Here is a 264,135-nt window from a genome sequence, read left to right on the forward strand (position 1 = left end):
AACTTGGAACGTATTGTTTTAATGACATTTGCATTGTTAACATCCCTATTATGTATTAATCAAGAGACCTGTCGGTAAACAAATTATAACTTTAATATAGCGTATTTTCATTCTTACAGCTTGCTCAGAGTGCTATGGTCCAATCTCATTTGTGGACAGGTGGGGGGGGGGCAGGGAGTATCTGGGAGAAGGTTTTTCAGTGCTACCTTTAGGTGCTCAGTAAAGACAACTTGGGTGTCGAACCTCGAAACCCCTTCATAGATAGCCAAGCCAAGCCAAGTTCAAGCGCACTTAGCCTTTCGACCACGCTAATGGATGATCCGATATATTACTAGCAAGAAAAGTTGTATTTGTTAATACAAAACAATGACAGGGGCGTGGTAGCTAAGTGTAAAGACTGGGATTTTAAATTCCTGCATTTTAGCGCCCCACCTCCCCGCCCTGAGTCCGCTCATTTCTTAATTTGACATTAGTTAAAGGGGAAAAAAGGTGGTGGTGGTAGTTGTACTGGCCCCATGACACGCTCGTTAACCTTGGGGCACAGAAACTGAGAAACAGATGACCTTAACATCATCTGCCCCCCCCCCCCCAATAGATGGCAAAGTCTGAAAGGGAAAAACATACAGACCAATGACGTCACAAGTACGTTACCTGGGCACGTGCCGTTCACGCTCTCAGCGCACGCCCCGCCACACTTCTCTGTACAGTTGCCCCAGCAACCCGGGCCGAACTCTAAAGGTCCGCAAGCTAGTCAAAGAACAACCGTAATGGATAGATTAGAAAGTTTTTACAAAGCTTATCTCTGTCTGCCTGGTAAAAAGTGTGCACACGATAGTTCTCCCTCACCCATTCTCGGATCAAGTTGAAACTTCACACACCAATTCATCGACATAGACAAGACATAAATCAATAAATAAAAAATAACCAATTACACAATTAATTACTGGTAATTCAATTATTTTGTTTAATAGCAACAAGGGAAACTAATAATTCAGTATTTACTGATATGGCTAAATTTGTTGGGTTTAGTCCCCTTAAATAAGTGTTAACGTTATTTCTCCCTCACGCATTCTTCGACCAAGTTGAAACTTCAAACAATTATATATTGCTAAAAAACATTATTCTATTATTATTTAGGTATTCCTTTATCCAGTTGTACATTCTGTGGGATATGGAAAAGCCTTAGTTTGCATGCAAGGACAAAGAAGCCACACAGTGGGTATAAAAAATGGTGTCCCCCAAGGAGGAGTCCTATCCCCAACACTTTTCCTAATATTCATAAACGATCTAAATCAAAACCTACCCAAAAAAGTTAAGAGCAGCATGTATGCAGATGACCTTGCCTTAATTAGCACAGAAGAATATGTAGGAACATCGAAATTTCGATTACAAGATGCTCTTGATAAACTCAATAATTGGTCCAAAGACTGGGGCATGTCCATTAACACAAAAAAGACAACATATACCATATTCTCACTGTCAACAAAACAACAAACAATAAAATTAACATTAGATAAGGAAGCTTTAGAAAAAAATGACAGCCCTACTTATCTTGGAGTCACCTATGACCCGAGACTAACCTGGAAAAACCAAATAGATAAAACACAGAGTAAAGGCATCCAGAGACTATCCCTCTTGAAAAAATTAGCTGGCACAGATTGGGGAGCAAATCACAACATCCTGAAAAAGACCTATACCAGTTATGTAAGACCTGTACTAGAATATGGTGCCACAGCATGGGGCTCAGCAGCCCAAACCAACCTTAGAAAAATAGACAAGGTTCAAAATATTGGTCTAAGGATAATGACAGGAGCAATCAAAACAACACCCATAAGAGCTATGGAGGAAACCACTGCCCTGATCTCTCTGGATGAAAGAAGAGAAATAAAAATCCTTTCCCAATTCACAAAATTGGAAACCTTGGAGAGGCACCCACTCAGAACAAAAATCCACAAAACTGGCACAAAAAACCGTCTCAAAAGGACCAATTTCATACAGGAATCTCTAAACCTAAAAAAGAAACACCAACTTGAAAAAATTACTCTGGAATCCTCGATACACTATAATGAATCTCCACCCTGGGACGAAAGCCCTCTTCCTACTATAAGGGACCATATTGAAAACATAAAAAGAAAATCTGATTACAGACCAACAGAGCTCAAGGAAATAGTGAACTGTTTTCTACATACCAATTACCCTAGCAATCAGTGGATCAGAGTTTACACGGATGGCTCATCCCATAAAGCCACCACAAATGGAGGAGCTGGAATACTTATCGAATGGCCAGATGGAGGAAAACTAGAAAAATCCTTTGCAACTGGAGAGCTCTCTGACAGTCACAGAGCAGAAAGGGAAGCACTAGCACTAGCTGCTACCATGCTAGCAAATCATCCAAGTTCCCCTCACAGTCAGATTGTCTTTCTAACAGACGCAAAAACAACCCTCCAAAGCCTGCAAAACTCTGATTCCCCTTATATTAAAAACCTCAGAACAGCACTCACAAAGCTCAACCACAACAGCAAAAAAACTGTCATTCAATGGATACCAGCTCACATACAACTAGCAGGAAATGAGAAGGCTGACACACTCGCCAAGAGTGGGAGAACAAACTCACAAGTAAACTCTGCTCTCTATCCAGAAGAAATGAAGAAATTAATTGTAGATAAAATAAATGAGAAATGGACGAGCTCCCATCCAAATCACAAGAAAGATGATGCTTACTATAAGCTATCCCGACAAGACCAGCGTCTAATCTTTCGACTCAGGACCGGACACAACAGAATGCGACAACACATGTTCCGGAAGCTCAAAATTGGAACCAGTGAAATCTGCCCATGTGGAGTATCACCAGAAAATGCCGACCACGTCCTCCAAAACTGCTCTCTCTACCAAGAGGCCCGTATAAGACATTGGCCCCAAATCACCCCAATAGAAAGAAAACTATATGGAGAGCTCCCTGATTTGGAAACCACTGCGCAGTTCATCTCATGTATTGGTCTAGTCATATGAACACTCCAACATAACAATGAGAACGATGAAGAAGAAGAAGAAGAAGAAGCTAAAAAACATGAATCAATAAACAAATATACTCAATTAGTCAATTAATTATTGGTAATTCCTTATTTTGTTTTGATATTGCATAAGGGAAATAGCTTGTAAATTATTGATAGATTTAGTTTTATTGACGACGTTCTTCCCCTTTAGATAAGATTTTTTAATTTAAAAAAAAAAGGGTTTCTTGTTTATTTTGCCTGTTGTTTTTTTAAATCGATAGAGCGTTTGGTAAATTATCGGATTTGAATCCCAGTCAAGCTATTGTGGAATTCATTAAGTTTTTTTTTGCAAGATTGAATTAAAACTGTATTAACCATTAATTAATAGGTTTCTTAAGCTGAAAAAAAAAAAAAAAGAAAAGTTTAAACAATAAAAATAAGCCCTTGGGTCAAGGTAGACCTAATTGATTTATGTTTTCGTTGGCAGTTTAAGATCACGTGTTAAGGGGCTGGTGTCAAGTGGTAAAGAACTTGACCCCCGAACCATAGAATTTCGGGTTTGAATCCAGGCGAGGACTGGGATGTTGAACTTTTAGATTTTTAGGACCCTCAAGTCCAACGAGATCCATGAGTAACTGACATTTGTAGGTGAAGTAAACGCTTTTTGTTGTTGTGCTGGTCACACGACACCCTCAATATTCGTTGGTCACCGAAACAGATGACCCTTACATGCCCACCCCCTTTTTTTTTATAGATCGCAAGGGATATCTTTACTTCAGTTGAGAACATTGTCCATTGACTTTCACTTTTATGACCTTTTGTTAGCTGTGATGTCTAAGCATGAACTTCTCGTATTGTTTTTGTCCTGTTCTAAAGTATAATAACAGAACAGAAGAATGCAAGCCTTTGAGAGTAAATGCTACAGAAATATGCAGGGTATCAGATACCGGAATTAGAAGACAAATGAGTTTATACTTTTACAAATTAACAGACAAATGGCTGGCGCTGAGCATCTAAACAGAGAAACAAAGGCTTGAGTTGGCTTGGTTATATTTTAAGCCATGGCTCACAGAGAAAATTCATCCTTTAATGGACAGTGGATGGAGAACGAAGTAAGGGTCGCCCAAAGAAAGGTTGACTGAAAGAATGGACCTGCTCTGATTTTTCACTGCACTCCTACGAAGAAAGCCAAGGGACGAATGATGATGATAAAGGTAATACTTTTAGCAATGCTTATATGGAGTGCGCGTGTGTTTCCAAGGTAGATATGATGAAAGGGAGTATTTATTGTTAGTTGGAGAGAGGGAGAGAGATAGAGAAAGAGAGAGAGAAAGAGAGAGAGAGAGCACTAATTTAATGCTAGTCTTGATGATGACGCAAGATAAGCGGCGCTGTCGTAAGCTGTATTAAGTACGAGAGACGACTCCAGGATGCCAGAATGTAAAGACGTGTTTGTTTATTTTTTGAGAGTTTTGATTTGTTTAAATATCAGTTTATTTCATTTCATCGTAAGTTGTATTCGTCCATATTGTAATAAAAGTTATATTTAGTTTTGTTCACAAAGAAGTTATTCAAAGTTTTATAAGTTAAAATATAACACATTTTAGTTGTTAACCAGCAGTTTGGTGCTATAGGTCAATGACTGTCCACAAGACATACATATTACATATTACATAATAACATTATGCTGGCTACATTTCATCATCGTAAAACATTAGCTTAAAGGACGTTATATCATCATCAGCATCAGCATCATTACCATCATCATTATCACCAAAGTCATCATCTTTATCATAACCATTATCATCATCATCGTCAGACATTATGTGAGTGAGGACTTGAAGTACTCTCTGTTAAAACGTGGGGGACTTACGTATTGTGCACGCGACATTCTTTCCTCGGAATCCGCTTTTGCAGCCTCGGCAGGCGCCATTGAATTTACTGCACGGATCTTTACAGTTGTCACAAGTGCTCGAGCAGTCGGGACCCCATTTGTAGTCCTCACATTCTAAGCGAGTCAGGGAACAAAAACATGGCAACTTCTAGCATGAGAGTGTTTTGAGTAGTCTTATTCAAGAAATGTAATGACTGTGAATAATAAATGGGATTGTGTCACAGTCTCAGTCGACATTGCCTGTTATAATGTTCACGTCATGTTAAGAGTTTAAAAGACACGTGCAAGTAGAATGAATAAAGTTGACTTTGAGTTCAGTCAAGTCAGTCAGTCAAGCAAGTCAAGTGTTACCCTCTGTACGAGGCAGTCTAGTATATTTTTGGCCCGGGACGGACAGTAGCGACTTAGAAAAGTCGAGTAGTAATTTCAGTTAGATAGTAACTTGTGGGCAGTTGTTGCCAGTGGTCTTTTGAGACATGTAATTTTATTAGTTATTCTGCATTATTCTGTACAATGTTACCCGCTGAGATGCGGACGTGATTTGTAATATACTCTGGAGAGTTTAACGTATTGGATATATTTGATACCACTGTTATGCGGATAGGATTGTTTATTATTTCTTGACTTGTATCACTAACAAGGAGTGCAGTATTATTATTATTGTAGTAAAATAAACTTTATATTTGTCTGCTGAAACGGACTTAGGTCAGTTTATAGTATTTGTCTTGTCACGTGTCAAGAGTACTTCAGGAGACAAGAACCCAGCATTCCACGACATTCGCATTCTCCAACATTACACCATTCATCGTCATTTACAGATTGGAATGAAAGTAATTGATTAATTAATACGATAGAGATGAATGTGAGTGATTAATATGATTGGGATAAACGTGATTGATTAATATGGTAGGGATAAATGCGATTGATTAATGTGGTAGGGATGTCTGTGATTGGTTAATATGGTATGGATAAATGTGATTGATTAATACAGTAGGAATGACTGTGATTGACTAATACGATAGAAATGAATGTAATTGATATATTTGGTAGGGATGCTTGCGATTGATTAATATGATTGAGATAACTGTGATTGATTAATACAGTAGGGATAAATGTAATTGATTAATACAGTAGGGATAAATGTGATTGATTAATATGGTAGGGCTAAATGTGATTGATAAGATGGTAGGGATAAATGTGATTGATTGATAAGGTAGTGATGACTGTGATTGATTAATACGATTGGGATGAATGTGATTGATATATTTGGTAGGGATGCTTGTGACTGATTAATATGATTGAGATAACTGTGATTGATTTACGATTGTGGTGATTGTCATTGATTAAATATAATTGTGGTGAACGTCATTGAATAATATGAATGAGTCGAATGTGATTGACAGACATGACTCTGGTAAATATAATTGATTGACATGTTGGTGATTTATGTGATCAGTCTCGTCACACTTTCCGTGTAGATGTGTTTGTAATGATGATATGAGTGTGAATGTATATTTAAATATGTCAGTCTTTACCGTGTAGATTCTTTTAGTGCATCTAGAGAACGATCAGTGCTATTTACAATGGTATTATCGGTACGAGTGCTCGAAACATCTTAGGACAGGGCCGGTCTTAGGCCACTGCAAAATATGCGGCCGCAGTAGGCCCCCGCGCTTTCATAGGCCCCGCGCGAATTCTAGGTGTAAATTATGAAATTAAACCATTTTAACTTATTATTAAAGGGTTTCTGGAATTCTGAAATTGTAAAATATACGAAAAAGTCATGAAAATCTCGTGAAATTAGTAAAATCTTCTGAAAACTGATGCAAACAGACACAATTGTCATTACGGGGTGTCATTCACTATGCACAACGCCAATCCTATTCGCGATTTAAAAATAAAACGTCATTGTCAGCGTTCGTTTAATAAAAATGTAATAATATGGAGAATTTTAACCAAAACAGGAAGTTCAAATTCTTAATTTGCTTTAACAGTCACTGGCATATAAATAAAATCCAAATCTATCTCTACCTCTTAGTCGACAGTAAATTTGAAAGGCAGATCTGAATGTTTATCGGCTTTTTTGTTGTAAAACTACTATCTACTGTAGATGGCTCGTAAAGTTAATTTGACAGTGATTGTGTACTTAGTAAAGTAGGAATAAAATGAAAAGACGAATTTATTTTCTAATACAAAATATTAATTTTCGCATTATCCTTATCACAATCCAGAATGGGCCCCGCGCAATCCGTTTCGCATAGGGCCCCGTAATTGGTAGGACTGGCCCTGTCTTAGAACCTTTTTTTACAACATTAAGACTAGATTGGAAAACGCTATTAGCATTACGTTTTTCACTTCAGATAGAGGTAGATAAAAAAAAAAGAGAAATGTGTTAAGCGTTAAGGACAGCAGTGATTGAAAGCCGCCGTGGTCATCTTTTCATTTTGTTTGTATGTAAATCTTTTCAACTAAGAAAAGAAATAAGTTCATAGACAAGAATCATTGTTTTAAGGATGGTAGTCTAGGCGAAGGCTACCTGTGATGGATTATGAACTATTAAAAGTGGCAAGATAATAGATGGTGGTGTGTAAACGTGGAGGTAGAACTAAAAGGAATATACTTACTTGAGCAGGCTCCGTCTGTTCTGTCACCACAATCCTCTCCGCACTTTTTGATACAGTCACCGGTGCAATCAGGACCGTACTCAAACATGCCGCATGCTAAAATGGAGTAAGGTCTGCCACACTTAGGCGGAAGTTACTTTCTATTGGTAATTCTCACAAGTTAACTCTTTCTCTCCATAATTATTTTTGCACGTTTCGAAGGAATTCTTCATTTTGCTCATTACTATTTCACTACCCTGTTATGATTTGGCGTCAATAGCTTTGTTTTTTGTGATCAGAAAATGTTGTATTTGGTATAGAATTATAGGGAAGTGCATGCTCATTTTATATAATTCAAAGTCAAGTAAAAAAAAAATAAAAATTAAATTTAATTAAATGAGGTAAAAATCAACGATGGTATCGTCGATTAGGAGAGAAAGAGTTAATCAACTTGCCACCCCCCTAAGGCCGCTACTGCTCGGAATATCACCTTTTCAGCGGTAGACATATCGTTGACCCTGTTGGCTTTATGCCACGCTCTTTTCACGTGCACCAACATGTTTCACTATACAAGTGAATGAACGTCGAGTAAAGAAGATACATGGCGTGACATGAGGAAATCAATTATGAAAAAAAAAATCTTGAACCTAAGCCGCGGAAACGTAACTTACGTTCTTTGCACGTGACATTGGGGAACTTGAATCCTTCCTTGCAGCTGTCACACACCCCCGTTATTTTGTTGCAAGGTTCTAAGCAGTTGTCACAGGTGAACTCACACTCTTTACCGTAGGTGTAGTTCTTACACTCTGAAAATATGGTCATGAGATAGAGCTCGCGTTTTTCTTTCTTTCGGGGCAGTGCTTCTCAAACATTTACGAAAGTGTCTACCATAAGGACACACACACACACACACACAAAATCAGGGCTATAGAAGCAATATAAGCAATGGCGTCACTAGGAAGTGCGTGTTGTACGATCGTACGACTGCATCTTGTGGCACATACCCTAGTGACGACGAAACTGGATATAAGCTTAGAAAGCTGCCCACTTGAGGTTTGAAAGGGTTTTAAGAATGTATTGAAAAGGCCGGAAACAGGGAGTGAGAGAAAGAATGAAAAGTTGACAGAGAGAGAGAGAGAGAGAGAGACAGACAGACAGAAAAAAAAGGAACATTTGAACAGCGAGATAGAGAAAGAATGAACAAATGAACAGAGAGACAGAAAGAAGGAACATGTGGAGAGAGAGAGAGAGACAGAGAGAGAGAGAGAGTGAACATTTGGACAGAGAGACAAAACAATGAAAATGTTGAAGGAGAGAGAAGAAGATAGAAATAATGAATATGTGGATAGAGACAGAGAGACATAACAATTTAACATGTGTGTGGAGAGAGAGAGACACACACACATAGAAAAATAAAGAGAAAAGAAAGACCAAGGGCCTGACCTACTGTGACACAGACAGAAACAGATACAAAGAGAAAGTAAGAGAATGTGAGGAATACGGAGAGAAAGGTAGATGGACACAGAGACTGAAAGACAAAAGGTGTGTGGGGGGGGGGTAGAGAGAGACGGACAAACGGAAAGTGTAAGGGAATAGAGAGAGAGAGAGAGAGAGAGAGACAGAGATACAAGAGGCAAAGCAAAGAATACATAAAGAGAAAGAGACAGTAATAAAAAGAGAATCGGAGAGATAGCGAGAGAGGGAGAAGTAGATAGACAAGACAAAGAGCACAATGATAAAAAAAAAGGAAACAGACTAAGATTCTGATTCACCGAGAGACAGAGAGAGAAAGAGAGAGGGGACAGAGAGAGAGAGAGAGAAAGATAGAGCGAGACAGAGAGAGAAAAAGATAGAGGGAGAGACAGGTAGAGAAAGAGAGAGGGGGACAGAGAGAGAGAGAAAGATAGAGAGAGAAAGAGAGAGGGGGGACAGAGAGAGAGAAAGAGAGAGAGACAGAGAGAGAGAAAGAGAGACAGAGAGAGAAAGAGACAGAGAGAGAAAGAAAGAGAGAGAGAGAGACAAGGAGAGATACAGAGACTTACACATAGAGAGAGAGACATAGAGAGAGAGATACAGAGATTTACACAGAGAAAGAAAGAGACAGAGAGATACAGACTTACAGAGTGAGAGAGAGAGAGAGAGAGAGAGAGCAAAATTTGAGATGTGAAGGGAATGATCAAACAGGACTACGATATACAGGATGGTAGCTATTGGGAAGCAGCTAGACTTCCTTCCATTAAGGGACACTTCATTGTTCTACCTACTGGAACAGGTTCCTTCTACTCTGTCAACGCAGTCCTCACCAGGGCACTTCAGAGTGCAGTCCCCCTGACACATAGCCCCGTACTTGTAGGGTCCACAAGCTGAAAACAAAGTGTAGATCTAATAGTTTCTAATGTTCACATTTGCAAATACAATCTAAGCAATGTGAAGATTTCTCAGAAGCAATTTATTAAAGTTTTAACATTACTGCCATAATATCTACTATTATTATTATTATTTTATATAGCGCGTTTTTCAGGCTTCTTTAGTAAAAGGTTTGTAAAACGGATTACTTGTTTCGAATGTTCCTTCAACTTCCCAGTCCAAACCTCCCACAGGACGACGGAAAGGGGGGGGGGATGGCGGCGGGCAGGGTTTGAACCCAGGACCATCGAGACGACTGGACGACAGTCCAGCGCGCATACCGCACGACCGGTAAGCCACATTACGCTCGTTGAGCTATGGTCAATTATTTTTTTTTTGTGGAAGTGGAGGGGGGGGAGGTAGAATCCTCGCTTCCGATAGGCGCTCAGCAAACACAGATCTGCTCTAGTTAAAATCTCGAATCAATAATTCATTGTCTATATCAGGATTGGATATTGAGCCCATCTTATCTTATAAAATACAGACGTTCCTCAAAAAAAAAAAAAAAGATTTCGTCCCACGCGTGTCCCTAGGTCAATCTAGTCATGCATGTTAAATGTTAAATAGTCAAACGGTTAGGGCCCAATCAGTTACTTAGTTGAAGAACACACGATCTAGGATAGAGCACATTGATTCTCTTAAAGTTTTTGCTTACATATTGTGTAACGTTAAGTTCTGTCTTGTTGAGTTCGACAGTAAGGTAAATTAAACTAAATAAAGTTCCCTTTTCAGACCTTGTGGTCTACAGGGCAGATGACGTAAAGGCCATCTGTTTCTGTGGCCTACGGTTAACGACGCTATCATGTGACCAGCACAACGACCAACAGCCTTTACTTTCCCTAATATATGTCAGATACCCATTAGAGCTGGGTGGACTCGGAGGCGCCCTAAGATCCAGAAATAAAAAATCCCAGCCGTCACCAGGATTCAAAACCGGGATTCATGGTTCGGAAGCCAAACGCTTTACCGCTCATCCACCAAGCGTCCTCGACAGTAAGGGTGACCTAGATATTGGCGACTCTTGTCTGCATGCCTACGTCAGGACTATTTGAAACTATCAACATTACTAACTTTGACTATGCACAACAAGCAAACACAAAACAAGAACAAAGAAAAAAACAAACAAACAAACAGAAACACACATAACATTTAATGACATTTTGAGACTACATCATGTCAGACTAAAGCAGTGATGTGATGAAATCCTTTCTAGAAACCAGAATCACATCTAAGACCTTTCCGAAGTAACGTATATACTATTGGTGTACCAAGCTAGAACCCCAAAAGAGATACCTATCACTGACTTTTACTATCAAGGCGTATAAAGGAATCCAAAAGTCTCATGTATCAGAGACTAAAGGTCTTCCAAGTCTAAATACGGCTCTGGGTTTCACTATTATAATATACAAATATATCTTCCTTGATTATTGACATAAGCTACTAATTCGCCTATCTGCTACAGGGTACTAAACTGTTTGATAACAGTTACTACCTAGCTCTGTCTTGACCTTTCACATAGTTCAATCAACTTCCACCCACAATCCTTAAGTGAATCACCATTCCACCAATCCTAACCGTAATTCTCAAGATTCTATTTTATATCTATCTTCACCTTTATATCTATCTTCACCTTTATATCTATCTTCACCTTTATATCTATCTTCACCTTTATATCTATCTTCACCTTTATATCTATCTTCACCTTTATATCTATCTTCACCTTTATATCTATCTTCACCTTTATATCTATCTTCACCTTTATATCTATCTTCACCTTTATATCTATCTTCACCTTTATATCTATCTTCACCTTTATATCTATCTTCACCTTTATATCTATCTTCACCTTTATATCTATCTTCACCTTTATATCTATCTTCACCTTTATATCTATCTTCACCTTTATATCTATCTTCACCTTTATATCTATCTTCACGACCTGTAACCCTAAATGCCACAAATGTTAGGTGACTTATTTTTACAAAGGTTATATTAACTCTGTCTGTCTGTCTCGTAAAAAGTGTGTACACGTTATTTCTCCCACAGCCATTCTCGGATCAAGTTGAAACTTCGCACAATTATTCATTGGCATAGACATGACATGAATCAATAAAATAAAAAGCAACTTATTAGTCAATTAATTACTGATAATTATTTTTGTTGTTGATACCAGTAAGGAAAACTAATTATTCAGTAAGGGAAACTAATTATTCAGTATTCACAGATAAGGCTAAATTTGTTGGGTTTAGTCCCATTAAATGATTGTTAAAACTATTTCTCCCTCACGCATTCTCCGATCAAGTTGATACTTTAAACAATTATTTATTGTATCTAACAAAACACGAAACAATTAAAAAAAAAACTACAACACCCTTCTCAGTTAATTAATTATCGGTAACTAATTATTTTGTGTACTTGTAAATTATATATAGATAGTTTTAATGGCGGAGCTCTTCCCCTTTAAATAAGCTTTTATTTCAAAGGGGATTTTTATATTTGTCTTAATTTAAAATGTTTAAATCTCAAACATGTTTAGAATACTCTTACGCTCCAGACATCCTCCTTTTGGGTTCATGAAACCCGGGACGCATAAATTACACGCCCCTGTAAACTTGTCACAGGAATCCTGGCAGTTGTCACATCTCTTTTCACAGCCCTCGCCGTATTCGAAGTCTTGGCATTCTGTCAACAGAGGGGGGAAAAAAAACTAGGGCCTAGTGTTTCCCAAACTTTTGACCAATGTGTACCCCTTTTATAATTTTTGTAATGCTGAGTACACCTCGCCTCCCCCCAACCACACTGTAATTTAGTAACAGAACTTATTAAATGGGTATTAAAAAAAATCAGCATATTTAATGAGGTTCAATGTGTATTCCCTCCAAAGTCTTCCTGTACCCCTTGTGGTACGCGTACCCCAATTTGGGAAACATTGGCCTAGGAGTTAGTTATTAATTTTAATCTAAGAATAAAGACTTAGTGGAACACGGCGTGCATTAATATAGTTGTAGTTTCATACACGTTTCCATTAGCAGTATGAATCAGACAGACTTAAGTTCACTTAAGATATTGACAAATGTAAACTCTCAAGTTTAATTTGACCATTGCTTGTATACTAGAGACAAGACAAATGGTTGAAATCCTGGGATGACTCCGAAACTGCCAGGGGAGTCTGGCAGCACATGCGCCGCCCAAATCGAGAGGACCCGTGGTGGAGGCTAAAAAGGTCGAAACAATCGATAATAGCGCAGTGGCGTACGGAACACTGCCCCATTGGTGCGTACTTCGCCCGGTTTCGGCCAAACTTTGATGCCCGTTGCCAACACTGCGGGGAATCAGAAGAGACGGTGCTGCATGTCTTGCAAGAGTGTCCGCAGCTCCGCGAGCTGTGGGGAGACGTATCCTGTGGTACACTACTACGCCACACAGCATGTCTCCCTGCCTTGTCACCAATTGGAGTTCATCTCAGTATAGTAGAGATGTTGACAAAAACAAAAACAAAACAAAAAAACAACAACTCATAAACAAATACTTAAAAAACAAAACAAAGTTATTTTCCGACACCCAATCTTTTTTTGAACAGGGGAAAGAAATTGTACTTGACTGAAATGATGTATAAGCTGAATTAGTCCCCTTTATATGTCTCCGCTTTAAAGTAAGTTTGTAACAAACAGTAGATAGCTATTCAATTTTCTATTTTCATAAGCACTTAACAAGCAGAATGGTCAGTATGTCGGCTTGAGCCATGAGTTCAAATTCTTTCAAAAAGCGAATATGGTAAAAAATTCTATTCTTTCTTCCCCCCCCCATCCATCTCCTTATCTTATCTTACAGATAAGTGATAGGATCTCATCGCACTGAGAACGTTAGAATCTTGAAATAGCACTAAAAAAAATTGGTAGAGATTTTTCTAATTTCTAATGGCACAGATTTATTTTTGTTAGTCTAGAACTTCTAAAGATGTAATTACATGACCGATATTGACACAACTACACTTCGTATAAACTTTAATTTAAAAATTAAAAAAAAAGTTTTTCTTATTGAAAATGAGGATAATCTTTGACGATGAAGCCGCCTCGAATGTCTGACACTACTATATCGCCCCCCTCCCTCGTTCTCTACTTACTAAAAACAACACTATGTTGTGTAGACAAGGAGAATGCATTTCTGAAGCCCACAATGCACTCAAACTCTGAGGTTGTGCTAAACAATGTCCGACCTATCCATAAAGCAGACGATGTCAAGGTCTTCTGGTTAACGATCAGGGTGTCATGTGGCCAGCACAACGATCAAAAGTCTTCCCCCCACCCCCCAACTAAAGTCAGGTACCCTTAAGAGTTGGGTGGACTCAGGGGCCCCCTAACAACCCCGAAATTCAAAATTCCAGTCTTCACCGAGATTCGAGCCCAGGACTCCAAGCGCTTTGCCACTCAACCTCCGCGCCCCCGGCCTGTCTAAAGAGCTATAGAAATTTTTCCGCAAAGCCGACGAAAAAAAAAGTCTACCAGAAGCGATCGCACGCACTATGGACAGATGTTTCGACGGGCCGAATAGCATCTCCAATCTCCACACCAAACTGGCAGAGATTTACACTTGATAAAATAATTATGTTATACGTTTGATCTCAAACTGACCGGAAGCACATTTCTTAAAGACGTAGCAGTCCCCAGGTTTCTTTTCTACGATAGTCTCCGTACAGCTTGACTCGTCAGGATTACAATACCTGTGGAGATGATTTTTGAAAGCTGATAATAGCTCATTTACCGTAAATTGGTTTTCATTATATCGACTGATAGACCTAAATAAAGTCGAATGACAATCAAAATAGGGAAATGCTTAAAAAAAACATAGCTTCTCTAAGGGAACGCACAGCACAATAACCTCCATTTTTCAATACTGCAAGGTTTATCTCCTCCTTTTTATATAAATAGAAATGTTCATATTACCACTAATTGCTTAGATAAAATCGTATTTTTTTTATTGATTCATGCATTGTCTTCGAGTATGAATTATTGTACAAAGTTTCAATTTGATCTCAGAATAGAAAAGGAAAGAAAAAACGTGTATAAGAATCCTCCCGGACAGACAGACAGACGCAGCAAGTTAATATAAGCTTCGTAAAATTTAAGTGAAACTATCCACATTTATACAAGTTAAAAAGGCGTCCCAGTATCTTAACCTTCTAACTGCCTTTAGATTCAGTATTTCTATCTTAAAGACCCACAAGTAAGGGTAGTAGGATTTTCATTTTTGGCGGAAATACTTTAAATAGTTCTTTTTGTTTCCCCAATGTATAGAATAAAGAAAGTTTTGAGCAGAAAAGGAAGCACTAGAACAAGCACGCTAGTAAATCTCCCAAGCTTGGCAAACTCGTATTCCTAGTTTATATGACACGACACAGGACAGCACTTAAACAGCTCAACAACAACAGCACAAAAAAAAAAGAAACCAACTTTTATTCAATGGATAATAGCACATATAAAACTATAAGGAAATGAGAAGTCTGACACGCCAAGTGTGGGAGAACAAATAGACAGTGAAAAATTGCACTCTATGCATAAGAATTGAAGAAACTAATAGTGAACAGAAAGAAAAAAGAGAGTTTGAGTTTGAGTTTTGAGTTTAGGCAGATCGGCACCATTTAGGCCATGTCGTGGCCGTAATCCTTTAAGGATCACTCTCTCTTTATATAACAAGGGCTAAACCCTATACAGTTAAATCATTAAAAACAAGGTCTATAATAACAATAGTTACAATAGTAAAGCTCTCATTAGAGTTATTGGATAATTAGTGTGCAGTTTTGTAGCACAATAAATTAAATATCTAAGCTCTTTGAGACTTGTATTTAAAAAAAAATAGTCATCTTTTAGTTGGCAACAGGGGCTCTTTTAAAAAGCGGCCCTTTATGTTGAGAGTGGAAAGTTTATCGTTAAAATGTCCCAAATGTCGTGCATTTTTAAGAAGTTACTACATCAACATGTGAATACTGACCAACCTCTCTCTAGTAAAGTAAGGGACAGCGCAATCACTGGTACAGTGCCATGGTGTCCAATCAAGATACATCCTGCGATCTGAAACATTGGATGAAATCTCAATAACAGAATTTTTAATTATTATTATTAATATAGCTTTTATATAGCGCTACTTTCATGCTTATAGCATGCTCAGAACGCTTTGGGTATCTTGGAGTTTGTTAGGCGCTCAGTAAACACTTCTCTGCCCGAGTCGGGGGTCGAACCTCGATACCCCTTCTAGGTAGCCAAGCCATGCCAAGTTCTAGCGCACTTAGCCTCTCGACCACGCTTCCCACTAAAAATTCAAGATCATTAGCAATGCTAATACATTTCTCGGAGACCTACTGTATGTTATGTAAGGGGACACAATTAGGATTTAATTATTTGCTTCGGAAAAAGGGGAAGTTTGGTTTTTGAGACAATGACGTGAGTAGTAACAACAAGACTAGGTTTTAGGCAGAGCGAAACATCAGCCGATGTAAACAGACTACTTCCAGGACGTCTCAGAGATAGGAAAACTTTTATGAACGTAGAGAGTTAGCTGACATTCGATGGTTCCCTTCCTTACTATGAAACGTTATGTTCGACATTCGGTATCAGAGTCGACTAGATTGTATTGATTGTTCGGCCTTTCGCCGGTGTTAATGGATTTCGTTGAGTGTTAGTTGTTTTAGACACCGCGGAAGCGCCTAACAAAGCAAGTATTTCTGTGAGTGTCATTTTGGGAAGGAGTTCACTCAGAAGCCTGAAATAAGAGATTGGCTTTTCACAGATGTCTCTGTCGGACGTCTCTCATCAACTAGATGATCATTTTAGCACGTCTCACTTAACCCCGCCTGGGTTTATGCATCCCGGCGAGAGATTCCTCCTAATTCCTATGCTGTACTGCCACTAACCATGAAACAAGTCACCACAGGTTGTGACGTCCGTCCTCTGTGCAAAAAAAAATGTAAAATGTTTTACATGTTTCGGATGTTCCTTCAGAGTTGAAGATAATTACTTCCTAGTCCAAACCTCCCGCAGGACGACGGGGGATGGGAGCGGGCAGGGTTTGAACCCTCGACCATCGATAAATGTGAACGACAGTCCAGCGCGCAAACCGCACGACCAGGCAGCCATCCATCCATCCAAAAAACACAATCAACCTCAATAAATTACGCAGAAATTAATTGTTTTATTTTTGACAAAGTAAGACACGCAAAAAGGTGCGCCCCTAAACTATTTTACCCCAGATCTACCCCTCCTTTTATCACATTGACTTTCCTAAGCTTCGACACAGTTGCCAACTTGACAATCTGGGCAATGTCTCTGTTGTTCTATTCAAGTGTCATGTCTATCAAGCTCGTTGATCTGAGCTCCTTTCATCTTGCGAGGCGGCCAGACTATCCCTTCCTCAATCTCTAGACCAGCGGTTCTCAACCTTTTATGTTCGGCGACCCCTTTTCACAATCCCCCACTCTGCCTCGACCCCCCCCCCTCCCCGCACACACACATACAGCAATAGAAGAGTAGACAATAACAATCCATATTTTGGATCGTCTTAGGCGACCCCTGGCAAATCGTCAATCGACCCCCAAGGGGGTGGCGACCCACAGGTTGAGAACCCCTGCACTAGACCTTGAGAGCACGTCGATAAAAGCTTTCCATTTAGTCGTAGAAGGCAAGTGATGTCAAGCTGGTCAGTTTCTATACCAACGGTTCACTAGGGTGTCATGTAGCCAACACACATCTTTTACTTATCCCCCCCCCTAACGAATGTACCAGAAATATGGGGACGTTCTAAACCAGGGGTTCTCAACCTATGGCTCGCGACCCCCTTGGAGGTCGATTGACGATTTGCGAAGGGTCGCCTAAGATCATTGAAAATATGGACTGCTATTGTCTATTCTTCTATTGCTGTGTGTGTGTGTGTGAGGGGTTGTGGCAGAGTGGGGGATTGTAAAAAGGGGTCGCCAAGCATAAAAGGTTGAGAACCGCTGTTCTAAACCATGCGAAGTTGAAAACCCCAGTCTTTGGGATTCACTCATGACCCTGTAAGTTTAAAGTTAAAGCGCTTTGATCGGCCCCTAAGATCGATAGTAATATAAACCTAAAAGAAATTAAAAAAAAAAAAAGATGTATAAGTATAGTATAAGCTATCCAGACAAGACCAACGTCTAATCTTTCGCCTCAGGACCGGACACAACAGAATGAGACAAAATATGTACCGGAAGCTCAAAATTTGGAACCAGTGAAATCTGCCCATGTGCAGTGTCACCAGAGAATGCTGACTAAGTCATTCAAACCTGCTCTCTTTACCAAGAGGCGCAAACAAGACACTGGCCCCCCCCCCCAACACACCCCAATAGAAAGAAAAACTATATGGAGAGCTTCCTGATTTGGAAACCCCTGCGCAGTTCATCTCATGTATTGGTCTACTCACCTGAACGCTCCAACACTATAATGAGAACGAGGAAGAAGAAGAATTCGGAGTTCTTAGGTTATAACTTACCCAGAATGCAGCCTGATTCTGGGTGATCGTATCCCATGACGCACTCCCGGCACGCTCCTGAAAATTTGTCGCAGTCTCTATCTTTGCATTTGGAACACATGTGCTGGCAATGGTCACCAAAAGTCTTGAGTGGACAATCCATGGAACAATACTTGGTGTAGCAAGTACCGTTTTTCACTTCATAGGACGGCCCTTCGCAATTACGGGCATTTGTTATTCGCAAACAGGTCCTAATTAGAAGTAAAATAAGATTTAAGGGTTTCATTCATGCCTATTACAGACACAATTTATGTAACGTAAAGACTTTCCTTTAACTCTTTCCCTCCTAATCGACGATACCATCGTTGATTTGACCTCATTAAATTAAATTAACGTTTAATCTCAAAAAACTTTATGTTATATAGAAGGATCATGCATTCCCCTTTAATTATAAACCAAATAAAACATTTTTGTTATCACAAAGAAGAAAGCTATTGAAGCGTAATCATAATAAGGTAGTGAAATGAGCGAAATGAAGAATTCCGTGTGAATGTGCACAAATAATTACGGAGGGAAAGAGCTAATATACCTTTCCATTTATACCCGAATATCGTAGTGATTTCATATACACTTGGCCATACTAGAAAAAAAAAAGGCTGTCAAAATAAACACCAGAAACTAGTTAGTTTTTTTTTTTAAATAGGGCATTGTACAGTTTGACCCCCCCCCCCCCCCTTTTCTATATGTTCTCCATCAAGAGCAGGGTATTGGATGTGCCCTGAACTCAAGACTATTCATGCTAAAATTTTCGCACACTTATTTCTTTTCTCTGACAACATAAGAATCAATAAAAAAAAAGAATTATTTAATTAACTATTGGTAATTAATTATTTTGTTTGGTATCGAACAAGGGAATGAAATGGTACTTGACTGATGTACTGGTATAAGTTGAATTATTCCACTTTATACTTTGCAGAGAAAAAAAGTCGCTTTAAAGTTTAAAACTAGCAATAGCTAACTATAAACCTTCTATTTTCGCTGGCACAGTGGTTAGTGTGTAGGCTTGAGTAGACATGAGACCTCGAGTTCGAATTCAGATCGTTTAACTCTGGTTTATAAATTCACTAAAAAAGCGATCACGGTTACATTTACACAGATACACCTTCGTTCTGCCCCTTCCCTATCCCTTTCCCAACAGATCCAGACAAGTGATAGGATCATAGCGTATTGTGAAAATCTAAAAGCATGAAATAGCGCCAAACAAAAACAATTGGTAAAATATTTCTAATCACACAGATTTATTATTGTTAGTCTACATCTATTACAAGCTTAAATGCATGACTGATTTAAATTAATTGATAAACCTAAGCTTAAAATAAGCTTTTTATTTTAAATAGATATTTTCTTGTTTTTTTTTCTGTCTGTATTTATTGTGTTATTGTATGAGTATCACGATCGGTAATAGGAATGGACGCCTATGGTTATCAAGTATAAGTACACATTTATGCATGCCCGATATCCTTATGGAATGTTTAGTACAATAGTTCTAGACTGGCCGTTATGTCAAGGTGAAGACATGAATTCGACATAGCTGGGTTATTTATAATTACCTATTTCTGTAGAGATCACGGAGCGAGCAGTTATACACACAATGCCACTCGGACCACTCCATATACTCGTAGTCACCTGAACGCAGACACACACAGTAGAGAGAAAACAATGTTCAATATATAAATAGAGTTCGAATGTTCTCTTACAATGGAAGATGATTACATCTGAGCAGGATGGTGTGTGTGTGTGTGTGTGTGGGGGTGACATGAAGGCAGTGGCGTAGCTAGGAATTTTTTATCACTGAGGGGCCAGGGAGTTTGACCTCTTTAAGTAATATTTAATATTTAATGTAAACAAAAACACTCCTTTGGAGTCCCCATCAAATGGGGGCCCGGGGGGATTTTCGCATTATTTCCCTCCTTCCCCCCACCCAAGCTACGCCACTTCATGCATGTTTCAACCCCTGGATAGCTGAGACCATATTCTAGAGCGCAAACTTCCATTAATTTTCATTGTGCACTTTAAAAACAATGAAGAAAGAGGGGGTGGGGGCGTGTGATAAATGTCAAACAGATTGGAGGGAAAAAATATAGTCGGTGGATCGGGTCTTGAAACAAATGTTGGCAAAAGGAAGGCTGCATACACAATTATGAGTAGGCCACTTGAGGTGTGTGGTTAGTATATTTAATGTTGCAAAATGAATTATATCAACTTCCAATCGTCTGCTAACTAATGTTAGAAAATGAATTATACCAATTTCCAATCGTCTGCTAACTATTGTTAGAAAATGAATTATATTAACTTCCAATCGTCTGCTAACTAATGTTACAAAAGGAATTATATCAACTTCCAATCGTCTGCTACGCATTTTAAACACGTGATTTCTCCAACTTCTCATTCTTGGGCAACTTGACACTTGACACTATTACTCATTGATCCTTACAAAATATGAATCGATCAAAATATTTACCAGTTAGGTGATGAAATAATTAATTTTGCTTGCTATCTTAGTATGAAATTTAACCTTACAATTGAGAGACATGGCGGTAGACTGATATATACTAAATCTAGACTGGACATGGAGACTTTTTAACACAACAAAAAATGTCGTGAAAATTTTTTAGAAAGTTGGATCAAGGCGTTGTTTTGTATAGTAGTTAAAAGAAGTAAATGCTATTTTTTTCAACCCTAACCTATGTAACATATAATTTAATTTTTAGATCTAGATCTAGTAATTGAACATCAAAAATAAGAGTACTCTCGTCTCGTAATTATTATTTTACAATTTTTAGATACATAATCTTCTTTATCAAAAGACTGAATGCAACACTAAATTGTGATTTTTTGTGTATTTTTGATAATGAAAGCTGAAAATGCCTTTTTTTTAACACTCGTAGATTTAGCGTTTTCCTTATTGAATGACACCCCCAAAAATAACAATAACAGGAGATTTTTTTATGTGTTTTCTAGAGCTGTTTAATAATTTCAAAAGATTTCCAGGACTTTTCCGATTTGCAATTTCAGGAGATTTCCAGGAGCTACTGGAAAAGCATGAGGCCGTGGGAACCCTGTTAATAATAAGCTATAATGGTTGAATTTAATAATTTACACCTAGCATTAGTGCTTGGCCTTGAAAGTGTGGTGCCCACCTCGGCCGCATAGGTTGCAATGGCCTAAAGCCTGCCCTGATTAAGACATATTTATGAAAAAAAGTTGATTGTGGGATGAAAAGGAGGTGGGGAGATGGTGACGCACTGAGCTAACCGCACCAGGTGACACCGACCCTAGTGACGCCATGGCGTTTTAGAGGTAATGAAGATTAATATGACTTATCTCAAACTAGGTGTATTAAAGTGTATATCTTTAAAAAAAAGTACTTTATTACATGGAGGGTAAGCAAAATAATACCTCTAGGGATCTTAGATGTGGACAGCTCAGAAGGAGTCGTCCAGGTTCGATCCTCAACTCTATCTTTCGTTGTATATTCTGCTGGCAGCAGATGGAAGTCATATTTGATCAAGTGTTCAAAGCCTGTTAGAGAAACATATAGCGAACATAGATATTAATATGCATTTAAAAAGCGATCAGGGTTACTTTCACCCAGATACGGTTTTATTCTCCCCCCCCCCCTCCTTTCCCAACTGGTCCAGACAAGTGATAGGATCATAACGCACTGTGAAAGCTAAAAGCATGAAATTGCGCTAAACTAAAACAATTGGTAAAATTATTTCTACTAGCACAGATTTATTAGTTCAACACTTCAAACATTCTGAGTATTAAGTGGAACATTTTGCTTATTTCCTTAAGAGAGATTAATTCACGTGGTGGCTTACTAATTAATTCTTCCAGTAGTTCATTAAACACCTACTCAGCCCTTGTGTTCCGCAGAACACAGTTTGGGAAACACTATTTTAGATCTATGACAGATTTAATGATATGACTGATTCAAACTATTACATTTAATATAAGCTTTTCTAACAAAGTCTTTGTCTATTTTGCTTGTTTAAAAATAAAACACTTACCCTGAAATCTATTTTCAAGTGTTTTATATTCAGCCCCTGTAGATAGAAATGTGTACGTAGATCCATTTAGAAAACATCTATTGTTTAGTGGAAGTTGTTTTTTTTTTTAACTCTTTCTCTCCGTAATTATTTCCCACATTCTGGAGGAATCAACGTTGGTATCGTCAGTTAGGAGAGAAAGAGTTAAGGCAAATAAATGATTGGTAGTAATAAGCGTGATTTATTAAAACCCAAACTTGAAACGAAATCGATAAAAAAAACTTCTGTCGTGAACATGTTGTATGTAATGGACAGAAAGATGCGTAAAAACTGATGCATTCAGTCAGGGCCGGTCCTACAGGTTGCGGGGCCCTATGCGAAACGGATTGTGCGGGGCCTAATTTGGATTGTGATAAGGATAATAAGTGAAAATTCAGATTTTGTATTAGAAAATAAATTCGTGTTTGCATTTTATTCATACTTTACTAAGTACAAAATCACTGTTAAATTAAGTTTACGAGCCATCTACAATAGATGGTAGTTTTGCAACAAAAAGCCGATAAACATTCAGATCTGCCTTTTAGATTTACTATCGACTCGCAAAATATCGCTTTTGTTTTGTTTTTTAAGAGGTCAAGATAGATTTAGATCTATATTTGTATGCCAGTGACTTGACTATTGAAGTAAATTAAGCATGTGAACTTCTTGTTTTGGTTGAAATTCGCCTTATTGTTACATTTTTACTAAATGAAAGCTGACAATGCCTTTTTTTTTTATCGCGAGTAGGATTGGCGTTTTCCGTATTGAATGACACATCGAAGTGACAATTTTGTCTGTTTTAATGTTTTAAGATTTGCATCAGTTTTCAGAAGATTTTAATAATCTCAACACATTTTCATGACTTTTTCTTATATTTTATAATTTCAGGACAATTCCAGGAACCCTTTAATAATAAGTTAAAATGGTTTAATTTAATAATTTACACCTAGAATTCGCATCGCGCGGGGCCTATGAAAGTGCGGGGCCCACTGCGACCGCATAGGTTGCAGTGGCCTAAGACCGGCCCTGCATTCAGTCATGCATATTAACCAATGACTTAAATTCTGCCAAGTCACTGGTTTTCCTGGCTAGCTCAGGCAACCCATTCCATGCTCTAATAGCACTAGAAAAGAAGGAGCATTTGTACAAATTTGTCCTAGCATATGTAGCGAGGAATGTGCCTCTGATGTATATGTAAAAAGTCGGAATGTGAGTGTGTTTTTATTATAGTATAAATAATCATACTGGTTCATGGTTAAGCATGAGTTACAGGGAGCGAGGAAATAAATATGATCATAAATCAGGAGTCAGGGGTTCTTTTATGTTTTGAGAGCCAACAGTCATTCATCATGTAATTCTTGATTTTGAAATATCTTGTAACTCTCAAGAGTCCGTTGGTCTTCGTTGAGCGACTATGGGTCATTTTACAGAAATGAGACGAAAGCCTGGGTATAAGGTATGGTCGGAGCGATGTCGCCCACACATCGGTTACTTCCTCTTCACACAGCTGAGGGGGTGAATATAGAATGGAAGCTCCCCGTGCTTAGTGGAGACCGCATAAGGGCCACTGGTTGTATTTTTATCTTTATACTGAAGTTCTGAATGATATTACAAGTGTAATACATTGAGAATAAAACATGACTGTATTCGGCTTAGAGGTAAAGTGCCTGGATTCCGAACTGAAGGGTAAAGACTGCGATTTTTATCTTCGTGGTCTCTAGGGCGCCTCTGATTCCACCCATCTCTAATGGGTGCCTAACATTAGTTGGCAAAAATAAAGGTGGCTGGTCCTTGTGCTGGCCACACGACACCCTCGTTAACCGTGGCCCCAGAGTCAGATAACCTTAACACCATTTGCCCTATAGGTCTGAAAGTAGGAACATTACTTTACTCTATTCGACTATTGATATCTAGTATAATGGATTTTTGTAATGATTGGTTTCATAGCTAGAGTTTTTATTTTAGTCTCTGAACCTAATTATCATCATTATCCATTCATGAAAATAAACCTAAAACTCTCGAGTTTATTAAGTGTAATATATTGAAAAAGCTTTACTAATAATACACTTTCCAATATTGTGTGTCGCTTGGAAAATCTCTATACCAGCTACGCAGACAATTTTAAATCTCACTCTCGTTCTCTTATTTATTTATATTTTTATCAATTATGCAAGCAGTTTTTTCATAACAATACATCATTTTTACAACTATTCACTATTAATAGTAACAAACACTGGAGGCTTTTGAGTAAGGGAGACGAATGTTTACCATTTTTCTAACACATTTATGCAAATGGTTTTAAATTTTTTGGTAAAATTTTTTTTTTTTTTACAATTGTATAGCTAAGTTATGTAAGTTCTGTCATACTTAAAAAATGTTCAATTTTTTTTAAAGAGAAAAAAATCTATTTACTATGCAAATAAGTAGGACATAATTTAAAACAACAATTAATAAGTAGATTTTCATATTATTCCGGGACATTCATGGGGTGAGCATGGGATGCAAAACTAAAGGATTCTTTTTTATACAGAAATGATGTATTTTGAGGATTTGAATAAGAGATTGACCCTTAAAACAATTACATTAATTAAGATACTCATTATAAGACATCAGTTAGGTTCACATCTAACTTCACATTCACCTTCACCTATCCATTGGTCTGCTGGACCTTTGGGGCACCACACAGGCTCTGTCCACCTTCTTTCTCCATTCTTCTCTGTCATTTGCCTTTGATAGAATTTCATTATGATATTCTTTCTGAAAATATTGAGACGTGCTTTTTACCTGCCTGGGTGGACCACTTCTGATAGAATTTAATACCGATATTCTTTCTGAAAATATTGAAACCTGCCTGGGTGGACCACTTCTGATAGAATTTAATACCGATATTCTTTCTGAAAATATTGAAACCTGCCTGGGTGGACCACTTCTGATAGAATTTAATACCGATATTCTTTCTGAAAAGATTGAAACCTGCCTTTTTCCTGCCTGGGTGGACAACTTCGGGGGCCGATTTTGAGTTTGTATTTCCATAAAGGATGAAGCATTTTTTAAAATCTTTCTATTTTAGTCCTAAATGAAAGGAGTCGACCACTTCCTTCAGATCTGTTCAGAAACAGTGGTTTCATCGGTGCAGGTTGTCTTTAAGAATCGTGAGTGTTTTGGAAAAGCTTCTTTCATGAAAATGTACTTTAAGAGATGGTAGCTGTGAGTGATATACGATGCTTCTTGAATTAGTCTATTTTGTCTATGTTTTGTGCCAGTGAAGTATTACCATACCAGCAGGAGATGACAAAGTTAATTAGACTGCTGACGGTTACTGTATAGAAAGGTTTAATTATTATTTTGTCGATTCTAAGTTTACTTAGCTTTCTAATGTACAAGATTCGTTGATGATTTTTTTGTGTATATATTTCAAAGCACATAATAAAAATTCCCCTTTCAGACATTGTGGTCTATAGGGCAGATAATGTAAAGGTCACCTGATTATGTGGCTTATGGTTAACGAGGGTGTCATGAGGCCAGCACAACGAACAACCGCCTTTAGAGCTGGGTGCACTCAAAGACGCCCAAAGATCCCGAAATTAAAAATCTGAGTCTTCACCAACATTTGAACCCGGAAACCCCGTTTCAGAAGCCAAGTGCTTTACCACTCAGCCACCGCGACTCCAAAGCATATAATACTTAAACGAAATGAGACGACATATATTTTGAATAAATGAAAATAGACAAAACTTAGATACTCACAAAAGAAAGTCCCTAAATCTTCGTCAACTGCAGTGTCATCTTTAACCAAGCTTCCGTCATCATCTATAAATAAAACATACATTGAAGTTATATATATATATATATATATATATATATATATATATACATCATTGGCGTAGCCGGGGGGGGGATCTGGGGTTAAACCCCCCCCCACCCCCGAAATGAAATCCCTCCCAGGGGAGGTCGGAATTTAGTGACTGACATTTTGCTTTGGTTTTGTTTATTTTAGGTGAGATTTTAATACTAAACCATCACTTGCCCCAGTGCAGCCAAGGAGGTTTTAAGTTCAAAACCCCCAACCAAGGGTTTTGCAGTTAAACCCCCTCTTCTATAAAACAAAAATAAAAAAATAATGCAAACGACAATCCCCAATTTCCAAGAGCAAAGCTAAGGAAGATTAAGATTTTAAAACCCCATACGAAATTTACGATACCCCCCCCCCCTCTTCAATATAAAAAAGCAAAGTACACAAAGTTCTACGAGAGTAGCCAATGAGGTTTTGAGTTTAACGCCCCCTTCAGCGGGGTTTGATGCTAAAAAATACCTCTTCAATATAAAACAAACGTAAACTACACACTAAAATTCTTTGAGCGTAGATAAGCCAATGGGGTTTTTGAGTTTAAACCACCCTCCGCAAGATGGCTTTTTTAAAGTTTAAAACCCCGCCAGATGGCTTTGAGTTTAAAATCCCCCTAATGAGAGTTTTGAGGTTGAAAACCCCTCTCTTCAATATTATTCTTACGCAAACTACTCTCACCAAATTCTATGAGCGTAGCTAAATGGGGTTTTGAATTTGTAAAAAAAAAAAAATAATCCAGAGATTTTTTAGTTTAAAACCCCTCAGCAGATGATTTTGACGTGAAAACTATCGTTTTCGATATAAAATCTAAAGCAAACTACAGTCACCTAATTCCAAGAGCGTAGCCAAGAGAGGTTAAAAATTTCTACCAGTGGCTGGGCTACACTAATAAAGTACATGAATTGTCTGCCAAAATTGAAAAAGCACTATATGTGCCTCAACAAAGATAGCTAAGAGGAATTGTAGCAGTCAGTTATAGAGATCGGGTCTCATTCAAGGGAATCCTATGCCGAACTGGGAGTCGACTCCTTAGTAAGGTTGTGACAAAGCGTAGAAATGAGGTTTGCGGGACATGTTCCTCGACAAAAATGAAATACGCATTCAAAGAGTTGCGATGACATAGAGGCCATTACGAGGATAGCGCAGACAGGGACATCCTAGTACAACTTCACGCCACACTTTAATGAATGTCCTCAGAGCAGGTGGGAAGAGACTTCAGACATTGCCAATGACAGATTTTTGTGAAATCCGATTTCCGCCCAATGAGCCGTATTAGTAGGAATAGCACATTAAGTTTTTTAATAGCAGGATAATGCATGTAGTACCTCAGAATATGTATTTTTTTTTGGCTTTCAATACCGGAAATAGTGCTGGCGGCGGAGCTTCGCCCCGCGCTAGGGAGCTCACAGCGCTCCCCCAGACCCCCTTGCTGGCAAGGGGAAGGCTACAATTTTTCCAATAACTCCGGGAAGAACCCATTCTCAGGTACAATAAGCATCTTCCGAAAGAATGAAGAGTCAGAATGTAATAAAGATTAATTGTATATAGACACACACACACACACACACACACACAAATATATATATATATGTGTGTGTGTGTGTGTGTGTGTGTATAATTTATAAAAAATACTGGCTACGCCCATGATATACACACACACACATATATTACTATTGTTGTAACTCTGCTCCCGCGCCACACTGATGGTTCGCATCAGAGCACCAGGGGAGTAGGTAGGAATTTTCCATCATTAAGGGGTTCGGGGGGCTTGACCTCTTTGGGGGCCCTGCATTTTGCATAATAATACATTCTTTATGTAAAAAAACACTCATTTGGGCCACCCCCCTCAAGTGGAGGCCGGGGGGATTTTTAATTTCCCTCTTCCTCCCCCCACCCTAGCTACGCCACTGCAGAGCACCATTTAACACAAGCAAGAGAAGACATGTTGATTCGACAGGAAGTGGGAGGACTGTTGTAGAAATGGTGAAGTGAAGGGAGACAAGCTAGAGTAGTGAATTAAAGTTGTATTTTGTTTAAACTGTTGAAGATAATATTTCACTTTGCTATCTTCATACATCTACAGTCAGTCCGAGATATATTTTCCCAATAAAAATTACGTTTATTTTTGTTTTAAAAAATAATTGCACAAAATTTATTAAAGTTTGGAATTTAGAAATAAAATTTAAATTCGTTTAAAAAGAAGTTCGACAAAGTTTCACACAATTGCATATATAAATAGATTACATGTCGGTAATAAAAGTTGAAACTCCGAAGGAAACTTAGGCTAGAGTCGGCTCGCCGAACAGTCGGCACACAAAGTGTAGAAAATCCCATCAAAAAAAAAAAAAAAAAGGGATTAAAAGATGTATCTCTACCTGCGCTAGACCCACCCTTTTTTCTCTGATGGATCGGTACCATGACTTTTAACTGGTACGCTTATGAAATGGGAGAGCGGAAGAAACAGGAAAAGTGAATGTTTCTTTCCTTTTTTTTTATGGAACATAATAATAATCCAAAAAATCTGATTCGTTTAAAAAAAAATTAAACGTAAGCGGCATTATAAAACAAATAGGACGCCATTCTTGCTTTGAGCCGCGAATAAAAGGTTGTTAAACTACGCATAGAAATTGGAGGATCTATTGGAATGTATACCGAAATGAGACAAGAAAATGAGTCGGTGGTTAAATAGCTACAATGATAATTGATGTTCACATTTTAAGTAGAGACGTGAAGCCATTCTTTCGACGCGCAAAAACAAAGTCCAACTTCATATATCTCATTAAGAGATACATAGGTTTCGAATAAAATTGTTTCATGTCAATTTTATTTCGTATTTATTTTGTACCCTTTCGGCCTTGTGGCCCGCGACACGAGTGTCGGAATAAAAAAATGGCCCGCCGGTCGAATTAGGTTGGGTATCACCGATCTAAGTGGATTAGCAGTATGGAGCACCAACCTAAAGTCTGTATATAAACTGATTAGCATGTGCTAAAAGCTTGAAAATACTTACTCAAATCATTCTGATACTCCTCGTCGAACCACCCATCACAGTCGTTGTCTAGTAAATCATCTTTGGTCATTACGTTCTCAGTTTTGTTGCAGTACTTTAGTTGGGCCAAGAAAACAATTGAACGTTCAATGTTTATTTTAAATAAGGCAAGAAATGTATTGATAGAATCTATAATTTCATGAATGTAAAAAAAACAACAACAAGGTTACAAAGACAGTTAGTGTAGAAACAAAAACTCATCCAGGCAGGTGAAAAGGCAGGTTTCAATATTTTCTGATAGAACGTCAGAATGAAATTCTATCAAAGACAAATGACACAGAAGTATGGATAAAGAAGTTTTTTTTTTTTTTCTAAAGCATTTTAGGTGGAATTAGGTCAATTAGCTATTTTTTTAGCTCCATTCATAATATTTTTTTATTCATGAATTCATACATTCGCTTTACTTATAACATTATTATTTTCTTTAATTGTCTCTAATGCACTATATCAGTGACTATATCAACAGTATGGAAGTTAAGAACCGCGGGCAGCGGGTAATATCTGTCTAGTATATATATATATATATATATATATATATATATATATATATATATATATATATATATATATATATAATAGCTTTTATATAGCGCTACTTTCATGCTTATAGCATGCTCAGAGCGATATGGTCCAATCTCATTTACGGACCTGTTGAAAGGGGTATCTGGGAGAAGTTTTTTTAGGCGCTCAGTAAACACAACTCTGCTCGAATCAGGTGTCGAACTTCGAGCCCTATTCAAGCCGAGCCATGTACGCAAGCGTACTTTGCCTCTTGACCACGCTTCCCACAAAAAACATGTGCTCAAAGTTTCAACCTGATCATAGAATGGGTGTGGGAGAAAAAACGTGACAGACAAGACTGAGTTAATGTAAGCTTTGTGAATATGGGCTTCAGTCTTAACAGGAGGGTGTACTCCTTGCTAAGGGATAGCCATACAAATACTGTCCCTCACGGAGCCCAGCGGCGTGGTTCTGGTAATACGCTTGGTTTCTGTACAGCGAGATATCTAGTGCAATTCCCGACATACGCTAAGGAAGTAAATGTAGATTGTCGTTGTACTAGTCACGTGACACCCTCATTAACCGTAGGCCATAGAAATGGATCCGCGCGGTCTAAAAGAGGTACCATAACATCTTAAGGTAGGTCAACAAATGAAATCAACGATTCTACTGAAGCGTGGCTAAACGTAGGTCAACCATTGAAATCAAAGATTCTACTGAAGCGTGGCTTAACGTAGGTCAACAAATGAAATCAAAGATTCTACTGAAGCGTGGCTAAACGTCGGTCAACAAATGAAATCAAAGATTCTACTGAAGAGTGGCTTAACGTAGGTCAACAAATGAAATCAAAGATTCTACTGAAGCGTGGCTTAACGTAGGTCAACAAATGAAATCAAAGATTCTACTGAAGCGTGGCTTAACGTAGGTCAACAAATGAAATCAAAGATTCTACTGAAGCGTGGCTAAACGTCGGTCAACAAATGAAATCAAAGATTCTACTGAAGCGTGGCTAAACGTCGGTCAACAAATGAAATCAAAGATTCTACTGAAGCGTGGCTTAACGTAGGTCAACCATTGAAATCAAAGATTCTACTGAAGCGTGGCTTAACGTAGGTCAACCATTGAAATCAAAGATTCTACTGAAGCGTGGCTTAACGTAGGTCAACCATTGAAATCAAAGATTCTACTGAAGCGTGGCTTAACGTAGGTCAACAAATGAAATCAAAGATTTTACTGAAGCGTGGCTAAACGTCGGTCAACAAATGAAATCAAAGATTCTACTGAAGAGTGGCTTAACGTAGGTCAACAAATGAAATCAAAGATTCTACTGAAGCGTGGCTTAACGTAGGTCAACAAATGAAATCAAAGATTCTACTGAAGCGTGGCTTAACGTAGGTCAACCATTGAAATCAAAGATTCTACTGAAGCGTGGCTTAACGTAGGTCAACAAATGAAATCAAAGATTCTACTGAAGCGTGGCTTAACGTAGGTCAACCATTGAAATCAAAGATTCTACTGAAGCGTGGCTTAACGTAGGTCAACAAATGAAATCAAAGATTCTACTGAAGCGTGGCTTAACGTAGGTCAACAAATGAAATCAAAGATTCTACTGAAGCGTGGCTTAACGTAGGTCAACCAATGAAATCAAAGATTCTACTGAAGCGTGGCTTAACGTAGTTCAACAAATGAAATCAAAGATTCTACTGAAGCGTGGCTTAACGTAGGTCAACCAATGAAATCAAAGATTCTACTGAAGCGTGGCTTAACGTAGGTCAACCAATGAAATCAAAGATTCTACTGAAGCGTGGCTTAACGTAGGTCAACAAATGAAATCAAAGATTCTACTGAAGCGTGGCTTACCATCTTGTTAATATTGGAAGAGACGAAACCAGCTGCATGCATGTATGTGCCGTCCACACTGACTCCGTGCATGTAACATCCGAATTTTGTTTTGAGCGAGTACACAGTGAAACCATAAGTTGCGTCTACTTTGTATTCAAAGACATGCCATCTCCCCAAATCGCTGAACATAAGTATCTCTGGGTTGATACCTTCAACATTTCTGGGTTTAAGAAGAAGAAACAAGAACACTAAAATAATCATAAAACAAAGCTTATAAAAAGTGTAATTGTATTACTTTGGAAAAGAGTAGGGAAGAAAAGGGAGAGAGAGAGGGGGGGTGTTCATCATTGCACATGTTACCTTGATGGCTTTTTAAATGTTGTGAGTCAAGGATTGGCCTCTTTAGTCACACAAGAAGTTGCAAAGGGAAAAGAACATCTCTCAAGACGTACAATTGCCACAGAATATAAGATTTAAGACTTGAATTCAAAACTCGAGTGTTCAAGCTTCTCGAGCCAATTACACTAACCAATATGCCAGCGAAGTGCTTATGAAAAAGAAGGGTTCATACTGTGAATTTCAAACTATTGAGCGGCGACCTAATACACCACAGTGTCTACACAAAGTATTAGGGGAAATTAATTCAACATATACCACCACATCTGTCAAGTACAATTTCTTTCCTTTGCTCGATACAAAGCAAAATAATTAATTGCCAATAGTTAATTATCTATTTGGTGTATTATTTTAAAATTGATTTTTGTGATGTCAGATTCAAGACAAAGTTATATTCTATCCGAGATTGGGTGTGCGAGAAATAATGTGTACACACTTTTTACCAGACAGACAGACCGAGTGAGTTGATATAAGCTCTATCAAAAAAAAAGAATTATACCAACTATGTCGGAAAAAGGAGCCGTGGTGGCTGAGTAATAAAGCATTTGGCTTTTGAACCAAGGAGCCATGGTTTCGATTCTCGCCGAAGAATAAAATTTTGAACTTTGGGATTTCAAGGTGCCTTTGACTCTACCCAACTCTAATGGGTACTTTTATAGGCGGTTGGTCGTTGCGCTGGCAATATGATACCCTCGTTAATCGTTGGCCATGGGGAGTTAACTAGGTGTACGCATTTACCCTAGAATCGGATTAGCCTCCGATTGGTTGGTGTAGACTGCCTTGATGCTGGAACTGTAAATGGTTTTCACAACCAAAATGAGGTAATGGTGCATTTCTACGTCTGGCACTCTGTCAACAACATAACATTGAATTTATATTTTATCAATTTTGCAAGCTTTGGGGGACAGTTGTAATCTTTAAATAGCAAGAATTTTGTTTGTGTATAAGGTGTACAGAATATGAAAGTATTGATAAAGCTAGCTGTTTTAATAAAACCATATAATAACTCGTGTGTACTGATCAGCATTGCAGAATCAATTTGCAAGCTCTTGTAGCACAGAGTACTTTTATTTGGTATTCTTGTTGGCAACTTTGATATATCAACATGGAGTTATTAAAATAGTCTTAGAATTTGTCATGGCCAGATGGTGTCTATGGGGATACGCTCCCGTTGTCTATAAAAATACTTTAATAGATACATGCGTCTCATATACTAATAGCCTCTGACAACCAAGTCCAGCATCTGGCCTTCTCGTGTGGCTTTAGATAGATACTAATCCCGGCGAAACTGCTCTTACTAACAGGTGAAGGGGTGAAGGCGTATACCTGGCGCCACAAACCAGGGAACTTCTGTCAGATGGAGCTCGTAATTCTAGTTATAAATTATTAAATTAAAACATTATAACTTATATATAATAACAGGGTTTCCGCGCCTCCCGATACAAAAAAAGTCTTGGAAATCTCCAAAAATTAAAAATCACATGATAAATAAACAAATTAGTCATTTTGGGGTGCCAATCCTACTCGAGTAAAACAAAAAATGGCATTTTCAGCTTTCATTTAATAAAATTATATTGCAAAGACGAAATTAAAATCTTAATTTTGACATTATGCTTATCCCTTACCCAGACTGTGCCCGTTTCTGTTTCGCATAAGGGCCCGCAATTATTAGGGCCGACCCTGTCTCCAATACATACGTGATTGTAGATACTCACATACAGTCATACATATAAGTGAAGAGCTCTATCGGTACCATCATCAGCAAGCTGGGACCGCCATTGCCTTTGCCGCCGATACAGCTTGAATTTTGAGCATAGCCGACTTGGACAGGGTGAGACGCTATCAACCATCGAAACTCAGCGTCAAACTGGATAGTTGACAGAATGTGCAAATATTCCTTGAAAATTGTGTTAGTTTTTGTTCTACAATGAGGTGTTATTTTTTTTTAAAATAACAAAGCTTATATCAACTTACTTTATTAGTCTGTCTGTCAATAAGTCTGTCTGTCTGGAAAAAAAGTTTGTACTTGTTATATCTCCCACACCCATTCTCGGATCAAGTTGAAAGTTTCCAAAATTATACAATGGCATAGACGAGACATGAATCTAATTAAAAAATTAATCAATTTATTACTGACAATTACTTATTTTATAATAATTTATTTATTAGTAATAACTTGATTCGAGAATGTTAAATGGAAGAAATAACGTGTACAAGATTTGTGCCAGACAGACAGACAGACAGACAAACAGAGTGAATTGATAAAATTATTTGTAAAAACAACTTGATACCTGTGTCTCAACCTCAAACTTGAGATGTTCGAATGAACAAATGAGATAATTTTTTTTAAATTAGATTTTGGAGACTAAGAAGTTAGATGCTAATAAGCGAAATGCCTCTTAACTGGATATGCAACTATTTTGATGATTGTTGCATATTTTAGGAGTGCCCCACCATTTTGAGACGGGGGCCATATATAAATAGGCGACTTGCGTGTTCCGTGGATTAAGAAATGTTGCATATCTTTGTATCTTTCTGAGTATTTCCTTAGATTGTTACAAAGCTTATTTCAAATAAGATCGTCTGACTGTCTTTCTGTCTGTCTATCTGTCTGTCTCATAAAAAGTTTGAACAGGTTTTTTTTCCTCCTATTTCCCACTCTCTTATCAAGTCTAAACAATTATTCATTAGACCTGACAAGACATGCATCAATAATAAAAAAATTCTCCAATTAGTTAATTAATTGTTGTGGAATAATTGGTTTGTTTCATATCGAAATAAGGGAAATTAATGCTACTTAATGAGAGATGTGGATGTATTTATCCCCTTATTACGTTTTGACACGTTTTTTCTCCCACTTCCCAGTGCCAAATCAAGTTGAAATTATGAATAATTATTCATAGTCGATAACAATATACGAATCAATCCGAAAATTAACCAATCATTTAGTACTAATTAATTAATATTGTTTTATATAACAGAAAGGGAGCTAAACCCTGTAATCGCCAGATAAATGGCAGTAACTAAAGGTTATTTTAACTTAGATAAGCTTTGGTTTTAAAAAAGTTTAATTTTTTCTTTAACTTTGTATTTTTCTGTAGTCAGTGATTGTCAGAGTGCTACTACTCACAGAAATCGACGAACCCAATCCTTCGAGTTGATACTTTTGATAGGTCGAGTCTGTTTGGTCAACTGATATACCGACATGAATGGTTGTCATGGCGCCTGTGCTGGACGTAATGATGTAGAAACCTTTCGAGTCTCTTCCGGCCGCTTTGAACAAAATAAAATGTCTGCCGAAAGTCTCTGCTGGCAGCAGCATTTCTGAAAAAAAAATTAACAGAAATAACTAAAGACTAATAACAAAACAAGTAAAAGCAAGTAAAACCAAGTAAAGCAACTACGAACAAATCTGTTTGTCACGTAGCATGAAGCAGCTATTGCAATAAATTTATTTTTAGTTTTCAGCAACCATCTACAAAGCATGGTCAAAGTTAAGTGTCGACGGGTTCTTGGAACAAGCTTGCTTTCTTAGAACAGAAGCGGGCTAATTAATTCCATAATAAGGAGCAAGGTTGGTTAATACAAAGTGTTTCAAAGGACGGGGAAAGTCAGTTGTAGTTGAGAGCTTGAACGAAGAGAGTTAACTTGATTAATTTGTATTGTACAGTGTGTGTATTTTATTAAAGTAATTCCTAGTTCCAGAACTAAATCTTTGTATTAATAATAATAATAATAATAATCTTTATTATCCGTAAGGAAATTTGTCTTACAATTTGTGCATTACACCAAACAAAAAACATTATAACTATAAGAAACCAAAGTGTACATTCACACCAGACTCACTCATAATTTACATGTGACAAAGTTTATACCAGATTGTTCTTATTTAATGATTTGATTGCCAGGGGAACAAAAGAGTGTTTGTGTCTGTTTGTCTTTGCTATCGGTGTCTTCGTTGTTTGAATTAATAGTTTTACATTTGAATCTCCCGTATAAAGATATTACTTGAGCGTTCAGTAATAGTTTAAAATAGAAATCTACACTCAATTATAACATAAGAAACGCATTGTCTGATCAACACAATCTTATCGTAACATCCAAACATCTTCACATCTATCGCTCAAATAGAAATGATCGTTACACGTTTTTTTTTTCCTCAAAGGCTTTCTTGATTACTTACAAGATCAATTTATCATTTAGATATCAATTACGACGATACATTTTTACATTTAAAATTGATGCTTTGGATGCATAACTCCAAGCATTATCGTTGACACCTGAACTTTGACTCAAACCATCCGAATACATTTCTCATGGTTACGTGACTAAAAGAGGCTTGCCACGGCTACAAGTATTCATTTGGCATATTTGAAAAATTGTGTTCCTATTATTAAAATTTTCATGCAATAAACAAACATTTGTTCGTATAAAAAGTTTATATCAGCTCATTCTGTCCGTCGGTCTGGAGCTTATATCAGCTCATTCTGTCCGTCGGTCTGGAGCTTATATCAGCTCATTCTGTCCGTCGGTCTGGAGCTTATATCAGCTCATTCTGTCCGTCGGTCTGGAGCTTATATCAGCTCATTCTGTCCGTCGGTCTGGAGTTTATATCAGCTCATTCTGTCCGTCTGTCTGGAGTTTATATCAGCTCATTCTGTCCGTCGGTCTGGAGCTTATATCAGCTCATTCTGTCCGTCGGTCTGGAGCTTATATCAGCTCATTTTGTCCGTCGGTCTGGAGCTTATATCAGCTGATTCTGTCCGTCGGTCTGGTAAATTATTCATCGACAGACAATTCATAAATCAATGGTTACTAATTAGATCATTAATTACTGGTAAGTGGTAATTCATTATCTAGTTTAATAGCAACAAGGGAAACTAATGCTTCAATATTCACAGATATGACTAAAATTGTTGGGTCTAATCCCCTTAAATAACTGTTAACGCTATTTCTCTCCCACGCATTCTCCGATCAAATTGATACTATAAACAATTATTTACTGTACCTAACAAAACACGAATCAATAAACAAAATACTGAATTAGCCAATTAATTTTTGGTAATTAAATATTTTGTTTGATATCGAAAAAGGCAAATAACTTCTATATTATTATATTCTGTTCTATTTTATACTATTATATATTCCATATTAGTCTATATTATTATTAAGCAAGGAGTGCTTCCCCTCTAAAATATTTTGCTTGTTATGTTGTTTAATTGAGTTGTCTCATCAAAATTGAAGATGATTACATCCTAAGCCTATAATCCCCGAGGACGGTTGGGGATGCCGGAGGGCGGGGTTCGAATCTGGAACCAACGAGACGATAGTCCAGAGCGCATACCACACTACAACTTTACTTATAACTGTGTAATTCGAAACTAACCTCTGTTTTGACTTTGAAAAATTTGGTATGATTCGTTTTATTCAAGTTTAACCCAAATGTTTCACAACTATGCTAATGAGGTGCTTAGGTCTATAAAAGATTGTATAGTTAGGTATTGGTTCTTTCAAACTTACTTTCAAGAGGAAAAAGACAAAAAATAAGAAAAAGTAAAAAAAAAAAAAAAAAAAAGGGGGACTAATTCAACTTATTCCATCACTTCAGTAAAGAACAATTTCTTTCCCTTGTTCTAGATACCCATCAAAATAATTAAATTATCGATTTTTGTGTTGTCAGGTAAAAGAAACAATGGCGCAAAATTTCAGCTTGATCTGAGAAATAACGGATACAAGCTTTTAGCCAGACAGACACGCACACATAGACAGACAGACAAAAAAAGGGTTTAACTTTACCTGCAACGGTACTGCCCCTTTCACTACTGGCTAGCTTTGAATTGTCCACCTCCTCACACTCACGAGCTTTTGTTACGCCAATACAGTTTCCTACCACGACTCCGAACGGAGCCCCCGCCTTCAAGCTTGAGCCTCAAAAAATAGAATTGTACATTTCAGAAAACAAAAAAAAAACGAAAACTAGTTTCATTTGGTACATAGTCACACAAGGCCACTCGCAACACATCAGTTTCATTTAGTACATAGTCACACAAGGCCACTCGCAACACATCAGTTTCATTTAGTACATAGTCACACAAGGCCACTCGCAACACATCAGTTTCATTTGGTACATAGTCACACAAGGCCACTCGCAACACATCAGTTTCATTTAGTACATAGTCACACAAGGCCACTTGCAACACGTCAGTTTCAGTTAGTACATAGTCACACAAGGCCACTCGCAACACATCAGTTTCATTTGGTACATAGTCACACAAGGCCACTCGCAACACATCAGTTTCATTTAGTACATAGTCACACAAGGCCACTCGCAACACATCAGTTTCATTTAGTACATAGTCACACAAGGCCACTCGCAACACATCAGTTTCATTTGGTACATAGTCACACAAGGCCACTCGCAACACATCAGTTTCATTTAGTACATAGTCACACAAGGCCACTTGCAACACGTCAGTTTCAGTTAGTACATAGTCACACAAGGCCACTTGCAACACATCAGTTTCATTTAGTACATAGTCACACAAGGCCACTCGCAACACATCAGTTTCATTTGGTACATAGTCACACAAGGCCACTCGCAACACATCAGTTTCATTTAGTACATAGTCACACAAGGCCACTCGCAACACATCAGTTTTATTTGGTACATAGTCACACAAGGCCACTCGCAACACATCAGTTTCATTTAGTACATAGTCACACAAGGCCACTCGCAACACATCAGTTTCATTTAGTACATAGTCACACAAGGCCACTCGCAACACATCAGTTTCATTTAGTACATAGTCACACAAGGCCACTCGCAACACATCAGTTTCATTTGGTACATAGTCACACAAGGCCACTCGCAACACATCAGTTTCATTTAGTACATAGTCACACAAGGCCACTCGCAACACATCAGTTTCATTTAGTACATAGTCACACAAGGCCACTCGCAACTCATCAGTTTCATTTAGTACATAGTCCCACAAGGCCACTCGCAACACATCAGTTTCATTTAGTACATAGTCACACAAGGCCACTCGCAACACATCAGTTTCATTTAGTACATAGTCACACAAGGCCACTCGCAACACATCAGTTTCATTTGTTACATAGCCACACAAGGTCACTCATAACACATCAGTTTCATTTAGTAGATAGTCACACAAGGCCACTCGCAACACATCAGTTTTATTTAGTACATAGTCACACAAGGCCACTCGCAACACATCAGTTTCATTTAGTACATAGTCACACAAGGCCACTCGCAACACATCAGTTTCATTTAGTACATAGTCACACAAGGCCACTCGCAACACATCAGTTTCATTTGGTACATAGTCACACAAGGCCACTCGCAACACATCAGTTTCATTTAGTACATAGTCACACAAGGCCACTCGCAACACATCAGTTTCATTTAGTACATAGTCACACAAGGCCACTCGCAACACATCAGTTTCATTTGGTACATAGCCACACAAGGTCACTCATAACACATGCGGTACATGAGAGTTCATGAGACATTCTGCTCGGGGTTGATCTTTCTTGCACAAAACGAAACGCGTTTTTTTTAGCAGCTCCCACTGTCTTCACCCTTATATTACCCCCTCCTCCCGGGGGTTGGCCCTAATCTTTTTTTTTTTTTTAAAGAAAAATCTTTACTATTTCTGTTTAAATAGATATAGCTTATTCTATATAGATCATTCAGTCGTAGAGCGACTGTGGCTCATCTCATGTGCCTGCGGATCCTATTTTGGAGAGACACTCCCTTCACCAATCATCGCAGGTTATGGCGACTTTCGATTGGTGGTAGAGGAGCCGGCCATTTTTTTCGTTTGGCACGCTTTTCTTCCAGAGCTGAGGCCCATTTTTTTTTTCACTGTCCATAGTTTTCTTGGCCACTGTCTCTCTCCATCTAGTGCAGTCTAGGGCTATGTCTTACCGTTGGTTAGTATCAATGTTCACTGTTTTGAGGTCCCGTTTGATTACATCCATTACAACTAGAGACTCGTGCTACAGGTATCAGACGATGGAAGCTAAGTTTGAAATAACAATGAAGTTTATAACAAAAAAAACGGACCTATACCTGTAATATCATTGCGAACAGCTGATAGGCCACAACTGCTAAAGGCAAATGCCTGGAAACTAAAATACAAAACAAAATAATACTTGTGTTATTATTGTAAATAATATATTCAATACAAGTAATACACTCCTATTACAATCTACAATTTTCAAATGAATGGAAATACGATATCAACTTTCAATACAAGCCAAGTATAGAATAATTTTTAAACAAAAACAAAGCTTATCTAAGGGAGAGAACCGCAAAAAAATCTCTACCATATCTCTACCAAATATCTCAACACTAAAGGAAAAAGTTGTCCTTTTTTAAAAAAATTAAACAAAATTGATAAACTACCACTAGTAGATTGACTAAAAGATTAATTTTGTTTTTATTCATTCGTGTATTGTCATCTACTATAAATAATTATGCAAAAATTTCAACTTGATCCGAGAATGGGAAATGTACAGCGTGTACAAGGCTTACTAAGGAAAAAAAAAGGGAGAGTATATAGACAGCCACATCTCTCAATACGTTTTATTTATTTCTCTTGTTTGATACCAACTTTGTACCAACTAAAATATCTTTTTATCAGATAATTACGTCTCTCATATTAGCTCCAGTCGTGAGAGCAAACAGAGTTTGTAAACAGGCGTAGGCATTAATCTACACATATTGGCTGGCACTCTGCCGCACAAATATACGATCGAAGCACAACGCTTGGGAAGCGTGGTCGAGAGGCCAAGTGCGCTTGAACTTGGCTCTGCTTGGCTACCGAAAGGGGGCTCGAGGTTCGACTCCCGACTCGAGCAGAGGTGTGTTTACTGAGCGCCTAAAGGCCCCTCCCCCCCACTGGTCCACAAATGAGATTGGACCCAAAGCGCTCTGAGCATGCTATAAGCATGAAAGTAGCGCTTTATAAAAGCTATAATACAAATAATTAAAAAAAAAACGCTTGAAAGGGAAATTTAATTGAAGATGAAACGTTCTTAAAAGTAGTATATACATTAATCTCATGCACATTTCGTATCCAATTCAAGTAACAAGAAAAATCAATCACCATTCACAAAAGTTTCACGATCTTATAGTTAGTTATTGGGCCCAAATCCATTTCTTGTCATTGGCAAAAAACAAACCCCATTCTGTTTGAGACAAACATCCATATAAAAGCTAAAAAGATTCTAGAAATAAATAATCACCCTTTGGGTCAGGATTTTGTGATTTGACCATCACAAAAGAAATAGAAGACACCGAACAGACTCGAACACTCTGGCGATCAAATCATTAAATAGAAACAATATGATATAAATTTTTCACATGTAAATTATGAGTAAGTCTTGTGTATGTACATTTTGTTTTTATAGTTATAATGTTTGTTAGGTGTAATGCACAAATTGTAAGACCAATTTTCTTACGGACAATAAAGATTATTATTATATTATTAAAAGAAGATTTTTATTGACAGGAAATTCGAACATTTGAAGATGCTGTACACATGATGCGTACACTTTATAAATACCAACGTCCAGAAATCTTCTTTCACAAGCTGTTTGTGTACATGACAACGTAGTCACAAACCTATAAGCTGACCATCCTGTGTGACGATCGGACTAAGTGCCAGAATACAAGATACTTAGAGGCTAATGGTCACGATGTGTTACTTGATGTTACGACGAGATTATGTTGATCAGACAATGCACGTATGATGTTGATATTTTATATGTAATCCCCTTTATACAATATCTGAATTGTCTTAGCCTTGATGCCGGAGATCCAACTTTAAAGTATAAACCCCCAAACAGCAATCTTCTTTAAATAAACACAAAACTTTTATTCTGGAACTTTGGAATAATAGACATATTACATAAATGTACAATACAATTCAATTTAAATGTATTTACTCTAGTCGCAGTTCTCTCTCGAAACTAAATACGCAAGTCCAGTGGCGTAGCTAGGGTATTTGATGTCCCCCTCCACTTGATGCCCCGCGCGGCCCGCACCACCCGCACATTGCTAGCTACGCCACTGTACATTTCTACTACCTCTTGCCTCCTTCTAGTAACCTCCAAACTATTTATAAAGCTTACGGGAAAAAAAAAAGTCATCTTCTTAAATAGATATAATACTGCTTGTCAACAAAATACAACAATGACCTTGCGCTGCAAACATTCAATCTAAAAATAAACTTAGTGCACTATCTGCTTTATGCTGCGTGACACTCTGTGTGCGTTACGTCATGGGTATATGATTATGACCACTTTTTTTTTGGTCATCCAGAGGGAATGGGCTTTGCATTGCGCTTTTTGCTTTGCCTTCTGGTGTGGCTGGTGAGGATTATATGAGTCTGGAATGCTGAACATCACAGTGTGCTGGTTATTTCATTCACCTTGATTTTTTTTTCTCTGGCGTGTTTCCTCTGTTGGCGCTGTTTTCTTATCTTCGGTATTTTTCTTTTTGCGACGATTTTAAAGGGCGGCGCCACAATAGTCTTTCAAGTGCTTCAATCTGCCAGGTGGAAGGGTTCATGTAGAAGGCTTTCAAGTACGCTTTGAGAGTGTCCATCTACTATTTTCTTTGTCCACCTCGAGCTCGGTTTCCTTCCATTAGTTGGCCGTACAGAAGGACTTTGGAGTTTTCCGTTCTCCAAACGTGGCCTGACAATCATCTTGGAGACTGCATCAGGATTGTGTGAATACTTTAGAGGACTGCTGTGTCAGGTAACTTGCACTGTTTCTTATTGTTCGACATTTTTATAGGGCGTAAGCCTTGTCCTTGTCTATACACTGTAGCTCTTCAAAAGATCTGCAAGACGGATACTCGTCGATGACCATGTTAGACATATGTGACATCCTTATAGTTTAAACTATTTTTAGTCTAGATCTAGTCTAGATCTCAAGAAAACGAAGGTAAATTTACAAAAGTATATTTTTTTTTGTTTTTACAAAGCTTATGTCAACTCAATCTGTCTTTCTATCTTGAATAAATCATAAACACGTTATGAGTTATTTCCCATTCTCGGATCAAGTTCGAACTTACTACCGATGTGTATTGTCCTTAAGAACATAGGCGTCAATAAAAAAAAACAAACAAATAAGCTAATTGAGTAGTGGTAATTGATAAATTTAGTTTGCTATTGAAAAAAAAAAAGAAAAACATTTTACAAAATTGATATATATTGTTGTCAATGTGGAGTTCTTTTTTTTAAATATTTGCCTTGTTTCATGGCGTGAACAACTCCGATTGACGGACTTGGACTTTGCTGATGATGTTGCACTACTCGGGCCTACAAATAAATGCATTCAAGAAATGACGGAGAGCCTAGACAGAGAGGCACACAAAATTGGCCTCCGTACAAAACTTGGATAAGACTAAAATTATGCGAGTAGGATACAAGGCAAAGGGTGCCCCGTCAGACTTAGCGAGTCAAAACTTGAAGAGCTGGACAAGTTCACGTACCTTGGCAGCATCATAACAAATGATGGAGATGCTTACCATGATGTAGCGTGCCGAATAGGAAAGGCAGGGAGCATTTTCCAAAGGCTGCAGCCTATTTGGACTAGCCAAGCCATTGGACTCGAGACAAAAATACACCTTCTCAACACAATCGTCATTCCAACTGCTACATACGCATGTGAAACATGGAAGTCATCTGTCAAAATTGAGAAAAGACTAAATGTGGCTCAACAAAAATGGCTGAGACAGATTTTGGGAGTCAGTTACACAGATCGGGTCTCAAACAAGGAAATCCTATGCCGAACTGGGAGTCAAACACTTAGTGAGGTTGTGACAGAGCGTCGCATGAGGTTTGCGGGACATGTTCTACGTCAAAATGAATTACGCACACCAAGAGTTGCAATAACATGGAAGCCAATACGAGGAAAGCGCAAAAAGGGACGTCCTCGTATTACTTGGCGACACACCTCCATGGAGGACCTCAGAACAGTGGACACCAGGTAGGAGGAGGCTTCAGACATTGCCAAGACAGGTCTTTGTGGAGACAAACGGCGCGGGAGGACCTAAGTCTAAGTAAGTAAGCCTTGTTTCAAACAACGCTACTCAAGGGAAACAACCGACCTTTCTAAGTTGAAGATCATACTCTCCCCTTTCTTGTACTCGTGTTCTCCGACTTGAAACTTTAAGTCATTGTCGGGCGAGCTTAATGTCAGGATGATCATTTGAGGCTTTTGGCTGTTAATAAGTATAATTGCGAAGTGGGTTCTGGAAATGGAGATATAAAACTGTTAAGAAATAGAACAAAATATGCTTTACATATTTTCACAATACCTCTATTCAAGTTAAAACTTTATGGGGCCCGAAACCAGGAACCTGCATGGACGCTGATCAGATAACGGCTCTAACGATTTTGATTTACATTTAATAGTTGATATATAGCGCTGAAAAAAGAATTACTAGCTCGTTGGCCATACGGGGAAAACTTTTGTTTGACCGTTGTAATTTGTTCAAAGTTAAAGAAAAAAGAAATTTACAATTGGACATAGAAATAGACTTAGACCTAGATCCAACATCATTTTTGAAAGCACTACCATGTTCTTGAAAGGACTATCGCTTTTTGGAAATTTTTAAATACACGGATTTCTTGATTCAAAATGTTTATAAAATTCAGAAAGAAATGGCGCTACGTGTAAATCTAAAGGCAATACTATAAAGTGTAGTAGCATGGATTCTTTCTCGGGGGGGGGGGGGGGAATGGAACCCTCCCATTGTGGTCTGGTCAGTTATCAGAGGGCTGACTTTTTTGCAAAGTCCGCGGCAGCAGCAAGCACCATAGATGATGAACCGTGCACTCTTGCGAGTGTACGCTCCCTAGTACATTGGTATTGTCAGTTAATTCAATGGCAACTGTTTCAGCTTCATTCTGTATGGTCTGGATATTTGCATTTGCTATGGATTCATTTCGGCTTCATTGTTCAGTTTCTCAATGTTCTTGTGTTTTCGTCATGGACCTGGTGACGACAGCATAGCATTCTTGGCCTATTTCAATTGTGCTAGCCCAATCAATGAGATCTTGCTTATATTTTTGCATAAATCGTATATAGATCACAGATAAATTCTCTAGATCTATAGGTAGATCTAGATCTATACTAGATCTTAAAGAGTTCTAAGTCAGAAGTTTAGATATAGTTCTAGATCTAGATTTCCATATAATGAAACTGTCAATAAATAATTGCACAATTACGCATAGCCCGCTGGCTCAATGTGGTAGCATCATTCGTTTGAGCAGCTGACGGAGTCGAATTCCCTGGTTCGATAGCAAAACATTTTTTTTAATTATTCTTTTTTAAAGATTTCATTTTATTGTAATTTTTATAATGGGAGGGAATAGTCTTTTTTTTTCTAAATATATTTTGAAATGTTGTTCTTGTTATATAGGCATGTATATATATTTTTTTTCAAGACAGAAGACGTTACTATAATGTTACGATGAAACATCACATATTCTACCACTTACTCTAGAGTGAAGATGACATAATGTTGACCCCAGCCTTGAACTGGGACTGCAGTAAATGTCTCAGCCTCACCTAGTCCTCGCTGCAGGACCACCATAACAGTAAAAGGTAAGGCCGCTGTCAAGCGGAACAGCCACCTGTATCCGTAACTTTCCGACGGACTTAAAAAAAACAACCAAATAGGATGGAGTTCAAACAAAAATAGTTAACAAGCAAAGTATACAAATCTGTTAAAAAAACAAAACAAAAAAACCTTATCTAAAGGGGAATAACTCAGCCTTTAAAACTATATATATCAATAATGTACAAGCTATTTCCTTTATTCGATATCAAACAAAATAATAAATTACCAATAATTAATTGATTAATTGCGTATTTCTTTTATTGATTCATGTTTAATTGATACAATGAATAACTGTTTAAAGTATCAACTTGATCAGAGAATGCGTGAGGGAGAAATAGCGTTAACAATGTGTGGCTGAGAGGCCATAACCACTTGTCTACGGCTTGGTTACCCAACAAAGGGGCTCGAGTTCGAATCCCGACTTGAGAACAGTTGTGTTTACTGAGCGCCTAAAGCTAGCCCGGAAACCTTCTCCCAAATACCCCTACCCTAAAGGTCCACCAAAGAGATTGGATCATACTGCACTGACAAGGCTGGTAACATAAAAGGCCTGCTATAGAAAAGCAATTTAATAAAAATAAAGTAAAAGTTCCCCTTTCAGACCTTATGGTTTATAGTGATGTAAAGGCCACCTATTTCTGTGGCCTACGGTTAACGAGGGTGTTATGTGGCCAGCACAACGACCGACCGCCTTGACGTTTCCCCAACTAATGTCAGGTACCCATTAGAGCTCGGTGGACTCAGAGGCGTCTGAAGATCTCGAACTTAAAAATCCCAGTCTTCACCAGGATTCGAACCCCGGACCCCGGTTCGGAACCCAAGCTCTTTACCGCCCTACTAATAGGAAAATATGGTAGAGTTGAGGATACGTCTTAAGACTCATGGTCCATGGGAGCTCTCCAACAGACCGATTGAACATTTGTTCTGTCTGGGTAGGATCCAAGCAGACATCGTTACATCCCTTTTTCCGAAGACTTGCAAATTTATCTCCCTTTACTCTCTTTACTCTGTCAACCTCCCTACATTGCTCTATACTCTATACCAGTGGCTCCCAAACATTTTGGTCTCGTAGGCCCCTTGTCATGTTTTCTGGTTTTCGGTAGACCCCCCTGCTTAACTTATATTGCGTTTTTTTGCAAACTCCTCAACTAATAACTAACTCGAGTCGAAGAGTGAAAAAGTAATTTTAAAGCTACATTTTAAGTTATAGAGATCTATCTTTTGTTATTGATACAATTCAAATGAAAACCAATTGAAATAACAGATAATATGTATTACTGGAATCACCTAACACACTAGAAATGTTTTTTTGTTTTTGTTTTTGCAGTTTCATGATTATATAGGAATTAGTTTTTCTATGAAGTAGTTCTTAAAACATTAAATATAAATTAGGCCTAATTAATTTGTCTTAAGTGGCATTTTAACAGTTCTCTCAAAGAGCAGGCTTCTCGTGTATTTCTTGATCTTTCACGACTGGTTTTAATATTGGATCCGCGGAACTCTTTTCATTAGCAGAAGGGGCGAGTTATTGGTGCCTAAACCAGTAAGTTTCGGCCAGGAGAGATTCATTAGCCTTGTCTTGCAACCCACCAAGCAGAAGGAAAACTGAATTCAAACCTCTGCAGCCTTACATCCATACCCAAACATGGGGAAGGTTTCATGGGTCAACCCGGAGGGCAAATATGGAGCGGCGATCCTGGGCAGTTTGCATCACACAGCGATACACCCTATCAGAGCAGAGCCTGTGACGCTGCTGATCCTAAACTATATAAGAGTTTGCTAAAAATGACATAAGAAGCTTTTAATGTTATAATTCATACTACCAATGAGCATTTGAACTGTATGGTTGATTAAAGAAATTTGTTTCATTATATCAGATGTAGGTTTCGGTAAAACAGTTTTTAAAACTACTTCTACGGCTGGTAAAATCAATGTTACTATAGTGATTTCCTTGTTTGGCTATAAGTAAAGAGATCTTGTAAGACGCTAACAAACCACAATCTTCTCTACATGATTTTGAAGAGAGATTTTGTGAGTTTATTCTGAGCTTTATCTTTTGAGTGTTCGAAATTTTTTATCATCTTGATCTATTTTATTAGAGTGGCATCGTCTCAAATGATTCTCCAGCATAATTAATTTCATATCGTCATAAAAAGGGAATTAGCAACCACTTGCTGTGTGAAAAGGAAGGAAGGAATCTCAATTTTAAATAATCAACACTGTAAAATCTACATTTCTTTTTGTTTAACATTAGTTACATTTAGACAAAGTTAAGCTATTTAAATAAGTGTTGAAATATAATGCAACAATATTTCATTTGAATAGCAGGATAAATATTGAAAGGATTAACAAAGGTATTAATCATATTAGTGTAGGATATAATTACAATAATAATAATAATAATAATAATCTTTATTATCCGTGCATTACACCAAACAAAAAACATTATAACTATAAGAAACCAAAGTGTACATTCACACCAGACTCACTCATAATTTACATGTGACAAAGTTTATACCAGATTGTTCTTATTTAATGATTTGATTGCCAGGGGAACAAAAGAGTGTTTGTGTCTGTTTGTCTTTGCTATCGGTGTCTTGTATCTCTTTTGTGATGGTAAAATCACGAAATCCTGACACAAAGGGTGATTCTTTATTTCGAGGATCTTGTTAGCTTTTTTTTTTATAGATGTTTGTCTCAAACAACTGCCCAAATGGGGTTTGTTTTTTGCCAATGATTTTGCCAGCAGCATTGAGGATTCTATTAAGTTTATTCCTATTTTTAATGCTCAGATTGCCATACCAGGCAGTGATATTGAAACTGAAAATATTGGTCTGTGAAAATTAAAGTCACGACCTTCTTAAATGAAATCCATTATCTAGACTCCCGTGGACATCTTATAGGCCCTCAAATAATTTTTTCCCTTTGGAAGTCTTCATAGACCCCTGGGGGTCTATATATACCACTTTGGGAATCACTGCTCTATACCCCAGAAATGTGTACAGTGTACAGAAAACAAACCAAGAACTGAACCACTTCCATATGACATGTCTAAGAAAAATACTGAATGTCAAATGGCAAGAAAAAAATACCAGATACTGAAGTCCTTCAAAGAGCGGGTCTGCAAAGCATCCACACAATCCTGATGCAGTCTCAGCTGCGATGGTTAGGACACGTCTGCAGAATGGAAGACCGCCGCATCCCTAAACGACTCTTATATGGCCAAAATTAAGGGAAGGAAAGCGCTCGCAAGGCTATCAAAAAAGCGCTTCAGGGATACCCTCAAAGCTTCTCTGAAGGCGTTCAGCATAGACCCAGCCACCTGTGAGACAGAGGTACATGACAGAGCATCATGGTGATGCGCTGTGAAAACTGGCGCACAGGTTGATGAGGAAAAGAGAACAACGCTGGCAGAAGAAAAGCGCCAGAGAAGGAAAGCAAGGCCAATGACACTAGGTCTCACCAGCCACATGAAGAGGCACAAAACCCCAGTGCAAAGCCCTCAGCCCCCTGGATGACAAAGGTGGTCATCATCGAACCAAGATGGACGAACTATATACTCTCTACGTCGTGTGGGGTGGATGGTGACAGGATTATAGGGGCCCACCTCTATCACCGCCAATGCAATGGCACCGAATCTTGGTTCTTTATTCACTTTCCTGTTCGCCTATTCGTCTCTGTTAAGGCACGATTACTTACTTAGTACTTAGGTCCTCCCGCGCCGTTCGGCGCATTGGGCGGCAAGCTGTCTCCATAATGATCTGTCACTGGCAATGTCTGAAGCCTCTTCCCATCTGGTGTCCACTGTTCTGAGGTCCTCCATGAAGGTGTGTCGCCAGGTAATACGAGGACGTCCCTGTTTGCGCTTTCCTCGTTTTGGCTTCCATGTTATCGCAACTCTTGGTGTGCGTAATTCATTTTGACGTAGAACATGTCCCGCAAACCTCATGCGACGCTCAGTCACAACCTCACTAAGTGTTCGACTCCCAGTTCGGCAAAGGATTTCCTTGTTTGAGATCCGGTCTGTGTAACTGACTCCCAAAATCCGTCTCAGCCATCTCTGTTGAGCCACATTTAGTCTTTTCTCAATTTTGACAGATGACTTCCATGTCTCACATGCATATGTAGCAGTTGGAATGACGATTGTGTTGAGAAGGTGTATTTTTGTCTCGAGTCCAATGGCTTGGCTAGTCCAAAAAGGCTGCAGCCTTTGGAAAATGCTCCCTGCCTTTCCTATTCGGCACGCTACATCATGGTAAGCATCTCCATCATTTGTTATGATGCTGCCAAGGTACGTGAACTTGTCCAGCTCTTCAAGCTTTGACTCGCCAAGTCTGACGATTAGGAATTAGTTATTTGTTTCGAAAATAGGGCAAGTTTTGACTTAGTGACAATGACGTGACTAGTAAAAACAAGGATAGGTCTTAGACACAACGAAATATCAGCCAACGTAAACAGACTACTTCCAGAACACCGTAGAGATGGGTAGCGTAATGGGAAATAATAAACGTAGAGAGGTAGTAATAAAATTAAGTCCCTTTCAGAACCCGCGATCTACGGGCCAGATGATGTTACGGTCATATGTTTCTATGATCGAAGGTTAACGAACAGGGTGTTATGTGGCCTGCACAACGACCAACCGCCTTGACTTTTCCCCGCATTAAGTCAGGTACCCATTTGAGTTGGGTGGACTCAGGGGCTCCTCTAAAAACCCCGCAATGTGAAATCCCAGTCTTCACCGTGATTCGAACCCAGGACCTCAGGTTCGGAAGCCAGGCGCTTAACTCAGCCACCGTGTCCCCTAGAAAATTTTGGTAGTAAAATATGTACTCACGTGTAGTAAAGAGATTTTTTGGTTATATTGGTGGCTATCAAGGTGGGGAGCTCGTAACATACGTCTTGCATGGGGTTGAAGTACTCCATTCGGCCTTCTGATGTCACTTCCACCTCAGAAATAAACAAAAGGGGATCTAAAAGCGGTGGGCATATATGCTTTGGAAGAAATAGGTCTAGACCGCACAATAAAGATCAGAGCCGGCCTCAATAATTGCGGGACTCAATTTAATGGATGCTAGCGAGACCCCTATTCTATTTTTTTTTATACAACAACTATCACCATTAATTAGTTCAGCGGTTCTCAACCTTTTAAGCATGGCGACCCCTTTTTACAATCTCCAACTCTGCCGCGACCCCACCTCACACACACACACACACACATATACAGCAAAAGAAGAATAAAAAATAACAATCCATATTTTTGATGGTCTTAGGCGACCCCTGGCAAATCGTCAATCGACCCCCAAGGGGGTCGTGTCCACAGGTTGAGAACCCCTGAATTAGATCATTATATCTGCATTTATTACACAACATGAATAGGAAGAAGCAATCAAATGCAATATGCGCCATTGGGAGAAGTTAAGCTGCGCCAATCGTACGATACACTAACAAATGGTAACCATTGAAGTCCTACATCTGCGCAGTGGTTTCCAAATAAAGGAGCTCTCCGTATAGTATTTTTTAAATAGGGGTGTTTTGAGGCCAGTGTCTTGTATGGGCTTCATGATAAAGAGAACAGCTTTATAAGACATGGTCAGCTTTCTCCACATGGGCAGATTTCGCTGGTTCCAATTTTGAGCTTCCCGTACATGTTTTCTCATTCTGTTGTGTGCGGTCCTGAGTCGAATGATTATACGTTGATCTTCTCGGGATAGCCTACATTTGGTATCATCTCTCTTGTGCTTTGGATGGGAGCGTGTCCATTTCTCATTTATTTTATTTACTATTAGTTTCTTCATTTCTTCTGGATAATGTGCATTGGTCATCAAGGTAGCTATAATGCAACTAACACACACACGCATTGTGCATTAAGGTAGCTATAATGCAACTAACACACACACGCATTGTGCATCAAGGTAGCTATAATGCAACTAACACACACACGCATTGTGCATCAAGGTAGCTATAATGCAACTAACACACACACGCATTGTGCATCAAGGTAGCTATAATGCAACTAACACACACACGCATTGTGCATCAAGGTAGCTATAATGCAACTAACACACACACGCATTGGTCATCAAGGTAGCTATAATGCAACTAACACACACACGCATTGGGCATCAAGGTAGCTATAATGCAACTAATACACACACGCATTGGGCATCAAGGTAGCTATAATGCAACTAACACACACATGCATTGGGCATCAAGGTAGCTATAATGCAACTAACACACACGCGCTTTGGGCAGCAAGGTAGCTATAATGCAACTAACACACACATGCATTGGGCAGCAAGGTAGCTATAATGCAACTAACACACACACGCATTGGGCATCAAGGTAGCTATAATGCAACTAACACACACGCGCTTTGGGCAGCAAGGTAGCTATAATGCAACTAACACACACATGCATTGGGCAGCAAGGTAGCTATAATGCAACTAACACACACACGCATTGGGCATCAAGGTAGCTATAATGCAACTAACACACACGCGCTTTGGGCAGCAAGGTAGCTATAATGCAACTAACACACACATGCATTGGGCAGCAAGGTAGCTATAATGCAACTAACACACACACGCATTGGGCAGCAAGGTAGCTATAATGCAACTAACACACACACGCATTGGGCATCAAGGTAGCTATAATGCAACTAACACACACACGCATTGGGCAGCAAGGTAGCTATAATACACTAACACACACACATACAAAACAACTATGATCATTTAATAACACATTTAACAAGAAATCGTAGTTATAAACATACAATGCAATGTTCATCTCTTTTCGCTTTGGCACTTACTTCATCTTTTAAAATATTAATCAATATCGTCTCTGATCTTCGAGTATAAATGTTAACCGTGTCATTTTTTGAGCTCACAGAGACACTTCTATGACATGTTGAGGCGCTAGGCCTCATTTAGTATTTTCAAAATTTAAATGGAAACTAAGTTGCAAAACACCATAATAGAAAGTAAAGGCCTGTCTTTTTTTTTTTAAAGAGCTTCTATCCAATGCAGAAGACAGAAAGGAATGGATAAAGACGGACAACTGATCATCTGTGGTGCCCCCATGGTTTAACGGACAAAAAAAATGTCACTAAAGGATAAGTGAACGGAAATATAATGCGTACTTTCATTATAGATATAAATACGTGTTAGACTATGAACCAAGCAAATCTGACAGCATCATTGTTTTAATAATACAATTAATTTAAGTAAGAGACGTCGTCCACTCTTGTAAGTAAAGCTCTTGTGTGTATGCCTGTACCACTTTCTCTAAAAGGCGACTGCAACAAGAGCTACATAATAGTTTTAAAAAGAAGTAGAGTTAGTAGACTATGCACTTGCTAAACTCAAAAAAAAAGAAGTAGAGTTAGTAGACTATGCACTTGCTAAACTCAAAAAAAAAGAAGTAGAGTTAGTAGACTATGCACTTGCTAAACTCAAAAAAAAAGAAGTAGAGTTAGTAGACTATGCACTTGCTAAACTCAAAAAAAGAAGTAGAGTTAGTAGACTATGCACTTGCTAAACTCAAAAAAAAAAGAAGTAGAGTTAGTAGACTATGCACTTGCTAAACTCAAAAAAAAAGAAGTAGAGTTAGTAGACTATGCACTTGCTAAACTCAAAAAAAAAGAAGTAGAGTTAGTAGACTATGCACTTGCTAAACTCAAAAAAAGAAGTAGAGTTAGTAGACTATGCACTTGCTAAACTCAAAAAAAGAAGTAGAGTTAGTAGACTATGCACTTGCTAAACTCAAAAAAAGAAGTAGAGTTAGTAGACTATGCACTTGCTAAACTCAAAAAAAAGAAGTAGAGTTAGTAGACTATGCACTTGCTAAACTCAAAAAAAAAAGAAGTAGAGTTAGTAGACTATGCACTTGCTAAACTCAAAAAAAAGAAGTAGAGTTAGTAGACTATGCACTTGCTAAACTCAAAAAAAAAGAAGTAGAGTTAGTAGACTATGCACTTGCTAAACTCAAAACATTCTGGACAGACAAAGGCATTGCCCTCGACACTAAAATCAGACTATTGAGCTATTTATATGCTTGCAAATCTTGGACGCTGACTGCAAAAGCTTGAGAAGAGGACCCTAGCGATAGAACTAAGATAGTACAGAAAGATCCAAAGTGTCACAAAACCCTAACCCGCGTCACGAATGAACAGATTAGAAACAGCATTTATACCGCTATTTTACCACACGATGACCTGCTAACCACTGTAAAACAACAACAACAGCAACGTAAACTCAAACTCTATGGCCACATCACAAGCTCCACAAGTCTCACAAAGACCTTCCTTCAGGGAACAGTACCAGGAACAAGAAAAACATTTTTAAAATATATTTTGTTTAAAAGACAATATCTCCAATATTAAACTTTTTTTTATTATATTTGAATTTTAAAAAAATAATTTAAAATATGTACTGTTCAATTCGGGTATCGAGCCAATGACACTGTCATCTTCTAGAATTACGCATTTTCTTATTCGGCCGCCGAGGAAGGTATATTTATGTGATAATTTTTTGATAACTTCCATAATCACTTAATCTCTACGCTTAGGTTCTCTCTTTTTTTTTTTAATTTTAATTTCAGTCTTTGTTATATTATGAGTTAGTGGTACGCGATGTCATAATGGTTGGATGCTAATTTTTCTTTGTCATTCAAACGTAAATTAAGATGATTTTTACGTATGCGATTTTCCCACAGAACCATTAACTAATATCATAAGCTTGACTCTTTTAGAATGACTTGGAAATATGTTTTTGAATTGCAAACAAGAAGTCATAGACCCTTACTGTTATTGTCACAGGTTTTTCTATTGAGATTGTTGAGGTGTTACAAGATGTTACTGTGACATGCCGAGGATTCCGTAAATATATCTCTAGATCTAAAATATGTCTTAGAGATTCAATAAATGAAGATCCTTTTTAATTCAAATACAGAACTTTTAATTCAATAACTAGGAATCACTGTATGTACAGAATATACAAAATAGAATGTATCAAATAAATATCTTCTTTCAAAGTTCAATAATAAAATATATTCAGAATCATACTAGATCTAATAAAATACAAGACTTGTCACTTCAAGTTACAACTCAAAACTAAAATACGTCTAATCTCTATGAAATTTTCTCCACAACTAAATCTAAATCCCGCTTTCTTCTAAATCAACTTCTTAACTCCACCCCTAATGCTTGCTTTAGCCAATCCAAATACTCTGCGCCAGATGTCAAGATGTTACCAGATGTGATGATGTCATGGGTAATTATTGGCACTTGCGCGTGTGGTATTTCCGTACTGGACATACTTATGTTAAACTATAATTTGCTTTATTTAAATTTACACGTGACAGTTATATTTCCCCAACTTGGAGTAGCTCTAAAGGTCTCCAACCAAGAATAGAGAAACTAAGTTACATTGCTTACCGTGGTTGGGATCCTGGCCTGCAGCTTGAGAACCAGTCTAATGAACTCTAATGCTGGATCATACTCGCTGTAATACTTCGGCATGGAAGGCGCCGAGATCAAGAAAAATGTGCCTTCTGTTCTGCTCACGGCTAAAACGATGAAAAAATTTGCCGGATGTCAAAATCATACAACTTCCAATGATAATGTCACGTGAAACAAGAAAAATATTTTAAAATACTTTGAAACAAGAAAAACATTAAAAATACGTATTTTAAAAGACAATACCCTCCTTTATACAACTTATGGAGTGATTGTTCCCCCACCCCCGAGAAAAAATATGATTAAGCACATTTTTAGCTTTACCATATTATATAATATTCCAATGTTGTATATATATGCCTTTAAATCTAGACTTAAAACCCGACGCGCTTAATTTTACTGTACATTAATTTAATTTTTTAAACTATTGAATCAATAATGCCCTACATTCGGATATTCCCGAACGCGATAGATCTTTCAAAACCGAAGCTGGATCTAGACCTAGCCTGGATCTAGCCAAATTTAATTTCTTGTTTACTTTAAGAAATTATAACAGTCAAACTAGAGTTCTCCCCGTGTGGCCAAGAAGCTAGCAATTCTTATCCAATTAACTGTTAAATCTCTAGGAAAATTGTTAGAGCCGTTTTTGAGATCCGCGTCCAGGTTTCACCTTCCAGCCTCAAGGTTCCACGAAGTTCTGACTTGAATAGATTCATTGTAAAGAATAAACCAACAACGCCTCATTATGCATCTTATAGAGCGATAATTATAATATATATATATGTAATGGATTTAATTTTTTAAAAGCATACAAAGTAGATTGTACATATACTGCTACGTCATTTCACGTGTCTTTCATAGCCCAATTTGTAAAACAATGGTAAAGGTTTAAAGGTTATCTACCAAAACAAACGTGGTTTAGAGGTTATCTACCAAAACAAACGTGGTTTAGAGGTTATCTACCAAAACAAACGTGGTTTAGAGGTTATCTACCAAAACAAACGTGGTTTAGAGGTTATTTACCAAAACAAACGTGGTTTAGAGGTTATCTACCAAAACAAACGTGGTTTAGAGGTTATCTACCAAAACAAACGTGGTTTAGAGGTTATCTACCAAAACAAACGTGGTTTAGAGGTTATCTACCAAAACAAACGTGATTTAGAGGTTATTTACCAAAACAAACGTGATTTAGAGGTTATCTTTCGCATAAACAAATATAGATATGAGACAACAGTTAGTAAACTATGCGTAAAATATTGCGAAAACAACTACCTAGCCTTTGTTGAGACACTATTTAGCTTAGATCATAATAGGATACGATCATACGATTTACAAGTTGACGACAAAAGTCAGTCAATAACATCAAGTGTGTATCTGAAACAGAGTGAAACTCACCGGAGGTCCAGCTAGCAAGACATCCCAGACAAGACAGCACTATGCATAGGAAATTCATCTGAAAACAAGTAAATTACTCAAAAATACATTTTTTAAACAACAAAGCTTATTTTCATTGAAATTACATCGATTACTTTGAGTCAATCATGTAAAATTGTTTTTAGATAGATCTAGACCTAATAATAATACATTTTGTTAAGCGTAACTTTTATGATTATAGCATGTTTAGAACGCTATTGTGCAATCATTGTTGTGGACCAGTTAGTGTTGGGGGAAGTAGGCCTACTATGTGAGAAAAGGTTTCCGCGCTGCCTTTTCGATTTTTTTTTCTTTTCAAAAGTTGCTCGATTCTAAAGTTAAACTTCATGTTTAGGACCTCCCTGATGGAAGGCCGACGCGTTAGCCACCAAGCTGTACAAGTATGTATGAAATTAGGCTTTATACTATAAATATGTCTTTATAAAAATATTTTTGCAAACGATCTAATTTTCTACACATTGCTTATCTCCCCTAAGCTTAGTACATTTTGTTTATAAAACAATATTTATTAATGCTACCCCCCCTCCTCTTTAGCTTAGTACATTTTGTTTATAGAATAACAATTATTGATGCTTATCTCCCCTTAGCTTAGTTTATAAAATAATATTTATTAATTACGACTAATTGATTAACTAATTAATACGTTTTTTGATTGATTTGTATGTTGTCATACACATATAAGAAATGTTTACAAATCAAACAAAAAAACATCAAATTAACAGGCTCTTTAGCTTTAGTTAGACCAATAGAAATATGCGTCCTCTGTTTGGGAGCCCTCAACTCAAGGAAACATAAAAAACTAGAATAAATACAAAATAGAGCAATGAGATTAATAATAAAAGAATATTCCAATTTGATTAGAGTAACAGCAATAGTAAAATAAATAAACTAATAGACGCTTCAGGACAGAAGATTTAAAAGTCATTTAGCTATGATACCTAAGACACTAAACCATAACTTACAAATAGAAAAACAAAACCTAATGAAATACGCAGAAAGACAAAAAGATAGGGGGCAAATTTCGTATTCCGTACGCTATAACAAATGCGTACAAATGTCATTAGAGAATTGAATGGGTTGCCTGAATCAGACAGAAAAAAAAAACAACGAATTATCAGATATTAAGTCATTGATTAACATGCATGTCTAGATTGACGTAATTATTGATACGAGAACGGGAAGTGGGAGAAATAACGTGTACAAGATTCTACCCAGACAGACAGACAGACGAAATTAATATAACCTTTTTTTTAAAAAGATTATAATCTTCATTGCTGAAGGAACATCCGAAATATGTTCAACCTTAAATCTATTATAAATCTTTTTAAACAATGAACTGCTTTTTCCGTCGCGCAGGAGAGGCTCGTAAGCCTTGGTTGGCAACCCATCTAAGTAAGGAAAACCTTGAATTCAAACCTTCGCTGCCTTGCACTATACCCAAACATGGGAAAGACTTCATGGGACCATACTAAGAAAAAAAATCAGGAGCTGGTGACCCCTAGGCTACAGCCGGGTAGAACAAGAGGCGCCACTGATCCCAAACTGTATCGGATATTTCTGTTCCTTTGGCCACATCAGCGGTGTGGAGAGGGGGGGGGGGGAACTGCAGCGAGGGGGGAACTACTTTGTGGGGGACATCGTTCGGACCATAAGCATTGCACAGGCTTTCTCAACTCGCTCTACGAGAGGTGAACCATTGTCGTTACGATTGAAGGAGGCCAACGAATTAATTGTAGTCGTTGTATGAGATAAAAAGTAAACAATAATTAAAAAGATCTAGATCTCTATCCCTACCTAGGTAAATCTAAATCTAGGTATATTTAATTGACAAAGATTATTAGATATAATCTAGATCTAGATGTAGAGAGTAATCCTAAATCAAAACATCTGGTGTTTTGCAAATCTAGATTCGGTCTAGCTTCTATGCCTACCTGCCCTATCTGTCCTTATGTTGAAACCGTGAAAACATGATTTGTAGTTATACAAACTAATGTATAATTAGAAGCTCTTGTATTAAAGAAAGTCTCCTGAAGTAAGGGTGGTCTAGACTATGTACTAGCATTGTGAAATACGAAGCAAAGCAATATCCTAATTATCGATTTCATTCTCAAAAGTTGCCATGACGAAAGTTCTTTTAATTTAATTACACGAAACAATGTTTGAATATGTAACAAAAAAAAAAAAAGCTTATATTAAGCGTAGTTATATCCATAGTTTGGATCAGTCATTTAATTAGATTTGTAATAAATCTAGACTAACAATAAAAAAAAATATTTATAAAATAAAGTGGGGGGTGTGTGGAAAGCCCGGATTTGAACTCATGGCTTAAGCCTCCTCATGTATGTGAAGCCAACACTGTAGCCACTACGCTAGCGGATTGCATAATTCTATATTGTTTCTATAGTCTCGACCTTTTTTTTTTTCAGGCATGTGTTCACTGAGTCTCAGACGACGACCTATAAAAGTGACAAATCCAGTTTATAAAATCATTCCAGTCAATTACAACTTCTTTCCTTGTCCGAGATACCAAACACAATAATTAATTACCAATAGCTAATGTAAGCTTTGTTTATAAGCTTTGATATAGCGTAGTGAGAACTCTAAAAACATGAAATGGCGCTAAACAAAAGCAAATGGTTAAATTCTAATCGCACTGATTTATTATTGTTAGTCTAGAACTCTAGATCAGTGTTTCCCAAAGGGGAGTACGCGTCCTCAGGGGGGTACGGAAAGAGTTTAAAGTGGGTACGAGCTGCACATAGTTAAATGTGCTGATCTTTTAAAAATACCCAATACATTAGAACAGGGGTGGGCAACCTTTTTGTATCGAGGGCCGCATTAAAAAAGTTTGGGAATGGCGGGCCGCATATATGTATATTATCTTAGAAAGATACGCTAGCTAAGTGTGTAGAATGTCTTTTAATTCATATTTACACTGTATTATAGTCACGTTTCTTTCTTTTTTGTTCACACTCCGCGTTGAAAAATTATAAGAGTTAGCAGTTTTTGAAACCAATTTTACGATTTTTTAAAAAAATTGCTGTTGTCTTTTTATACTACAATATCCCCACAAATATACATTTGTACTTAATGTGCAGTATTTTACTTTTTACACTCGTGCATAATGTTCCGGAACAGTGAAACTCTTACTAGTTGTTACCCCTGTGACTGCTGTCAAATTACAGTCAGTCAACATTGACCAGTGATTATACTTGTTAAGTTTCCACACAAAAAAATTTGCTCTCTGAATGAAACAATAATATATGTTCCGGAAGTTGAATGTCGGGGCGAGCGAAACCTGCCCTTGTGGAGCATCACCAGAGAATGCTGACCATGTCCTTCAATGGTGCATACTAAATCAAGAGACCCGAAAAAGACTCTCCAAAGACTATTCGGAGAACTGCCTGATCCGGAAACCACTGTGCGGTTCATCTCAGATATAGGATTACTGATCTGAACCCTCCAACATGTAAAATGAGAACGAAGAAGAAGAAGAACTGATGTATGTGTACCCAAATACTGTGAACAGCAGCAAAGTTTTTTCAAGTGTGGAAATACCGCTTCTGGCACCCATAAGACTCCCGTGGTAATACTGACTGGAACTTCTCTTTGCTTGGAGTTATGTCCTCTGTAGCTGAATCAGCTTCTGCGATAAATAGTCAGCTGATGGGATTGAAGACTGGTTCTTGACGTCTTAAAAATTGCTTTTATAATTAAGGAATCTTAATAAGTGTTGTACTTTTAATTATTTCACTAAAAATAGTTTCACCTTTCAGCAAAGAAAAATGACAAAAACTATTTTCTTTTGCTTGCCTGTGTAAATGGGGAGGCCTTGTTTGAAAAGATTTAACATGTATTTATATTTCATGTGTAAACAACCAATTGCAATAGTATTTATAAAAAACATTAAATATGTCTCCCACTCTTCATTAGAAATATTGGTAACAAAGTCACAGTCAATGTCCTTCAAGTAACAACAAAATTTCTTCCTTGAGATTTTATAACTCATTTGTTTTGCCTGTGCTAAGCTCGCGGATACATTGAATTATTTTGTTCATAACTCGGAACTACCTGTGGTTAACACCCCTAGCTTTACAAAGTTTGATTATTACGAAATTATGGCCATTATAATCTTGATATTGTATGCAGCTTTGTGCAAACTTTCCTGTTTAGAGTTTAGAGTTGAGATGTTTTTATTTTTTAAAAATATTTTTCTAAGTCAAAGATCGAGCTCCATCAGTAGTTACCCTTGCCATCTTGTTCCAACACTCAGAGATTGTGTCTTGAATCGGGTGTATTAATGTATAGCCAATAAGCATAATCTTCGATTACTTAAAACTTTTATAATGTTTCAATAATTTATATAGATATTATTTTTAATATTTGCATTTTTGTATGTATATACTATGGGCACACCTGATTTCTATAGGTGTCGGCGGGCCGCATAAAGCACTTAGGCGGGACGCATGTGGCCCGCGGGCCGTAATTTGCCCACCCCTGCATTAGAATAAAATATCATAAGTAAGTTTGAAATTCTTTTTATTATTTATTTTAATTTTTTTACAAACTCAGATACGGTGCCATTTTTGATTTCAGGACGAATGTCTACAAAGATCAGGAAATGGATGTAACAACTGTCTGTCGACACGCCCACATTTTCAATGTAAAAACTATTTTTCTAGAATGTATGTGTCTCTGAAGCATGCAAAAAACAAAAACTCAATAATTCTATTCTTAATTGTAATAAAATTATTATTAAAAATTATCAGCATGTAGGGCTACAAAAAAAAAGTTTTTTTTTTAAATTAAATGAAATCCTTTTTAGTGGCTGTGTGGGGGGGGAGGGTGCTCAGTACCACGAAAATTCTGGAAAGGGTACGCATAGATCAAAAGTTTGGGAAACACTGGTCTAGATCTATTACAAATTTAATGACATTACTGATCCAAACTAATTGATACAGTTAATATAAGCTTTTTTTTAAAAACATTTTTGCTTGTTTTCCCTGTTAGTGTTTTTAAATTCCCAAATTGCTTTGTCGTCTTTCCAGAATAAATAAGTTACATATATCTACAAAACAACAAAAATGTAAAAAAATAAAAAGAAAACAAAAAAAAAAAAAAAAAACAACAACAACAAATGGTGCAGATAACAAACACATATACTTGTACGTGACCTGTATTTTATTGTTTATTTATTAAAACCACAAACTAAAATAAGAAATTCGAGCAATTATTTCTTTCAATAAGCGCAATGTAAAATTCAACCAATTACATCCACCTTTTATTTCAACAAAGACATCAATTAGAATTAGGTAACAGAACATTGAACTTAATTGCCACTTCATAAGACACATCCGTCAGTTTTTTTTTTGTTTTTTTTTTTCAATTGAAATGTACTGGCTGCAAAGAAAAAATATTGTGTCTTTAACTGACCTGCATAACGCAGCTCAAGAAGATTCTAAATTTCTGGTGTACACGTAGATTGTTCGAGCAAAATATTAGTTATGCAGAATACAGCTACCAAATGTAAGTTTCAGATTAATAGTGCACGTACAAATCTTGATGGGAAAATAACGGGTAGCATTGACATCATTCGAATTTAATCTATAGATTGAACTTTTGCTATATCGAAAATTAAAGCCAGCTCTGCTTACATTGACGTTATTTACAACTCGCTACAAGCTTTCCAAGACTCTATTTACATTTCATGACGTAGTGTTCCTCTGGATTATACATTCCAATGAAAGCCTCTTTTTAAATTATCTTAGAAAGGTGCAAATAAATGCCCAGCTATCTTCTTCATTAGATCGTTCTTCTAGTGTCAGATGGTTTGGTTCATTGATTATTTTCTTTGTTTAAATGAAATTACATCTATCTATCTATCTCTATCTATCTATCTATCTATCTATCTATCTATCTATCTATCTCTATCTATCTATCTATCTATCTATCTATCTATCTATCTATCTATCTATCTATCTATCTCTATCTATCTATCTATCTATCTATCTATCTATCTATCTATCTATCTATCTATCTATCTCTATCTATCTATCTATCTATCTATCTATCTATCTATCTATCTATCTTAATGTTCATAGTTCTAATTCCATTCTCTATACATGTATTTAGTCAATTCTTTTCTTTTACTCTATATGTTACCAACCACTGCTGACTCATATTGCGTCGATTTTCATTCTACCTGCGAAATAACCTTCCTTCAGGCAGTGTACTATCCTCTGTCCAAGTTCTACCTAATCATCGTCGTCGTCTTCGTCATCGTCATCATCGTCGTAGGAGCTCCACGATCTGACGTCTTTCATGGTTCTCCTGCTTCGCTTCTTCATCACAGATCTCGTTGGTGCTTTGCTCGCGCGCTCTGGGGTGTGAGACACTCTCCTGGACATCAATCCGATTTTCCCCATGTATGACGACCTGCGTGCCTTCGTGACGTTGTGGTCCCGTTTCCTAATGACCGATGCAATGAGAAGTTTAAAAAGTTAACATTTTGAATTCGATATACAGAAATAGGTGGTTAGGTGAACAGAACTCAAGTCTGCAAGTTGGATTTGTGGAGTTTAATATTGAAACGTTTTTTTTTTTGTTTGGGGATTTAAAAATGGAGACATGTTTTGTTTGGGGATTTAAAAATGGAGACATGTTTTGTTTGGGGATTTAAAAATGGAGACATGTTTTGTTAGGGGACTAAAAATAGAGACATGTTTTGTTTGGAGATTTAAAAATGGAGACATGTTTTGTTTGGGGACTAAAAATGGAGACATGTTTTGTTTGGGGATTTAAAAATGGAGACATGTTTTGTTTGGGGATTTAAAAATGGAGACATGTTTTGTTTGGGGATTTAAAAATGGAGACATGTTTTGTTTGGGGACTAAAAATGGAGACATGTTTTGTTTGGGGATTTAAAGATGGAGACATGTTTTGTTTGGGGATTTAAAAATGGAGACATGTATTGTTTAGTGATTTAAAAATGGAGACATGTTTTGTTTGAAAATTTAAAAATTGGAATGTGTTTTAATTAGGGGGATTTCAAAATTGACAGATCTATGGAAGCAGTTCTAGTCTGACTTCACTTTTTCATTAAATATCTCATGACTTATAGCTTCTTTTAAAGGGAGAGTCCAAGCCAAACCATTTGAAAGACGTTTAGATTAATATTTTAATTAGATATATTTGTTCCGTAACCTTCTTCAGAAATTAAGATCATCAAGTCCTATCCCTAACGATCTAAAGGTCGGCATGGAAAGGCAGCCCTATGGGTTTAAACACAGGACAATAGAAATAGTAATTGGAGCGCATACCTACAACCATGGGAACAATCATTCTTTTTTAGATCCAAAGATGAAGTTTGAGTTTCTCTAAGCCTCCTGCTCACCATTTAGCACTGATCTGCTACATTAGACTTACTAACTTTTGTTCTTAGTCACTATTGTTCTAATAAGAACAAGAACAATTTAATAACATAACAGTTTTTATTAAATACCATTTTTAGTCAAAACCAACACAAAATGATAAATTATGGAAAAGTAACTTTGAGAGACAGAGTAAGTAGCATCTAGAGAGAAAGTTATATCTAGAGACAGAGTAGGTGATAACTAGAAACAGAGTAGGTGATATCTAGAAACAGAGTAAGTGATATCTAGAAACACAGTAGGTGATATCTAGAAACAGATTAAGTGATATCTAGAAACAGAGTAGATGATATCTAGAGACAGAGTAAGTGATATCTAGAGAGAGAGAGAGTAAGTGATATCTAGAAACAGAGTAAATGATATCTAGAAACTGAGTAAGTGATATATAGAGACTGAGTAAATGATATCTAGAAACAGAGTAGGTTATATTTAGAAACAGAGTAGGTGATATCTAGAAACATTGTAAGTGATATCTAGAAACAGGGTAAGGGATATCTAGAAACAGAGTAAATGATATCTAGAAACTGAGTAAGTGATATATAGAGACTGAGTAAATGTTATCTAGAAACAGAGTAGGTTATATTTAGAAACAGAGTAGGTGATATCTAGAAACAGAGTAAGTGATATCTAGAAACATAGTAAGTGATATCTAGAAACAGGGTAAAGGATATCTAGAAACAGAATAGGTGATATCTAGAAACAGAGTAGGTGATATCTAGAAACAGAGTAGGTGATATCTAGAAACAGAGTAGGTGATACCTACAAACAGAGTAGGTGATATCTAGAAACAGAATAGGTGATACCTACAAACAGAGTAGGTGATATCTAGAAAAAGAGTAGGTGATATCTAGAAACAGAATAGGTGATATTTAGAAACAGAGAAGGTGATATTTAGAAACAGAGTAGGTGATATCTAGAAACAGAGTAGGTGATACCTACAAACAGAGTAGGTGATATCTAGAAACAGAGTAGGTGATATCTAGAAACAGAGTAGGTGATATCTAGAAACAGAATAGGTGATACCTACAAACAGAGTAGGTGATATCTAGAAAAAGAGTAGGTGATATCTAGAAACAGAATAGGTGATATTTAGAAACAGAGTAGGTGATATCTAGAAACAGAATAGGTGATACCTACAAACAGAGTAGGTGATATCTAGAAAAAGAGTAGGTGATATCTAGAAACAGAATAGGTGATATTTAGAAACAGAGTAGGTGATATCTAGAAACAGAGTAGGTGATATCTAGAAACAGAGTAAGTGATACTTACTTTCTAAACAATATACATATGACTTTGATACTTACTTTCTAAACAATATAAATATGACTTTGATACTTACTTTCTAAACAATATACAGATGACTTTGATACTTGCTTTCTAAACAATATACATATGACTTTGATACTTACTTTCTAAACAATATACATATGACTTTGATACTTACTTTCTAAACAATATACAGATGACTTTGATACTTACTTTCTAAACAATATACATATGACTTTGATGCTTACTTTCTAAACAATATACATATGACTTTGATACTTACTTTCTAAACAATATACAGATGACTTTGATACTTACTTTCTAAACAATATAAATATGACTTTGATACTTACTTTCTAAACAATATACAGATGACTTTGATACTTGCTTTCTAAACAATATACATATGACTTTGATACTTACTTTCTAAACAATATAAATATGACTTTGATACTTACTTTCTAAACAATATACATATGACTTTGATACTTACTTTCTAAACAATATACAGATGACTTTGATACTTACTTTTTAAACAATATACATATGACTTTGATACTTACTTTCTCAACAATATACATATGACTTTGATACTTACTTTCTAAACAATATACAGATGACTTTGATACTTACTTTCTAAACAATATACATATGACTTTGATACTTACTTTCTAAACAATATACATATGACTTTGATACTTACTTTCTAAACAATATACAGATGACTTTGATACTTACTTTCTAAACAATATACAGATGACTTTGATACTTACTTTCTAAACAATATAAATAAACAGGGCACAAAGAGCAACAGCAAGACTAACAAGAGGGCGTACTGCTCATAGCCATCTGGGAAAGAAAGTCAGACAGCACATTACTTCTGAAAACGTTACAGCAGTAACAATATTTCTATATTAGGAGTCAGTTTGTGGATCGCATACTGCGTCTACGTATAAGAAGGTATATAGTTCTTAACTTGGTAATAAAATGACCCAATGACTATAAGTAAACAACACAGAGTTAAATGTAGTCTAAATGGGCATTTATCTGCTCTTGATTTTAATGCTTTAATCTTTTGCCTCTCACTCAAGCATCACTATGGCAACTTTCCACCCTTTGTGAATCACAAAAGCCGATTTTAAATAAATTAACTTACAGTTTTATGTAGTGTCCCAGTATATTGTTCTCTACTTAACCCTAGCCTCAGTTAAGTAAAATTGTTATTGCTAGGAGTGGTAATGGATATAAGGAGTCCGCTACCTATTAAATGTTTACAATGGCATGCGTCTCAAATAGCCTAAAACAACTAATACAGCTACAACAATACAAAATGCTCTGAAATATTGGGCCAGACGTAACTGTTAACAATAACAGCATAAAAGGGGAAAATGCGAGTCACTATTGACTAAACCAGTAAGCCTCGGACATGAGGGGCTCGTTAGCCATGACTGGCTACCCACCTAGGAGAAGGAAAACTCTAAATTTTAACTTTCGCTACCTTGCATCTACACACAAACATTTTTGTATGGGCATATTTGTTGGGGGTGGTATCTGGGGAAATCTTTCTGTGCTGCCTATATGGGCCCACACACAATTCAGCTCTAGCCCACTTAGGTAGCCAAGTAGCTTGTAGCCACACATGAAATGCGCGTATCCCAGAATACATATAAGCAGTTCTACTGTGTCAAATAAATCAGAGAAAAGAAAGACTTACTTGAGCAGCGACCGTAAACTTTTTCTGCACAGTCGGCACCACATTTCAGAGTACAGTCCCCTTCGCAGTTGTAGCCATAAAAGAAACGACCGCACTCTGCAACCACATAAATCAACACAATGCTCACACCTATCTACCAAAACAAAATCCTAAACACGTTATATAATAGTTTGCTATTTAACAATATTATTTATATAGAGCACAATATACTACATTCTAGTGTTGCATAGCGATTATAGATCATCTTATTATGTAGACTACCTAAGGGTATTTGGTTCTCTCAGGGTATAGCAATACGCGCTACTAAAAAAAAAGTGTCACCGGCTCTGCCAGGGTGTAGCAATGTGTGCTACTACCTACCAATGGGTAACCAGCTCCTGATATTTTCTTCTAGCGGGTACCCACCAAGGGCTAACAAGCTCCTCCTACCCGAACCTTACTGGCTTGGGCGCCAGTTGTTAGCCTTTGCAACTTTTTCCGTCAATCATAACAGCTTCGCCAGACCAATATCTGAACTACACGTAAGGGTCATTGGATGAATGTTATTAGTAATGGAGATGAGGGATAGTATACTGCTTATATCCCTTGGCACTTGCAGTATTAACATCACTAGGTACCTCGATAAACTGACCTAGATCCATTTTTTTTTCTCCCCAAAAAATGGCTGAAAAGTGTGTCAGCACATTTTACCCATTTTTTGGTCATTTCCATCAAAGTTTTAGCATCAAAGTTTTAGCATATTGTATTTGATTTGAGGACTAATTATGATTACTTTTTGTAAACATAAAATATCAGAGATCATTTTTATTTGCATTTTGAAGCCAATCTGTTAAATTTTTCTTAACAAAAGTTTATGTGAAAGTTGACATTTTTACAACTTTTTTCCTATAAAAGTTACAACAATGCTGTTTGCTACAATAATTTATCATATTATGAAATGTGTATATTTCAAATTTCATTAAATTCTCTTGGCGTACTTCGATAAAAATTTCAAAATGATCACAATGCAATGGAACCTATTTAGTTAGATAGAGCTTGGGAAATGCTTTCCAATGATACCAATTTTATATTGCTGAGTTAATTGTGAGGGAAGTTATTACATTTTTTAGTGGGCAAAAATTAGCCTTCTTTAGCCTTTGTAAATAAAAAAAAAACTGTGACCGAAACAACTGACAGTTGAACTTAAATTAACTGTATTATAAAAAGTCTTAAAGATATGGGGTTCTGTTCACCTAACCACCTATTTCTGTATATCTAATTCAAAATGTTAACTTTTTAAACTTCTCATTGTATCGGTCATTAGGAAACGGGACCACAACGTCACGAAGGCACGCAGGGCGTCATACATGGGGAAAATCGGATTGATGTCCAGGAAGGTGTCTCACACCCCAGAGCGCGCGAGCAAAGCACCAACGAGATCTGTGAAGAAGAAGCGAAGCAGGAGAACCATGAAAGACGTCAGATCGTGGAGCTCCTACGACGATGATGACGATGACGAAGACGACGACGATGATTAGGTAGAACTTGGACACAGGATAGTACACTGCCTGAAGGAAGGTTATTTCGCAGGTAGAATGAAAATCGACACAATATGAGTCAGCAGTGGTTGGCAACATATAGAATAAAAGAAAAGAATTGACTAAATACATGTATAGAGAATGGAATTTGAACTATGAACATTAAGATAGATAGATAGATAGATAGATGTCATCACGCAAATAATACCTAAATCAATGTACGGCAATTATACTGCTAACAGACTTGTGGTATATTTGACAACAAGTAAACTGCGAATCTTGGACTTTTAACTGCACCATCAGACAGGAAGATCTTAGCCATGAAATCGATATGCTATGGAAGGGCAAAGAAGGATCTTAGGTATCACCTACATAGACCGCACCACAAATAAGAAAATCTTAAACAGGATAACAATAGCAATAGGCACGATGACCACTGTCGAAAAACGTAAGGCCATATCCCGAGGTCCACAGGTCAGGGGTCAAAATAATATTTCTGAAGGGAACACCACCAGGGAAAAGGAAGAATAGGCAGACAGAGAAACCGATGGGAAGTTAACTTCAAAGAATGGTCGGGCCCTCTCATTGAAAGAGATTGCAGTCAGGGTAAAAAAAAAGAGAGGAATGGAAAGAAACGGTCAACAGATCATGTGTGGTGTCCCAGTGGTGAAGCCGACTAAAGGGTAAACTGCAGTTTAAAAGGAGACATGGAGTCTTCAAGTCTCAATTGGATAATGGAGAGACCTGTTACTGATTAGTCACTATTACGTACAAACGGAGGCTAGACTGTACAATTTCAATTATTAAAATTACTTTTAAAATTAGTTCATAAAATTTCCATATCACAATATAAAGCAGTCATCAGTAAATATATTAAAAAAATACTTTAAAAAAAGACAATATCTATGTACCTTCTTTCTACAACTTAAAGAGCTATTGTTTTTCTCTTTATAACCAATGAGTGTTAGATTAAAAAAAAAAACAACTATGGAAAATTTTTTACGCATTCCCCCCCCCCCTTCCCATTACCCCGAAGAATTAATTAATTTGTTTCTATGCAGTAAATAAAAAAAGAATACTTATCACAAGCATTCCGTTCTTTTTTTACAGAAATCTGTTGTAACCTTGGGATTCGATGGCTTTGATACTGCTTTAATTTGTCTGATTGAACGGGGGATTTCAACCTTAACCCCCCCCCCCCCCCCCACATGACATTTGGTGACTGTAGTTTTGCTATATTATGGTTTTTTCTTTTTGTAGGTGGAGTTTCAACAGTATAACCCACTTTGACTACGCTCACGAAATTCGGAGACTAAAGCTTCTATAGTTTTTAATGCCTTATGGTTTTAACTTTAAAACCCCCTTTCTATGCGCTCATGGAATGTATGCTGACTGTAGTAGTGGTTTACTTTCTTATTGAAAGGGGGGGGGGGGTTAACCCTAAAACCACTATTGACTACGCTCATGAAGCTTGGTGACTAGTAGTGGTTTAGTTTTTTATTGAAATGGGTTTGAATCTGAAACCCACCATTGGCTGCGCTGACGGAATAAGGTGACAAAAGTTTGGCTATAGCTTTTTTTTATTTTGAGGAGAATATGACCTCAAAACATCCCTTGGCTTAGAGCAAGAAATTAGTTGAATGTAAATTTCTTTTTAAAAAAATATACATGAAATAACGCAGCCCCGGACCACCCACACCCGGCTACGCCCATACGTTTTACTTTGTATAGTAAGTGAATCGTAACGTCTTCACGTAAACACTTTTTAAGAACGAACATGGAGACTTCACCTTCTAAACATCCCTTTTTGGGGTTCTTGTACCCGGGCTTACATTGCTGGCAGACTCCGGTGAACTTCTCACAGTCGTGTTCGCAGTGCTCACAGCTGTAGACGCAGTCGTCTCCCCATTTAAACGGATCACAATCTAAAAATAGAATATTTACTATTGTAGCCCTAGGTGTAAAACCTCCAGTATTTTAATGTATTTGATGTATTTGATGTTTGCTCGACCCCTCGATTTGTCTCAAGACCGATCGTTATAGAAGTTCTCAGTGCTGACCTGCAACGTCACAACCTGTGGGCAGTTTAGACCAATTGCTCGTTACCACGTCACAGGTCTGTACGACGTTCTGGTCTTCTATAACGACTGGTCTCAATTGTCTAGAGCAAAATGAATTGTAGAGGCTCGGATACGTTGGACCTTACTTATTTTTTTTTTTTTTGGGGGGGGGGGGGATCTTGCGACACTTTTTAAGACATCCCTTCCATCTAACAGGCTGAAAAAAAATTGAATACACGTGACTTGCGACATTTAGTACAAGACTAAAGTTCAAAGGTTACTTATAGAAGAAGGTGAAAAAAAAAAGGCAAAATATGGAAATGGAACCACGGTCCTTCTGGAACCAGCCTAGCGGTGACCAGGACCAGGTACCAGATTAATATCTGACTTAACCACCCATGTCCCCAATAAATGAACGTTTGAAGTCAGAAGTGTTATATTGACACGCATCGTTACCCAGGGTCACGTGATTAAAAACTTCTCTAAAGCCCAATTTCCTTCCACAATCGTTCTCACAAACAATTCTCTAGTTAAAGCCAACACATTCTGCGGCTTGAGACTTCTTCCAAAGACAAAAAAAAAAACAAAAAAAAAACATCCTTTATGGCATTGTTCTCTCGACACTAGAACACGATGAGGCCTGGTTCGGAGCTTGTATTCTTCCACTTCTCTCAATAACGTCGGTACCTTTAGTGCTGCTATTATTATACGTAACATGCAATCAGTTGTGTCAGTACTAAAAACTTTATACTTTATGTTTCAATGGTACACAGAAGCACACTCAAGTACTTTATATTTGTGACAAAGATCTCTAGGACAGATGATGTAAAGGTAATCTGTTTATGTGGCCCACGGTTAACGAGGGTGTCATGAAGCCAGTAGGCTACAACGACCAACCACCTTTACTTTTCCCCAACTAATGTCAGGTACCCATTAGAACTGGGTGGACTCGAAGGCGCCCAAAGATCCCGAAATTAAAAATGTAAAAAAAAAATTTAAATGCCAGGATTCGAACCCAGGACCCCCTGTTCGGATCCCAAGCACTTTACCGCTCAGCCACCGCGAGATCTTATCAAGTACACTATTCTTAAATTAATATAAGCCAACATAGACATTCAAATGGCACAATACCAAACAGAAATCAAACATTACAGACTGTTTGGGCACGTTATCTCCACATAGCAGTTGCTTTCCTTGGCCTCTGACTTGTTTCCTTTACACACACTGCCAGGCTTGGATCTATCACACACTCTGTAGACAGACAAAAAAAGTATTTTATGTGTGTGGGGGCTGAGTTGTTAAGCAGTTGGCTTCTGAACCTAAAGGCCTAAATGCAGCACGGAAAACCTTCTCCCAGATACCCCCTCTCCCCCCTCTCCACAACTGAGATTGGACCAAAGCGCTCTGAGTATGAAAGTAGCGCTATATAAAAGCCATATTTTTTTTTTTTACTTGATTCAATTCTCGGTGAAGACTGTGATTTTGAATTTCGGGATTTTTAAGGCGCTCCCCCCCCCCCTGAATCCACCCAACTCTAATGGGTCAGTGACTGTAGTTAGGAAAGAATAGGAGGTTGGTCGTTGTGCTGGCCACATGACACCATGCTCTATCCGTTGAACAAAGAAATATATGACGTTATAGATCGAAAGGTCTGAAAGGGGAACATTTTTTTTTAGACAAAGGAGACGATGGAAATAAAACACAAAGGAATTGAAGCACACCTATGAAAGAAACTCTTTTATTTCCGATAAAGTAAGAGACGGATTAAGAGACGTAGTTAACAGATCTAATCTTATAAAATACAGAAGTTACTTCAAAAAAAGAAGATGATGACGTCCTATAAGTGTTTCTAAGCCAATCTAGTCATGCATGTTAATCGATGACTTGAACTCTGTCGTTAGTTTTCCTGGCTGGCTCATTAATGATTAAAATCACAAATAAAGGAGTATCAAGTATGAATCCATTTTATGTTATTAGAAGATTGTCATCAACATGTATGGTGACACATCAATACAACAGGACTTGTTTTTTTGTATGGCGATCTAATAGAAGGCAGGAGAGCCGCTGGTCTCCCACTTTTAGGGTTATATAGATGTATGCAAACACGACACGAAGCTCTTCAAAATTGACACTAGCAGCTGGAAAGAGGTGGCACTGGATAGACCCATATGGAGAGCATAAAGGAAGGGTCACGGATTGCAGAAGTCATACACAACAAAAGCAGAAAGAAGGGTGAAAATGCAACGGCGCCTGGTGATTATATATGCCCAACCTGCGATCGCAGCTGTGTATCAAGGATTGGCCTCTTTAGTCACACAAAAGTTGCAAATGGAAAAGATCATCTCCCCAGACGTAAAAACAATACAACAGGTTCAAAGACTGACAAAAGGTGAGAACGGATAACTCACCGCTCTCTGTAAGCCTTAGTGTCAAGACAACTCCTGGAGCAGTGCCACTCGTGCCATGGTTCAAACACATCTGACAACATGACACACAAAGTAAGTTACCGAGACGAAAGTGAATCCAAAAACTCATCTAGGAAAAGGCTCAGAATGAATAGTTCTTACAAACAAAAAGAAAGTTTTTTTGGTTTTCTTTACCGTAACATTGTCCTGTTACTCTGCTCAAGCAGTCATCACTACAAACGTCAATACAGCTTAGTTTGCAGTCTATCCCATAGGTGTAATCAGGGCAACCTGGATATATGAAGTTACGAAGTGTATTTTTTTTACAAAGCTTATATCAACTCACTGTCTGTCTGGTAAAAAAGTTGTACATGTTATTTCTCCAACCCCAATCTCGGATCAAGCTGAAATTTTAAACAATTTTTTCTTTTACCTGACAGCACAAGCGTCAATAAAAAAATATTTACTAATTAATTATTGGTAATTAATTATTTCGTTTGATATCTTGAACAAGGGAAAGAAATAGTACTTGGCCGAAGTGGTTGGATAAGCTGAATTAGTCCCCTTTATAGGTCACCGCTATAAATTGAAACAAACAATATAGAACTATACAATCTTCCCAAGGCATAAGTACCTCACTAGCATAGTGATTAGCACGTCGGCCTGACCAAAAGTTCGAATTCGGGTCGTTCCACTCTCCTTTTTTTTTTTTTGTAAATTCTTCTAAAAACCAATTAAAATCCACCCAGATATCCCTTTCTACCCCCCACCCCCATTTTTCCAACTGGTCCAGGTAAGTGATAGGATCATAGCGTACTGAGAAGGCTAAAAGCATGACATAGCGCGAAACAAAAAAAAAAAGGTAAAAAATGGTATTAATCGCACATATTTTTGTTGCAGGTCTAGATCTATTTCAAATTTAATTACACGACTGATCCAAACTAATTGAACCAACAAAAAAAATGTTAAAATACTTTTTCGGCACCCGGTTGCGGGGTCTGTAAAGCCGGCCTTGCACGTTTCACACAGACCACTGAACTTGTCGCAGTCGTTGACGCAATTCTCACAAGACATTATGCAGTTCGTCCCCCATCGAAAAGACGGACAATCTGTGGAGAGTCAGCAGTCTATTGCTGTCTGTACACAATAATAAAACACACAGAAGTCTCTAAGTTTAAATATGTTACTAATGATGTTACTCTAATTAAATGTAAATATTCATATGTTATAAATCTCATGGAAGTGAAAGATTCAACGGTTCTGGGGAAAAAATTACAGCTTTCAAAAGAACATAAACATATGAGACTCTGAAGATACGAGGTTGTATATAGAAGGGGAATGACAAATACATTAGCATATTATAACTGGCCCTAGTATACCTATAGTACCTCTGGTGGGTGCAGAATTCAAGCAGTCTTTGTGATGCTCACCGAAAACAAAAGAAGCCTTAGCCAAGAGAAATACACAGAAAGCTGCCCTATCAGCTAGCCCTAAAACAGGTGCATACAGATGCACGGCCAGTGGCGAAATCTGCCGCTCCCTAATTGGCTTGATTAGCCACACCAGATTCCTGGGCATTCCTAGTGTACCTATGGTATAAGCAGAATTCAAGCAGTCTTTGTCCGTTCTTTGTTTAATACGATCCTCGCTGAGAGCAAAATAAACGAAGCTACATCAGCCAAGAGAAAGAAAAAGAAAGCTGCCCTGTCAGCTAGCCGCTAGCCCAAGGACAGATGCATACACATGCACGAACTATGGCGAAATCTGCCGCTCCAGAATTGGCTTGAGTCTGCCCCGTCTCATGATGAAACCAAAACTAGTGACTCATTTGGGAGCATCCATTGTCTTCCGTGACAGGAGGAGCCATATATTGCAAGTAGCAGGAGGTAAGGATTTTAATATTTTATGCAATAGAGGTATTCTTTGTGAGATGTGCACACTGCATGAAAGGTGAACTGTGTATGATGTATGAAGGTTAGAGTGAGAGAGAGAGAGAGAGAGAGAGAGAGAGAGAGAGAGAGAGAGGGGGGGGAGGCGAGAGAGTCTAATTGGAAGAAAAGTAGAATGGGGTTGATCCGAATCTCTTCCAAGTCACGTGATAGTGTTGTTTACATTAGTGGCCTTATTGATTTCATTGTAATTTGAATATGAAAATAGTCTAGACAGAGTTGGGTGGACTCATAGGCGCCCTAAGGATCCCGAAATTAAAAAAATCCCCAGTCTTTGAAAGGATCCGAACCCGGGATCCTCTATTCGGAAGCCAAGCCCTTTATTACTCGGCCACTATTAAATATATAGGCCTAATTACCGTTAGGACATTTCGTATTAAAGTAACAGGTCCCTGGTCTTGTTTCGGATAACGGTCCATCGCAAAGCTTGTTATGTTGACACTGTCTGGAAAGAGCAAAAGATTTGTTTGTTCTAAACACAATTTTACAAAGAAGTTGAACTAAAAACTGCACTGATTAGGAAAAACATTAGGAGCAGCTAACTCTCTAGAATCCTGTCGTAAGGGATAGTCGAAATGAAGATTATTCCCCTTAGCAAAGTTTAATTGAGAAATGTTTTCGTATTAGCTGAAGTATTAGTCCGATCAAATTGAGATTCAGTTTGACTGCAATTGTCCACCACTGCAGCTTCACCTATCCCTTAGTTTGTAGGACCGTTGAGGCACCACACAAGATCTGTTTACCGTCTTCCTCCCTTCCTCTCTTTCTTTCGCATTTGATCGAACTTTCTTCTTCCCATTCTTGTATGCTGACTTCTCATCGCTACAACGGTCACATGTTCAAAAGCAAGGCGAGCCACCTAATTGGAGGTACTCGGCTGTGGTCAGGGATGGACGCCGCCATGCAAATATCTAGCCCCTCGTTACACCACATTATGACCATAACAAGCAAGAGAAAAAAAGATCACATTTTTAAAAACAAAGCTTCTCTAAGGAAAAGAACCACTAATTACTGCCATTTATCTGAAATGGCAGGGTTTAGTTCCCTTTGTTTTATATAAAACGAAATTAATTATATAGTTTTCATAGATTAGATAATTAATTTTTGGATTAATTATTGTATTGTCATCAACTATAAATAATTATGCAAAATTTCAGCTTCCGATAATGTGAAAGGGGAGAAAAAACGTGTCAAAAAGGGAATTAAATCCATATACTTCCACATCTCTCATTAAGTAGCAATTATTCTCCTTATTTCATTATCAAAGTAAATGATTAATACCAAATAATCAATTAACTAATTGTTTTATTTTTTTAAAACTATTGATTCGTGTCTTGTCAGGTACAAAGAAATAATTGTGCAAAGTTTCAACTTTTATCCTAGAATAGGAAATGGGAGAAAACACGTTTTCTAAACTTATACCAGAAAGACAGAAAGATAGCAAGAAATAGTTGATACAAGCTTTGTAAAAAGAAAAAAGTTCAAAGTTTCAAAACCTTGCCAAATATAGGGCAGAGGATGAAAAGGTCATCTGTTTATCTGGCCCACGGTTAACGAGGGTGTCATGTCGCCAGCACAACCACCAACCGCATTTACTTTGCCTCCTACAAATTTTGGGTAGCTACTGAAATAGGGTGGATTAAGGGGGGCCCTTCCGAAATTCCCGAAATTATAAATTTCAAGTTTTACTGGGATTCGAACTAGAAACCTCTTGGTCTGGAAGCCAAGCGCTTTGCCATTTAGCCACCACAGCTTTTTTAATGAGATGATACAATTTACAATTTGTGAAGTCCAATTCTACATTCTTACTGTTGAGTTTCAGTTACCTTATTCGTATCATGTTAGTCTTGGAGCAGTCTCTGGTACAGACCCAATCAGACCACGGTTCAAAGCCTGTTAACGCTAACAACAAAATGTCAACAATGGAGAATAACGTTACATTAAAAGTAAGCGCGATCTCGCGGTTTATATCATAAAAGTTCTTTCTTATACGTACTCGAAATGTTTTGTTTTTTTCTACGCTTACCTAAAATAGGTCAAGTACCCCCCCCCCCCCCGACTGAAATTCGTATTAGTCTGCTTATGAAATTTTATTCATAGACTCATGTAGCTGAAAAAAATCTTTAATCTTTACTTTGATAGGGACTTTATCCTAGTTCTTAGGCTAAACACCATCCGACGGACAACAAATACACCACCGTCATATTATGATTCATTACAAAGCTTATATCAACTCAATTTGGCTGTCTGTTTGGTAGGAATCTTGTACACGTTATTTCTCCCACTTCCCAGTTTAAAGTTAATGTTGAAACTTTGCAAAACTATTAATTGTCGATGACAAAACATGAATCAATCAAAAAATTAACCACTTAATTATTTAGTCGTGATTATACATACACACAATAAAAGCAAATTTTCTTTTCAACGGAAAGCAGCATATCAATAACGAATTATTTTTAATCTATCAGGAAAACGAAAATTTGAAGTTTTAAGAAATAATATTTATGGTATATTATATAAGTTACAAATATACAATATACATTTATCGACTAATTAAAGCTTCTCTGTACTCACCCTCGCTAGTAAGTGATACATCCAGGGCTTTTCTAGGTGCCAAGGCTTCGTTCCATGTGAAATCAAAATTATTATTATGTAAACAGTAGTAAGTTTATTTATGCACAATTTTAAAAGCTTTACTTGGAAAGCGATATTTTAAATAATACATACCGAGGAGGACAACAGTAGTCTACTCACAACACGAAATAGTGCTACCCTATAAGGTGCTATTTTACATTGTTACCCAATAGTTAGTTCTTCTAAGGTTGTTCTACTTAAGAGTGTGCAAATTTATATGTGATTTAAGGAGCCGTCCCCCTGATATGCGATTAAATGATAACTAGTTGATAGACAGCTTCCGGTCGGAAGGCTTCGTTCCATGTGAAATCAATTGCCAGAAATGTAAAACAAAAGCATTATTATGTAAGCAGTAGTAAGTAAATTTATGCACGTTTTTTTAAAAGCTATACTTGGAGAGTGATATTATATATACATAATGCTCAAAGCTACTTTAGTTTGGGTTGCGGGCGTAATAGTGCTACCCTATGTGGTACTACTTTACATAGTTCTGCTACAGTATATGTTTCCTAAGGTTGTTCTACTTAAGTGTGTGCTAATGTATATGTGGTTTAAGGAGCCGTGTCCTGTGATGCGATTTAATGATCACCTAGTTGATGGACAGCTAATAAAGTAACGCAACTACATTAAACGCCCACCCCCCCAAAAAAAAATATTTTTTTTTTACAATTTATTTTTTACTTCTTCAATCATTTGCTATTTTAGATTGGTCCCCAAATGGCCGCTTACGGACAACCACAGGACAACCACAGGGCTGATGTGATACAAAATGAATATGGGGATTTTCCCCGGTGCGCTCGTTCTTCAGCCTCACCTCTAGCCCGAGTTTTTTTAGAAACAATTCTTGGTTAAAATGGATGCAACAAATGGACTGAGCAGTTGTTGGGCCGATGAAGGGGATATTCCATTGGCTTGGAGCTCCAAGAGTCTTGGACTCTACTCTTCAGACCATTAGAAAGAAGAAGAAGAAGATATCGTTTACCTAATAAAATAGCATAAATCACTTTAAACCGTAAAATAACCTCAATAAATATAGTGTAGACAAGATACTTTATTTTTCTGGTAGATGAAACTCACCTTCCCTTAAGTCTCTTTATACAAATTGTATACAACTTGTCAACAATACAAATTGTAATAAAATTTGTTACATTTAAAACAATTGTTGAGACCAAATATAAAAAATGGGGTTCTTTGGAATATTATTATTTTTTAAAGATCGATTGTAGGACCACAATAATACCTCGGTGCGAGCATAGGTAAAAGACATACCTGGTACTATTACCTCTGGGTTGATCGGGTTGTCCTCAAGGTTGTCCAGGTCATAGATAGGATTTCGGAACTCGGTGTAAACTCCAGACCCTCTTTCAGTGACAGCTGTTACTGGAAAGATCAAACGAAAACACGTCTGGTAGTTGAACTAAAATATTAATTACACTCAAAGTGGTATAGGTTAGAGTTAAACCGCTAAACCCTTGGAATGTTTTATACAAAATATTGAGTGGAACTTTCACTTGTGTTGAATACATTCTTTTAACCATTTTTGTAACGCTTTAATATTCCTTATCCAGGAGTCCTGGATTCGAATCGCGGTGAAGACTGGGATTTTGAATTTCGGGATTTTTGGGGTGCCCCATATCTAATGGGTACCTGACTTTAATTAGGGAAATCGCTGGCTACATGACACCCTGCTCTTTATCCGTTGGCCATAGAAACAGATGATCTTAACATCATCTTCCCTATCGTAAGGTCTGAAAGGGGAACTTTACTAATTCTCATGTTAGCAACAATCTTTCAATTCTTTTTCACTTCTTTCTTTCAATCTTCCTTCTTCCTTTCAGTTTTCTTCAATCGTTCATTTCTCTTCAAGCTTACATATTTTACTTTTCTCTCTATCTCTTAGCTGTCAATGACAAAACTGTTACCTGAAGTAATATTGGAGAATTTCGTTGACTCACTGTCTGTGGAGATAAATTAAAGAACTTTAATCCAAGACAAAACAAATTATAAATAATTAATAAACTTCATCTCGTTAATTAGACAATGAATATCTACTCTAATCGGTACAAATTAAAAAAAAAGTAAAGTTCCCCTTTCGATCTATGGTCAGATGATATAAAGGTCATCTGTTTCTGTGGCCCAAGGTTAATGAGGGTGTCAAGTGGCCAGCACAACGACCAACCGCCTAAATAATGTCAGGTGCCTATTAGAGCTGGGTGAACTCAGAGGCGCCCTAAAGATCCCGTAAGTAAAATGCCCAGTCTTGAACAGGATTCGAATCCGGGACCCCAGGTTCAGATGCCAAGCGCTTTTTTTTTACTCAACTACCGCCCCTTAGTTATGACAATTAAAAGCAAAAAAAAAAAAAGGAAATTCGTTAAAAGTATCACAGTTTTAAATAGCTATGACATTCGAGTTGGGAGACCAATTTCATCCTCTGATACGGAACTAGATCCAATCCCGTTTTGTGTTTTGCTCTAAAGCCAAGAATAAGTTTTGGTAATATTTCTCCGACCCACCCTTCGACCCACCAGCCTCCTCAGCTGCACTGCAAACCACCAATTGATACCAGCTACTGTTTTACTTACAAATTATATTGCCGAAATCAGACATTACAACTTATGATTTATACCAGTGTTTCTCAAACTTTTTTTCTTCACGGAACATTTCTCGCATTATGAGTATTAAATGGAACATTTTGCTTATTTGTTAAGTGAGATTCATTCTCCTGGGGGCCTAGTTCATTATTCCTGTAGTTCGAGGAACACCTAGTGAAGCCTCGCAGAACACTAGGATTCCACGGAACACAGTCCCGGAAACACTGATTTTAGACCACTCATTACTCAAATGTATATTTGGCAGTGTCCGGATATGGGTACTTATCGAATTACTACAAACTAGGAAACTGACCTAAAAATGTGTTAAGGTCCTCGTCTATTAACCTATCGCCATCATCATCTGTAACATGTAATATAATAGATAGAATGAGAACTTCAATTAAAATGTCAAACATGTTAATACGAATGGCTAGATTTAAAGACTGCGACACAGTGTTGATATCGCGGTTATCTACAGTGAAGTTTTTGTACAGGCTGGATGATTAATTGGAAATTGAAGTGGTAAATTAATTTGGAGCCCTGAGTTGTCAAGTTCTTTGAGCTAATTGTATCGTGTGGTGCAGGTTGCACAGAGCCTGGATGAGAATCGTTACAATAAAATTGATTTAAATAATAGTGACAATTAATGAAAGTGATGTTAGGTAATGATTTCCGGAATATGTTTTTTTTTTTTTTTGTTGTTTTTTTTACCTTTTTCATTCAAATACTCTTCATCAATAGCACCGTCACAATCATTATCAACAAGGTCGCCCTCCTTCATTCTATCCAGATCTTTGAAACATTTCTAATTCATATGAGAAACAAGGTAAATGTACAAATAATAATAAAAAAAAAACAAAAAACTAGCGTCTATTATGAGAAATGTTTGTGATTATTAAAATGGATCGCCGGCTGTATTTGTTTGGGTAGATATGCGTTGTTGTTGTTTTTTGGTGGGGGATGAGCATATTTCAATTGCTTCTATATCTCTCAATACTTCAAGGCTTATATGCCCTTATATTATTACATTTTCTATATGAAACAATATTAATTAAACACAACTTATTGATTAACTAATTGGCTTTCGATTGATTCATGTCTTGTCATTGACAGTGAATAATTGTGCAAAGTTTCAACTTGATCACAGAATGGGAAGAGGGAGAAAGAACGTCTACACGATTTTGACCAGACAGACAGAGTAAACTGATATATTTCTCTGGCCTCCTTCAGATGCAAAGCGACTATGAAAATGAGATGAATGCCTGGGCATTAGCTGTGATCAGCACGATGTCGTCCACCTATCAATGCCTCCTCCCTCTCAACGCCGCCGATGCATCCAAATGAACGGCAAGTGCCAATAGAGTTTGTAGTCAGCGGCAAAATCTTTAGACAATCTTTTCATTACACATCCCACAGTGTCTGTGTATCAAATGTAATGTCCATGACAAAGAGTTTGCGAATAATGTGGATACTGCCAGATATTAGTGACTAACTGTCAAGTACAATTTCTTCCCTGTTTAAGACCAAAGATAATAATTAATTACCTATAGTCAATGATTATTGATGATATTAATAATTGTTTTTGTTCTTATATTGATTCTTCTTTTGTCAGGTAAAAGAAGTAATTGTGTACAATTTCGACTACAACCGATATTGGGCCTAGTGGAGTGAGTTTATAAAACCTTTGTAGAAATTGAGTGAACTTGTTCATATTTCCTTTCCTTAATTTCATTTACATATTTTGCTAAATGGCTGCACGGTATTGCACACTCGTAAATCCGGCCATGGTTATGGATATTGTATTTTTGTAAACTATATTATCTCCCTTTTTTTCCTACATAATCGATAATATACACATTCAACTTTTTTTTTGTGTGTAATATAAATGATCTCCCCTTCTTATACCAATTTTACCTGTACTTACAGTGTTGATCTGACTGGTTATGTATCCTGCGGGGTACATGTAGGCGTAGTACTGACCATGGCCATACACGTAGCATCCTATAAATGACCGTTCAGAGGTCAGTGTGTAGTCTATGTTCGGTTTGACCTCGACCTGACCAAACATCCAGGACTGACCCTCAGGGAAATGTGTCCACCTTTTGTAAAACCAAAAAAGCTAAAATAAAGTGTTTAAGTCACATAAGACATAAGGATGCACACACTACACGAAACAATGACACTTTGATACTCCACACATCTATTTACTTATTCAATTTATTTTCCGGTTTCCAGTGTCGTAGCTAGGAATTTACCATTATTTGGGGGCCCCTGCATTTTGCGTAATATTTAATGGTAAAAAAAACAAACACTCATTGGCCCCTCTCCTCAAGTGGGGGGCCCGGTGGATTTTTCAATTGCCCCTCCTTCCCCCACCTTAGCTACGCCTTTGCCAGTTTCAAATGTGTGGGGAAAAAAGCAAAATAAAAAAATAGGCCTACGATTTTTTAAATCATATCTCATACTAAAGAGAGACCACCATCCAATAGCAGCCCTATATATATATATATCACTATTGCAAGTTGTGTCTGCCTTATGTAATTAAAAAAAATAAAAGAATTACCACTAATTGATTAGCTAAATAATACATGTGTAAGCTTTCAACTTGATCTGTGAACAAGAAGTAGAAATTAAAAAAAAAGGGTAAAAGAATCTTCTCAGTCATGTAGTCGCAGTGAGTTAATATAAGCTTTGCAATCATTATTTGAAATGTATATCATTTACTGTCTTTATTGTATACTGTATATTCAGATGGATGTCTATGATTCTAAATCAATAGGGTTTTTTTCCCTCACTAACCTGCTTATTTTCAGTGGATCTCCTTTCAGAGTTAAATAATTGGCGAAGTGTTTCTTTACAATCACAATGATGTAGTAGAAATTGGAAAAGAATCTCGGCATTCTGAAAAAGATTTTTTTTTGCCAATATTATATACATTCCCAGTGTTATTTGTTCGGCTATGAGCAAAGTACGTGTAGCAGTGGTGGTATGTGTAGCAGTGGTGGTACGCGTAGCAGTGGTGATACGTGTAGCAGTGGTGGTACGTGTAGCAGTGGTGATACGTGTTGCAGTGGTGGTAGGTGTTGCAGTGGTGATACGCGTAGCAGTGGTGGTACGTGTAGCAGTGGTGGTACGTGTTGCAGTGGTGGTACGTGTAGCAGTGGTGATACGTGTAGCAGTGGTGGTACGTGTAGCAGTGGTGGTACGTGTAGCAGTGGTGGTACGTGTAGCAGTGGTGGTACGTGTTGCAGTGGTGGTACGTGTAGCAGTGGTGATACGTGTAGCAGTGGTGGTACGTGTAGCAGTGGTGGTACGTGTAGCAGTGGTGGTACGTGTAGCAGTGGTGGTTCGTGTAGCAGTGGTGGTACGTGTAGCAGTGGTGGTACGTGTAGCAGTGGTGGTACGTGTAGCAGTGGTGGTACGTGTAGCAGTGGTGATACGTGTAGCAGTGGTGGTACGTGTTGCAGTGGTGGTACGTGTAGCAGTGCTGATACATGTGACAGTGGTAATACGTGTGGCAGTGGTAATACGTGTAGCAGTGATGATACGTGTAGCAGTGATGATACGTGTAGACGTGGTGATACATGTAGCAGTGGTAATATGTGTAGCAGTGGTAATACATGTAGCAGTGGTGATACGTGTAGCAGTGGTGAAAGGTGTGTGATAGATGCTGAATATGAACACTGCGACAGATTTGGACAGATGTGAACCACTGACAGCATCATTCTCCAGTGCAGATCGTTCTGTAAATACCTTCATATCTTCATACTATTATAACATAAAATTATCGGTGTGTTTGTGGAATCTGTATTATAAAAATCAAATGCTTGTTTTGTGTTTCAACAGTCAACCATTCTTTCAACGCTCATGTTTATTACCCTCTGTAACTCAAAATTTAACCTCCTTTAGCGGATGACGGTAAATCAGGCCGACACTCGGATCCCTCGTAACAAAAATACTGTATTAATTTTCACATTTTTGTTTGTGAATAACAAAAAATAGGATGTTTACAGCAATACTAGCCCAAACTTAGCCAATCGTAAGTAAAAAAAAAAAAAAATACCTGAAAATATAAGTGAAATAAAAGAGAGCGGTGGGGACGATCAAAGAGAGGCTTGGGGCTCCGACTTCACCAGGGTAATAAAGTTTCTCATTGCTCCTTTGGGAGGAAGCCAGGCAGGGAGACCTTCTGACGTGGACCACCATGATCCCTTTCGAACTGGTCACTCTGCTGATCCCAATGATCCTCTGTAGATATTTTAAGGGTAATAGTTCATATATATATATATATACTATATATGTATCAGCGACAAGCATGCTAGAGCTGAGAAAGAAGTTATCCTAATGACCTAAAGTTTCTTACCCTACAAATTGTACAGAATAATCACATTGTGAGTCCAAGAACATTGCTATCAAAAGTGTAAATTATCTTCGATTTTTCAACAGTTAATGTCTTTTCAGTAAAATAACAGTTATAAAAAGAATAGCTAAGAGCAATAGTACTGTCAAACATAAAATTGCGTAGTTTTTAGGCCACGTTTTTTTCAGTATCCTACCCCACTGTCAGGGAGAGGTATGGCGAGAATGAATGTTAGTTTGATATGATTGTTATATCCCCTTGTTATGAATGCGAAGTGTTGCACGTGTTGTGAACTGAGTGATTAAGTCTTCGTTGAATGTGCGAGAGAATGTGTTAAGTCAGTAAGGTCTTGCTCCCGGTCCAGAAAGGTTGGACGTTTACTTCCTGGACTGGTATTTATGCATTTATATATTTATAAGTTGATGGACTGGTGTTTTGTGTATTACTATTTCATAAGAGTGATATAGTTGTGTGCGTTATCAAGTATTAAAGTATTGTTGATATTCATGAATATAAGGAGTTAGAGTTGATGTATATTAAGTGTTCGTATTTGAGTTAAGCAAGTATTAACAAGTGTAATTGAGTATTCATACCCCTAGCGAGCCTAGTCAACAAAAAGAGACAAGCAGAGCATAGCAGTAGCAGCATAGTATATATATAATTAAAACCCTAACACCCACCCCTTTCAGACCTTGCGCTGTATAGGGCAGATGATACAAAGGTCATCTGTTTCTATGGCCATCGGTTAATGACCAACTGCTCTGACTTAACCCAACCTAATGTCAGGTACCCAATAGAGCTGGGTGGATTCAGGAACGCGCAAAAATTCAAAATCCCAGTCTTCACTGGGATTCGAACCCGAGTACCCTTGGTTTGGAAGCAACATATTGCCTAGATGGTCCTAGATTCCCCCCCCCCCCCATTTGTTAGTGTCGTATATTTGTTTTACTTAGCTTTATTCATTCTCTACCATGCTAGAAACTGGTTATTTTATTTTTAATGTGGAAAAGCTTTAAGTTGTATGTAATGTCTCTCTCTCTCTCTTTCACTTTCTCTCTCGTCACGTTTAAGTATTAAAAACTAAACTAAAATCCAATTTTACCGTATTTGTCACTGGTCATTTTTTAAATTACAAAATTCAAAAATTAACTAATACATCAAATAATTAAGTGTTAATGTGAGGTTGTCTTTGAGGCTTTGCACCAATGTACCTGGACAGACACGTCACGAGAGAAACACTATCATACCTGATTCACAACGTCTGTTTATTTCTAGCCTTACCTCAACCCAGCTCCCACTGGTCGGCAGATGAAAGCTGTCCGACTTGGTTGTTGAGCCTCCAGTTATGACCACTGTTGTATCATCCTCGCCGGCCACCAGGAAGTAAAATGAGCCGGACGAAGGTTTGACCACATCGAAGGTCAAGAATTCGCGGCCATACGTCTCGTACGGAAGAAGCATTTCTAAATTTATGGAGAGATCAAGAAAAAAATGGACATATTTTTTTTATATAAAGCTGATATCAACTCACTATGTCTGTTTGTCTGTCTGTCAGGTAAAAAATTGTGTAAACGTTTTTTTATACCAAACCCATTCTCTATTTAATGAATATGAAATAAAGTGCAGGACTACTGCAAATTTATTTCCATTATTTATCTGTAAGAAATCAGAAGCACTACTGCAGGTGTGACTCATATGTCTTTTATAGTTTGTCCATCATGGTTCGATGATGACAATTTTTTGTCATCCAGGGAGCTGATGGCTTTGCACAGGGGTTTTATACCTCCTCGTGTGACTGGTGAGAATGTTCGGCTGCACACTGGGCAGGTTATTTCAGCTGGAGATGATGTCATTAGCCTTGCTTTTTTTCTCTGGCGCTTTTCTTCTGCCAGCGCAGTTCTCTTGTCCTCAGCCATTTGTACGCCAGTTTTCACAGCGAGACGCCATGATTCTCTGTCATGTGCTACTGTCTCCCAGGTGGCTGATATGTCTAATTACTATTGAGTGGCTAAAAGAAAACATCTGACTTAATAATTTACCTGCAGCAATGTCTCCAAATCCATATTTCAATATGCTGGTATTATTACAAACGTGAGACAATGTGCTGGCATTACAGTTTCCTGAAATCAACCCGAACTCCAGCTCACCAGAGAACTTAGTTCCTAAACAGTCAAAAAAAAAATCAAACAAACAAACACTGAAAACAAGAAACACATTTTAAAAAATTATGTTTTAAAAAAAAACAACAAACGCTTATATAAAGTGCAATCGTATCAATGAACATTTACCTTACACACAGAGACAGAAGGAGAGACAGGATGTGTGGCTGGGTGCAGGGCCGGCTTTAGGTATAGGTAAACTAGGTAGCCGCTCAGGGCCTCCGATTATTTAGAGAAGAAATGGCGGAAGTTGTCTTCAATATTATTGGAGTACACAATTTTGTTTTTAATGCTGTATATTTTTTGTTTATTTGCTTTATTTCATTTGGGGCCACAAACTTCAGTTCGCCTAGGGCCTCCAAACTTCTCGCTGGAAGATGAGTGATGGCAGTGGGCAGGGCCGGCCTCTATGCGAATCGGGTTGCGCAGGGCCTAGCCTGGGTAGGGATAAGCAAAATGTCAAAATTAAGGTTTTGTATTAGAAAATATATTCGTCTTTGCAATAAATTTTTATTCAATGAAAGCTGACAATACCTATTTTTTTTTTAATCGCATGTATGATTGGCACCCAAAATGACAATTTTATCTATTTTTGTGGAGTTTTTAATGAGTTTTCATGAGATTTTAAATAATTTCAGGAGATTTCCAGAACTTTTTCGTATATTTTGCAATTTTAGGAGATTTTAGGAGGCCTGGAAAATTAGGATGCAGCAGAAACCTTGTTTTCATGTATAAGTTATAATTGTTTAATTTAGTAATATTCACGTAGAATTAGCGCGGGGCCTATGAAAGTGTGGGGCTCACAGTGGCCACATAGGCTGCAGTGGCCTAATGCTGGCCCTGGCAGTTGGCAAGGTATGAACCCGTGGCCCATCAAGACGAACGAATGACATACCGCTCGACCAGACAGTCATCCTAAGAACTTTGATATCTTTTGCAGAAAGTCCGTGATGCAAGAGTATTCAGACGTAACCAATTGCAATAGGAAACAATTTCACTTGACGAAAATTTATCACATAGTAGTAGGGAAATTTAAACCAAACCGAAAAGAAAATTAATTATACCTGTTAGAGTTCCAATATCCCTAGAACTATTGCAAGTAGCGAAAACAAAAGCCTGGCTCCTGTTTGAAATAATAGATAAGTACATTAAAACTCTTGGTCGAAATTCCCTTGTGATTCATTAACTCGGAATTCAAACAAACTCACACTAATCGTGGTACATACAACTCACAATAATCGTGGGACATACCAACTCAAAATAATTATCGTGTGACATTGAAACTCACAAGAATCGTAAGACATACCTACTCAAAATAATTATCGTGTGACTTACAAACTCACAACTATCGTTTCACATGCAAACTCCTAATAATCGTGTGACATATCAGCGCACAGTTATCGAGTGCCATACCAACACACAATTATTGTGGGACAAACAGACTAGTACTTTCAGATAACACACAGACTCCCTATATTGTTTAGACCAGTGATTCCCAAAGTGGTCCATATGGACCCCCAGGGGTCTACGACGACCTCCAGGGGGTCCACGGAAGAAATTGGGGGTCTATGAGATGCTTTTGGGGGTCTACGCTAATGGATTCCATTTAAAACCATTACACAATTATAGTCACCGGGCTATGCCTGCAATCGCCGATTTTTTATTGTTTCGTTGACGAATGCACTGCTAATTTTTTTATTTTTTTAACATTTACTAATTCTGACCTAAGAGAACGACAGAGTGGATATAATTAAATTTGAATAAATAAAATGTCAATAAGACTTAATAATATTGTTTTTATTGTAGAAAAGGGATTGTGGTAAGTGATTACCAGCTGTTTGAGTCTGATGGTAGAGATAGTGATTATTTAGTTCAACTGAAGAGTGGATTGAAACTAAATGTGGCATTTGAAGGTTATTGAGCTCTGTAGAGTAAACCTATTCAAGACTTCAAGATTCTATTTAAAAAAATGTTAATAGTAATAATATAGTATAATAATCTGTATTATCCGTGAGGAAATTTGTTTTACAATTGTGCCTTACACATTACAATACATTATAAGAGCAAACAATTTGTAGGATATTGCACAAACTATACATTCGTACAACAGTTTCTCTTTAGCATTACATGTAAAATTTACAACTTAAAGGTTCATTTTTTAAATCATGAAACAGAGGTGGTTGTTTTTTGCTTAAAATCTGTATAGCTTACCTATCAATGTTGTTTTTTCCTTGACTAATTGTCCAAGTGTGCGCTTTGTTTTGGTACAACATTGAACGTTACTATCTTATAAAGTATATTTTATTTGTTTATGTTCAGATTGCCATACATGGCAGTGATGTTGAAACTTAAAATAATGCAGACGTTAGCATGGTAAAACATTGATGCTTATCCTATTAGGACTATTTTTCACTATAATAAAAGAAATATTTTTTATGATGTTATTAGTTTTATTTTATGTGCATTGATTTCTTAGAATGAATAATACGATGCTATACATTTGCTCTCATGGATGGGGTAGTTATTTCCTGACAACTGCAGAACCTCACTTTTATTTTCTTTTATTTCCAACACACATGATACTTTATTTGTACGCCTACCTTGATACTTTATTTGTACGCCTACCTTGATACTTTATTTGTACGCCTACCTTGATACTTTATTTGTACGCCTACCTTGATACTTTGTTTGTACGCCTACCTTGATACTTTATTTGTACGCCTACCTTGATACTTTATTTGTACGCCTACCTTGATACTTTATTTGTACGCCTACTTTGATACTTTGTTTGTACGCCTACCTTGATACTTTATTTGTACGCCTACCTTGATACTTTATTTGTACGCCTACCTTGATACTTTATTTGTACGCCTACCTTGATACTTTATTTGTACGCCTACCTTGATACTTTGTTTGTACGCCTACCTTGATACTTTATTTGTACGCCTACCTTGATACTTTATTTGTACGCCTACCTTGATACTTTGTTTGTACGCCTACCTTGATACTTTATTTGTACGCCTACCTTGATACTTTGTTTGTACGCCTACCTTGATACTTTATTTGTACGCCTACCTTGATACTTTATTTGTACGCCTACCTTGATACTTTGTTTGTACGCCTACCTTGATACTTTGTTTGTACGCCTACCTTGATACTTTATTTGTACGCCTACCTTGATACTTTATTTGTACGCCTACCTTGATACTTTGTTTGTACGCCTACCTTGATACTTTATTTGTACGCCTACCTTGATACTTTGTTTGTACGCCTACCTTGATACTTTATTTGTACGCCTACCTTGATACTTTGTTTGTACGCCTACCTTGATACTTTATTTGTACGCCTACCTTGATACTTTGTTTGTACGCCTACCTTGATACTTTATTTGTACGCCTACCTTGATACTTTATTTGTACGCCTACCTTGATACTTTATTTGTACGCCTACCTTGATACTTTGTTTGTACGCCTACCTTGATACTTTATTTGTACGCCTACTTTGATACTTTATTTGTACGCCTACCTTGATACTTTATTTGTACGCCTACCTTGATACTTTGTTTGTACGCCTACCTTGATACTTTGTTTGTACGCCTACCTTGATACTTTGTTTGTACGCCTACCTTGATACTTTGTTTGTACGCCTACCTTGATACTTTGTTTGTACGCCTACCTTGATACTTTATTTGTACGCCTACCTTGATACTTTGTTTGTACGCCTACCTTGATACTTTGTTTGTACGCCTACCTTGATACTTTATTTGTACGCCTACCTTGATACTTTATTTGTACGCCTACCTTGATACTTTATTTGTACGCCTACCTTGATACTTTATTTGTACGCCTACCTTAGCTAATTCTTTAACTTTCAATCCTGGTGAAATCGTCTTGTGCGAATCGAAAGTTTTTTATTTTAATAACTTTTTAAAATATCCTAATTATGTCTACAGGTAACTGATATTTAACATGGCCGAATCTAGAAAGAAATGTAGACAGTATAATATTGAATATTTGAAATTTGGCTTCATTCCTTCCTCATCCAGCAAGCTATTACCTATGTGCCTTTTATGTAACAAAATTTTGTGTAATGACGCCATCAAACCATCTAAACTGGAGAATCATCTGAAACGATGCCACCCAGATAAAATGGATAAAGACTTGAAGTATTTCCAAACACTTAAAGATAGATCTCAGACTAGACCTACAGTGAAGATAGATCTCAGACTAGACCTACAGTGAAGATAGATCTCAGACTAGACCTACAGTGAAGATAGATCTCAGACTAGACCTACAGTGAAGATAGATCTCAGACTAGACCTACAGTGAAGATAGATCTCAGACTAGACCTACAGTGAAGATAGATCTCAGACTAGACCTACAGTGAAGATAGATCTCAGACTAGACCTACAGTGAAGATAGATCTCAGACTAGACCTACAGTGAAGATAGATCTCAGACTAGACCTACAGTGAAGATAGATCTCAGACTAGACCTACAGTGAAGATAGATCTCAGACTAGACCTACAGTGAAGATAGATCTCAGACTAGACCTACAGTGAAGATAGATCTCAGACTAGACCTACAGTGAAGATAGATCTCAGACTAGACCTACAGTGAAGATAGATCTCAGACTAGACCTACAGTGAAGATAGATCTCAGACTAGACCTACAGTGAAGATAGATCTCAGACTAGACCTACAGTGAAGATAGATCTCAGACTAGACCTACAGTGAAGATAGATCTCAGACTAGACCTACAGTGAAGATAGATCTCAGACTAGACCTACAGTGAAGATAGATCTCAGACTAGACCTACAGTGAAGATAGATCTCAGACTAGACCTACAGTGAAGATAGATCTCAGACTAGACCTACAGTGAAGATAGATCTCAGACTAGACCTACAGTGAAGATAGATCTCAGACTAGACCTACAGTGAAGATAGATCTCAGACTAGACCTACAGTGAAGATAGATCTCAGACTAGACCTACAGTGAAGATAGATCTCAGACTAGACCTACAGTGAAGATAGATCTCAGACTAGACCTACAGTGAAGATAGATCTCAGACTAGACCTACAGTGAAGATAGATCTCAGACTAGACCTACAGTGAAGATAGATCTCAGACTAGACCTACAGTGAAGATAGATCTCAGACTAGACCTACAGTGAAGATAGATCTCAGACTAGACCTACAGTGAAGATAGATCTCAGACTAGACCTACAGTGAAGATAGATCTCAGACTAGACCTACAGTGAAGATAGATCTCAGACTAGACCTACAGTGAAGATAGATCTCAGACTAGACCTACAGTGAAGATAGATCTCAGACTAGACCTACAGTGAAGATAGATCTCAGACTAGACCTACAGTGAAGATAGATCTCAGACTAGACCTACAGTGAAGATAGATCTCAGACTAGACCTACAGTGAAGATAGATCTCAGACTAGACCTACAGTGAAGATAGATCTCAGACTAGACCTACAGTGAAGATAGATCTCAGACTAGACCTACAGTGAAGATAGATCTCAGACTAGACCTACAGTGAAGATAGATCTCAGACTAGACCTACAGTGAAGATAGATCTCAGACTAGACCTACAGTGGAGATAGATCTCAGACTAGACCTACAGTGGAGATAGATCTCAGACTAGACCTACAGTGAAGATAGATCTCAGACTAGACCTACAGTGAAGATAGATCTCAGACTAGACCTACAGTGAAGATAGATCTCAGACTAGACCTACAGTGAAGATAGATCTCAGACTAGACCTACAGTGAAGATAGATCTCAGACTAGACCTACAGTGAAGATAGATCTCAGACTAGACCTACAGTGAAGATAGATCTCAGACTAGACCTACAGTGAAGATAGATCTCAGACTAGACCTACAGTGAAGATAGATCTCAGACTAGACCTACAGTGAAGATAGATCTCAGACTAGACCTACAGTGAAGATAGATCTCAGACTAGACCTACAGTGAAGATAGATCTCAGACTAGACCTACAGTGAAGATAGATCTCAGACTAGACCTACAGTGAAGATAGATCTCAGACTAGACCTACAGTGAAGATAGATCTCAGACTAGACCTACAGTGAAGATAGATCTCAGACTAGACCTACAGTGAAGATAGATCTCAGACTAGACCTACAGTGAAGATAGATCTCAGACTAGACCTACAGTGAAGATAGATCTCAGACTAGACCTACAGTGAAGATAGATCTCAGACTAGACCTACAGTGAAGATAGATCTCAGACTAGACCTACAGTGAAGATAGATCTCAGACTAGACCTACAGTGAAGATAGATCTCAGACTAGACCTACAGTGAAGATAGATCTCAGACTAGACCTACAGTGAAGATAGATCTCAGACTAGACCTACAGTGAAGATAGATCTCAGACTAGACCTACAGTGAAGATAGATCTCAGACTAGACCTACAGTGAAGATAGATCTCAGACTAGACCTACAGTGAAGATAGATCTCAGACTAGACCTACAGTGGACACAATGTTCGACATCTCCAAGAGAAGAGGTTTACGAGCATCTGACAATATTTCTTGACTGATAGCAAAATCCGGAAAACCTGACATTGTTGGTGAAAAATTGATTTTGCCTGCCGTTGCAGAAGTCTTACAAACTGTTTTACACAAGCCTGCTTCTGATATCATTAAAAGAATTCCTTTAAGTAACAACACAGTTCAAAGACGAATAGATGAAATGAGTTATGACACTGAAAACTTCTTGTGTAAATATTTGCAAACCACATGCTTCTCTATACAGCTGGACGGGTCAACCTTGCCTAGTAATGAAGCATTATTATTGGCATATTTTCGTTTTATTATGGATCAAGAAATCCACGAAGAACTTCTATTTGCAAAAACTTTGGCCATTGAGACAAAAGGCGAATCAATACTGAAAGTTTTGAAGGACTACTTTAAAGAAAAAGAGATCCCTTTAGGAAATAGAATATCAGTAGCAACAGATGGAGCACCTGCAATGGTTGGACGCTACCGAGGATTTGTGAGCCTTTTAAAAGAAAATGTACCCGGCGTGTTAGCAATACACTGCGTTATCCATAGACAACATTTAGTTGCTAAAAATCTCAGTGTCAGATTGCATGAATCTCTTCAGTTTGTCATTACTGCTGTTAATCGAATCCGAGCCAACGCTTTGAATACTCGATTATTTGCTCAATTGTGTGAAGAAAATTACGAGAACTTTCACTGAAGTTCGATGGTTGTCGAAAGGCTTATGATGGCTAGATTTTTTTCTCTTTTTGACACTGTTTCAGAGTTCTTGCATGATAAAGATTCAATTTTAAAACAAAATTTAATTAAGCGGAAATCGGACATTGCCAATTTGACAGACTTATTTCAGAAATTTAATGAAGTTAACTTGCAGCAACAAGGGGATAACCTGAATTAGATCAAAACAAAGTCCATAATCTTGCAAGAATAAAATTAATGAAGCAAAACGTTGGTCGTGGCGAATTTTCCCAAATTTCCAAATTTAGAACACACAAAATGTCAGGAGGAGGACATTTCCATTTATGTGCATTTGAATTCCCTATATTCTGATTTTAAAATTAGATTTGAGGATATTCTGAATATGGTAATACCTCAGTGGATTATCGATCCATATGTTGATATTATAGAAGAGGATGATGTAGCATTGCAAGAAGAACTTCTAGGAATAAGTACTAATGAAGAACTGAAAGTACAATTTAAAAAAGGATATCAGCTCTTTTGGCTTCCAAAAGAAATACCCGATACGTATCCCATATTATGGAATATCATCAGAAAGTTTCTAATTGCTTTTCCATCTTCTTATCTTGTGGAAGGAGGGTTCAGCACTGTTACCAATCGTCTACTAAATACAAGAAACAAACTGGACATCACTAACTGAGGAGATTGAAGATTAAGCCTAACTAAATGGAAGCCCAACATTGATATGTTAGTATCAAAGCATCAGGCCCATCCTTCCCACTGATGTGCTTTGTACTCTTCTTTTTTTACTTCAAACTTTCATGTAAAACTTATTAAATTTTATTTTGCTTCGTTTTAACTTGTATATATACCAATTAACATGTGCTTCATGATAATTTGTTTTACTTTTATTCACATAAATACAGTTTAAAAACAGTTTTAAAAAATTGAGTTGTTACATTTACAAAATTAAAATAATAGTTAAGCAGGGGGTCTACCGAAAACCGGAAAACATGTTAGGGGGTCTACGAGACAAAAAAGTTTGGGAACCACTGGTTTAGACGCACACAAGATTAACTCACTTTGCTGTAGAGATGGTGTACATCTGATGCATGCCAGGTTCTTGGCTGTTAATGACCAGATGAAAGTTTTTGTTGGAGGACCGAACGAAAATCAAATTTGGACCTCTATGGGTGACGACTGTTATAGAGATTCGATGCCTGCGAGTATATATTCATATGATACATTTAAACAATTTCATTCTATACAAAACTCAATCCATATCTATCTTGCTTATTAGTCTGTATGCTTGTTTTATCAGTAACCTAAACACTTATGTTCTAAATAATCTCTTACAATAGGCCTACCTGACTCACCCAAGTGTGACAGCAAAATAGACTTTCCCCCAACTATCCACCGGAACAGCCATCATCGTTGCTATGGAACTGACGCTGTCTATCATGGTTACAACCAATGAAAAGGCCTTATTAGCCTCCAGTTTAAATGAATGAACGAATCCAAAATCTTCTTGATGACTGGAGAAAGATTTTTTACACGAATGATTAATATATTAGTTATAGTTAATATATTGTATAGCAAATGTAAAAATAAAATACACATGTATGTAGACTGAAAACATCAGGACCTGATATACGGTAGTGCGTGCAAGGCAGCCACCAAGGATCGCACCCTCAAAGGGGGAACACCACAAACGGAAGATCAACTCGGCGCCATTACGTCCTAACTGCATTGAAGTAAAGTAGCTGACAGCATAAAGGCCCCAGAACACATATTTGAAACCAAAAGAAAAGAATTAGCTAAAGGCATACGCAGAAGTCCAAAAGAAAACTTAAATTGACCACCTGCGAACAAAGACATTGTATGCATAAGACATAGCAAAATATGCGGGACATAACTAGGTTTGAGTAGTAATTTGAAACACTGCACTCAACCTTAATCTTTCAAATAGAAGAGACAGCCTTTATAATATTTAACATGCAAAATAAAAAAAAATACTTAAAACAAAACAACGCTTACATAAGAAATACAACTACACATTAAAAGCCATATATCTAAGTAATGTAAGATTTATTTCCTTTTTTCTATATCAAACAAACTTAATTGATTGGTTAATTTTGATTGATTAATATTTTACTTATGATAATGAAAATATTGATCAATGTTTCAAAGGTTCCAAGAATAGGAAATGGGGAAAATAGCGTGTACAAAATTTTTATCAGACAGACAGACAAACAGACACACTGAATGAGTTGATATAAGCTTTGTAAAATAATAAAATTGGCAAAACAATTAAAAATCTAATATAGTTGAATTTTGGCTTTTTTTAAATATTAAAACAATGAAACTAAACGCATTAAAAAATCTGGCTAACATAGATATTTCATTTTTCTAATTTAGTTAAATGGGTTCTGATTTCTTTTTTTCAAACTGTGCACATAAAAAAAATCTTTTAAAAGAGTCTTACTTAAAAGTTCTGTTGAGTGTATAGTCATAGACTACGAAAGGGGACAGCCTGATAGAGTCTCGGAGAAGTTGAGATTTCTCCTGGTACCAATGACTTTCTATTGCAACCTGAAGATAAATAAATACAGGTGTCAAATTTAGGCCAAAATTTAAATATTTAAAAAAAAAAAAATTAAAAAAATGCAAATCTCATCTCTAGCATGAATCCAGCGTTTGTCAATCTGTAGTTAGCGTTTCTCCAGGGTAAGGAGGCGCGGTGTCTGAGTGGTTAAGCGCTTGGCTTCAAACATGGAATCCTGCGTTCGAATGTCGGTGAAGACTGGGATTTTGAATTTCGGGATTCTAAGGGGACGGCCCAGGAATACATGGCGCCGCGATTTGGAATCAGATGGGCAAGACGTGGGAACAGTTGGAGAGACTCACCCAGAACCGAGATGCCTGGAGAAAGCTGGTTAGTGGCCTATGCCCCAGAAGGGACCTCACGCAGAGATGAAAAGGGCTCCTTTTAGTCCACCCAACTCTAATGGGTACCTAACTTTAGTTGGGGAAAGTGAAGACGGTTGGTCGTTGTGCTGGCCACATGACAACCTGTTCGCTAACCGTTGGCCAAAGAAACAGATGACCTTAACATCATACATCCCCAAAGATCGCAAGGTGTGAAAGGGTACTTGTACGTCCTAGACTAGACCATTCTTAATCGAACTTATTTGACCTGCGCTTTGTTTTTTCATAGAAGGGATAGTATGTTGTACCGAGGCCAATCGTTATAGAAGGCCTGATTACTGACTTGTGACGTCGCAACCTGTGGGCAGCTTTGACCAATATTAAGTCAAGTAAAAAGTAAAGTTTTCCCTTTCAAACCTAGCGATCTATGGGGCAGATGATGACCAATACAGCGCGTATTCAATCTCCTCTCCCAACACGCACCATGATCCGAAAGCGCTAATCGCGATGCCGTTTTAATGAGCGATCTAAATATTATTAACTTGTTCTATAGGACTCATTTGTCGATTACGTATGGCCGTACACACCTGAACATCAGAAAGTGGTGTGCTCAACAGAAACAAAACACAGGGCGTACCAAACAGCGGCTGAGGCTCTGACATCATCTTCGGCACGGACACAATAAACAGTTTGCCTAAATGTGTTTTCTGGCCTGACAATAGTAGACAAAAAAAAGTTAAAAAGAACAACATAAAAAAATACGTTGAAAAAACAAAACAAACAAAGATTATAATTAAGTGTACTTATATCAATTAGTTAAGCTCATTTAATTAAAAAAAGCATTAAATACATTTTAAACAAAGGGAACAACCTGAATTAGAACAACTAAGGTAATTTATTTCCAATAGTTATTTTTTTAATTATTGATTCTTGTCTAGTCAGGTAAAAGAAATAATTGTGCAAAATTTTTAACTTTATCCGAGATTAGGTGTCAGAGAGATAACCTTCTACAAATTTTTGGACAGACAGACAGAGAGATAGAGTGAGTTGATATAAGCTTTGTAAACAGTAACCTTATTTCTCCAGTTTATTTGTGTGTTGTATAGATCAAGATTGTGTAGAGAGACTTTGAGGTTTTTCGTTACAAGAAAATTGTTGGATGACCACGTCCTGGAACGAATTCATCGAAGGACATCATTTGCATTACAACTCATTGTTATTATGTGTGTGTCTAACTCTCTTTGTTTTTTGTTTTTTTTTTAACCCGGACCAGAGTGCTGTATTTGGTTTGGAATTTAATGTTCAAAAAATTCATTTGACGCGATCAAGAAACTTTATTAAATATTTGGATGCGTGACTGTAATACTGAGTGAGGCTGGGAGTTTGATAGTCATGTGTTGTGGAACGTCTAAAATCTACAAGGAAACTAACGTAACAAAATACTTTTTTAAAAAAAGGAAGGAATGCACTTTTACCACAATATATCCCAGTACCCCAAGATTTATCTCCCCTTTTGTATAAGAAAAAAACATTTAGTTGCAACTAAATAATTAGGCCAGGCTAGATGGTTAACTGACGTTAGCTAGATGATCATTGACAATGAATAATTGTGCAAAGTTTCAACTAGATCCGAGTATAGGAAATGGAAGAAATAGCGTGAATAAGATTTGTACCAGACAGCAGACAGAGTAAGTAAAACAAATTTGCTTTACAAAATTCGCTAATTAAGGCAATGACATTGCTTCGTACATTAGATAACTGGTTCACTCTAAAAAAACAACAACCCAGTTCTGCCAAAGTATGCGTTCTCTCTACTATAATTACACCCTGCCCTGTTTTCAATGCTTACCTTTAATAAAGTCTGTGACAAGAATTAATACAATAATAAGTAACGAGAGAAGAAACATTTCCATCAGAAACAGTGTGTTGTATATATGTATTTAGTACCATCAGCTAAAAACATCAGAACACAATTTTGCATTTTGTCACATTAAATTAAAAATTCGGAGAAAAAAAATTTAAACAATTTTTCGCTTTTCTAGATTTTATCCCATTAACTAGTAGCGATTTAATAAAATTAAGATGATTTAAGTAACTTATATCCGTACTAATATATCTTAATATAATATCACAAAAAAGATGACGCTTACTATAAGCTATCCCGACAAGACCAACGTCTAATCTTTCGACTCAGGACCGGACACAACAGAATGAGATAACACGTGTACCGGAAGCTCAAAATTGGAACCAGTGAAATCTGCCCATGTGGAGTATCACCAGAGAATGCCGACCACGTCCTCCAAAACTGCTCTCTTTACCAAGAGGCCCGTATAAGACATTGGCCCCAAATCACCCCAATAGAAAGGAAACTATATGGAGAGCTCCCTGAATTGGAAACCACTGCGCAGTTCATCTCATGTATTGGTCTAGTCATAGGAACACTCCAACATAACAATGAGAACGATGAAGAATAAGAAGAAGAAATCTTAATATGTGAGCTATATATATATATATTATGTAAGCAATGTCTTAAAGTCCAAAGATTAAGAATTTGTAGTAATTTTAGTGACCTGTACGTGTTGCCGGTCTGTTTGCAATAGATTTTTAAAAAAATATTTTAAAATGAATAAATTATATGAATTTCTTAGGGTTAGGGTTAGGCTTGCCTATATAAAGTTAGCTATCAGCTACAGATCCATTGAAAACCTAATTAAAAGCAAACCCCAAGCTACATATGTTTATGGAATCAGGCGGCCTCGTTTTAACACTACTAGATTTAAGTTTTACAAAAACATTTTTTTTTTTAAATTAAATGATGCAATTATTTGTTACGCGATTAAAGGCACCAAACATTAACACCGAGGACATGGTATGTTTTGTTTCAGTCACAAAACTCCAGTTAAGATTTTTTGTGTCTCTTCGTCCTCATCTCTCATGGCAGTAGATTATCCGCTACTGATTCCCGCGACACCTCCTCGTTAGGAAGGCTGACAACATCAAGCGATTATGCTGAATACATTTTAAGCAACTCAATAGTTATCACTAGACAATATGGTTGATTGGACCTAGATCAAACTAAATCTACATTTGTAGACCAGATCAAAATCTAGTCAAGAACAGCCTTCGATACTCTCTATAAATGTCTAGGTCAAAATCTAGACAAATCTAGTTTTGATCTAATGACAGTCTAGGTCCTGATCTAGACAAATCTTGTTTTGATCTAATGACAGTCTAGGTCCTGATCTAGGCCAATCTAGTTTTGATCTTATGACAGTCTAGGTCTAGATATAGACCAATCTAGTTTTGATCCAATGACAGTCTAGGTCTAGACCTCTAGATATAGATCAATCTAGTTTTGATCTAATGACAGTCTAGGTTTAGATCTAAAACCAATCTAGTTTTGATCTAATGACAGTCTAGGTCTAGATCTAGACCAATTTAGTTTTGATCTAATGACAGTCTAGTTCTATATCTAAAACCAATCTAGTTTTGATCTAATGACAGTCTAGGTCTAGATCTAAAACCAATCTAGTTTTGATCTTATGACAGTCTCTCGTAGTCTTTTGTTTGATGAAAACATTTTCTGTAATAAATAGAGTCATTAAAACTCTAGTCTAGGTCACTAAATTTTAGTAAAGTATTAATAGATCCTTAAGTAATATAGATTTTAGGGTATACCGATTTTAGATTTCTGCTAGATCTAGATTTATTTACATTACAAACAAAAACATTTCCCATCAAAAAAATGAATCGAAATATTTATGGATCGCAATGACCTGGTTTAATTAAAATCTGTGACATCTAATTAGACCTGAAGAGATATGACGAAGCCTATAATTGATCTATGTCGTCTATGACTTTAAAGAACGATCTAAAAAGTCTTCCTTATACATAGTATGGATGTGCACTCATGCCAGTAACAGTGTGTGGCTGTGCGCGAACACTTTCAAGATCGAAATGTGCTCTCTTTCAAAAATGCGCACCATTCAATGATAAAAAAAAACTGAACTATGTGAACCATTTATAAGTATGACACCACAGACATATATATATAGGTCTGTGTCTGACTCTCTGTGGTATCATGGCTATTTAAAAATTGAAATGAGATCACGAAACTAATATTGACGTTTTATTTTGGTAACACTAAAATGAACTTAGATCTATATATTAGGTTGCTGTAACACTTTCTATAGAACTATCTAGATCTGGCAATAGCACCTTATAAAGATTGATGAATTTTATTGTGCTAAAAATATTATCATAGATCTAGATCAATATTGTCGATCTAGCCAATGTAGGCCTATTTCCTATTCCATTTCTATGAATCATGCTTTCGCTAGCAATTTAGCATTCTTCATTTTCTTGCCACTCTTGGTTCTAGCTAAAATGGTCTAATAGTGAACCTCGTATTCTCGATCTAGGTTATTCATTATAGCTTTTCTAGATTCTAGAGTTCTAAGGGCAACTTGGGAAGATTTATAGGTCTAGATTTTAAATACAGAAATGTTACAAAATGTAACTTATGGAATTAGTTTTTTAATGGCAGCTTTGCTAAAACCAGGTATCTAGATGTCTAGTTTAGATTACTTTGCTGATATAAAAAAAAATATTCAAAATATTCAACTGGATTTAAAAAGACCATATCAACTCTATCTGTCTGGTACAAAGTTTGTACAATATCTGAGCCGCATGTCAAGACCAGGAGTTGTCAGAGGCTATTTGAGATGCAATGCCATTAGGAATCATTTTAAAGGCAGTGGAGTGCTTACGTCCATAATCACTGACATTCGGCACCGACAATCTTGCGGAACCGTGTACAATAATTCGATGGAAAAAAAACAACTCTACATATTAAGCCAGATTTGTAATTACAGAAGGATTTCCCGTGTTAGTTTCAAATACAATAATAAATTACCAGTAATTAATTGACTAATTGAATATTTTACAATTTGATTCATGTCTTGTCTACTCCAATGAATTGTTATGCAAGGTTTAATTTTGATCTGAGTATTGGTGTGAGAAAAATAACTTGTAAAAAAAATTTTACCACACAGAGAGACAAGACAGAGTGAGCTGATACAAGCTTTGTATAATTGTCTTATCATTTTGTAGCTGACGTAACGGATGAAACCATGGAGCTCTCGACAATCATTCAAGTGATGACGACTATGGTCTCTAGTCAAGTCGCGAGTTCGATAATCATGACAGCTAAACGTGAGTCTAATAATGTTTTGGACAATTTGTTTTTTAATCAGCTTGAATGTTTTGTTTTAGGTGTTTCGGAGGTTCCTTCAGATCTGATGATTATTACACCCTAGCCTGAATCTCCCGAAAACGATGTGGCATGGAAGCGGTTGGGGTTCAAACCCGTGATCATCGGAGCAACTGTCAAAAAACATATACCTTACGATTACGCAGCCATCCAATCATGTAGTTGCAATCATAGAATTAAGTAAAATATATTATCTTGTTAAATACGGATAAAGCGCTTGACTTCCGAACCGAGGCTCCTGGGTTGAATCCTGGTGAAGACTGTAATATTTGGGTGCCTCTTATTTCACCCAGCTCTAATGGGTACCTGACATTAATTGGGGAAAAGTAAAGTTGGTTGGTCGTTGTTCTGGCCACATAACACCCTCGTTAACCACGGGCAAAAGAAACAGATGACCTTTACAACATCTGACCTATAGATTGCAAGGTCTGAAAGGGGAACTTTACTTTTTTCTTTTCGTTTAATGTAGTGCAGTGTCTACTCATCCAAATTTTAGCGTTTTTTTTTCTTTTCATGAAGTTACGTGAATATAGGTTAGGGTTCCTTTTATGTGTTGGATGTCCCTTCAATTAAGTACGACCTAGCGCAAACCACATGCAGGACAGGAGGAATGGTAGAGGACATTGTTCTAGCTTGGGACCATACAATATTTCAGTCTGTAGGCATACCCCTTGTCATGGTGAAAAGATCTTTACAGGAGGGATCTTTAAAAAAAAAACTTTGCCTCTTTGTCGGATGGTGCTGAGATCTCACAACCGTGATGCCGAGGATTCTATTCGAAGATGTCAACCAATAAGATGATCTAGATATTTACTAATAAATTCAAATACAGAAACTTTTAATTTAAAACTTGGGTACACAATATGTACAGTATTTTACAAAATAAACTGTATCTAAATGAAACATTCAAAAATATCACTACTGGATTCTAAATGAAAAATGCGACTACACTTTCTGAATATCAATACGAGACTGAAGAACAATAAGCGTGTTGCTCTTATGAAAATCCACCTACGACTGAGCCAAACCACGCTATCTCAGGATCTCGTTCTAGTCTCGGACAAACAACCAATGAAATGACATCTTACTGCGTAAGGTGCATGCTCGCCGCGTGATTGGAAAATCCCGTGGAAAACCTGGCTAATTAGGTCTGAAATTCAACTTTGACCCAATACATATTTTGATAATAATTAAATAAAATAATGTTTGACAATCATACATGACACCCCTAGATTAGTTGGCTTTGTATTGAATGGACTCGTTTACACCATAAAATGGTAACATTCCTTTGTTACCAAGTGAGTTATTCTCATAATGACCAAATATATATCATAATATCGCGTAGAAAAAAAAGTTAATTTGCGCACTAGGTGCTGATTATATCATTTTTAAGGACCACACCTTTACCTGCAGCTTTTTTTTCCTTTTGTCTCCTTTGTATTCAGAGACGTGCGAACGCTACTTTTGGGGCCCTAAATGCTCCTTGACATGTTACAACTGTGAATCAGACTGTAACAAGGTCGATGGCAGTTGTCAGAAATGCAAGTCCGGTTTTAAGAACCCAGAACGCTCCTGTGAAACGGGTAAGTAATTTTTTTTCTAATTTTAAATATTCCTTGAATTGGGGGCGTGGTGACTGAGTGATTAAGAGCTTAGCTTCCGTACCTGGTGTCCTGGGTTTGAATTTCGGTGAAGACTAGGATTTTGAATTTCTGGATATTTAGGGCGTCCCTGAGTCCACCCAGCTCTTTAGGGTACCTGACTTTAGTTGGGGAAAGCAAGGCGGTTGGTCGTCGTGCTGGGCACATGACACCCTGTCAATAATGACGTCTGCCCTATAGATCGCAAGGTCTGAAAGAGGAACGCACATATACACTGTATTATGATTGAATTACTAATCCTAATTTGTGTTCTTTTTGCAAACCAATATCAACGCACTCTGTCAGGTGCTAATTTTCAACAAGTTATTTCTCTAACTTCCCATTCTCGGATTAAGTTGAAATTTCACATAGCTATCTATCGATATTGAGATAACATGAATCAATAAAAAAAAAATTTACCCATTTAGTCAATTAAATAGCGGTTATTAATTTTTTTTCGTTGAGTTCGAAAAAAGGAAATAATTCTTACATTATTTAGATATATGATTGTGAATGTGGAGTTCTTTTACTTAGATAATCTATTTTTTGAGGGTTTTTATTTTATATTTTGCTTGTTTGATTAGTAAAACAGTTAATACATTAAAAAAAAACCACAATAACGTAGCTAAGCTGTAACTTGAAGGTTTTACAAGAGTGAGATGTTGTTAAAGCGACTTTGGATCATGTTCATGGATGATTGTGTATTTACCTGGGATTAGCCGTGGTGGGGACCATATCATCCGCACATTTGATCCCTCCCTCTCTTCACGCAGCTGATGCATCCAAAGGAACAGCAAGTGCAGATACAGTATGAGGTCATCGGCTTCTCAGGCTCTGTCAGGGTGTAGCAATGAGTGCTGCCTAAGGGTCACCGGCTTCTGATTTTTTTCCTCAATGCTGACTCCCAAATATGGAAAAGCTCCAGACCTTTGTTAACAGATGCCTACGCCGAATATTAGGAATTAGGTGGCCAGAAAAGATAACTACTATCGATCTGTGGGAGAGAACTAGACAAAAGCCCATAGCCCAAGACATCACAAAACGAAAATGGAGCTGGATAGGACACACCCTGCAAAAAACAGCTACCAGTGTTGCAAGGCAGGCACTTGACTGGAACCCACAAGGAAAGAGGAAAGTGGGCAGACCCAAGCAATTCTGGAAGAGGTCAGTCATCAGTGAAGCTGAGGGTACTGGAATGACATGGGCGCAGATGTAGAAAGCTGCTCAGAACCGAGTTCGGTGGAGAGCTGTGGTTGCGGCCCTATGCTCCCCTGGGAGTGTACACGATTAAAGAAGAAGCTGACTCCCGAAACCTTTTCCATGGTTGGACATATTTGCAAGGTCAAAGTCTTCCGTCTCCTAGGTGGGTAGCCGGCAATGACTGATGAGTCCCTCTGGCTTGAAACTTACTGGCTAAGGCGTCAGACGAAGCTGATAATGACAACAGCAATCGAATTGTATAATCTGTATGTATATCATAGATCTATAAGGAGAGGCGTGGTCTAGAGGCTAAGTACGCTTGGCTTGGCTACCGATGAAGGGGGAGGGGGAGCTCGAGTTTCGACACCGAACTCGATCAGAGCTGTGTTTACTGAGCCCCCAAAGGCAGCACGGAAAACCTTCTCGCAGATACCCCCTCCCCCCACTGGCTCACAAATGAGATTGGACCATAGCGCTCTGAGAATGCTATAAGCAGGAAAGTAGCGCTATATAAAAGCTATAATTTAATGTTAATTGTATCTGACCGAATCATGTTTGAACATTTTGAATGTTGACACTTTTTAGCGTGTGAAAAACACGAATATGGCATCAACTGCCTCGGAGACTGTTATAAAGTGTGTGGGGCGGACTGTGTTGATAATGTGACTGGTCGCTGTCCAGGTGAGTCCCTTTTTTAGTCCATCTCTCTGGCTTACACTCGACTTTGAAAAATAACAACTATCCATAATATTTAACACTAAATTAACACTAACCTTAATAAACATTAAACATTGATCCTAAAACTTGTGTTGTGGACACATGGCTATCTCAAAAAAAAACGGCTCTAAAAATTTGCCTGTAAAATTTAACAGTTAATACATATCGCCGAGAGGGAATTACTAGCTCGTTCGCCCCGCGGTGGGAAATTCTAGTTTGACCGTTATAACTTTTTAAGTAAAAAAAATTGGCAAGTGTAAACATGCGTCTTTGTGTATTTCCGCATATAGGCATTATAATATTCAAGCGTTTCATAATTTATTGTTTCATCAAATTTTATAAAACATAGACGTCACTTTAAAAAAAAAAGAAGAGGATTATGAAATACATTTGTCCGCTCTGCATATGTCTTATAAAATCCAGACGTTACTTAAGGAACATTATGCGAATCTTTTTCTAGGTCTAGATCTAAATGCCTATCATTATTCTATTTATAATAAAGTGTAGAAGATTTATATAAGCCCATAATAATAACTTTGAAATAATAAGCCACTAATAAATAAGCCCATCATAAAATCATACCATCGGTTAAAGAAGTCATTACAAGACTTAATCCATCACGCAATCCAACCATCACAAATTTAAGTCATTTTATAATAAAGTCATTATTAAAACCTATCAAAACACAATCAAATAATGATACAATCATACCTTCACATTATCACATAATGAAGTCGTTACAATAGTTAATCCATCAAGCAATAGTTATCAGAACATGTTACAATAGCTACAACATTTTTTTTAAACATTAAACTATAGTTACTATATCACAGGAATATAGTTGTCTATGCTTCAAGTATATATAGATACAGTGTCCTTTGTAAAAAAAAAAAAGCATGTACCGGTACTCAGTGATGAATCGCCTAACTTTTAACTACTAATAAATTAATAATAAACGTGAAAATACAAGAAAATATTATAATTTTTGCCTACATTGAAAAAAGTGCCGGTACGCCGGCGTACCGTAACAAAACAAGATTACAAAGAGAGTTTGTGTTACACAAACTCAGAGGCGGCCCCCGTCGAAGTCGGATCCCTGTCGGATCTGCATATTCGCAAATAATATTCAAGAGGTGATTTAATTTTGATGTAAAATGTTTTACACGTTTCGGATGTTCCTTCAGAGTTGAAGATAATGGGAGCGGGCAGGGTTTGAACCCTGGGCCATCCATAAATCTGAACGACAGTCCAGCGCGCAAACCGCACGACCAGGCAGCCATCCGATGGTCAAAAGTAATAATGTTTCAAAGATTCATTTGCCATAAATTTAAATTTAAATTTAATAAAAAAATAGTAGATTAGTTTTAGTATATTAAAACATTACAATATTGATCAAAACGTTTGGAAATGAAAATCTACACTTTTTTTTTACACTTTAAGTTTAGAAATTGAAATTCTACATCTTAATCTAGTCTATTTTAGTCTAAACTAGATCTAGAAATTCTAGATCTAGACTCTAAAATAATTTTAATTAGAATATAAATCCAGATCTAGATATACTGTAATAAAAATCTAGATCTAGTTTAAAAAATCTAGATTAGATCTAAATCAAGATATCATTCCTTTTTTAAACGCGAGTCACATAACGAGGCTTAATAAACATTACTATACCGAGTTCTTTTTTCATTTCATTTGAAGAATTAATTCCATATAACGTCAGAGGAAAAAAAAAACACTACGTCACACGGCCTAGCTAGACTAAAAATCGCCTTCATCTATAAGAGCCATTTATCGAGTGTTCATAGACTTTGGTGCACCGAGTGCGTTCTTTAAGCATTTCATTTAAAGAATTCATTCCATATGACGTCAAAGGAAAAAAAACACTACGTCACACGGCCTAGCTAGAATAAAAATCGCCTTCATCATTACGAGCCTTTTATCGAGTGTTCATAGACATTGGTGCACCGAGTGCGTTCTTTTAGCATTTCATTTAAAGAATTCATTCCATATGACGTCAAAGGAAAAAAAAAACACTACGTCACAAGGCCTAGCTAGACTAAAAATCACCTTTATCAACACGAGCCCTTTCTCGAGTGTTCATAGACATTGGTGCACCGAGTGCGTTCTTTTAGCATTTCATTTAAAGAATTCATTCCATGTGACGTCAAAGGAAAAAAAAACACTACGTCACACGGCTTAGTTAGACTAAAATATGTTTTCATTAATACAAGCCATTTTTTCGAGGGTTAATAGACATTGGCGCACCGAGTGCGTTCTTTTAACATTATATTTAAAGAGTCCATTCATATGACGTCAAAGAAAAAAAATTCCATTACCTCACAATAGGCTAGTACCGGTACCATAAAAAAAAAATTTCTTTATTTACACGAGATATTTAACGAGGGTTCATAGACATTGGTGCACTGAGTTCTAATAGATATTATTTAAAAAGGATCAAAGCCACATTGTTTTTGCGTTTTGTCTGTCAGTCGGTCTGTCCTTTATCTTGATATAAAAAAAAACAACTAAAAGTTATTAAAAATTGATTAACCTTTATTTTACGTTTCAAAACATCGCAATAATTTTTAGGTATGAACACAATTGAAAAGTTTATATAATAGATTGTTCCGGATGTTTGTATAAATAGTAAAAGAAAAACAGAATTTCAGATAAATGTAATACCGTTAATTAAATTTTTTGGATGGTCTCGTATAAAAATTAGATGTTCTACAGCCACGTGGAGAGATTTTCATACCTTACTTTGGTGTTTGGATTCTGTTTTCCTTAAAAATCGGAACATAATATTAACGATAATTAGATTTTTTAATGTTTTAGGTAGAAAGTTAAATGTACTGTAAGAGAGTAGTGAGTTAAAATATTTTTCATAAAAATCCGTAAAAACATTATTTCGTAAATGAGAAGATTATTTGTTTATTAATTAGAAGAGGGAGTTGAAACAATTATTTGGCGTTAGTAGATTTTTAAATAAATTCGGAAATTTCTGGCGACGATTTGTAAGAAACAAAATCCGGAACTTTCTTTATCGATTACAAAACTTCTATGTTATGTTTTACAAGAAAATTAAATGTCTAAAAAGTAATTTTCAGTAATCAATTCTAGTAAATTACTTTTTTTAAAAGCCTTATGCGATTTCAAACAATCATTACGCATAATTCATGTTTTATAAAACAATATCTGGAACATTTTTACAATTAATGAAATATAAGTCAGTATAGAGATTATGATTTAGCATTAATATGCTATTTACATAAAAAACGGAACAACATATTATTGATAATGTGTTTTTGCAACGTTTAAGCATGGAAATTGAATGTAATATAAGTTAGAAGAGCAAACAAACATTTGTTGGCGTTGATTAGTTTTGCACAAAAAAATCCGGAACAATCAATTTTAGATACTTAAAACTATTGAGATGTTATGGGAGGAACATTAAAGGGTAAATTAGATTTTCAATAGCTTTTAGAGTTCTAGTTTTTTAAATCTAATCGTGACGGACAGACCGACCAACAGACAAAACGCACAAAAATAAGCTTCTTTTATTCGGATGGGGGCACTAAACAAAAAATAAATAAAATCTGATTTTTAAAAAAAGTTTAAGGAATTGGTTTAGCACCTGATCATGTTGCGACGTTACGCTACTGCACGAAAATCGCTGCATAAAAAGTCCATTTAAAAAAATGTGCGTGATATTTACATACAAAGTGCATTATTAGCCTTTATAAACAAACAGAAATGTTTTCTTTTAATTTTAGCAGCTAGTTGACCAGAAAAAACGTCTTTAACTATTATTTGTATTTGTTGTAAACATTTCCTGTACATTTTAAAAATATATTTGACTTAGTGATACTGAAAATACACAAAAATTGTCCATCTTTGTTAGCATATTGTAACATTGCCTCCCTTACATTTACGTAATTGTTTTAGAATTGGTGTATTTTTATGAAAAAAATCGCTTGCATAATTAATTTTATAAATTAAACGGTTTGCTTTTAGAAAACCAAAAGTAGCCGTTGCACCTAAATTTTTCAAGCCGGATTTAATGATGAAATAATATTTTTCATATCTCTTCTAGTTTTCGAGATCTGAGTGTGACAGACGGACAGACGGACAGACGGACAGACGGACATTTTGCACAAACCTAATAGCGGCTTTTTCCCCTTACGGGGGCCGCTAAAAATCACTGTATATATATACTTTCTTCTTCTTCTTCTAGCCGGCTTTATTGCTGCTGAGCTGTGAGCTCTTTTGCAGACTGTGCCAAGGAAAAAAAGTGTGCTGTTTTCTTCAGTTGTGCAGCACTGCCGTACATGGTGTTGGTTATGTTGGGCTGTAGTGGAAGAAGGGTCTGCCTAAGGTGGATTAGGGAGGGGCATTCAAAGAGGATATGGTTTACGGTTTCAAAGGGGTGGGCGCAATGTCTGCAAAGGGGTAGTTGTGTGGAGTTTATTTTGTTCAGGTGGTAATTTAATAGTGGTGTGTGTCCTGTTCTTAGTTGGAAGATTGTAGATTGTTCTTTGCGGGGGAGGAAGTTAATACTGTCCAGTTTGTTAGGCGTAGTAATTTCTCTGTACATGGCTCTGCCTGTGTTTCCTGATGCCCATTGGTTGAGCCACTCCTCTTTGTGATTGTTGACTAGCATTGACCTTAGGGTGAGGTAGTTAACAGGTCTATCTGGTTGTTCCATAGATGTACCTGCCTTTGATACATATACATACATATACAGCATATATATATACATACATATACAGCATATATATATACATACATATACAGCATATACATATACATACATATACAGCATATATATATACATACATATACAGCATATATATATACATACATATACAGCATATATATATACATACATATACAGCATATATATATACATACATATACAGCATATATGTCTAGAATTGGCTTGATTAGCCACACCAGATTCTGCCCCGTCTCAAGATTAAGCCAAAACCAGTGACTCATTTGGGCGCATCCATTGCCTTTCGAGACAAAAGGAGCCATATACAGCATATATATATATCATACGGTGAAACTAAACACCTCGGAGCACGATCCTGTCCATTTGCCACTTCTTATGTGGATACACAGCCTTGGAGTAACTTTGATCTATCTTGTGTTTCTGTAGAATCTCTAGAAGATACCTTATGGTCTTCGCTCCTGGTCATCTTAATGTTTGGGTTACTAATTGCAACCATTATTGTCTACATGTAGGTCAAGTATCATGTTGGTGTCAAAAGAGAAACGCTTGTCTATTCTTTTGTCCCTCCCTCTTTCTCTCTCTCTTTCTTTCTCTCTTTGTCATTTCGTTCTCTCTCTCTCTCTCTTTCTATCTCTCTCTTTCTTTATCTCTCTCTCTTTCTCATTTCTTTCTCTCTCTCTTTCTATCTCTCTCTCTTTCTTTGTCTCTCTCTTTCTATCTATCTTATTATTTCTCTCTCTTTTTCTCTCTCCCACTATCTCTTTTTCTCTATACATTTCTCTCTCTCTCTCATTCTCTCTCTCTCTTTCTTTTCTTTCACCCTTTCTTTTTCTCTTTCTCTCTCTTTCACTTTTTCTCTCTTTCTCTCTCCCTTTCCTTCTCTCTCTCTTTCTCGCTCTCTCTTTCTTCCTCTCTTTCTCTCTATCTCTTTCTCTTTTTCGCAATCTCTCTCTCTTCTCTCTTTATTTCTCATTCTCTCACTCTCTCTTTTTTTCTCTCTCTTAAATCAAATGTTTATTTTTATTTTCACCATGTGCATCGTAACTTTCTCTGACATAGATATTTGACTTGAATTGGCACGACTCGCTTTATAACGCCCCCCGCCCACCCCTCGTCACACGTCCAGGCTTGGATGCTTTGCGCCAGTGAATTCTAGTATTACTTTAACTAATCCACTCCCCCTGCGTCAAACCCGAAGTTTAGCAAAAACCTTAGAGGCAACAGGAACCAATACACTAAATTTCAAGCAATCCGTACGACAGTTGATGAAATCCTTTGATAAATAAATCAGTCAGAAAGTCAGTAGTGTTTTGCGCGTAGCTCTGACACTATATATGTCAGTAAACTGAAGTTATTCAGTCTATCATAAATTAATAGAAATAGTAGTGAGAAATATAGTACATAAAGAAATATCTACATGTAATTAAGTACATGACAGTCGAGTCTGTTTTATTTTACCGAGACTATGAAATAATAGCATGGATCTATGTTTAATCCCAAGTTATAAATATTCAATTATTACGAATTTTCACGTAAAACTAGGGAAGTTTAATAAAGTTTTGTATCGCTTTATCACATACCGACATTTCATTGGTTCCTCCGTTCAGCATTTCGTTGTTGCTCTTTTATTGCAGACCAGCTAACCCATGCTCAAAATACAGACTACAGCACATTATCAAAGAGTGCAAACGGAAGTTTATCAAGGAGGACCGTGTCAGCAGCAGGGATGTCTCCAGCTCTGTCCAAGCTGTGGAAACCCCTTTTCCCCCGGTCAGCAATAGCCGGGTTCGTTTCGACGCTGATTCTGCTTCTGACAGCGAGGTCCCTGAGGAGAAAAAAACCGCTGTGATGACCATTTAAAAAGAACAACAGAGTACTCTCCCTTTCTTACCGCCAACGTATGTTAGGTGCCACATACAGCAGTGTTTCCCAAAGTGGGGTACGCGTGCCCCTCCCAGGGGTACGGGAAGACTTTGGAGGAGGTACGCGTTGCATCTCATTAACTATGCAGATTTTGGTCAAATACCCATTTATAATGTTCTGTTAGTAAAGTAGTGTGGTTTGGGGTGGGGGGTGGGGGGGGGGAGCGAGGGGTACTTAGCATTATACAAATTATAAAAGGGGTACACACTGGCTCAGAGTTGGGCGGACTCTTTTTTATCTTGAAACGCAGTGTTTTCCAAACTTTTCCCTAAACGGAACATTTATCACATTCGGAGATTTAGTGGAAAACTTTGCTTATTGTGTAGGATAGGATTTTTGTTCTATAGTTTAAATTTTAACAAATAATAGTTAATACTGCCAGGCTGGTTGACCGCTTTTTCGGTGCTTGCGTATTTCATTTTAAAAATGGGTTAGAAGAGAACAAATAACCTCCGGTCATAATTAAACTACATGTTTAGATTTGCGAATGTCTGCCTGCATGTGTTTACTTTGAATTGGTGTGGTTTTACATGAAAATGTTCAGTTCATTTGCAATAAACATGGCCCAGGCTTGTAATAAGCCTAACATGGAACACTATTTTAGTTGATGGAGATTCTTAGAAGTAAACATGTCATGAAGAATAATGTTGTTGTTTTTTCCCTTGCATTGAATAAAACTGCCAGAGATCGGTTGGTAAGGGAAAAAAAATGTCATTTTCATTTGATCTAGAGATTGACAGATACTAAATAGAAAGGGGTGTGGCTATCGTTAGATCAGGGCATTGGGGACAGTTTATTTCGGGGGCTCAGGGCAGGTAGGGTTAAAGCATATTCTGAATTGAGCATTTTATAAATGTATGAAACCTATATATATATATATATATATATATATATATATATATATATATATATATATATATATATATATATATATATATATACATGGGCGTAGCCAGGGGGGGGTTTGGGGTTCAAACCCCCCCCCCCCGAAATGAAATCCCCCCTGGGGGGGGGGATCGGAATTTAGTGAATGATTTTTTGCTTTGATTTTGTTTATTTAAGTTGAGATTTTAATACTAAACCATCAATTGCCCCAGCACAACCAATGGGGTTTTGAGTTTAAAACCCCTTACCAGGGGGTTTTGAGTTTAAAACCCCCTACCAGGGGGGTTCGTGTTTAAAACCCCCTACTATGGGTTTTGAGTTTTAAACCCCCTACTTGGGGTTTTTGCAGTTAACCCCCCTCCTCTTCTATAAAACAAAACAAAACAAAAATGCAAACGAAAATCCCCTAATTCCAAGAGCACATTTAAGGAAGATTTTGATTTTAAAACCCCCTCCAAAATTTACGATAAACCCCCTCTTCAATATAAAAAAAAGTTAATTACGCACTCAAAATGTTATGAGCGTAGCTAAATGGGTTTTGACTTAGTTTTTAGTTTAAACCCCACTTCAGCGGGGTTTGAAGGTAAAAAATACCTCTTTAATAATAAAAACAAAGCAAATTATACACTCAAAATGTTTTGAGTGTAGTCAAAGGGGTTTTGAGTTTAAACTCCCCTCCAGTGGAGTTTGAAGCTAAAAAGTACCTCTTCAACATAAATAAAGGCTAATTACTCACACTAAAATCTATGAACGCAGCCAAAGGGGTTTTGAGTTTTGAGGCTAAAAAACACATCTTCAGTGTAAGAAAAAAAGCAAATTACGCACTCAAAATGCTATGAGCGTTGCCAAAAGGGGTTTTGAGCTTAAACCCCCATTCAGAGGGGTTTAATGCTAAAAATACCTCTTCAATATAAAAAAAAAGCAAATTACACACTAAAATTATTTGAGCGTAGCCAATCCAATCGGGTGTTTTGAGTTTAAACCCCTCTTCTACAGATGGCGTTTGTTTAAAGTTTAAAATCCCTCCAGATGGTTTTGAGTTTAAGATCCCCCTACAGAGCATTTTGAGGTGGAAAACCCCCAACAGATTATTTTGACGATAAAACTTCTCTTTTCGATATAAAATCTAAAGCAAACTACAGTCACTTAATTCCAAGAGCGTATTCAAGAGTGGTTACACATTTTACCAGTGGCAGGGCTCCCTTAATAAACTGTAGTGAATAGTCATCTGCCGAAATTGAAAAACACTAAATGTGGCTCAACAAAGATGGCTAAGACAGATTTTAGTAGTCAGTTATAGAGATCGGGTTTAAATCAAGGAAATCCTATGCCGAACTGGGAGTCGACCCTTTATAAGATTGTGAGAGAGCGACGCATGAGGTTTGCGGGACATGTTCTCCGACAAAATGAATTACGCATAAGAAGAGTTGCAATGATATCCTAGTACAACTTGACGCCACTCATTCATTGAGGTCCTCATGGCAGGTGGGAAGAGGCTTCAGACATTACCAGTGACAGATTTTTATGGAAACAGCTTGACGTCAAATGCTCCGAACGGCGCGGTAGGGTCTAAGTCAGTAAGAATAGCACATTAGGTTTTTGAAATAAAACTTTTTAATAGCAGGAAAATGCACTGTAGATACCTCAGAATATGCATTTTGTTGGCTTTCAATACCAGAAATAGTGCTTGGCGGCGGGGCTTCGCCCCGCGCTAGCGCTCCCCAGACCCCATTGCTAGTAATGGCAGGGAATCTACAATTTTATGGATACAGCTTGACGGCAAATGCCCCAAACGGCGCGGGAGGGTCTAAGTCAGTAAGAATAGCACATTAGGTTTTTGAAATAAAACTTTTTAATAGCAGGAAATTGCACTGTAGATACCTCAGAATATGCATTTTGTTGGCTTTCAATATCAGAAATAGTGCTTGGCGGCGGGGCTTCGCCCCGCGATGGGGGAGCTGCAAGCGCTCCCCCAGACCCTCTTGCTAGTATTGGCGGGGAATCTACAATTTTTCCACTTACTCATGGAAGAACCTATTCTAGGGCACAATAAACGTCTTCCGAAAGAATGAAGGGTCAGAATGCAATAAAGATTATTTACACACACACACACATGAATAGATATAAAAAAAAATTCGCTAGGGGGGGGGGGTGTCAGGGGGGGGAGAAAAAATCCCCCCCCCAAACCCCCCCCCCCCCGAAAAAGAATCCTGGCTACGCCCATGTATATATATATATATATATATATATATGTGTGTGTGTGTGTGTGTGTGTGTGTGTGTGTGTGTGTGTGTAAATATACAGGGCTTTTTTGTGACGGTACGCCGTACCGGCAACTTTTTGAAAAAAATTATTACTTTTCTTGTATTTTAACGTATATTATTCTTTTTTAGTAGTTAAAAGTTAGGCAATCAACTACTGAGTACCGGCACCTATTTTCAATGTTCATAGTTATATTATAGGCTATAATTTTTTTGTTATCAAGTTATTGTATTTTCTGCAATTAGAGATATATTCACCTGTAGGCCAACTAATTAATTATTGCAGTAGTTTGTGGAACTAGTCTGGCCTCGCTGAACACGGAACATGGAACACAGTTTGGGAAACACTGTTATAACGTGAGAAAAAAAGGATTCGTGTGTCCACATTTGTTCTTTTTTTTTCTTTTTTTTTGCAAAGCTTTGAACAATTGACTTAAAACAATTTGTTTGATACAGTTTGTGTACACGTCATTTCTTCCACTTTCTTTGGTCAAATGAAGTTGAAACTTTGCACAATTATTCTTTGTCCCTAACCAAAACATAAAAAAAAAGTAACAATTCTGTTTAATAATTAGTAGTAATTAATTAGTTTAGTTTGGAAATGATTAAGTTAAACAAATCTTACAGTAATAATTCATTTGGCTATAAAGGTGCAGTTCTTACTTTTGTTTAAAAAAAAGGATTTAAAATGCTGTACCGTTTTCTTTTTTATCCGTAGACAGTCTGACAAAAACAAAAGATGTCAGTGTTGTTTAATCATTGAGACACAATTTCCTCTTGTGACTTTATCAGTAACCTAAACAGCTATAGACATCTATTAGTAACTTAAACAACTATAGACATGTATAAGTAACTTAGACAACTATTGACATGTATTAGTAATTCGTATAACTATTGACATGTATTAGTAACTTAGACAACTATAGACATGTATTAGTAACTTAGACAACTAGAGACATGTATTAGTAACTTAGACAACTATTGACATGTATTAGTAACTTAGACAACTATAGACATGTATTAGTAACTTAGACAACTATTGACATGTATTAGTAACTTAGACAACTATTGACATGTATTAGTAACTTAGACAACTATTGACATGTATTAGTAACTTAGACAACTATTGACATGTATTAGTAATTGGTATAACTATTGACATGTATTAGTAACTTAGACAACTATTGACATGTATTAGTAACTTAGACAACTATTGACATGTATTAGTAATTCGTATAACTATTGACATGTATTAGTAACTTAGACAACTATTGACATGTATTAGTAACTTGGACAACTATTGACATGTATTAGTAACTTAGACAACTATTGACATGTATTAGTAACTTAAACAACTATAGACTTGTTTGTTTATACATAATTTCATTCTCCATGATTCTTGATTTATTTTTTTTCAAATACCATGTACAATAAATAGTAATAAACAACAAGTTGTTTTTAATTTTTAAAAAGTCTTCTAGATTTCAACCATGGGAAACATAAATCTTCTCTTTCTCTATCTCTCCACCTCTTTCTCCTAATATCTCACTGTCTCTCTTTCTCTCTCTTTCTTTCTCTTTTCACATTGATTGCCTATCAGCGGCGAACAGGTCCGAACAGACAAAGGGATAGATGATGGAGTAGTATTTTATAAGGGATGACCAAGTCAAGCTATCGGAGCACGGAGTAGAGGATGTAGGCCTACCCCTACCGCAGTTTTACCCAAAGTGGGGTACGCGTACCCCCAGGGGCACGGGAAGAGTTTGGAGGGGTACGCGTTGCAGCTCATTAATTATGTTGATTTTGTTCCATCATTATGTACAGTTAGTAAATTAAAATAAACTATTATTAAGTTTTAATTGACATTCTTTAATGTTATTTTATTTCTATATTTATACAAATTACCGGGTGTTATTTGACATTAAAAATACATTTTACACAAATCAAGTAATGAATAAGGATTTTTTTCAACGTTAAAAAGATTCTTGTTTTTGTTTTTTTGTCAGACAATTATTCAACGAACCTCAGAACCGCACAAAATAACCCACTAATTGAATGCGTCAATTGCTCCAGACTGGGTCTTAAAATTAAACATAAGACGTGTACTTCAACATCATTCTGGTTATCGTATCTGGTACAGACGTTACTTCAAAAAAGAAGATGATTACGTCCTACGCGTCATGCATTCAGTCATGCTTATTAACCAATGAACTAAATTCTGCCAAGTCCCTGGTTTTCCTGGCTAGCTCAGGCAACCCATTCCATGCTCTAATATCACTAGGGAAGAAGGAGTGTTTGTACAAATTTGTCCTAGCATATGGTACTGTAGATGCGCCTTTATCTTTGTGTCTTTCAGAGTATTTTATTAAATTTTGTATTTGAAGTTTATGGTTTAGTGTTTTATGTATAATTCCAACTTTACTTTTGAGTCTCCTATCCTGAAGGATAAATTTATTGATTTTACTAAAGGTGTTACTATAGTCAAATGTGAATATTCATTTGTTATGAATCTCACCCCTGTTATTTTGTGTCTGTTCCAGTTTCGTAATGTTTTCTTGAGTTGAGGGGGTCCAAACGGAGGGAGTATATTCTATTATTGGCCTAACCAAGGTTTAAATAACATTTTAGTTTTATGTTTTTATTTATTTGAGTTATTTTTTGAGGGATTTTTATTATTTTTTTAATATATTTCCCTTATGAAGCTTTCCTCGTAATGGTCCCCATGTATTTGCTTAATTGATTTTGTCGGAGAACATGTCCTGCAAACCTCATGCGACGCTCTGTCATAACCGTACTAAGGGGTCGACTCCCAGTTCGGCATAGAATTTTCTTGATTAAGACTCGATCTCTATAACTGACTTCTAAAATCCGTCTTAGCCATCTTTGTTGAGCCACATTTTGTCCTTTTTTTTTCCAATTTCGGCAGATAACTATTCATTGCCCTTTATTAATTGGTACATCTGTGTCAAAAGTTTGAGAAACACTGGCCTACCGGAAGCGTTATAAAGATTATCTTAGGCTCCAGTTTGCTCAAACGGAAAAGGGGAATAAACGCTAGCAGGATTTGGCTTCAAAAGGGACAGAACTATTAGAAAGATTGCGGGATGCATATTTTAGATACAAATAAAAAAAAATGTCTGTAATTCGTAAGATAAGATAAAACAGGTGCAGAGCTTAATTAGACCCATGGTAAAATATGAAGTTTGGAACAGGCAGGGCCGGACTAAAGAAATTGTTAGGCCCGATTAGATGGATGCTTTCCTCTCGTCTAATGTTTTTTTTACAGTAAGAACTATTACTTTTAATTAGATCATTTTATCCTCTTTTGTTATACAACATGCACAGGAAGCAGCTCAAACGCAATAGACGCCAGTGGGTAATTAAAGTTACAACTATTGTAGGATACACTAAATATGTTAACCCTTAAAGTCCTACATCCTTAAAAGCCTCTGACAAGACTAACAGTGAAATGCTAAATGTAAATTGCGGGCCCTGCCAGGCATGGGTCCCAATGGAACAATCGGTCAAATCTGCCTAAAGCCGCTGGGAACTGGGTCTATATGGTCACTTCAAACACTTGCACCCATCCATAATCTTCGGACTTGAAAACAATGTCAATATTCCATTTTGTATGTATATATCTCTGTGGCATTTCACATCTAGAGAGACGATCTTTTCCCTTTGCAACTTCTTGTGTGACTAAAGACGCTAATCCACTTGCGGTCACAGGTTGGGCATCTGTAATCACCAGGCGCTGTTGCATTTCCACCCTTCTTTCTACTACTTCCTTTATACTCACTCTCCACGTATTTATCATACACTAGCATTTATATAAACCTTTTTTTTATATTTCGTAAAATGTCGAAGTTTTATTTTTATTTTTAAGCGTAAAAATTAAAAACTACAATTTTATATATACAAAACTTGGATAAACACTACACTTTTACATAAACAGATGCTCGGAACTATCTAATTAACTTTAAATTAATTCACTAACGAATTCATTGTTCAACTGTAGAGCGACCACCTTTTCCAAGATGATAGTGACAGTCATGGTACTATATCAAGTAACGTATACTTTCGGTAATATACTAGAACCAGATCTAACTCTTAATTACTTTTCGAATTTTTTAGACTAAGTTAATATAACTAAGTATCTAATCCTAGATCTAGATCAGTATAAGTTGGTCTACTCGTTAATGTTATTTAGCGACTTAAAATCTACTAAATCATTGGTCATTCCAACTAATCAAGGAAAGAAAAAAAGAGCACTAATACGAATTTGTCTTAGAATACGGATTAAGACGCAGCCTTAATACAATACATAATACACTTAACCCTAACTTACAAATAGAAAAACAAAACCTAATGAAACACTGAAGAAATAAATACAAGTTAGAAGCCCTTTTCTTATTCCTTATGATGTAACTAATGTGTACACGTGCCATTAGAGAATGGAATGGGTTGCATGAATCAGCCAGGAAAATCAACGACTTAGCAGAGTTTAAGTTATTGATTAACATGCATCATGGCTATATTGACACTTGACACGCATATGTCACTGATACGTAATTGACAACAATTCAAATGACAGGATGCCAATTTAAATGACAAGACGCCAATTGAAATGACAAGACGCCAATTCAAATGAAAGGACGCCAATTCAAATGACAGGATGCCAATTGAAATGACAGGACGCCAATTCAAATGACAGGATGCTAATTCAAATGACAGGACGCCTATTGAAATGACAGGATGCCAATTCAAATGAAAGGACGCCAATTCAAATGACAGGATGCCAATTCAAATGACAGGATGCCAATTCAAATGACAGGACGCCAATTGAAATGACAGGATGCCAATTCAAATGAAAGGACGCCAATTCAAATGACAGGATGCCAATTCAAATGACAGGACGCCAATTCAAATGACAGGATGCTAATTCAAATGACAGGACGCCTATTGAAATGACAGGATGCCAATTCAAATGAAAGGACGCCAATTCAAATGACAGGTTGCCAATTCAAATGACAGGATGTCAATTCAAATGACAGGACGCCAATTGAAATGACAGGATGCCAATTCAAATGAAAGGACGCCAATTCAAATGACAGGATGCCAATTCAAATGACAGGACGCCAATTGAAATGACAGGATGCCAATTCTAACGAAAGGACGCCAATTCAAATGACAGGACGCCAATTCAAATGACAGGACGCCAATTCAAATGACAGGATGCCTATTCAAATGACAGGACGCTAATTCAAATGACAAGATTCCAATTCAAATTCAAATTCAAAGACACAAATGAAATATTAGGGTTAGTGATGTAAAACACTTCCCTTCTGTAGGTCGAGTTCAAATCTCTATGTGGTCAAGAAGTTTGTTGTTCGAGTAATGTATCGTATTTTCTGAGTGCCAAAAGCAGGATGGAAACCTTTTTTTTTTCAGAAGTAAACTGTCACCGTTCTTTTATAAATGTCACCGGGTTGTTTTATATGTTATGAATGTGGCTGTGGTTATCAATGTAGGCGTGGTGGTGACATTGGGTTCTTGTTACAAATCACTGAATAATGAAATGACGCTGGGTGTAGCAGATACAATAAGTTTAATATAACACCACATAGTGAATACACCATACAATTCGACCCAGGAATGGTCAGTATTAATCCAACAGTAATATACGAATATCACAACTTAGTACTTATTCTATAACCAACTACTTTAAACATCTAACTCTACTGCTTATATCTTAAGTGACTCAATACAAGTGCTTGCTACAAGATCTCTATGTGGACTCACTGCCTTTAACTCTCTGGTTCACCTAAGGTCAAAAGTGTTCACCTTAGTGCCACATGGGTTGTGAATAAGATTCACAATATGGAATTAACATACACAATACAGAATTAGGGTTTCTACTCTATGGCACCAACTTTGAGGTGGTGACATTACCTATCACCCCCCTTTTGAAAAAAATTTTGAAGAAATTTTTTTTTAGCTTGACGACATAATTATCCTAAGTAGTATCAATTGGAATTCTTGGGCTCTATGAAATGTACAATTGCAGAGTTCAAATAGAACTACAAACTTGCAATAAAATATATAATATGACGGTGTTACACAAAATATTTGCTGAATCAAAAAAATTCATACAAGGGCAAAATTCTCTAATCCATCATATTCTTGTAAGGCAATTCAAATAATTCTCTGAGTCAAATGCTTAACATCCCAAATAATTCTTTACATGTAGTTCTAATATATACATCAATATTCAAATGTGTTCAATATTTACAAGTCTTTTTCATAATAATATGTGCAAAGTGTGACAAAAATTTCAATGACAATCTCCTATGTCACAATGTGAAAAATTAATACAAGTTTTTATTCACAATATCTATTTATAAAAAAATCTTTGACACTATAGAAATGTTAGAAGTCTGGTTTTTGACACCAATAATACAATATGTATAAATCATGTAGAAAATGTTACAAGTAAGTCTCAATATGTAAGTGATAAGTATAGAAAAATTCAAAATATGTGTCAAAATTCAAGATCAAATTGATTAATGATCATTGTTACAAATTCAATGTATCTGTTTACTTCAATATGAGGTTTGACATCTCCATAAAAAATTGTTGTGCATTAATATTACACCAGTAAATATGTATAATTCAAGTATCAAAATATTTGCTCAAAAGTATGAACATGAAATCAAAATAAATATCTTTCATAGTGCTTGTTGCATGCACCTTATGTTTCAATTAAGTATTTCTCCATATGACAGTTCAAATAATTTGTAGCTAGTAATGGCAAAAGTTTAATGTTACATTGTTTATCAAATAATTATTGTGTACAAATTTCAAAAAAAACTCTTTTGTCAAAAAAAATTCAACTGAGAAAATGTGTCAGTTGTGATACAATCTTTGAGTTTACATTAATTTGTTCAAGCATATATATACAAGCATAACATCCTACTAGTTTAGTTGTATTCATTTTAATCTGTTGTGAAAAAATGTGTAAGTCCAATTTAAAAGAATAATATCAAGTGTCTCTTTCAGTACTTGAAATATCAAAAAGTTTGTACAACAATCTTCTTGTTTACATCAATACAAAAAATATAGTCCATAAGAATAGTTTGACAAAAATGTTTTCAAAAAAATACAAGTGTATGTCAATATTTGATTACACTAATTGACATTAAATAAATAAGTTACATTATGAATCAATCTCCTTTTTCAATAGTATTGAAAAATGTGGCTAAGTTATATAATTGTGATAAATGACATAGTAAAAAAAATTCCAATCTTGTTTACAATAGCTGTAGAAAAAAAATTTTGTCACAGTTGTTCTCAATACAATGAGAAAAAATAATGTTTACATTGTATGGAAAAAAAATTAAGCAAGGTACTGAATAAGTTTGGAAAAAATTCAATGTTTGTTTACATTGTTGAGCACTAAAATGTTATTCTTGTTGACAAAAGAATGTGAAAAAAATTGTTGGTTACAATGTAGTAATCAAATTCCAAAGTTTGTTTACAAATAGAGTTTTTTAAAAAAATGAAGTCTTAGTTCTAGTTCAATGTTTACAAATAGTACTCAATGTTTACAAAATAATGCTCAATATTTACAACATAATGCTCAATGTTTACCAGATGCGATGTATTAAGTCAACAACACTGATATTAATTGTGAGTCCCTTAATTGGTGTTCCATATATTTTATGTAATAACTCTTTGTAATGGCCAAAGTTTTTTATTTGTACCCACATTGACTCTCCAAGTTCTGGATGTTTCCAAACTTTTTTATATCCAAAATCACAAGTTATATCTTGTACTATTTGAAAAATTTCTTTCTGAAAATCAGAATCAGACAGGTCATAAAACCATATTGTTTTATGTATTACTGGCTTTTGATGCACTTTAACTTTTGGATAAGATCCAATAATTACTGGACTGATAGTATTTTCAAGTACTACAACTTTTATTTTCCCTTTTATAAATGGTGATTTGATTTCAGCAATGGCAGTTTTACATTCTATCTTTCTAGAGTTTGGTAAGGTTACAATGGCTATATCATTCAAATAATCTTCTTTTTCTACTAAATTGGGCTCTACAAAAGTGATTGTGGATTCTTCATCAACTATGCATACAACATCCTGATAATTGACTTCTAGATCATATACTTCTATCTGTTTGCTGTTTTTAAATGTCAAGGCTAATATTTCTTCTGTTATTATTACTTTAGGTGAGCTAGTGTTAATGTCATTTTGTATTTCTTGTTTTTCAGCTTTATCTTTATCATCTATTTGTATTTCATCTGTTTGTATTTCACTATCATTTGTTTGTGTGTTAATTGTTTGGCAATCTTTATTTAGTTTAGATGCTTCTGTTAGCAAATGAGTTTGACATTCTACATCTATTTTATTTGCATTTGTAATTGACTGATTATCTTTAGTTGCTTCATGTATACTGACATTGTTGTACTCATGTGAATTAGTAGTTGATGCTAACTCAATATTTTCTTGATTTACACTATTGGCCCATTTTACTAAGGCTTCTTCTGACAGTTCAACTATGTTCTCTATGTTCCCTATAATTAGTTCTTCAGCTGGGTTGTTCATTACTATGGCTTTGTATTGACCAGTGAACCATGGTGATTCAATGAAAACTAATGCTGTTTCACATACTTCCCATAAGTCTTTATTCGCATAAGTCAGTGTGACCTTGTCTTCAAGTATCTGTTCAGGTTTTACTAGTGATTTCTTCACAATGATTGAGGTGCAGCCGCTGTCACGTAATGCATATACCTTAATGCCATCCACATAGGCAGGATACACTTTTAATTTGGCTACCTTTGTCTGTATATATGCTACTGTTTCATATTCTATTGGTCTTTCAGTTGCTACAGCTGCTATGTTTTGTCTGGTATGATTGTTATTGTGGTAAGTATGTTGTCTAACTTGAAATTGGTCTCTTCTAGACATTCTGTTGTTTTGCCATCTTCTGTTTGTTTGATGTGATCTACTGTTAGTTGGACTGTAGCTTTGCCATGTTCTTCTGTTATATTGTTGTTGATAGGATCTATTATAGTTAGGACTGAAGCTCTGGAAAGTTCTGTTATCTCTTCCATATTTATGGTTTCTATTTACATATTGCTGTTTTTCTGATGCCATTCTCCTTCTGCACTCTGCTTTGGTGTGACCCAATATGCCACAGAAAAAACATTGTATGCTCTTGGCATATTTAAATTTATTTGTAGTTCTTGGATGGTTTTCTGTCACTGTTGCAGCTACATTGTACAATTCCCTTTTGTCAATGGTGATGTTTGGGTGGGAGTCCTTGTATGTTGTTAAGTTTGATATCAATTCAGCTTCATTTTTTATTTTTCTCTCCTTCAGGAATGAGAATGCTGCATCTGTAACATTAATTAGCACATTCTCAATGAGAAAGAAATCTAATATCTGTTTGGGGTCATCTAAGTTACAGTTTGCGAGTTGTAGCCACTTTGTCATGTTCTGGCGCATGTCATGTATTGTTCTTTTTAAATCTGTATTCTTTGCTAGTTTTATTTCCCTAAAAAGTTTTCGATAGTGTTCCTCCGTTTTGCCAAAATGTTCAATAAGTCTTTGTTTTACTGTGTTGTAGTCTTTTCTTTGCTCCATAGTTAGTGTGTCGATGATGTTTAGTGGTTCACCTCTTAGGTTAGCTAGAAGTTGTTGAGCCATTTGTGCACTATTCATATTTGCTGTTTGACAGATGTATTCAAATTGAATAATAAAATTTTCCAATGTGTCTTCTTTTGGGTCAAAGTTCCTAAATTTGCTATGATACTGATGATGAGATGAAGTTTGACTTGCTGAATTGTCTTTATTTTCTTTTGCTAGTTTTGCCATTTTTTCTTCATGTTCTTTTAATTTTATTTCATGCTGGCGTTCTTTTTCTTTCTCTAAGTTTTCTTGTTCTTTCTCTCTCAGTCTTCTTTCATGTAGCCTTTCTTCCCGTTGCTTGTCTTTTTCTACTCTAATTCTATCTATTTCAATTTTAATGAATGCAGCTCTATCATCTTCTTTTAACTTTAGTTTATCCACTATCTCTATTAGTTTTTCATACTCAGCCATTTTCAAAGATTCAAATTAGTAATATAGTTAATTAATAGATATGTGTACACTAGGTAGTTGTAAATGAATATTGTACGATAAATAATTATTATAGCTCAAATAGTAATTGCAGGTAATAGTAGATATATATTTTGTGCGAAACAATTGAGGTTATGAGGTATCTTAAGTTATTCTTGGTACTTTGTCTAGTTCGTAATGTAATACTTTACTGATCAATTATGTGATTATGTATTTTTAGTATCTCCACTTGCAATGTAAAAATTTATTGCAACAAGTAATTCACAATTATGTGAGCCTTATTAGTCTGATAAATAGTGATCAATGTATCAATAGCATCAAAATAGTTCAATGTGCTCAAAGTATATATTATATACAATCAATCTTGTCACAATCTCAAATCAAAATATATCACATAGTGTATCAAGTGTGTAGTGTAGTGTTGATAATAATAAAAAATAGGTTGAAATAAGAAGTAAAATAAATATATATATATTAATAAGTAATTAGACAAACATAAATACACTATAGATACTAAACAGTCTGCTTTAAAGAGACATTACAAGATAGTAGAAATAGTAGACAAAAGAATTACAATGAGAAATAACAATGACGCAAAAGAAAATTCAACAGATGTAAACAAGACAATATCAATACAAGAGTTTAACAATATGATAGATACTTGACGAAATACAAACTTGACTAATACAGCTATACGATCAAGTATTTACTTTATCTAAAAGAGTCCCTACCAATACCTGGATGCTTACTTGAAAAAAAATATAAATGCTCAGACTCTATAGATAATTAAATTTAGTCCCTAAAGTCAAATGTATATATAAATACAAATGTAAACAATGAAAAAAATTGTGGTGTAGTTCAAAGAGAACTAATCAATATTCATTAATACTAAAGGGTAATTAAAGTTACTTCCCTTAAATATTCACTTGATGCTTGACTTGTACATAAAGTTCCGGTGATGCTCCACATAAAATATGTCCACGGTACAGTTCATATGTAATCCACTTTCTAAATCCGCAGCACAACGGTACAGTTCATAAGTAATCCACTTGTTAAATCCACAGCACAATAGTACAGTTCATAAGTAATCCACTTGTTAAATCCACAGTACAATGTTACATTTCATAAGTAATCCACTTGTTAAATCCACAGTACAATGTTACAGTTCATAAGTAATCCAATAAATACTTCATATGTTTGACAGATAATCCATTAAACAATTCATATAGTTGACAAGTAATCCAATAAATAATTCATGTGCATGATAGGTAATCCACTGTTTCGTACAGTTGCTGAAACAAATATAAATAACTAAAAATGACCATAAGTAGTGACGACAAGAGAGGTCTAAGAGTGAGAGCGCTCTCTTATTAAATGTGCTGTTAGACAGCAACAATAGGAGTGTGTCATTAGAATTATGACGAGCACTCGATGTAGATATGAATATGTCAGCTACTTCGACTGACCATATATCAGCTGTCTTCAAACGATGACTTGAATGACTTGTAGTACTAGATTTTCACCCACACCGGTTGTAGTATCACGGTTGTCTAGTTTCACCCACACAGGCTGTAGTATCCAGGTTGTCTCAGCATATCATGTTTGATCTCTTTCGCTTAGGATGTTAAAGTAACTTTGAACAATGCTGTGCTCCTAAAGCTATCTCAACTGGTGTAAAAGTACAACCACATAAATCAGGCTTCCAGATAAATGACACTTAGGACAGTAGTCAACTGGAAAAGTTGAAAATACAGCTCAGACAGGAACAGTTCAAATTGTTCAGTTCATCACAGATGAAAAAATAGCTCGCTAACGATGACTGTGTCATGGCAGGTCAACATGACATGTAGTAGTAGATCTACATACCAAGTGTGTAGTCAAAAAATTTAATAAATTCTGGATTAGTTGTAATTCATGTAAAGTTCAATCTTGAAGTACAAGTTAAAATAGTAGGCACAGTTAACTTTCAATTTCAGCTCTGTTTTCTGTTAGTAGTGTTAGACTAGCTGAAGATAATAATAATGTCACTCTTGGATCACGTGAATCTCACTTGAAAAATTGTGTGCTGGTCTCAATAAATGTAGATCTAGGTCATCTCTATAATGTTGAATGTGTCGCTGAACGACCAAATGAGAAAAATAGTAGAGTCTATAATAATCAGGTTTTAGCTTTCTTGCTCGTTGAGTGGCGTCATGATTTGTGTAAACAAATATTTTTTAGAGTTACTTTTTTCATGTGTTAACTAAATAGTTCACTTGCCAACTTCAAAAATATCCGTATAAATGTTACTGTAAGTAACTGTAGTATTAAAATACTTCTGACAGCAATAGAAAAAAATTCTTGACTTGTTCCTCTGGTGCTCATAAATCCTTTAAGTTAGCAGTTCTGACTTCTGACATCATAAAATATCGTTTGCTGACACTTCTGACACTATTCTGACATGAATTATGTCATTTTCTGACAATAAATGACTTGCACCTTGGACACTTCTGACACCAAGAATGTCACCGAGTTGTTTTATATAGTATGAACGTGGCTGTGGTTATCAATGTAGGCGTGGTGGTGACATTGGGTTCTTGTTACAAATCACTGAATAATGAAATGACGCTGGGTGTAGCAGATACAATAAGTTTAATATAACACCACATAGTGAATACACCATACAATTCGACCCAGGAATGGTCAGTATTAATCCAACAGTAATATACGAATATCACAACTTAGTACTTATTCTATAACCAACTACTTTAAACATCTAACTCTACTGCTTATATCTTAAGTGACTCAATACAAGTGCTTGCTACAAGATCTCTATGTGGACTCACTGCCTTTAACTCTCTGGTTCACCTAAGGTCAAAAGTGTTCACCTTAGTGCCACATGGGTTGTGAATAAGATTCACAATATGGAATTAACATACACAATACAGAATTAGGGTTTCTACTCTATGGCACCAACTTTGAGGTGGTGACATAAACAAATGAGATAAGCGCAACAATTAGAATAAAACATCACAGAAAACAAAAGAGTGATGCTCCTGTCAAATAACTTCAAACTTCGACTCATATATACTTGACCTTTGTTACGATTAGTTACAATCATGTAACTGGTGAGCTCTCGAGGTGTTAGGCCAGTTAGGGTTTTGCGCCGCCCGAAATGTGATCACAGGCAGTGGCTAGTGAGAGACACCAATTCAAATGACATTAGTTGGGGAAAAGTAAAGTCGGTTGGTCGTTGTGCTGGCCACATGACACCCTCGTTAACAGTAGGCCACATATACAGATGACCTTAACATCATCTGCCCTATAGACCAGGAGGGGAACTATTTAACACCACATGTTCTGGAGTCGTCTTCCCTAACTAAGACCGCTTACAACAATGCCACTTATATTGCATCAAGTAGAACCAATCGCTGACTTCTTCCCACCGTCACCATGGAAACACACACACACACACTCTATAACTGGTGGATCCCTCCCAGGCAGAGCAATAGTTCAGACAGGCCGGTAGAGGGAAGCTTCTAAGGTTATACAGACTTGCAGCGACGTTTCGTTAGTAAAGATACAAAAAAAAGTCCAGCGTTAAAAATGCATCTGTATGTAAACAAAAGTATTGTAGTAACTCCTGTAGCGGGCCGAAAGGGTTAATGTATGTGCGGCCTACTGATACACACGACTCAGGCCAATCACACAGGTCAACGGGTCAACGGCTGTTGAACAAGGGACAGTACTGCTAGCTCACGCAAATATGACCCATGTTGTGGTCATGTGACCGAAAGTCTTCAAGGAAGAGGCACAGTGTGTAACAATAGACAGTTGAGTCCAGGACAGCAAGGCAGTCGACTGTGTGCTACAAAGTGAGTCCTTGAAAATGTAGCTGTATGAGTCTAGAAGTAGACAGAAAGGGACTTGTAGTGTATAGTTGGCAGTTCTATTGTACAAGAAAGCATTTGAATTTGATGCAGCCAATTGTGTTGAATTGGCTGTCGATGTATTTGTAATTAAACCGCCACTTTGTTACTTGAAGCTCTTGTTGTCAAGTTCTTGTGTTAGATGTGCTGTTGTGTTGTTGGGCAGCGTTTACCGAAGGCCTGATAGAGAAAATCTCTTCTGTTTCTTGTGTAGCTTCCACAACCATGGGAAGAGAGTTTATGGTGTCTCTGCCCGGTATGTTGTCCACAGACACACACAACACATTTCCTAGAATCAATTTTAATTTGGTTACTATGGAAACCATGATAAAGGTAATTAGAAAGATGTCCTTCTTCCCTCCCCTTTCTCCCTATTTTTGTTTCATGCTTTCAATCTCTCTCTCTTTCTCTCTCTCTCTTTCTCTCATTCTCTCTTTTTCTCTCTCTCTCTTTCTCTCTCTCTTTCTCTCTTTCTCTCACTCTCTCTTTCTCTCACTCTCTCTTTCTCTCTCTCTATCTCTTTCTCTCTCTCTCTTTCTCTCACTCTCTCTTTTTCCCTTTTTTTCTCACTCTCTCTCTCTCTCACTCTCTCTTTCTCTCTCTCTCTCTCACTCTTTCTCTCATTCTCTCTCTCTCTCTCTCACTCTTTATCTCACTCTCTCTTTCTCTCTCTCTCTTTCTCACTCTTTCTCTCACTCTCTATTTCTCTCACTTTCTCTCTCTCTCTCATTCTCTCTCTCTTTCTCTCACTCTCTCTTTATCTCTCTCTTTCTCTCACTCTCTCTTGTACACTTTCTATATCTCTTTGTTTCTCGTTCTTATGCTTTCGTTCTCTCTTTCTTTTAGCGGCCCCCGAAAGGGGAAAAGACGCTATTAGTTTTGTGTGAGTGTCTGTCCGTCCGTCCGTCCCGTTTAGAAAAGATAATGAAAATCCGACATCATAAAATTTTAGACTATTCAAAGTTTTGATGTAACGTTTATTTTTTTCTTTTCTGAATCCGAAAAATCTAATTTAAAAAAAAAATACACCATTTTACAACTATTAACTATTAATAGTAACAAACACGGGAGACTTTTTAATAAGGAAGATTATCTAGTCATCATATTTTTAAAACATTTATGCAAACGGTTTTAGATTTTTTGTCGGATAATTTTTTTTTTTACATTTGGATTGCTAAGTTCTGTCATACTACAACTTCATACAAAAAAAAATGTTTCCTTTTTTTAAAAGAGAAAAAATCTAATCTATTTAGTATTGATATATAAGTTGGACATAATTTAAAACAACAATTAATAAGTAGTTTTTTTTTTTCATATTATCGCGTGAACTGCAATATTGCAATATGACAATATAACACTTAACTAAAGGAAATTTACGTAAATGCTGTTTCTTGAGGATTTGAATATGAGATTGACCCTTTACAAAACAATTAGATCATTTAGATTCTCATTATAAAACATCAGTTAGGCCAGGTTCACATCTAACTTCATATTCAGTTTCACCTATCCTTTGGTCTGCTGGACCTCTGGGGCACCACACAAGATCTGTCAACCTTCTTTTCCATTCTTCGCTGTTCTTTGATAGAATTTCATTCTGATGTTGTTGTTTTTTTTTGCAAATATTGAAACCTGCGTTTTTTTTTACCTGCTTGGGTGGACCACTTCGGGGGCCGATTTTGAGTTTGTGTTTCCACAAAAAGTGTCTTTGTAACCTTGTTCTTTAAATATTTATGTAGTCGTATCAATTCACAGTTCTTGCTCATTACTTCTCTGTCTTTCTCTGTTATCTATATCTTTTGTCTCTTGGTTTGTGACTGTCTCTCTCTCTCTCTCTTTTTCTCTCTTTCTCTCTCTTTCTCTCTCTTTCTCTCTCTCTTTCTCTCTCTTTCTCGGTTTCTAATTTTGTCTTGTTCTCTGACAGGTTCATATATCCACCCAATGGTATGACAGGGAAACTGGAAACATCAAGCTCACAATGTACGTCCAGAGAAATGACGTCACCAAGTTTCACGTTCCACCAAAATACCTGTGAGAAGGACCGCTGGCTATTAAGTCCTTGTATTGTTACTGGTGTTATATACATATATTACTACCATAACCCGTTGACATTCGGGGGCTCTTTCAATATCCATTTTCACCGTCGGCAGTAGGTATTCAACAGGGTATTTTATTTCACCTTAAGTGTGTGCTCCCAACCACCTCATTTAGTCTTTTCAAGCTGTCGCTATCAGATGCCACTTGAGGTCTGCTATTTGCCCCTCTTCCATTAAGGATTATCTGTTATCCGAGTTGAAAAAATAGCCCAATAACCCCACAAAAAAGAGCCCCCCCCCAAAAAAAAAAAAAAAAAAAAAGAGGCAAAGAAAAGGGGCAAATGCAAGGATTCCTAGGGTGTAAATATCTCGACATCTGATGTCAAAAGCTAAAAAGAACATAGGTATCCTAAAAAAAAAGAAAAGAATTGATCTAGGTTAGGGACACCTTCCATTCTTTATCAATTTCCATGACATACTATAGACTGGCAGTAAATTAGGAAGACTATAAAAAGATTGCGGTAAATAAGACTAGATTGGATCAAATTGTAAAACTGCTGGTCTGAAAATAATCTCCCTGAGTTCCATGAAATGACACGAACAACTTGACTAATGTTTGAAAAATGTATATTAAGAAAGGGGGATGTAAAAAAAAACACAACAAATCAAGAGTAAAGGGAGTTATAGCTTTATCTATTAGAATATAGTTAATGAACTGACGAACATGGCCGTGGTACAGTTATAATATGCCAGTTAACAAGTGTTACTGATGTATTAAAAAAGGCAAAGCAATCAAATGAGTTGGTGCCCTTGCTGAGAGTAGTGTAACTGATTTGTTTATTTTCTGCATGTGTCCAGCGTGTAAGAGGGTCATGTCCAGCGTGTAAGAGGGTCATGTCCAGCGTGTAAGAGGGTCATGTCCAGCGTGTAAGAGGGTCATGTCCAGCGTGTATAGAGGGTCATGTCCAGCGTGTATAGAGGGTCATGTCCAGCGTGTATAGAGGGTCATGTCCAGCGTGTAATTGGGTCATGTCCAGCGTGTAAGAGGGTCATGTCCAGCGTGTATAGAGGGTCATGTCCAGCGTGTATAGAGGGTCATGTCCAGCGTGTAAGAGGGTCATGTCCAGCGTGTATAGAGGGTCATGTCCAGCGTGTAATTGGGTCATGTCCAGCGTGTAATTGGGTCATGTCCAGCGTGTAAGAGGGTCATGTCCAGCGTGTATAGAGGGTCATGTCCAGCGTGTATAGAGGGTCATGTCCAGCGTGTAAGAGGGTCATGTCCAGCGTCTAAGAGGGTCATGTCCAGCGTGTAAGAGGGTCATGTCCAGCGTGTAAGAGGGTCATATCCAGCGTGTAAGAGGGTCATGTCCAGCGTGTAAGAGGGTCATGTCCAGTGTGTGTGTGTGTTTATGTTAGTGCTCGTTTACTATGTACTGTAGTCTTGTTAAATAAGCCATGATATTGGTATTTTAGTAGAGTTATTTCATTAAAATTTATTCAACAATATTACAGTATTTCAGACATCGAGAAATCTGAATCAGTGTTAGTTGTGGCAGGTGGATAAATGATAGATAGGCGTCATAAATCTTTGATGTAGACTTGTATCTAAAACTCATCTCTATATAAACTACCTAACTACCTTACTACTCACCTAATGGACCTCATTCACCAATCGTAAGTAAACACATTTATCCACGTCATAATATTGATAAAAAAATGAAAAATACGTATCAGGTGACAGCCTTTATGGATGACATAATTTGTACAGAAGATATAGAAAATCACGTGGCTAAATGTTGTTTGTTTACGATTGGTGAATGAGGTCCATTACCCCTCTGCCTAGATTGGTTTCCTGTCTATCTGCATATTTTTTTTCTTATACATATCGTCCTAAGTACCTCCTTAGTTATATGCACAGTACTTTCTACCACAATCTATACTCTACTATCTACCTATTTGTGTATATTGTACTTTGTCCCTTTTTTTTTCAGCATTATGCACATAACCCTATTATCAATCAATCTACATACTTACAGACTCTGTTTGTGTTGCGTTTCCTCCAATACACACCTGTTGTCCTTTTAATTCATCTCTTTTTTTTCTGCTCTGTCTATTCCACTAGGTATGATCTACTTTCAGGCCTGAGATGGACTTTCCGATTGGTATCTAATTTAAACTTCGGCGTCCTAGTGGAGCTCTTCGATAACGTCAGATCGGCCGCCACTTTGACTCTAATCCCAGTCGACGCCTGGGGGTTAGAGTATTACTGTTTCACTATGGGGTAATTGTTCTTTTTAAACAATGAAAAAATTAAACAACAAAAAAAAAAAAAAAAAAAAAAAAAAAAAAAAAAAAAAACAAAAAAAAAAAAGTTACCAAGCGATAATCTCTACTTTATATCTTATAGAAATGAGATGAATGCCTGGGCATAAGCTATGGAACGGCCAGCCAGTGGCAATACTGTTTGGGATCATTGGCATCACAGGCTCTGCAAGGGTATAGCACTGTGTGTATTAAGCTGCCCAAGGGTCACCGGCGCCTGAATTTTCTTTAGGGTTGACTTCTAAAGACTTTTCAATGTTTGAATATGGCGGCAATGAGAGGAGGGTTTAATGCTGACTTCTCCCGGCCAGTCAAGACTAACGAGCCCCTACTTCTGAAAGCTTACGTATTTAGGCATCATTGGACTATTACATAAGTAATGGCATCACAAAATGTAAAAAAAAAAAAAAAGTAAAGTTCCCCTTTCAGACCTTGCAACATATAGGGCAGATGATGTAAAGGTCATTTATTTCTGTGGCACGAGGGTGTCACGTGGCCAGCACAAATGCCCAACTCAGAGAAGCCCAGAGATCCCGAAATTAAAAATCCCAGTCTTCACCAGGATTGAAGAAACGAGTTACACTGTTTGCTTTAATGTGTAAAATAACGCCGAATTTCTAAATTTTCTTTAAACGATTAAAACAAGAATATGGTTTGAATATATTTCTAGTCCATTGGTGAATTTGATGGGGGCCGCCTCTAAGTTTGTGTGATAACACAAACTCTCTATATCACACAAACTCTCTTTGTGATCTTGTTTTTTTGTTGTTTTTCTCTTAAAAGGGCGCTTTGCCTTAGTGGTTAAGTGCTTGACTTCCGAACCTGGGGTTCTGGGTTCGAATCTGGGTGAATACTGGGATTTTGAATTTCGGGATTAATAGGGCGCCACTGAGTCCACCAAACTCTAATGGGTACCTGATTTTAGTTGGGGGAGGTAAATGCGGTTGGTCGTTGTGCTGCCCTCATGACATCCTTCTCGTTAACCGTTGGCCAAAGAAACAGATGACCTTAACATCGTCTGCCACTTAGATCACAAGGTCTGAACGGGGAAACTTTAAAGTTTTATTTTCTACTCTTAAAATTGAAATACACTTCAGTATGTAGTGACATTACACACGAAGCTCTACGAATATATATATATAGTAAGACACGAATCTATCTCGTTGTAGGTATAGACCGTTTGCCATAATAACATCGTCCGATGGACCGAACCTGGTCCAATTTACTATCAGAGCCCGATACGTCAAGCGTTTTTTCCTCTACATTGGAGACGTCAAGCTGATCCATAAGAGCAACTATGAGATATCCCTCAACTTGTGAGTTTATTGATTTCTTTCATCTAATTTAATAGTTCACATTTTTGGTCTATTAGAAAAGAAAAAAATGAATAGTTTATTTTAAAAAATGTGTCATTATCCTTTGCGGAGGAACTTTTTGGCACAAAAACTCGCGCTGCGTGACAACGTATTCTAATTTATTACAATGGAATATCACTTCATTATTTATTGAACTAATATTGACAATAAGTAATGCTCAGTGTTTCATCTATTTGACTGGTGGGATTGTATGTCTCGTACTCCTCAGTGTCAGTAATATTCATTTTGCATATGGCCTCCCCCCATGCAAACGTAAGACACAATCTCAAGATTCAATCATCCTGCAGATTAGGATTGTTTCAAAATTATGGGAATAAAAATATAAATATATAATTTTTTTTAAAATAACAAAACTTATATCAGATCACTCTGTCTGTGTAGTAAAAGATTGTACATGTTATTTCTCCCACAACCAATCTTAGATCAAGAAACTTTTATTTATTGTACCTGACAAAACAAGTATCAATATTTAAAATAGTGATTAATTAGTTAGAGATAACTAACTATTGGCAATTCATTATTTTAAAATTATAAAATGCATGTAAAAAAGCGATCACAGCAACATTCACTCAGTGATAGGAAGATAGCGTATTGAGTAAGGGAAAGAATGAAATAGAGCTCAACAAAAGCAATTGGTAAAAATATTTCTAATCGGACAGAGTTATTCTTGTTAGTCTCGATGTATTACAAATTGAATTACATGACTGATTTAAACTATGCTTAATGTAAAAAGTAATGATCAACAGCGTCAATGAAATTCACATATAGATATATGTTTACAAAGACAGTTTGTGTAAACGGACCTTGAAGTTCTCCACTCTTGCAGGTAAAAGGTAGTCTTCAAGATTTTCTGCATCAATATCAGAAAATATTAACTCTCTCTCTATTAAACAATTGAAATATTTTACTGATTCGTGTCTTGTTAATGTGAATTAATAATTGTGCGAAGTTTCAACTTGATCCGAGAACTGGTGTGGGAGGAAATAGCGTGCACACATACCATTTACCAGACAGACAGACAGAGTTGATATAAGCTTTGTAAAAAATAATACGCCTACAGCAGTTCAGCTGTCTATCAGCAGTTTGTTTTCTTTAAGTAAGCCCCCGTAATTAACATTGTCGAAAGTATATACCAATGTTATTGTCAGACCGACTGATGACATGATACCAAACGGTACAGAGTACAGAGATGTATGCAGTATCACTATTATTGATGGATAGTTGATTTTTTTTTTCAAACTGCTCGTGTATTTAATCTAAAAATAAAACGGTAAGCTTTCAGAACTTTGCATGAGCTAAAATATTATAATATTTGATTTAAAAATATTTTCTAGTTTCCGATCTAAGCAGCACGGACAGACGGACAGACAGACAACAAAAAAAAAAAAATTACCGGCTATTTACATTTCTAGGCCACTTAAAAAATATCGGTAATTCATGTTGTAATGCGCTATTAAACAGAAATCTTACCAAGACCTACTGATTGATATTTTAGTGCTATATAAAAATTGGATACAAAAATGGTTACAAATAATGATCTAATAAGTTTCTTCTACATATTTTCAGTTACCAGTCTTTTGCGCTATCGGGTTGCGCTAATGAAAGCCTCGTTGGACCAATGACAGGTACTCAATAAGTTCAATTTCATTAATGCTATTATTTCTTTCTGTCACAAGCCTAGAGCTTAACCTCCCCCATAGCCTACCATCCCCCGTAGCCTACAATCCTCCGTAGCCTACCATCCTCAGTAGCCTACCATCCTCCCTAGCCTACCATCCTCCATAGAATACCATCCTCCCTAGCCTACCATCCTCCGTAGCCTACCATCCTCAGTAGCCTACCATCCTCCCTAGCCTACCATCCTCCGTAGCCTACCACCCCCATAGCCTACCATCCTCCGTTGCCCAACATCCCCATAGCCTACCATCCTCCGTAACCTACCATCCCCATATCCTACCATCCCCATATCCTACCATCCTCCGTAACCTACCATCCCCATAGCCTACCATCCCCCGTAACCTACCATCCCCATAGCCTACCATCCCCATAACCTACCATCCCCCAGAGCCTACCATCCTCCGTAGCCTACCATCCTCTGTAGCCTACCATCCTCCATAACCTACCATCCCCATAGCATACCATCCCAATAGCCTACCATCCTCCCTAGCCTACCATCCTCCGTAGCCTACCATCCTCCATAACCTACCATCCCCATAGCATACCATCCCAATAGCCTACCATCCTCCCTAGCCTACCATCCTCCATAGCCTACCATCCCCATAGCCTAACATTCTCCGTAGCCTACCATCCCCATAGCATACCATCCCAATAGCCTACCATCCTCCGTAGCCTACCATCCTCCGTAGCCTACCATCCCCATAGCCTAACATTCTCCATAACCTACCATCCCCATAGCATACCATCCCAATAGCCTACCATCCTCCGTAGCCTACCATCCCCAGAGCCTACCATCCTCCGTAGCCTACCATCCTCCATAACCTACCATCCCCATAGCATAGCATCCCAATAGCCTACCATCCTCCGTAGCCTACCATCCCCATAGCCTAACATTCTCCGTAGCCTACCATCCTCTATAGCCTACCATCCCCCCATAGCCTACCATCCCCCCATAGCCTACCATCCCCATAGCCTAACATTCTCCGTAGCCTACCATCCCCATAGCCTAACATTCTCCGTAGCCTACCATCCCCATAGCATACCATCCCAATAGCCTACCATCCTCTGTAGCCTACCATCCTCCGTAGCCTACCATCCTCCGTAGCCTACCATCCCCATAGCCTAACATTCTCCATAACCTACCATCCCCATAGCATACCATCCCAATAGCCTACCATCCTCCGTAGCCTACCATCCCCAGAGCCTACCATCCTCCGTAGCCTACCATCCTCCATAACCTACCATCCCCATAGCATACCATCCCAATAGCCTACCATCCTCCGTAGCCTACCATCCCCATAGCCTAACATTCTCCGTAGCCTACCATCCTCTATAGCCTACCATCCCCCCCATAGCCTACCATCCCCCCATAGCCTACCATCCCCATAGCCTAACATTCTCCGTAGCCTACCATCCTCTATAGCCTACCATCCCCCATAGCCTAACATTCTCCATAGCCTACCATCCTCTATAGCCTACCATCCCCCCCATAGCCTACCATCCCCCCATAGCCTACCATCCTCATAGCCTAACATTCTCCATAGCCTACCATCCTCTTGTCTGCCATCCTCTTGGAGGATGAAATGCTCATCATTACCCTCAAGCTTGGCTGAAACATTCAATTTTCCTCCCAAGTTTTGCTCTAAACCATTTTCGGCAACGAAGCGTTTTGTTTTCTTCCTCGATTCATATTCTAGAACAAACAAACAGTCGAAGAGCTGGGGTGACATGTGCAACCTTAAAGAGTTGATCTCTCATTGAAGATTCGTTCCTCGATCTTGTATTTAATTGAATGCCCCCTTTACGTTTTTGTGTGTGTGAGTGTTTCCAAGATGATGATGAAGAAAGGTTAGGGTTCATTTTTTGGTCTTGGAGAAGATGAACGGCAGACAATCTAGAGACATGAAAGAGTAAAGACGTGCCTTTGTTGTGAGTTCCATTGCGTTTAAATCTCAGTTTATTTCATCACTATAAGATCTACACTCCACTTTAAGGTAAATCTGTGAATGCTATAATAAAAGGTATATTGAGTTTTTGTTCTAAATAGAAATTTTTACAAGTTATTTTAATTTATTTATTAAAATAGTATACGCTTACACCGGTTGAGTTGTTTGACCAGTCTGGAGCTAGAAGCACTCGTGCGGGGCTCAAAGGGGTCGTGACTATCGACACACCGGATAAGGTGGGACTTCGGACAGAGGGATTGGTGAAGAGCCGATGCCTCATCCTGGCCATGGACAAAAGCCTTTCCTTAATCAAGAGGTCCATAATAGGGATGGGGACGTTCTCGGACCTTAAGGACATCTGATTCAGGAGCTAGAAGCCAACGACAGACCAACAAATTCAATTCTGCATCTCGATGTAAATGTATTTTTCATGATCTCCAGGAACTAGGATTAAAGGCATGCTACCCTTTGCAGTCGTCACCGGAAGCTGCTATGCTAGCACCAGCATAAAGTATTGCAGCGGTGAACCAACCGAAGAGGAAGGAAAAGGAGATATAGTGGCAGGTAAAAACATTTTGTCCTACAAACTTGGAAGACAATTTACCTAGTTTACTCAAATAAAGAGGCTGAGCTGTAAAGCGATTGGCTTCCTAACCGGGGGTACCGGGGTTCGAATCCTGGTGATGACTTGGATTTTTAAATTCGGCAACTTGTATCGTCTCTGAGCCCACCCAGCTCTAAAGGGAACCTGACAATAGTCAGGGAAAAATTAAAAGGCGATTGGTTGATGTACATCATCTGCTCTATAGATCACAAGGTATGAAAGGGAAACTTTACTTTGGCCCAAAATAAAGATGGGAAATTAAATTGTTTCTCATAGTAAAACGTGTCAAGGTTAAAAAAGAATAATTTTGTAGCATTTTCATTGAGTAGAGCCTATAATAGATTATAAATACTCAAGGGAGCTAAAAAATGACTCTGCAGAAATTATATTCAAGGTAATTCTATAAGATAACTGCTGAAATCAAAAGATGCCTATCGCCGACTAGGCCTATTTATTAAGCAAGCCCTACCTAGATCCAATAGCCATACCCCGTCGAAATCCCTTAGGCAACGCATATCATAATCCATTAGGCAAGGCATATCATAATCCATTAGGCAAGGCATATCATAATCCATTAGGCAAGGCATATCCATCAGCTAACCCAATCGAATTACACCAGGAAAGCTCCATGCATTAGACGTCTAAAACCAACTGATGAAATCACATTTACAAATGTTCATATATTGCTGTTCATACATTGCTGTTCATAATGTAACGAATCTCCTTATCTAGTCTCTCTTCAAACGGCTCCACACGACACTACCTACTCAAAGAACTTGGCAACTTAGGGCTCCAAAATAATGTAACGTCAGCTAAATCACAGCCAATACTGTACAAGTGGCAACAACGTCTCACGGACTGTAGAAAAGCTTGACACTTCAACGTATCAACTCTGTAACGCTGTATCAACTCTGTAACGCTGTATCAACTCTGTAACGCTGTATCAACTCTGTAACACTGTATCAACTCTGTAACGCTGTATCAAATCTGTAACGCTGTATCAACTCTGAAACGCTGTATCAACTCTGTAACGCTGTATCAACTCTGTAACGCTGCATCAACTCTGTAACGCTGTATCAACTCTGTAACGCTGTATCAACTCTGTAACCCTGTATCAACTCTGTAACGCTGTATCAACTCTGAAACGCTGTATCAACTCTGTAACGCTGTATCAACTCTGTAACGCTGCATCAACTCTGTAACGCTGTATCAACTCTGTAACGCTGTATCAACTCTGTAACGCTGTATCAACTCTGTAACACTGTATCAACTCTCCCCCTTTTCCAAATCTTCCTAGACTTGCACTCGATTCTCTGTTCCGGACCGACTTCACCTAGACTGGTTCTTGACTCCGACTTCGACTCGTACCTGTGAAGTTGCGAGGTAATGTGAAGCGAGTCGACTCGATACACTCGCTCGTATATAGTGTCCCTGCTGGCCTGATAGAACCGGACGGAACATCACTCGACCCTTCCAGTCAATCACATGACTACATTCCTAGTGACGCTCCCGATCTCTATTCACCACGTAAATCCTTCCCAAACCGTCGTGGCTGACCGTCGCAACTCGTCACGGTTGACCGATCATCATCCGACCTGGGGGATTAGCATTGGCTGTCTACAAACACCACTACTTCCATCTGTGTCACCACCAGGTTTATTATAATATATTGCTATGTTGGATCACTTGCCTATATAAATAAAATCTATATCTTTTGTCAATCTGAATGTTATTATTGCCCATTTAGCCCCAAGCAACATTAACCCTTGAAGTGCTGAGCTTTTTTTTAAAATAAGATTGCAAACAAAAAAATGGATTTACATTTCTAGTGTTTAGAGGCTAAACTACCTCACGCGTCTTAAGGGTTAAAAAAGCAACAACTAATGCTTTCACTGTATTCCTGGTTCTGCTCTAGTAGTCGTGTGTCGTAAAAAGTTCCAGGGTCCATAATAGATTTAACTCTATGCGTCTCTTAGAAATGCTGATGCCTGTGGAAGCCTATGGATACGACTTCATCACGTTTGAGGTGTACTTTCGAATATTCGAAGGCTACTATGTCTTCATATCGTCCAGCAAAGAAACCTTGGTCACTGTCTACAAGTCCGATGATAAAGCACTGAGAAGGTTCGAGATTCACCTCGAGTTCAAAGGTGACTGGAGACGAGTAAGTGGCTTAGAACCTTTTCGCTCTGAGTTTTATCCTATTGGGATTATGTATCCTCAGTACAATTCTTTCAGTTTTATCCTATTAGGATGAAGTGTCCCGAATACGATTATTTCGGCTTTTTCAGACAGGGAGTTGATACAAGTTTTGTAAAAAAATATTACTAAATTTACATTTTAAAAATATTTAAACATACCTTTACATACACCTTTTAAAAACACCTTTTAACTTACCTTTAAACATAGCTTAGACTCTTTTGCAAAGCTTATATGAACTCACCCAGTCTGTCTGTTTGACCAAAAATTTGTACACGTTATTTCTCTGACATCCAATCTCCGATCAAGCTTAAATCTTACACAATTATTTCTTTTACCTGACATCACAAGAATCAATTAGAAAAAAACAAAACAAGCCAGTTATTCCGTACCTTTAAACACACAATTAAAATCCATCCATAGTACACATCCTTACCTCATACAATAAAACATTCATCTATAATACACACCCATACCGTAGAGGAAGACCAAAAAGAACCTGGCGAAGCAGATGAAGCTGAGAGGGCAGGAAAGAGCTGGGAAGCCATTAAAAAACTAGCTACTGACCGTGGAGTGTGGCGTGTTTTTACTGAAAGAAGGTGATGATGATACCTATGATAACCTATGCACACCTTTGAAAGAAGATGATGATGATACCTATGATAACCTATGCACACCTTTGAAAGAAGGTGATGATGATACCTATGATAACCTATGCACACCTTTGAAAGAAGATGATGATGATACCTATGATAACCTATGCACACCTTTGAAAGAAGGTGATGATGATACCTATGATAACCTATGCACACCTTTGAAAGAAGATGATGATGATACCTATGATAACCTATGCACACCTTTGAAAGAAGGTGATGATGATACCTATGATAACCTATGCACACCTTTGAAAGAAGATGATGATGATACCTATGATAACCTATGCACACCTTTGAAAGAAGGTGATGATGATACCTATGATAACCTATGCACACCTTTGAAAGAAGGTGATGATGATACCTATGATAACCTATGCACACCTTTGAAAGAAGGTGATGATGATACCTATGATAACCTATGCACACCTTTGAAAGAAGGTGATGATGATGCCTATGATAACCTATGCACACCTTTGAATGAGGATGATGATGATACCTATGATGACCTATGCACACCTTTGAAAAAAGATGATGATGATACCTATGATAACCTATGCACACCTTTGAAAGAAGGTGATGATGATACCTATGATAACCTATGCACACCTTTGAAAGAAGGTGATGATGATACCTATGCATACCTTCGAAAGAAGGTGATGATGATACCTATGATAACCTATGCACACCTTTGAAAGAAGGTGATGATGATACCTATGATAACCTATTGCACACCTTTGAAAGAAGGTGATGATACCTATGATAACCTATGCACACCTTTGAAAGAAGGTGATGATGATACCTATGCATACCTTTGAAAGAAGGTGATGATGATACCTATGCATACCTTTGAAAGAAGGTGATGATGATACCTATGATAACCTATGCATACCTTTGAAAGAAGGTGATGATGATACCTATGATAACCTATGCACACCTTTGAAAGAAGGTGATGATGATACCTATGATAACCTATGCATACCTTTGAAAGAAGGTGATGATGATACCTATGATAACCTATGCACACCTTTGAAAGAAGGTGATGATGATACCTATGATAACCTATGCACACATTTGAAAGAAGGTGATGATGATACCTATGATAACCTATGCATACCTTTGAAAGAAGGTGATGATGATACCTATGATAACCTATGCACACCTTTGAAAGAATGTGATGATGATACCTATGATAACCTATGCACACCTTTAAAAGAAGGTGATGATGATACCTATGATAACCTATTGCACACCTTTGAAAGAAGGTGATGATGATACCTATGATAACCTATGCACACCTTTGAAAGAAGATGATGATGATACCTATGATAACCTATGCACACCTTTGAAAGAAGATGATGATGATACCTATGATAACTTATGCACACCTTTGAAAGAAGATGATGATGATACCTATGATAACCTATGCACACCTTTGAAAGAAGATGATGATGATACCTATGATAACCTATGCACACCTTTGAAAGAAGGTGATGATGATGCCTATGATAACCTATGCACACCTTTAAATGAGGATGATGATGATACCTATGATGACCTATGCACACCTTTGAAAGAAGATGATGATGATACCTATGATAACCTATGCACACCTTTGAAAGAAGGTGATGATGATACCTATGATAACCTATGCACACCTTTGAAAGAAGGTGATGATGATACCTATGCATACCTTCGAAAGAAGGTGATGATGATACCTATGATAACCTATGCACACTTTTGAAAGAAGGTGATGATGATACCTATGATAACCTATTGCACACCTTTGAAAGAAGGTGATGATACCTATGATAACCTATGCACACCTTTGAAAGAAGGTGATGATGATACCTATGCATACCTTTGAAAGAAGGTGATGATGATACCTATGCATACCTTTGAAAGAAGGTGATGATGATACCTATGATAACCTATGCATACCTTTGAAAGAAGGTGATGATGATACCTATGATAACCTATGCACACCTTTGAAAGAAGGTGATGATGATACCTTTGATAACCTATGCATACCTTTGAAAGAAGGTGATGATGATACCTATGATAACCTATGCACACCTTTGAAAGAAGGTGATGATGATACCTATGATAACCTATGCACACATTTGAAAGAAGGTGATGATGATACCTATGATAACCTATGCATACCTTTGAAAGAAGGTGATGATGATACCTATGATAACCTATGCACACCTTTGAAAGAAGGTGATGATGATACCTATGATAACCTATGCACACCTTTAAAAGAAGGTGATGATGATACCTATGATAACCTATTGCACACCTTTGAAAGAAGGTGATGATGATACCTAAGATAACCTATGCACACCTTTGAAAGAAGGTGATGATGATACCTATGATAACCTATTGCACACCTTTGAAAGAAGGTGATGATGATACCTATGATAACCTAAGCACACCTTTGAAAGAAGATGATGATGATACCTATGATAACCTATGCACACCTTTGAAAGAAGATGATGATGATACCTATGATAACCTATGCACACCTTTGAAAGAAGGTGATGATGATACATATGATAACCTATTGCACACATTTGAAAGAAGGTGATGATGATACCTATGATAACCTATGCACACCTTTGAAAGAAGGTGATGATGATACCTATGATAACCTATGCACACCTTTGAAAGAAGGTGATGATGATACCTATGATAACCTATTGCACACCTTTGAAAGAAGGTGATGATGATACCTATGATAACCTATGCACACCTTTGAAAGAAGATGATGATGATACCTATGATAACCTATGCACACCTTTGAAAGAAGGTGATGATGATACCTATGATAACCTATTGCACACCTTTGAAAGAAGGTGATGATGATACCTATGATAACCTATGCACACCTTTGAAAGAAGATGATGATGATACCTATGATAACCTATGCACACCTTTGAAAGAATGTGATGATGATACCTATGATAACCTATTGCACACCTTTGAAAGAAGGTGATGATGATACCTATGATAACCTATGCACACTTTTGAAAGAAGGTGATGATGATACCTATGATAACCTATTGCACACCTTTGAAAGAAGGTGATGATGATACCTATGATAACCTATGCACACCTTTGAAAGAAGATGATGATGATACCTATGATAACCTATTGCACACCTTTGAAAGAAGGTGATGATGATACCTATGATAACCTATACACACCTTTGAAAGAAGGTGATGATGATACCTATGATAACCTATTGCACACCTTTGAAAGAAGGTGATGATACCTATGATAACCTATGCACACCTTTGAAAGAAGGTGATGATGATACCTATGCATACCTTTGAAAGAAGGTGATGATGATACCTATGCATACCTTTGAAAGAAGGTGATGATGATACCTATGATAACCTATGCATACCTTTGAAAGAAGGTGATGATGATACCTATGATAACCTATGCACACCTTTGAAAGAAGGTGATGATGATACCTTTGATAACCTATGCATACCTTTGAAAGAAGGTGATGATGATACCTATGATAACCTATGCACACCTTTGAAAGAAGGTGATGATGATACCTATGATAACCTATGCACACATTTGAAAGAAGGTGATGATGATACCTATGATAACCTATGCATACCTTTGAAAGAAGGTGATGATGATACCTATGATAACCTATGCACACCTTTGAAAGAAGGTGATGATGATACCTATGATAACCTATGCACACCTTTAAAAGAAGGTGATGATGATACCTATGATAACCTATTGCACACCTTTGAAAGAAGGTGATGATGATACCTAAGATAACCTATGCACACCTTTGAAAGAAGGTGATGATGATACCTATGATAACCTATTGCACACCTTTGAAAGAAGGTGATGATGATACCTATGATAACCTAAGCACACCTTTGAAAGAAGATGATGATGATACCTATGATAACCTATGCACACCTTTGAAAGAAGATGATGATGATACCTATGATAACCTATGCACACCTTTGAAAGAAGGTGATGATGATACATATGATAACCTATTGCACACATTTGAAAGAAGGTGATGATGATACCTATGATAACCTATGCACACCTTTGAAAGAAGGTGATGATGATACCTATGATAACCTATGCACACCTTTGAAAGAAGGTGATGATGATACCTATGATAACCTATTGCACACCTTTGAAAGAAGGTGATGATGATACCTATGATAACCTATGCACACCTTTGAAAGAAGATGATGATGATACCTATGATAACCTATGCACACCTTTGAAAGAAGGTGATGATGATACCTATGATAACCTATTGCACACCTTTGAAAGAAGGTGATGATGATACCTATGATAACCTATGCACACCTTTGAAAGAAGATGATGATGATACCTATGATAACCTATGCACACCTTTGAAAGAATGTGATGATGATACCTATGATAACCTATTGCACACCTTTGAAAGAAGGTGATGATGATACCTATGATAACCTATGCACACTTTTGAAAGAAGGTGATGATGATACCTATGATAACCTATTGCACACCTTTGAAAGAAGGTGATGATGATACCTATGATAACCTATGCACACCTTTGAAAGAAGATGATGATGATACCTATGATAACCTATTGCACACCTTTGAAAGAAGGTGATGATGATACCTATGATAACCTATACACACCTTTGAAAGAAGGTGATGATGATACCTATGATAACCTATGCATACCTTTGAAAGAAGGTGATGATGATACCTATGATAACCTATTGCACACCTTTGAAAGAAGGTGATGATGATACCTATGATAACCTATTGCACACCTTTGAAAGAAGGTGATGATGATACCTATGATAACTTTAAAATATCGTTTCCTTTCAGACAGACCTTCCAATTCAACGTTTCCACAGCACCCACCCCATACAGGTGTTATACTTCCACAAGTCTACGTGCAAGGCTAGACCTGACAAGCCTTCCAGTGAAGAGGGCGGCCCCAGCGTCACCATTATAGTCCCAACCAATCTGTTTTACTTCAAGTATATTTGGGGGTGAGTATACGCCGCTTGATATGTATCACGACAGGGGCGGACTGGGTGTTAAAATCAGCCCGGCAATTTCTATTTTATCCGGCCCATAAATTGTATAGTATATGATGGGCATCCAATTCTAGGTCTACCTATCCTCAAAATCATTCTGTTAAGTTGGATAATGTATCACATACAGTGGCTATAAATACGTCACTTAGAGGGCGAAATTTGTAAGAGAATACAATAAAACCTTTAAAAATTAAATAAGTGCCATAGTGTCATCCTTATCTTATAAAACAGAAGTAATTTCAAAAAAAGAAGACGCGAGCACGCTATTCTGCCTCAACGTGGCGCTCGTGTGGAAACGACCATTAGAGGAAGTGGTTAGGCTAAATCAGTGAAGCCCAAAATACGGCCCGCGGGCCAGATCCGACCCGCGACGTGGTTTCATCCGGCCCGCAAAAGTGTCGGTCCCAAAAATTAAGTAGTTGAAAAGTGTATCTTTACGTACGCTAGGACTATCTTGTTTGTTTTTTTCTCTAATGGATTGGTACCATGGCTTTTAACTTTGTGCGTTTGTGAGATGGGACTCTGACTGTAGGAGCTACAAGGAAAAGTGAACGGAACTTTACTTGTTTGCGAACACTATAAAAGCCAACACGTTTGTTCTATAAAGAAAGTGTGGCTGTCTAAAAAAAAGAGAACAAAATATAAAAGGCATTCTTGGTTTGAGATTGTTAAACTACGGGATACTAGATCCACAGTTTTTTACTTGCTAAAGTTTCAGGTTAATTTCTTGTCGTGTTTCTATCTTTGTGTTGATGTGGCCCGCGACACGAGGGTTGGAAATTAAAATGGCCCGCAGGATGAGCAAGATTGGGCATCACTGGGCTAAATGAATAGCAAAACAAAACGCCCGTGGGAGTGTCCAAGGGTACGCGAGAATGGACCCATTGCACGGAGCGGAGTTGAAAGAGAGCTCTCACGGCCCTGTCGATAATCCATGCGCCGTTCCTTAAGGGACCGTTACATAATGGCGAGTCCACGGTTAGTTTGGTACAACATAGGAAAATGGCGGAGGTTCCTGGTATACTCGGCCTTCGAACATGCTTTCTAGCCCATGCGCTCGGAGTGCCAGATATATCGGAAATAGCAATGCATTGACTCGGATCTCTTCCAGTCAGAACGGTTGTTCAAACTTTTTTTCCCCCCTGTTCAATCCGGATTTTTTTTCAAACCTAGAGATCGAAGAGCCTTCGGCTCAGCTCTTAGACAATCTAACGGTTCAAAAAAGAAGATGATTACTGTGCTCCTACCGGCCCATTTGGGTACCGGCCCACCGGTCATTTGCCCGAATGCCCATATAGCCAGTCCGTCCCTGTATCACGGTATATGGCATACACTAAAGGGAGGACAAGTGAATAAAGGGAGGTCATAGAATGGCATTTGTTTGGCTTCGTTGTCTTTCCTTTATAGCGTGCTCAACATACAGTTTGTGATCATTCTATTTAGTTAAAGTTTCTACGAATCGTCTCTGAAATGTGCATTTATATTATTATCATTTGCAACGCAATAGGGTTAACTGTGTGTGATCAGCTGACATATGTGACACAGGCCAGTAATACAGTTTAGCGCGCTATATCGAAGGGCAAGGGACAGTACTGGCATGAACTTTGCACGTGAGTAGGAACCGGGTTATGGTCATCTGATCATAAGCCTGCGTGGACCGGAGACACAGTGTGTGTAAGGCAGTGCAGTTCAAGACAGGACAGTGAGTAGACCGGGACTGTTAGTCTGCCATGAAGTCGGTCCTGGAGGAGTCCTAAAGTGAATGCACGAGTCCAGGAAGAGATAGAGACAGTTTATTAGTTTAGTACGGTGATGTACAGTATAGCATTTTTAGTGTTGATGTATTGCCAATTGTGTCATATTGGCTGTTTTAATTGACCATTAATAAAGCACCAAGTTATTTGGAGCCTTGTCGTCAAGTTCTTGATGTGTTAGATGTGCTGTTGTGTGTTTAGCAGTGTTTACAGAAGGCCTGGTTAGGAGAGAAACGTAACATTATTATTATTGCAATGCGAAAAGATGCATCTCTTGTCGTTAGTAATAACGGTAATGAATAACCTACTCTATTAGTACCTGGTGACCGAGCTTCGTTCGAATGAGTAATTTTTTAAATGGAAAGTTAACATTTACCCGATCTCATATCCAGGGAATTTTTTGCAATGACGTAAATATAGAGTGTCCTCCTTTCAGACCGTGCGATCCATAGGGAAGATGATGTTAGGGTCATCTGTTTCTGTGCTGACCTGTGAACAATGGAAGGGTTTGGTGATGTGAACTGTCTCAGCACGATGAAAGTTAAAGGAACAGATGATAATGGGTTTCGTCCTTCCTTACCTCTGTTCCGCTTAGATTTTAAAACTAGAAAATATATTGAAAATCTAATAGCATTGATGCAAAGGTTTCTTATTTCTTTTCGGAAAGCGAAATGTTTAATTTTTAAAATGAACTATGCAAGCAGTTTTTTTCAACCACACACATACAAAATAACAAGGTAACAAAGACAGTTTGTGTGGAAACAAACTCAAAATCGGTCCCCGAAGTGGTCCACTCAGGCAGGTAAAAAGGCAGGTTTTAATATTTTCAGAAAGAATATCAGAATGAAATTCTATCAAAAGCAAATGTCGGAGAAGAATGGAGAAAGAAGGTTTACAGATCTTGTGTGGTGCCCCAGCGATATAAAAGTGGTGTATATTTATGAAAAAAATTGTTTGCATAAGTGATTTAAAAAAATAGATTTTTCGCTTTCAGAAAAGAAAAAAGTAGCCGTTTCACCAGAACTTAAAAAATATTATGATTTTGGATTTTCACTATCTTTTGTAGTTTACGAGATCTAAATGGGACGGACGGGCCGCTAAAAATGTATAAAACTCTGGAGACTATCTACTAATGGAATAATCTCTGACAGCATTTTTTGAACACATTTGAACACATTTATGCAAATTTAAAGAAAAGGCTTTAAAAAATGTATTTTGAAATAAATATTGTGTGTCAAACAGCTTACTTACTTTGTATGCAAATGTTTACATTTGTTTATAAAGAGAAAAAATATATTTAGTATACATATAAGTTGAATATAATTTAACTCTTTCTAATCGACGATACCATGGTTGATTTCACCTCATTAAATTAAATTAATATTTAATTTTCATAAACTATTCTTTATGTTATACAGAAGAAGCATGCATTCCCTTTTAATTCTACACCAAATAAACATTTTTTAATCACAACGAACAAAGCTATTGAAGCTTAATCATAATATGGTAGTGAAATAGTAATGAGCAAAACGAAGAATTCCGTCTGAATGTGCAAAAATAATTACGGAGGGAAAGAGTTAAAACAACAATTAATAACAAGTGTTTCATATTATACACGCGCAGTGTAATATATAGTCACACGCAAGGAAGGTCAGGGTGTTATGTAGCGGCTAAAGGGAGTATTCATTTTTGTTACGATTTGTTACAAGTAAGAAGTGGTCTGAAGATCGCTTACGTTACAAAAAAAAAATATTCAAGTGAAATAACAAACCAAGGCTCCATGTTTCGTGCCCTATTCAAGACTGCTCATAATTTTGCGATATTTAATTAGCAATTTTCTCGAATGAAAAATATGACTCCCCCTCCAGTGTTGTGTTCAATATTGTAACGAACCTCACTATGCAGGCTCTCTGCAAACTGTACCACACGACACCACCAACTTCAAGAACTTGACAACTCAGGGCCCCAAATAACGTACTAGTTTAATGTCAATAAATAACAGCCAATACTGTACAATTGGCGGCACGTAACACAAGGCTGTACCGGTATCTCTGCGTTAACAACGGTACCGCCGTATCAACTCTTGCACTGGCCTATCCATCTTCTCCCGGACTTGAACTGGGCCGTCGTACTCAATCGTCTGACTGAACCGACTCGTAGATCGGGAAGTTTTGACTGACTCGACTCTGATAACTTCGCTCTTTATATAGGGTCCTTATAGAACCGGACGGAACATCGCTCCCTCGACCCTTCTGGTTAATCACATGACCACATCCCTCTTGACGGCCCTGAGCTCCATTCACTCTAGATGTTTCTACAAACTTAGCCAGTCATTGCAGTTGATCGTCTTGGCTTGTCACTGTTGACAGCATTTACCACTATCCCCATCTGTGCCGCCATCAGGTTTATTACAATATCATTCAATGTGTATATCTTGTTTAAATTTGTAACAATATTTTTTTTTAAACAGGTCGCCTTATGAACTTGGAGAGCACCATTACATCACAATAATCATCAAAACCATATACGTGAATGACATTTATCACAATGGGGTTCACCTTAAGGATAAGTGAGTCTTGACTCGTACATCCACACAAATAAATGTATCACCCACACAAATAAATGTATCACTCAACACAAATAAATGTATCACCCACACAAATAAATGTATCACTCAACACAAATTAATGTATCAACCATACAAATAAATGTATCACTCAACACAAATTAATGTATCAACCATACAAATAAATGTATCACCCACACAAATAATAATAGCAGCTAAGAAAACCAAATGAATCACTCATTACTGAGTGCAAATCTATCAATTCTTCTACCGGTACGTTCTTTACACGACTCTGTCTTTACTATAAAAACCCGACGCCCGACAGTGCCAAGTGTCAGAGGAAACTTCACCTCCTGATTGTCCCCAGCTCCAGGTAGGACTAGACTGGAATGTCTCCTCAATTTAAAGGTTCCACGAGGCATGACGCCGAATAGCCCAGTGTCTTGTCAAAACATTACCGGATTAGTCTGTTCAGTTTCTTTTTGAAGATCATCTCAACATATTTTCATCAGTACAAATTGTTCTCTTCTATTCTAGAATACGCTGCAAGAACATTGACGGATTAGTCTATTCAGTTTCTATTTGAAGATTCTCTCAACATATTTTCATTAGCACTCAATTGTTTTCTTGTAATCTAGAATACGCTGCAAAAACAATAACCGGATTAGTCTATTCAGTTTCTATTTGAAGATCCTCCCAATATATTTTCATTAGTACTAAATTGTTCTCTTCTCTTCTAGGATACCCTGGCAGAATGTGTATGATCCGTTTTACAAGTCCGACTGGAAAACTGGTATGATGTCTGCATCGCCACGTTACCTGCACATACTGAGCAGCCCAAAGACATCATTCGGCTGCTATTTGTATGGCTTCAATGGGCATACTTCATATATAAGTCCGGCAGGCTTTTTGACATCACATATAAATACTGTAAGACTTAATAAATTGTGGTCTCAAATACTTAGTGATACATAAAAGCTCTTATTAATCCTGTAAGAAATAATCACCAATTTAAAAAAAAAATGCTTAAAAATTTCTGCAATCTACGAAGAACAATTTTTTTGTATGTGAAGGGAGAAATCTCAGTTTCATGCCAACTCTCTCCAGAACCAAAGTGGGTGCTAACAAAGTGCAGTTGTCCTGGTTATGATGTAATTAATTATCGCAACTTTTTAAAAGTCTTTAGTTTTAGTTATCGATAAGGTTTTAGTTTAGTCTCAGTCTGGGGCTGATTTCGAGTTCAGAATGCTATTTAGGCTCTAGGGAGTAATCAGGCGAGACCATTCTTTATAGAAAATATCAACACTGACCTGAGACGTCGCAACCTTTGGGCAGTTTAGACCAATCGCTCGTAGCCACTGCGTACAGACCTTGTGAAATGAGCTTAGGGTCTGAGGTCTGATTCGGGATTGAGATACTTAAGTTCTGGAATTAGGTTCAGGACTCTTGGACGTGGTCTAAATCAATGGTAAAGGGGCTTAGGGTAAAGGTTCCGATTCTAGGATGCATGGGCTTCATTAAGGGCTGATGTCTAATCTATTTTAGTTGTTCAGTCAATCAATCTCTTTGAAAAGATTGAAGAAAAGGACAGGAAACGGGCGCTAACTCTGTCTTGGTTTAGGGTCAACTCTGAGGCTGTAAGTAGCGCAGGGGCTAAGGGAGGAGAAGAGAGATTGAACCGTACACACAGTGCTTTAAATCCACTGCTCTATTTCAGTACTGCACCAGCTCTGTCAGTACAATGAAGATCGATGACCTTGTGGACAATGATTGTGACCTTCAGGTGGACGAGGAGCTTGAGAACGGTGTAGGTGCGACTTTGTACCTTTCACTTTTGTTTCATGTCACCTGTGTTCATCTCGCGCTATGTTCATGTCCACTTTGTTCACTCTACATTTATTCATTTCACATTTGGTTTAATGTCACCTGTGTTCATCTCGCTTTGTTCATGTCCACTTTGTTCACTCTACATTTATTCATTTCACATTTGGTTTAATGTCACCTGTGTTCATCTCGCTTTGTTCATGTCCACTTTGTTCACTCTACATTTATTCATTTCACATTTGGTTTCATGTCACCTGTGTTCATCTCGCTTTGTTCATGTCCACTTTGTTCATTCTACATTTATTCATTTAACGTTTGGTTTAATGTCACCTGTGTTCATCTCGCTTTGTTCATGTCCACTTTGTTCACTCTACATTTATTAATTTCACATTTGGTTTCATGTCACCTGTGTTCATCTCGCTTTGTTCATGTCCACTTTGTTCATTCTACATTTATTCATTTCACATTTGGTTTAATGTCACCTGTGTTCATCTCGCTTTGTTCATGTCCACTTTGTTCACTCTACATTTATTCATTTCACATTTGGTTTAATGTCACCTGTGTTCATCTCGCTTTGTTCATGTCCACTTTGTTCACTCTACATTTATTCATTTCACATTTGGTTTCATGTCACCTGTGTTCATCTCGCTTTGTTCATGTCCACTTTGTTCATTCTACATTTATTCATTTAACGTTTGGTTTAATGTCACCTGTGTTCATCTCGCGCTATGTTCATGTCCACTTTGTTCACTCTACATTTATTCATTTCACATTTGGTTTAATGTCACCTGTGTTCATCTCGCTTTGTTCATGTCCACTTTGTTCACTCTACATTTATTCATTTCACATTTGGTTTAATGTCACCTGTGTTCATCTCGCTTTGTTCATGTCCACTTTGTTCACTCTACATTTATTCATTTCACATTTGGTTTCATGTCACCTGTGTTCATCTCGCTTTGTTCATGTCCACTTTGTTCATTCTACATTTATTCATTTAACGTTTGGTTTAATGTCACCTGTGTTCATCTCGCTTTGTTCATGTCCACTTTGTTCACTCTACATTTATTAATTTCACATTTGGTTTCATGTCACCTGTGTTCATCTCGCTTTGTTCATGTCCACTTTGTTCATTCTACATTTATTCATTTCACATTTGGTTTAATGTCACCTGTGTTCATCTCGCTTTGTTCATGTCCACTTTGTTCACTCTACATTTATTCATTTCACATTTGGTTTAATGTCACCTGTGTTCATCTCGCTTTGTTCATGTCCACTTTGTTCACTCTACATTTATTCATTTCACATTTGGTTTCATGTCACCTGTGTTCATCTCGCTTTGTTCATGTCCACTTTGTTCATTCTACATTTATTCATTTAACGTTTGGTTTAATGTCACCTGTGTTCATCTCGCTTTGTTCATGTCCACTTTGTTCACTCTACATTTATTCATTTCACATTTTGGTTTAATGTCACCTGTGTTCATCTCGCTTTGTTCATGTCCACTTTGTTCACTCTACATTTATTCATTTCACATTTGGTTTAATGTCACCTGTGTTATTCTCGCTTTGTTCATGTCCACTTTGTTCACTCTACATTTATTCATTTCACATTTGGTTTAATGTCACCTATGTTCATCTCGCTTTGTTCATGTCCACTTTGTTCACTCTACATTTATTCATTTCACATTTGGTTTAATGTCACCTGTGTTATTCTCGCTTTGTTCATGTCCACTTTGTTCACTCTACATTTATTCATTTCACATTTGGTTTAATGTCACCTATGTTCATCTCGCTTTGTTCATGTCCACTTTGTTCACTCTACATTTATTCATTTAACGTTTGGTTTAATGTCACCTGTGTTATTCTCGCTTTGTTCGTGTCCACTTTGTTCACTCTACATTTATTCATTTCACATTTTGTTTCATGTCACCTGTGTTCATCTCGCTTTGTTCATATCCACTTTGTTCACTCTACATTTATTCATTTCACATTTGGTTTAATGTCACCTGTGTTCATCTCGCGCTCTGTTCATGTCCACTTTGTTCACTCTACATTTATTCATTTCACATTGGGTTTCATGTCACCTGTGTTCATCTCGCGCTATGTTCATGTCCTATGAACTCTTAGAGTTTCCGTTTTCAGGATATACTGCGACAAATGTTTGTCTAGTAACAGTCTAGTAGTTTTAGATGGCTGCCGGACTTCGAAAAATTATTCAAATGTTTGTCTAGTTACAGTCTAGTAGTTTTAGATGGCTGCCGGACCTCGACATTCAGATGTTTGTCTAGTAACAGTCTAGTAGTTTTAGATGGCTGCCGGACCTCGACATTCAGATGTTTGTCTAGTAACATTCTAGTAGTTTTAGATGGCTGCCGGACTTCGACAAATTATTCAGATGTTTGTCTAGTTACAGTCTAGTAGTTTTAGATGGCTGCCGGACCTCGACATTCAGATGTTTGTCTAGTTACAGTCTAGTAGTTTTAGATGGCTGCCGGACCTCGACATTCAGATGTTTGTCTAGTTACAGTCTAGTAGTTTTAGATGGCTGCCGGACCTCGACATTCAGATGTTTGTCTAGTTACAGTCTAGTAGTTTTAGATGGCTGCCGGACCTCGACATTCAGATGTTTGTCTAGTTACAGTCTAGTAGTTTTAGATGGCTGCCGGACCTCGACATTCAGATGTTTGTCTAGTTACAGTCTAGTAGTTTTAGATGGCTGCCGGACCTTGACATTCAGATGTTTGTCTAGTAACATTCTAGTAGTTTTAGATGGCTGCCGGACTTCGACAAATTATTCAGATGTTTGTCTAGTTACAGTCTAGTAGTTTTAGATGGCTGCCGGACCTCGACATTCAGATGTTTGTCTAGTTACAGTCTAGTAGTTTTAGATGGCTGACGGACCTCGACATTCAGATGTTTGTCTAGTTACAGTCTAGTAGTTTTAGATGGCTGCCGGACCTCGACATTCAGATGTTTGTCTAGTTACAGTCTAGTAGTTTTATATGGCTGCCGGACCTCGACATTCAGATGTTTGTCTAGTTACAGTCTAGTAGTTTTAGATGGCTGCCGGACCTCGACATTCAGATGTTTGTCTAGTTACAGTCTAGTAGTTTTAGATGGCTGCCGGACCTCGACATTCAGATGTTTGTCTAGTTACAGTCTAGTAGTTTTAGATGGCTGCCGGACCTCGACATTCAGATGTTTGTCTAGTAACATTCTAGTAGTTTTAGATGGCTGCCGGACTTCGACAAATTATTCAGATGTTTGTCTAGTTACAGTCTAGTAGTTTTAGATGGCTGCCGGACCTCGACATTCAGATGTTTGTCTAGTTACAGTCTAGTAGTTTTAGATGGCTGCCGGACCTCGACATTCAGATGTTTGTCTAGTTACAGTCTAGTAGTTTTAGATGGCTGCCGGACCTCGACATTCAGATGTTTGTCTAGTTACAGTCTAGTAGTTTTATATGGCTGCCGGACCTCGACATTCAGATGTTTGTCTAGTTACAGTCTAGTAGTTTTAGATGGCTGCCGGACCTCGACATTCAGATGTTTGTCTAGTTACAGTCTAGTAGTTTTAGATGGCTGCCGGACCTCGACATTCAGATGTTTGTCTAGTTACAGTCTAGTAGTTTTAGATGGCTGCCGGACCTCGACATTCAGATGTTTGTCTAGTAACATTCTAGTAGTTTTAGATGGCTGCCGGACTTCGACAAATTATTCAGATGTTTGTCTAGTTACAGTCTAGTAGTTTTAGATGGCTGCCGGACCTCGACATTCAGATGTTTGTCTAGTAACATTCTAGTAGTTTTAGATGGCTGCCGGACTTCGACAAATTATTCAGATGTTTGTCTAGTTACAGTCTAGTAGTTTTAGATGGCTGCCGGACCTCGACATTCAGATATTTGTCTAGTAACATTCTAGTAGTTTTAGATGGCTGCCGGACTTCGACAAATTATTCAGATGTTTGTCTAGTTACAGTCTAGTAGTTTTAGATGGCTGCCGGACCTCGACATTCAGATGTTTGTCTAGTAACAGTCTAGTAGTTTTAGATGGCTGCCGGACCTCGACAATCAGATGTTTGTCTAGTTACAGTCTAGTAGTTTTAGATGGCTGCCGGACTTCGACAAATTATTCAGATGTTTGTCTAGTTACAGTCTAGTAGTTTTAGATGGCTGCCGGACCTCGACAATCAGATGTTTGTCTAGTTACAGTCTAGTAGTTTTAGATGGCTGCCGGACCTCGACATTCAGATGTTTGTCTAGTTACAGTCTAGTAGTTTTAGATGGCTGCCGGACCTCGACATTCAGATGTTTGTCTAGTTACAGTCTAGTAGTTTTAGATGGCTGCCGGACCTCGACATTCAGATGTTTGTCTAGTTACAGTCTAGTAGTTTTAGATGGCTGCCGGACCTCGACATTCAGATGTTTGTCTAGCTACAGTCTAGTAGTTTTAGATGGCTGCCGGACCTCGACATTCAGATGTTTGTCTAGTAACAGTCTAGTAGTTTTAGATGGCTGCCGGACCTCGACATTCAGATGTTTGTCTAGTAACAGTCTAGTAGTTTTAGATGGCTGCCGGACCTCGACATTCAGATGTTTGTCTAGTTACAGTCTAGTAGTTTTAGATGGCTGCCGGACCTCGACATTCAGATGTTTGTCTAGTTACAGTCTAGTAGTTTTAGATGGCTGCCGGACCTCGACAATCAGATGTTTGTCTAGTTACAGTCTAGTAGTTTTAGATGGCTGCCGGACCTCGACATTCAGATGTTTGTCTAGTAACAGTCTAGTAGTTTTAGATGGCTGCCGGACTTCGACAAATTATTCAGATGTTTGAGTTTCTTGTACGCATGTATTTTTGCAAGATTGGTGTAAAAAGTGAAGAATTATGTTCAGACTGTTGAATAACTTTAAGTTTAACTCTTTCTATCCTAATAGGCGATACCAATGTTGATTTGACCCCCATTAAACTAAATTGATTTTAATTTTATAAATTTAAATTTGTGTTGTGTAGAATGAGCATGCATTCTGCTATAATTCATAACTAAATTTAACATTTTCTGGTTATAAACAAATAGGGTCATTAAAGTTCAATCATAACAGAATAGTGAAATACAAATGAGCAAAATGAATAACACCATAGAAACAAGGAAGATAATTACGGAGAGAAAGAGTTAATACACAAAGGCCACAGTCGATTCTCTATCAGTAATCTATGTTATTGCCTTGAAGTCCAAACACAAACTAGATACTATTTGCATCGACAAGCTAAACCTCACTATCCGTGTCTTCACTAAATATCACGTTCAAAGTCCGTCAACCATGTCTAACAACATTCATAGTACATTCACTATACATGATATATCTTTTCTACACAGTAGGATGACATTTTTTTTACACAATAGTTACACCAGTGAATTTTCTTTTACTGTCAAAGAATTAACATTGAGCCAAAGCTCTTGAAACTCTAGGCCTGTAAGCCTGATTGAACAGAGCGAACTGTTTGAAGGAGGCCCAAGCTAATGTTCTTTCTTTACAGTACTTTTCTAATGGATCGGCCACTCCGGACCAAGAATATGTGGCCGAAGGTCGAGCCATTTTCACAAAGCTTACCAGCTAACCGTGCAGGACTCAACACGGATGAAACGTTCTCTTGAGGAGCGGCGCCTGGTGTCTAACAAGGTCATGGACGATCTCTAGGTTCCTCAAGGTTGTCATAGCCGGAAGTGGTAATGAATGTAATCACTCCACTACCTATAAAATGCTTCCTAATGGCATGTGTCTCAAATAGCCTTTGACAACCAGTCCAACTATATTGAGTCCGGCGGAACTGTTCTCACTAACAGGAGAAGGGGCAAAGGCGAGTAACTGGCGCGTTAACCAGTAAGCTTCGGACAGGAAGGGCTCGTTAGCCATGGCTGGCTACTGAATTCAAACCTCTGTTGCCTTGCAGCTATACCCAATCATGGGAAAGGCTGAAAAAAAAATCAGGAGCTGGAAACCCTAAGGCTCTTTGCAGCACCCATTGCTGCACCCTGGCAGAGCCTGCGACGCCGCTGACCCCAAACTGTATCGGCACTGCCGTTCCTTTGGATACATCAGCAGCGTGGAGTGGGGGGAACTGATGTGTGGGCGACGTCGTTCCGTCCACAAATAATGCCCATGCATTCATCTCATTTCCATGAGATGGTCCATAGTCGCTTCGCGACTGAAGGAGGCCATATATGGACGCTCTCTTACAACTCCGCTTGGTGCAATGAGGGAACTCTCGCACTTCCACAGGAGTCTTGTTTTACAATTCATTTAGTCTAACTCTAATCGCTTCCTCTAGCGATCAATTCAACCTAAGTACAGCGCTGCGGCAGGGTAGCGTATCCGGGACAGTGAATTCTTGAAATGGAAATTTATTTTTATTTTTCAGACGACGACGACGATCGCCAAATCGACGAAGATTTACGTTCAGGTAAAAAGTTTTTGATGACTTTGTAAAAAAAACAACAAATAATTGTGCTTGTTAAATAGTTCTATGTTTTTAGCTAATTAGTTTACAAAACGCACTGTATTAGCAGGCAGTATTGAAAAGGTAACAATTATGGTTCCATTCATTTATTTGTCTTTATGCTTCGGATGCTCCATTGTAACTCTGGCAGTGCATGGTTCTTTTGGAGTTGCATGTGCTAGCTTTATATCTACTGACACACTTTTTGAAAGAAGTAGAATTATCTTGTGTATGGGTAGAATTATATCTTTATGTATTATAAGGATTGTCCGAATATAAATGAGGAGTTCAGAATTTCAGTGGCAACCTTAACATTTTGCAACCTCCAGAAATAACCGTTATCCGTCGCTGGTCGATTTTGATTATCAACACTGACCTGCTAAGTCGCAACCCGTGGGCAGTGGAGACCGATAACGCCGTACAGACTTATGACGTGGCAATGAGCTATTGGTCTCCACTGCCACTAGGTTGGAACAATGCAGTCAGTGGTCATGCCTTTTATGACGACTGATCTTCCATTCTATTTTTAGGTGATTAGTAAAGACAAAGTGTTGTCTCCCTTTTGGCTTTTCTGTGGAAAAAAAAAAAAGTCAAATGATTTTATTAATTTAAACGATCAAAACAAGACTATGACTTAATTATTTCTTGTCCAGTGATCCAATGATGACTTCGATGGGGGCCGCAAACACAAACAACAAACTCTCTTTGTAATCTCTTTGTAATCTCGCTTTTTTCTATGTCATGGAAACGTATAACGAATCTAACGTAATAAAATGGCCAAAATGTTTCTAGATTAATTCTTTCTATGAACCCTTGACCCGGGAAATGAGTTTATCCCGTGCCAGGATTGGTTCTTCAGCGATCCTCTAGTCTGAAGGCCCCCCATCGACAAGATGATCATTTAAATCACATCCGTCTGTTCATGGGTCACAGTCCCATGAGCAAAAGCAATGGGTTTCCCCATCCCATGAGAGGTAGGAGTCAAAACTAACTTGGGGAAAAACTCCATATTCCAATACTGTACCATTGCATTCCGTTTGTAGGGACGGGAAAATCGCCCCCCCCCCCCATGTATGGAAACAGCTGGGGAACGATGCGAAGTTTTCTTCCATCCTCACAACGTCCACTCACTAGAGCATAGCTGTGGAAGCTTACTGAAGGCCAAGTTCGCTCCTATTCTTAGCCTTTTCGTTTCCCCGGACGGATATTTCCCCGGACGGACGGTTCCCCGGACGGACGTGACACCGGACGGACAGTTTCACGGACGGACGTTTCCCCGGACGGACGTTTCCCCGGACGGACGTTTCCACGAAGTCGCCATGCTGAAGCTGGAAATCCCCTACACATCAGTTCCCTTCGCAATGTGTTTGAAGGATAAGACGCCTTGAGGCAGCTTGCAGCACATAATGCTGACATGCTGGAAGATCGTGAGACGCAGCTGATCCGAATCCAATGTTATACATTTATAACACATATGTAATGGGAAGCGTGGTCGAGAGGCTAAGAACGCTTGAACTTGGCTTGGCTACCTATGAACTGGGCTCGAGGGTCGACCCCCGACTCGGGCAGAGTTGAGTTTACTGAGCGCCTAGAGGCAGCACGGAAAACTACTCCTAGATACACCCTCCCCCCCCCCCCACTGGTCCACAAATGAGATTGGACCAAAGCGCTCTGAGCATGCTATAAGCATGAAAGTAGCGTTATAATATATATGTACAGCCTAAGATGTGTAGGTGTTTAATGAAGTAAAATTTGTATTTTAACTTTTTTTTTAGAAGGCTTTATCCCAACTACAGAATCAGCTGTATCAACAATGTCAAAGGTCACCAACACGACCAAGGTGCCTACCACATTATTCCCACGCAATGCTTCGGGAACAGTGCCAGGCAAGACAGCCCACTTTATTACCACGACCCTGCCTAACGCGACAACGATGGAACCGTCTACGACATTCAGGACCACGAGGATCACACCACGGACTAACTGGAGGTCAACAGAAGACTATACAGGTCAGACTTAGAGCCGCTATAATCTATACGTTTTTTGTGGCCTGTCCGTCCGTCCGTACCGTTCCGATGTCATAAACTAGAAAAGAGAAAACAAAATCGGACATTGTGATATTTGAGGTCATTCCAAGTTTTGATGCAACGGCTACTTTTTTTTTCTTTTCCTAAAGTGAACCATTTAATTTTTTAAAAATCGGACATTGTGATATTTGAGGTCATTCCAAGTTCTGATGCAACGGCTACTTTTTTTTTCTTTTCCGAAAGTGAACCATTTAATTTTTTAAATCAACTATGAAAGCAATTTTTTTTTCAGAAAAATACACCTCTTTTAAATTAGAAAAATTCAGAGCGGAAAAGGAGGGGGGGGGGGTAAAAGTTATGATGTAGTCATTTTCTATTAATAAGTCAAGCTTCATTCATAGATTCGCGCATTTCTATAACATATTGAGAATGTAATACTTCATAGAATATAATCAATAGCTCATTATAAAATAAATTATCCGTTTATTAACTAAATCATGGGATGAAATACTGATTTAAATGTTGTTGTTTTTTTTTAAATTGATACGGACTTCACATTTGTTCTAACTTTAAAACAAGCAAAATATAAAAAAATCAAAATAGCTTATCTAAAGGGGAAGAACTTAATGCTATATGTACCAATAATGTACACGTTATTTCCCTTGTTCAATATCAAACAGAATAATTAATTACCAATAATTAATTGACTGATTTAGTATTTTTGTTTATTCATTCATGTTTCGTTAGATACAATAAATAATTGTTGAAAGTATCATCTTGATCGGTGAGTGCAGGAAGGAGAAATAGCGTTAACAATTATTTAAGGGGGACTAAACCCAACAAATTTAGCCAAAATTGTGAATACTAAAGGATTAGTTTCCCTTGTGGGTATTATGCAAAAGAGTGAATTACTAGTTTTTAATTGTCTCACTTATTTCTTTTTTTTGTATTGGCTCATGTCTTTGTCTATGTCAATGAATAATTGTGCGAAGTTTCAACTTGATACGAGGATGGGTGTAGGAGAAAGACAGACGGACAGGGTGAGTTGATAGAAGCTTTGTAAAGAGAAGATCCTACGTCTGATAGTGTATGACTACCTACCTTGGTATAATTACTGAGTATAACTAATTAAATCGACCTGACCAAATCGTATTACTTCTTACCATGGTTTTGCCTACAGCTCATCTCTACTCCCCCTGGTCGATCTGGCAGTGTGATGAGAATTGTTACGAGACGCGGCAGAAACGAACCAGGTAACATTTCATTCAATAGATACTCATCTATATATATATATATGTCTCCTTATGTCTCGGAAGACAATGGATGCGCCTTTAGGAGTATTTTATAGACAATGAGAGCTTATCCCCATTGACACCCGCGGCAATGACAACTTTTGAAACCCAGCAGATACTCATATAGTGTTTTATTAAACATTTGTAAATAAAAGCTTTATATTTGAAAGCAGTAACTAGATCCAAAGTCTTCAAAAGATGCGAATCTGACTTAATTTGGTATTATGGAGTGTGTTTGTGTTTCTATGGTGACGGTGGGAAGAGGTTAGCGATTGGTTGGAAATGACGCAACATTAGGTGGCATTGTCGTCATTTGGTCTTAGGTGAGACGACTCCAGAACACAGAAAGGTTGTGTTATGTAGTGAGTTACTGTTTGTTGTTAAAGGATATTATTACTAAAGTCTACTACATTTTTTTTATCTCATATTAACTTTCTTTTGTCTATATTATAAATAAGGTTCTATTTAGTTTGTTCACAAAAGAAAGTTATATAACGACTACAATGGTTTAGTTGTATACCAGCAGTTTGGTGCTACAAGTCAATATCCGGAAACAACCATTGGTATTAATATCGAATCCGATAAATCGGAACACATCCGGGGCGCGATCGTTTTGGTTCCAGTAAACGGATGATCTGATTTACTGAATTCAATTTATTTTATTATTTTTGGGTATTTTAATATCCGAAAGAATAAGCGGCTTGTGCGATTAACCGATGGTCTGATTAAACGGCAGCAGCCCATTGAGATGCTAGAGATGGATAGGTCACACCCTTCGAAAGCCTGCATCCAACATAACAGGACAAGCACTAATATGGAACCCCTAAGGAGAGAGGAAGAGGGAACAGCCCAGGAATACATGGCTCCGTGATTTGGAAGCAGATGCCAAGCAGATGGGCAAGATATGGGAACAGTTGGAGGGACTCGCCCAGAACCGAGATGCCTGGAGGAAACTGATTGGTGGCCTATGCCCCAGAAGGGACCGCAGGCAGAGATGAGATGAGATGGTTAAACGGACTTGACTTTATTTTTGGTATCATATGTTCATCATTATCGCCTTAATTATTGACATCACCTGTAACGATGAATGTGCGAGTTGAGGTTTTAATATATTTCTACAGCACCTTGACAAGAACCCTAGACGCCTGGGTGTACTGTTTAATTTAATAACAAGCGCGAGGTCCAATAATTAACACACACACACACACAGTTTCAAATTATCGATACAGAATGACAAAGTCCAAACTTGATATAACCCAATAACTGCCTATAATGATGTTATGCCTTTTAAGAGTCTAAAATCAACTAAACTAAATAGTCTACATAAATAATCTCAAATCCACTAACTGTGACTTCACTGGAATGTCGTGTTCAAAGTCCGTCCTCTAAAGTGCGTCTCTAAATTAAAAATAGAAGTGCTTAACACACCGTTATCGTAATCCTATTAACCACTGTCACCATACAAATTGTCGCTGCCACCATAGACTTTAAAGATTTCAATCACTAAATGAGATTCAACAGTAAATACATATTTAAAAAAAAAAACAACAACAACAAAATGATTCTGTTGCAGGGTGTGTTTGGTTGAAGAATGCACCGAGCAGGTGTTACAGTGGAGGAAGGCTGAGTGCTATGTCATGTATACATGCCCCAAATGTAAGTATTTTCTCAAGCAATGTCATGTATACATGCCCAAATGTAAGTATTTTCTCAAGCGATGTCATGTATACATGCCCCAAATGTAAGTATTTTCTCAAGCGATGTCATGTATACATGCCCCCAATGTGAGTATTCTCTCTAGCAATGTCATGTATACATGCCCCAAATGTGAGTATTTTCTCTAGCGATGTCATGTATACATGCCCCCAATGTGAGTATTCTCTCTAGCAATGTCATGTATACATGCCCCAAATGTGAGTATTCTCTCTAGCAATGTCATGTATACATCCCCCAATGTGTGTATTCTCTCTAGTTATGTCATGTATACATGCCCCCAATGTGAGTATTCTCTCTAGTTATGTCATGTATACATGCCCCAAATGTGAGTATTCTCTCTAGCAATGTCATGTATACATCCCCCAATGTGTGTATTCTCTCTAGCAATGTCATGTATACATCCCCCAATGTGAGTATTCTCTCTAGCAATATCATGTATGCATGCCCCCAATGTGAGTATTCTCTCTAGCAATGTCATGGGTTTAGTTTGGTTACTAGCGAAGCCAACGAGGTTTTGAGTTTAAACCCACTTTCAGCGGGGTTTGACGCTAAAAAAATACCTCTTCAATATAAAAAAAAAATTATACACTCAAAATGCTCTGAGCTTAGCCAAACTTCAGTGAGATGGGCGAATGAATTATTATTCAAATTATCCGATTGATCGGATAATTTGGCTTTTAGCTAAGAAGTTTTTTTAGTTGTATACAAATTTTATCTTTCTGAGGACCCCTGGGGGTCCGCGGAACACAGTTTTAGAAACCCCGCATCATCAGACGGAAATGTGAAATTCATTCCATACTTTGACTTTTGTTTCCTGCAGTTTGTAAAGACTTCGAATGGGGCATCGGTTGTAACAAGTCCTGCGCCAACTGCTTGGACACATGTGACAAGTACAACGGTTCTTGCACCACCTGTTTACCTTTCTTCACCTCTCCAGCTAACGGCTGTCAGTCAGGTAGGTCACTTGCTTAAGGCTCCCCCGCCCAGACTTTGTTTAATTATATTGTTTATTAATAAATAGCAGAATTTTTTTTTTTTTTTTTCTGTTTAGAGATTTTAGGCGTTTGGCAGGAATGGACATGTGCCGAAGAATGTCACATCAAATCCATGTACAGGAAAAGGTATTAGTTATTGTCCTCGCAGTAAGTAGTGTGTCGTTTACCTTTACCTATCTCTTCGTCTATTGGACCGTTGGGGCACCATGCAAGACTAGTTGACCGTCTTTCTCCATTCCTCTCTGTCTTTTACCTTAGTTAGAACCTCTTTCAATGTCAGGCCCGTCCATTCTTTAATGTTGTCTTCCCATTGCTTTCTCTGTCTGCCTCTTCTTCTTTTTCCTGGTGTTGTTCCCTGAAGGAAGGTCTTTCCGAGCCCCGAAGATCTTGTAATATGGCCATAGATTTTAAGTTTGCGTTTTTTTTTTGCGATAGTTACCAAGTCATCATGGGGTTCAATCGTTGCAGTAACCTTGTCTCTAATCTTTTGGTTTGTGATGCGGTCTATGAATGTGATACCTAGGATCCTTCTGTGGCATCTCAATTCCATTGCTAGGATTCTCTTCTCTAGCTCTGCAGCCAGCGTCCAAGGCTCACAAGCAAATAAAAATGTGGCCATGACCAGGAAGAGCATCAGTCTGATCTTGGAATGAAAAAAGCTTAGCCCTCGGCACCAAAATCAGACAAAATCAGTGTCAGTGTCCCCAATTTCCGACAAGCTAAATATAAAAAAGTTTTTGAAAAATTGTATGTAAGGAGAAGAACTCCGCACTTACAACTATATCTCTTAATAATCTAGAAGTTATTTCCGGTAGTCGATACCAAACAAAATAATTAATTGCCAATAATTATTGACTAATTGGTTAATTTTTTCTGAAAGTGATTCATATTTTGTTAAGTACAATAAATAATTGTTTGAAATTTCAACATGATTCGAGAATGGTTGTGGGAGAAATAATGTTAACAATTATATAAAGGAACCAAACCCTACATATTAAGCCATATCTGAATACTGGAGGACTAATTTCCCTTGTCGGTATTAAACAAAACAATTAATTACCATCACTAGCGGATCAAGAATTTTTGAGAGGGGGGGAGGGCATTTTTTATTTTTTTTTTCAAAACCTTAACCTTAACGCCTAGTAAATCCTAACCCTATAAATAAACGCAATTATATATATATATATATATATATATATATATATATATATATATATATATATATATATATATATATATATATATATATGTCTATCTATCTATCATCTGTCTGTCTGTCTGTCTGTCTATCTACCTACCTATCTATCATCTATCTATCTATCTATCTATCTATCTATCTATCTATCTATCTATCTATCTATCTATCTATCTATCTATCTATCTATCTATCTATCTATCTATCTATCTATCTATCTATCTATCTATCTATTATCTGTCTGTCTGTCTGTCTGTCTATCTATCTATCTATCTCAATCTATCTATCTATCTATCCTTTTCATGATTTCTACAATTTTAGATTATGTACCACGATGGAACCCAATTGCACGAAAGTCCAGATGAAGTCTGGCTCCTGTCACATAAATACTTGTCCCAAAGGTAACTTCGATCAGCCGTGTACACTTCATTTCCAATGTTGACAATACCTTTACAATTTCAATTTTTGACACTCAATTCTTTTGGAAATTTAGGATTTTCACTTCAACATACATGAATCGACCCCCCACCCCCCTTTTTTTTTTATTTTTGTTTTTGTGTGTAAACAGTTTGTGTTTTCTTCGCTTACATCAGGGGTTCTCAACCTGTGGGTCGCGACCCCCTTGGGGGTCGATTGATGATTCGCCAGGGGTCGCCTAAGAGCATTAAAATATGGATTGTTATTGTCTACTCTTCTATTGCTGTATGTGTGTGTTTGGGGGGGGGGGTCGCGGCAGAGTGGGGGATATTAAAAAGGGGTCACCGAGCTTAAAAGGTTGAGAACCGCTGGCTTACATTAAATAAATTCGTTTAATGTTTGTGTTCGCTGTACAAGACTGGCTGTAGACGAAGACTTATTTTGTAGCTCAGACCACAACGAAGTTAACACATGGCTAAGTCTTGTTTAATTAACAATGACAATTGTGGTTAGAGAATACATAATATAGTCACAAGTTCGATAGCTTGGCTTGTCCGAATAGGCCTCAGCCTTTGAAAAAATGTTTCCTGGCATTCCTTTTTGACAAGCTTCTATTATTATCTATATCGTTCAGCTGTAGTTACGAATAAAAGAAATAACAACTCGATAAGACACTGTAAGTTTAATCAACTTCACGACCCATATTACACTCTGGTCTTTTCCCTTTCTTACAACTCGCACACTTCCGGTCATTCGCGCATTTCTAAAAATAGATTATACATACTGTCGGGTTCCTTTTTATTACTTTGCTTGGCTCGTTAGGGGTTACTTACAATTGTTACAATTAAGAACAATTATTACTAAACACACTTCAACTCCAACTTCAGGTGTCCATGAAATAACATCAAATAAAGCGCACAATTATATCACTCTCAAGAAATAATACAAACACCAGTCCAGGAAGCGACCGTCCAACCTTCCTGGACCGGGAACAAGACCTCACTAACTGACACACTCTCTCGCACATTCAACGAAGACTTAATCATTCAGTTCATAACACGTGCAAGACTATTCACATTCATAACCTGGGAGTATATAAACAAAGAGATATAACTATCATACCATAATATCAAAGTAACATATTCACTCTCGCCATACCTCCCCCTGACACATACATACAGGCATTCATCCGTGACAGTAGGCACCCCAATCGTTTGTTATGATACTGCCTAGACATGGGCGTAGCCAGGGGGGGGGGGTTTGGGAACCCCAACCCCCCCCCCCCATATGAAATTCCCCCCCCCCCCCGGGATCGGAATTTAGTGACTGATTTTTTGCTTTGATTTTGTTTATTTCAGGTGAGATTTTAATACTAATCCATCACTTGCCCCAGCATAACCAAAGGGGTTTTGAGTTTAAAACCCCCTACCAGGGGGTTTTGAATTTAAAACCCCCTACCAGGGGGATTCGAGTTTAAAAACCCCTACCAGGGGGGTTCGAGTTTAAAACCCCTACCAGAGGGGTTCGAGTTTAAAACCCCCTACCATGGGGTTTGAGTTTAAAACGCCCTACCAGGGGGTTTGAGTTTTAAACCCCCTATCTGTTTTTTTGCAGTTAACTCCCCCTCTTCTATAAAACAAAACAAAAAAAAAATGCAAACGAAAATCTCCTAATTCCAAGAGCACAGTTAAGGAAGATTTTGATTTTAAAACCCCTATAAAATTTACGATAAACCCCCTCTTCAACATAAAAAAAGCTAATTACGCACTCAAAATGTTATGAGCGTAGCTAAATGGGTTTTGACTCAGTTTTGAGTTTAAATCCCACTTCAGCGGGGTTTGAAGGTAAAAAATTCCTCTTAAATAATAAAAACAAAGCAAATTATACACTCAAAATGTTATGAGTGTAGTCAAAGAGGTTTTGAGTTTAAACTCCCCTCCAGTGGAGTTTGAAGCTAAAAAGTACCTCTTTAATATAAATAAAAGCAAATTACTCACTCTAAAATCTATGAGCGTAGCCTAAGGGGTTTTGAGTTTAAACCCCCCGCCAGGTAGCCAAAGGGGTTTTGAGTTTAAACCTCCAGCCAGGAGGGTTTGAGGCTAACAAATACATCTTCAGTGTAAGAAAAAAAGCAAATTTCGCACTCAAAATGCTATGAACGTTGCCAAAAGGGGTTTTGAGTTTAAACCCCCATTCAGAGTGGTTTGATGCTAAAAATACCTCTTCAATATAAAAAAAAAGCAAATTACTCACTAAAATTATTTGACAGTAGCCAATCCAATCGGGGGTTTTGAGTTTAAACCCTCTCTTCTGCAGATGGCTTTTTTTAAAGTTTAAAACCCCTCCAGATGGTTTTGAGTTTAAGATCCCCCTACAGAGCATTTTGAGGTGGAAAACCCCCAACAGATTATTTTGACGATAAAACTTCTCTTTTCGATATAAAATCTAAAGCAAACTACTGTCACTTAATTCCAAGAGCGTATTCAAGAGAGGTTACACATTTTTACCAGTGGCAGGGCTCCATTAATAAACTGCAGTGAATAGTCATCTGCCGAAATTGAAAAACACTAAATGTGGCTCAACAAAGATGGCTAAGACAGATTTTAGGAGTCAGTCATAGAGATAGGGTCTAAATCAAGGAAATTTTATGCCGAACTGGGAGTCGACCCCTTAGTAAGATTGTGAGAGAGCGACGCATGAGGTTTGCGGGACATGTTCTCCGACCAAATGAATTACGCATAAGAACAGTTGCAATGATATCCTAGTACAACTTGACGACACTCATTCCTGGAGGTCCTCATGGCAGGTGGGAAGAGGCTTCAGACATTACCAGTGACAGATTTTTATGGAAACAGCTTGACGGCGCGGGAGGATCTAAGTCAGTAAGAATAGCACATTAGGTTTTTGAAATAGAACTTTTTAATAGCAGGAAAATGCACTGTAGATACCTCAGAATATGTATTTTGTTGGCTTTCAATATCAGAAATAATGCTTGGCGGCGGGGCTTCGCCCCGCGATGGGGGAGCTCCTAGAGCTCCCCCAGACCCCATTACTAATAATGGTGGGGAATCTACAATTTTCCCACTAACTCATGGAAGAACCTATTCTATGGCACAATAAACGTCTTCCGAAAGAATGAAGGGTCAGAATGTAATAAAGATTATGTACACACACACACATAAATACATATAAAAAAAAATTCGCGGGGGTGGGGGGGAGAAAAAATCCACCCCCCAAACCCCCGCCCCCGAAAATAAATCCTGGCTACGCCCATGTGCCTAGATATGTGAACTTGTCCAGCTCTTCAAGCTCTCACTTACCAAGTCTGACGGGGGTACCCTTTGTCTTATATCCCACTCACAAAATTTGTGTTTTATCGAAGTTTATGCTGAGGCCATTTCTGGGTGCCTCTCTATCTCGGCTCTCCGTCATTTCTTGAATGTATTTATTTGTAGCCCCCCCCCCCCCCAAGTAGTATACGTATATAGATGTATTTTATTATTTTAAAGTGCGATTTGGAAGCTTAACAAATTATTATGTTAAATATTGAAATGGCACATAGCATAGAGTATAAAAGCATGGGCCTACGAGGTATTTTTAGTCTAAACAAATCCTGCTGTTTACTTCTTGTTTTGTTTTCCTCTCGTTTATATCTAATGTATAAATATCTTTCTAAGACATTTTTTACTTTGCCTGACGCAGAACAACTCACTTTATTCAATGCCTAGGCAAAGTAGGAAATGGAGAATTATTTCAAACTTGCTTTAAAACTTCCGGCATTCTATAGAATGCTTTTGTAGTATTCATTGCATTTCGAACTTTTCTAGTTAGTACACACGTATATATATATATATATATATATATATATATATATATATATATATATATATATATATATATATATATATATATATATATAATCTATATATATATATATATATCTATATATAATATATATAAAGAAGTTTTGTATTTTCTAATATCAAATCTTCCTCTTGATTATTTGCACCTCAGAAAAGAAAATAATTTAAAATATTTTAAAACTTTGTTTTCTTTTGAATATATCTTTATCCTTACTTTAAAAAAGTGAATATAATTGTTCTTTTTCTAACATAAAATTACATAACCAAAATGTTTACACATTTCAACATTTCATTGTTAGATTGTCCTCCTTTCAAGTGGGGTGCTGACTGCAAATACTCTTGTGCAAACTGTGAATCGGATTGTGATAAATATAATGGCTCTTGCACTAGATGTAAACCTGGTTTTAAAAACCAAAGAGCAGGTTGCCTTCAAGGTAATATCTCTTACGATTTAAAAATTCCACTACTCAGAATTTTTTTCTAGTGAAATCTATCTTGAATAAAAAAATCTATATTTAGGCCTATTTATATTATAACCGCAAAATACCTCTAACTCATTAACTATTTAAAAAATCACATCAACTGTAGTAGTGATTTGTATAAAATTCCAGTTTCCTATAACATCTTAGGTGCCTTCTAAGACGCGGTTTTGACAGACTGAAAAGTAAAGTAACAATTATACATAAAACACTGAACCGTAATCTTCAAATACAAAAACAAAATTTAATAAAATACTCAGATTGACACAAAGAGTGACATACATTCCTCGCTCCATATGCTAGGACAAATAAGAACAAATACATCTTAAGATTGCATGAATAAGTGAGTAGAGGATTCTAATTATGATATTTGCACTTTATGAAAAGATAAATGTCTAATTAAGCTAATAGGGTAGGTGTTGTGACACGGTTACTATGTGTGGTCAACCGTGACAGACGGTCAAGTGTTGGGTACCTGGGAGTTAAGGGACTTGCGAGAAGTCACGTGTTTGTTGTAAACAAGAAGAGAGGAAGTCATCTAGTGGAATTGGTTATCTGTAGATAATGTTAGCCTTGTAAATATGGTATGTTTGAATGCTTCAAAATAAAAGGCAGTTTATACTTAAATGGACTTGTTTCTTCTCAGTAGGTAATCATCTTACATATTATAAATGATACAGGATATCTCTCTTAATGTGAATATATAAATAATTAGATATAAATATTTATGGCCTCCTTGAGTCGCAAAACAACGATGGATCATCTCATGGATAATGAGATGAAAGCTTGGGCATTAACTGTGGTCGAAACGATGTCGCCCACACATCAGTTCCCCCCTCTCCACGCAGCTGATGTTTTCAAGGGGACGGCAAGTGCCGATATAGTTTGGGGTCAGCGGTAGCCCAGACTTTACCAGGGTGTGGCACTGAGTGCTGTAAACTGCCAGAGGGTCGCCGGATCCTGATTTTACCTCAGGTCTGACTACTGAAGCCTTTCCCATGATTGGGTGTATCTTCAAGGCAGCAGAGGTTTGAATTCAGAGTTTTCCTACTAGGTCGGTAGCCAGCAATGGCTAACAAGCACCTCCTCCCCGAAGCTTACTGGCTTAGGCGCCATGTACTAGCCTTTGCCCATTGATTTCTCTCTAATTGTGTGAAGTTTTGTCCCATTTGAGTGAAGTCGTTTTTTTTTTTTACTGATTCTCTCCCTTATAGTGTGCACTTTGTTTTTATTTTACTTATTCTCCCCCTTAGAGTGTGATCGTTTTTTTTTTACTGATTCTCTCCCTTATAGTGTGCACTTTGTTTTTATTTTACTTATTCTCTCCCTTAGAGTGTGATCGTTTTAAATTTGGCGTCAATTGTTCCCAAGACTGCAAAACAAAGTGTAACCAAGACGACTGTGGAGATAGAAGAACTGGCGAATGTCCTGGTAATTAATTATATATTACAACTGGTGAATGTCCAGCTAGTGAATTATATTTTAAAACTGACCAAAGTCCAGGTTTATAAGCCATTATCATCTTCATCTAACTGTATCTAACTAGCTGATCCAGAATTTTATTTATTTTGGAAGGGGAGGGTTCGATTTTTTTTTACTATATGATCCAAAACTTTTGAGGGGGGATGCGATTTTTTCTTAACCCTAATCCTAACCCTATGTATAAACCCCCCCCCCCCCCCACACACACACACACAGAGCATATAAGAGGTCAAGCGTGTTTTGGCATTCTGAACTATAGAAACGCATTCTATTCTAAAACACATTATTTATTCATCCTATGATAAAACGTAGGTCAAATTAAGCTAAATAAAGCAACTTTGTGGCGAGGGCCGATACTGAAAAAGGACTGACATTACATTCGAGTAGTATATCTTTATTTGGCCTATTTATCGTACTATTATCTTGATTTTTCAGCAAGAACTTTTGTAGTAGGCTTGTATGGTCCGGATATTCAACAGTTTTGGCTTGTGAAATGTCTAGCTTTGAAGAACCTTTTCAATGTTTTCACTTGAAAAATATGTAATATGAATGTATAGGTCACAACTACATTGCAAATGCTGCTGATTTGTTCCTTGAAAAGAAAAGATACCCCACAAATTGTTTAAGCTGATTCAGATAAAGGCTTTGAGGGTCGCTGCCGAAAAAAAAAATGTCTTCAAAAAATAAAATTTGAACACAAAGTTATATGTTATTTCTGTTGTTCAACACGTCTGTTTTGAACTTCGCTTTGTTACAAAGCTTATATCAACTTCCTCTGTCTGTCTGTCTGACTGTCTGTGTGCCTGTCTGACCAAACGTTTGTAGACGGTATTTCTAGGATCAAGCTGAAATTTTGCGCAATTATTTCTTTTACATCAGAACATAACAATCAATAAAAAAAATGTTATTTAACTATTTGTAAAAAAAGACTTTGTATGGTATCTCAAACAAGGGAAAGAAATAGTGCTTGACTAAAGTGGTGGTATAGTCCCATTACAAGGGAATGAAATATTACTTGACTGAAGGTAGAGTGTAGAGTGAAAACGATTTCATATATGAGTCCTCTTTTCATTTTATAATTATTGCTATCGATTTAATTTGACATTAAAGAATGGCGGGCGACTCGATATAAGAATTTAATTTATAGCATATATAGTTTATATTAATGACAAGTGTTTTCTTTCTACATAAATATTGTAAAATACAAGACAAAGAGTATTAGTCTGTCCGGTGGGAGCTGGGGGTTATTGTATCTATGGCCTCTTCCACAACCGCCCCCCCCCCCCCAAATTCGAAGGGTTAGGGTCAGGGTGGGGGGTTAAAGCAACCCCCACCCACCAAATCGGGAAGAGTTTGAGTTTGAGTTTTTGGCACATCGGCAAAATTTAATGCCATGTCGTGCCCGTAATCCCACTAGAGTTACTCTCCCTTCATATCACAAGAGCTAAATTTTATACAATTAGGTCATTAAATCAAGGTCTATTCAGAGTTAATATAGTAAAAATTTATTAATTTAATACAAATCTTTTGAAAATATTGTATGTTCACAATTTCTTTGCCCTATCACAAATCAAACCTTCGCAGACATACTAGAGCGGAGGCATAATCTAAACATTAAAGAATTCGTATACAAATTTGTGTGATTTCTCTACTAAAAATCGTCCCTCCCCTACCTTCCCACCCCCGAATTCGCCAGTAATTTAACTCCACTTGAGTTTTGGTGGTTTTGTTTTTCTTTAAATGCTTTTGTATAGCGCAACTTTCATGTGTACAGCGTGATCAGAGCGCTAGGGTCCAATCTCTTTTGCAGACCAGTGGTTGTTGGGGGATGTATATGTGACAAGACTTAAGCAAACACATCATTGTTCAAGTTGGGACTAGAACTCAGGCCCCTTTGAGAGGTAGCCAAGCGGTTTTTACCACTCAACCATACATACCATTTCTACATCTTTTTCGGGTGTTCCTTCAGAGTTGAAAATATTTACATAATAACCCATTCCTTCCACAGGATGGCATGTCGGGGGTGGTGGTGGTGGGCAGGGTTTGTCCCCGGGACATCGAGATAACAGTCCGGACTACATACCACACGGCCAAGGGTTTGTTGCTTCCCAGACCTGTCGAAACGGAATTTAGCAAGTCTGGAAATGTGAGGCATTTTTTACAAAGTAAAGCTGATTTTTTTGAAACTATGTCTCCAGTGCATGGGAAGTTTGGACATTGGACCGCGTGGCACTGTACAAGGAACTGTTTGGAGACCCGGATGTCACGAGAAAGGTAAAATTAAAACAGTGATGTTTTGCTCACTTTGTTAAAACAGTGATGTTTTGCTCAATTTGTTTTACCTTTTTCTGTATGTCTAAATCGTTTTGCAACTGGCACAACAAGAAACAACGTAAAAAATACTTTAAAAAAAAAAATAAAAAAGCGCAGTTTTATGAATTAGTCCGGATCAGTCATATAATTAAATTTGTCGACCACGGCTGGTGGCATAGCTAGGGCGGGGGAGGAGGGGGAGAATTCGAAAATCCCCCCCCCGGCCCCCACTCAAGGGGGGCCCCCAAATGATTTTTCGAATTTTCTTTTTACATTAAATATTAAATATCATGCAAAATGCAGGGGCCCCCAAAAAGGCCAAGCCTCCCGGATTCCAAATGATGGCAAATTCCTATCAACGCTTCTGACCACTGGGAAGATATATCCGTAGACCAGTGTTTCTCAGAATTTTTCCTTAACGGAACACTTTGCACATTAATTTAGCGGAACACTCTGTTCTTTTTTTTATCAAGAGAGATTTATTCACGTGGTGGCCTTACTAGTTAATTATTTCAGTAGTTCGTGGAACACTGTTTGGTCAGCGCTGCCCTAGACCACACTATGTTAATTATCACCACTCCGTGTTAGAACTATTGATGAATGTCTATTACACGAATACTCTTTACTGTGTCTTGTACTGACATGAGTCAAACGATGAAAAATTAAAATCATATCTTTAAATACAATGTCAAGAATCGTTGTGTTTCTATTTTCAGATTTTGCAACCACCCCCAACCCCGGCTCGGTGGATTGGAGTGTCAAGGCCACGCGCAGGAATGGAAGACGTCAGTGTGCTACCTACGAAAAGATAAAATTTGTCCAATCGGTTAGTTACGCAATACTAACGTTACATGTATTCAGAGTGGACACAAATTAGTTCACTGTATAAACGACGCTAAAAAAGCGCGGTGGCTGAGTGGTAAAGCGCTTGGGTCCCCGGTTCGAATCCTGGTAAAGCCTGGTATTTTAAATTTCGGGATCTTTAAGGCGCCTCTGAATCCACCCAGCTCTAATGAGTACCGTGAATTAGTTGGGCGAGTAGTGTATGCGGTTGATTGTTGTACTTTCATTCTCAGCAGTTATGTCATTGAAGAACGACAACACCATTTACGTCATTCAATTAGTGACGTTAGTGGGATAATTAAATATAACTAAATAGCGAAAAAAAAACTACTTACGCATGTAATTATGCCTAATCTGGGTCTGTAGAGCTTGTGTTGATCACAAGATTGTTTGAGTATTTCTGTACGCGTAGTATTACTCTAATTTTTTATTAACAGACTCCAAGACATGTACACTAAAGTAAATCAACAGGTGTGGATATAACTAAATGTTAGGTCCAGAACGGGAACAGTCTGGTCTCATTATAAAAATGTTGTTACTCCTAGGAAAGTCTAGCCTCAACTGTCTGTCTATATCTAAGCTACAGCCTCGTTTTAAATTAATGCCGTCACTATTGCGAGTCACTAGGAGACACCTAAAGTGCGTCTTTACAAAAAAAAAAAAAAAGGTCAAGACGCACCCGGGAACGCTATTCTGCCTCAACGTGGCACTCGGGTGGAAACGATCATTAGAGGAAGTGATTAGGCTAAATGAATAGCAAAACAAGACTCCAATGAATAGCAAAACAAAACTCCTGTGGGAGTGTCCAAGAGCTTTCCCATTGCACAGTGAGGAGTTGAAAGAGAGCTTCCAGGTCCCTGTCGATATTTCATGCGCCGTTCCTCAATGGAACGTTTCACTAATGGCGTGTCCTGCACGGTTAGCTTGTTAAAACATAGGAAAATGGCCGTGTGCTCGGCCTTCGGCCATGTATTCTAGTCCATACGCCCGAAGTGCTAGATATATCGGAAATAGCAATTTTTTACATAGACATTGACTTGGACCACTTCCAGACAGAACGACAGAACGGTACTTTCAAGCAAGCTTACACGCCTAGAGTTCGAAGAACCTTCGGTTCAACGTTTTTGACAATCAGACGGTCAAGACACAGACAATTGTTAGTACAGAATCTGACTTATGTTCAAATAAAATAAAAATAAAGGTAAAAAAAAATATACTTGAGATAATCAATGACATTACTCATTTCTAGATTCAAACGTTTCAGGTTTCCCTATTTTCAGATTGCCCCGAGCAAAAGTGGGGAGTGGATTGTGGGAACGAATGCCCCAACTGTCTGGATGACTGCGATAAATTCTTTGGTAACTGTACCATGTGTAAAAAAGGATTTAAAAACGCATCACATTCTTGTAACGCAGGTAATATTTCTTGCTTTTATCTCGGCGTATTCGAAAACAAACGCTCTTAAAGCAGGTTTGTCACTGTAAAATTATATATACATTTTTGTAGTAAGTGATAATCTTGTGGGATCAAAACTATTTCAAATATAGAAAGGAATTGGAATTATTTTTATCAACATATTCGTCATAATCAAAAACATAATGAGCAATGAATTTAAACGAAAGAAAAAAATTGAAAATTGTATAGTCTTATAGTGTAAGCTTCAAGGAAGGCAACTATACGAGGGTTAACAGTAACATATGAAGGCGGACAAGCTCAACATTGACACCACAAAGGCATTCCTGGTCTTCAGGTCTTACCTCCAAGGTTCACTGTCGCCACCTCTGTCGCTTGTATCGTAACAGTCCTTATTACGCTCTCCTCTCTGATTGTCACAAGAAAGTTGGCATTGATCAAAACTGTCTTCCACTCTCAGGACGAACCTACCCACTGTTTCTCAGACACCTTCCTGATCTGAGATGGACTCCGATTGATGACAAAGCAGGAAGGCTTAGGCCTCCCGTAGTGCACTGGTAAGGAAAATGTGTTGTGTGGCGCAGTGCCTCGTAGCTCCCATACCGGTTTTAATGACCTCACATATGCGTCTCCAAGCAGCTCTCAAAAAGGCCTCAACACCAATCTGCAACGTCACAACCTGTGGGGCAGTTTAGACCAATAGCTGATTGCCACATCGTAGATACCTGTGACGCAGTGTCAGCAATGGGCATCAAAATTCGTTCGTAACCTGGCAAAATATGCACCTATGAGACAGAGTCCAGTTCGCCACTGCACGGCTGTTCTGTCCTTTTTGGCCTCCACCGCGGGTCGTCTCGGTTGGGGCGGCGCAGGTGCTGCCAGACTCCCGTGACTTTATCTGACTCGTCAAGGATTTAAACTAGTTCTCATGTACCGACTCTCGTATGGAAGTCATATTGGACATTGCCAGTGGCGTAGCTAGGGTGGAGGAGGGGGGGGGGAGAATTTGAAAATCCCCCCCGGGGCCCCACTTGAAGGGGCCCCCAAATGAGTGTTTTTTTTACATTAAAAATGAAATATTACGCAAAATGCAGGGGCCCCCAAAGAGGTCAAGCTCCCCGGGCCCCCAAACGAAGGAAAATTCCTAGCTACTCCCCTGTGCATGGCCAGCGCTCTTTCTTGAGCTAGAGCATCTGCCGCTTCATTGCCTTCCCACCACAGTGCGAGGGGAGCTGCTGGATGAAGACCACATCTCCTAGAAATTGGCAAATGTTATCAGCAGAGTGTCTCTTCCACCAATAGTAACCTTGACCTTCCCTAGAAGACTTAAATGGCAAGGAGGTAGAAGTGGGAATCAGTTCTCACCAAAAACAGCTGCCGTTATGGATTTTTTTTTAGACACGTTCAGAGTTTTGATTATTGACGTGGCTTAGGAATCAAAGTATATCCGGCGAGGTCGCATCTGCCCACTAGCCTGCCTGGAGGTCCGGGAATCTGATACAGGCCCCGCTACTCGGCTCTTCAGAACGGACCTGTCCGAGTAACAGTCAACTCATTTCTCTGAGTAGGTCCGGGTGTTTGTGTCTTTTGGTGGCCATTTCAAACCCGTTTTGTGTTAGATCGATTGGGTCGGTAGCCCTGTTTCGCCCCTTTTATAGCGTTCCTTGGCTATTAGGTTTGCGATATCTCTCCTTAGGCTGAGAAGAGCCACGTTTGACATGATATGTGGCGCCTCAAATAAATCTTAGAGTCTTTGTTCATGGTCATTGTTCATTGTCTATGTTCATTGTCATTTTATCATTGTTTTTGTTCATTGTCTATGTTTATTGATTTTTAAAAAATGTAATTGTTCATTGTTTTTGTTCATTGTCCATGTTCGTTGTTATTTCTTATTGTCTATGTTCGTTGTCTTCGTTCATTGTCTATGTTCATTATTTGTTCAATGTGTCTCGCCACTGCCCAGTTGACCGATTGGCCAACTCCTGTGCTCAGGTTGTGATCGGAACGAGTTTGGTTTCGACTGTCAAGGAGACTGCGTCGCCAAATGTGGCGAAGACTGCAAGGATCGAGTCCACGGATTCTGTAAAGGTAAATAACCTTGCGATCTCTTTTGGTAATATGATGTAGAGCTCGTCCATTGGCTAAAGTTTAATGAGGGTGTCATGTGGCCAGCACAAAGATTTTTTTGCTATTTTTTTCCCTAACAAGTGTCAGGCAGCCATTACAATTGGGTGGACTTAAGGGCGTTCGAAATTCTCTTGAGCCACAATATCCCACTTGCCTTTTAAAAACAACATTTCAAAAAATATAGTCATACTTTTATCTCAGTACACGACTTTTTGGCGCAGCCTGTTTAGCGCCCCCTCTTATGCGCTGCTGTTTTGGCGTCTCCGCTTTGTCTCTTTTACTCAAAGTACACAACACAATAGATTAGAAGTCGTGTAATTATGGAAGGTTTGGAATATTAGTCTTATGTCTAGAAAAGTCATATGATAAGAGAAGTCCAATGTTTAGAGATGCTCCAGGGTTAGAGCAGGTTAGCAATGGGAGAAGTCATGTGATTGTAGACGTGATAGGAATACTAGAGAGGTACATAGGATTAGATAAGGTTTGCAGTTACGTCTTATGGTTAGAGAATTCATATGGGTTGTTATAATGACAAGTCGCATGATAAGAGAGGTCGTGTGGTTTAAAGAAGTCGTGTGGTTTAAGAAGTTGTATGGTTAAAGAAGTTGTATGGTTAAAGAAGTCGTGTGTTTAAAGAAGTCGTGTGGTTAAAGAAGTTGTATGGTTAAAGAAGTCGTGTGTTTAAAGCAATGGTGAGGTTAAAGAAGTCGTATGGTTAAAAGAAGTCGTATGGTTTAAGAAGTCGTATGGTTAAAGAAGTCGTGTGGTTAAAGAAGTGAGGTTAAAGAAGTCGTATGGTTAAAGAAGTCGTGAGGTTAAAGAAGTCGTATGGTTTAAGAAGTCGTATGGTTTAAGAAGTCGTGTGGTTAAAGAAGTCGTGTGGTTAAAGAAGTGAGGTTAAAGAAGTCGTATGGTTAAAAGAAGTCGTATTGTTAAAGAGTCGTAAGGTTAAAGAAGTCGTGTGGTTAAAGAAGTCGTATGGTTTAAGAAGTCGTGTGGTTAAAGAAGTCGTGTGGTTAAAGAAGTTGTATGGTTTAAGAAGTTGTATGGTTAAAGAAGTCGTGTGTTTAAAGAAGTCGTGAGGTTAAAGAAGTCGTTTGGTTAAAGAAGTCGTGTGGTTTAAAGAAGTCGTGTGGTTAAAGAAGTTGTATGGTTAAAGAAGTCGTGTGTTTAAAGCAATGGTGAGGTTAAAGAAGTCGTATGGTTAAAAGAAGTCGTATGGTTTAAGAAGTCGTATGGTTTAAGAAGTCGTGTGGTTAAAGAAGTCGTGTGGTTAAAGAAGTGAGGTTAAAGAAGTCGTATGGTTAAAGAAGTCGTGAGGTTAAAGAAGTCGTATGGTTTAAGAAGTCGTATGGTTTAAGAAGTCGTGTGGTTAAAGAAGTCGTGTGGTTAAAGAAGTGAGGTTAAAGAAGTCGTATGGTTAAAAGAAGTCGTATTGTTAAAGAGTCGTAAGGTTAAAGAAGTCGTGTGGTTTAAGAAGTCGTATGGTTTAAGAAGTCGTGTGGTTAAAGAAGTCGTGTGGTTAAAGAAGTTGTATGGTTTAAGAAGTCGTGTGGTTAAAGAAGTCGTGTGGTTAAAGAAGTCGTATGGTTTAAGAAGTCGTGTGGTTAAAGAAGTCGTGTGGTTAAAGAAGTCGTATGGTTAAAAGAAGTCGTATGGTTTAAGAAGTCGTATGGTTTAAGAAGTCGTGTGGTTAAAGAAGTCGTGTGGTTAAAGAAGTGAGGTTAAAGAAGTCGTATGGTTAAAGAAGTCGTGTGGTTAAAGAAGTGAGGTTAAAGAAGTCGTATGGTTTAAGAAGTCGTATGGTTTAAGAAGTCGTGTGGTTAAAGAAGTCGTGTGGTTAAAGAAGTGAGGTTAAAGAAGTCGTATGGTTAAAAGAAGTCGTATTGTTAAAGAGTCGTAAGGTTAAAGAAGTCGTGTGGTTAAAGAAGTCGTATGGTTTAAGAAGTCGTGTGGTTAAAGAAGTCGTTTGGTTAAAGAAGTTGTATGGTTTAAGAAGTCGTGTGGTTAAAGAAGTCGTGTGGTTAAAGAAGTCGTATGGTTTAAGAAGTCGTGTGGTTAAAGAAGTCGTGTGGTTAAAGAAGTCGTATGGTTTAAAGAAGTCGTATGGTTTAAGAAGTCGTGTGGTTAAAGAAGTCGTGTGGTTAAAGAAGTCGTGTGGTTAAAGAAGTCGTATGGTTTAAGAAGTCGTATGGTTTAAAGAAGTTGTATGGTTAAAGAAGTCGTGTGGTTTAAAGAAGTCGTATGGTTTAAGAAGTCTTGTGGTTAAAGAAGTCGTATGGTTAAAAGAAGTTGTATGGTTAAAAGAAGTCGTATGGTTTAAAGAAGTCGTGTGGTTAAAGAAGTCGTATGTTGTGGTGTGACCCGACTAATCCCTTGGTTATAGAAAGGTTAAGAACACACAAAAAAGCTTTCTTCTTGTAATGGACATTCTCAACAATTCTATATAGGATTTGTACAAAGCTTCTATCAACTCTTTCTGGGTGTATTCTATCAACTCACTCTGTCTGTATGGGTGTATTCTATCAACTCACTCTGTCTGTATGGGTGTATTCTATCAACTCACTCTGTCTGTCTGGGTGTATTCTATCAACTCACTCTGTCTGGGTGTATTCTATCAACTCACTCTGTCTGGGTGTATTCTATCAACTCACTCTGTCTGTATGGGTGTATTCTATCAACTCACTCTGTCTGGGTGTATTCTATCAACTCACTCTGTCTGGGTGTATTCTATCAACTCACTCTGTCTGTATGGGTGTATTCTATCAACTCACTCTGTCTGGGTGTATTCTATCAACTCACTCTGTCTGTATGGGTGTATTCTATCAACTCACTCTGTCTGGGTGTATTCTATCAACTCACTCTGTCTGGGTGTATTCTATCAACTCACTCTGTCTGTATGGGTGTATTCTATCAACTCACTCTGTCTGGGTGTATTCTATCAACTCACTCTGTCTGTATGGGTGTATTCTATCAACTCACTCTGTCTGGGTGTATTCTATCAACTCACTCTGTCTGGGTGTATTCTATCAACTCACTCTGTCTGTATGGGTGTATTCTATCAACTCACTCTGTCTGGGTGTATTCTATCAACTCACTCTGTCTGTATGGGTGTATTCTATCAACTCACTCTGTCTGGGTGTATTCTATCAACTCACTCTGTCTGGGTGTATTCTATCAACTCACTCTGTCTGTATGGGTGTATTCTATCAACTCACTCTGTCTGGGTGTATTCTATCAACTCACTCTGTCTGTATGGGTGTATTCTATCAACTCACTCTGTCTGGGTGTATTCTATCAACTCACTCTGTCTGGGTGTATTCTATCAACTCACTCTGTCTGTATGGGTGTATTCTATCAACTCACTCTGTCTGGGTGTATTCTATCAACTCACTCTGTCTGTATGGGTGTATTCTATCAACTCACTCTGTCTGGGTGTATTCTATCAACTCACTCTGTCTGGGTGTATTCTATCAACTCACTCTGTCTGTATGGGTGTATTCTATCAACTCACTCTGTCTGTATGGATGTATTCTATCAACTCACTCTGTCTGTCTGGGTGTATTCTATCAACTCACTCTGTCTGTCTGGGTGTATTCTATCAACTCACTCTGTCTGTCTGGGTGTATTTTCTTACAAGTTTTCAAATCTTCCATCTTTCCATTCTCGGATCCAGTAGAAACATTTAACAATTATCCATTTCCCAAGACAAGAATCAATCATAAAAATTAACTAATTCATTGATCGATTAGTGGTAATTATTATTTTTTTAAATAGAAAAATGGAAGATAAACCTTGCAATATTTAGGAAGATGGCAACCATTGGACTATCCCCTCCTTCTTCTCAATATAAGCTTTGTTTATTTGTATAATATTCCAAGTATTATCCTTGTTTCAATAATGTGTTATTTTCTTGTAAATATACAGATCCAAGTTTCTTGTTAGTGGCATCTATATCGACAATATTTATCCTATTGCCTTTTATTGTGTACTTTTTAAAAAGGTATTTACATTTTGTATTCATTTTTTTTATGTCTCTTGCGCATTTATAAAATAATAATAATAAGGCTTGTCTTTGAGTCTGAAGATTAGTGAGGAATGCAGTATTTCCCGTGGCTGCGCAGCCACATCCAGGGCTAGCATAACCATCGTCCGCAGGTGGTCGATTTAGATTTTCTTTTTGCCGTCTGCGTCTGTCCTAGTCAGCGGATTTTCTTTTGGTCTCAAATGTGTATCCCGCGACCTTTGTGAGTGACTCCAGCTGTCTTGCTCCGAGGCTCTGGTGCTCAGCTATGGCAAGTTGGTGCTTAAGCTAGTCTAGCGTTACCGTGATGGTGCCTCTGTTCGTACGTTCGCAAGGACATCGCTGTTTGTAGTGCAGTGTTCCCACCGTATGTCCATAATGGAGCGCAAGAATCTTTGGTGAAAGCGCTCAAGTAGTCTTAGTTGCTTTCTAAATAGTATCCGTGTCACAGATCCATAAAGAAGGGTTGAGAGAACCACTGCCTGATAGACATTGATTTTTGTAGGCATGTGGAGCAATTTATTTCTCCAAACTCTCGCCTGAAGGCGTCCAAAAGCGCTACTGGCCCTGGCCAGACGGTTATCAACTTCCCTTGAAAGTGAGGCGTCATTCGATACGATACTTCCTAGATATGTGATGTGCTCTGCCACGTTAAGGACAAGGGGCTGTCCGTTTACGGTGATCTTTGGGGCTGAATAGGATTTATTGTGTGGCTTCTGGAACATGACGTCTGTTTTCCCGAGGTTTATTTATATAGACTTAGTATTCAAACTGTCACTTAAAGAATGTAGCTTAATATTGGGCTTAACTATGGGCACAGTACGAGTTTGTCAGTCATAGTACCATGATTGTCAATATGTGAATTTTGTTAAGTGAAATAGTGTTACCAAGATAATTAAACAAACCTATCTATCTATCTATCTATCTATCTATTTATCTATCTATCTATCTATCTATCTATCTATCTATCTATCTATCTATCTATCTATCTATCTATCTATCTATCTATCTTTCTTCCCCCCCTCCCTCTCTCTCCCCTCTATCTCTCTTTATATATATCGGGGATGGGGTGGGAAGAAAGAGGGAAGGAAAACAGAGAAAAAAAAAGATATCTATAAAGAGAAGGAGGTAGGGAGTGAAAGAGTCAAAGTGACAGAGCGAGGCAGAGAGACAAAAGAGAGAGAAAGAACGAGTCCAGTCTATATCTGTCAATTGGCTACATACAATCTCGTTTTTTATTTGCTTTATCAGATGATTTGTTTAATGCTCAACCCCCCCCCCACCCCTACCATATTTCTGCTTTTTTTTTCAGAGACACGACAACGGCCAAGTCGATCCACTCTGAAGACAATATCTAACACATCATCTTTTGTACATAACTTTCTATTCAAACGATTTCCCTTCTATTTAAAAAAAAAAAACCAATAAAACTTTGATGTAAACGTGTTGACTATTGTTCCTTATAAAGATCGTTCACTGTATTTTTTGTTAAGTTTTCATACAATCGGTTTAAATGTTGTTGTTTTTTTTTTAAGTTTATAATGCCAAGAACATTTAGTCAAGTAAAGAAATATCAAATCAATCTATGTTCTCAAATACAAACTTGGTGTGACTGACTGACTTTTATTTCCTTTCTTTTATTTTTAAGTTGTGTGTCTATAAAGTAAGTCAATGTCATCCAGTCCAAAGATTAATGGATTAATGGAACACAATATTTCACATTGAGGTGCTGTGGCTGATAGTTAAAGCCCTTGGCTTCTGAACAGGGGGTCCCGGGTTCGATTCCTGGTGAAGACTGGGATTTTTAAAGTTGGGATCTCAGGGCGCCTCAGAGTCCACCCAGCTCTAATGAATACCTGACATTAGTTGCGGTAAAGTAAAGACGGTTGGTCGTTGTGCTGGCTACATGACACCCTCGTTAACCGTAAACCTCAGAAACAGATGACCTTTATATCATCTTCTCTGTGTAGACCACAAAGTCTGAAAGGGGAAATATTTCGCATAATAATTCAGACCCAACTGCGACCTGCTTATTTTATCACACCTGATGCAGACAAAGCCGTTGTAAGCTGCTACTATAATAAACTCACTTTTGTCGCCTTCTGATGTCTTTAACTTTAACGTTTGAGAGAGTTCTCCGAGGTGTCTCCAACGACATTTGGAAGAGTTGTGCAGCTGTCTGTAACAAAAGACAAGAGCTTCCAAAAGACAAGAGCTTCCAAAAGACAAGAGCTTCCAAAAGACAAGAGCTTCCAAAAGACAAGAGCTTCCAAAAAACAAGAGCTTCCAAAAGACAAGAGCTTCCAAAAGACAAGAGCTTCCAAAAAAACAAGAGCTTGCAAAAGACAAGAGCTTCCAAAAGACAAGAGCTTCCAAAAGACAAGAGCTTCCAAAAGACAAGAGCTTCCAGTTGTTTTCCTGTACGTCAGAAAGGGGAGACTATATTCCTGCTTTGGTCTTGCAATCAGGTAAGTTGACGAGCGTTGTTGTTTGCGATCATGCAGACAAAGGTGGATAGATATAAACTATAATCGTGTCTTAAATCCCGTTTAGATGGTTCGAGATGACCGCATCCCTTGTATGAACCGTTTGACCCGGTAAAGGATTTTATCCCGTGGCCAGTGTCAGGGGTTCATTTGTATGCTTTGACTTGACTTGGTTCCTGTGGTTCGCTATGGGGGTGCTTGATTACTCTATTCCAATTTAATAATACTTCCTACACAAATACTTGTTACATATTAAGTATTAAGTATATATGAACACTTAATACTTAATATACTTCAACTTCAACTCCAGCTTTCAATGAATAATGATTGTACTTTAATACTTAATAAAGCACACAATTATATTAACTGTCATTAAATAATACATAAACACCAGCCCAGGAAGCGACTGTCCAACCTTCCTGGACCGGGAGCAAGAACTCACTAACTTAACACACTCTCTCTTACATTCAACGTCAAAGTATAAAATAAATTTCACATTTACATCTGCTGATGCGGGGTTTCTCAAACTGTGATCCGCGGATATAATAAATATAAATTTTGTATACAACTAAAATAACAACTTAGCTAAAAGCCAGATTATCCGATTAGATAATTTGAATAATAATCCATTCGCCCATCTCTCTAAAGTTTGGCTACGCTCAGAGTATTTTGAGTGTATAAATTGCGTTTTTTTATATATATATTGAAGAGATATTTATTAGCTTCAAACCCCACTGAAAGGGGCTTCATATCCAAGCCACGTTTAAATTTGTCTATAACATTAAAGAACAAAAGCCTGTTTATAAATTTATTATAAAAGGTCAGCATTGACTTATAAAACACTTTACAATAAGGAAAAGCCTTAGTACTGTGTTTGATAAACTCCAGATTTAAGTTAAGTTCATCTATCCCTTAGTATGTTGGACCGACCGGGCACCACACAAGATTTGTAGCCGTCTTTCTCCATTCCTCTCTGACTTTTTGCCATAGATAGAACCTTTTTCAACGGCAGACCCGTCTACTTTTTTATGTTGTCTTCCCATCATATTCTCCGTCTGCCTCTTCTTTTTTTCCTGGTACTGTTCCCTGAAGAAAGATCACTGTGAGCCCTTGTAATATTCCCTTAGATAGATTTGTAAAAAAAAAAATTACAAATATATTTTGCTTGTCTTCATAATTTATACGTTTTGTAAAAACAAATTATAATTTTACTAAATGTTAAAACCGCCCTTTAGAGGTGAGGGCAGTTGTTGCATTGTGCAATGTCGTAAATTCGGACCAGACACTTTTTAAGATTTTCATACATGGCGGAAAAAAACAACTATAAAAAGCCAGCCTTTAGGTGTATTCGGTGTGCACGGTACAGAGAGCGTTGACAAGCAATGTAATAGGCTCTATTATGGCAATGAAGCTTGACAAGAACTGCAATTCTTCCTCTGGGCAGACATGGCTCTATAGCCAGCCTTAGAGATGGTCAATCCGATATCAAACCTGCGATTTTATGTTGCTCACAGCCGTATCAGACTTCTGTGCTCTGTGGAATGCATTTAGTGTAAAGTGGAGTGGAGGCCATGTAGTACGATTACTTCTGGCGCCTAAACCAGTAAGCTTCGAACAGGAGGTGGGCTCGTTAGCCTTGGTTGTCTGCCCATATAGGAGAAGGGAAACTCAGATTCCAAACCTCCGCTGCCTTGCGGCTGTACCCAAACATGGGATAGGCTTCGGGAGACAACCCTGAGGAAAAATCAGGAGCTGGTGACCCTTTGGCAGGTTGCTGCACACTGTGCTACAGCCTGGCAGAGCCTGCGGCGCTACTGTATTCCCAAACTGTATCAGATATTCTGTTCCTTTTGGTCTCATCAGCTGCGCGGGGGAGCTGCTGTGTGGGCGTCATAGTTCCGTCCACAGACAATACCCAGGCTTTCATCTCGCCTGTTCGAGATAAACCATAGTCGTTTCACAACTGAAGGAAGCCCATGACTTATGTGCACTTTAAGCATAGCAGCAACAAAATGTCTGTGTTCTTCCGTTTAAAGTTTTTATTTAGTTGGCAATATTAAATTTCAATTTAGAGTCCTTGGCGTTCTTTTCTTTACCTTGAACATCTCCAATAGATCTCATAAATGAAGGAAAACGTTCCGTTAAAAGTTTTGTTTTGTTGTTTTTTATATAGAATCAAAGAAATATGAACAATATTTTGAACGGAACTACTAAATGTCGGAGTAGACGTTTCTATTTGGAAACGAAACAAAACGAAATTAAAATTAAAATAAACAAAAGCTGGATTGCATATTTTTAAATTGTCTGTATTTCCTGACAGAAATTAATTTAGATCTAGAGCTAGGTCTAGATCTACACATTGTGATTTGCTTTTATATCGAAATCACTGTTTGTGTTATTAGTTTAATTTCTAATATTGTTTGTTAATCATAACTAGACTCTAATTTACAGAAACACTTACTCTTGTTGTCAGAGTTTGTATTGGATTGTGACACATATAGATTTAAACCTTTAAGAAACGTGCCGTAGTCTAAAGTCTAAACCTAAGAGTCAGTAGGAGGTAGATTTCAGGCATAACTTTTCTTCACTAGATCTAGATCTACGTTTCTTTGTTTATATATATATATATATATATATATATATATATATATATATATATATATATATATTAGGGGTGCACCGGATAGTACTTTTTGATATCCGGCCGGAGCCGGATATGACCGGATAGTAAAATTTGATATTCGGCCGGGGCCGGAGCCGGAGCCGAATACCTAAGTGTCTTGTAAATAGCTTGTATTGCTGAGCATTTTACGAAAATGTTAAATAACATACCTATTTTTGTTGGTATTATTTTTTTTTCCTTTTATATACCTTATTGTTTTAAACTCTGTTACTGATTGATTTATTCAAGCTTAACAGTATTTATAAACAAAAATTAATCTGTGTAGCATGTACGAGGCCACCAACCATAAAGGCTGTGTGTTGGAGGGTCAATGTAAAATATGTTAGTATATATTTAACTAATTACTAATGTAAATCTCTCATCTGGCTTGTATGGTGGTTGGATGTATGTGTTCAAGAATTTCTGACCAACAACTGGTCATCAGACTTGTAATTTTAAGTCCAAAGACTGCTTCTGGTTCTGGTTTCAAGGGCTTAATACTGATAGCTGTTAGTTAATAGTTGGAATCTGAAGCGTAGTAGGTCATATATTTATTAATCCATTTGCGGCAGACGATATTTTATTAACAGCAGGAACATCTAATATACCTACTCATAGCCTGAGCCTTAAATGTTGCGAAGCATAGATTTAATTGTAGTCTGTAGGCCTATTATTGGTATCTATGTTTAGATCTACTGTTATATAGATCTAAGAAAATCAGGAAAATCAACTATAGAAGAAAAAAAAATGCATTCACACCCTCCGTACCAAAAAAAAAAACATAAATAGACTCGGTGTTCGACTGATAGTAACAATCTGGTCAGATAGACGTAGTGAGCCTACACATGTAGTCCTAGTGTAGTGTGTATAGATGATGGTGTTGACCATCACGCGTTTTTGTTCTTGGGCATTCGCAATAGTGTTTAGTGTGCAGGCGAAAAAAGATAACACAATGGCATGGTCAGTCAAGCATATAGATAAATTATATCTGTACCTTAGTTACAGAGGTCAAGTGTTTCTTAATATTCCAGCATATTTTTTCTTTGTTTGCTAGATCTAATTGTGGTGTTTTAGATCAATTTATTTTCTGCGATGTTAAATTTTACTGTAAGGTTTTCCTTAATATATTAAGTCAATAGATTAAAACAATGATATTAGTTTTCTTTCTAAAAGTTTTAATACAAGGGGAAAAAATACATACACGCACACATGCACATATTTGTTTTATTTTATTGAACAACGAACGTGTGTTCAGCGCCCTAAATGACATTTCTCTCCAAGTAAACAAACTTAGTCTCATCATCTAGTCACCTCTAGACAGTGTCAATGTTTCTCAACAATCTGCGTTAATCCATTCTGGCTTAAGAATGGTCAATGTCTATCAATACAGTGTCTGTTTGGCTTGTAGTCCAGCCTCCTAATTGAGACTTTAAGTAAACAAACTTATTGTCCCTGCCAATAGTATAAAAGGTGTGGGTTGTGGTCCAGACCCTTGATTGACAACCTATCTCATAATAAACAAACTCATACCAGAGTAACCTTATGGAGATTTGGCTTGTAGTCCCGCCCCTAATAAAAATTCTTTTCCAAGTAAACAAACTCAGTTCCCTCATAAGATGTGACCTCTAGAAAGTGTCAACACGTTGACATCTGGCTTAATGTGGTCAGCTGCCTATCTGTGAACTCAATGTTATGGACTAAACAAACAAAAGGAGGTGGGGGTTGCTCATCTCTACCTCTGGAGATATACCCGCACATCTAGACAATCAGCTTGACATAGTTAAGAAATATTACATGGTTACTAGACCACTTAAAGGTTAAGACAAGCTTTTAAAGTGTGCCAGACATCGCTGCTACGTATGTAATACGAATTTATAATGTAAAGTCTAGGCCACCCCCCAATAACAAACCTAGTTCCCTCGTGTGACCTCTAGAGAGTGCTTACGTCCATCGTATCTGACTTGGGTTCACCTGTCAATCAATGAACTCAATGTGATGGGCTAAACAAATAAAAGGGGGTGGGAGATGTTCATCTAGAAATATACCTGGTCACCTTAGAGGTGTGGCTCTTGTAGTCCAGCCCCCCCCCCCCCAATAAAAATTAACTACTAAGTAAACAAACTCAGTTCTCTCGAAAGGTGTGACTACTAGAGAGTGTCAATACGCTGACATTAAACCTACGTCCATCGTATTTAACTTGTGGTTACCTGCCTATAAATAAACTCAATGTGATGGACTAAACAAATAAAAGGGGGTGGGAGTTGTTCATCTCTACCTCTGGAGATATACCCACACAGCTAGACAGACGTCTGGTCAGCATGACGTAGTCAAGGAATGTAGCATTTGAACATGTTAACTAACTTACTCAAAGGTCAAGACAAATTGAAAAAAATGCCAGCCATTGCTGCTCTGTATGTAAAGCGCATTTATTATGTAAAGTTTCATCTCTATTTATATTAAGTTATTAACATGCCTTGTCTTTATAATAAACGATGTTTGGTGCATATTCATAATGGCTCTATTTTTAAGCACATTATTTTGTTTTCATATAAGCATTAATACATTCTATAACAGACAGTAATGGAACAAGGTCCACTTTATGCATATTAAATAGGTGTATTTTTTACTATCCGGTTTACTATCCGGTAGTGATATCCGACCGGAGCCGAATAGCACCGGATAGTAAAAAATGCCGGATATTCGGCAGAAGCCGGAGCCGGAGGGACTATCCGGTGCACCCCTAATATATATATATATATATATATATATATATGTAGATTTTGAATGTAGATTAGAAATAGGACAAAATGATCATCATTCTGTTGATACACTACATCTTTGTGCTAACAATCAGTTGGCATGGTACGTACCTGCTTTATTTTATGTAGTCTTGTCTCGTTAAAATTCACTCTTTACAAATCATCGTACGCGAATCAAACCTAATATGTCCATAAAACTCAGGCCTGACGCATCACAAACAATTCCATATAAATCACTTTTCAGGCCATTCTAATCAGTTCATTATCAGACACACCTTACAAAACCGTCCATTAGAGTAATCCATACAAATCACTTCTAACAATGTATCCATTCAAATCACCCTGTTCAAATCATTCCATAGATATAGCTCCATACAAATCACTCCACACAACTCCCTTTATTCAATTTATTTATTCAAATCACTCCATGCAAATCGTTCCTTACCAACAATTCCTTACAAACAATCCACAACGAATCTGTTATTATAAAACCGTCATGTCAGGGTCTGAAATGTAAAACAAACACACGGCCACTTAGATGGTTTCTACTTTAACTGTAACCATGAAACCAATATCCAATAACAAAATGTCCACCTGGATGTTAGATTCGGTAACATTGACTTCTATTTCACACCACCAGTTATTGCAGTCAGCCTGTCAATGGGCAAAGAGTATTTGATTTCCACTCCCGCAATTGTCTCTTCCAGTGGAGCCAAACAAGTTTCCTCCATCACTATGTACCTTGTGACCTATGTTCCTCCTATACAGGTAAGGCGATTAACTAAATCTCAGGTATATATTGTAAAAAATTGGACGTATCCTTTCTTTTTGTGTGAGGGTTTAAAAGGAAATAGTAGTACCAATCTAGCTCGAGTTGGAATCATGACTTCAGGATGGCATACCGGTAGTGTGGTGTACGCTCAGACTGGCGCTACGATTGCAACGGGTTCAAACCGCACGACCTGCAATTCCCTTGTCTTACTGCAGGGGTCAGGGGTCATGGCTAGGACGTAATAATTTTTATTTCTGAAAGAACGTCAAAAAAAAAAAAAGAATAAATAAAAAAATAAATAAAATCCTTTCAAAAAAATTGTAAAGAGGAAGAACTCCGTCCTTAAAACTATATCTACCAACAATGTACAAGCTACTTCCCTTATTTGATATCATACAAAATAATTAATTACCAATAATTAATTGACAAATTGAGGACTTATGTTGATTGATTCATGTTTTGTTAGGTACAATAATTACTTTTTCTTAAAGTTTCCACTTGATGCGAGAATGCGCGAGATATAGCGTTAAACATTATTTAGGGGCAAAACTTAACATATTTATCTTTTTTGTTTGAATACTAATGCATTAGTTTTCCTTGTTGTTATTAAAGAAATAATGAATTACCTTTTTTAAAAATCGATTCTTGTCTTGTCTATGTCTACGAATAATTGTGCGAAGTTTCAGCTAGTAAAATGTTTATTTGTAAAATATTTTACATGTTTCGGATGTTCCTTTAAAGTTGAAGATAATTACTTCCTAGTCCAAACTTCCGGCAAGACGACGGGGGATGGAAGCGGGCAGAGTTTGAACCCGGGACCATCGATAAATCTGAACGACAGTCCAGCGCGCAAACCGCACGACCAGGCAGCCATCCATCCGAAAATGGGTGTGGAAGAAATAACATGAATATACTTTTTACCAGACAGACAAAGTGAGTTGCTATAAGCTTTGTAAAAAAATAATATTTCTTTTAGATGTTCTCATTTTTAAGTACTTCTTTCGAAGAGTGAATTACGCATTTAACTGGATTATTAGTTTCCGATTAAAAAAAAATAGAACCCAAACAAACGTAGCTTGAATTGAACTATCAATTATTGTCTGCCATAGTAGCTCTACTGGAGTGCTAGATAGTTAAATCAGTACAGTACCTTGTATTAGTTAATCAGATCAGTGCTGTACTTTGAACTAATTTCTCTACATCTTTTTTAAAGTTAAGCTTTTTAGTTCATTGGACACCACAAAGCAAAAACAAGAAAATCCCGAACTATGTGATCGCTTCAAAAGTCTACACGATAGTTGTGGACCCAATATATTGGTAAGTATTTTTTAACGTAAAATAGAAATACATCTGTATCGCCTGACCATAATCTATGGCAGGCATGTCAAACATTGTTCACGTCTAAACGTGTCAAGAACTAAAAAGATTACATACGGCTACAACATTGGGTAAATAGTCCTACACCATCGTTAGTAGATGCTTTCAATGACCGAGCAAGAATTTTCATTTTTTTGTATCTCTATTATCATTTGCTCCTGAAAATGCAGTTGATAATGTGCAACTAGAGCTGATAGAATTGCAGACAAAATCTTTGTTGAAAGCGAAGTATAAAGAAGTGGCTGCGCCAAAATTTTACAGCTATTATTTACAGTCAAAGTTAGATTTTTATGTGGCCCATACACCTTAATGAGTTTGACATGCCTGATCTATTATAAACAATATTCGAGAAAATGAAGGGAAACAATCTTGGAGCATTGAGAACTAAACAATGCCTAGATAAAATAAAAGACGAAATGTTAAAATTAAATAAGGATTAAGTAAAGCACACTAAAACTTATTTTAAAACTGATTTTATTCATATAAAATGATGTATAAATCCGAACTCAGATGGAAATATGCAGAATACATATCATTATAAAGTTCTATCTGTTATTGAAAACCATATGAATTTTAAAGTCATTTCTTTCGTGAAAGACGGATTTATCCCAATATATCATTGCCTTAAATTTGCTTCATTTTGAAGTAGCGAGCTTAGGGTTTATTAAGATTAGATTTTATTGAGATTATGGTTTATTGAGATTGTGGTTTATAGAGATTAGGTTTCATTGAGATTATGGTTTATTGAGATTGTGGTTTATAGAGATTAGGTTTTATTGAGATTATGGTTTATTGAGATTAGGTTTTATTGAGATTGTGGTTTATTGAGATTAGGAATTTACTTGGCCATAGTTCGTGAAAAAGAATTAATTTGTCTAAGGAGGCACTTTTCTTCTTTCTCTTGTCTAAGAGCTCCTCTGCCAATTCGCTCTCCACAGGGAACTGTACCACGCTATTTCGACATGCTGTCCGATCTCAGATAATCTCTTCCCACATAGGCCAACATTCAGAGCAGTATTTGCACTTCTAGACTTCTTTGTTTTAGTTTTAGACGATGACTATAATTGCCAAAACATAATTTATTTCTTTACAAGATTCCCGTGCCTATCTCCCTGCCAGTCAGCCTAAGTTTATGCAACTTTATTTTACTCATTAACCCTTTCTCTTCTAACTGACGATACCAACGTTGATTTGACCCCATAAAATTAAATTAAGTTTTGGTTTTCCATACTTTAATTTGTGTTATATAAAGCAGAGCATGCATTTTTCTATAATTATATACTTAATATAACATTTACTGATTACATACAAAAAAAAATATTTAGGTTATAATCATAGCAGGGTAGTGAAACACAAATTAGCAGAATTAATAATTCAATCGGAACGTGAAAAATAATTACGGAGAGAAAGAGTTAAGTTTAACCGCTCAGAAAAAATATCAGAACATTATTAAAGGCAATTGTTTTAAATTGAGTTGAACTGTTAACTTTGTAAATACAGTTACAACAAGCTCCCTGGTATACGGTGGACCTTCCATTTGATAGGGTCCAACTATTTTGGATTGGTTGTGAGCCTTATGGAACATGGCGCCCCCCACATGGAGACATTCGTCCCGTTACCTGTAGCTGGTTGGGGAAAGGAATACTTCGCTGTGACAATGGGGTGAGTCTTGAACTAGAAAGAAGTAGTATTATCATTTGGTACTTCGTAATTTTCCTAAAAGTTGTGTTTTCTTCTTCTTCCTCCTAGCCCTTTCGGGGGCCGCTAAATTTTTTTTTTTTTACGAAATGTTAAAAAAATTAAATTATGGCTTTTGTATAGCGCTACTTTCATGCATGCTCAGAGCGCTTTTGTCCTGAGGGGGTATCTAGGAGAAGTTTTTTCCGTGCTGCCTTCAGGCGCTCAGTAAACACAACTCTGCAAGACTCAGGTGTCGAGCCTCGAGCCCCCCTCATAGGTAGCCATGCCAAGATAGGTTCAAGCGCACCTAGCCGCTCGACCACGTTTCCCACGCTTATTCTTGAGGAATAAGAGATTGACACTTTACAAAACAATTAATCAATTAGATATTCATTATAAGACATCAGTTAGGCCAGGTTCACATTTAACTTCATATTCACTTTCACCTATCCTTTGGTCTGCTGGACCGCTGGGGCACCACACGAGATCTGTAAACCTTGTTTTCTCCATTATTTTCTGTCATTTGTCTTTGATAGAGTTTCATACTGATATTATTGAAACCTACCTTTTTTACCTGCCTGGGTGGACCACTTCGGGGGGCCGATTTTGAGTTTGTGTTTCCACACAAACTGTGTTTGTAACCTTGTTTTAGGTATTTCTATATTTCCCTTGTTTCCGTCTAGGTACAGATACTCCATCATCATCATCGCTAACGATGGGCCGAACCAAATTTTTTTTACCATAAACGCAGCGAAGCGTGACTTCCGCATGAAGTTCGACAAAACACATTTTGAGGATGGGGAGATCTGGAGTATTGAACTGAAAAAGTAAGTCGATCGTTGCCTGCTTAAAATCGTTTCTGTGACGATATCTACTATTTTGTTTGTGACTGGCAACTGTGGTGGAGTAAGTCCGCCGATCGGTCCGTTTGCACTTTCCGATGGGGATGATGGCCTGCGACTCCTAGGGGTAAAGTCTTAGAGCCACAACGTGGTTAATATTTTATTGGTATTATATAGGAACATAGACAGGCACAAGCAAAACGCAAAGCTAAATGATTTTGTGGGAGAACAAATATTTAATAAAGATTAATTAAGAAGAAATACAATCAGCGAGTAAGGGGGGGGGGGTGTACAGAATGATTTAGGATTTTATGATAACGTTTAGGATGATATCATCACTGGGATGTTGCTCATAAAACTCGAGTATGGTTTGCTTATTCAGCTGTCTCTCACTTATCTGTATTCAAGGTTCTCCTTCGGGGTGGGGTAAGTTGAAGCTCCGTTGTGCTGGCAGCCAGTTGCTGGTGTACTGCGAGTAGGCAGGCACTAGTGTGATGAATATGAGGATGTCACGCGGTGGGCTTACTCCCGTAGTAGGTGCAGACCGGACTTCAGCCTGGAATGCCTTCAGTTCGGGTCGAGGGCGATGAGTGACTCACCCTCAACGGGAATGTGTGGAGAGCTACTGGGGTCTACCTTCAGGCAATAAAACAAGCCAGCCCTGATGTAGGAGGCTTGAGATGAGATGTGAGAGGAGCCTGAATTATTAAACCGTACAGGCTGGTTGGCGAGGGGCGCATCCTTGAAAGGAGCGTCTCCCTCTGGCTAACTAAGATACATGTTAACAACATTTCACTAGGTCTAATAATAATTGCTGTACAATTAATATAGTAACAATAAAACAAATACATATATAACTGTACAAGGCAGGGGCATATACTGTATATCATAAACAAAAGACCTTATTACAGGGTTGTAGACCCTGTGATCTTATTGGCCCAAAGGTAAACAAAACAAGTCCACGGTCGCTCGTGACCAGAGGACTGTGACAAGAAAAAAAAAAGGGGGGGGGGTAGAAGAAGGCACATAACTAATGCAGGCCTACCGGCCGAAAATAATGGGGTAGACACGCGAGACTGATTTTCGGGCCTAAGGGTGCATGGTAACAGCACAGTATGTGCATAGCAATAACAAGCATAATTATATATATATATATATATATATATATATCAGCCTCACTGATCAGCTACCGCCCGCCTCAACCTGGGCAGCCCCCAGTCAGTTAGGTGCTGATCCGCCACAGCCTGCCTGCTCTAATGGGTGCTTAGAGCTTAGTTTAAAACGACAAGTAGGCTGGAAACTTGCACCAAGCAACAAAAGAAGAAAAATTAAACTGAAAAAGAAAATCCCTGTCATGCGACTGGCCACTTGGAATGTCAGGACAATGTGTCCTGGTCTCACTGATGATCTAAGGCAGATCGATGATGCAAGGAAGACGGCAGTTATAAACAACGAGTTAAAAAGGCTACATATTGACATTGCAGCCCTGCAAGAAACCCGACTGGCCGAAAACGGCTTGCTCCGCGAGACTGACTACACTTTCTTTTGGAAAGGGAAAGCACAGGATGAGACTCGAATACATGGTGTGGGCTTTGCTGTCAAGAACAGTCTTCTTCCCATGATAGTCCCTCCAGTTGGTGGCTCGGAACGGCTACTAAGCATAAGTATGATGACAGCATCTGGAAAAGTCACTCTAATTAGTGCCTATGCCCCCACACTATGCTCGCCTCAGGAGGACAAAGACAAGTTCTATGAAGACCTCAAAGAAGCCATTGCAAACATTCCTCAAAAAGAACATATGTTCCTTCTAGGTGACTTCAATGCCAGAGTAGGATCAGATCACACTACCTGGCCAGACTGTCTTGGGCTTTTTGGAATCGGAAAGATGAATGAGAACGGACAAAGACTGCTTGAATTCTGCACATACCATAAGCTCTGCATTACCAACACATACTTCAGAACAAAACCACAGCACTGTGTCTCATGGAGGCACCCTAGGTCTGGGCACTGGCACCAGCTGGATATGATACTGACACGAAAAAAGGACATTGGAAATATACTGCTGACACGTAGCTACCAAAGCGCGGATTGTGATACTGATCATACTTTAGTGTCATGCCGGACAAGACTGCTGCCAACTAAGATCCACACTTCACAGGGAAAAAGAAAATCACGCCTGAATACTACTAGCACAAAAAATCCTGATCTTTGCACCGAATTTGAGAACAAATTAGAGGAAGCTTTTAAAAACTTCTCTGCGACTGAGGTAGAAAAAAGCTGGACGTCTATGCGTGATACAATCTACCAAACATCATCACTGGTCTTTGGAAACAAAACCAAGAAAAGCGAAGACTGGTTTGAAGCTAGTCTACCAGAAATGGAAACTGCCACTACGAACAAGAGAGCAGCCATGCTAATCTACAAGAAGGATCCCACCCCAAGCAACTTAAAAAGGCTCAGAGCTGCACGTAACAATGCCCAAAGAGTAGCGAGACAATGTGCTAACAAATACTGGCAGGAGCTATGCGAAGATATTCAATCTTGTGCCGACTGTGGTAACATAAGAGGACTATATGAGGGCATGAGAAAAGCCTTTGGACCTCACACCAGCAAGTGTGCTCCGCTCAAGTCAAAAGATGGCTCAATCATCAGCGATCGTGCGCTGCAAATGGAACGATGGGTAGAACACTATGCAGAACTCTACCAGATTGAAAACGCCATCTCACCAAATGCTGTTTCCAACTTCCCATCACTTCCAGTTTTGACGGAATTAGACGAAACGCCCTCAGTAAAGGAGCTGAGCATTGCCATTGACATGCTTGCACATGGGAAAACACCCGGAGGAGATGGCATTCCTGCTGAAGTAATTCAGGCTGGAAAACATGCCCTAATCAAACCACTCCATGAACTGCTAAGCTTGTGCTGGGAACAAGGAATGGTCCCCCAGGAATTGAAAGACTCCAACATTGTTACAATTTATAAAAATAAAGGCGACCGCTCTGATTGTAACAATTACAGAGGCATCTCACTGCTTAGCATAGTCGGAAAGGCTTTTGCTAGAGTGTTACTAAAGCGATTACAGATCCTGGCAGATCGTGTTTATCCAGAGTCGCAGTGTGGCTTTAGGGCAGGAAGATCTACAACAGATATGATTTTCTCTCTGCGGCAGCTACAGGAGAAGAGCAGAGAACAAAAGCAGCCCCTCTTCATAGCTTTTATTGATTTGACCAAGGCCTTTGACCTTGTTAGCAGAAGCGGTCTGTTTGCTGTACTAGAGAGAATCGGCTGTCCAAATAAGTTAAGAAAACTAGTGTCAGCTTTTCACGAAAATATGCAGGGCACCGTTCAGTTTGAAAGTTCTTCCTCCAGGCCATTCTCCATTAAGAGCGGTGTAAAACAAGGATGTGTACTGGCCCCTACACTATTTGGCATCTTCTTCTCAGTCGTACTATCCAGTGCTTTTAAATCCCTGGAAGACGGAATATACATCCATAGCAGATCCGATGGAAGGCTCTTTAACCTGGCACGTCTTAAAGCCAAAACGAAAAGGCGTCGTATCTTGATAAGGGAGCTGCTGTTTGCCGATGACGCGGCACTCGTATCTCACTCACAAGGAGGTCTACAGAAGCTAGTGAACGCCTTAGCAGCTGCTTGTCAAGAGTTTAGCCTTACTATAAGTCTCTCCAAGACCGAAATCCTGGCACAAGACGTTGCAGAAATACCTATAATACAAATTGGGAACCACACCCTTTCAGTGGTGCAGGAATTTACCTACTTGGGTTCAACAATTGTCAGTAACCTAGACTTAGACATCGAGCTGACAAAAAGGATAGGAAAAGCTACCACAGCATTGGCAAAACTCTCCAAGCGCGTCTGGGAAAATGGTAAATTGACCACAGCCACCAAAATCCTAGTCTACAACGCCTGTGTTGTGAGCACTCTCCTTTATGGCAGTGAAAGCTGGTCAACATACATGTACCAAGAGCACAGATTGAATAGTTTCCACTTGCGCTGCCTGAGACGCATAATGGGCATCTCTTGGAGGGACCATGTCTCCAATCAGGAAGTTTTGAGATTGGCCAATATGAACAGCATGTATGCTCTCCTGACACAAAGGAGATTACGCTGGCTCGGACATGTCACCCGCATGCCAGATGGTAGAATCCCGAAAGATATCTTATATGCTGAGCTTGTGGAAGGAGTCAGACCCAAGGGCCGCCCAAGACTAACATATAGAGATGTCTGCAAGCGAGACATGAGAGCCTCAGGCATCAGTGAAAGTATGTGGGAAAACATAGCCAAAGACCGGAGTGCATGGAGACAGACTGTGCGTGCTGGGACAACACTTGCTGAGAACAAAAGAATTGAAGCGGCTTTAATCAAGAGGGAAAAAAAGAAAGCTGCCCTGTCTGCTAGCCCTAAATCAGAGGCATACAAATGTACGAATTGTGGCAAAGTCTGCCGTTCTAGAATTGGCTTGATTAGCCACACCAGACTCTGCCCCGTCTCAAGATTAAGCCAAAACCAGTGACTCACTTGGGCGCATCCATTGCCTTTCGAGACAAAAGGAGCCATATATATATATATATATATACACACACACATATATATAAATGTGTGTGTGTGTGCACATATACAGGTACATATGCACAGGTAAGGAAACAATCTAGACGTGAGTAGGTCCAGATGACTATGGATATGAATGAAAAAAAATATCTAAATAGACAATAGGATCACCTAAATTGTAGGTTGGATGTCCACCGTTGGGAGTACAGCCAACATTGACGAGTAAATGAGGAATACATATTCGTAGAGATTACAAATGTAATTGGAAGCGAACAAGTGTTAACATGGTAATGATACATGAACGTAAATGTTACAGGCGAAGACACACTAAATAATAATGATAAAGTTTTTCCAACTCACCCGCTTTGCCTTACACACAAGTTCCTAAATGAATCGTTGACTCGAGAGTCTTCTGACTTCTCAGTGATTCTGATCTAGAATGGCATTAACCTGAAACTTTCGTCTCAAGCTTTTATAGGTGCCCGAGCGGTACGCTAGAGTAGCGACGATCCAATGGCCATCGAGTCTTTCGAATTTAGAATTGTTTAATTGGACCAATCTTTTCATTTGGGGCCCACTCACCTGACTTCTTAAACCCGCTATTTGAATAGCCGTGGACGTTAGGAGTGTCGACTCAAAGCGATGTACGTGGACACCAAATTTTAATGCCCCTGGACTTTACGACTGCGTGTTTTTATTTCGCGTTTGGGGCGTAACCTGGGATGTGTGTTTATGGCCTATAATTTGGTGGTTGGATCTAACCTTTTTGTAATAGGATATTTGTGTTCTACACTGGTCAGTTTAGTGTTGAGGGGAGGCTATACAATGATAACTAGTGGTAAAAAAGGGAGTAGTTCCGCACTGGTCAGTTCTGCATTGAGAGGACGTATTTCGTCACATCAACACCATTGCAGACTCCTTGCAGGGAGGGCAAACACCACCCTCCGAAAAAGCTGTGAGTTTTCATTGTGATTTGGCCATAAACCAAAAAAAAAAAAATAATAATGGAAAAATGGTTTGAGTGCTGGGACAAGTCCCGAAAAGCCTGTGGCGTCTAGGAGTGCATGAGGCACCATGACCGCACTTCCCCGTGGTAGAGGCTGTCCAGGCCTGAGCAAGCTATTATTCACAGTGCAGGACATGCCACTTGGCTCATATTTTCATGGCAATGGACAAATTTTGACTCACGGTGCCTCCCGCTGCTGGGAAGAAGAGGAAACCGTGTCTCATTTTCTTTTTTGACTGCTCCAGACTTGATGATATGCGTCTAGACAGGTTTGGGAAACCAAAAACTCTCGATCGACCTGCATGGTGACATGTATGTACTATCTAAACAGTAGGGTTTTTGTCCAGGGCTATTGCAAGAGAGGATTTGAGCCTCTCAAGCCCTCACTCTAAACGGAGTTTGATGATGATGATGATGACTAGTTTGTTTTGTGTGACATGTTTCTAATGTTCTTTCAGATTTTAAGTTGGTTACATCCTAGCTCAAAACATTCCGCACGAAGCTGAATTTAACTTCTAGTAGGCTAAAGTTCATGGGCCCTTTAAAAATTATTGTAGTGATCTTTCCCATCATTGTGAAGAAATAGCAAAGAAAAAAATTGCTCTTATGTCGATTACAAGAGGCCCCAAATCTCAAATAGCTTAAGACCTTAGCTTTGGATGACTGGGGAAAGACAGCGGACAAGGTTCGAACCCGGATTATCCAGACGACCAGAGCGCATTCCACACGAACACGTATCAATGTTCTGGTTCAATTATGAAAATCTATTGGTATTTCAAGTTACATTTTGACTTCACAGATACAATTGTTTTTTTTTTTTTATAGATTTTTTTTCTCTAAGAATTCGCCATACATGTATTAAATTACGATAATGTCTCTCCTTCATTTTTTTGAGAAGACATAAAGTTATCGTGACTGATTCCTCTCTTATGTCCAGATTTCAGTCTTACGCGGTGACCAACTGTGCTGAGGACACCTTCGTGGGCTCACTTACAGGTTGGTCAACGTTCGTTGTGTCCGTAGAGACTAGTTCACACACGTTTTTCTCTCAAGATGTTCTGTGAAGACGGGAAAGCACTCGGGGTATATCTCCAGTAAAGAAATGAAGCAATATCTAAATATATAGAGAAATAGTCGTTTTTGTCTTGTACTCTTTTGTGTGTCATATTAACACAATTATGGAATTTACTGTGGTTAGAAGATAAACACTCTTTTCATAAGCATGATGTTACACAATGACATCCGCAATTAAAATTTATTTTGGGGAGTATGATTGAAGATAACTTCTTTAACCCATGAAAAATTAATTGATCCGCTTCGCCCTCACCCCTTTTTTTGTCAGTACGTCGCTTCCGGTTGCAAGTATTTGACGTGCCCTCCCCACCCCCACCCCCACGGGTTAGCAGTAAGAGAAACGCTGCTCAAGTACTTCCAATCAGATTATTTTTTTTTTAATTTTGGACGTCGCAAATAAAAAAAAATGTATTTTTAAGAGTACTTCACACATGCTTTCAGCTAGACCTATTTTATATCTATTTTTATTATTATAAAAGCTAAATAACCATTAGAGACGCAGCTGGTTGCGGATGGAGCGCCCGGCTTCCAAACCGGGGACCGGGTTTCAAATCCTGTTGAAGACTGGGATTTTTAATTTCGGGATCCTCGGGCGCCCCTGTGTCCACCCAGCTCCAATGGGTACCTGACATTAGTTAGGGAAACGTAAAGGCGGTTGGTCGTTGTGCTGGCCACATGACACCCTTGTTAACCGTAGGCCACAGAAACAGATGACCTTTACATCATCTGCCCTATAGACCTCAAGGTCTGAAAGGGGAACTTAGCTTTTTTTTTTTAAATAACCATTTATGAGTTATAGCAACACAACGTGTATGCTATCGATAAATGTTCGTGGGTAGTTACATAAAATAAGTCTAACATCTATTTATATTAGCATGAGCACACATTGATGTTTACGAAATAAAATCTCTATTATCTTACAGCCACGCCCTGCATCGAGGCATTCTTCTTTATCGCAGCTTCTTTATCGCAGCCACTTGCCTTCTGATCAATTGTTTTTTTGGTTTGCACCCCCTCCCCCTGCCCACCGGCTTGCCTAACGCTTGTCCTTCTCTTGCTCTTTCCTTGCGCGGCTCTTTTTTCCATCATGAATGATTGCCCCTAATTGTTGTACTAATGAATGCCAGGTTCATACCTACGAGGGACCCACGCCTTTGGGGTGGTCACTGGCAATTGTTTGTCACAGACGGACGATGAGGCATGCGGTGTCAACCAGAATGAGCCGGACGATATCTCGTTTAACTTACTGGCAGGTAAATGTCATCGTAAAGTCAGCATTCAAATAGCGAGCCCCATTAAGTCTAGACAACAATCAAACGTAATCCCCAAACGCGTTCTTTATGACTCGAAATACAATTTTAAATGTTTATGAATGCCGAATGATTGTCTGTTGGTAACTCTTAACTTATTTAGCTGTAAATATTTAACCAATTATAATGATTTTTTTCAATATTGTTATAATGTGTCACATAGCATAAAGCAGCTCTTGCAATAAGTTTTTTTTTAGTTTTCTACACGCGTCTGCAGTGCAAGGTCATAGATAGTTGCCGACGAGTTCTTGGAAAAAGCTTGTTTCTTGGAGCAGACGCCGGAAAAGCTAATTTCATGATCATAAAAGGAGCGAGGTCAATTGTTTTCCAAATATAATAATATAGTGGGAGGTAGATGATAATAAGTGTTTAAAATAACGGGGAAAGTCAGTTGTAGTTGAGAGGTTGAACGAAGAGAGTTAACATGTTTAATTGTATTGTACAGTGTGTGTATTTTATTCAATTGATTCCTAGTTACATAATTATAGCTTTGTATTTGTTACTATAGAATCCTCGTTGTTTGAATTGATAGTTTACATTTGAATCTCCGGCATAACGATATTATTTTAGCGTTAAGTAAGTGTTTACAAAAATAAATCTACACTAAATTATAACATCAGAAACGCATTGTTGGATCAACACAAATCTGATCGTAACATCAAGACATCTTCACATCTAGCACTCAAATAGAAATGATTGTTACAAAAGACTATTAATAATAGCAAGAAACATTTTTTTTACAAGTATGGCCCACTCCAGTAGCGTAATGAGAGAAATACCTGGGCATTAGCTTTGGTGTAAACGATATCACCCACACAGTTCTGCCACCCCTCCCTTTCTACGCAGCTGATGTATCCAAATTAGAAGTAAGTGCAGATACAATTTGGGGTCAGCGGTGTGGCACTGTAAAGCTTGAAACTGTCTAAGGGTCACCAGCTCCTGATTTCTCATCCGGATGTACTCCCAAAGCCTTTTCCATGTCTGGGTATGGTTGCTAGGCAACAGAGGCTTGAATTGAGAGTTTATCTTCTCCTTGGTGGGAAGCCAGGCAAGGCTAAAGAGACCCTCCATCCACAAGCTTACTAGCGCCAGTTACTCGCCTTTGCTCCTTGTCTTAGTGGAAACAGTTCCGCCGGAATAAATATCTGTGTGGCGAGTAGCATTAACCCTTAAAGTGCTGAGCAGTTTTACAATTCGTGCATACAAAATTGAATTACAATTATGATGGTTAGAGGCTAAACTACCACACGCTTTTTAAGGGTTAAATGCTCGAAAAAGAAAAGACATAAATATCTTGTTTTTTAAATGTCCTTAGTAAATTAATTTTTTTTCTTCTCTACTCTGACACGTTGAATGTGAGGCCCTGTGCGGGTTGCAATGTCACCAGTGGGTAAATCCGGCCACGCAAAGAACTTTCAACTATTTCTTTTTGGACTTGTTTGTTTCCAACAGAGATGTTGCTGCCTCGTGAGAGCTTCGGCAAGACGTTCATTTTATTTCGGCACCCACGCCCGGAGACAAAGGGCCACTACATCATTGTGGCGGGCAGCGACAACACGTTCGTGAAACTTTACAACGAGACACTGGGAACTTTCGGCACTCTCAAACTACAGGGCGTGGGATCGTGGCACAAGGTAAGCAAACTCCAACCTCAGATCCCACCTGATTTTGCAAGGCTATGTGAAACACTGGAGGTTGGTCGTTGTGCTGGCCACATGATATTTTCGTTGTAATTAATATTAAATATTTATTTACTTCACAGACGGAGGCCACATCTTGCTACATGACCAGTAACAAGGGTATCCAAGTGACCTATGTCCTGGCCTCGTCGTGTAAAGGAATGCCAAACGACGCTCCTAGTTTGTGCAACCTTATACCAGTCGAGTTGTTTTACTTTAAGTACCTATGTAGGTATGGATGTGTGAAGTGAATGATAACTTGCTCTAGTTTAATACGTCTTTCTACTCACTCAATGAATGCGTAGACAGATCAGTTTGACTTAATGTAAATATGTTCTTTTAAAGTCATTAAACAAGTAATTCTCGCTACGAAGCTCTTATACCAATATACCTTTTTTTTTCAACATTCTTACCTGAACCGTTTGAATGTCACTTTAAGGCAACTCCTTATTACACCTATAATGACCTATAGCACAATAGGCCTGGCGAATTGAATTTAGCCTTGTTAAGGTCAAGAATCACTTGAATCTCAGCTCATCGCGCAATAGTCTTTTAAAAAAAGTGTTGACTAGACCAATGATCATTCTTTTTCTAAAATCTGCCGAAAAAAAAAAAAAACAAGGATCTCAAATCAATGGAGACCAATAAATACTGACACATTTCTCGCTCCATTCAAGCGGTAACACTTTTTGTAAACTCCAGGTTTCTTCATCAACTTATAAAAAATTGTTTCCCCAGAGCGGTAGTTGGGAGTAGTCCGACAACGGGTGTGGTGGTAGGGTGGTTAAGCGCTTGGCATGTAAACCAAGAGGTCCCGGGTTTGAATATTGGCGATAGAAAGAAAAGCAAAGGCGATCGGTCGATGCGTAGGCCACACGACATCCTCATCAGCCATTGATACAGAAGACCTTAACATCATCTGTCCTATCGATCTCAAGGTCTGAAAGGGATTCCTTAATGTACTCTAGTAGGCCGACAAGGACAGTTGATATTTCTATATTTGATTAATGAGTTTTTATTTATGTATTCAACCCTCTCTGTCTCTGATTTTAATACTTTTTTTTACGATGATGTTTTTTACTTTTGATGGAAGCGTTCCCAAGAACCAGGAAATGTTCCACTATATTCTGTACACCGTGGAACTGAAAGCTGGTAAAGACATCCGGTTGGACTTCGCTGCAAATACTTCCAGGTGAGTTTTGAAATTTTGGAACATCTAAGAAATGTCCCACTATATTCTGTAAACCGTGGAACTGAAAGTTGGTAAAGACATCCGGTAGGACTTCGCTGCTAATACTTCCAGGTGAGTTTTGACATTTTGGAACATCTAGGAAATTCAATTCCCACTACAGGTCATGGACCAGGTGAAGAAAAGTTAGCACATTTTTTTAAAAAAGAGTTTCTCGTAATTTCTCATTGAGATGAAAGAAAGTTTTCCTAGTGGACGGCGGTTAACTCTTTTGACTCTTTCAGTAACATTATTTAAGACAATGTTACGATAATCTTTTTTTTTTAAGAAGTTGATACTAGAAAAAGACAGTGCTTTTGTTGATGCAACAATGTACGTACGATAACGAAACCAATAATTTGTTTTACGTTTTTTATTCTCCACTCACCATTTTCGGCTCAAAGCTTAAATACATTCTGAACAATTTTTTATTTCTGAAGGCAATACGTCCGTGCCCAAAGATCCAGAATTTTTAAATCTCAGTCTTAAATAAATTGTGGCTTATATACAGCACTACTTTCGTGCTTTTAGCATGCTCACAGCGCTTTGGTCCAATTTCAGATGTGGACCAGTGGGGGGAGGGGGTATCTAGGAAAAGGTTTTTCCGTGCTGCCTTTAGGCGCTCAGTAAACACAACTCTGCCCGAGTCAGGTGTCGAACCTCGAGCCCCCTTCATAGGTAGCCAGGCCAAGCCAAGTTCAAGCGCACTTAGCCTCTCGACCACGCTTCCCACAGTCTTTAGCTGGATTCAAACACTGGGCCTCAGGTTTGGAAGCTAAGCGATTTACCATTTAGCCAGACTCTCTCTACAAAGCTTAACTGTACTTCCCACATACTGTATACCAGCAGTGCTACATTGCCCTAAAGCAATATTAGTTAAAGCTTAGGGCCCAAAAGAGATCTGGGACTTTTGAAGTCTAGATCCGTTCGCCCGTATCAAATAGCTAGCTATTTATATTTATCTTACATATATGCTTATCGCTAATGTTACGTGGCTTTGCTATGGTGCGGGAAAGGGGTCAAATTTGAAATTACATTAAATATTACGCCTGTCAGGTTTAGGATTTATTTGCGTTTTCAACTAGCTGTATACTGTTAAGGTCCCGGGGTTCAACCTGACAAGAACATCACTCACACACAGTCGTACATACAGTAAACAACTAGGTGAATAGTTTAAATAACAACAAAAATAAATGAATTTAATTGTATGAAACATATATGTGTATGTAAAATGAGGATGACAAATAGACAGTATATATATTAGATATATATATATATATATATATATATAATAGGTATATATAAAGATATTATACAATAATTAATTTAAGCACCTTTGCTACGGCTATTAACTTGTCACCCTGGCTTTATGGTCCACCAGACTCTGACCGACTGGCGTCACAACACTGCCAACCTCGGTAATAGTAAAGTTTGACAATGACAATGAAAAAAACTGCAATATGTATTTTTGAGACGGCAAGCGACGCCCACAACTCCAACACTGGCACCCTATAAACGAAATAAACACAATACTCTCAACTTCTACACTAAAAATAGAAATAGTGACAACCTCATACAGCATACAATAATAGATATCACAAACGAATAACTCACCCTAAACAGGGGTCCCAAAAATCCAACTGAATAATAAGTCCGAGAAAATGGTACAGACAAATAACGTTTTACGGGCCAACACACCTTCCGTTACAACCAAACTCAGAGGGTGAACTGCCTCATGACAAAGAATGACCCATAGATGTCACCGGACTTTGTGACGTAGCAAAACAATTCAAAACAAAAAAAATACAAGACTCTCGCCCCGTACACGTACTACCAGTAGAGGAAATAAAAAAAACAGAGTTAGGAGAAAGAAATAGACACTTGTCTATACTACGCGACATCCCCCCTCCTCGACGAACTGGAAATTTTGAAAGAAATTCCAGTAATCAAAAATCCTTTCGAAGACAAAACTTTGTAGAAAGAACAAGGAAGAACAAAAAGATCATAAGTGCATCTATGTAACATTTCAAAATGTAATAATGGAAGAAAAAAAATGATGGGGAGTCACCAATTAATGAACCAATGAGACACAATACACGTCAAGATAAAGATCCAATAACAAAGAAAAGTTGGTTACCTTGACTTTTAAGGTGACCCATATCAACTTGGGCCAAGAACCAAGTTATATTACAAAATCATATTTACAAATACAACATTAATATAATATACCAAATTATATTCATGGTAAATAAATACACATTATATTCTTGAAATTAGTAGCATTTGCATAATATAAAACACAAGTTCAAATGTTATAACACATAGAGACATAATATAAATGGCGGATGGAAGTCTATATAAATCTTAAACAAAGATCAGCCAGCAGATTGTTCTCTCCCTTTACGTGGGCAACGTCAAAGGAGTAGTCTTGTAGCATCAATGCCCATCTTGTGATACGTGCAATGGTAAAGTTTGTGCTCCTGAGATACGATAAGGCCTTGTGATCAGTCAGCAGGGGAAATCTTTTACCTGCTAAATACCTGTCCAGTTTCTTTTCAGAATATACTATGGCTAATCCTTCCCGTTCAATAATAGAGTACTTCTGTTCCCGAGGCAACAATTTACGGCTTACGTACTTTATGGGATGTAACATGCCTTTGATACACTGACAGAGAATGCCAGAAATTCCTTTATCTGAAGCATCTGTCTGAAGAAAAAAAGTTAGAGAAGTATCAGGTAAACGAAGAATAGGATACTTAGACAAGTCTGCAGCCTATTCAATGCCAACGCACACTTGCAGTTCCAGTTTACTTCCATAGGTCTAAATATTGGAACGTTTGACCAACAAAGCAAATATATATATAAATATATATATATATATATAAAACAGAGAATCAAAGTTATCATATCGTTACCCCCGCGCACTTATACGATGTGGGACAACTACAATAGTTCTACCTCCAAGTTTGGACTTGTCTAAATATTTAACTGCTCTCGCAACATCGGCCAGGTTCCTTAACTTTACATGACCTACGCCCATCGACTTCCCGTTTGCCATTAAAACCTCCACAAATCCCACTAAACCAACATCTCTAAATCTATCTTTTAACTTCTGCCAGTTAACATTGAATGGCAAATTTTGAACAGTTACTGTGTAGCGATCCGGCACTAACTTATACCCACGGCGACCATCCGAATCGCGACGACCCGCTAGTCATCTATGTCTTGACCTTTGATCTTGATCGCTGACAATATCATTAGAGTTCACATCTTCAACATCAATCTCGTTAGACGGGGAAACACCTTTACGGCACTCGGTTGAATTATGCCCCTTTTCACCACAACTGAAACACACAATTACCTTTCTTTTACCCACAGGTTCACAACATGCTGCCGCCACATATACACTCTCTTCCTTACAAATCGGCTCATCTGACCCAGCAACCTTAAAGCCTTCTATAACTTCCAGCATGTTCTCTACTGTTCTGTGCTTGCTCAAAACCAGTTGCCTGTATACACGACTCGATACGCTTTCTAAGATCCTATCTTTGATCAACAGATCTTTTAACTCCTCCACTGTTTTACCGACTTCGGCCATCTTGCACCAATTGTCTAAGGCCGTTTTCAATTCTGTTACATATCTCCTAAAGTCGTTTTGACTTGGTCTCACGAGATGGAATCTTTTGCATCAGGTTTCCGCGTTGATATCTGCATGGCGAAGAAGTGCAGTCTTGACTTCTTCATAATTCTCGCTAAGGAACAGACTGTCCCTTAGCATGAAGTTTCTGAGTGCGGTGGTCAGTTTATATGACAACAGCAAGGACCACTCTTTTCTCTCTATTTTGCACCTTGCTGCAACGGCCTCAAAGTGTGTTAGGTAAGCTAGGAGGTCGTCGTCATCTTTCATTCCCTGGAAACTCTTGTCAAGCCTGTCTAAGACATTCTTGTATCGCACATCCCCTGACTGTCCTGCCGCCCCGCCTGCCTCTGGCGCAGACTTTTCTTTAAGCCTAGCCAGTTCCAACTCCTCTTTCCTCTTGATTGACTCCTTGGCATCTCTTTCCTTCCATCTTTCGTGCTCCTCGCGTTTGGCCTTCTCATCACGTTCAAATCTCTCTTCTTCCTCTTTCTTCCTAGCCTCTTCTTCTGCCTTCGCCTCTTTCTTTCTAGCCTCTTCTTCTGCCTTCGCCTCTTTCTCCAACTTCTCCTGCCGCTCAAACCTAGCCTCTTCCTCTGCCTTCGCGACTTCCTTATCTCTATCATATTCAGCTTTCCGTTCCTTCACATATTTCTCTAGCCTTTCCCCTTCGTACCCCATAGCACGGCCATCACTAATAAATTGTGACGTTACCGTTAACCTGGTTTCCATGGTCTAAGTGCCTTACTGTGTTAAGCTAAATCAACTAATACTATTATTATTATTACTATGATATACTATAATATACAGACATAAGATGTAAACTACAACCTATGAGTGTGTCGTATGGCAGAGAAAGAGAAAACCTATCTGAGCAGTATCCAACGTCGGAGAGAAAACGCCTCACTCCAGGCCGATGCGTAGAAAGGTAGCTGCTACAGGGACTTCCAACACACCAACACAGGAACGATGGCCTCTAACACCGGTATCAACGGTCAATCCCCACACACTTGTCTGTTGTCGGGAGCGAGAAGACACTCGTCACTCGGTCATAAGTGAAGCACAAAATTACATGAAAGAAAAAATTAAATAAATGAATATAAATCACAATCTTGAAATATCAACACCTATAGTCATATGATGATGAGTTCAAAATCATCAATGATGAATTTAGCATTGGTACAATCCTCAATATCAACAATCAACACAAAGTAATATGGCGGTGAATTCAAACAAATTAATGATAAATTTAACAATGTTTCAAGCCTCTGCTACTTTTGATGTCCAAACAATTATGAGAAGTACACAAACAATTTTTTTTTCTTCAGCAAATTGTACCCAATACATCAAATATAAATACAATAAAGGGGTATTAGGCAGTATATTTTTTTTTTTAAAAGATAACAAGACTAGATAAGACAATCTATGACCTAGTAGTCACAGTCCCCATTTGTCAGGTTTAGGATTTATTTGCGTTTTCAACTAGCTGTATACTGTTAAGGTCCCGGGGTTCAACCTGACAAGAACATCACTCACACACAGTCGTACATACAGTAAACAACTAGGTGAATAGTTTAAATAACAACAAAAATAAATGAATTTAATTGTATGAAACATATATGTGTATGTAAAATGAGGATGACAAATAGACAGTATATATATTAGATATATATATATATATATAATAGGTATATATAAAGATATTATACAATAATTAATTTAAGCACCTTTGCTACGGCTATTAACTTGTCACCCTGGCTTTATGGTCTACCAGACTCTGACCGACTGGCGTCACAACACTGCCAACCTCGGTAATAGTAAAGTTTGACAATGACAATGAAAAAAACTGCAATATGTATTTTTGAGACGGCAAGCGACGCCCACAACTCCAACACTGGCACCCTATAATTTAAACTTTGTCACATGTAAATTATGAGTGAGTCTGGTGTGAATGTACACTTTGGTTTCTTATAGTTATAATGTTTTTTGTTTGGTGTAATGCACAAATTGTAAGACAAATTTCCTTACGGATAATAAAGATTATTATTATTATTATTATTATTATAAACGAAATAAACACAATACTCTCAACTTCTACACTAAAAATAGAAATAGTGACAACCTCATACAGCATACAATAATAGATATCACAAACGAATAACTCACCCTAAACAGGGGTCCCAAAAATCCAACTGAATAATAAGTCCGAGAAAATGGTACAGACAAATAACGTTTTACGGGCCAACACACCTTCCGTTACAACCAAACTCAGAGGGTGAACTGCCTCATGACAAAGAATGACCCATAGATGTCACCGGACTTTGTGACGTAGCAAAACAATTCAAAACAAAAAAAATACAAGACTCTCGCCCCGTACACGTACTACCAGTAGAGGAAATAAAAAAAACAGAGTTAGGAGAAAGAAATAGACACTTGTCTATACTACGCGACTACGCGACAACGCCATTATCTCATATTACGATGCTGGATGTCAAAATGAATGGGCCCCTAAAAAGGTCAAGCCCACCTTGCCCCCAAATCCCTAGCTACGTCACTGCTGAAGTTCTGACAACAAAACAAAGTTGACTTCTTTTGACGATAAAATAGGTATTTCCAGAGATACTGATGACCACACTGTCACGGTATTGAATGAGAAACCTGCTTAGGAGAAAAAAATTACAGAAACCTTCTATATGAGCTAAAACTCTTCAATTTCTCAGGTTGAAATCCATAAAATATGAACTATACACTACATCAACACTACATCAACACTACATAAACTCGATGTGAATTTTGTAATTGTAGATTTACAAAAGTAAACTTACTATAATGTATGTAACTATTTTAACCGAATACGCTTATTATGCTTTATATATATATATATATATATATATATATATATATATATATATATATATATATATATATATAATTATATAATATGATATATATAAATCAATCAAAATAAAATGTTAACGGATTAGTTAATCAATTAGTGATAATTAATTCCGCTTTATATAGAAAAAAAATGACATATTTGGCAGTGATTTTAAGAATTTTCTCTTAGATAAGCGTTGTCTTTTCTTTTTGATAGTTTAAAACATTTTTTTGTTTATAGTGACTTAACTTCCTATTCTATAATTTTGCAGTTATTGTTACGGTTAAGCTATAAACATAATGACTAAACGCATTATTCAGTTATTGTTACGGTTAAGCTATAAACATAATGACTTAAGGCATCAATCAGTTTCTCCCAGCAATACGTGCGAGGTAACAACGCCTGGAGAACCTACTCCGCCACTGTGCTGCCAGGCTCCAGCTTCGTCATCTACTCAACACAGTCTACCTTTGGGTGCTACTTGTTCGGGTGGAGCGCCCGGGCCACCTACATGCACCCTGCAGGGTTTATATCTTCGCCAATCAACCTGGTAAGATAAGTTTTCACTTCAGTCGCCTGGTATTTTTTTTTATTAAACGAGAAATGTAAGAACCGCGGACCACTAAGTTACGGCCCACAATCTCTGCTGCGGGTTTTTGTTTATTTAAATTCTCTTTAGTTTGATGTCGTTCTTCATGTAGATAAAATGGACGAAGACAGAAATTTAAGACAAGCAAAATCAAAATAAAGTAATTTTAAAAAGGGTCTTTATAAGGGAAAGAACCGCACATTTACTACCATATCTTTCAATAATAATAAGGCTTTTCTTTGAGTCCGAAAAAGTAAAGGATAGAGCAAGATTTTTCTTCCTTTTCTATATAAAACACAATTAATTAATTACCACTAATTGATTAACAAATTGGTTAATGCTTTGATTGATTGATTTATGTGTTGTGAATGTGATCAACGATGAAAAATTGTGCAAAGTTTGAGCTTGATTCGAGAACACGCCTTGTAATTATATATATTTATACTTACATATTTTACCTGACCCCAAATCGAGATGGCATTCCATCCTTCGGACCCGGTCAGTATGGATGAGAGGCGAGTGTTGGCTTGTGGGCAGCCCAGCGATCGCAAATTTACCGCCCAGGCTTTTATCCACCTGTTATAGGTCACTCCATCTCTAAGAAATTGCAAAGGGAAAAGATCTCGTCTATCGAGACGTAAAATGCCACAGAGAGATTTGTCCGAAATACAAAACCAAAGAGAAACGAGAAAACAATTTTTTAATTAAAGACAGTCTTTTAACAATTATTTCCAAACAACAATCAATAAGTTTTTTTTTAAATATCTTATATACAGGTTTGTATCAAAAGTATTAAAAAAATGAGACCCTTGGATCTTATTGACAATGACTGCGATGGGAAAATAGATGAAGAAATCAACAACCAAATTGGTAAATGGCATTCACTTCTGCAAGTACACGCACTTCATTGTCTCTGTCAATGTAGCCCGCACACTTTTTTTAAATCAAGTGATCCTCCTTCATTTGTTGGGCATCCTTTAGTTACAGTCAACTAGTTGAGAGTGTTAGTATCTTAATATATGCACTTGTGGAAGGCTTCGGGATTCATCCCTGAGGGAGTACTTGGGGAAGGCTTTGGGATTCAACCCTGAGGGAGTCCTTGGGGAAGGCTTCGGGATTCAACCCTGAGGGAGTACTTGGGGAAGGCTTCGGGATTCAACCCTGAGGAAGTACTTGTGGAAGGCTTCGGGATTCAACCCTAAGGGAGTACTTGTGGAAGGCGTCGGGATTCAACCCTAAGGGAGTATTTGAGGAAGGCTTCGGGATTTAACCCTGAGGGAGTACTTGGGGAAGGCTTCGTAATTAAACCCTGAGGGAAATACAGGATACGGCGACCTTTAGGCAACTTTCAGTAGACAGTGCTACATCCTGGCAGATCATGCGACGCCCCTGATCCCAGATTGTATCAACACCCGCCGGTACTTTGAAAACATCCGTTGCATGAGGAGATCTGACCTTGGGTTAGGTGACACCGCTTTGCCTATAGCTAAAGCCTAGGCCTTTTTTAAAAAAAAATCATACGATGATTGGGGGCGTGGTGATTGAGTGATAAAGCTTTTGGCTTCCAAACCTGGGGTCCTCGTCCGGTGAATACTGGGATTTCGACTTATGGGAATTTCAAGGTGCCTTTGAGTTCACCCAACTCTAATGGGTGCCTGATTTGTTAGAGAAAGTAAAGGCGGTTGGTCGTTGTGCTGGTCACATGACACCCTGCTCGTTAACTGCTGGGCAAAGACACTAACGTCCTTAACTTCATCTGCCCTATAGATCGCAAGGTCTGAAAGAGGAACTGTACTTTTTATATATATCGTTTAGCTGGATTATTTATAGTCTCTTTGTATTTGAAAGAGGCATTAGATATATATGTAATACTCTGTGTCTGGTTTCTCCTAAACATAGATGATGATGGAGATGAACTTATTGATGAAGACTTAAATATTTTTACAGGTAATGAATTTTATAAAAAAAAAAGCTTATTTTAGGGAAATAAATTCCCTCTAACAAGTATATTTCTAAATAATGTAGAAGTTGCTTCCCTTATTCGATATGAAACAAAAGAATTAATTACCATTAGTTAATTGACTAACCGTTTAATTTTTTAATATCGATTCATGTTTTGTTAGATACAATAAATAATTGTTAAAAGTTTGAATTTGAACCGAGAATGGGTGTGGGATTAATAGTGTGTACACTTATCTAAGGGGACGAATTCTACACATTTAGCTTTGTTTGTGAATACTGAAGGATTCATTTCCCTTTTTAATATAATAGTTAAAATGATAATTAATTAAAAATGATAATTAATAAGTAATTATTAGCAATTAGATTTCTAAATGGTTAATTTTTTTTATTAATGTCTTGTCCACGCAATGAATTATTGCGCAGTTTCAACTTGATCCAGACAGACAGACAGACAGACATACAGAGTGAGCTGATGTAAGCTTTGTAAAATTTGCTTTGATCACTTTATCTCTACAGACAATAACACAGTTCGGACAATGTCATTGGTTGACTTCTTGTCAGGTAAACGACTCATCTTAAAACACATATGCTGACCGAATAAGATTGTTTATATGTTGTATATGATAGTAATCTGCAGACTTGAATGCAATAGGCCCAACATTTCTCTTGCCTTTAGTCTAGTCAGGTTGTATAAGCAAAGATCGGACTTGACCGAGAACAGGCGTTGTATTACGTCAGACCTGTGACATGGCAACGATGGACATTAGACAATGATTGGTCCAGGGAAACGTTAAACATGTATCAAGCTAGGACACAGGAGAAAGTTTGATATAGACAAAGTTAAACATACTACAAGCTAAGGATACAGGACAAGGAAAGACATTGGACAAGGAAAGACATAGGACAAGGAAAGACATAGGACAAGCTGAGGATACAGGACAAGGAAAGACAGTGGGCAAGGAAAGACATTAGAAAAGGAAAGACGTTGGACAAGGAAAGACAAAGGACAAGGAAAGACATAGAAAAAGGAAAGACATAGGGCAAGGAAAGACATAGGACAAGCTAAGGACACAGGGCAAGGAAAGACACAGGGCAAGGAAAGACACAGGGCAAGGAAAGACATAGGGCAAGGAAAGACATAGGACAAGCTAAGGACACAGGGCAAGGAAAGACATAGGGCAAGGAAAGACATAGAACAAGGAAAGACATAGGGCAAGGAAAGACATAGGGCAAGGAAAGACATAGGGCAAGGACAGACATAGGACAAGGAAAGACATAGGACAAGCTGAGGACACAGAGCAAGGAAAGACATAGGACAAGGAAAAACATAGGACAAGGAAAGACATAGGGCAAGGAAAGACATAGGGCAAGGAAAGACATAGGACAAGCTGAGGACACAGGGCAAGGAAAGACATAGGACAAGGAAAGACATAGGACAAGCTAAGGATACAGGACAAGGAAAGACATAGGGCAAGGAAAGACATAGGGCAAGGACAGACATAGCACAAGGAAAGACATAGGACAAGCTGAGGACACAGGGCAAGGAAAGACATAGGACAAGGAAAGACATATGACAATCTAAGGATACAGGACAAGGAAAGACATAGGGCAAGGAAAGACATAGGACAAGCTAAGGATACAGGGCAAGGAATGACATAGGACAAGGAAAGACATAGGGCAAGGACAGACATAGGACAAGGAAAGACATAGGGCAAGGAAAGACATAGGACAAGCTAAGGACACAGGGCAAGGAATGACATAGGACAAGGAAAGACATAGGGCAAGGACAGACATAGGGCAAGGACAGACATAGGACAAGGAAAGACATAGGACAAGCTGAGGACACAGGGCAAGGAATGACATAGGACAAGGAAAGACATAGGACAAGGAAAGACATAGGGCAAGGACAGACATAGGACAAGGAAAGACATAGACAAGCTGAGGACACAGGGCAAGGAAAGACATAGGACAAGGAAAGACATAGGACAAGCTAAGGATACAGGACAAGGAAAGACATTGGACAAGGAAAGACATTGGACAAGGAAATTCATAGGACAAGGAAAGACATAAGACAAGCTAAGGACACAGGGCAAGGAATGACATAGAACAAGGAAAGACATAGGACAAGGAAAGACATAGGACAAGGAAAGACATAGGGCAAGAAAAGACATAGGACAAGGAAAGACATAGGACAAGGAAAGACATAGGACAAGCTAAGGACACAGGGCAAGGAATGACATAGGACAAGGAAAGACATAGGACAAGGAAAGACATAGGACAAGGAAAGACATAGGACAAGGAAAGACATAGGACAAGCTAAGGACACAGGACAAAGAATGACATAGGACAAGGAAAGACATAGGGCAAGGAAAGACATAGGACAAGCTAAGGACACAGGGCAAGGAAAGACATAGGGCAAGGAAAGACATAGGACAAGCTAAGGACACAGGGCAAGGAAAGACATAGGACAAGGAAAGACATAGGACAAGCTAAGGATACAGGGCAAAGAAAGACATAGGGCAAGAAAAGACATAGGGCAAGGACAGACATAGGACAAGCTAAGGACACAGGGCAAGGAAAGACACAGGGCAAGGAAAGACATAGGACAAGCTAAGGACACAGGGCAAGGAATGACATAGGACAAGGAAAGACAAAGGGCAAGGAAAGACATAGGGCAAGGAAAGACATAGGGCAAGGAAAGTTATAGGGCAAGGACAGACATAGGACAAGCTAAGGACACAGGGCAAAGAAAGACATAGGGCAAGGACAGACATAGGACAAGCTAAGGACACAGGGCAAGGAAAGACATAGGGCAAGGAAAGACAAAGGGCAAGGAAAGACATAGGGCAAGGAAAGACATAGTACAAGGAAAGACATAGGACAAGGAAAGACATAGGACAAGGAAAGACATAGGACAAGCTAAGGACACAGGACAAGGAATGACATAGGACAAGGAAAGACATAGGACAAGCTAAGGACACAGGACAAAAAATGACATAGGACAAGGAAAGACACAGGGCAAGGAAAGACATAGGACAAGGAAAGACAAAGGGCAAGGAAAGACATAGGGCAAGGAAAGACATAGGACAAGCTAAGGACACAGGGCAAGGAAAGACATAGGGCAAGGAAAGACATAGGACAAGGTAAGGACACAGGGCAAGGAAAGACATAGGGCAAGGAAAGACATAGGACAAGCTAAGGACACAGGGCAAGGAAAGACATAGGGCAAGGAAAGACATAGGACAAGCTAAGGACACAGGGCAAGGAAAGACATAGGGCAAGGAAAGACATAGGACAAGCTAAGGACACAGGGCAAGGAAAGACATAGGGCAAGGAAAGACATAGGACAAGCTAAGGACACAGGGCAAGGAAAGACATAGGGCAAGGAAAGACATAGGACAAGCTAAGGACACAGGGCAAGGAAAGACATAGGGCAAGGAAAGACATAGGACAAGCTAAGGACACAGGGCAAGGAAAGACATAGGGCAAGGAAAGACATAGGACAAGCTAAGGACACAGGGCAAGGAAAGACATAGGGCAAGGAAAGACATAGGACAAGCTAAGGACACAGGGCAAGGAAAGACATAGGGCAAGGAAAGACATAGGACAAGCTAAGGACACAGGGCAAGGAAAGACACAGGGCAAGGAAAGACATAGGGCAAGGAAAGACATAGGACAAGCTAAGGACACAGGGCAAGGAAAGACATAGGGCAAGGAAAGACATAGGACAAGCTAAGGACACAGGGCAAGGAAAGACATAGGGCAAGGAAAGACATAGGACAAGGAAAGACACAGGGCAAGGAAAGACATAGGGCAAGGAAAGACACAGGGCAAGGAAAGACATAGGGCAAGGAAAGACATAGGACAAGCTAAGGACACAGGGCAAGGAAAGACATAGGGAAAGGAAAGACATAGGGCAAGGAAAGACATAGGACAAGCTAAGGACACAGGGCAAGGAAAGACATAGGGCAAGGAAAGACACAGGGCAAGGAAAGACATAGGGCAAGGAAAGACATAGGACAAGCTAAGGACACAGGGCAAGGAAAGACACAGGGCAAGGAAAGACATAGGACAAGGAAAGACACAGGGCAAAAAAAGACATAGGGCAAGGAAAGACATAGGACAAGCTAAGGACACAGGGCAAGGAAAGACATAGGGCAAGGAAAGACATAGGACAAGGAAAGACACAGGGCAAGGAAAGACATAGGGCAAGGAAAGACATAGGACAAGCTAAGGACACAGGGCAAGGAAAGACATAGGGCAAGGAAAGACACAGGGCAAGGAAAGACATAGGGCAAGGAAAGACATAGGACAAGCTAAGGACACAGGGCAAAGAAAGACATAGGGCAAGGAAAGACATAGGACAAGCTAAGGACACAGGGCAAGGAAAGACATAGGGCAAGGAAAGACACAGGGCAAGGAAAGACATAGGGCAAGGAAAGACATAGGACAAGCTAAGGACACAGGGCAAGGAAAGACATAGGGCAAGGAAAGACATAGGACAAGGAAAGACACAGGGCAAGGAAAGACATAGGGCAAGGAAAGACATAGGACAAGCTAAGGACACAGGGCAAAGAAAGACATAGGGCAAGGAAAGAAATAGGACAAGCTAAGGACACAGGGCAAGGAAAGACATAGGGCAAGGAAAGACATAGGACAAGCTAAGGACACAGGGCAAGGAAAGACATAGGGCAAGGAAAGACATAGGACAAGCTAAGGACACAGGGCAAGGAAAGACATAGGGCAAGGAAAGACATAGGACAAGGAAAGACACAGGGCAAGGAAAGACATAGGACAAGGAAAGACACAGGGCAAGGAAAGACATAGGGCAAGGAAAGACATAGGACAAGCTAAGGACACAGGGCAAGGAAAGACATAGGGCAAGGAAAGACATAGGGCAAGGAAAGACATAGGGCAAGGAAAGACATAGGACAAGCTAACGACACAGGGCAAGGAAAGACATAGGACAAGGAAAGACACAGGGCAAGGAAAGACATAGGACAAGGAAAGACATAGGACAAGCTAAGGACATAGGGCAAGGAAAGACATAGGACAAGGAAAGACACAGGGCAAGGAAAGACATAGGACAAGGAAAGACACAGGGCAAGGAAAGACATAGGACAAGGAAAGACATAGGACAAGCTGAGGACACAGGGCAAGGAAAGACATAGGGCAAGGAAAGACATAGGACAAGCTAAGGACACAGGGCAAGGAAAGACATAGGGCAAGGAAAGACATAGGACAAGCTAAGGACACAGGGCAAGGAAAGATATAGGGCAAGGAAAGACATAGGACAAGCTAAGGACACAGGGCAAGGAAAGACATAGGGCAAGGAAAGACATAGGGCAAGGACAGACATAGGACAAGCTAAGGACACAGGGCAAGGAAAGACATAGGGCAAGGAAAGACATAGGGCAAGGAAAGACATAGAACAAGGAAAGACATAGGGCAAGGAAAGACATAGGGCAAGGAAAGACATAGGGCAAGGACAGACATAGGACAAGGAAAGACATAGGACAAGCTGAGGACACAGAGCAAGGAAAGACATAGGACAAGGAAAAACATAGGACAAGGAAAGACATAGGGCAAGGAAAGACATAGGACAAGGAAAGACATAGGGCAAGGAAAGACATAGGACAAGGAAAGACATAGGGCAAGGAAAGACATAGGGCAAGGAAATACACAGGGCAAGGAAAGACATAGGGCAAGGAAAGACATAGGACAAGCTAAGGACACAGGGCAAGGAAAGACATAGGGCAAGGAAAGACATAGGGCAAGGAAAGACACAGGGCAAGGAAAGACATAGGACAAGCTAAGGACAAAGGGCAAGGAAAGACATAGGGCAAGGAAAGACATAGGACAAGGAAAGACATAGGGCAAGGAAAGACATAGGGCAAGGAAAGACATAGGGCAAGGAAAGACATAGGGCAAGGAAAGACATAGGACAAGCTAAGGACACAGGGCAAGGAAAGACATAGGGCAAGGAAAGACATAGAACAAGGAAAGACATAGGGCAAGGAAAGACATAGGGCAAGGAAAGACATAGGGCAAGGACAGACATAGGACAAGGAAAGACATAGGACAAGCTGAGGACACAGAGCAAGGAAAGACATAGGACAAGGAAAAACATAGGACAAGGAAAGACATAGGGCAAGGAAAGACATAGGACAAGGAAAGACATAGGGCAAGGAAAGACATAGGACAAGGAAAGACATAGGGCAAGGAAAGACATAGGGCAAGGAAATACACAGGGCAAGGAAAGACATAGGGCAAGGAAAGACATAGGACAAGCTAAGGACTTAGGGCAAGGAAAGACATAGGGCAAGGAAAGACACAGGGCAAGGAAAGACATAGGACAAGGAAAGACATAGGACAAGCTAAGGACACAGGGCAAGGAAAGACACAGGGCAAGGAAAGACATAGGACAAGGAAAGACACAGGGCAAGGAAAGACATAGGGCAAGGAAAGACATAGGACAAGGAAAGACATAGGGCAAGGAAAGACACAGGGCAAGGAAAGACATAGGACAAGGAAAGACATAGGACAAGGAAAGACATAGGGCAAGGAAAGACATAGGGCAAGGAAAGACATAGGACAAGGAAAGACATAGGACAAGGAAAGATATAGGACAAGGAAAGACATAGGACAAGGAAAGACATAGGACAAGGAAAGACATAGGACAAGGAAAGACATAGGACAAGGAAAGACATAGGACAAGATTTGATATAGAAAAAGTCAGACATATCACAACCTAAGAGCATAAGAGATGGTAGGATTTAGAAAAACCTTAGCATACGACAAGCTTAGGACAAAGAACATGGAAGGACATAGGACACGGTTTTATGTAGAAAAAAATTGAACATACGACAAGCTAAGGATATGGGACTAGAAAGGACATTAGAGAAGGTTTGATATTAGACAAGTTCTAGGTTTTACATGTAAAAATGCTTAACAGGACAATTCATTTTTGATAAAACTCAAGGTCTGAGACTATGTATGACAGCATTGGATATGCGATAAAGCTTGACATAAACGAATCTACGATATATTTCTAAGGGCCCACGTTGATTATTGATGAACTGGCTGACATTTCACTAATTTTCTCAATTGCTGTGGACACGAAAAAGTTTTTTTTTACAAGTTACTATTTTCTATTAGCCTTTAACGACTAACCACCTTACAAGATCGAAACCGCAGCGGTTTAAATTTACCGCAAGGAATTATTTATTCCCAATTTCGACCCAATATGTTTTTGAAAGACAACATAATACAAATTTAGCACTTCCTTTTCGCTTCAGCTTATAGGCCTAATTCTAATTCAATGCATTTATACCTCGACCAGAAAGTCTTCAGTATTTGAAAGTATTATTTCATTCTTTATATGATCTTACAGTTACGCTGGTTAACCGAACAATAATCAGAACATCATCATGGGGGTTCAATCTTCATGTGACCCTGTTTATAATGCGGTCGTTTTCTGTGCTACATAGAACAGTTTTGTAACATATCAATTCCATGGTTTATCAATGTATCAAGTCTATAATACTAGAATAGGAGGCGCGGTGGCTGAGCGGTAAAGCGTTTGGCTTCTGAACCGAGGTCCCGTGTTTGAACCCTGGTTAAGACTGGCACCTTTAATTTGGGGCGCCTCTGAGTCCACCCAGCTCTAATGGGTAGCTGACATTAGTTGGGGAAAAGTAAAAGGGGTTGGTCGTTGTGCTGGCAGCCTGGTCGTCCAGTATTCGCGCTGGACTATCGTTCAGACTTGTGCATGGTCCCGGGTTCATACCCTGCCCGCTGCCATCCCCCGTCGTCCTGCGGGAAGTTTGGACTAGGAAGTAATGTATCATCAACTCTGAAGGAACATCCGAAACATGGGAAAAATTTCACAAGCAAAAACATGACACCCTCGTTAACCGTGGGCCACAGAAACAGATTAACTTTACATCCTCTGCCCTATAGATTGCAAGGTCTGAAAGGGAAACTTTACTTACTTTTATAATACTGGACTTGTAATGAAAAAGATTATGTAAGTATATGGAAGAACACATTTTGCTGTTATCATGCTTTGGATTAGACTAACTGAAACTCATATGCTAATTATGTTTCTTTTTCAGCGACTCCAAACTTACCAGAGACAACGATGACACCAAAATGGTCACAAATGACCACCATCCCCCAAAGTGTAAACAGTTCCAGGCCTTCAGGGAATAGCAGTATCTCTTCCAGAAGTAAGTTGGCTTACTTCGCCCTTTTTTAAAAAATAAATCAGACTTTAATAATGTCACTTTTGCTTCTCTAGATGTTTTGTTTGTTTTTAAAAATGAGGACATCTCTTTATGAATGAAGATGAGTCCTTGTCTAAACTTTATGCCGGACAGCATTGAATGACGGTCTGCAGGGTTCAAACTTGAGCCCATAGCGACCACATTTCGATGCGCATACCACGCAGCCATCTGTGTCTAGATGTACAAATGTGGCTCTTCGAGTTGATAGTCATTTATTTCACCAGCTGATGACGTTCTACGCGTTTCTGTTCGACTACATTCACGTTTAAGACTGTTATTTTTCACAACCAACGACGTGTACTAACATTTTTTTTCAAGTACTCAAGGATGTACTATTACTTTTTTTCAACCACACAAAAGATGTACTATTACTTTTTTTCAACCACACAAAAGATGTACTATTGGTGTGTTTTTTCAACCACACAAAAGATGTACTATTGGTGTGTTTTTTCAACCACACAAAAGATGTACTATTAGTGTGTTTCTTCAGCCACACAAAAGATGCATGAATAGTTTTTTTAACCAAACAAAATATGTACTATTACCTTTTTCAACCACACAAAAGATGTACTAATAGTTTTTTCTCAACCACACAAAAGATGTACTAATAGTTTTTTCTCAACCACACAAAAGATGTACTAATAGTTTTTTCTCAACCATACAAAAGATGTACTAATAGTTTTTTTTAAGCATTCAAAGGTTGCACAAACAATTTTTTTTCAACCACACAATGACTATATTGACAGTTTCTTCTCAAACCTTCACAGTTTGCACCACGCCCTATCATTACGGAGAGAACTGCCGCTACAGCTGTAAGCATTGTTTATCAGACTGTGACAAGGTCAACGGCTCATGTGATGATTGTTACCCAGGATACGAGGATCCGGAACTCGCTTGCACCACAGGTAGTATCTTTAGTGTTTAATTGCCATTATTTTTATTAGTTCATCGATAGATATTTTTTTCGGTGTATTTAAAATAACGAAATAGGATGAAGTTTTCACAGCGCGACGCCATGATGCTCTGTCATGTGCTTCTGTCTCCCAGGTGGCTGTGTTTATGCTGAATGCTTTCAGGTTTGAGGGTGTCCCTGAAGCGTTTTCTTAGTCCGCCGTGTGAGCGCTTTCCTTCCCTTAAATTGCCATACAGGAGTTGTTTAGGGATGCGGCGGTCTTCCATTCTGCAGACATGTCCTGCCCATTGCAGCTGGAACTGCATCAGGATTGTGCGGATGCTTTTCAGACCCGCTCTTCGAAGGACTTCAGTATCTGGTATTTTGTCTTGCCATTTGACATTCAGTATTTTTCCTAACCCAAACAAATTTAGGGCCAATTAAAGGAAATACAATCCATTAGCATTGTCCAATATGATAGTTTACGTGTTCAACATTATCTCCCTCTAGGAAAACAATCGTTGACTGAATCGCCTATCGTATCTCGATTGACCCTAGTGTCCCTCATCAAGATATGTAATCATGAAGGTGCTCCTAAGATTTCATGTAAGAAGGAAGCTTAAAATGCCATCACGTGCTAATCTAAGGGTATTTAAGTCCATCACTTGCTAATCTAAAGGGTATTTTCTTATTCAGTGCAAGGAAAATATGGTGACTGGTCCCAATGGCATTGCTTACAAAATTGTAAGGATACAAGCATGGTGAAACAGAGGTAATCACACAGATAGATAGATAGATAGATAGATAGATAGATAGATAGATAGATAGATAGATTGATAAATAGATAGAATCCAACATTACCGAGGAGAACAGTGTGTAACTTGGCTACGCTCTCCCAGTTACCACCTGAATAATTGGTCACACCAAGCGCAAACATGACCATTGTCCGGCTGTGGTTGATTTAGGGTAATCATTTCGTTGTTTACGTCTGTCATCGGCTCGGATGTTTTGTTGGTCTCAAATGTGTAGCCCGAAGCCTTTGTAAGAGATCTCCAGATGTCTCGTTGGAAAACCGCCTATAGACTGTTACTCTGACCACCTTTCTAAGTACGTCTTTCATACGGGGTACGCTCCTGCCCAGCATGGCTGTCGAAGTACAAGCGAAAAGAGTAGGTGAAAATACACAGCCCTGCAATAACCATTCTCTGATGGGGGGGGGGAGTGATCAGATAGGTCACAATTTTGTCAAACATTGGCCTTTTGTCCCACATGAAGCTGCTTAAGAATGGACCTAGGTAGGCTTTTGAGGTAGGACAAAATCCTCCATAAGCAATCGCGACTGACCGTATCGAAAGCCTTGTTGAAATCTACAAGGGCAGGGTTTACGTCGAGGCTCTTCTCTCTGTGTTTTACTTGTAATTGTAGCAAAAGTAATATCTTGTTTGGTGTGTTTTTACCAGCTGTAAAGCCACAATGGCTCTCAGATAGCATCTCGTTCAATAAAGAGTTGGTCAGTCGATGAAGCAGGATTCTTGCAATGATTTTTCTCGTTTCTTCTGTGTGATGCTTCGAGAGTTAGAGCAGTCAGACTTGTCACCCATTGTGTACAGGGAGATCTGGTGGAACTGTGAAATTGTCCCAGCGTAGAGAGAACAAGTTTGTTGGTCTGTCAGTTTGGGAAACACTTCTGATTTCAATATTTCCACCGGAAGTTCATCAGAGTCAGATGCTTTGTGGTTTTTTTTTTTCTGTTTAGGTTGACTGATTGCAATTACAACTTCCTCAAATGCCGGCGAGTCATCCAGTACAGAGAAAGAGGGAGATAAATAGAGAGGGACAAAGAAAGAAAGAGAAAGAGAGAGAGTGAGAGTGAGAGAGAAAGACAAATGTACAAGGATCATTTTTATTTTTAGTCATTTTTTTTTAGTGTATGCCTTTAAGGACTTAGTTAATATACAATCATACAATTTGTACTAGAGCCACAAAACGTAATTTCTAGATTTAAATCTAGACCACTTTTACCATGCGAAGACATGAGTTATCGAAATCGGCCCAAGCACTCGGCAACCAGCACCTCCTGGAGAGTTATACTTATTGGTACACAAATAATACATTCTTAACGTTATGCGTTTCTATGACAACAGGTTGTGTAAAAAGTCTTCCAAATGTTCCGGGGACATAGTGGTCAGACGATACGGGAATTGTTACAGAAAAATGTGCCCAGAAAGTAAGTATGCGTAAACTTTTGTTACAGCATTCATAATGTAACAGTTATAATCATTTTTATATAGCAGTATACATATATATGTTTGTCCTGGATGTGGCAAAATATGTAGGTCACCGCTGGGGCTGCGTAGCCTTCGGAAATACTGCATTCCTTATTAATCTTCGAACTCGAAGACAAGCCTTAGTATTATTTTATTTCATATATATATATATATATATATATATAATGACTTACATTTAGAGAAGAATACCCCTGTAAAATTGTTTGTAAAATTTTTTCCATGTTTCGGATGTTCCTTCAGAGTTAGAGATAATTTATTTCCTAGTGCGAACCTCCCGCATGACGACGGGGGATGGGAGCGGAATGGTTTGAATCCAGGACTGAACGGCAGTCCAGCGCGCAAACAGCAGCCATCCACGCCTGCAATTAATCGTAACTTCACTGCTAAGTAACTTTTCGCGTCTGAAAGGGGACGTCTGCTGCAATAACGTGCCCAGTGTGCAGATGAACATTTCGGGCTCACATAGGTCTCACTAGAGGAGGCACAAAACACTAGTGCAAAGCCCTCAGCCCCTTGGATGACAGAAGTAACTTTCGTCAAACCACGATGGAATATAAATCTCAGTCTTCACCAGGATTTGAAACCCGGACCCCAAGCACGTGATGTTGGAACGATTATAAGTAGAATAGTAATAATGATGATAAGATAATAATATAGTAAACAGTGTAAATAAAGTAACGTTTCCCTTTCAGACCTTGCGATGATGTTTTGGTAATCTGTTTCTTTGGCTAACGGTTAAAGAGCAGCACAAAGACCAACCGTATTTACTTTCCCCAACTAAAGCCAGGTATCCATTAGACTTGGGTGGACTCAGATGCGTCCTTAAAAATTCCGAAATTGAATAACCCAGTCATCATCGAGATTCGAACCCAGGACGCAAGTTCAACCTCTCAATCACCTCGCCCCCAAGTCCCAGTTTACAGTGTCGTGTGATTGTTGTAACACTCTGTCTTGAAGGTTGTCAAAAGTTTACTTGGGGTGTTTACTGCGCTCATGACTGCTCAAACTGCGGTGAGGACTGCAACAAGTTTAACGGGTCTTGCAAATGGTGCAGAGCTGGATTCAAAGGACACGACAAAGCCTGTGCAGACAGTAAGTAGGCTAGAGCAGTGATGCCCAAAATACGGCCCCGCGGGCCAGATCCGGCCCGCGACGTGGTTCCATCAGGCCCGCCGAAACGTCGGCACAAAGTGTAAAAATGTATCTTTACCTACGTTTGGGCCCTCACTTTTTTCCGATGGATTGGTATTATGATCTTTAACATTTGTGTGTTTATGAATTTGAAACTGAATGTAGAATCTACCACGAAAAGTAAACATATCTTTATTTTTTTTGTTGAACATATTAATAAGCCAACATATTTATTTTATAAAGAAAGTGGGGCCACGACAACATAAAAACGGCATTATAAAATAAATATCGCGGCATTATTGGCATGAGTCGCTAATAAAAGATTGTTTAACTACTGCTAGAGATTGGAGGATCCATGTGAATATTGACCAAAAAGAGACCAAAATATTTAGTCGGTTGTAAAGCAATCTACACTGACGCTCACATTTGAAGTAGAGAAATGAAACTGTTTTCGGACACGTAAAAAATATGCCCAATAACCTATTAATTAAGTATTAAATCCACAATTTCTACCAAAATAGTTTCAGAACTATTTCATTTCGATTTTGAAACTTTTCGGTCATGTGGCCCGCGAGACGAGTGTCGGAAATTAAAACGGCCCGCGGTCCGAATTAGGTTGGGCATCACTGGGCTGGAGGATGGCTACACGTTGACTCGACATATTTGATTTTACGACAATACACAATGCATCGAAAATAGTTTAAAAACAGAAAACATTTAATTATTTATAAAGCCGGAAGATAGAAACTAGCAACATTTAAATGTTAATTTAATGATCTAACGGGAAGAACTTCACATTTATAACTAATAATAACTATAAATCTTAATAATGTAGAATTTATTTATCTTTTTCATTATAATTGTTGTTTTTTTTTTAAATTGATTATGTTTTGATAGGTACATTCTCTTGTTCGGTAATAGCGTTTTTTTTTCTGCTACCACTTCTGTTCAAGAATTTAATAGGCTTTCCAGATGATCGAACTATTTCATATTTTTTCTTCATGAGCATTTAAAGCAGCATTATGCTTCTCTGCACGGACTTACGGACAAAATGGTGGCTTCCAAACCGAGAGGTACCAGGTTTAAATCTAGGTGAAGGCTGGGATTTTAATTTTGGAATATTATCTTATCTTATATAATACAGACGTTACTTTAAAAAAGAAGATGATTACGTCCTACGCATCATGCATTCAGTCATGCATATTAACCAATGACCTAAATTCTGCCAAGTCACTGGTTTTCCTGGTCAGCTCAGGCAACCCATTCCATGCTCTAACAGCACTAGTGAAGAAGGAGTATTTGTACAAATTTATCCTAGCATATGGGATGAGATATGCACATGCATCTTTGTGTCTTTCTGAGTATTTTATTAAATTTTGTTTTTGTATTTGAAGATTATGGTTCAGTGTTTTATGCATAATTGCTACTTTACTTTTGAATATTCTGTCCTGAAGGCTTTCTAAATTTAGTGATTTAACTAAAGGTGTTACTCTAGTCAAATGTGAATATTCGTTTGTTATGAATCTCAGTGCTCTAAATTGTGTCTGTTCCAGTTTCTTAATGTTTTCTTGAGTTGAGGGGTCCCAAACACAGGATGCATATTCTATTATTGGCCTAACTAAGGTTAAATAGCATTTTAGTTTTATGTTCTTATTTGATTTATAAAAAGATCAGTATCACGCCTCTGAGTCCACCCCACTTTAATAATATCCGACATTTGTTCGGTAAAGTAAAGGAGGTTGGTCGTTTCACTGGCCACATGACATGCTCGTTGTCCGTGGGAGAGATGACCTTTACATCATCTCCCATATAGATCTCAAGGTCTGAAAGGAGTCATTTACTTTTTTCCCTTAGGAAGAATAAAGATTCAAACTTTGCTATCATGATGATAAAAGCAAAACAGGGACAGTCAAATTTTAAGCCTCCTTAAACAGATTTTGTTCCTTGGTTTCCCAAAGTTTATTATTTTGACTACTTCCTTAAATTCTGGTTTTGTTCGTTTTTTTTTCGCTTTCTAGCTATTCTAAAGTAAGATAATGTGACACAGTCTAGCGTAACGCTAGTCCGCTTGTATAGCAATCACAAAATAGAAATCAAGTTTATAATGTTTTTGTTGGCCTTTGTTTAATGGACATCATTCACCAATCGTAAACAAACAACATTTAGTCACGTGATCTTATTGATAAAACAATGGAAAAAAACTGTCACGTGACAACCATCATTAATTAAACATGAGATCGTAAATTATATAGAAGATATAGAGCGCCACGTGGCTAAATGTTGTTTGTTTACGATTGGCGAATGAGGTCCATTGCGAAGCGACTATGGATCAGCTCCTTGAAATGAAAGTCTGCGTGTTAGCTAATTTTCTCCTTTTTTTCCAAGCTTTGAATGTTTTCAAAGGAATTTACAATATGGAACAGTTGAATAGCACACATTGAAATTTAAGAATAAATATGGCCATATGATGCTTAAGTTAAATTACGTCAAATTAAAGTAAAGTTCGGACTTTACGATGTATAGGGCAGATGATGCTAAGGTCGTCTGTTTCTATGGCCAAAGGTTAAAGAGCAGGGTGTTATGTGTCCAGCACAACAACCAACCGTCTTGGCTCTCCTCAACTAAAGTCAGGTACCCATTAGAGTTGGGTGGACCCAAGGGCGCCCTAAAAATCATGGAATTCAAAATTCCAGTCCTCACCGATAATTGCACCCAGGACCTCCAAGTTCCGAAGCCAAGCGCTTAACCACTCAGTCACAGAGCCCCCTACATACTTAAGTTTTATTGACACACAATTAACAAAGTATTGTAAATCTACTGTCAAAGAATTTATAGCACAATGAAACTCTAGTGGCCGGATCTGAATGGATGTTTTGTATTTCCCATTTTGATTGCATATCTAGAAATGATAATTCTGCATAAATGGAAATTTATTATCTTATTTTAACTCTGCCACAAGAAGATTTAATGAGGTTATTACATAATATCAACCGTAGCTATTAGCAGCAAACGATGCGTCTTATATCTAATGAACGCATAGTTAACACAGGGGCGCCCCAGGGGGCTGTAACATCGCCATTGTGGTTCATTTTGTACACCAATGATTTTCAATCCGATAGTTATTGTTGCTCCTTCACAAAATTCGCTGATGATGCGGCTCTTCTTGCCCTGCTCTCAGAGAGCTCAGACGTAAATGAGTATTTCAAAGAACTAGAACACATTGAGGAATACTGTAAAGATAATTTTTTATTATTAAATGTAAAAAAACCAAAGAAATGATAATCGATTTTCGTAGGGACAAGAAGGGAAATGATATTGTTTCTGTAGCTGGAGAGACTATTGAAATTGTGCAAACCTTTAAATACCTTGATACTATCCTAGACAATAAACTAAATTTTACTGCAAATACTGATTATATCAGCAAAAAAGGGCAGCAAAGATTACGACTACTAAGAAAACTGTCCTCGTTTAATGTTAGCGAAAAGGCCTTGGCTATGTTTTATCACGCTCACATCTGCAATATTTTAAGTTTCAATATCACTGCCTGGTATGGCAATCTGAGCATTAAAAATAAAAATAAACTTAATAGAATCCTAAATGCTGCTGGCAAAATCATTGGCAAAAAACAAACCCCATTTGGGCAGTTGTTTGAGACAAACATCTATAAAAAAGCTAACAAGATCCTCGAAATAAAGAATCACCCTTTGTGTCAGGATTTTGTGATTTTACCATCACAAAAGAGATACAAGACACCGATAGCAAAGACAAACAGACACAAACAGTCTTTTGTTCCCCTGGCAATCAAATCATTAAATAAGAACAATCTGGTATAAACTTTGTCACATGTAAATTATGAGTGCGTCTGGTGTGAATGTACACTTTGGTTTCTTATAGTTATAATGTTTTTTGTTTGGTGTAATGCACAAATTGTAAGACAAATTTCCTTACGGATAATAAAGATTATTATTATGTTAGAAATGAACGAGTAGTCATTCTCTGGCGCTGCCAGGGTCGAGTTTCGCTAAAGAGAAACAAAATTCATCGTAGTCCCTTTAACAGTTTCCACTGAGGAATTTTCTGGTGATGTGGCAGGTCTGCAGCAGTACCGCCCTCTGACAGGCAACGAAGATGTTCCTAGGAATGTTAAGGGCCTTGAAGGTGTCTGTGAGGTCAGTTGTTATTATCCCCTCGGTTGATATAACAATGGGGTATATTGTTATTTTGGACAATTTCCATAGACGCTTAATCTCCAAGCCTAGGTTCCCATATTTTCTTTGTTTTTCTATCTCAGTTTTTCTTAAATTATGAGACAGTGGTACGGCGATATCGATAATGGTAGCGGTTTTTTCTTTTTTATCGATGAACAGCAGATCCGGGCGATTGAAATCTACCGTTTTGTCGGTCAGAATAGGCCTATCCCAGTACAGCAGATGTTCAGTAGACTCGAGAACCTCTTGCGGAGAGTATTTATAATAAGGGGGAGTGTCCTTACCGATCCATTCCAACTGCTACATATGCATGTGAGACATGGAAGTCATCTGTAAAAATTGAGAAAAGACTAAATGTGGCTCAACAGAGATGGCTGAGACGGATTTTGGGAGTCAGTTACACAGACCGGATCTCAAACAAGGAAATCCTTTGCCGAACTGGGAGTCGAACACTTAGTGAGGTTGTGACTGAGCGTCGCATGAGGTTTGCGGGACATGTTCTACGTCAAAATGAATTACGCACACCAAGAGTTGCGATAACATGGAAGCCAAAACGAGGAAAGCGCAAACAGGGACGTCCTCGTATTACCTGGCGACACACCTTCATGGAGGACCTCAGAACAGTGGACACCAGATGGGAAGAGGCTTCAGACATTGCCAGTGACAGATCATTATGGAGACAGCTTGCCGCCCAATGCGCCGAACGGCGCAGGAGGACCTAAGTCTAAGTCTAAGTCTAAGTCCTTACCGATCAATTTGTACGTCAAAGCCAGGTGTTGGTGTATTAACTTTGCAACTTGGTTATGACGACCTAGGTGCGACCTAGGTAGGCTGATTCTGATAGGGCTGAACATCCTGCCATAATGTGTTCAATCGACTCGCCCACATTTCCACATTTTCGGCATTTGTCGACAACATTATTATTATTATTATTATTATTATTATTATTATTATTATTATTATTATTATTATGACGTGAGACCAACTAATGTTTCTACTTCTTAGCTTGTGGGTTTAATGAGTTTGGAGTCAACTGTAGAGGCAACTGCAAGGCTGTTTGTGGTGAGGATTGCATGGACAGAAAAGAAGGATTCTGCCACGGTAAATATAGAAACTCACATCAGTCCATTATGTCGAGCAGGGGCAGCAACATTATTGAAGCGGTGGGCCGTACAGACATGTCAAACATCTCAAGGTGGGCGCACAAAAAATGTGAAAAATCTCAAGGTGGGCGCACAAAAAATGTGAAAAATCTCAAGGTGGTAGGTCGCACAAAAACACAAAAAAAAAGGATATGTCAAGGTGGGCAGCACAAAAATGTAAAAATATCTTAAGGTGGATAATGCCAAAAAAAATTAAGTTGTGGTCGGTGGGGGAGGGGGGGGGGGAGGAAGCCTCAAAATGTTGAAAAATCTCAAGAAGGCCGGAAAAAATTTAATATCTCAAGGTGAGCGCACAAAAATCTTAAGGTAGACCATTCAAAAATGTAGAAAGTTGTCCGCAACAGAAAGATACCTTAGAGAATAGATCAATACCTGAATAATCTAGGTTCTCTATAGTGTTGCAGATCACACGTAGTCTATAGAGTCTACAGACCAATATGTAGTTCATCATTTTAACATTTAAGTTACTAGATCTATGAGTAGACATACATTCATTCTGGTATATACATAATAATAACCAGTTTCCTTATGTTGCTTATCTTACCTTACCTTAGTCTGTTGGACGGTTGGGGCAGCAAGCAAGACTCGTCGACCATCTTTCTCCATTTCTCCCTGTCTTTTGCCTTGTTTAAGCAAATGTATTTGTATTTGTAAATTATGGTACAGTGTTTAATGTATTATAGCTAATTTAAATCTTTTGTCCTGAATCGCTGAAATGTTGCTTACAAATTAATAAGTACTTCCTCTATTGGAGATTTTCATGGTCAACTAAATAAAGTCAATGACGCTAAATTAAATTTCAAGGTTGGCAAAATATGGCAAAATATAAAAGATTGTAGCTTTAATTTTTATCAATATCTCAATGCATGGCAATTTATCTTCGTATCAAATCTCCTTTATCACCGGAAGGAAGTTGCCAAATTTGTTTTTTTTAAGTCTAAGAGTGAAAGCCGAAAACCTGTATCATAATGAAATTATTTTGTGCTGTAGCCGAATGAGCTCAAGAACATTTCACAATGCAGAGCTAAAGACTGCACACACAAACAACTATCCTTAACCTTTTAGAACAAACAAACCGTATCATCACTTACGTTTATTTTATACACCGGATGCACCAATAGGCTGGCTATTTATAGTTTTATCCTCCATGTTTGAAAATCTCCACTAGTGTCACAGATCAAATAAAATATGGAAAATCTGGAGAAAAAATTATAATTATAATCTTTCCTATTGTAAGAGTCGGCTTTTTAAATAGATAAGTTAAAATATAGATATGGTAAAGTTACACTAGTTACCATAATAATAAAAGAGTTTTTTTTTTTTCATAGGAGCAAAGGTAGATTTGCAACTGGTAGCCGTAGTCATTTCACTTTTTGCCATAGGCCTGGCCATCATCACCTACTCTTATATCTAGTAAGTGAACATAATTAAGTTCCAATCTCATTTTGTGTATATGTCATGAATTACAGACGCTACTACAAAACAGAAGATAATTACGTCATAATCGTCTTCACGTGTCAATCTAGCCATGCATGTTAACCAGTGACTTAAACCACCAGCGGATCCAGAACGTTTGAGTTGGGGGGGGGGGGCGATTTATTTCCGGACCCTAACCCAAACGCCCAGTAAACACCAACCCTATAAATAAACACACACACATGGAGCCCCAACGTCAAGCGTTTTAGTACATTCTTAACTGCAGAAAAGCATTCTCATGACATCTGAAGCTCTTTATTCATCCTATACAAATAGGCCTATATGAAACATAGCCATTTCCTGTTTGTTTCCATTGAGATAATGTTTCAAAAACCCAAGATCGAAACAATTCACGTTGATTTAAATCACCTTATGTACATTTAAATAGGTTGCTTACCTAGATTTATTTAGATTATGTATCTAAAAATTGCAAAAAAATAATTATGAGACGAGAGTACTCTTAATTTTGATGTTTAATTACTAGATCCATGGAACTATACTAATGGAACACCAGCTTCGAGTTTTTTACAAAGACAAAGAGAGACGAAGTGCCGTCGCGCATCTTTTTCGCGCACCATACCATTTTGAAAAATCGATGAGGATGCCAAAGAAGAAATTTACTCCGAGAGCCACTTGGATTGACCTTCATTGAGAGTAAAACTTCCCCACACTATATTTTATTAGATCTGTAAAAACTTTATCCATTTTCTGACTATCTGATAAAATAGATACAATTTCCCTGAATAAGAGATCGTCACAAAAGTTATTTTTTTCGATCACCCTATAAAATGCCACTTATTTTCCAAAAAATAGAATCTAAATTCCGAAAATACAATCTTTCAGTGTTTCTGTGTTTGGTTTATTTACACTAAATCTGGATGAAGACCTGTCTACCGTTCCGCCAAATGCGTATTTGTTATGATATACTAAATTGCACGAAATAAAAATAGGAGGCCTAATACAGTTTTGACACTCCAAGCTACGCATTTCTAATGGGAAACAAAGAAAAAGTTAATCTTGATAATATTGTAGCCTAAATAAAATGACAAAAAAACAACAACAAAACAACTATAGCCTAATCTAAAATGAAATAGATCTAGAGCTAGATTTTCTTGGACGAATGCTATAAAATAAGTATAAATAATAAGTCATATGAATCTGATAGATCTAAAACAAATACTGATAGAGTCATTCATTAATTAATTATTAGAATTACTTGACTACCAACTGGGTATTTTTATTGCCAAAATACAATGTATTTTATGTGCATTTATTAAAAACAACAACCAAAAATTAAGCGTTTGACGCAACTAGATCTAATATTAGTAATATATAGATTCTAGTTCTAGATCCAGAAAGCTACTTCTCTAATTCAGTTTTCTAGTTTAATTCTAGTTAGATCTAGATGTCTAGACCACTAGATCTAAATCTAGCCAGGGTTTTTGTCATTGAATAGATTTATAAAACCAGCCACCTACTGATCACGATATGACAGATAGTCTGAGATAGGCCTACTACTCTCTACTAATAGACTCTAGATCTAGAATCTAGTACTAGTAGATCACTACATTTGACTAGATGATTACTAGATCACAGTAAAATTCAATGTGTACTTCCGACTTTAGCTCAACAAACAAGTCTACTCCAAAGTATAGATCTACTAGTAAAGTCACAAAGTGTAAAGGATCATTATATATTTACATAAAAAAAATTATAGGCCTAAAATGAATCGAATAATCAGTCACTAATCAGTCACTAATTTGACTAATCAGTAATCTAAATTTTTTTTTTAAATGGCAAGTGTTAATATGACTTCTGACTTGTAAACCAGTTGCAGAGATTCTAGTTTTTATTTTGATGACATGTTACGATATATCAATGATATTTAGATAAACCTAGTGGAACAGACAGAAGGACCATTTAATATAAGGCAAAGAAGTAAGATGTTTATAATCTATCAAACTATGATCAAACTCACAGAGGACTTGTGTCATTTGTGACGGCATTTCATGCATTTATAGAAGCTACAAACTATTCTACAAAAATGATAGGCTTGTCTTTGATTCCGAAGACTTATGAGGAATGCTATGTTTCCAGTGGCTACTCAGCCCCAGCTGTGACCTACATATTATGCCACACTGAGCACAGGCATAACCATTGTCCACCTGTGGTAGAATCAGTTGTTTTTTTCTTTTTGCCGTCTACCCTCGGCAATTAATTTTCATTGGTGTATACCACACCTTTGTAAGTGACCTCCAGCTGTCTCGCTCTGAAGCTGTATGCAACCAGGTGCTCTCTTATTCTATGTCAGTTAAAGCAAGTTGGCGCCTAAACTTGTCTTTAAAGCATTTCTGTGGTACCTCTTTATGTGCATATGACATGTTAGGCAAATAGGTTTTGCCTATCGGAAGGCCATTTCGGAATATATAGGTGTTTAAAATGAAACTCCAAACATCTGGACTTCCAGTAACCATGAAAATAAGCTTAGGATTCAAAGAGACGACACTGGCATTTCAGCTAAGACAATCAGTAAAATTAATAGCAACTTTAATTGCAGTCCACCAAACAAGATAAAAAGAAACAAGTGTGGCTTCAATAGCATTGATGATATTTAGTTTACTTTTATCTCATTTACTAGTATTACTATTTCATTGACTAAGGTTTTTTATTGTCAAATATGCATAAGTACATGTACTAGTTCCTGCAATTTGATGAAAAATAATAATTAAATTGTGTGTAGTCTATATACAAATGTTTATAAGAGATCACAGCTTAGCTTAATTTACTTAATTTCAAAACTATAATTTTGTGTTCTGACTCTACTCTAAATAAATTATATTTTATTTTAAGAATGCAAAGTTGGAAATTCTGTTCTGATGAAAAAAAATTATTAAAATAAAGTAGATGTTTATGGTTTCTTTGTATTTATTTTTAAATTATTTATTCATTAAAAATTAATTGTTCATTAACATTTACTTGAAGTAAAGATCAAAAACACAAATTCATTCATGCAGATCACAGCCCATCACTTAAATGTATTTACTGTCAATTCTACACACTATTCATTTCAAAATGTTGCTTTAAATTGTTAAATGACACAATCAAAGTACTGGTACCTCACATTGATGTAGGCCTAAAGCACCTGAAATAATGACAAATTTTCATTCAATAACTTGTACTGTCATTTATTATCAGACGTTTTAAAACTAATGACCTGTATCATCATCATTGGCCTCCTTCAGTCGTAGAAATAGAAAGACTAAGGTTTCATCTCAGAGCACACTTCCTCATGTGGCTGTGGAGCCCTATTTCGGAGAGACACTCCCATCCACAGATAGCACAGGTTAAGGTGGTTTTTGCTTCGGTGGTAGAGGAGCTGGCCATTTTTCGGATCTTACGTTTTTCTTCCTGAGCTGAGACCTATGTACTTTCACTGTCCATAGCTTTCTTGGTCACTGTCTCTCCATCTGTTGCGGTCTAAAGCTATGTCTTCCCAATTGTCAGTATTGATGTTCACTGATTTGAGGTCACGTTTTATTACATCTATGTAATGGAAGTGGGGGCGACCAGTTTTTCTTGTGTCAGTAGTGTGTTAAAACTAATGACCTGTGTATATAATTTATTAAGCAGGAGCATCAACAAATCTTGAACAATAATTGTCTACAGAAAAACTTTATTCTTATCCAAACAATATACATTTACAATGTATTTAAGCAAGTTAATTTATATTTATACAAATCTATATGGCCTAAAGATTATAGCGTATTTTGATGTGTGAATACCAAGTTACATTATTACATGAAAATAGTGTACTCATTTTTAAAATATTCTGGGTAATAAAAATAAAAAAACTAATGATACAATAAAATTGAAGCATTAGTCAAAAGAAGAAAAATTTCACTCAAGATCTATGTGAACTCTGCTTGAAAATTAATTAATTAATTAATTTTGAAATTAATTAAAAAAAAAATTATGGTTCTCTAGTCAATGGAATGATAGCAGCAATTATTTAACAATTTCATGATTATCCATTCATTTCAATATACTTATAACTGAAAAATAATTCATAAGGTTTAGATACAACCATTTGAAATAATGATTATAATTTTTTTCTTAATTTGCTTAATTCAAATCTAATATAAACAAGATTTCCTCTGTCAAGAAACTTATGAGGGAACAACATGCATGTTCTTCTCAGTAAGTTTTGCAAAGGGAATTAAGAATATTTAATTGATGTTGCTTTTTTTTTGCCAACATTTTAAACCTTTGCACCAGGTTTTAGTGTTAAGGAGAATGCACCATATTTTATATGTTTACTTTTGTTAGATTCTTATTTTAATTTTAAAAAAGTAAAATTTCCCTTACCACTCATCCACTGCACTCCCTCTTGTTTTAATGGGGCTCAGATTAATAGTTTTCAAGTACAATATCAAACAGATTTAAAGAAATACTAAATCCAAACCTATTGGCTGAATGACAGGATATACATAAATATGTATACAGCTTACAGTATAATATATATATCTTAAATTAAAATTGGTCCAAGACTTTTATTTTGCAACATGATGGGATTTTCCTTTCTGGTGGTGCTATGCAGGAGTCCAAGAATCTCATCTTTTCTCATAACAGAAAGTTATCTAGTTATAAAAATAAATAAAAGGATTTAAAAAAAAATTAAAAAATATTTGTGACATATGTGTTGACCATGCTAAACGTATATATGTTATTAATTATAGTTATATAATTTTGCCATTCTAAAAATAGTCTGTACCTAAAAGGAGCTACTGCATTAATGTGTAGACATGGCCCTGACCTTAATAGTTATGAATTATTACTATAGGTGAAGGCAGATGTTCAGTTAATTTGATGCACATTGAACTAATCTAAAAGCAACTATAACATATATTATGATTTACATTTTCATGGAAAACTAGTTTTTCAAAAATACAAGTACTTCAGCTTATGAGAAAAGTACATGGGAAAAATTGCAGTACCTTACCTTTAAGAGGTGCAACCAATCATTGACTTTTCAGGAATGCATGCCTTTTTCTTGCATTTCCAAACATAACTGTAATTATACAATTAGGCATATTGGTTAATTTCTTTTGAAAACATTACAATTAAAAAATAATATTATTAAATTGAAAACGTTGTATCAAACATACAAATTATCAGACAATTTTGCCTAATTTCAACTAACAGTTTGTTGTAAAGGAATGGCCTGCACAAGAGCCAAGGTATATTAGGCATTCATGAAAGATGAATGTGCTTAAGAGTGTTATAAAAAAAAAAAAAAAACTTAGAGAAAAATGTTAAATTCCATCCCAGATATTTGGATGTTGCTTGACCATGAAAATCACACAATTCATAAACATCTATTAGATAACTAAAATAAAAATTGTATAGTAGTACTTACATTAAATATTGAATGGATGCCCAGAGAGTAGAAATAGTATAAGTATGATACTTGAGCCATTCTGGTACATCATCAGTTGCCATGGTTCTACTTGTTAATAACTGAAACATTACAAACATTTTTTTTTATTTATAATTTATCACAGACTAGAATAGAAATGTTGCCAGGAAAAATACCAATGGTTAGAATACACCTGATGCTACTTTTGTAGCCTTATTACTGGTTAAAATGCACCTAAACTTCATTAATTAAATCTGATAAGAAACATATATGTATCACACAAGTCCAAGTTTATCAGAGTGTCAGCAAATAATTAACTAGATATGTGAGTTTTATATTAAAGTACTGAATTTCAGGGGATAGATCCAACTTGACACCACATCATTTATTATTTCATGAACTCCTGGGTATGGCATGGAATGGAAACTAATATATATGGGGTGTAGGCAAGGCATGGATTATAAATTGTCTTGTATAGATAAGATTGGGTAAAATTGCCAATCGAAGGTAACTTTTACTGATAGATCTGGATCAATTATAAATTTATGGGACCTAGGCCTGCATAAATTTTATCTTTTATTTATATATTTTATGTACATATATAACTAGTCTAGAATCTATAATTATATCTTAATAATAATTTTTGTAGATAGATGTCATAATATCTAACATATTAAGTATAGATCAGTAGATTTAGAATTTTAGCTAGTGGAATATTTTTATATCCTAATCTGAACTTGATCTATATATCTAGAATTTAGATCAGTAGATTTAGTATTTTAGGTAGTAAAAGCTTTTATACACTCTAAATCTAAACTGGATCTAGATCTAATTATTCTAGAAGCTTAGATCTAGAAGACTAGTTGTCAAGATTTGACTACACTATGGCTAATGCACTAGCTTAGTAGGCCTACTAGATAGATCAAGAGACAGAGTACTAATAGACTCGTCTTGCCTCGTTGGCCCTCTCAAATCAGCTATAGACTTTAGAGACAATTTAGGAAGGTGAATATCGATCCAATTCAAAGATCTACAATCTACATTTAGAGTCTAGCTAGAGATGCTAGATCTAGTCTAGAAGGCTTATCAATAAAAATAAAATCAATCATTTATAAAGTTTGTAAAATTATATGTAGATCTAATCTATCTATTTATAATATAATAAAAATCTATGTCTACTTTTTAAATATTTAAAATGATATGGCTGGTGATATTAATTATTTTAATCGAGACATCGACATACTGTCACATACAAAGTAACAAAATAATTAGATCTTATACTAACTCATAGACTCATACCGTATTGTATTAAACCTTCGAGTTTACGTTCCACTACCTTGACTTGACTCTCTGTGGCATTTTACGTCTCGTGAGACGATCTTTTCCCTTTGCAACTTCTTGTGTGACTAAAGAGGCCAATCCTTGATACACAGCTGCGATCACAGGTTGGGCATATAAAATCACCAGGCGCCATTGCATTTTCACCCTTCTTTCTGCTTCTGTTGTGTATGACATCTGCAATCTGTGACCCTTCCTTTATGCTCTCTCTCCATGTGGATCTGTCCAGTGCCACCTCTTCCCAGTTGCCAGTGTCGATTTTGAAGAGCTTCATGTCGCGTTTGCATACATCCGTATAACGTAAAAGTGGGCGACCAGCGGCTCTCCTGCCTTCAATTAGATCGCCATACAGGATGTCCTGTGGAAGTCGACCTACTGGCATTCTACGAACGTGGCCAAGCCAGCCAAGGCGTCTGCTGCTGATAACAGAGCGGATGTCCTGGCATCCTGCTCTATGTAGCACTTCCTCATTTGTTATCTTATCTTGCCACCTTATTTTAAAGATCCGCCTTAGGCATCGGAGGTGGAAGACATTCAGCTTTTTTTCCTGCCATGAGTAGGTTGACCATGTTTCACTTCCGTACAGCAAGGTGCTCAACACACAGGTCCGGTAGACTAGGGCTTTAGTACTGCTAGTCAGCAATATGTTGTCCCAGACTCTTTTCTGCAACCGTGACATGGTGGCCATTGCCTTGGCTATCCTGTTGTTTATGTCTTTATCCAGTAGAGTGTTGTTGAATATGATGGAGCCAAGGTAACAAAAGTGATCAACAATTTCTAGTGGTTGGCCATTAATGCTTACTTGAGGTGCAGTGTTTGTGTTTTGGACAAGTATCTTAGTCTTGCTTTGACTGATGTTTAAGCCGAACTTCTGGCAAGCAGCAGATAGTTTGTCAACCATGGACTGTAGCTGAATATCAGAATCAGCCACAATAGCTGCATCATCAGCATACAGGAGTTCCCTGACGAGTAGCTTCCTAACCTTGGTTTTTGCCCGCAGCCTTGATACATTAAATAGTTTTCCAGAGGATCTTGTATGGAGAAACACACCTTCGTTTATGTCGCTGTACGCATAATGCAGTAGACAGGAGAAGAATATGCCAAACAGAGTAGGTGCGAGCACACATCCCTGCTTGACACCACTGCAAACCTCAAAAGGTGCTGATTGGGCTCCATTGAATTTGACAGTACATTTAGTTTCCTCGTGAAAACATTCAATTAACTTCAGTAGTTTGGGAGGGCAACCTATTTTCCTCAGGAGTTTGAAAAGGCCACTTCTGCTGACCATGTCAAAAGCTTTAGTCAGATCGACAAAAACAATGTAAAGGGGTCTGTCTCTCTCTCTGAATTTCTCCTGCAGTAGTCGTAGAGAAGATATCATGTCTATAGTGGACCTACCACTCCTGAATCCACACTGAGACTCTGGGTAGACTCTAGAAGCTATCACTTGCAGCCTGGATAGTGCCACTCTAGCAAAGATCTTGCCCACTATACTGAGGAGAGAGATACCCCTATAGTTGTTGCAATCACTCCGATCCCCTTTGTTCTTGTATATTGTGACTATAGTTGCGTCACGCATGTCCTGTGGGACATGACCTGTTTCCCAACAGCGGCAGAGGAGAATATAGAGTTCAGGGAGCAGGAGTGATTCGTTGACTTTCACTACTTCCACTGGGATACCATCACTCCCAGGAGATTTTCTATTTTTTAAGCAGTTAATGGCTTTTTTGAGGTCACTAAGGCTCGGAAGCTCATCTAGGCATTCCAGTACTGGAAGATCTGGTAGAGAAGCCAGGGCGACATCGTCTACTGTATTCTGTGTGGCATAGACTTCGAGGTAGTGTTCTGTCCATCGTTCTAGCTGCTTGGTTTGATCTGTAATTTTTTCTCCTGATTTGGATAGAAGGGGGGCAGGCTTAGACACTGCTGGACCCAGGGCCGCTTTAATGATATCAAATAGAGCTTTGCTATTTCCTGAGTGGAGACTGTCTTGGATTCTGTTGCAGGTATCCCTCCAGAAGTTGTTAGCACATTTTCTAGCCATTTGTTTTGCCTCTTTATTAGCACTTTTGAAGGCCTCCAGAGATTTTGGATTAGGCTTTGTCTTGTGAGCGAGGTGTGCAGATCGTTTTTTCTCGATGCAAGGTTCCATATGTGCTAGATTCGCCTCAAACCAGTCTACATTTTTGTGTTTTTGAGGCCCAAAGGCGGTGATTGCCGAACTGTAGATTACGTCTCTTAATTTCTCCCATCTGATCGAGATGTCTTTTTCATCACTTAACGAGGGGATTGAACTGTTCAGGAGCTCGCCAAAGAGTGCACACTTCTCTGGGTCACCTACATGGTTGACGTTAATTCGCCTAGTTCTGGGTTGAGTGGAAGTGTAAGCCTTCTTGAGAAGTAGTTTGATTTTGCTTAGCACTAGTGAATGGTCTGAGTTGCAGTCCGCACTATGGTATGAACGGGTGTGGATGACACTTTTCAGATCCATCCTTCGGGTGATGCAGAGGTCAAGCTGGTGCCACCTTTTTGAGCGTGGGTGCTGCCAAGAGACTTTATGGCGTTCCTTGCCAGAGAAGAATGTATTTGTTACACACAGTTCATGAGAGCTACAGAACTCAAGTAGCCTTTGGCCATTGTCATTTATTTTGCCAACACCATGAGGTCCCAAGCATTTTGGCCATGCATCATTTCCATCACCAACACGGGCATTAAAGTCTCCATTTATATAGAGGTGCTCGGACTTTGGAATACTTTTAATTACGTCCTCTAGAGCTTGAAAGAATCTGTCTTTGTCCTCTTCTGGTGCAGCAAGGGTTGGTGAGTAAGCACAGATTATATTAACTTTTCCTTGCGGTGATGCAAATTTCATGTGTGCTACTCTTTCATTGCCAATGGGAAACATTGCAATGCAGGGGACGAGACTGTTTCTTATTGCAAAGCCGACGCCATGTATTCTAGGGCTTTGTTCTGGTTTTCCTTGCCAGTAGAAAGTATAGTTGCTTTCTGTAAGAGATCCACTGTCTGCCAGTCTGGTTTCTTGCAGGCAGGCCACATCAATGTTTAGTCTGCTGAGTTCTCTGTCGATGATAGCTGTTTGTCGCATGTCGGTGACGAGTTCAGGGTCAGTATTGAAGCCAGGACACATTGTCCGTATGTTCCAGCTTGCTAAACGCATTAATGTTGAGGGTTTTCTTTTCATTTTATTTGCAGGTGCGGGTGAGCAGCTTGCTTTTTGATTTTGTCTTAGCACCAAGCACCCAGTGGTGCGGCAAGCTGTGGCGGGATAGCACTTTATTGTCCGAGGGCTGCTCGGCTTAAGGCAGGCAGTAGCTATCCAGTGAGGCTAAAAAGCCCCTCCTACCGTCAAGAGTGGTCCCTGGCGTTCCAGCTTACGCCAATCGGCTAGGAACTTATCACCGGTAACTACCACTCTCCGTGTTTTTTCAAAGACATTACTGTCAGAGATGGAGTGACCTCTCCATTGCTGGGGGAAAGCCTGGGCGGTAAATTTGCGAGTGCTGGGCTGCCCACACGTCAGCACCCGCCTCTCTTCCATACTGACCGGGTCCAAAGGGATGGCGAGCCATCACAATTTGGGGACAGGTGGCTGCAGGAGTTTGCCAGAGAGCAGTAGTCTTACTACTGTCCCCCCACCTACGGGGCTCCAGGACCGGATTTTCTGTTAGGGTTTACTCCCTTAGCCTTAGACCTTACAGGGACACACACACAAGGCAGTGCGGCTATTGACCTATAGCTAGGGGTTTGGTTTGTGGGCAACAGGGCGTGTCCGCACGCCGACGGGCCATGCCTGCCTCACATCTTGGGGCCAAACCTCCTCCGAGACCCTTGCAGTTTAGCCTGAGGCTTCGCAGCCTCAGTTTCCATCTGCCACCACGAGGAGGTACTGCATAGGACTTGCTGTGGAGAGGCTATGTACTGGCAAGAGAGACTTACAAAGTTGCTCCCCTTTCACAAATGCTAGCCAGCGGTGGCAACAAGTTAAGCTACCACACTAGACGCTTCACACAGCCATTGGACAGATATTGACAGATGACTTGACTATATTGACTAAATAAAGGTCACTATGATTATAGATGTTGATTATTATCTATGATGATAATGTTTATCAACTGGTAGATCTATAAGTAGTATCGTCACTTTAAATATAATCAGTATAACTACTGCATTCGTTTCATTCACTGTCTGTATCAAATATCGTGTGAATGACTGAATGTGATGTGAAAGTGAAGTCTAGATTTAGAATTTAATTTAGATAGAATTGATAGATTATAGAATATAGATCTACTATTAAAAAGTATTAACTATACTAACTATAGTGTCTATACTATAGTATTATAGCCAGTATGACTCGTATTAGTATACTCATATACTGTAAAAGTGTAAAATAGTAAGTATAGCTATAGACAGACTAGATCATAGATGATCGATAGATCTAGACTAGAGTCACTAGTTCACTAGATTTGATCTATAAATATTCATATTGACAATTATTGATCTCATGTATGGTCTAGATCTAGATAAAATAGACTGTCTATATTAGATATATTGATTTTTTTAAAATCGTTAAATAAATCTAGACCTTAGTCTTTAACTTTAGTCTAGGCCTAGGTGTTGTAGATCTATTTTATTCTAGATATTATACAAGAGATCTAGATCAATATAAGTTCGGTTTTTTTTAAATTCGCATTCGAAATTTTAAATACCCAGATTTAAGTATTTATATACCCATATTGGTAGGTCCGAGTTAATCATTTATTAGATCTATTAAAGCATGTCTATATAAAAGATTATTATTTTAAAAATATATTATTATATAAAAGATATAGTTATGAATATTTACTTTAAAAAATTAAAGAAAATGAATTTTTCACTTTTGCCAATTAACACTCTGGCTAGCAAAAAGGATGACTCCTCAATACTGTGAAAAGACGATAACTGCATGAGTTGGTTTGGAATTGTATTTTGTAAGACTAATTTTCAAAACATATCCTTCATGAGAGAGAACGATAAAAAGGTTGTAAAAAAAAAAAGCTGGCTGGACTACGCAAATAATGGACCAGCCTCTCTATCTTGTTAAGAACATTGGTGACCGGGAAAAGTGGATGGTTTGGTTGCGCGGGACAGATGATAAAAATGACATGTACATAAAAAAAAATCCAGATTTTGTGTAAAATACCCAAATGAGGAAGTACTGGAAACACCTATTTTAATGAAGTGGCCTTAAAAAAAAAATCTTTTGTGACGATCCATTATTCAGGGAAATTGTATCTATTTTATCAGATAGTCAGAAAATGGATAAAGTTTTTACAGATCTAATAAAATATAGTGTGGGGAAGTTTTACTCTCAATGAAGGTCAATCCAAGTGGCTCTCGGAGTAAATTTCTTCTTTGGCATCCTCATCGATTTTTCAAATTGGTATGGTGCGCGAAAAAAGATGCGCGACGGCACTCTGATCATAAAATCTCGAAGCTGGTGTTCCATTAGTATAGTTCAGTGGTCTTCATCGGGGGCGATATCGCCCCCTAGGGGGCGTTTTGGAGATTTTGGGGGGCGCTGAGAGCCAAAGGGGCGGTAGGGGGGCGCTGGGCACAAAATGGGGCGGTAAGGGGGCGCTGGGCATAAAGGCGAAAAGAAGAAACTAAAGGTGCTCTGAAACAAAACAAATTTAAAAATTCTTCAACATTAAAGCTGTGAAACTAAATATAGACAAATTATAGTTAACTTGCTTCTAATTTAAGAACAGAAACAGCATTAGAAATTGAGTGCGGGAATCCCATTTTCTATTTTTAAATTCTTACTCTTTTGTTATACTTTGAGAGTATTTATTGTCCTTGGATCTCGCGCGTATAAACGTTTAAGATTTGATCAACAAACTAGGTAATACGCCTTTTAGATTATATCTAGATATTTTAATATATTGATATTAAAATATTAATTGCAAAAAACATTAAAGGTAACATTTAATAGAATAATTTAACTTTTTTAAAAACAAAAAACATTGATAAGATGTTGTTACGAAAACTCACTGGTATGTCATGTAATATTTCCTTGAGATTTAGTGAATTGCCACTAGAAAAAAAAGTAAGTTCTACTTTGATGGCATTTTCAGATGAGGTTATGAAACCAAGTCGGCTTCACGAACATATAGCGATATATCCAAAAATAATTAAAGAATATTCATGAACAATTATAAAATTCTACAATTAAAACAATTATAAAAACAAAAAACGGCAAAGCAGGATATTTTTTAATGGCTTCTTAGAAAAATGCATAACTTTTAAAAATTCTTATGATATTGTTGAAAAATTGATTAAAACTAAATTTATTTAAAACATATGTAACACAAAAACACTTTTTTTCTGTTAGAGATGAAATATTATTTCAAAATTGTCTAGTTATGTAGCTTATGAGGACATATAGGAAACCATCAGTGGTTGGACGCTACAATGACTTCATAGGTAATATAGAATAAAGAACAGATCTATTCACTATTCACATTGTGAGTTATGATAGACAAGAAAAGTTTAGCCCGCAATTTCATTTCTATTTGAATCTAATTATAAAACTGTAAATAAAATACAAACCCGTGCTGAAAATAAGCGCATCTTTCAACAGTTTTGTGAAACAAATGATGAAAAAGGTGTTAGACTCTTGTTGTAAACTGAAGTTCGCTGAATTTCGAAAGGGGTTTGTTAATTTTATGGCTCGTTTTTTTAAGCTCTTAAATAATTTTTTTTTTTTGAGAAACGGGAAGATTCAACGGTTGGCGATGACTTAAAGCAGGCTAAAAAAAAAATTTGTTTTACATGGTAGGCATCTAACACAAATGAATGAAACGAACCTCCGACTGCTCGGAAAGAGATTGACTTTTACTGATAATCTCATTTTCTCTTTTATCGAGATATTAAATCTACTTCAAAGAGTTTTACAATCTCACATAACTTGTTTGTTGACAAATGAATTACTGTCCAAGGACACCGATATCTATGCAATTCACATAAAAATGCTCTATGAAGAAATTAAGATTCGATTCTAAAATTAAAATATATATATATATATATAAATTACAATTATTAAACATGTGTTACTGGCGTTCAAATTGAGTTGCATGAAAAAAATAGATTTACAAAACTATGTCTTCAGTAAAAAGAATGTAAACATAGGAGGCACACAGTGACGTAGCTATATAATAGGGAGGGGGGAGGGGGGAAATTTGAAAATCCACCGGGCCCCATTTAAAGGGGGGGCGCAAATTAGTGCTTTTTTAATTAATTAAATTAAATATTACGCAAAATGCAGCGGCCCCCAAAGATGTCAAGCACCTTGGCCCCAAAACGATGGAAATTCCTAGCTACGCCCCTGGAGGCACAACAGAGATGTGGCTGCATTGAAATGTTTCAGTAAAATCCCAAAGCTTTGGTCAAAATTGGAATTATGTTTTAGCTTTTCAGTAAACATACATGGTTAACCTAGATTTAGTGCGTAACAAAGTTAATGAATAAGCAAAGAAATAGACTGGATGTAACCAATAGAGAAGACCTTCGCCTTGCCTTGGCTAACTTAAAGCTTGAAATGTTTAATATTGTCAGACTGCAAGAGGCACAAGGTTACCATTAGCTTAATATCATTTTGTAGTGAATTCAGCAATAATAATATTTATATTAAAAAATAAAACTAAATTTACAATTAAACCTAAATATTCAAAAAATTAAACGGAGAGTATTCTTATGATTTTAAAGAAAGTCCTTACAATTAATTTTTGTGTGTAATCCCTGTAAATTATTTGACATAATTTTTGCATAATGATAATATTATGGCTGTTTTTGCCTTTAATTCCGAAGATTACGGCTGAGTCCAGTGTTTCACATAACTACGCAAACCCAACTGCGACCTACATATTTTCCCGAATTTTATGCAGACAAAGCCGTTGTATGCTGGCTTTTCTTTGTGTATCAAATGTTTGTCCCGCAGTTTTTGTAAGAGCTCTCGAACTGTTTCTCTCAGAGGCTATCTGCTGCAAGAGAATGCTGCCAGGTACTTTCCTCTATGCCAGTGAGAGCGAAATGGCGCCTGAATAAATCTTTATAGTGCTCACGGGGGAGGAGGCACCTCTGTAACTCAGTCCTCCTCAAAGCTCATCAGTCATAGGCTAAGGAGTTCACAACAATCGCCTTTGGCATGCGGTCGTCTCCCAAGCGGGATAAGTGTTATTGACAGCATACAAATTAATAGGATAGATGATATTTTGTTCAAATTGGCCTTCTCAGGCTTCTTTATAACTGTTTTTCTTAGAGGGGGCGCTGGCGGATGTTTTGAAAGAAAAAATTCGAAAAGGGGGCGGTAGGCCAAAAAAGGTTGAAGACCACTGGTATAGTTCCATGCTAGATCTAGATCTAAAAATTAAATTATATGTTACATAGGTTAGGGTTGAAAATAATTCTTTATTTCTTTTAACTACTTTTAAAACAACGCCTTGATTTAACTTTCTAAAAAATTTTCACAACATTTTTCGTAGTGTTAAAAAATCTCCATTTCCCGTCTAGATATAGTATATACAAGTCTATGAGTATCACATTATTAATGAATCGGATACGAACAGCATGGTACCCCATTACCCGGTAACAAAAGGCCTACTATTCATGATCTTATCTTATATAATACAGACGTTACTTCAAAAAAGAAGTTGATTACGTCCTACTCGTCATGCATTTAGTCATGCATATTAACCAATGACTTAAATTCTGCCAACTCACTGGTTTTCCTGGCTAGCTCAGGCAACCCATTCCATGCTCTAATAGCACTAGGGAAGAAGGAGTAAGCACTAGGGAAGAAGGAGTATCATAACATAACATTGATCATAACATTGGCCTAGGTCTAGTAATTTTAAGATTGAACGTGTAAACTCATACGTGTACTAGTCTATATATGGTAGATTCTATATCAAGATTCTATATCTAGTTCTAGACCTAGACATAGACTTGAATCTAGATTTAGATCTAGCTAGATCTATGTCTAGTTTGTATGACAAATGACCATGGAAATATTAATTTCTACTTGCGAGGGAAAAGTCTTGTTAAGTCATTTGTACACAACTGTAGCTTAAAGTAGGTCAAGAATTATTTTTTTTTCGTGTTGCCAATTTATCTAATTTTGTAAGAAAAATTAAAAAAAATTAGTTTATCTTTATTACAGATTATTACATGTTACATATTATTAATTTTGAATATATGGATAAGGTTAATAATTATATTTTTAAAAATTTAAGTGTACGCTAAATGAATATATATATGTTGGAATCCTGTTGAAGACTCTAGGTAGACCACTCGAGGACTGATTTTTAGTTGGTGTTTCCACACAAACTATCTTTGTAACCTTGTTTCATTTCTCAAAGTCTTCTAATTCTTAAATGTCATTATCTTTTGTGGTTTACATTATTCTATATATTATGTAATGATCTGTAAATAGAATAACGTTTGTGCATGAATTAAATGTAATTGGTGTTTACTTTAATTGATGTTGATTTGGAGAGATGTGTTATTACAGATTGTTCCCCCCCCCCAATCAGGAAATCCTGAATCCATTGGTGTAAATGGCAATGTCTTCGATTTCAAAGATTAAGGATGAATGCAGTGCTTCAAATCGCTACGCAAACCTAATTGCGACCTAGTGTAATAAAAAAGAAGTAATGCCTAATTATTTTTAAGCCGTTATGATGGTGAACTTTTTCAAATGGCTTAAGTTGTCATTTAACTACTTGTTGTTAGCCTATGGTTGATCCATGTGATCCAGTGCGACCGCACATCTTCATCTACCTAGTGACGCCACTGAAGTTTGCATAATAGTAATAAATTCTTTTTTTTTTTTTGATACAATGACACTGAACAAACCTAATGTAAGAATTTACATTTTTTTACAGTTTGTTGTACGTTAAAACCATGTTGTAGATAAATATGAAATTATTCCCACGTTTTTTTGTTCAATTTTCAGTTTTCGGAGTACTCAAGAAGATATGGTGATCATGAACGCCATTTCTGTCACAGGGCAATCGAACTCTCGAGGCGCAATTTCTGGATCACAAAGCCGATCCATCGCCAACAAAAGTCTTGCCCAGAGTCGTTCCCAGCTCAGAACCGAAGCATCCGGCCCGCTACCTCAGCGGTCCACAAACACGCTGCCAAACGCCAACTCATCCACCGCAGACGGTTTCGGTAACATCGACGTCGGGAACTCAGAGAGGTCTCCTAAACCTCAGCCCAGCAGACAGGTGTCGTTCAACAACAAGGTTCTGACTTCGGTGATCAAGACGCCCAGAACTGTCCCATTAAAGGGCTATCAATCCCAGACTCGGGTCTAGACGGAAATGATAGTGACGTGACGTACTCTACGCCTTAGCAACAAATAAACATGGAGGCCATTGACGTTGTACACAAACTTTGTATTGACTTTGGAAACGGAGTGTGTGGCAGAGTGGCATACAACACTTTGTTATCTGAGTGGGCATGGGTTTGAAGATCGATGGAGACTTGGACTAGTCCGTGTGATTTACCCACCATTTTGTCATGATGAAATAAGATTATTAAGTGACAATGAGCAAGAGTAATAATCAGTCGGAAGATTATAGTCAACAGTTATTTGTTCCTGTCGAGGTAGCCACTGCTACATGGCATGTGAAGAAGTTTTAAGAAATTGTAACATTTTTAATTCGTCTTTTATTTTTATCAATAAGAAAGATGAAAGTGAAACAGGGAGAGGGAGGGAGAGAAAGAGAGAGTGAGAAAGTGGTAGAGGGAGGGAGAGAGAGAGAGGAGAGAGAGAGAGGGAGAAAGAAAGAGGCAGAGAGAAAGTGGGATAGGGAGGGAGAGAGAGAGAAAGGGAGGGAGAGAGAGAGAGAGAGGGATAGAGCGATGGGGGTGATAGAGGGCGAGAGTGAGACGATACGTTATAGAAGTCCTGAACACCGATTTGTGTCGTCGCAACCTGTGGGCAGTGGAGACCAATAGTTCGTTGCCACGTCACACAGACTTGTGAGCTTTTGGTCTCCCCTGCCCACGGGTTGCGACGTTGCAGGTCAGTGTTAAGGTAATCTATAACGATTGGTCTGAGAGAGAGAGAGGGAGAGAGAGAGAGAGAGAGAGAGAGAGAAAGTGTGATAGAAAAAAACTCTTTCAGGATATAGATGTCAATGAATTTAATTGTGAAAATATGCCTAAAAAAACCACATCAAACACAACACTGAATATTTTTTTAAAGTCATATTTAATTTTTTCTGACGTATAGAACATAGATGACGATTGAAGCTTTTAGTGCAGAAAGAAATGATTTTAAACAACAACAACCTGGCGTGTAACTCAGTAGCACATCACTGAAGCTCAAATAGTTACCGACAGACGATAAAGAAACTTCAACGAAACATAGATACACTCTGACGAGGACTCTAAGCGGGGACAACCGATGTGCCCACATCGTCCAACAGTGAACAGACGACAGTTTCACAGTGAGCAGACGACAGTCTAACAGTGAGCAGACGACAGTCTAACAGTGAGCAGACGACAATTTAACAGTGAGCAGACGACAGCTAACAGTGAGCAAACGACAGTCTAACAGTGAGCAGACGACAGCTAACAGTGAGCAAACGACAGTCTAACAGTGAGCAGATGACAATTTAACAGTGAGCAGACGACAGCTAACAGTGAGCAAACGACAGTCTAACAGTGAGCAGACGACAGCTAACAGTGAGCAAACGACAGTCTAACAGTGAGCAGATGACAATTTAACAGTGAGCAGACGACAGCTAACAGTGAGCAAACGACAGTCTAACAGTGAGCAGACGACAGCTAACAGTGAGCAAACGACAGTCTAACAGTGAGCAGACGACAGTCTAACAGTGAGCAGACGACAATTTAACAGTGAGCAGACGACAGCTAACAGTGAGCAAACGACAGTGTAACAGTGAGCAGACGACAGCTAACAGTGAGCAAACGACAGTCTAACAGTGAGCAGACGACAGTCTAACAATGAGCAGACGACAATTTAACAGTGAGCAGACGACAGCTAACAGTGAGCAAACGACAGTCTAACAGTGAGCAGACGACAGTCTAACAGTGAGCAGACGACAGTCTAACAGTGAACAGACGACAGTCTAACAGTGAACAGACGACAGTCTAACAGTGAACAGACGACAGTCTAACAGTGAGCAAAAAACTGTCTGACACCCAGTTTTTACACGTTTTAAAATTGTAATTAAAATTTAAAAAAAAAATTATTTCCATCTGTCATCAATACCAAGCCACTTTTGACAGATTGTTGACTTTATATTAAAAACAAAACAAGATAAATAAACCATAATCTATTGTTCTTTAAATGATTTCGTACTTTATACTCGAATGAGGATGGCACCCACTGCATTCGCATGAGTAACGAGACGTTCTATGCCCACTGTGGTAATAAAACATATGAGATATTTTAGCGTACCATAAATGAATAAAAATTTGATTTGAATTTCAGACTACAACAGAACTTTACATTCCCACCCATGACTAAAGTGTAGCCGAATAGTAAGAATTGTATTTGAAAATAAAGATGTACGCTATTTTATGTTCCAATAAACTTCATTCGATTGAACTTACTAAGGGCACACAACTGAAAACACAAGTCTGACAGATCGTTTAGCTGCTTTTGTCTCCCTTTGGTGTCTCAGGTGTTTTTTTGTTTTTCATTACGACAACGGGAGAGAAACAAAAAGGTGGCTTCTATATCAGCCCATGGGCGTGTTTACTTTAACTGGGAGAGAGGAGGACACCTGACAGAAAGTGACTTGACAAAGAGACAAAAAAGGCCGTGAGATACATATCTGAGAGAAAAAAAATGGAAATCATTTCTCTGTCTGCGTTGATTTTAGCAAAATATGTAATATATCAATTGATTAATAGTTTTACTTTGTTATTGATTCATGCTTAGTCAGGTTCAAAAATAATGATTGTTTAAAGCAGTGATGCTCAAAATACGGCCCGCGGGCCACATCCGGCCCCAGACGTGGTTTAATCCGGCCCGCCGAAATGTCGGCACAAAGTGTAGAAAATCGACTATAAAAAAAAAAAAAAAAGGAAACATTTATCTTTGCCTACGTTAGGACATTCACTTTTCTCTGATGAATTGGTACCAAGACCTTTAACATTTGTGTGTTTATGAAATGGGACTCTGAATGTAGAATCTACCAGGGAAAGTGAACGGATCTTTACTTTTCTGTTGAACATGATAATAAACCAACATATTTTATTTGTAAAGCTAGCTACAATGTACATACAGGATGTTATTTTCTTGGGCGTCAAAAATATACTTCATATAGGTCATTAATTAATGCATGTAACTATACTAATGGAACAACAGCTCCTAGTTTTTACTAGGGGAGTGCCGTCGCGCATCTTTTTTCGCGCATGGTGCAATATGGAGAAATTCAGGAGGATGCAAAAGAAGAAATTTACTCCTCCAGTTACTTGGACTGACCTTCAATGAGAGTAAAACTTTCCTACGCTTTATTTTATTAGATCTCTAAAAACTTCATCCATTTTCTCACAATGTTTTGTGATTTATAAAATTTTCCTGAATAAGGGATCGTCACAAAAGTTATTTTTTTAAGGCCACCCCATTAAAATAGATGTTTTCAGTACTTCCAGGTTTGGGTATTTTTTGTATGTACATGTCATCATCATCATCTGTCCCGCGTAACCAAATCCTCCACTTTTCCCGGTTACCAATGTTCTTAACAAGATATCAAGAGAGAGAGGCTGGTTCATTATTTGCGTCCAGTCAGCTTTTCTTTTGACAACCTTTTTTTTTTTCGTTCTCTCTCTTGAAGGATATTTTTTTAAAGTTAGTCTCACAAAATACAATTCCAAACCAACTCATGCAGTTATCGTCTTTTCACAGTATTGAGGAGTCATCCTTTTTGCTAGCCAGAGTGTTAATTGGCAAAAGTAAAAAATTCATTTGTTTAATTTTTTAGTAAATATTCATGACTATATCTTTTATATAATACTATATTTTTAAATAATAATATCTTTTATATAGACATGCAGCTTTAATAGATCTAATAAATGATTAACGCGGACCTACCAATATGGGTATATTAATACTTAAATCTGGGTATTTTAAATTTAGAATGCGCATTTTTTAAAAACCGAAAAACATCTATAGATCTTTTTTATCTAGATCTATCATAGATCTATTTCAAGATTTAAAAAAAATAACTCAATAGATTTATAATATAGTCATGAGATCCACTCTATTAAAAAAAAAAGTATTTTCTCTAGATCTAGACCATACATGAGATCAATATGAATATTTATTATAGGTCTAGTCTAGAGTCTAGATCTAATCGATCATCTACTATAGACTATAGTATACTATCTTATCTTATCTTATATAATACACTACAGGCGTTACTTCAAAAAAAGAAGATGATTACGTCCTACGCGTCATGCATTTAGTCATGCATATTAACCAATGACTTAAATTCTGCCAAGTCACTGGTTTTCCAGGCTAGATCAGGCAACCCATTCCATGCTCTAATAGCACTAGGGAAGAAGGAGTGTTTGTACAAATTTGTCCTAGCATATGGGACGAGGAATGTGCCTTTATCTTTGTGTCAGAGCATTTTATTAAATTGTGTTTTTGTATTTGAAGATTATGGTTCAGTGTTTTATGTATGATTGCTACTTTACTTTTGAGCCTTCTGTCCTGAAGGCTTTCTAAATTTAGTGATTTTACTAAAGGTGTTACTCTAGTCAAATGTGAATATTCGTTTGTTATGAATCTCACTGCTCTATTTTGTATTTGACAGTTTCTTTAAATGATTAACATAGCCATGCTCAGCGCGCGCTAAATAAATGTAAGTAGCAAGATGGTTCTCAAAATATCAGAGTTGACTCATTTAAAGCAGTTAACCATTAAATCAATTCATTTAGCTTCAATAACTAATAATCAAATTTGATGCGTGCCTTTCATTCAGTTCATTAGTTGAAATGCATGTTGAAGTATGTTCTAACGTATTTTGAATTGATATGTGTCTTTCATATGGTTATTATTAAATAATACAAACCGTCTCCTTCTGAGTGTTCTTTTGATGTGTTGCAAACTAAAGGTCTTTACTTTTATTTGAAATTGTATATGTTATGCATTGACCACAACTACGGCTTTCTATCTCAATCTCTCTATCTCTCCCTCTCTCTACATATATGTCTTTATTTCCATTGCTTATAGGAAATCACTCAGTCTATCTTTCTATCTGGTAAAAAGATCAAGCTGAACTTTTGCACAATTATTTCTTTTACTTGATAATTAGAATGTCAATAATAAAAATTGACAAATTTATTTAATTAACTATTTGGTTATTTTGTATTTGGTTTGGTATCTTGAACAAGGGAGAAAAGTCTGAACTTGACTCAAGAAGTGGCATAAGCTGAATTAGTCCCCTTTATAGGTCGCCGCTCTAAATGGAAACAATCATTATATAGATATACAATCTTCTCTACTCACTAGCATGGTGGTTAGCAAGTCGGACGGAGAATAAGTGAGCCACGAGTTGGAACTCAGGTCCTTCCCAACCATTTTTTTGTAAATGCTTTAAAAATCCAGTTACTGTAAAATCCAACCAGATATACGTTTTCGGAAGTTATCCAGATAAGCGATACGATCATAGCGTGTTAAGTAACCTATCCATCTTTTTGATCATACCATCTATCTATCTTTCTATTTATCTATCTATCTAATCTATCTTATGCGTTCTATATTTCTATCTATCTACCTTATCCATCCTTTCTATATATGTATCTATCTCTGCATCTATCTATCTATCTATATATATATCTATTTTTCTATCTATCTACCAATAGATTGATAGATACATAGATAGATTGATAGATAAATAGATTGATATATATATACGTATGCCAAAGACAGTCTTTTTTGGTGAGCTAAAAGGTGGTCGACATAACAGAGGCGCAACACGGAAACGCTTCAAAGACCAGCTTAGGCGTCAACTTTCCTTGGCTGACATAGAAGAGAGCACCTGGCTGCATGCGGCGTCGGAACGAGACAGCTGGATCTCAATCACGAAGGCTGCGGGATACACATTTGAGACCAAAAGAAAATCTGCTGCCGAGGACAAACGCAGACGACGAAAAGAAAATTTAAATCGACCACCTGCGGACAAATGGTTATGCTTGCCCTGGATGTGGCAAAATATGTAGGTCACAGCTGGGGCTGCGCAGCCACGGTTAATACTGTATTTCTCACTAATCTTCGGACTCGAAGACAAGCCTTATTATACATAGATAGATAGATAGATAGATAGATAGATAGATAGATAGAGACCTATAATTCTTATAGTTATAATGTTTTTTGTTTGGTGTAGTGCACAAATTGTAAGACAAATTTCCTTACGGATAATAAAGATTATTATTATTATGTTAGAAATGAACGAGTAATCATTCTCTGGCGCTGCCAGGGTCGAGTTTCGCTAAAGAGAAACAAAATTCATCGTAGTCCCTTTAACAGTTTCCACTGAGGAATTTTCTGGTGATGTGGCAGGTCTGCAGCAGTACCGCCTTCTGACAGGCAACGAAGATGTTCCTTGGAATGTTAAGGGCCTTGAAGGTGTCTGTGAGGTCAGTTGTTATTATCCCCTCGGTTGATATAACAATGGGGTATATTGTTATTTTGGACAATTTCCATAGACGCTTAATCTCCAAGCCTAGGTTCCCATATTTTCTTTGTTTTTCTATCTCAGTTTTTCTTAAATTATGAGACAGTGGTACGGCGATATCGATAATGGTAGCGGTTTTTTCTTTTTTATCGATGAACAGCAGATCCGGGCGATTGAAATCTACCGTTTTGTCGGTCAGAATAGGCCTATCCCAGTACAGCAGATGTTCAGTAGACTCGAGAACCTCTTGCGGAGAGTATTTATAATAAGGGGGAGTGTCCTTACCGATCAATTTGTACGTCAAAGCCAGGTGTTGGTGTATTAACTTTGCAACTTGGTTATGGCGACCTAGGTAGGCTGATTCTGATAGGGCTGGACATCCTGCCATAATGTGTTCAATCGACTCGCCCACATTTCCACATTTTCGGCATTTGTCGACAACATTGAGTTTCAGGATATGCTTCATATTTTTTATTTATTTTGTTTTGTAATGACTAAATTGATTGATCGGTAAGCGACTTCCAATCCTATGGATCACTTATTTGCTCATTTCTTTTTCTAAATATCATTGTACATCGCGATTTTAATAGAACACTTTTTAGTGCCTCTACAATCTTGCACAACTGTTGCTCACATCCTATCGTTTGCACACAGAATTTGGCCTGCAGTTGGCTTGGCACGTCTCTAATGGTCACATTCAGACGATTACTATTGCAATTACAGCATGAAATGTAGGACTTCTTGAAGGCTTTCACCAAAGATGTTAGCGCCCCATCATGCACATACGGTGGCAAGACCGCACTACAAACAGCGATAACTCCGGTTCGGACACTATAGAGGTACTTCTTATGGTCTAACAGTACGCTGCGCTGGTATCCCGTACGGGGAAGGAAACAGCTGGAGATCACTTACAAAGGCCATGAAAGACACATTTAAGGCCAAAAAAAAAATAATTCAATACCAAGGACAGACGTATACGCCGAAAAGAGAACAGAAATCGACGACCGGTGGACAATTATTATGTTTGCTCTGGATATGATAAAATGTGTAGGTCGGAGCTGGGGTTGCGTAAAATACAGCAGTACTCATCAATGTTTGGACCAGAAGACGGGTTTCATTATTGTAATGGCAATGTCTTCCATTCCGAAGACTAAGGATGCTTATCTTCTTATCTTATATAATACAGACGTTACTTCAAAAAAGAAAATGATTACGTCCTACTCGTCATGCATTTAGTCATGCATATTAACCAATGACTTAAATTCTGCCAAGTCACTGGTTTTCCTGGCTAGCTCAGGCAACTCATTCCATGCTCTAATTGATGCGCTTCACATGACTACGCGACCTGCATTTTTGTTTCGCAATAAAAGGGGAACTTCCCATTGCTTTAAGATGACACCATACATATATAATGAGTGTTTGTTTCGTCCCAATTATTAGAAATCAAATTTTACATTAATCTTGATCAAATTGATTAAAAAAAAACTTAATTTAGATCTAGAATGTATTCGATAACTTATTCAATTGAAAAGAAACGAAGGTAATCGTATTATGCATCCATTCAGAAGCAGTTAATTATAATCTACTATAATCTAGAGCTTTTATTAGAAAGACTAGTGTATACTAGAACAAGTAGAACTAGACCTAGATCTATTTTACGTACTCTAAGAGTTACAGGCGACATAACATTTTGTCCTGATTTTTTTTTTTCGTATTGATAAACAAATTTTTAAGGCGTTTGCGTGTTGATGTTTATTGAGAGGCTATAATGACAATAAGAAAAAAAAATAAAGTTCCCGTTTCAGACCTTGTGGTCTATAGGACAGATAATGTAAAGGTGATCTGTTTCTGTGCCCTACGGTTAACGAGGGTTGCCTATGGCACAATGACCCATCGCTTTATTTTTTTTCCAAACTAATGTCAGGTACCCAATATGGCTGGGTAGACTTAGACTAGAGGCGTCCAAAGTTCCCGAAATTAAAAACCCCAGTGCTCACTAGGATTCGAACCCAAGCGCTTTACCGCTCAGCCAGCGTGTCTCCTAATTACAAAAAATAAATTGTATAATTTATAAACTCTCACACGACAACGCGACTTAGTACCAAAAGTCACTGACCATGCAACGCTATGAAAGGCGAGCTACACTAAATAATTTTTTATTGGAAATTATGCTTTTAGCTCCCTTCTTAAAGTCCCTATATCTAAATTAAGTAAAGTAAAAAAAAAGTAAAGTTCCTCTTTTAGACCATTGGGTCTATAGGGCAGATGATGTCAATGTTATCTGTTTCTTTGGCCAGTGGTTAACGTGCAGAGTGTCAAGTGGCCAGCACAACGAAAAATCCTCTTTACTTTCCACAACTAAGGTCAGGTACCCATTAGAATTGGGGAACTCAGAGGCACCCTAAAAATCCCAATTTTAACATCCCAGTTTTCACTGAAATTCGAACCCAGGACCCCAGGTTCGGTAGCCAAGCGCTACGGAATATGAAATATACCTAAACTATAACCAATTAACCATATTGCTAGGACAATTGGATTACTGCCACCAATGTTTAAGTTTATCTAAAGGCTGTTTTTACAAAGCTTAAATCAACTCTGTCTGTCTGGTAAAAAGTTTGAACATGTTTATTTCCCCCTTTTCCAATTCTCGGATCAAGTTGAATCTTTTGCACAATTATTCATTATATTTGACAAGACATAAATAAATCACAAAATTAGCTAGTAAGTTAATTATTTTTTGATGAATAATAAATTTGTTTGATATTGAAAGAAGAGGAATAAATTCTACTTCATGAGAGATGTGAACGAATATATGGATTTCATTTGGATTGCATCCCCTTATTATGTTTAGACACGTTTTTTTGTCACCCACTTCCCATTCTCGGATCAAATGGAAATTTTGCATAAATATTCATAGTCGATGACAGTACATGAATTTATCTAAAGATTAATCAATTCGTAAATTAATTAGTACTAATGTATTCATTTTTTTTAAATATAGCGGAAAGGGAGCTAAACCCCTCTACTTTTCAGATAAACGACAGTAATTAGCGGTTATTTCCCTTAGATAAGATTTAAAAAAAAAAGGAATAATTTTTCTTCTTTTTTTTTTTTTCTCACCATTTTGTTGTTGTTTTGTTTCATGTCATTTAGATGAATTCCATTCTGTTTTTACTTCTCTACATTCTTACTGAAGCCGATGAATCGTCAGGTAAGCCTATTTTGGTTTACAAAGCTTCTATCCACTTCCTCTGTCTCTATGTCTGGTAAACAGTTTGTACACGTTATTTCTTTCACACCCAATCTTGGATCAATTTGAAATGTTGAACAATAATCTCTTATACCTGAGAAAACAATAATAGATGAAGTTGATTAACTTTTTTTTTTGGGGGGGGGGGGGTATTAAACAAGGGAAAGAACATGTACTTGAAAGATTTGGTGGTATAAGTTGAATTGGTCCCTTTATACCTTTTCTCTTCTTTTCAGAGAAATATCTTATCTTATCTTATATAATACAGACGTTACTTCAAAAAAAGAAGATGATTACGTCCTACACGTCATGCATTCAGTCATACATATTAACCAATGACTTAAATTCTGCCAAGTGTCTGGTTTTCCTGGCTAACTCAGGCAACCCATTCCATGCCATAATAGCACTAGGGAAGAAGGAGTATTTGTACAAATTCGTCCTAGCATATGGGACGAGGAATGTGCCTTTATCTTTGTGTCTTTCAGAGTATTTTATTAAATTTTTTGTTTTTGTATTTGAAGATTATGGTTCAGTGTTTTATGTATGATTGCTACTTTACTTTTGAGCCTTGTGTCCTGAAGGCTTTCTAAATTTAGTGATTTTACTAAAGACATTAAACACACAATAGGTAGCCATAAAACACATTTTCATAAGCACTTTGCTGGCACAATGGCTTTTATATACACTTGAGAATAATTGATTTAAAACTTTAAAAATCCGTCTTTATATGTGAAATATTATTTAGCCAGCGTCTTTTTCAAGTGCAGATATAGAACTGAATACGCTTTAAGTTCACTTTTAGCTCCTCCCTTAACCATCACAATGTTATTAAATGTGATTAGTAGATGTCGCTGTTTCGCCTGGCTACGAATGTTTCTATATCTCTAAGCTTATAACTGAGCTCTGTTACTGACTTGTGAAAGTAATATACTTATAAAAGTGGCAGGGTTTGTTGCGAGAAAGAAAAAAAGGTGGCGGGGGGATGGGGAGAGGAGGGGGGGGAAGAGGAGGGGGGGGAGACTGAAAGAATGGTACGCCTATCAAAAAGATCAATGGAAGGTAGTAGACAGGGCCGGTCTTATGCCACTGCAACCTATGCGGCAGCAGTGGGCCCCGCACTTTCATAGGCCCCGCGCGAAATCTAGGTACAAATTATTAAATTAAACCAA

The 264,135-nt window shown here is 37.8% G+C and overlaps 5 protein-coding genes and 1 long non-coding RNA gene across 14 annotated transcripts in view; 3 read left to right on the forward strand and 3 right to left on the reverse strand.

Annotated features, from left to right (window-relative positions):
- LOC106058234 (uncharacterized) overlaps window positions 1-58,774 on the reverse strand; it is a 62,407-nt gene extending 3,633 nt beyond the window's left edge. For 2 of the 3 annotated variants that reach the window (XM_056017731.1, XM_056017732.1), the window contains exons 1-24: window positions 58,592-58,774; window positions 56,622-56,679; window positions 55,206-55,336; window positions 50,604-50,716; window positions 45,648-45,806; window positions 44,252-44,395; window positions 40,199-40,257; window positions 37,900-38,031; window positions 35,234-35,427; window positions 33,819-33,970; window positions 32,842-32,952; window positions 31,726-31,927; window positions 29,326-29,419; window positions 26,216-26,278; window positions 22,451-22,486; window positions 21,837-21,959; window positions 19,988-20,063; window positions 18,399-18,628; window positions 15,889-15,964; window positions 14,528-14,616; window positions 12,444-12,578; window positions 9,755-9,853; window positions 8,162-8,296; window positions 7,512-7,607 (exon numbers count right to left, since the gene is read on the reverse strand). In XM_056017731.1, coding sequence (XP_055873706.1) covers window positions 7,512-7,607; window positions 8,162-8,296; window positions 9,755-9,853; window positions 12,444-12,578; window positions 14,528-14,616; window positions 15,889-15,964; window positions 18,399-18,628; window positions 19,988-20,063; window positions 21,837-21,959; window positions 22,451-22,486; window positions 26,216-26,278; window positions 29,326-29,419; window positions 31,726-31,927; window positions 32,842-32,952; window positions 33,819-33,970; window positions 35,234-35,427; window positions 37,900-38,031; window positions 40,199-40,257; window positions 44,252-44,395; window positions 45,648-45,806; window positions 50,604-50,716; window positions 55,206-55,336; window positions 56,622-56,679 — 2,707 coding nt within the window. In that variant the 5' untranslated portion in view covers window positions 58,592-58,774. Of the gene's footprint in view, window positions 1-651; window positions 748-4,866; window positions 5,002-7,511; window positions 7,608-8,161; window positions 8,297-9,754; window positions 9,854-12,443; window positions 12,579-14,527; window positions 14,617-15,888; window positions 15,965-18,398; window positions 18,629-19,987; window positions 20,064-21,836; window positions 21,960-22,450; window positions 22,487-26,215; window positions 26,279-29,325; window positions 29,420-31,725; window positions 31,928-32,841; window positions 32,953-33,818; window positions 33,971-35,233; window positions 35,428-37,899; window positions 38,032-40,198; window positions 40,258-44,251; window positions 44,396-45,647; window positions 45,807-50,603; window positions 50,717-55,205; window positions 55,337-56,621; window positions 56,680-58,591 lie in introns of all 3 variants that reach the window. The other variant, XM_056017730.1, reaches the window with a different exon arrangement.
- A 3,069-nt stretch (window positions 58,775-61,843) lies between these two features.
- LOC106077735 (uncharacterized) lies at window positions 61,844-100,761 on the reverse strand. 2 transcript variants are annotated; one of them, XM_056017848.1, is made up of 27 exons: window positions 100,694-100,761; window positions 98,732-98,835; window positions 97,470-97,594; window positions 96,440-96,546; window positions 95,331-95,489; window positions 95,037-95,174; window positions 87,813-87,871; window positions 86,629-86,751; window positions 85,871-86,052; window positions 84,293-84,477; window positions 83,029-83,130; window positions 82,154-82,328; window positions 80,941-81,034; window positions 80,543-80,590; window positions 79,558-79,593; window positions 78,905-79,015; window positions 77,576-77,620; window positions 76,828-76,903; window positions 75,361-75,446; window positions 74,027-74,161; window positions 73,248-73,343; window positions 73,056-73,125; window positions 71,804-71,898; window positions 70,378-70,512; window positions 67,071-67,166; window positions 66,130-66,205; window positions 61,844-63,128 (listed from the first exon to the last, which is right to left on the reverse strand). In XM_056017848.1, exons 2-27 carry the CDS (start codon window positions 98,793-98,795, stop codon window positions 62,915-62,917), a joined length of 2,832 nt encoding a protein of 943 aa, XP_055873823.1. In that variant the 5' UTR covers window positions 98,796-98,835; window positions 100,694-100,761; the 3' UTR covers window positions 61,844-62,914. The 2 variants fall into 2 exon arrangements, with proteins under 2 accessions (XP_055873823.1, XP_055873824.1); XM_056017849.1 differs by lacking the exons at window positions 61,844-63,128; window positions 66,130-66,205; window positions 67,071-67,166 and having other exon boundaries at window positions 70,383-70,512; window positions 71,800-71,898.
- Window positions 100,762-101,956: 1,195 nt separating this feature from the next.
- On the forward strand, window positions 101,957-112,479 carry LOC129923880 (uncharacterized). 2 transcript variants are annotated; one of them, XM_056016674.1, is made up of 5 exons: window positions 101,957-102,096; window positions 103,600-103,737; window positions 105,580-105,675; window positions 110,873-110,954; window positions 112,081-112,479. In XM_056016674.1, exons 1-5 carry the CDS (start codon window positions 102,015-102,017, stop codon window positions 112,304-112,306), a joined length of 624 nt encoding a protein of 207 aa, XP_055872649.1. In that variant the 5' UTR covers window positions 101,957-102,014; the 3' UTR covers window positions 112,307-112,479. The 2 variants fall into 2 exon arrangements, with proteins under 2 accessions (XP_055872649.1, XP_055872650.1); XM_056016675.1 differs by lacking the exon at window positions 110,873-110,954.
- A 6,970-nt stretch (window positions 112,480-119,449) lies between these two features.
- On the forward strand, window positions 119,450-185,676 carry LOC106073724 (uncharacterized). Its single transcript, XM_056017482.1, has 27 exons — window positions 119,450-119,598; window positions 129,774-129,892; window positions 131,481-131,587; window positions 133,715-133,873; window positions 135,084-135,230; window positions 136,857-136,915; window positions 139,355-139,477; window positions 141,494-141,681; window positions 147,245-147,411; window positions 151,684-151,782; window positions 152,520-152,709; window positions 153,497-153,590; window positions 160,019-160,060; window positions 161,872-162,105; window positions 163,304-163,376; window positions 164,989-165,071; window positions 165,952-166,086; window positions 166,183-166,252; window positions 167,643-167,722; window positions 171,901-172,035; window positions 173,413-173,511; window positions 175,761-175,836; window positions 176,592-176,701; window positions 177,999-178,133; window positions 180,124-180,219; window positions 184,186-184,261; window positions 185,595-185,676. Exons 1-27 carry the CDS (start codon window positions 119,553-119,555, stop codon window positions 185,638-185,640), a joined length of 2,988 nt encoding a protein of 995 aa, XP_055873457.1. The 5' UTR covers window positions 119,450-119,552; the 3' UTR covers window positions 185,641-185,676.
- A 6,516-nt stretch (window positions 185,677-192,192) lies between these two features.
- Window positions 192,193-253,709, forward strand: LOC106050624 (uncharacterized). 4 transcript variants are annotated; one of them, XM_056017200.1, is made up of 22 exons: window positions 192,193-192,292; window positions 192,830-192,957; window positions 194,175-194,278; window positions 195,839-196,000; window positions 196,702-196,845; window positions 203,370-203,428; window positions 204,634-204,759; window positions 206,269-206,450; window positions 206,579-206,727; window positions 207,589-207,687; window positions 214,608-214,788; window positions 215,604-215,697; window positions 216,727-216,774; window positions 217,306-217,350; window positions 224,907-225,020; window positions 225,845-225,982; window positions 226,666-226,741; window positions 228,114-228,196; window positions 229,215-229,349; window positions 234,602-234,697; window positions 236,088-236,172; window positions 253,002-253,709. In XM_056017200.1, the coding sequence occupies exons 1-22, from the start codon at window positions 192,238-192,240 to the stop codon at window positions 253,366-253,368; spliced, it is 2,670 nt and encodes an 889-aa protein (XP_055873175.1). In that variant the 5' UTR covers window positions 192,193-192,237; the 3' UTR covers window positions 253,369-253,709. The 4 variants fall into 4 exon arrangements, with proteins under 4 accessions (XP_055873175.1, XP_055873176.1, XP_055873177.1 ...); XM_056017201.1 differs by lacking the exon at window positions 229,215-229,349; XM_056017202.1 differs by lacking the exons at window positions 192,193-192,292; window positions 192,830-192,957 and adding an exon at window positions 193,726-193,894.
- LOC129923940 (uncharacterized) lies at window positions 239,892-248,019 on the reverse strand. 2 transcript variants are annotated; one of them, XR_008775898.1, is made up of 4 exons: window positions 247,854-248,019; window positions 241,652-241,752; window positions 241,235-241,303; window positions 239,892-240,872 (listed from the first exon to the last, which is right to left on the reverse strand). It is a non-coding gene; the product is annotated as an uncharacterized LOC129923940 (long non-coding RNA). The 2 variants fall into 2 exon arrangements; XR_008775897.1 differs by lacking the exon at window positions 247,854-248,019 and having other exon boundaries at window positions 241,652-242,114.
- Window positions 253,710-264,135: the final 10,426 nt, after the last annotated feature.

This window comes from Biomphalaria glabrata, chromosome 18, assembly GCF_947242115.1.
Source record: "Biomphalaria glabrata chromosome 18, xgBioGlab47.1, whole genome shotgun sequence".
Lineage (NCBI taxonomy): Eukaryota > Metazoa > Mollusca > Gastropoda > Planorbidae > Biomphalaria > Biomphalaria glabrata.

Bases quoted from the DNA above. Each gene is read 5' to 3' on its own strand.
- LOC129923880 (XM_056016674.1), top strand. From the start codon at position 102,015: ATGGAGCTCTCGACAATCATTCAAGTGATGACGACTATGGTCTCTAGT. The intron at 102,097-103,599 runs GTGAGTCTAATA...CTTTGTATTCAG, and splicing joins GATAATCATGACAGCTAAAC to AGACGTGCGAACGCTACTTT. The intron at 110,955-112,080 runs GTAGGTCAAGTA...CTTTTATTGCAG, and splicing joins GCAACCATTATTGTCTACAT to ACCAGCTAACCCATGCTCAA.
- LOC106073724 (XM_056017482.1), top strand. From the start codon at position 119,553: ATGATAGTGACAGTCATGGTACTATATCAAGTAACGTATACTTTCG. The intron at 136,916-139,354 runs GTACTCAATAAG...CATGATCTCCAG, and splicing joins CCTCGTTGGACCAATGACAG to GAACTAGGATTAAAGGCATG. The intron at 162,106-163,303 runs GTCAGACTTAGA...TTTTGCCTACAG, and splicing joins GTCAACAGAAGACTATACAG to CTCATCTCTACTCCCCCTGG.
- LOC106050624 (XM_056017200.1), top strand. From the start codon at position 192,238: ATGATCATCATTCTGTTGATACACTACATCTTTGTGCTAACAATCAGT. The intron at 203,429-204,633 runs GTTGGTCAACGT...AATGAATGCCAG, and splicing joins CTTCGTGGGCTCACTTACAG to GTTCATACCTACGAGGGACC. The intron at 228,197-229,214 runs GTAAGTATGCGT...TCTGTCTTGAAG, and splicing joins CAGAAAAATGTGCCCAGAAA to GTTGTCAAAAGTTTACTTGG.
- LOC106077735 (XM_056017848.1), bottom strand. From the start codon at position 98,795: ATGGAAATGTTTCTTCTCTCGTTACTTATTATTGTATTAATTCTTGTC. The intron at 79,016-79,557 runs GTAACAGTTTTG...TGATCTTTCCAG, and splicing joins ATTCTCCAATATTACTTCAG to TAACAGCTGTCACTGAAAGA. The intron at 73,126-73,247 runs GTAAAGAAAACC...TCATGTTGTCAG, and splicing joins AGTAACAGGACAATGTTACG to ATGTGTTTGAACCATGGCAC.